General features: G+C 33.4%; 17 protein-coding genes across 21 annotated transcripts; 11 read left to right on the top strand and 6 right to left on the bottom strand.

Moving 5' to 3' along the window:
• Nucleotides 1–17,956: 17,956 nt before the first annotated feature.
• On the top strand, nt 17,957–72,677 carry LOC106719718 (beta-1,4-glucuronyltransferase 1). Its single transcript, XM_014514154.2, has 7 exons — nt 17,957–18,270; nt 47,837–48,621; nt 66,145–66,304; nt 66,634–66,939; nt 68,789–68,921; nt 70,714–70,847; nt 71,748–72,677. Exons 2-7 carry the CDS (start codon nt 48,017–48,019, stop codon nt 71,943–71,945), a joined length of 1,536 nt encoding a protein of 511 aa, XP_014369640.2. The 5' UTR covers nt 17,957–18,270; nt 47,837–48,016; the 3' UTR covers nt 71,946–72,677.
• Nucleotides 37,684–38,421, top strand: LOC123723559. The gene has a single exon (XM_045686637.1). The coding sequence runs from the start codon at nt 37,684–37,686 to the stop codon at nt 38,419–38,421; it is 738 nt and encodes a 245-aa protein (XP_045542593.1).
• A 7,341-nt stretch (nt 72,678–80,018) lies between the features above and the next one.
• On the top strand, nt 80,019–88,400 carry LOC106719641 (protein obstructor-E). 2 transcript variants are annotated; one of them, XM_014514017.2, is made up of 6 exons: nt 80,019–80,115; nt 83,059–83,420; nt 83,654–83,774; nt 85,445–85,639; nt 86,357–86,432; nt 87,901–88,400. In XM_014514017.2, exons 1-6 carry the CDS (start codon nt 80,076–80,078, stop codon nt 88,280–88,282), a joined length of 1,176 nt encoding a protein of 391 aa, XP_014369503.2. In that variant the 5' UTR covers nt 80,019–80,075; the 3' UTR covers nt 88,283–88,400. The 2 variants fall into 2 exon arrangements, with proteins under 2 accessions (XP_014369503.2, XP_014369504.2); XM_014514018.2 differs by having other exon boundaries at nt 80,022–80,115; nt 83,062–83,420.
• Nucleotides 88,401–88,854: 454 nt separating this feature from the next.
• LOC106719574 (protein obstructor-E) lies at nt 88,855–90,106 on the top strand. Its single transcript, XM_014513936.2, has 6 exons — nt 88,855–88,957; nt 89,079–89,185; nt 89,277–89,397; nt 89,489–89,689; nt 89,779–89,848; nt 89,968–90,106. The coding sequence occupies exons 1-6, from the start codon at nt 88,855–88,857 to the stop codon at nt 90,104–90,106; spliced, it is 741 nt and encodes a 246-aa protein (XP_014369422.2).
• A 9,044-nt stretch (nt 90,107–99,150) lies between these two features.
• LOC123723558 (salivary glue protein Sgs-3-like) lies at nt 99,151–99,743 on the bottom strand. Its single transcript, XM_045686635.1, has 2 exons — nt 99,689–99,743; nt 99,151–99,605 (listed from the first exon to the last, which is right to left on the bottom strand). The coding sequence occupies exons 1-2, from the start codon at nt 99,741–99,743 to the stop codon at nt 99,151–99,153; spliced, it is 510 nt and encodes a 169-aa protein (XP_045542591.1).
• Nucleotides 99,744–101,804: 2,061 nt separating this feature from the next.
• Nucleotides 101,805–102,442, bottom strand: LOC106710325 (integumentary mucin C.1-like). Its single transcript, XM_014502343.2, has 2 exons — nt 102,366–102,442; nt 101,805–102,283 (listed from the first exon to the last, which is right to left on the bottom strand). Exons 1-2 carry the CDS (start codon nt 102,418–102,420, stop codon nt 101,805–101,807), a joined length of 534 nt encoding a protein of 177 aa, XP_014357829.2. The 5' UTR covers nt 102,421–102,442.
• Nucleotides 102,443–105,344: 2,902 nt separating this feature from the next.
• LOC106710324 (salivary glue protein Sgs-3-like) lies at nt 105,345–105,952 on the top strand. The gene is made up of 2 exons (XM_014502342.2): nt 105,345–105,399; nt 105,483–105,952. The coding sequence occupies exons 1-2, from the start codon at nt 105,345–105,347 to the stop codon at nt 105,950–105,952; spliced, it is 525 nt and encodes a 174-aa protein (XP_014357828.2).
• Nucleotides 105,953–109,374: 3,422 nt separating this feature from the next.
• Nucleotides 109,375–110,580, top strand: LOC106710375 (protein obstructor-E-like). The gene is made up of 6 exons (XM_014502394.2): nt 109,375–109,452; nt 109,578–109,684; nt 109,776–109,896; nt 109,988–110,188; nt 110,279–110,348; nt 110,440–110,580. Exons 1-6 carry the CDS (start codon nt 109,410–109,412, stop codon nt 110,576–110,578), a joined length of 681 nt encoding a protein of 226 aa, XP_014357880.2. The 5' UTR covers nt 109,375–109,409; the 3' UTR covers nt 110,579–110,580.
• Nucleotides 110,581–112,578: 1,998 nt separating this feature from the next.
• Nucleotides 112,579–113,200, bottom strand: LOC106710323 (protein obstructor-E). Its single transcript, XM_045686629.1, has 3 exons — nt 112,987–113,200; nt 112,826–112,895; nt 112,579–112,717 (listed from the first exon to the last, which is right to left on the bottom strand). The coding sequence occupies exons 1-3, from the start codon at nt 113,198–113,200 to the stop codon at nt 112,579–112,581; spliced, it is 423 nt and encodes a 140-aa protein (XP_045542585.1).
• A 2,464-nt stretch (nt 113,201–115,664) lies between these two features.
• LOC106710322 (protein obstructor-E) lies at nt 115,665–117,019 on the top strand. Its single transcript, XM_014502340.2, has 6 exons — nt 115,665–115,710; nt 115,784–115,860; nt 116,092–116,209; nt 116,318–116,518; nt 116,688–116,757; nt 116,863–117,019. Exons 1-6 carry the CDS (start codon nt 115,665–115,667, stop codon nt 117,017–117,019), a joined length of 669 nt encoding a protein of 222 aa, XP_014357826.2.
• Nucleotides 117,020–127,148: 10,129 nt separating this feature from the next.
• Nucleotides 127,149–129,484, top strand: LOC106710328 (zinc finger protein 84). The gene is made up of 2 exons (XM_014502345.2): nt 127,149–127,753; nt 127,862–129,484. The coding sequence occupies exons 1-2, from the start codon at nt 127,601–127,603 to the stop codon at nt 129,443–129,445; spliced, it is 1,737 nt and encodes a 578-aa protein (XP_014357831.1). The 5' UTR covers nt 127,149–127,600; the 3' UTR covers nt 129,446–129,484.
• Nucleotides 129,485–129,860: 376 nt separating this feature from the next.
• On the bottom strand, nt 129,861–131,062 carry LOC106710359 (peptidyl-prolyl cis-trans isomerase-like 3). The gene is made up of 4 exons (XM_014502380.2): nt 130,832–131,062; nt 130,462–130,560; nt 130,260–130,378; nt 129,861–130,019 (listed from the first exon to the last, which is right to left on the bottom strand). The coding sequence occupies exons 1-4, from the start codon at nt 130,970–130,972 to the stop codon at nt 129,893–129,895; spliced, it is 486 nt and encodes a 161-aa protein (XP_014357866.1). The 5' UTR covers nt 130,973–131,062; the 3' UTR covers nt 129,861–129,892.
• Nucleotides 131,063–131,550: 488 nt separating this feature from the next.
• On the bottom strand, nt 131,551–138,976 carry LOC106710382 (sarcosine dehydrogenase, mitochondrial). Its single transcript, XM_045685960.1, has 16 exons — nt 138,835–138,976; nt 138,402–138,512; nt 138,156–138,298; nt 137,874–138,086; nt 137,311–137,434; nt 136,749–136,957; nt 136,394–136,577; nt 136,232–136,322; nt 135,540–135,792; nt 134,930–135,049; nt 134,456–134,598; nt 133,968–134,073; nt 133,287–133,435; nt 132,683–132,957; nt 132,005–132,171; nt 131,551–131,921 (listed from the first exon to the last, which is right to left on the bottom strand). The coding sequence occupies exons 1-16, from the start codon at nt 138,959–138,961 to the stop codon at nt 131,595–131,597; spliced, it is 2,742 nt and encodes a 913-aa protein (XP_045541916.1). The 5' UTR covers nt 138,962–138,976; the 3' UTR covers nt 131,551–131,594.
• Nucleotides 138,977–141,169: 2,193 nt separating this feature from the next.
• Nucleotides 141,170–147,406, bottom strand: LOC106710383 (myotubularin-related protein 2). The gene is made up of 12 exons (XM_045686360.1): nt 147,203–147,406; nt 146,550–146,738; nt 146,297–146,371; nt 145,673–145,858; nt 145,210–145,425; nt 144,523–144,659; nt 144,134–144,259; nt 143,585–143,666; nt 143,287–143,457; nt 142,738–142,945; nt 142,073–142,284; nt 141,170–141,491 (listed from the first exon to the last, which is right to left on the bottom strand). Exons 1-12 carry the CDS (start codon nt 147,326–147,328, stop codon nt 141,348–141,350), a joined length of 1,872 nt encoding a protein of 623 aa, XP_045542316.1. The 5' UTR covers nt 147,329–147,406; the 3' UTR covers nt 141,170–141,347.
• Nucleotides 147,407–149,740: 2,334 nt separating this feature from the next.
• LOC106710320 lies at nt 149,741–151,750 on the top strand. Its single transcript, XM_014502338.2, has 7 exons — nt 149,741–149,912; nt 150,041–150,188; nt 150,651–150,828; nt 150,906–151,119; nt 151,219–151,352; nt 151,435–151,524; nt 151,634–151,750. Exons 1-7 carry the CDS (start codon nt 149,741–149,743, stop codon nt 151,748–151,750), a joined length of 1,053 nt encoding a protein of 350 aa, XP_014357824.2.
• Nucleotides 151,751–152,209: 459 nt separating this feature from the next.
• On the top strand, nt 152,210–205,951 carry LOC106710393 (formin-binding protein 1-like). 4 transcript variants are annotated; one of them, XR_006756769.1, is made up of 14 exons: nt 152,211–152,420; nt 190,505–190,620; nt 192,038–192,088; nt 193,845–193,989; nt 198,059–198,210; nt 198,798–198,954; nt 199,829–199,966; nt 200,253–200,447; nt 202,205–202,303; nt 202,656–202,749; nt 203,145–204,141; nt 204,489–204,805; nt 205,027–205,264; nt 205,541–205,951. XR_006756769.1 is itself a non-coding variant. In XM_045686316.1 (13 exons), the coding sequence occupies exons 1-13, from the start codon at nt 152,397–152,399 to the stop codon at nt 205,197–205,199; spliced, it is 2,634 nt and encodes an 877-aa protein (XP_045542272.1). In that variant the 5' UTR covers nt 152,210–152,396; the 3' UTR covers nt 205,200–205,325. The 4 variants fall into 4 exon arrangements, 3 of the variants coding, with proteins under 3 accessions (XP_045542272.1, XP_045542270.1, XP_045542273.1); XM_045686316.1 differs by lacking the exon at nt 205,541–205,951 and having other exon boundaries at nt 152,210–152,420; nt 202,229–202,303; nt 205,027–205,325; XM_045686314.1 differs by lacking the exon at nt 205,541–205,951 and having other exon boundaries at nt 205,027–205,325.
• A 4,917-nt stretch (nt 205,952–210,868) lies between these two features.
• On the top strand, nt 210,869–237,334 carry LOC106710334 (nose resistant to fluoxetine protein 6). Its single transcript, XM_045686343.1, has 13 exons — nt 210,869–211,075; nt 220,004–220,349; nt 231,027–231,208; nt 232,083–232,282; nt 232,551–232,683; nt 232,939–233,014; nt 233,283–233,391; nt 234,037–234,192; nt 234,373–234,882; nt 234,983–235,152; nt 235,638–235,814; nt 236,200–236,396; nt 236,748–237,334. Exons 2-13 carry the CDS (start codon nt 220,091–220,093, stop codon nt 236,877–236,879), a joined length of 2,301 nt encoding a protein of 766 aa, XP_045542299.1. The 5' UTR covers nt 210,869–211,075; nt 220,004–220,090; the 3' UTR covers nt 236,880–237,334.
• Nucleotides 237,335–239,305: the final 1,971 nt, after the last annotated feature.

Raw genomic sequence — 239,305 nt, 5'->3', positions numbered from 1 at the left:
TTGTTTTTTGAAACCGCCCAGAGATAGAAGGAACCTATAAGGATTATAGGGTTCACAAGAGAATATACCTTCAAGTCAGATATTGGTACAAATAATTAAAAAATAATAATTTACTTAATAACACTTTAGTGTAATAATATAACTGTTTGAAAGCTTTATGGTTAAAAATAATATCTTAAAGTATAAGTTTATCTCATTAAAAGTGGATTGGTAGTATTTTTAATCATTATCTTCTTAATGAATTTCCGCGTAACAGTATACTAAAATTTCAATATTAACTCTCAGAACTCGTTAAGTAGCGGTTCGAAACTGTTATTATACTAAAAACTAAAGAATTATTTCAACCGTACCAACAAATAAGCACTTCAATATAAATGACAAACATCACGTTATTCGTCCATACTTAAATTTTCATCAGGTACAGTTATCTTTCGTAATAAGTGCCTAATATTACTCTTGCGCTTATAAATTCTCGCACCGGATAATGTGTGCTGATGGAATTTACTTTTTTTAGTCTGTGCTCTTAACGTAGATAACAAATTTAAATTACTATAAATATAGCTGGCAACAAAATTCCCAACGCTACTTTTTATTTAAAAAATTAACTTGTCATACTCGGTATGTAGTGATTGATTTGATCGCGTTGAAGATTAACATCTATCTTAGATTATTAGCCAACTTCAAAAAGAAGGAGGCTATTCAAAATATAACTGTTGAAGTAATTTCAGTTAGTATAACAATTGTAGAATTGATTGTTCGCATCTTTAGTGGCTAAAATTTATATAGTTCATAGTTTATTGTTTTCTTAAAACAATTGGGAGTGTGAAAAAAAAAAATAATATTTATTTTTTATATATATTTTAAAACTTAATTATTAATTTTATCGATGTGTAACGTGAAAAACGAAAAATAATTTTTTTTCAATTAATTACAGGCGATTTAAAATTAAAATATAGTCACGTGAATGTGAACGATAGCCACAATACTTGTGACGTCATAATGTTTAGCAAATTCATAATGGATATGTTCCGATATGCACTGCGACCATTGTACAGTGTGACGTCAATTCAGTATACTGGCAGTCCATAACGGAACGAATTTTTCTACAGTGATAGATAGCACTGTGCAGTGCTCGCAGTGCATATCGGAATATACCCAAATGCATCGTTTACAGCTATTATACGTCAGCTGTCAAGTTGACAAAAACATTGTAAATGAAATAAAACAAAGCTCAAAACACTGTACATACTTATCATCTCTGTATACTAATACGAGTAAAAAATAACAGTATGACGTCACACGCGTTCGGATTTGTTCGGCGCGTCTTCGGTACTGTATTCAAAAATTAATTTTGATTTTGATTTAACTTATTAATTATTGCGAAAAATAAAAAAATAAAAATTGTTTTGCTATAAAACTTATAGATGATCTTTCCATTTTTCAAAGAAAAAAAAATTTTTCACACACTCAATTAAAAATGTTTATTGAATTTATTGTTAAATATTTATTTGTCCAAAACAACCGAACGCTGAATATTACAATGACAAAAGACAGCGAATTTAAATAAATTAGAAATTATTAGAAGAAACTAATGAGGTGTTAAAAATGTATGAGGATTATTGGTGACACCAAGTTCGAAAGCAACCGAAGTGTTATTTACTTGGTGTCATTTCTTAGTTACTTCGTTTAAAATCAATTTAGATATTTAAAGTGAATTTGCGCATCATTTTCCTTTCACTAATCTGTGTGAATAATTCATCTCAACACTGATATATGATACTTACGGGATTTCGTTATCTATTAAATGGCCGGCAGCATCGTTCATTAGTGTCAGTATGGCTTTATTAATTATTTTATATTATTTTTTTGCAAGCTTCAGTTCATATATCTTAATCAGATGAAATATAAGTCTATAAGTTATGCACTTAAAAGATATCAATGATTGAAAGGTTCCGTTTCATTAATATAATCCTAGCAACACGATTAAACTTTACTTGGGAACATAAATAGAAAAATTTAAACATAAATGAATAAAATATCATACATAAGTAAAAGAAAACATAGCGCTTATAATGTCTTTCTATTGTTGAAAGATTTTTCAAAAAGGTTAGGTATTTATGGAGCTTTTTGGACACAAAAATTTAAATCTCATTTAAATAAAAAAAAGATTAAATAGTCGAAAATTTTGGTTAGAAAGATAACGACTAAATTTAAAATCATCTTTATCGATGTCTATGTAGGTTTATTACCAAAAGAGGCCTAAATCTACATAAGTGTCACAAACATTGGGCAATAGATCAATATGGTTGGATATGACGATATGGTGGTATTTTGCAACGACTATAATCGAAGTTTTAATAAAACTTTGTCATAAAATCAACACACTATTTACTTAATCATTAGGAATCGTGTTTATAGGAAGTAAATATATTTAACCTAATAATAAAGTAAGGTCTACACTTCAAGGTTTTCCTAAAGTGGTAAATAAAGTTAAAATTATTGGATTTCGTTGTATATTATAGCTTTTGATACGCACCTCGTGTAGTAATAGAATACATTATCGTGCCGTAAGTGTTTATGTAAACGAACATTTGCGCAGTTACTTATTTAAATTTCTTATACGATATGAAGTCTGAAATAATAATGAATATATGAATTATGTAACTTCTCTCTCACTCTCTCACTGTATTTATGATTATTATGAATTTATGTAGCGTCATAAACTTAAATAGTCAAAGTAAATTAATTAAGCTTATTTCGTTATTAATGTCTCTTGGTTACATATTTTATATTAAAAATTAAACTTTATTTATAACTAACTTAAATTTATTGTTAATTCAATTTAATTAAGAATATCTTAACTATGTTATAAGTTTCACATCTTGCTTCTACCGATTCCATAACTTCACTAGTTCACAAAATGTACACATGAACATTTCGGTATTCTACTGTCTCATAATTTTCAATTTCAAAATGGATGGATGGATGTTTGTTAAAAGGTATCTCCTGAACGGCTGCATGGATATCGCTGAAATTTGGCATAAGTGTAGCACACAGTCTTGAAGAACACATAGGCTACTAATTAATTTTTTTTGTAAATTCATTGCGGTTAAGTCGCGGGCAACAGCTAGTTATTTATGCAAAACTATACTTATTTATAAAAACAATACAAAATCACAGGCACGTGTAAATAAGACACTTGAGTACGGTGACACACTTTGCGTACAACACACTAGACATTCGTATGTACAATGGCGGAAATTCCCGGTGTTCCACTTAACGAAAATATGCCTTGCACCGTGCAACGAAACAAACTCCGCCCCCTTTTTACGGATAGCCAATGAGTTAGCAATGAGTTGCGCAAGCGACTGGATAATAGTAAAAACAATCAGTTGCGTACTGCTCTGCATCCCTGCGTGTTGTTACTGCCGCTGTCTTTGTTATGCGTTTTAAGTTTTACGACCTCTGTTTGTTTTTTGGACTTTTGTGATTTGTGCCTATTAGTGACCTCTGCTTGTTTTCCGGACTGATAGATCGCCTTACGTTTACCTGTGCTAGAACCCTGGACTTAATTTGTAATCATTTAACATAATGCCGCGTAATCTTCTTGCTGAAGAAAGAGAACAAATCATCGTTTTGCATCGGGAAGGTTTCAACATCTCTCAAATACCGGATGAACTTAATGTTGCAGTAAGTAATATGTTTTTATAGACAATGAAACGTAATTGATTAGTTATAAATATGTAACTCAAAACTTTTGAATAAATAAGAACTGTATTTATTACTTTGATTCATTGTAGGTTTTTTTTTTTTGATTAGCGTTATTACTTTGAACACGTTTATATCTGCTTGCCACTTAGTGTTCTCTGATTGTTACAAGTTATCGTTCAAAAACTAAAAACTACATGTTTTTGAATATGCCATATTAGACTATATACTATATGTTTTTGGAAATAATGTAGTAATAGATTGATAATATCGATTTTTAATTAAAAGCCATAATATCAGCAATTCCGTAAGTTCGTAATGTAAAGATTACACAGCGTAAATATTTCAAATTTATATGTGTATACAAATATATTTATAACCTTAGGTTTAGCTTAACCCAATGTAAATTATAACCGGCAACGCAAGGTAAATTAAAAAATCTTAAAAGAAAAAAATATCACAAACCACATTGACTTTTTTATATACTTAAACACTTCTTATCTAAAACTATTTTTTAGCCGAGACTTAATAACAAGACCTTTCTCTATTGTCTTATAATGGTTAAATATACAAATATCTGTTTATTTAGTTAACTTATTAAATCAATTTATAAACATATTATCTAAAATAAAAATCAGATGCAACAGTTGGAATTACAGATATATTACGTTACATATGTTTTAATTTTAATTTTTCTGTCTTTCGTTTAATATAAAAGTTATTTTACAGAGAGCTACAGTACGCCGGTGGGTGGAGCGCTACGAGAACGAAGGCTCGCTGTTAGATCGAGTACGAATCATGCCGTTGCGTGTTGCGCAGCAGCCCCAAATAAATCAGATGTTGCAACACTACTCCGAGCAGCCCTTCACTGCTACAAAAGTTTTTGCTCAAAAATTTGAGTGCTCGGTAAAAACCATTCGCAATTATCTACACAGAAACGGTGTCCATAATAGGACACCAGCTAAAAAAATTGGATTAACAGAAGAGCATCGCACCGCAAGACTACGTTTCGCTAGAGAGTTTAGAGATTTCGATTTTTCAAACGCCATATTTTCTGACGAAAAATGTTTTAAGTCCAATCAATGTGGACGTCAGAATTTATGGCGAGCAAATAATACAAGGTATGCTCCTCAAAATGTAATTTCAAATACCCAGTCGGGCAGAATAACAGTAAATATGTGGGGTTGGATGAGTTCCGCGGGACCCGGGGAGCTAGTTTTTATACCCGGGCGATCAAATGGCCACGTATACCGAGAGATTTTACAGGACGTAATGTTACCAACAGTGCGCACGGTGTATCCCGTCGAAGATTTTCCTGGAATTAACTTCATACAAGATAATTGTCCGATACACCGTGCGCGCGTGGTCAGGGACTGGTTTGAGTCTCATAGCGAAGTTCAAACGATTTCGTGGCCATCAAAGTCGCCGGATCTCAACCCGATTGAAAATTTGTGGGCGCTCATGGTCCAAAAGTGGGACAGTAGAAATGAGCGCTGCAAAGAAGAGCTAGTAGCCCACTGTGAAAAAATTTGGGAATCATTTAGAGGATCAGACTTATGTCAAAACATAGTCCTCTCTATGCGAGATAGGTGCGATGCCGTCATAGCTGCGAATGGTGGACCGACAAAATACTAGAAACATACGTATAACATAGGAATCGTATGTTTCTAATATTTATATAAAAAGTACTCGTATATTAGTATAAAATATATTTATTTCAATTTTATTTATATAGATTCATGTTATAATTTATTTAAATGTTAATGTTAAGAACCTAAACATTTTGTAAAAACGATGTCAACCCAATAATACAATTTATAATTATTAACCATATTTATTATATAATAAAATGAATGAAATACGAATAAGCTTTTTATTTAAATCTAAATAAAGAAAACCTTAAAGGCCTTACCATTACCATTACTAACAAACTTAGTATGTAGTAACAGTTAAGCTTAATCATATGTCAACCTTTTATACTTTGACTCTTTGCTCGATCTTAAGTTCATCTTTAACTTTGGTCCGAAATTTTGTCCGCAGGGAATTGAGAAAAAAAGGTTGTTATTAAATTCTACATCTAGGCGGAATTTAATCGAGTTTCTTTAAGATATCTTTTGTAAATATCCATCCATCCATCCCAAAACTTTTTTAATTGAATGAATGAATTAGTGAGATTAAAGAATTAATTATTTTTGTTTTATTTTTATACTTAAAAATATGTATTTAATAAATTAAAGTATAAACGCGATGATGCGAATCACAGGATATCAATATTAATATTGTAATTTGCGCGCACATCTCTTAGCGTAAGTGTTCATTTTTTTACAACTAAACTAGTTGGAACATTTTTTGTGAATTCTAAAATCCCCCGGACAGATGGTAATTACAATTATTATTCTTATTGTTTAGGCTTAGCGCACCTGAGCGGCATTACGGGTGCTTCATTTTAAAATTGTTTATTGTTTTACGATAGCAGTTAGGACAAAACAACCGCACAAAAAATAAAAATCTCTTACAACTTCTTGTATACTTTTAATTTTATTCAGAATCATAACAAGTTGACAAACAACTACAGTTTATACTTTTTACAGATATTGACATGTTCTTAAATATTGTTTATCTTTTTTATATTTCCAGTTTTCGCAGCACATGTATGAAACACCTATTATGGCTATAGTTTGCACATTATCAAAGATTTTGATAATGTGCTGAAGACGCTGAATCTATGTTACTCACATTTTATGTATCATTCTTCAAAAACAACCTTTCTTTCCTCTTTAAAATGTTAATATTAAAGTAGAAATAAATGATTTGAAAAATAATTATATTTTTTACTTAACCAGGAGTCAATACCATAGTTTACTCACTGAAAATTTATAAACGCTTGCATTTATAGTTACAGTAAAATCTCACTATAATGATTTTTTTAATACTGAAATATATTTATATTAACTATTCAATGTTTACTTGGCATGCAATATTCATACATTGGCAACCCGGCACGTCTATTTTATTTTATTCCTTGAATCGGTTGCACTTGGTAAAAAGCCGCCTCAACAGGTGCAAGTAGTAAATGCTTCTACAGTAAACAATGATACAAGCATGCCGCAGCAATAACAAGATAGTAATCTTTTGTTATTGCTGCGGCATTCTTCGAAAATTTTGCAAATATTTTTCTAAATAGTAATTTAGACTGTCATAAACTGCAAATAGCAAAATATTTTTCTTCGAACACCTATAATATTTTTTGTAGTCTATCCCGTAACAAAAACATCATAATCCGATCCGTATTCTAATGATCACACAGCCGTATAAAACATAATTTGTTGCATCTGATACCAAGGAGAAATGTTTCTTTGTAAAAGATTTTATTATCATTCAGCGGATTCGGCTGATCAGACACGATAGGCGGGTTTTAAGATAAAGGGTAACTGTCGTGATATCTAAATTGCAACATAAGTGCAATGTTAGAACAAAGTAAATGGGACTTTCTACGCGGAACGGAGAATCAAAAAAGATTCTCTTATATCATATCATATATTTTTCAATGTTATAGTATGGTATACATATCTTGGTTAAAGTAATCATTAAACATATTTTATTAATGACTTAAGACATTTTGAAAATATGTATCACCTTTTGATAGGCATGCGCTAATCATGGGCGATTATCAAGTCGTGAAATTATAAATTTAAATTATAAAGCTGCTGCGAGAGCGCTTATTATGATTTTGGTATTAATTGTTAGCGTGACAACATCAACAAGTGAGACGGCTCGATCAGTGAAATACCACAACCACACAGAAAAGAGTCTCTAAGTATGATTTTTTATTATATACTCGAATACTATCATTCCTTAACAAAATCAAACATATTCAAGTTTATTTTATAGCGTCTATTTAATGTTTTAAGCTCGTCGTTTCATTCGACATGACACATGTTATGTCACTAAAAATAATATAATTTAATTGAACTCAAATAAATTTATTAAATCAGGTTAAATTTTAAATCATAATTATGTTTCCAAGAAAGATAACACAAGGTAAATTATACAATATTATGTTGCTAAAATTATAAATATTTATTGTTATTTATAATTCTAAAACATACTTTAATTTTTTTAATTTATAATTATCATATGACTAAGTAAATATTGGTAGAAAAAAAATTAAAACTTCCGATGATTTACGTTGTTTATTTTAAAACAGAATAATTTTAAAATGAATTAATGGAGTCCGAAGTAACGCTGCTTTCGTTTCGAACGACAACAAAGAAAATAATATTTTTATTGAGTCTATTGTTACAACGCTGACCATTCACAGACCGGTTTCGAACATTAGAGTTAAAGGCTGCACCCTATTGGTTATTGTTTCCGCGTCGTAGTCTCAATGCGTACGAAACGTTTAAACGACTATAGCCCTAGAGGTGGAACACCGGGAAGGTTCGCGATTGTACATTACGTAAAAAATATCTTGAATTCTCGATAGTTTTTTTTGTTTGTACTGCCAAATGTACATATCTGTGTACCTGAGTATTATTGAGGTATTATTTATACTCAATATTTTGCAAAAAGAATTGATAACAAATAGAAAAACGTATAGAGTAGGCAAATAAAGTTGGATTAAGTTATATTTGTATTAAAGCAAAATAAATCTAGAACTTTAAAAACGTATAAAGGCTTCATTTTTTGGTATCATATTGTGTTGAATTGTGGACAATAAATCAAAACGTTTGGTGTGAATTGAAAAACCACAGAGGAATTGGTTAGACAGTACCCGTAAAGCGTTTCATAAGACTTTATGAAACGTAAAGTAAACGATCAAATTTTTGTGGAAATTGTTTGATGAAGATATCCATCAAACAATTCAAATATGATCAAAAGCGTCAAACAAAATAATTTAAGAAATACTTAAAATTTGACCAACTTACAGTTGGATTAACAACGGTTTTCACTCCTCTATACTTTTAAGAACTAGAATGAATATTGGATTTAATTATAAGTAAAACAATAACAAAATATAACATACACTTTTTCGATATTAAGATGTCTTCGTTTCAGAGGTCGATAGCATATTGATACAAGCTGAGATTTCAGTGTGACACTTTCACTAGCAACTAATATGCACGAAAGAGGCGTTCAGGTTACAACATCAGTTACATCTCTTTTGTTCCTTATTATCGTCTTGAGACACGTTTCAAAATGTGACCTAACATTTTAGTGTGTACACGTTAATGAAACATTGCTTGTTTATTTATTAACAGAATAGATTTTTGAACTGCAACCGTCCGTGACGTTTTTGGTTGTTTCTTTTAGCCTTTTACATATTACATACTGCTAAGTAATTTTAGTATATTTAACTTAATATACAAGGGAATTAATCCTACCTTTCTATTTAATCTACAACTTATGAAAGTGAATAAATAAGTGGCATTTTTAATAGCTTTTAATTAAAAAAATGACGGCCTAAAAACTTAAGACCATTCTATAACTGTAACAATTTATTAAATTAATCTGAAGGTAGCTATTAGTGTTTTAACCTAAATTTAGCGTAACGAGAAGCAATCGGGTTACCAATAGTCAACAGTTCACTCCGTAATCACTGCGATTAAAATCAAATATGAAGGAGATCTCGGTGTACCGCCGTTCACTATTTCAAAACAGTCATCTTGTTCTTTTATTTACATGCACTACATGTTATTGCGTTTTGTAGAGTCACGTAAGACTATAATGATAAGATGACTATTTTAATAAGTCAATGAACTTGTGGTTTCCTGGTTCTCTTTTGTTGAATATCTCCTGTAAGATTATAAAAGCTTATAGAATTGGAAGGGATGATCAGACATTTTTTCGATTTCTTTCTTTTTAACATTCACTACCTAAACGTAATGATTTTAGACTTTAAAGGATAAAGATGAAATGGTGAGTAGGCATGAAAATTGTTATATTCTAAACAGTGCTTATTCAATACTAATTAATTCTTTACGGTTACTAAGTACCTTTGGCAAATGTATTACATTACATTTCTATCAATGTTGCATTTTCTTCAGAATTTTTTGCGCCGTGCCCCCATTCGGAAGTTCGTTGTCCGGCTTCTAACTGGACAGTTTTTTGCTGCTCGATTCGAGATTTGAATAAACTACTTAATATGACATAGCGGGTGTGGCGCTATAATTTTTTTTCTGCGCACTACTTGAGTGTGGGCGATGGTAATGAGTTTTTTTTGCCATTTGGTTACGCTCTGTGATAAATAATGCGTCTTCATTTGCTGGACAATGCAATGTGTACCACAATTCGTAAGAACGAGGAAGGTTTATTGAATTTTAGTTGAAACTACATACAAACTATACTAGTTCAATACAAGTACTTATCGATAATATATTGTTAATTGAATTTAAGTTTCAATAAAACTGGCTTGTACTGCTGTTGATATAAATTAAGTGAATGCACCCAAATCAACAGAATAGATCATTAAATTAATAATCAAGTTTAGTATTAATTTCACCTTCAATGATTCTGCTGTGTATATTTGACATATTTGCAGTTTTTACAGTGTGTACAGTTAATAAAGTTGTACTTTTGGATAACAGTTTTCTAAGTTTCCTTTTGTTCTTTTTGTTTTTCTTTCATATAAAAAGTAGTCACCACTTATAAATAAAAAACATTATCTGTTACTAATCGTGGGTTTCTGAGATAAAATCATCGTTTACATACAGCAAACGAAATGATTTAAAACTGTCGACGCTGTTATAAAACTGAACTACAGATTACTACATAAACAATAAAATCAGCATATTATGACAATTAAATAGCTCATCTAAATGTAAGACTACGTTACGTAGTAACGAATGAATCTAATATTTGTGAGCATTTCGAAATTATTTAAATTTATAGAGCAACTGACTTAAGTTTATAATTATGCTTCATAACTTACGTATGTGTGTGGGCCTTAATGAATAGTCTAAACTATGGGTTCCCACTGCCGAAACAATAACACAAAAACATATCCACCTCTCCACATCATCTCTTTATACTTATCATCTAACAAGATTGTGTAGTTTTTATGATTAGTTAATCTCATCAATTGAAAAGCCTCCGTATTTTATCTTATACATATAAAAGAAAGTTGTGTTAGTTACACTATTTATAACTCAAGAACGGCTGAATCTATTTGACTGAAAATTGGTGGGCAGGTAGCTTAGAACCAGGAAACGGACATAGGATAATTTTTACCCCGTTTTCTATTTTTTTTTTATTCCGCGCGGACGGAGTCGCGGGTAAAAGCTAGTTTTTAATATCATGACTATAGTTTAAGTGGCACTTATCATCAGGGCCACATCACGGTCGTTAATTATAAAGCGTGGATATCGTGAGGCATACGTTCAGGTTTCCTACTTACGAACAGCGCACGTCTAACATGATTTTTAGTGATACTATATTGGTTTATTTTAGCGGACAGTCCGCAAAAAATGGTCTAATTTTGATGTTAATTGATGAAATGATTCATATTCTATTCTACATATATTATATATTATCTTGTAAAATCATTGTGGTAAGATTAACTTGTCATAGTTTTTTTTTTTTCTTTAATTATTATTTTCTGTTTTGCTGTTTACCGAGAAAAATGATGTCCTCACATTAAAAAATATATATTTTGTTTGTTAGTTAAATCTACTTTGTTTTTATAAATCTAATGTTTATCCTAAGGAAGTTCATAAATATTAGTCATACTAGCTATTGGTCATCTTTAATGGCTAATGGAAATTTGTACTCAAGTCTCGGTAGTAAGTAAAAACTGCGTCATTCACACTCCACGGAGTATTAAATAATTAGTCCTTGATTGGAATTCTTTACTTGTCTTCAGGTAGCTCATAAAATATTTACCTTTCATAAACCTTTGTTGTGTTTCGATATTTTGGATATAATTCTTTGTAGCACAAAAATAATTGTATTCAAACATGAAATCGCTATTAAGGTTCAAGAAGTATGTGTAACTCTGACATTTTAATAGGAAGCAAACTCTAGTTTGCGTTCCGAGGGCCTAATAGTCCTCTTTCCCTTCCCACACCTTTTCTTATAAGGAAAGCATGGGAAGAGAAAGTGGATTTGACGCATAAGAAGGGGAAATATTATCTTTCTATGCGTCCCCTCCTCCATCGATTAAAGGTAGGCAACGCATCTGCAATAGCGGGTGTCTATGGGTAGCGGTCGCTTCGCCACTTTCAAATTCAGCAAATTCAGGTAAGTTAATCCCAGAAAATAATGATGTAATCCGTGACGTAGTCCGTGAATGGTGAACCTTGCTCTCTCCGAGAGTGCGGTCGGAGGTAACAGGCAAATCCGAACTTAGTTTTGAAGGTCCAGTCACATCGTGAACAGTATGACCGAATTGAGGAATCTTTGGTGTTGGTATAGGAAGGTCGAGATTTTTTGAGTCCAGAAAGTAAATGACAAACGTTTGATATTATAACTTTTTTGCAATATGTAAACTTATTAATGTAAGTCTATTGACGTGCCAAGTGAAATGAGGTCAAATACTGATAAAGTATTGCGTGTGAAAATCCAATAGCTGTAGCAATCATGTAATTGACAACAACATTAACCTAATTAATTGCCAGAAACATTTATTTTTGCAAATTTAAACATCCACTACCATGCTTATTAGTTCCTTTATCTGGATAGTATTCTTTATTGCATTCAACCGTTAGTTACTGTATTTGATATTAATGTTGGTTGTCAATGGATTTCCACCAAAAGGAAGCCTTGATTTGAATGAATTTCAACTACAATAACCTCCTTCTTTTTGAAGTCGGCTAACAAAATAGCTGCATAAGTAACCTTGTTAAATATTGGTTGTAGTTTTTATGTGCTACTCGACAGCCTATTGTGCTTCTTTATCTTTTTAGCCGACTTCAAAAAGAAGGAGGTTATCAATTCGACTGAATTTTTTTTTTTTTTTATGTGTGTTACCGCGAATCTCCGCCCCTGGTGGTCCGATTTTGATAAAAATTATTTTAATCGAAAGGAAGTGCTTGCAGGTGGGTCCCATTTTTTTGTTTTTTTTTAAAGTGAGCAATACAAAACGGAAAATACACCATAATTAAGATACAAGTTGCAGTCGTGACACAGAAGTCCTAGGCTCCCATCACGCACGCTTCTATCAAAATGTAAACAGTAGAGTGAAGTCATTTTTTCTTAAGGACGCCAATTATTTTTCGTGGCCAAACGATCACTTTATACATTGTATGTATGAGTCTTAACTGTGTTAAGTTATTAAAAATAAAATGCTTCGAAATTTTAATTTTGATTTATTTTTTCGAACGTACTAGAAATTTGATGATTTTATATTATTATACCTATAGTGCACGTTAGACGGTCGAACATGTTCGACGTATTTGTTTGATCAAGCTTTAAATCAAACATCGCAAATATGGACAAAATAAATAAACAAAAGCGGGTACTATCAAATAATTCGATAAACACTTACAGTCTGACAAAAAAGTTGGTTTTTAGAACAATTTCTAATCATGTAAAGTTTGTTACATCCTACTTCCTACTAATATTATAAATGGGAATGTATGGTTTGTCTTACGGTATTTCCGGAACGGCTCAATGGATCTTTATGAATGGCACAGATGTAGAACATAGTCTGGAAGAATACGATGGCTACTTTTTAAGTTTATTTTTTAATTCCGCGCGGACGGAGTCGCGGGCGACAGCTAGTTTTTCATAAATTCACGTTTTCTTAACTTTTCATGTCTGGTTGTTTGAAATGATTTCCTTACGTTTATTTGGTTACGTCATTTGCATGATCGTGCGCACAAATTAACTGATATCCTCCCATCCGTAGCTCAAGATAAAACAGTGATGTCATACATTGGTTTTAGCATATCTCTTATCATTCTGACATGTTAACAGTGCGTCAACAGCTGGTGTTACTTTAATATGTTCATCGTTTGTTATACGGATAAACTGCAAATACTGTTTACAAGTGGTATTAATCTTTCTTACTAATTTACGAGTAAAAACTTTTCAATCATTTGTTAGTATAGAACTTCATTTGTTTCTTTTGTTTATCTACACAACTAAATGTCGCCCGCGACTCCGTCCGTGCGATATTAAAAAAAAAACGTAGTAAGTGTTCTTCTAGACTATGTTCTATGATCCGTTGAGCGGTTCCAGAGATACCTTCAAAGAAACATCCATCAATCCAAACATTCGCATTTATAATATTAATAATGATAAAATTGAGTTGTCTGTGTGTCAAAATTACATACTTCGTGACATATTTCGTGAACATGATGTGTTTGGATTGCTTATAGCGAAAAAACATTTTTTGTTTTTTTTTTCTATCTGTCCGTAAATGCGCGTTTGATATTCAAGTAGGTAAATTGAAAAGTTATTTCACCGATAGAAAGCTTTTGTTTTTTTACACTTACGATTATCTTAATTAAATAATAATAAACCGTTAATAAAATTAATTTAAAAAATATTTAAAGTTGAAATTGAATGATCACGTAAAATTATATCTCGATATAAATATGTAGACCTGTACTTACTTCAAAGTTATTAGTGACATATACGACTATCAATATGAATAGAAAGGAGAACGAACCATTATAAAGCAACCAATTACCGTTGTAGAAAACATATTAATACTAACGTGAATGGTTTACAGCATTTCCTGAAAACTTGTGTAGAATTTGATCGTAAATATTGAGTTATCCAGTGACTTTATGGCTTAACATATTTATGGCAGTTCTATTAAGAATGTATCATATATTAATGTGGTAACATAATAAAGCTGTAAAGCTTTTATCAGCACACTGATTATAAACGCTATGAAATAGTTCAGCTGATGGAAAATATGGTATACAACTATAATTTTAATTCAGACATCTTAGTAAAAACAAAAGAATATGCTTTTTTAATAGACGTCATAAAAGGAGGAAGTTATTGATCCGTCTCTCAGTTTTCTATTAACTTATTCTATTAAACAAATTTTGATATCCTCTGTTCAAAATTTGATTTAGTGAATTCTATGCCCTTTACAACTGATAAACTACATCTTTAGAAAAAAATACAAATATTGGTTACCCGATTTAATGCGTTAAAAGGCGCCAAAATTACTTTATTCCATAAAAGGATATAAATAAAACTGCGCTTAACAAATTATTACGTATGAGTAATTCTGTAGATAGTTGACGTCTAGACTAGCGTGTAAATGAAAATAAAACAAAAGTCAGATAGCGCCCTCTTTGTGGTGTCCTAAGAAATTATTGAAGTGAAATATTCTGCGTGTTAAGTTACAGCACGCATGTTAAACTCGTTTATTGAGACTTTCCAACCAACGTATGCCTACTTTTAATTACTTAAATTTTTGCTTCTGCAAATATACTAATACATAGTAAATACTGTAAATAATTGAGAAGGTAAAGATCAGTTATTCGGATTCCGAGTACTCAATTACTTGTGTTAAAAAATGTACCAACAATCATTTATACGTAGGTGTAGTGAAGAAGCAAGAAGAAAACAAAAGAGATCTGTGAACAGTGCGTGTCAGTGCTACCAGCACCCTGTGCTAGATTTCTATGGCGTTACCATACCTTGAGGTGCAAATGGTTTAACAGGGTTGCGTGAGACTGTGTTATTCGTTGACCACTGTGGCTTTCCTTTCTGTGCGTTCCCTGGGCGGTTGATCAACCGCGCCCTACCCTAACGCCGGTACTAGTTCTGCAACAAAATAGATAAATCGATATTCTTTGGCTTCTTTTCGAACAACTGTAGTTAGTTTAATACTTTAATACAGCGCTAATAAAGCTCTGTAACACTCAGTACATCAAAGAACAAAAATAGACTTCGACCTCGTAACACAAGCATCTACAAAAATTGTTACATTGTAACGAGTGACGTAACTTGGTAAGAATTCTTAGACGTTAGTAGTTTGTAACAAACGTTAAAAATACCATTTTAGCACCCAATTTTACTAACTAACTAGATATTCTAACAGTAATAAAAATAACATAACTCAGAGTGATAAAGCTTTAAACTGATATACTTAAGTTTAAGGTTTCTTTTTAAATTTACGTCTTTACAATACAAATCCTTACATTTTGACAAAAACTAATTTAACAAATAAATGTATTGTAAGCCACATATGGCTTATCTGTTTGTGTTAACATAGTGTAAAACGTCAGCCCAAGGTCCAACAGAACAATGAGAGATAAATTATATAAATTAGCTTTGTTTTAAAAATGAACAAAGATATTGTACAGAAGTAAGGTTATGTTTAGGTTAACTAAGACTTTATAGTAAACTAGTCGTCGCCCGCGACATCGTCCGCTCGGAATTAAAAGAAAAAACTTAATAAGGAGCGTATGTGTTTTAAATCTATCCCAAATTCCATCAAGGTCCGTAGAGCCGCTCCGGAGATACCTTTAAACAAAAATCCATCCATCCATCCATCCATCCAACATTCGCATTTATGATAAAGAAGTACGATAGGTACTTAAGGCGATTTTCAAATCATGGAACTGGAAAAATTGATTTTATGCATTTACTTAAGCTTTTGTTATTTATTGATTCCGACGTTTCAATGTTTTTATTATTCACTAGCTGTCGCACGCGACTATGTTCTACATTTGTGCCAAATTACATCAAGATCCGTTGAGCTGCTCCGGAGATACCTTAAAAAAACATCCATCCATCCATCAATCTAAACTTTACAATGTTTTCATTCATAAATTTTACTACTTTTTCAATTGATTTCAGTACGGCACTCCTGCCCCATTATATTTATTTATTCTTTCTCATCAACATAATGAGATAAAGCGATGGATAGTGGATAAATTTTATTTAAAGTAATTTATAGTTTCAAGTTAGTTAAATGTTATCTTTCGATACGACGCCATATGGGGCATGGAGCTCTGTATTTTACTTTAGAGGAATTTGGTTTTCAAATTATTAGCAACTTTAAACAATTTTTTTTTCATCATTAGCCTATAACGATTTTTACAATTTCGTTATGTAAATCAGAATTATCAATTATGTTATCTCGTATCTTAAATTCGGCCGATTTTAATAATTTTAAATTCAATGTCACCATTGTAAAAAGATTTGTACCTGTCTGGTTTAAAACCAAAGGAATTGATTCACCGTGACTCCTGTTTATATAAATTAGCAAGTTAATAACTGTTGATTGATTTCTAATGTGATGAAAATGTTTTTTTGTAAGATATAGGAAAAAGTTATATATTGAAAAGAAAGAATAAAGTTAAAAATAGGTATGTTCTATCTTACAAATTCACGAGTAAGTTCATAAGACGGAATAAATCTTTAAAAAAATCTGTTCGATTGAAATGCTTGTTTTTAGATTGGCATGGTGTGGGTTTATTATGAGGAGGGAAGAAATACACGTGACAAGGATATAATTATGAAAATGGAAGGGTACGTCGGTAGAAGAAGGATTTAGAATAAAGTGACGACTAATAAGACGATTAATACAGACTGTTTTGAGCACGAAAACCTGATGCAACCCCAAGTAAAATAAGGAGTGGGACACTGTGATGACGAAGTGGTTCATCTCCAAGCAAAGTTGTACGCTTAAATGTGACACAATAACGTAATATCTATTCAGTCCATATATAATGTATAAATATGATACATTACGTGCCGCAAACAAGAGTCTGATAAGGAAATTTCGCAATATGCTCTCGAATTACTTCCCTGTGTCGGCGGTATTTCCGGATGTCTGATAGCTGACTTAAGCTGGAATTAGATATTGCTGAATTGTGCAATCTGCGGTTTCTCCACAGTCAAACTTGATAGATGAACTAAGTTAGATTGTGTGCAAATTATAGCCGATTTTAGAACTTGAGTTTTGATAATTCCATAATATACCAAATGTACAAATGAAAACAAATATTCAGTAAACTATATAAAAAAGCTTGTATATAAAAAAACATCTTGTAAATATTATGTTCTTTTAATATTATTACAAATGTTTTTAACCGACTTCAAAAAGGGGACGTCTGCGAGTGTTTTTTTTATTACTCGTTTACCCTAGGTTTCCCTTTTCGAAACATTGGTACAAATTGTCAGCTAAGTTATTTTGGGGAAGCTGACGGGACAATATGGTTTTGAATGAATGTTGCGGCTGTAGAAACCTATAGTAAGAGGATTCGAACATACTGTTGCTAATATTAGATGGGACAAAAAACGCGTCGACGTCGGGTTGCGGCCCTTCTGCTACGGTCCCTCGCCCGACGCGACGTCCCGGCGGCGCGCCGTGCTTCCGACCCGAGGCCCCCACAACATAACCTATACGAATAAACGACCGTCAGTCAGTACGCCGCGCGCCGCCGATCGAGGCGTTCGTACACGTGCGTCACGGGCAATTGTCTCGCAACTTAAAACATACAAGTGCACACCGACTCATAACCCGTATATTTTCGGAGAGTGCCCACTATTTATACCGTGTAACAGAACGATTCGCATCCTGGCTGACGTTCCTCGCAAATGCGGGCTTTGGACATCTGTGAAGAGAAAAATAAATATAGCAATCCGGTAAGTATTCATTGGATGTCCATGTAATCTTTTATCATTTTAAACTGTGCAATACATTGTACGCGCAGGACGCAGGATGCTGTGGACTCCTATCGAAGTTTGGAGAACAATAAACGTTTATTCATGTCGCCTTTTTTGCCTGTCTGTCCTTTGAATAGTGACATTGTCAACGTTTAGGAACAGCTATCGGACGTTTTATAAATATCGTAATAGCTTCAATCAAATAACAGGTTATGTTTTATAACTGGCACTTTCAATTGTAGCTTTTTAAAATCTTATGAAACAATCTAAAGCAGTTAAATGCAAAGCTTGTCAAAGTATCAAAATTCATATTCGGTGTGTATAGGTTATAAAAAAACTGTCAGTTTTCTATAAAAATACACGGCAATGTAATGTAATTACAGATTTTTGTTCGCTGCTATACATACTATGCGTTTAGTGTTTATTTTACTCCAATCTCAGTTGGTAGTTACGTTAAAGCGTGCGTCATAACGTATAAAAACTCGTTAATTTAATGTAGACTAAAATACCAAATAAGAAATGCTGCCCGTTTTAGAGCTTTGTTTGTAAAATGTTGAAATTTATTTCACTTAAACATTTGAAGCTTCACATATTGTGTAAACAAAGAAACGGGAAGCTTATTGGAAGCCCAAATAGTCGATATTTCGTTATCCAGTTGGCATTTTAGATTGATGAAACAACGTAATTTATCTTTGTGAGACATCTAAAAGACCATCCATAATGGTTGGCGGACACGTTCGCTACAATACTTGCGAAATGCTTGCATGAATCCGATTTCAGGTTACTATTGCACTTTTCACAGATCTCATGACTTTTAGTCTTATTGGATAGAAATTAGCAGATTCTTATTTAAAAAAAAAAAAGGAAATAGCAAAAACAATTTGTAAATAAACTTCAAGGAGATTAATTGAAACTTTAAAGTTAAGTTTTTTTTTAATAAATAGAATGTATAAACCTTTTAAATTATTTCTGCAAGATTCCTTTCTCTCAAATGCCGTAAAAAGTTGTCTTGAATGAGTTAAAAATTTATAATTCGTTTGAAACAACTTTTCCACACATTGGCCTTTAGAATAAATGATACGGTTAGCCTATAACCATGTTATTGGTCGTGTCAATTACGATTTTATGTCGTAAATCTTTAAATCGTAAATCAGGGCTAACTAGAACTGACGATTCAATGGTTTATGTGCTTATTAGCATTATGAAAACCACGTTCTGAGTATACTTATTACATATTAGTGAATAGATTTATGGATATATGAGAGAATTTACAGAAAAAGGATACTTCCCCTCCGTCTAATTTACTTCTTTTTTCCATCCTTCCATTTCCACTATTTGAAAAGAGTGATTCGAAAAAAACCCCTAAAGTGTTATAATTTTTAGGCTCGTAGTAACCCTTTCATATCTTTTTAGGCTAGCCTAAGGTAACATTGACAATATGAAATGCCGAAACCTACCTATGTCGTTGGCGTATTCTGTCCCCTTCGTTACTTCAGATCAATAGACTCACGTACTCCGTGAACCAGACGGCTTCTAAATACAACTATAACTATACTCTTTGCCAATTAAAAAGCTTCAATTACTTTTCCTTTCAAATGTTGGCCGTTTTGGTACCAACTAGTGAGTGTAATTTTGTTCCGGCTATCTAATCATTTTGGCAAATATTTCCAGTTATTTGCGTTACATAAAAAAGATAATCTTTTATTTGTTTCGCTAAGATATTGTCTAACAGTTTTTACTTTTTAAAAGCATATACATAGCTAATTCAATAGTTTCAATTCCGCTTTGTCGAGCAATTTTTACGTTTTTTTTTTGTTTTAATTGTCCGTTGGTTACATCACCTATTACATAGGAATCTTGACATTACATAAGTACATACATAAATGCATTTCATACTAAAGTATCGTATTATCAAATGCATGAAGCGAATAACTAGTACTGCTTTAGTACGAGTATGTTACGTTGATTACATTAGTGAGAATATTATTGTTAGTGACCATAACATTTCAATTGTTTTAACATCTTCAATTATTATCTAGAATAATAGTATAATCAGAGATGTGCAATTGTTTTATTTTCAGATTAATTTTAGTTGCAGTGTTGAATTCTAATCTTACTTAATAATATAAATGCGAAAGTTTACATGGATGGATGGATGTTCGTTTGAAGATGTTCGGTTGTAGAACATAGTCTGGAAGAACACATAAGCTACATATAAAGTTTTTTTTTTCAATACCGCGCGGACAGAATCGCGAGCGACAGCTAGTACAAAATTAAGATTTATTGATTAACCCATTATTGTGCGTTACTACAGCCGGATATTCAATACAAAAAAAATATTGGCATCTCAGTTTTGTGAACAGAGAATTAGAGAAGTTTGTTGTAGTTTCTAAGTCCCGATACCTCGTTCCTTGACTCAAAAGGTAAATAAGTAACTGTTACAGGATCAGTCCGTTATCCAGGTCGGTGGACGGAGGCCATGTGTTACTGTCGATTGAAAAAAAATGTCGATTGACTGCAAAGACACCGGATTTCAAATGCATTATTAATACATTCAATGTAAGTCAGCAATCACTTTTTATGGATTGAAGATTGACTTGTGATTTTTAAAGTTGAAATGACATGAGTTAATTAACTTTATAGAAAAGTAAACGTTATATTAAGGATAATTTCTGAGACGTAGTTTAAGTGAATATTTGAGCGGAAGATATTTCGCTATGAGAATTGTATATCAACTGTCTTTACACCGAAAAGGTTGAAAGAAGTCGATTATTTTAATCTGTATCTCGTTAGGATATACATTGCTGTGTTATCATAACACAATTCGTTATATGTAAAACAAAACAAGTAATGTATAACGATTTCATTTCACCAAGTTATTAAATTGAAAGCTCAATACAGCGTATAATTTGTACAATTATGTACAGGTCTCGTCGATGGTTTTATAAAACTTAATTATAAACGGACGTTAAGTTGCAACTAAGAATTATTGAATATAACTGAGCTAGTTAATGAAAATAATCATGAACTAGTTTAACGACTTGTCTATATCCAGTACACATTTATTACTATTTCTACCTTGTAAGATTGTGTCTTAAGAATTCAATGCACGTAAAACCGCGAGTTTCCACTGTCTCAATACCAATTTGAAAACATAATGGTATTAGGTAGGTATCAGTTATTTAAAAGTGAAACGAGAAGTAAGACAATGTTATTATTTAACAGTTATAAGTACTTCTTATTTGAATAATTTAAATATCAAATTAATTTATCCCGCACCATTTTACTTCACGTTTTCCGTATTAAAATGCTTCCCCAGCTTAATAAATGCTAATTCGTAAGTAACCTTTCATTTTACCGTAATGTTTTAATATAGACTAGCAGTTATTTTGTAAAAATGATTAAATTTATTAATGGCAGTTAAAAGAAATAAATTAAATTGAAAAAAATCACTCAATCTCAAAGCGATAATTTTTCTCAGGAACAATAAAGTATCAGGTAACCATGTAGGTACGAAAAATGTAAAGTATTAGATAAATATTTTTATGTTTACAATCTAAACCTAATAATATTGATAATACAAAATATTTAATCGTATTAACAAAAAAGTTACGAGATTGAATGTGGATGGTTATAAAGGTAGAGGAAGACCAAAAAAAGTATGGATGGATTGCGTGAAAGAGGATATGCGTAAGAAGGGGGTAAATTCAGATATGACGGCTGATAGAGATGTATGGAGGAGTACCTACTGTGTCGACCCTCAATAGGGATAAGGGCAGGTTGATAATGATGACAATTTTTTTTCAGTTCGGAAAATTGCAAAACAAAATATGTGGTTACTATATGTACAAAACCAACAAAACCAGGAGTTTCAACTATTGTAAATTTTATTAACAATAAAAAGAAAAACAAATGTTAATGCGACGATATAAAAGTCTTTCATAATGGAATACACTACAAGTCATGCCCTAGGCATAAGAATAACAATTATTAGATTAATTTAAATTATTAAATACAGATACAAGACATTAAATACAAGTTAAATTATTATTTAAATGTTGGTAATGGATAATGAATACAGCAGAAGTGCAAGAATTGTCCAATCTATTTTATTAGTTGCATTAAAATGCTTGTAATTATTATAAAATGCATTACAGAAGAGTAATTAAAACGATGTTCAACAGTTTATTAGCCAGTCAATCGCAGAACTGTTCTAACTTTATCAAGAATACTTTTATACTCTTATGTACCTAAATATAAATACTATTCTAGGTCTGTCCTAGCTACAGGAAATATACCTATATATAATAATATATGAAATTAAATTGCATAAAATTTAAAAGAATTTCCTTGTGAGACTGAAGTACAATCTTGTAAATACATCTTGGACAAAATATGTTTCATAAGTTCAAAGCTAGTCGCAGATTACCTAAAATGAGGTAAGACTTTTTTAATATTACAAGGTGGCAAACGAGCAAGCGGCCACCTGAATTCGCCGAAATGGCGAAGCGATGTCCATAGACATTCGCAAATGCAGATGCGTTTGCCTACCTTTAATCAATTCCGTTTGCCGATCATGAGATCGTAGTCTATTATACTTTTCACCACAACATATTTGGTACATGATCGCATCTCTATCGTCTTACCTTTAAAAATAATTAAATATAACATTGGTATACGTCTTATGCATTTTTAATAACTGTCAGACTCACCGGTTGTTAATTATTAAAAATATTGGTTATATAATGGATATAATTTGTTTCATTTAAGATTTACAGCAAAAGAGTTCTGCGTACGATCGTATAAATGCACGGAACGTTTAATTATTTTAAGATTCGAATAAAAACTAACGGTGTAATAATGGACGCTGTTGTTCTATAGGTATTAATTTTACCTTAGTAATGACTCATACCTCTTTTATGTTCGCCTGGTACTTACGAGCATTTTGTTTTACTATTACGTACATTAATTTGAACGTGTAAACTCGGCTCGGCTCGATCATAATGACTTTGAAAGCTTCAAGCTCAAATGCCAGCGATTTGTTTTAATTTTTATGATGTGCACTTCCAATTTCCTTTTCCGCAATAAGTTATATTCGTCACCATATAAGAGAAGGCTTTTATCTTATTGATAATTATAAATGTGAATGTTTGGATGTATGGATGGCTAATTGGATATTTGTTAGTAGGTATCTTCAGAACGGCTCAACAGATCTCGATGAAATTTGGCATAGAAATTTAAAACGATGTAGATGTCTGGAAGAACACATAGGCTACTAAATTAGTTCTTTTTTCTTCTGTGCCGATGGAGTTCCGGGCAACAGCTATAAGGAGATCTGTCGAGAACTAAAGTTACCATTTGTTTTTGGGAAAGTATCTGTAAAAAATTTCATTTGAATTTGTAACTATGTAGCGTTGTTCAATTATTTTTTGCACACGTAATCCCAGTCAAACAAAATTATGAAAATGATGTCATTGATCCTTAACTTAATCTAATATTTAAGCTAAACTCGTTTTAATTTAGTCAGACTGTTCCCTACATATCAAGTATCTAATAACAAAAAGTGCAGTATCAGTCATCTGTATTTTGTCAAAATGTATTCGTCGTATATTAAAATAATTTACAACGTAAGTGAAACCGTGTGCGAAGACTAGCAATTTACAATATCCGTTACACGTACAATATGACTTGTTTATACTTAAACATACACTATGTAGGTTGTGCGCTAAATTGCTTTGCAAAGGCACAAAGACTGGAGGGGTCCGTAACGAGGGGCCTGCGAGCAGACTTTAATATAATTTGCCCCTTAGAACCCCTCCCCCCATTTTTTTGTACTTTTCTTTTCACTCTTTCGTACTGCGATCAAGATTACTTAAATTGAAATACGTTTTATATGTACGTATATCGCATTTGTTTTATTCCAAGTTGTATGAGATAAAATATTTAAGTTATACATATTTGTAAGATCAGTCTACCATTATTTTGATTGGTTCGCAAGGCTTTTGTTTTGTTCATTACTATGTTGTGACTAAACACCGAGTTATTTTTCATTAAAAAAACAAAATGAAGGCGTCTATTTACCTTTCTTTCAGAACAAATAAAAATACGATTTAATGATAAAATGTTAAGCTTTGAGCTCTTGTAATGACGTAAAGTACGTTATAGTCGGTAATTAAGGTGGCTTAGAGTGGGTTAGGCGCAAGTCAATAGTATTTAATGGATAGCAACGGAGCCGAGTCAAGGTGTTTAGATAACTGAACACAATGCGCCTGCGACTGCATTCCAAGCCACTTTGCCCGCACGGGAATTAGTTATGACTTATTTGTGAACCTTACGTGACGTTAGCAATGTTAACATTTATTTTCTCTAAGACCTAGCACACCTAGAACTGTATTTACCTACATACACTACAGTATATGTATGCTATAAAAGAAAATTTTCCGTAAATATGTGAATTAAATAAGTAGCATTATTTTGTTAATAAGGAAAATAATGACACTTATGAATGTGAAAGCTTTTTCGATGAATTATTAATATTGCTTTCACACATTTTTTTATGTATTTTTGAATTAAAAAGCATGTAAATTTGTCAATTTATTGATTTACTTATTTGGGAATAACCTTCAAGTTAAATGTCATATATAAGATACTAGCTGTCGCCCGCGACTCCGTCCGCGCGCAGTTAAAAAAAAATGGGGGGGTTATGAAAAATAGATGTTGGCCGATTCTCAGACCTACTGAATATGCTCACAAAATTTCATGAGAATCGGTCAAGCCGTTTCGGAGGAGTACGGGAACGAAAACTGTGACACGAGAATTTTATATATTAGATTATATATCATAAAGTAACCGTGAAATTCCACTGCTGAAACACTCGTAAACAGGGAAATAATACTATGTTTTATACAATTGTTTCAAGAGTGAAAAGTGACAGTAAGTAAAGTGAAGAGACGTTCTTGAAGTAGGCGCAGGTTCAAGTTACAGAGAATGACGCAAGTGGGTAAGTTAATCACCTAACATTTTCACTTACGCGACTCGTTGTGCTAAATCAAAACACATTTATATTATCTATGTTATTACATTGTCTATGGAATGTGTAATTTACATTAAGACTTGGATTATTCGTAACTTGCATATGATTCATATCGTACTGTAATTAAGAAATATACTTAAATTCATTTGTTGCGCCGTTGTTTAAAAGAGCAAAACCATTATAGATAGATCTAGATAATCTGGCTGTGATTGTTATTTTTACGAAAGTTTCCTTCAATAAGTCCTAGACATACTTTTTTTGAATGATAATTTTGGAAAGGTATAGTGAACATATGGCTCTTAATGGCACGCGACACAATATTTTGAGTACGTCATTATACACTACGAAAAAAGTGTGTAATAAGTTATATTTGGAGCTAACCATGGTACCTAATGTTCAGAATAATCAGCCAAAATTATTCGATAGCACTTCAATAAGCTCAATAAACATTGTTTAAAAAAAATGACACGTTGAAATGTAAAGGTTCGCCATCACTGGTTTAGGATTCCATCTGAGATTCGTACCCTGTCTACCCATTATTAAATAATTCTATGTTTATATCATGTGCCAACCTTGACATAATAAGAAAAAAAAACACGTATCAAATATTGTTTATCTTTTTTGACGTATCGATTACAGATAAAATTATACAGATAGTAAGTTATAGATAAGCTTCAGTGATTTATTGTGAATTTAGCGATATGTATGTTTTATAATAGTTTTATCTACTTTACTATGTTAAAGATAATTTAAACGGTAGATCACTGCTGTTTTTTGATAAAGCATTTAATAAATTGTAGGAACATTAAATGACAAAGAGTAAAAAAGTTCTATGAATAATAAAGTAGCAATAGAGTTTTATCTATACATGTATGTAGGTACTTCATTATAGGAGCACTTTATATAAGGATCAGACATTGTAATATCTTAACCGCTATACTTTTTTTATAATGAAAAAATCTAGCGCTTGACCACGTTCCTACCCGATGAAGTGATGTGGTCTAAAGATGGTACGCCTAGCTTTGTTATTCACTCTACTCTTGAAGGTCCCCACGTCGTACTTGGACGGAAAAACTGACGCCGGAAACTTATTCCAATCTTTTGCAATACTACCTAGGATGTAACTCGAGTAAATGCATCTGTAATAACAATTTGATTAGGACGGGATATTTCGCGAACAATATAGGAATACAACATGTTCGTGTGACTTATCTTGTGTGTAAAAGTTTTATAACATTGCTCTTCGCACATCTACGATTGCTTTTCGCAATGACGTAGTGTCTTATGATAAGTTTTTTATCTGACAAAATTTACACTGGTTTGTTTTATACAATGTTTATTTCTATCTCTCCTTTATTATCTTGATATCATTTAAAGTTGACAAATATTTGCTGTTTATGAAGTTCTGGTACAATTTATTTTTGGGAAAAGTATCAAATTTTCATTTTGTAACTGATATTGTTTGCTGCCCCATGAAGTGTTAACAAGATGTTAAGAATCGTAGGCCATTTACTTTTTTATAGCAGTCTTGAAACTTATTTAACGGACAATAACGGAATAGCGTTAATCGTAATTTTGTTAACTGTATTATTTGCTCAAGTATTCGCGAATGTCTAATTCTATTTTGTAACAGTTAGATTATAAAATTATTTCGTTACGTAGCGAGTTTTTACAAACTATTAGTTTATCAATTACAATTAAATATATGATTAATTCACTAAAGAGGATTATAATTATATACCTACTTTTTGATATCTAGAATCAATTGAACGCTATCATACTAAATGTGAATGTTTAGATGGATGAATGGATGGTTGGATGGATGTTTGTTTGAAGGTATCTCCAGAACGGTTCAACAGAATGTTCAATGTTCAATGTTCAATGTTCAAAATTCAATGTTCTACATCAGTGCGAAATTTCTTGATGAAATTTCGCACAGATGTAGAACATTGTCTGGAAGAACACATAGGCTACTTATAAAGTTTTTTTTACCGCGCGGATGGAATCGCGTGTGACAGCTAGTAATTAAATAAGTTTTAAATTATAATATCTGCTTACTGCTATAAATAACATTAGATAACATTTCAAACTAAATTACAAAAGACAATTTAATTATTATATTAATGTGTCAAATTTATGTATAAATATATAGGCGACCACTAATTTATATTAAACTGTAATTCAACATAGCGTTAGTAGCTCAAGTATTAAGCTCTTGGCTTGTAATCCGCAGGGTTCCAATCTTATCATGTACCAATTTTTTGTCACTGCACTGCTTTATTTGTAACAAGATTTACAATACACTATTTATATATATATTATACAATACATTTTTATTCTTATCATGTTTCAAATAAAGACCAGTAAATAAGACGACGAAAAAAACCAGATAACATTTTATGTTAGATAACAAATATTATCTCTTGATATTATCGAAATTAAATCGTTTATCAATAATTGTGTTTAACATAGTTCTTTGAATCATACCAAGGTTAGTTTCCTATCTTTAGTCTGATGGAATGCAAATAACTCTGAAGAAAATAAAATCTAATTTATCTCGGGTCTTTCCCATCTTATTTAGTTACTAATATTCAAAGATTCAAACTTTAGAACAGTTCGTGGTTAGCTGTCAGCGCTTGTCTTCGCGGGCCTACGGGTTGAGGAAAGACAATTTTTCAGATGTGTTTGCATTTAGCAAAACTGTGTTCTGCGTCTCGTGCTGTATTTAGAGCGGCCATGAGTTTAGTTAATAATAACCATGATAGTTATTATGTTTAGATAAGAGAAATGATATAGAAACACTTATAATCATTTATGATACTTCAAACACGTATAAAATGACTACTTACGTCGTTATCACAGTATATAAGTACCAATAATATCAATATTGAATCTTTATCAGAAAGAAGATAAAACAACTTATGTTTCTAGTAATTTTTGTATAAGAACTACTGAAACATAGAATTTCTAATACCTACAATTTAAGCTTAAACCTAGTCATTAAATTATTAGCTGTCTAGACGGTTATTCATATTTAATTAGAAGTAATTGTTTTGGTGCGACCTAAAAACAATTGATATATCTATCTATATATATAAAAGAAAGTTGTGTTAGTTACACCATTTATAACTCAAGAATGGCTGAATCGATTTGACTGAAAATTGGTGGGCAGGTAGCTTAGAACCAGGAATAGGACATAGGATAATTTTTACCCCGTTTTTTTTTTTTTTTTTATTCCGCGCGGACGGAGTCGCGGGTAAAAGCTAGTATACATATAAAAGAAAGTCGTGTTAGTTACACCATTTATAACTCAAGAACGGCTGAATCGATTTGACTGAAAATTGGTGGGCAAATAGCTTAGAACCAGGAATAGGACATAGGATAATTTTTACCCCGTTTTCTATTTTTTATTCCGCGGGTAAAAGCTAGTTTAGTATAAAATGTTCGTTCACTTAATTTGTTAAAAAATGTATGTGGATAAATATGTATAAATGCCGTAGAAAGTGACCAAAAGTAGAATATCTCTTAATTTTGTGTATTTCTTATTTCTTTATGTGCAGCTGAATTTTTTGGCGCTTACATTATATCTCATGGATCGATTTTATATTTTATCTTTTTACTTCAAACATTTATACATGTTTTTTATTAAAAAATGTATATTGCAATAAACAAATTAAGTAAACAAGAATGTCATACAGATGTAATGTCTAGACATTAGGTCTAGTCAGACACCGGCAGCGAAAATTGGATCCGATCCAAGACATTCAAATTTTACAGCATCTATACTAATGTCATTTCCTCCTGCCAATGTGTAAAAAATAAAGAAAATATTTGCTGCATCGATCATCATTTCCTGCTCTACTTATAACCCAATGTAAAAAAAATCTAGGAAATTATTATTATTATTTGGTGTTGAAAAACCACTCGATACTATTTCCTACCAATATTCTCTAATGACATGTGTCAATGTTATAATCAAGTTAAACTACTTCAATGTTTGTAGTTCATAGTAATAAACGTAATTTGAGCAAATAAAAAACTAATTCAAATATGTGCTTGATTATAAATATAATGTTAAGGAGTGATTTGAAGGAGAACAAATTTTACTTCAACCTTTTTTATTATCAGGCATAAGTATTAACTTTTGGTTATCAGTGCTTCAGTGCTTCAGCAGCTAAAATATCAGTGTTTTCAGCTGCTACCGGTAAATATTATGACACTCAAGCTAGTTCATGTTTCCATTTTTTCAACACATTTTCCCTCTATAATGATCTCATAATTATTTTAGTTGTATGGATTTAAACTACAATCGATCCTTGAAGTTTCAATGTGGGAATTCCCGACCGCGTTCGTAAAGCTGAAGCATGATTCATATTTTATCCATAATCATCAAGAAATGCGTCACTGGTAAGGCCAGGGAATGCTCAGGTAGGAAACAACAAAAACACGAAAACCATCCTACGGGACTCATTTAAATATCAATCTTAACACATTATCTTAAGAAACAATGTTGCATGAATTGTAACATAATATATAAGAAATATCATCCGTTGATGGCTTCAATACGATAGCCAACAACCGCGAAATGAGGCAAGATGTATCATGCTTACAATATAATGTCTTAAAAAGTAAGCTAGGAAGCCAAAAGTACATCCAAGACATTCGACCACTTTTTTTAAGTCTAGAAACAGTTTTACGCTTTACAATAATACTGACAGTAAAAGCAGTTTTAAAAACAAAAATGAATAATTTTTTACACATTTACTACCCATACTAAAGGATACTTTATCAAGCGAAATATAAAGTAATAAATAGAGCTTTCAATGACCATTACAACAAAAAGTGAGACAAGTTAATAGACAAATGACATTCAATGTTGCGACTGATCCAATCAGTGATTGCAAGGGCGCCGACCGTTTTTTAAGGCTATTAAACACTTCTTTTTATTTTATCTTATTTAGGTCTTGTATCTATTGGATTTGTCGAATAAAAACTAGTAAATTACACCTTTTAAATACATTTCTGGTCACCCTTTATTTATTTTAATGACCAAACCGGATATATGAGTTTTTATTTTAATATCACTTGGTAACATTTTTAAGGACATGATAGATTCAAAATATAACTTGTTTGATATATAAAAGGTTTATTTTCCAATACTTTTGTCTCGTGTACTATATCAATTCTGATCTTAAAAACAACCAGGAAAATAGATAAAATGTATTAATCACGCCACAGAATTTCAGTCATCTACGGGTCTTCTAAAAGCTCTTTATCGCTAAATAATCCTATAGAAGTGTTTAGAATAGAGTAGTGCCGTGACAAATTTGTTTTCGTCCGCGGAACAGACGTGAACGCTAAGTTTTACGCTTATTACCAACAACGTGATTACCTTGAGGCCATTGACACAGGAAAGGTCGCGGACGTTGTTTTACCTTGCTATTTTTTAATGAATCTTCCTGACCATTCGGTTTTATTACCTGAGTGATTATATCAGTTTTATAATTTATTACTCAGAGACATGCCGCACCTTATTTTCGGACGGAAGAGCAGTGCCAATTTCACAACATGACAGAAAATAAATTAATATGCCTGTTTTCAATTTAAGAATGGCTATTGCCAACAAAAAAATACGTAAAAATCGTCGCAGAATTTTTTTATGGTTATTATTTTGAATCATTTGTGTCCTAGAGATTTTAAACTTGAGTTCTGTTGAAATACCTATTTTTCTAACGTAAACCTTGAGTTGAATCTGAACACTAATTTAGTGTCTACTCTTCCATTATTGTATAATTTAACCAAAGTTAAACAAATTATAAAACCTAACATCGTTTTACTTTTCCTACTTTCATAAACCCTCCGATCTTTAATATCAAGACCTGCTATATCTGGGAACTATAAAATGAGGGCGCAGCTATAGATACAAAGGTCAACAATGCCTATAGATACCTGAATATGGAACATCGTAGCTCCATTATGAGCACTCGATCTACTTAAAATGTCAGTGATATGAAACTGCAGGTGAGGGTTGGACTTTTGCCAAGAATTGTTGGATTAACTGTATTATATCGACCTATTTAATGCGCAATGCAATACTGAAAGCTGAAGACAGTTTATTTCGACAACAACAACAACGGAACTAACTCCCTTACTCCACACCTCTCGCCGTTTTCACATTAATACATCTACGCACACATGCTAGTCGATTTCATACGTTACTAATTCACAATTAAGCACTCTTAGCCATCAATAGTAAATAACTTTTGTTTTTTAAGTTTAATTTGGGTCTTAAGATGTTTCTTTTCATCATTGAGCTGTTTTGTAACATTAAAAATCAACGTAAAATATCATCAAATCGAACAAACAGTTCTTCATAAATAATTTACGATAATAAGAACAATTTATACAATACTTTAATTTGTGGGAGCTGTACGACCAAGTTGACACAGCATATTGTAACAGATAGTTAACGTAAATGTGTACTCCTTAAATATGTAGGTTTATAGTTATGAAACAGCAAAATGAGACGTGAAATCATCAACGTCCGAGTTAACCTACATTTACTGTGTATCGCTAGAAAATTGTCTTGATTCGAATTTAAGTAATGTAATTATGTTTTTATCTCTCCTTTTATAAAAATGTTATAGTTTCTTTATATACTAGTATTATTTGATTTGATGCAAATTGTGCTTTATGGTTTCCAATTTAAGAGAAAAACCTTGTGTTTGACATATTTTTCGCGACTGTACGCTTGACTATAGATAGCGATTATTGTCCTTGAATACATTTGCATGGATTTCAATGTAGTCATGTATTTCAATTGGCACAATTGCCCCGATATTATTCCGTATCTTGGACACAAGAGACGCTAATGGTACGCTGTAACAAAATCCCAGTACGAGCAGTTTATAAACCGATATGTATAAATGCTTGTGCACTAAATTTACTATTTGTATTGACTGTACACATAGTTACTGTACGCATTGTTACTACTCAGGAGTTTTTGACGGCCGAAGCACTTGTCAATAAAATATTTTGGCATCTATTTATTAATTTATTTTCAAAAACAATGACAGAGGTTATAGTTTATTTTTGTACAATTTTGTTTGCGCGGAAAATAATGTTTATTTGTAGTAAATGTATCAAAATATACTTGATAAAATTTGGATTTATTACGAGTATTCAGACATACAAAATCGATGAAAGTGGGTATCGAATTTAATTCTTTGTATATATATATTCATATACACACATATGCATGAATGCATAGTGTGCGTATGAAATACAATACGGAACGGCCATCATCATATCTGTTGCCAAATGAGATTAAACAATACAATGGTGCGATGATACCGGGCGCGAACAATGTCGTATTCATTTTCCACATGCAACTTATAACTATTGTATTCGTTTATATTTTGGTTTCATATCCACGATATCATAATATAATGTTTATTTTATTATTATGTATCAAGTAATACTTTTTTAATTTTGCTAAATTCTGCTGTGAAAATTGACAACTTTTCGGGAGAGACTCTTAAAGTTTCAACCATATAGGAAAATAGGCCGCATACGCCACTTTACTTCAGCAAAATTAACATTTACACCTGTTCGTTTAGTGCATGTTGTTAACTAAACTAAGAGGTAGCTTTTGAGACAAAAAAGTAAAAATTATCAATTTGTTACTTTGGCCCTTATACATAGGACTCATCGATATGTTAGCAAATTTAAGTTACATATAGTATATTTAAAGCATAACATCACATAACGTTTGTTGCTGCATTGTTTTTAAATTTATTATCGCGCTACAAACGTTTTCAGTTTGAATTCTTTTAATAATTTCTAAGTTGCAATGCTACAATTTTAGTATGGTTGGAACTATCTTCTATAGTCAATACTATTTTAAGGACCTTGTTCATTAAAGATAGTAATAAACTTCTAAGTACTAGAAGTTTATCAAAATGCAAAAAACCTTGTGGTGAATCGCTTCGTGTAGCGAAATTGTTCGTTGACGTATGTTACATTTAACCACAAGTGGACCTACCACGAATATTGTGAAAAACGACTTCGTAACGTCATCTTCAATTATATCAAAACTAGTATGAGATTTTTGGCGTACTTTAACAACTCCCGATAACACATTTTGTCGATGACGATTGATTCAAATATTCGTGCTAGGTCCACTAGTATGGGCTTACTTTTTAACGAACAAAATGTTGTTGTAATAAAAAGTTGTTTAAAAGCTTTATAAATTAAACTTTTCTGTTTTATTGTGTAAACATTAATATGCACCCTACAATGATTGTACCAGTCATCCGTGACACAACCAGTACCTAGTTTACTCTATACAAATAATGCCTGTAACATACAGTATGTTTTATACAAATAAAGAGAGAATTATACATTCGCATTCGCAGATCGTGTAAATAATTATTCAACGATTGTTTGAATTATATTGTGTTTGATTTTAAATACCTCGTAATTGTCCTCAAGTCATAGTCGTTGGGTTTTGTTTGTTATTAGCATAATGAGGTATTCGGTACAAGGTTATAATTGACAGTCAGTTGCCGCATTTCAGCATTCAAGATAAACTTTTTGTGCAAATTCTTCATTCAATCGCTATTGCTTTATGACTTTGGCCGCATAATTACATTAGATAACGATTAACTTTTAGTGAGACCTTGTTATAATAAAGCTGCTATTGATTATAAATCTTTATAGAAATCTGGTCCGTTACTCCACCTTTAATTAGACATTAATATTGAATATAGATTAAATTAAAAAGATATAAGATAAGAACATAAAACATTAACTGGTAATCACAACCAATCTATTAAACTCAGCGATCGTAGTTGAAAAATATTAAAAACATCTAAATATTTCTAATTTTGTTAAACTATAAGGTAGGAAAAAAATTGAAATGTTAAGGTTACTCACTTTGAGTAACAAGTACTTAGTAATTGTCAGAAGTGACGAATACATTTTTACATAAGTGAAAAAAGAAGTAAGCATACTTCAGATGAAAGCAGAAGTATAAAGCATAATCTTTTCCATTTTTGACTTTCTTCTTTTTCATTAATTTTCATCATCAGAGAAACATTATTTATCGTAGTCGGAATAGATGCTGTGTTCACTTAAGACTTCTACAAAAAATTCGTCGAAAACGGAGCCCACGTAAATAAGCATAAGTAAACGTAACTGTGATCAAATATTTTTTGCGGCATAAATAAATCGGTTTATTGAACGGACAACGGCTCAAGTACCGATATTTGTGTAGATAAACTGTTGAAAAAAATATTAATGTTATTTTATTTATTTATTGAATTCAGTTATTTGAAATCTTATCGGATACATTAATAAGCCACATTGACGTTCAGAATATACAACATTTAAATAAAAAACTGTTTTTAACATAAATCTACAATAGAAGTTGATGTTGCCCCAGTGTCAACGATCCGTGTTAGGTCACCAAAATGATCGATTAAATGGGGACGCCATAGCTCACCTTACAAGCTTATATCAACTCTAAATGCTTTTTTTATCACATAATACTATAAATTTGTATTTTTTTAAATTTGATATAATGCTATAGTAATTATCCTACTAATCCTTCTTATATTATAAATGCGAAAGTTTAAATGGATGGATGGATAGATGTTTGTTGTAAAGTATCTTCGGAACGGCTCAACGGTTCTTAATGAAATTTAGCACAGATGTATGACATAGTCTGGAAGAACACATAGGCTACTTATAGTTGTTTTTTTTAAGTTTCGCGGTTATGGAGTCGCGGGCAAAAGCTAGTGTTAAATAATCAGAAAGAAGAAGAAGAATTACCTATACTAGTTAGTAGTTACCAATTTTATCAATTCAATTTTGGTTTTTTTTTTTTTTTTTGATGGTACACCGCACGATGTCTAAGCTATTGCCATTGTCCAATAATTGTGTTTCTGAGAATTTTACCTTAATCGCAACACAAATGACTCATGAAGGTCGTCGGCCGGACAGCTCACAGGCACCGCATCAAATTGATGCTTCTTGCAGGAAGTTACATCTAATACAAACCAGAGAAAAAACAAACGACTAAGACCATTTCAATTCTCATTTTTTATCAAATTAACCGATACTAATTTGTTCTTGGTTTTTGTTCGTTATCTTAAGTTCTTTTTACTGCTGGCTTTTAACAATGGCTCGTGATTTTTTAAAAAACATTTTTGATAGTACTTACGACAATTTATGTGTACCTAATATTATTTTTACAATCCAGTGGCATCGCTAAAACAGCGAACTGACACCTGCTTATAGAAATTTGCAACTAGCTAAGCGAACACACACACACACGCACAAACTCATATGCTCAAATAAGTACCTATCTAAGACCAAGTATGAGAGAAAATGCTACCTCCTATAATACAGATCCCCACCTTAGGAGGCAGAGCCACCAAGAAATTTTTGTGGAACATTAAAGATTTAAAATTTTAATTTTTTTTTGCGCATACCTTTATTGGTTATGATAGAGGATTAGCTGAAAAAGGATATTTAATAGAATATTAGATTTCTGGCTTAACTAGTGTGTATTTTCGCTGTTGTAACTGGTGAACTCTACCGATCTTAAATTAATATGATTTTATATTGCCTAATAACACAAGGAGCGAAGAGTTACGATGCGCCGCGGATTTACTGCGGAGTGCGCGCTTAACAAATTACGTGCCGCCGACCTTCTGGCCTCAAGACGACCGTTTTGATACATTGCTGGAATTACTGTTTTTGCCTACAAGCATAGATCTTGCTTTTTTCTCTATTTAAATAATAATTACCGGTTTTTTTCTCATTAATATTTACTGTAAGGAAGACGATTTAATTAGTACTAGCTTTTGGCTCCGCCTTTGCGTAGAATTAAAACATGGTTAAAAGTATGTCAAAGAAAATGAGGTATATATGTGCCTTTAAAGAATATCTGTTGAACAGTTATAGAGTAATCGAATAAATATGTAAATCAAACTTATCCCATGAGAACCGAACACACTTCCGGAATCATATGGAGCCTACCTGTTCTTTCAGGCTGCGTTCATCTTTCAGACATGAATACCAAATTTAGTCGAGATCCATGCAGCCATTCTGGAGATAACTTCTAACAAACATTCAACCCTCCATCAATCTAAACTTTCGCATTTATAATTTGGTAAGAAGATCTGTGGTTTTAACTTTTAAAATTATTCAATTGTTTTATCTCTCTCAAAAACTGATAAAACAATACTACTATTTATTTTTACATGTTTCTCATTGGTTACAAAAAAATAAATTTTGAATATCTAGGTGCAGTATACAATATTTTAAAAATTTTACCTGTACCTGTATTCTACATTTTCACTTTACCAAACATAAAGTCAATTTAAAATTTGTGATCATAAACAGACCCGCATGCGAGTGAAAATGATTTCGCAGCAACAAATTAAGTTCTCTGTTTCCTGGTCAAAGGGTACTTAAAGTGTACAACCACTGAGTTAAATTAAAGGGTCGATACATTGTCCGAGTTGCGGTGTACCCGATAATATGTATGAGACGGAAAGTTTTGAATTCCTTTTAAATTACAGCCAATTAAATTGTTTTTTATTTAAGTGAAAACACACCGGTTACTTGATGGTGATTGATCACAGCTGAAAAAGCCACGACAAATAAGACGTTGTCCGTAATCCACGACAGTAATTTATTGTTTTTTTTCTGTCACAAAGAATTCCAATATTGAAAGCTTATTGGCGTTCGAATTATAAAAAATGTAATCGTGACACTCGTTGTTTGGTATGTTTTGGTACATTTCTGCAATTTTGAAGGAAATAAAAATCTCGCCTCATTCACCAAGTGTTGATATCAAAAATAATCACAAGATAATCTTTACAAATACTTATTGTTACGAGTACGAGAATTCCGTTTCCGGACGTCAAAGTGTCAACACCGCGGTGATTTCTATCCGAAATAAATTGCCGATTAAAAATATTTCCAAGTAACGTTTTGTTATTAAAGTGATTAGAATCAAAAATTCAGTGTATCGAAAGACTCAGATTAAATACATTTTGGATTTCCTTCAAAAATTGCTAGTAAAGTGAAGCTAAAAGAATATTTCGCTAATAAAGGTTAGAATACTACCTACATTTACGATTAGAAATATGGTGGCTATAAGTTACATCACTACCCACATTTGTTGATTTGATTTAAGTCTATTTGACACATAAGCAACAGATAAAGTTAAACTGTCAATCTGTCAGTCAAGCATTTATTTCAGTGTTACCAGGACATAGAATATAATTTGCCATAAAAATATATAAAATACTTTCTACAAATTCTACCATAATTAAACTTATAACATGGATATACAGTTTCAAATGCTATTCGATCATATGAAGGTGGAAATGCAAAAACAGACAATTGAACTAAGAGAATCTATTACTAAAAATATAATGGATAGAATAGAGGAAAAACTAACTCCGATTATTAAAGAAATTGAAAAATTTAGGCAACAAATCAGCAAACTAAAAAAAGAGGTAGAATATCTAAAAAGAGAAAAGAAAAGCAACAATATCGTTATTTTTGGACTTGATGAGGATGAAAAATCAACTTCAGAACTGTTTCAAACCATTCAAAAGGTTTTTAAAAGCGACTTAAACATGATTTTGGAAGAAAATGAGGTAAATAGATTATTCCGCTTAGGAAAAAATAAAGTGGTAAATAAACCGAGACCCGTATTGTGTTCTTTAACAAACGGATGGAAAAAGGATGAAATCATGAAGAACAAAAAGAGCTTAAAGAAGGTTTATGTACAAGAGGATTACACAAAAGAAGTTTTAGATAAGAGGAAGGCTTTACTACCAAAACTGCAAGAAGAAAAGAAAAAGGGAAACAAAGTTTACATAAAATACGACCAATTAATTGTTAAGGAAGCAAACATCAACACTGAAAAAAGAAAAAGAGAACTATCGACGTCACCCCAATCGCATACAAAAGTACAAAATAAAAAGCAAGAAACTTTGAATTTCATCAAAACTAATAGGAAAAATGCCTTCGATGTAATGAGATCCCGATCAAACTCGTTAACTCTAACATAGCAACATATAACCGGTAAACGGAAAAGAAAAGAAAAAATAAAACAAACTAAAACTGAAAAAAAAAAAAAAACAAAAAAATATTCCCCAAGCCGACTGGTCATCGTGGGGAATACAAGACCACGACCCTCCATCATTCATTTATAAGGAATTATTGAAATATAACAAATATAGAAAAACATAAAATATATAACTAAGAAATACCTTATTTGAAAAAGAGTAGTGTAGTAATGTGAAGGAAGTTGCACAAAATTGAAAAAGAGTAAAAATGTTGGAGGAGGCCTTTGCCGATAGGCAAACAGATAGCTGCAGAAAATAATTTTATTAAATTTTGTGACTATAACATTTTCTTTGTAAGCTAATCTGAATAAAAGGCTATTTTATTTTATTTATTTTATTTATTGTTACGAGTGTATACTGTAATTTTGTCCAAGCATGAGAAGTTAACGCATCAACCTATTACACACAATTTTATTCTGTTAAAGGGAAATGCAGCCTCATCCTTTCAATAACAAATGCACGCAATTGAAAGGATGTGGGTAGTCATCACATTTGCAATTGAAAGATGTGAAGACATATCCACATATATCCAATCTTACTAAAACGTAATTGGTGTTTTATTCAAGATCTGATAATTCTCTCTATGTCTTTACATTATAACTATGCTCGACAGAAATTCCCGACAAATATAGTATTAGATCATGGATTTATGGCCTTTGTGCAAATTTTTTGTTTTGGGATAAGCATTATCCGATTACAATCAACATAAATAGTTCTATTGCTTGTTTAGAGTTCTAAATCTTTCGCACAACGATCACAAGATTAATTGAAATAAATTGTCGGAAGTTGTATCGATGGATAATGTAATGTTTCGTTATGATTGATTGTTCACGACTACGTGATTTCGTTGTACGCCAGTGTCTCAATCCAGATGACATTAGGTCTTTGAACTTGTATGCAACTGGAATCGGCAAAGCTTGTTTAGATGTTATGAGAAAGCTGTTTATGTTGGTCACTTCTGCTTAATGAATGCGTTTATAAGGCGTATACGTGACTTAAGACATTTACACAAATCGACTCAACCGAAGTAAAGTGTTATATCTCTTAAGGTTATGTAACTCTTTACGTTGAATGGATGTATGAAATTATTCCAATCGTTGTACCAAACTGGATCTTAACATATTCAGTGCCAGATGTCTGGAGAGTTTACTTATCAGAGGCAAAATTGAAGAGACAAGAAAAGTGTTGTACCAGAAATAAAAAATTGACGTATTTGTCGTTTTATATATTGTTGTTCCTATACATAAGTTAAACAAATACTGCATTTCCTCAATTAAAATTATATTCAACGAGGTAACTAAAGTGCAAAACAATTATGCACCGATTATTTTAAATATATTTACCAGATCGTTTAATTAATTCATTTCCATATAAGTGTACAAAAACTATATCTGATTTTCCATTTATTTACGGTTTACACAGGTTATCCTTATTAAGTATCATTTGCAAAGTTAATTAACTGAATTCGATACCCTCTATCTGCCGAAGATGCATTATTCAATATTAACAGTTCTATAATTATAATATAGAAATATTTTCTAAGTATAATTCTCTGCTATTGATGGAGGGTCCTTAGAAGTCTATTAATCTGAAAGTATTTCCGTTTCGTATAAAAAACGTGTGTAATACTCAACAAGGTACATCCTCCCCTAGACAATGGAGTTGTCCTTGCGACCGTGACTTGAGTTTCTGCTCGTCCGTTTTGAACTGTCTCTGATACCACTCATGTGTTTGATATACTGAAATATATTCACATATTATATTTAACTATGCAAAACATATCCACAAACTTCATAGAGATACAACATAGACATACTTACTTTGGTTCCTTGAAGTGACTAGCGACTTTAAAAGGAAATGTCACATTTTTTTAAATTAAACAAAGAACAACAATTCAAAATTAATTGTTGTAGTGATGTCATGAGTTAATAGTTCAAAAAATAAAAATAAAACTTAAAATATTACATAACAACCTTATAAACTCATTATGTCTTACATAATGGCAATTAAGAGATTCTAAATTGTTTAAGTGTTGTGTAAGTTTTTGTTAACTTTTTTACTTTGCTCTTAAATATTTTAATAATATTTAATTTATTAAATAAAAAACGTACTCTCTGCACATCATGACGCACCGCAATCAAGCGAAGATTAAATAAAATTAGATAATCACGGAGAATTACTTTCCGTTGTAAATTGACTCACCTGAATGGTTCTTTGTTTATTAGTTCCTATTTCAACTCAGCGGCTAAGTGTGAAATGAATAAAATTGATTTTGTAACTTATTCACCCACAAAATAAAATACTATTTTTAAAGTAGGTATGTTACGGTTTTACACCTAAATACGTTAACAGATTTCGGAGATTTCGTACCCAAGTTGACAAAAGAAAAGGATGTATAGAGTTCCTTCTATCCCAAAAAAATGAAGAAGTTTGTCTGTCAACTGTTTTATAAGGTTGTCATTTGTCAAACATATAAATATCCACATGATAGGAAGGCGGGTAAAAGCTTTTTCACATTCTAGTTCAAATTGCACCTTAAAAAACCGTATGTAAATATATTAAATCGTTTGATTATCCTTGAGTATTTGAAATAGACGTACACTGATTTTCAATGGATCGGGCGATGCGCCTCGGATCGTGACTGGGTAACCACGAGGCGCGGGATTGCGCATTCGCTGTGTGTTCGCCGCTTCCTGTTAATGCCGCTGTCTAGCCGATGCAGTGCCTTATGGTATTTACACGAGGGTAGTGTAGTGCGGTAGAGTAGTAGATAATGCAGTACTCCTTTTGTTTGAATGCACACTTACTATGTAAACAGTATTGTTCTGTCTCAGCGTTGTAAGATCAAACAAAAGTAGTAATGCTCTGTCCTAGTATCAAAACTACTATAATAGCCAAATGAAGCCGGCGAGTCTAGACAATTAGATTATTATCCCTTGTTCTACGTATTTCACTTTCATCCATTAATTTTTAAGCTTTGTTCGGTTTGGTACTGTGATTTCTAAATCTTACTTCTTAGTAATATAATTGCGAATGGATGGATGAATGTTTGTTAGAAGATATTTCCAGAACGGCTCAACGGATCTTGATGAAATTTGTCATAGATGTAGAACATAGTCTGAAGGACAATTAGGCTACAAGTTTTTTTTTTATTTCGCGTAGACTGAATCGCGGGCGACAGCTAGTTGTTTTTTAAAATTTCATACCTGTATTAAGCGTGTGTATTTTTTGTTAACTGTAAGGCAACTTTAACTTATTCTAGTTAAAAATAAAAGAAAGTCAATGGATAGCTCTAAGGAGCATGTACGAGATCATATTTAATATTATGATATCGTTCTTCAATTTAAACCTGACATTGATGGTAATACAATACAATAACTGATTAATGATACTTCAAAGAAAAAGTTTTTGCAACATCCATTGTCATACCCGTGGGATCGCATTACACTTGTGTTTAACAAAACTGATCGATCAATTATATGTAACCCAAGCGGTGTCTTGGACTTCCGTAAACCGTTTATTGAAACAAAAGACAATCGCAAACTGAGCTACGTAGTTTATTATGAACTATCTTCGAATATAGTGTACACTAGTTAATACGACATCTAAGGGATTACGATCTACGTTTTTGGTCCCCAGAATCAATTATTTTAAACGATCACTTATTTGTTCAAATATAAAACATCATGGATACCATGTTTGCCTAGAATGGAATGTTAATTATTAACAATTGGCGATCTAAAAAAGACAATAACTCTTATCCCGATAAATTGCTACATCAATGTATGATGCTACTATAAGAATTATCCAACAAAAACGATTTAAAAGGTACAAAATCGCATTACCTTAATCGTCAAGAGAGCTAAGTCGACCGCAGTGACATCTAGGATTATGTGCCTTGCGAAGATAACTATTATCTCTTTTATTTTAAATCCTTTGGCATCTTCAATCCACTTTTATTAACAACATAAAGAATGTAAAAAGTTTATTCTTGATTTTATTACTTTGCTTGTGAAGTTTTTGCGGTGTTTAAAGATAGGAAAGGTAATTTGAGACATGTCATTTTTTATCCTATCAAGCCAATATCAATGAGTTTCCAACTGTTCAAACACCTGTGTAAAGACATGTAACTGTCTCTATTTTTAGTCATAGAAAATGAGAGGGATGATTACAATTTTTTACAGATATTTTGACGACAGAAAGTCACGGTTTAAGGTGGACAGTGACATTATAATACAGTAAAAATTGTTTTGGATCTGTAATAATTTTTACAAACAATAATATAGTGTGTGTAAGTAAGAAACCATAATTTATACAATTATCGATAACATGTATACGAGATGAGTTGGAATTCGCTATTGTAATGTGCGAAGAATCATATAAAAAAGATAACAGCTAGTCATACTCTAGTCCGGATGATGTCATGTCCGGAATAAGCTACGAAAACACATGGTAAAATTAGATAAATATAAATCTTGCGTATTAAATTAAACTATAAAGCCACTAAAAACTAAATATATTAAACGATAGGCGTCTGTCAAAATCCATTTACATTTCCATCCATATATAGATACAGTGATTAAAAGCGTTTTTACTACTAAATTTCGTCATTCATTAAAAATTATTAAGGAACATAAAAGTTAAAAGTTCGAATAACTGAATCATTTTAAATCTATACATATATATATCTATAAATATAAAAGAAAGTCGTGTTAGTTACACTATTTATAACTCAAGAACGGCTGAACCGATTTGGCTGAAAATTCATGGGTATGTAGTTGAGTACCAGGATACGGACATAGGATACTTTTTTATCCCGTTTCCTTTTTTTTAATTCCGCGGGAACGGAGTCGCTGGCAAAAGCTAGTCTATATATATAAAAGAAAGTCGTGTTAGTTACACTATTTATAACTCAAGAACGGCTGAATCGATTTGACTGAAAATTGGTGGGCAGGTAGCTTAGAACCAGGAAACGGACATAGGATAATTTTTACCCCGTTTCCTATTTTTTATTCCGCGCGGACGAAGTCGCGTGTAAAAGCTAGTATTTAATAGTCAACATTGAAAATATGTGACAATCTATAATCTTATAAAGGTAGGCAACACATCTGCAGTTGCGGATGTCTATGGGCAGCGGTTTTTTCGGTGAATCCGGTGGCTACTTGCTCGTTTGTCACCTTATAATATGAAAAAAAAAACGTGGGTTTCCAATTAACTCATACCCATACTATCATCTCTCTCATTACCTATTAAATGAACTGAGATAACAATATGGTTGTGTATGAATATTTCGGCAGTGAAAACTTACGGTAAGTTCAGCAGTGTAACACTTTCTCTGTTCGAAGGTCGACTTGCTTCGATACAAGATGGCGTAACTGTCTGCAGTGATGAATACACTATTGTAGTAACGTATCGCTTCGGACACACGTCTCATTGTTAACAATTAGTGGATATGTTAAGCTAATTGACAGTTAAGATTGCAATGACCGCTTTAAATGCAGTGTAGAAATTTTAAAATGTACAAAAATTAACTCCTAGCTTAACTTAAGTTAAAGGAGAATCACCATTGGCTTTTTCATAAGCAACAAAATGAAAACTTACAATATTATTCGGTAACGATTAATTCTGGTGGAGCTTTAACTCTGGTGTTTAACTTAAAGGTGTTGTTTGTTAAAGTATTGTTTAAAAGAATGCTGTTCTGCAATTAGTCAATTAATCTTTCCCATTAAAAGCAGCACTGGGAAATCCATTCTTTCGAAATCACGTAATCATACATTAAAAAGGTATGTATGCCGTAGTTAATTTTAAAGTTCAAGACTGCTGTCACTCCATATTAAAGGCTTATTAATTATACAAAAGAACCATCCGGCTATCTCTACTAGAATAGGCATATTATTTGTAATGTAGACTCAATAAACATTCGCAGGTGAGACTGTATGTAGCTCTAGGCCACAATTAGATCATGCATGTCAAATGAGCAAAGATCGTCCTTTCAGATAATATTGCATTAGTACTCAAACAAGATGTGTTTGTATCCATCGTAGTGTCGGGTACAGACTTATTTGCTAATGTTTAATAGACAATTCAAACTATATTTTATGAAACATTGTTACTAGAAACTTCGATCATTTTATAAAATATATGGACTCTTCGTCCACCTTTAGAGAAGTGTACATCTGTGTTTATTTAAATATTGTGTACCGTCTATCTTGTTACATGTTGACTGCTTGAACTATAATTCGTTATAGTGACATAGGTGCTAGTATTTTGAAATGATTACATTTGTACTTTAAAGGCATACAGTTAGTTCAACCGGCGGCGTGTCAAACCGCAAACGTTTACATTCACGTTGCCGAGAAAACTAAATAGAATTCACTCTTGGCGAATTCCTGGACCGCCTTACGACCCATTGTGTCGACTATTCGCGACAAAGTAGCGCAAGGAAGTAGGAAGGTACGGCATTATTTGTTGACCGCTAAAAGGCCATTGTAAATAGAGCTTATGAAATTTAAACTCAACAGTTGCGATAGTATGTAGCAAATATTGAAAATGTATAGCAGACCTTCTACTCGTATAAATGTTTGTGTGTGGTAACTCAAGCACTTGTCAATGTAAACCAAGCTTTAGATCTGTTACATTATGACACGGTTACTTCGTTACTTTTAACCGCTAAGTTGTGGTCATCTAATCTAATAACTATTATGCCGCCGCTGGTGGCTCGGCTTCCACGCTTGACTGCGATTACCGAGGGTCTCAAGGCCGGTGTACGTTGCCGTCACATCCCACCGCGCTTTAAGATTGAACATCTGTGATACAAGAAAATACATTACCCGTTAAGTGAGTGTGCTAAAAACTTCGCCAGAGGTCAACCTCTACTGACCACATTTTGAATTAAGAACTTTAGTGTCTATTTTTCTTCTTAATTTTTCCTACATACCTAAAACCACATACCGTGTGGTTTTGTTAGCCGTCACATTATTCAAGAGACTTATTCATATTTATACAATCCTTTTTTTAGACAATCATCAATTTGTAAATAAATAAAGGCTTCCACAGCTATTCATTTAAACTACTTAGACGTATAAAAGCAGCGATTACTTAAAGTGTTGTAGGAAAAAATCTTAAAGTACCCACAATCCTCCATGGAAAGTTCTTTCGCTCGCACATAAATCTTATATCAGGTCGTTAATTCTTAAAGTACTACCTTGAATGGAACAAGGATGCACTCGTCGGCGTCTTGTGAAGCTAAAAAATGTTAAATAGCTCTTTTGAAATTGAATTCCGTAAATGCGAATTACCTTTTTTATTTCATGGGAACGGAAGTTACGATATAAAACACTATGCACTAGTAATTTGAATCTTTATAGGAAAAATGTAGGCGGTTAAAATAAAGTACATACTCATTTTCTATTAAATAAAATAATAATATTTTTGAATTTACAAAGAGAGATAAATTGAATTTCACTAATAAATATTGACAATGTAATATATATTAAAAAATCAAATTTATCAGAATATAGAGTGTTACATAGGCTACCATGGCGTGAAATGAAACTGCTTTTGCAGTGGTTTTTATAATTCCCATGATTGAAAATGGCTGATATGTCGCTCTACGACCACTTTTTTCTCCTAGACTTTAATAAGAGCTCACGTCCTAGTGCATTCACTCTAGTATTATGCAAATTCTAACGACTTAATACAGGACTTAGTATGCAATTGCATTTATTTAATAAATTACCATTGATTACTCTTTGAATTTTTATAATACTTTTATGATTTGCTTCACACAGGGTAAAAAAGTACATAGTTCATATTTTAAAGTTTTCTATAAAACTTTGGCATTTAAATGCCATAAGCCTATAACTATAATAATGGTGTATAACCAGATAAAACTGATTCTTACATGTTTAGGTCTTAATTCATGCAGTATTAAATCTACATATATAAAAGAAAGTCGTGTTAGTTACACTATTTATAAATCAAGAACGGCTGAATCGATTTGACTGAAAATTGGTGGGCAGGTAGCTTAGAACCAGGAAACGGACATAGGATAATTTTTACCCCGTTTACTATTTTTTATTCCGCGCGGACGGAGTCGCGGATAAAAGCTAGTATATGAATAAAAACAACTTTTAACAACATCTTATAGATAACGTTAGAACCAATATAAAAAGAAAACGTTTGAACTTGTCGTTTTAAAAATAGAACAGACTTGATAGCTGAACCAAATGGTCGCTAGAGATAATATCTAAGATGCATGTTGCACTAAGCAACTAGCCGCGCGACTGCGCTCAAGTGTGTCTACGACAGTTGGGGTCGCACCAGTGGAAATTGTACTTGTAAAAAGAAATAGAAGTCGTGCTGCTAGTCACATACTGGAAATGGGGACTAAGTTGTACGAAGCTGGGACGGGATTGGTTTATAGATTATATCCAAGTCGGTAGTTCAGTGTTCGACGGAGATATTTATCTCGACAACAACGATCTCTCACTGATAACGTTAATCAGAACACGGCCTGCTAATTAAAGAGTAACTAGTAAACCCGTTGCATAGCGCTGGTCGCAGCCACTAACGCGTTTAGAATGCTAAATAGTGTAGTTTTAACGCGAATTGATATTTCTGCAAACGTGCACTACGTACTTTAATACTCATTAATAATTTCCATTATTAATTCAACTGTTTTTTTTTAATTACGCAGCAATATGAGTCAATTCTGAAGAACCAGTTAGAAATAAAATAATTCTAATTTCCGATGAATAATTGTTAAGCCAGTTATCCTTAACATACGAGGATATAAGTTGAACAAGTGTTGTTGTACTGATGAGGTTTATATACTTTTTACTTTTATAATTATTGTGTACATGTTGACAGCTATATACCGACCAAATTATCTGCCCTAGGTCGGCATTAATGAAACTAAATTATAATATAGTTAACTGACGCCTATCTGTCAATGTCAACAAGTGTGACAAGATCTCCTTTGTACTGTAGCTGTCAATTCATTTTTTTTCTTTTATATCATTTTCTATGTTCCGTGTATATATTCTGACAAAAGCAACCGCCATAACAGCGCCTCTTTCACCGCCTCAGGTAAACTTGACGCACTATGTAGTTCGGAGTTCGACAAAGATCATTTTGACGTTGACATATAATTGTAAAAATATCGGAAATTCCTGTAAATTCCTTAATGCTTGAGGAAAATAAACGTTGACGACGTAATTGCACAATACGGCTGGGGACATTCCTATGCAAGATCAAAAGTATTTATCTACATTGTTGTATTTCTCTTGACAATTTATCTTCTTGCACCATTATCATCATTAAGAATGTTCTAAGATACAATGTTTGTTTGTTACAGAAACAGAAGGAGCGCGAGGCGCCGGCGTGGCGTCTACCTCCACACGCGCGCTGATGACACAATAAATTGTGATGCTGGCACGCACAGGACCCTATAGGAAATTGCGTCCTAGAGGACGACGGAGGACGTTATAGCCCAACAACTAGTTACATATTAAGTGCAAGTGCCTAAATTGTTATAATGATGTTGGGAAACCGACGTAACTTTGTCTTTAGAGTGAGTATTGTCATCAATATCGCCGTGCTGCTGTACGCGGCCCTGCATCTCTCCGGCAACGGAGCGCCGGGAGTCGAATGGGTGCCTATTACGGTCGACGGTTCCGAAAGGACTGCTGAATTCCGATATCTAAACAGAGACGAGGTGCGGAATGAAACTGAAACTAGACCTATCGAGTCGAGTGTTAAAAACATCGAAGAATCAACGTCCCAGAAGACGCCTTCGACGATGGCGACAACTAATAAAACGGCGTCGAGTACAGCATCGATTGCAGAACTAGAGAAAAAACTGCTTAGTATAGTGCCATCCGAACCAGAAACTACCAATGAAACGATACTCGATATTGTCGATGAGAACGCTTTGACTGACGCGACTCTAGCGCGACTACGTACACTCCTCGGCTGCAACGAAAAAGATTTCCTTCCTCAAACTATACAAAGAGGTGACTTTTGGGTGTTGAAAAATTATGTGCGTGCTGACCATGGAATAATACTGTGCCATGAAACTATAACTTATACTACACACGCCGGTTTTGAGTTCCTGGACAACGTGCAGCCTCTTGTCGAGAGGTAAGTGAATGTTGTAACATTAACGATATCCAATTACAACAAATAATAAGTGAAGATTTTAAGTGGTTTTTAATTGGGACGATCGTAAAAAGCAACTTTAAGTTGAAGGTTTTCTTGGTAAAAAATGCAGATTTAAGCGAAATGGAGTAAACTTAATTAGAATAACATACAACCTTGAACAAAATCATTGATATTTGTAAGCGATTTATATTTCAATTTGAAAACAAGTTTTTTCCACTTTACTAACTGTTAAGAAATGCGACAAGGTTTTAAAGATTTGCAGTAAACATTATGGCAAAGAGGAGAGAAGGCAAATGGCATTTGCATGCTAATAGGCCGCAATCAGAATGTCGTCACGATAGTTGGGGATTCTTTGTTGAGCAACCGTTGTGAGTGGTAACCAATTTTGTCTTGGCCAATTTTAGCTTCTTGTTTAAATAGATGCATTTCTTCATATCTTATACATATTTAATTGTTCTCAAAAGTTCTAGTGATAGGTTCGTCGAACACCTTAATATTTTTTCAGACATTGCGTTAGAGACTGAAAAAAACTATATCAATACTATCTTTTTAATCTATCTAAAGCAATCAGTAAATAATGATGTACAATAAAAAAATACACAAAGCGCCAGGCTTAGCATCTATAGTTCACGAAACAGGTTATATATAAATCATTTTTATATAACACAGATAATAAATCTCTGTCTTTATTCTTCATGAATCATTTTATCATTGTTATATCATAATACAAATTCTTGGTGCGCGTTTGGTTTTGCTGAAATTTAGCAACGTTGCTCTATTACGTTGCATTGAGCTAGAGCAATTACAAAACGCAATGACCTTTCGTACCGTATGTCATAATTGTCATTGTAATGATCTATATTATGAAATTAAGGTCGTCGCTTGGATAGAATTACGATATGGCAACATATAATACGTATATACGATTGTTTGATAAACTTCATGTCTTTATAAATAGGTGTTGTATAATATTTCGGTATATGACTGTGTTTTATCATCGCCTGGCAGAATAATGCAGACTTATACTGTACGTGCGAAACCGGTGCTTGTAAATAGTATTTCAGAATACTATGAGTTTTCTTTAATGGGCGGCGCCATGCCTACCTCTCGTTACCCTAACATGAATACGTCAGGGACGTTGGGTGCTTTCTCTTCATTTACTTTATTAAAAATTTTAAAAACCAAAATATTATAAAAAATCTTTCATACTATTATCACAAACATTTACTATACTAATATCATAAATAATCTAACTTATTCTAATTTAAAACAAAATAAATAAATACTTTACAATTACACTTTATTCCTACTTATTACAATTTTGGCCAAGGACCTAACTACACAATGATGTGCCCATTTTTATCTTTATTGCTTATGACATTTTTCAAATTTTCTTTGCTAATTTTCTCTTTTAATTTTATTTCCAAATCTACTCTGAAACTATCGAAAAAAACTGAGACACACTGTTACGTAAACTGTTTGTATGCCACTTGAGTCGAAGGTCGATCGTTACGGGTTGAGAAGCGCGGCTTTGAAGTTCGTGATAAATTCAACATTAAGGTCTAATGAGTCTATTATTTATGCATTATGGAAATCAAAGGTTTTTACGTAAAAATCAAATGTCTAATTTACGACCTAGATTTTATTTTAATTCACTTTAACTTAAATACATAATAATTTTAACATAAAGATTATTTAGAAACGTTGTGATGTAGGACTTGTTTTAACATTCGTATTCATCAAGTCATAAATCTCGTGACATCACTTATTAGAATTTAATATTGAAATTTTAGACAAAACGCCTACTATATTTATCCTTGGGTTCTGACACCGAAATCACTGTAAACATAACTTCATCCCTGTCATTATTTTTGACAAAATAGACATAACAATATGTTTAAACGGAGATATTGGTCTTAGAAACCCACGGGTAATCTACTAAACGCACATACAAACTAGCTCTTTCATAGTCAATTCGGTAACAATAGTGCGCAGATGACGGCATTTCGTCTCCACTTACCCCACACGATGCGTCAAGATCGCAACGCGACCGACTCTAATAAAGTGTTTCGAAAACCTTGCGTGTATTTGGGGTTCCTCGTTATTGCTTACATTATGCGGTTTCGCTGCGTATAAGTTATATAGCTCTATGTACATACTGTCGCTTTCTTAAGAGAATAAAGCTATCCAAACTTTTTAATGGCTTGCAACTACGCACAATATCCTTCGCGGTAGTAGTATTTAAACTATCGGCAGGACGTAGATGTGTACGGGGCAAAGGCCTGACAGTCATGCACGTAGCTAATCACGAGCCGCCATAAAGTTTGAATATTGCAATACTTTCTATCTAATGCAAAAATTATTATCTATATCTATATATATAAAAGAAAGTCGCGTTAGTTACACTATTTATAACTCAAGAACGGCTGAATCGATTTGACTGAAAATTGGTGGGCAGGTAGCTTAGAACCAGGAAACGGACATAGGATAATTTTTAACCCGTTTTCTATTTTTTATTCCGCGCGGACGGAGTCGCGGGTAAAAGCTAGTTTACAATATATTAAAATATTTATAGTAAGTATTTGTTAGTTTTCACATGCTTAGCTAATTTCTTTTACGATTCATTAAAATACACTTTCTAATATTGAAAGCAGTGTCTTCGAATTTCCATTCGTCTTGTGTAGAGATGACAAAAATGCAAAAGTTTTACTTGGAGAGAAATATCTTAAATACATCGTGAGTGCATTATAAATGTATTGCATAACAAGTAGTCTATTAATATTTTAATATACTTGAATTATTTCAAATAATCATATTAAAATAAAACATAAATCACCATTATTGCAAAGAAAAAAGTTTCAAAATGCTTTGGCTGCAGTATACTCAATTTTTTGAACAAAACCTGTAATTATTACACGTCTAGAAAATAGTAGTTATTATGACTCTTTTTATTTAAGACACGCTTCGATTGATCCCTTCGCTAGTCAAAGTCAACGGATCGTTTAATTTTTAATGAACCCTATAATAAAGCGTTCCAAATGTTTTATTATAAGGTTCATTATATAAACTGGCTACAATTTACTCTCTACGCGGTCTGACCTTCGCCTGTTACTGGCTAGATTCTAGACCGGACTGACCGTTTATGTACAATCACTTGTATTACTATAAATGTAGACGAATAAACGTGTGATTGTGTATAATTATTTAGACTTTTTATTTGTACTTTTTTCTGGAATTCTTTCTTAGTATTCTTCTCAGTTTCAACTAAATTTAACCTATAATAAAAATGAATGCATATAATTTGTTTATTTTACAAACAAAAATAAACAAATTAAGTGACATGTTTTTAATTTTGTCTTTTTAATTAAAAATTCGGCTTTGACTCAGTGAAATGAGATACGAAAAATTTGCTATCATACTTCTTACTAATGTTATAAATGCGAATGTTTAGATGGATGGATGGATGGATGTTTGTTTGAAGGTATCTCATCAGCTCAACGGATCTTGATGAAATTTAGCACAGATGTAGAACATAGTCTGGAAGAGCACATAGGCTACTTATAATGTTTTTTTTAACTGCACGCGGGCGACAGCTAGTATTTCATAAGCTTTCATTTGCATAGACGTTTACACTATCGAATGAAAAGATAACATTATGTCGTCAAATATGATTATATTGAACGTGCTTCTTGCATCTGTCATTACTAGGGTTATTGTAAACTTTCAAAGGCCACAACTTTGACCCATTTTATTCTAACATTAATGCCACAAAACCAGCTCATGTGCAGGTCGTACGATAGTTCAAAGGAAAATGACACGCACATACAGTCAAAGAATTATATTCGCTTCCCACTTACAATAGAATACAACAATCTGACACTGTAATGGCTAAAATTAAACATATCTATTAATATGACAAGTTTTCAACCGTGTTGCATTTTAACTACTACTTAAATAAGTGTAGTCATTTGACGGTTTTTTTACCCAAATGGGTAAAAAATAATCTTCGACTTTACGCTTCAATACACTGTTGGTAATAAAACGAATTGATGCAAGTTTTTTTAAAGATTCAATTTGAAGCTACTGTAACTTTGATGTAGACGTTAAATGAAATTCACTTTTAGAATTGTAAATTGATGAATTGAACATTTTCGAATTTAAAAACTAATTTGATCTCTAAACAAATAATGTATGATGAAATATAATCAAATGCCTTATTGCGTTTTTTGTGAATGTCATTTCTTTACCATGTCTTCATTATCTTGGGTTTCCATTGTCCAAACATCAATATCAAAATATAATCTATTCAGTTTTATCAATCCTTAGTTCAGTTAAATAGTCAACGAGAATCTTGCATCGTATTTATGTAAAAATTTCACCATATTGTGTTTACATTATTTTACATTAACAATAAGGACCATGAAACAAACTTTGCATTAAATGAACTGTCATTTTTAATATTACCGTAATGCGAAACGAGTAATATAGCAAACGTGTACATTACATGAAGCTATGACATAAATTAGCATAAAAATAGCTTTGTTTAAAGTTTTAAAACAATAATAAATAAATAAACTGCACATAAACTGAAATAAAGCTGACTTATTTATTGGTGCCTTACGTCTGTAACAGGCTGTATAGAACAAAAAATCATTTTGGTTACAAGAAATTTACTTCTCTTACTAGATTTAAAAGATTTATATGTGATTGTTAAACTTAACTAAATGTAAATATACGACTCTTTCGACGTCTTTCAAAAAAAATATATCTTCGTTCCAACAAAAGACTGTGCACTATGTTTTAAGTATAGAGTGGGCTGTGCCGTTCCCCCGCTGACCCTGACAATCGCAGATAACGTATGTAATTGCAATTTGTCCGGCCACCGGTGGTCACTGCAAGACTCGCCATTGCAACTCTAAATCCCGTAACGAGCGGCCACGCGGACTGGTTTTATGACATCGTTCGGTACTTGTGCTTATTCATAAATAGCGGCTTGCAAAATGTTTTGCAATGTAGTCAATATAGATAGTAATTAATTTAAAAACCAATGACACTAAAGATGAAAACAAAATTTATGACATTTCTTTAAAATCCTTCATACCGTTTGGGCTGCCATATATCCGTAAACACTTCTGCTACTCTGGTAAAAGTCTTGTCATTGACAATTACCCATCCCTTTTATTATCCTTGGAAAAATAGAGATAAAAATATGTTTTGTACAAGTGTACCATTATGAAAGTACAGTTGCGTAAAATACGTTGAGATTATTTTAAAGCTGTTAACGTTGTTGATGATGATGTTTCAATGTGTTACGCTAATATAAAGTAATCCACCCATCTCAGATATGGCGGGTATTTGTTAATTAGGTTCGCTATTGCGGCGGCCAACACTTTTGTAACGTAAAACAAAGGCGAGCTAACGACGGTATCAGATCGGAACGTATTTTTGATTCTTTGTTCCCTGTAGTGTGTGTAGGCTAAGTTTATGAAATAAAGTAACAAAAAAATTAAATAGTTAGTAGCGGTCACTAGGTGGTAGTATTTTTCCAGTCAAATCAGCAGCAATATATTGGTAGTTTGCGGGCTCTACCACAGTCAAATAATGGTATCATAATTTGTAAATTATATGTCTCTACAATTTCATCTATCTATACCTATATATATAAAAGAAAGTTGTGTTAGTTACACCATTTATAACTCAAGAACGGCTGAATCGATTTGACTGAAAATTGGTGGGCAGGTAGCTTAGAACCTGGAATAAGACATAGGATAATTTTTACCCCGTTTTTTTTTTTATTCCGCGCGGACGGAGTCGCGGGAAAAAGCTAGTTTATAATAAAAAAGTGAGAGCATCTCTATAATAGTATGAAAATGCCATCGAAATTATTATATCCCATCAGAGACCTAGTGAACTTGAACTTTTAAGGGAGCCAGAACCTTGTGCCGATTCCAAACAATTGTCGTTAATTGGCCATCGAACGCATTGATGAATTGTGGTCACATATTGTTGCTAAACACGTAGCATCTTTAAATTAATAAGAAGCGATAAATGTCAAGGATTGACATCAAGAGACTAGGCGTTTTTATAGCAATATATTGAGAATGTAGAAGCTTTCAAGTAAAGATTGCACGAATTTGTGTTATAAAATAATCAGGCTTACTAATATTATAAATGCGAAAGCTTAGATGGATGGATAGATGCATGTTTGTAAAAAGGAATCTTCGGAACGGCTTAACGGATCTTGATGAAAATTGGCCCACATATAGAATATTGTCTGGAAGAACACAAAGGCTACTTATAATTTTTTTTAATTCTGCGCAGACGTAGTCACGTACGACAGCTATAGTTATATGAAAGTGTAAGATACAATGTAAAAAGTAAAAAAAAAAACACGTCCGATAAGGTCTAAAAAATAGTTTTTAATCCTTAATTTGAGGTTATGCTTCGGTATTTTCAAAGCTGATGATTAAATAAGATAATGTCGATTGTAAATAATTAATATATTTGGTTGACTAGTAGGAATTCCACTACCGATTAATTTGTTCTGATAATTCACGATAAAAAAAATATAAAATAGTTCCGTGATAAATATTTAAATGAATTAAAGATGTTTGTAAATTGACCTACTTTAAACTTGAATTAATTCACTATATTAGAAATCATCAACTTCTTAATTTAGAACCTTGGAATTTAATTATATTGCTGTTATGATAATGATTGTAGCTCGGGTTACGTATAAAATTTTGGATACTCTCATTTTAGCGACTTTAAGTTAGTTGATACTTTGTATAACCTAACGACGAATCCTCACTTTAAAAAAAACGACATTTCTTAGGCGACAGTTCATCACGTTAAGTTTTTTCATACACTCATTTACTTCCCACACATCAAAGTTTAACCCGATCAGATAAAATAAAAAATTGCTTTATCTAAAAAAATAGGTTTTAACAAACTAAAGCATATCATTTGTTGACATGAAACTGGTTGGCAACAATTTTTTTTTGCATCTCGAATCCTTTCAACGCTCGCTCTCACGCATGCCCGCATACAAATTAAGAGCATTCGCGATCAAGGATTAAGGCAATATGAGTCGAGTAATCCATTTAGTACCGTAAGTAACAGTTAACAGGACATTACCCGTTGCACGCGTGCAAATTCTCGCGCTGTCGTCATTTGAGAAAAATGAAATAAAATTTCGTAATTAATTCGTATAATTTTACTGTAACCAAACTTTTGAAACATTGACTTTTTTTATTTATACTTATTTCACTAAATTGCAATGGTCGATAAATAACAGATTACAATAAAATGTGTTAAAGGAATTATGTCTCTTCTACATTTTTCCCGGTTTTCGTACATACTTCTAAATAACTAATTAACTTTACATAAACAAAATTAATCTTGTGAATGATTGTTTTGTTCAAAGGTATTCGAAAAAAATAAATTTCCGGATCGAACCCTCGACTGCCAAATAAGTTGCAAATCTTACCCACTGCGTCTTCACCAACATAAAATATTAATAATATTTCGTTAAATATCAAGGTTTCGTCAACGCAAAATTATTCGTAATGTAATTTGATCGTATAAAATTGATTTAATAATTTAGTAATAAGATCACAAGGTGTAATCGTGCGGACATCGTACCGTTGTCTTGTCATTCAAACTAACTTAACAACAATTATTACCACACAATTGAACAAATGCGAAAGTTGTTTTCATAGCGGTTTAACAGCGATATAGCTTAACAGTAATGAATTAAGCAGAACTCTCTCACTATTGTATTGTGTACCTTAATGTGACCGAGTGAAGTCCTCTGAAGCCAATCTAAATACATCCGTGAAATTTATTTTTGTATTGTGCGCGCATTTCAATTTTCTGTACTTTTTTTTTTGGACATGCATATATTGTCTATAGCAAACTGAAGCTCTATCTTGTACTAATATTTGCTAGTGAATTTTTCTGTGTAGAATAAAAAAAACTGAATAGTGTATGTGATCTATATATGTTCCAAATTTCATCCACATACGTGCAGGCGTTCTGGCGTTGCGTAGTAATTAATATCCATACATCGCTACAGACTTTCTCACATCATATGACTCATACGAACATTATCGTTAGCTTATTTGACATAATATTAACTGCCTTAAAAACTTACATCAAGTTTAATCCATTAACTTTCTACGTAAGTATTCATTACCGCGAGAGGCGAGAGTCAAGCCTTTACGAAAGTCAAGGTTGCCGTCAGACATTCTCAGCACGCGTAAATTGTAGCCACCAATATGGTTCAACCAGTGTTATTGCGCAAGCGATAAACGTTTTACAGTAACCATTAATGAATGACTTTTATAGATGAGTCTCGCCAATATTTCGAACATCTCTATTAATTTAAAAACTGGACCAAAATTTGGAAAACAAAGCCGAAGAAGCGGAAGTGACTATTATTTCAAAAATATGTAATATTAGGAGTCCCTACTATTAATAAATTTGTCCAAAGACCAAACTATTGCTATTAATAAATTGGCCACCATTTGCGTATGACCGCGATTGTTATCAGCGGATACGAAGGCGGTTGCGTGATGCGGCCCGCTGCAACGAAGCTCTCACCAATTCACCAACACTCGGCTCCTTTCATTGCTGCAACGAACACGAACATTCATCGGATTTACGGATGAACGCACAAAAACGTATGAAACGTTATCGATTTTGTGCATCACGTAAGAAATTATAATATTAAATGTATTGTATTTTTTAAGAGTGGTTTTCCACAGATAAAATCTTTAAGTAATGTTGCCTCTGTTCCCTAGTGACAGGTTTACAATATGTTGTGTTAGGATATCTATGATAAGACTTGTGCATAATTTAGTTAGCAATATAGTTAATATCGATTTAGTTAGTCAACCTTATTATACTAAACTTCGAATTAATTTTCTGCATAAGTCATCGTAACTAACTAGCTTTAGAAGTTATGTAAATTCCATATGATAACAAATCTTTAATATGATAAAACATTGATCTGTCTGTCACATCGTATGCCATACAATAATATAAAAATTCTTACACATTAGTCTTACCGTGAATACTATTTGCAACAACATCGAGATAATTTTCAGGAGTTAATTGTTTATCTACGACTATAATTTACTAAACTTATGGCACTTACCAGCGCGTACAATCTTTCGAACAAATCACCACCTAACATCACGTGGGATTATATTCTGACAGAATTGACTTCACATTAAAGGTAGAAAACAGATTTGATTATTTAAATACTAGCTGTCGCCCGCGTATTCTTCCGCCCGGAATAAAAAACAAAACTTAATATATTTTCTTCCATCTATGTTTTATATCTATGCTAACTTTCATTTTGATCAGTTAAGCCGTTCCAGAGATACCATCTAACAAACATCGATGATTGTCATTGACTATATAGAAACGGACTAGGCAAAGAGCCGCCGTAGTGTGAATTAAATCTGTCACTTTTAGCGGTGGTTGAAGTAAACACGCATCTTGCTAACTAGTCTTTATAAATGCATATTGACTCAAAAACTCTTACAAGCTAGGTTAGAATTTATTGGTAGTTTTTATTTGACCGATGGGAATTCACACACTTTACAGATCCTGTCACTTAAAGTTGAAAATGCTTGCCGGCAACATTCCATTAGAATGCCTTTTCCTTTTATGTTTGCACAAGTATTGACAGTCAGTTGAATAACTGATAAAAAGAAACTTCTAAACAAATATTACAAGCAATTTACTTAACTTTACGTAATGTAATATACTATTTCAAAGAATTTGACTATACAAATGTTATGTACCATTTTCTCTTAAAACTTTTACGGGTAGAATAAATTTGTGTACTAATGAATAGTTAAAGGGCGGCAATTCTACCTTTTTTATGTTTATTGTATTATTTAATGAGTTAGTGTTATTCAATTGCATGTAATCTGCTATGAAAACTATTTAAGAATATCAAATAACCTTAAAACGACCGTGATACTAATATACATTTGTCAAACCGGCCATACTTCATACCAAAGTTTTTCCGCATTCAAATGTAGGCATGTAAGTAGCAGTTAAAACGTCGAATGTTATATTTATTAAAATAATTAGTTCCAGTTATATCCAGAGGAGACTGAATACATTTTCGAACTGACCAGACGCAGTAACGGAATACGTTTACTTCTTGAATACTGAAGAGTACTTGAATTTATTCTACAATCTACATATTGCTTCGAAATCAAAGACTATTGGCACTTTATTTGCAATAAATTTTAAAAGGAGAGATAAATGTCTTACATATAACTACGGTTCGGTTCTTTTAACAGAAAAAGTAATGTTTTTCACGATATCTTACAAATCTTACTTCTAATATAAATACGAATGTTTAGATGGATGAATGTTTGTTTTGAAAGTATCTCTGAAACGGTTCAACGGATTTTGATGAAAATTTGCAAAGATGTAAGACATAGTCTGGAAGAACAAATAGGTTATTTTTTTTAAAATACCGGTTGCATTTATTAGTTCCTTAATTACTAATGATAGAATTAATATGCAAAGAAGTAACAGAATAGCTTTTTAAGTGACGATCGCTACGCTTCAATATCTTAAACCCCTGAAAAAGTTGAAAGTGCGAAATAAAAATTGATAAAAGCACAATAAAACGAAAAGAGAATGTAAGAGGTAATAATAATTATTATTATTATTATTTTACTTGTTATTACATGTCAGAAATCTGTAAGAGGTAGGAATTTCCTTTTCCCATTCATGCAACAGCTGTTTCCACTGCATCTCTACATACCGTTTATATTAATTATTATTATTAGAATATACGCTATGTATACAACTATCCGTATAGAAATACAACATGCACTGTTATTAAGACCTGCTTTACAATTCTATAACGGTACAAATGAGGTGGCAATTGTCGACGGAACCACTTTCCCTGAACTCTCGCTGGCGAACACCATACCTAGTGTTGTTAATGATTTACGATATCTTATGATTATCAAATGAGTATTAAAGTGGTGTTAGTTTGTAGTAAGAGTGGATTTGCTGCTGAAATACTTGTGCCATAACATAATGTTATCATTATGCTTGAAAAAAATAACTTATATAAATATGCATTAGTAAAAACTTAAATTAACCATAATTTAATATTTTATTGTATATAACAGTTACCCGCGAATTCGTCCGCGCGGAATTAAAGATAAATTCTAGTTAAATATCTCCAACAGTATAAGAATTTTTCAAACCGGTTCAGTAGTTTCGGAATCTATTCAATGCAAACAAACAATCAAATCTTTCCGCTATATAATTTCATCATTATTTCATCATCAGCTCCCACTGAGGGGCTCAGAGCCTACACAAAGTTAGGGGTGACTAGGCCACAGTCAACAACGATGGCACAGTGCGATTTGGTCTTTTTATAATATTAGTATAGAATTATTAATACTTCCTAAGCTATGTCCTAATTAAATTCCAAAGATTCTTTAGCTTTGTTATTAAATCATTATATTCGATCGGATACGAATCAATATTAATTTAACATTCATCGCGTAGAATAAGGTGTCATTATTTGTTTGTTATTCGATCATTCACAGTTTTATTGCTCTGCTTCTGTATTGTTTCTACGAATAAGATGTATTAATATGTAATATAACACATATTATTGTATGCAGAAATTCAACAAGGCTATGGGCAAGCATGTCATTATGGCAGTCATCTGATTGCACCTCACGCCCGATGCATTCACGATACTGTTTCTGTCTTAATAAAATTCAGATCGTCTCGTTACGTGAATGGACAGACAAAATCGTTCACATTCGACCTCGGACAAAAGTGAAATACAATATCTTCCGATTTGCAACACTTTAACACTTACGTGACGTAATTTCAAGTTCAATGTCCCATAAGAAATTGAATTTACGTGGGAAAGAGCATAGTTAAATGTTTGAAGTAACATAGAAAACTAAGGAGCGGTTCGCGTGCTGACATTGAATAATGAGACGAAGCGAGATGCCACGAAATTGAAGTATATATGTATGTTTTATTTTAATGAAGCCACAAAGTAGGGCGACCGTTGTACCACAATAACCGAGTGGTTATGACGCAATGTCTGAAAATGCTTGATTGATTTTTGATTAACGTAAGTTATAATTAGAGACGTAAAAGCAACATTATAGTCATGCAAACATTTACTGTACAAATATTTACGTCTTAAAAAAGAGTTTGGTACGGCTAACTGTTGTTTAGATTACAGGATAGTTAGCCGGGCATCGTAAATACTGGTCAATATTTTCGTTTGATTTAAGAATGCAGATGAACGCAGAACGCAGATGCGTCAGCCGTTAAAAATTATGCATCAAAATTGAAAATATTTGTGTGGAATTTCAACGTCAGTGAATATTAATAACCTATTCTGAGAAATTTATATATATACCTACATACTTATAGAAGTCACCATTACCACCCAGAACTCTATGCTTTTAACTCATTTGACACTAGAAAAAATCTTTATTCCTAAACTTGCCAATTCCTAAACTACACACAGTTTTAAATTGTCATTTAATATATATTTTTCCGGATCGTTAAGTGACATTAAAAGGAGCAAGAAATTAATTTACTTCATTGCCATGACTAATTTTGTATGACATTAATTGTAATCTTTCGTCTCGTCGTAAAAGTCGTTGAGTTTTTTTTTCGATGAAATACTTACACGTTTTTAAGAAGAAATTCTACGCATAAGGACTCGACCAACCAGTTACGTCTCTTAAGAGATCTCATGTAACGTAGATGAGAACTCTTCTGGTAAGATGGGTCAAAATGGCTTTCCTGAACTGGTATTTTAGTGTTACGACGTATAGGAGCCGTCGAATTCGGGACAGGTGTAGTCGTGAGGCGTGAGTGGTTGCGGTCAACTCAGATGTCGGCAAGTGCGCTCTCCATTACGGAATCAACATCTCTTTACTGTTAGCCGCATTGCCAGTGCGGTCGCGCATCTAGGTCGAACACTTGAACGTCAAATTAAATTTATCGTACACAAGAATTCCAAACTTAATTGCTGCTTTACTGTGAGCCGTTGGAAAAAAAAACTCTTAAATTGATCGACCTTATAACATACTTGTACGTTAGCGTATTGTTAATACGACAAAAAAATAAATGCCTATTCGGTGAAAGACCGGTTCTATGAGGTAAATGTAACCACAATGGATCCTACAATTGCTCTTAAATTAATAGACATTGTAAATATTTTTTTTGTTATTATGTTTGATTAAATATGTAACATTAGTAAGCACATAAATTCTCTATTGAAAACCCATTTGAATTGTGATAATTTAGACTGTGAAATGCTTAAATTGCAATAATTTAAATTTAAAATTAAATGTGCAAGTGTGTCCCGATCCTAACATGTCTACGGTTTGATGAATGTTCCCCATAGGGAACAGACCCCATCCATCATTAATTATATTAGCAATCCATTTTCTTTCATCGATCGCGTCACCCCCCACCCTTACTGAATTCGCATAATTTTGAGTCAAGTTTATTACCGTTGCTGTTTTATATTTTAAATGCTTATTTACCGAAAATGTTCCTGAAAGAGAAAATAATTAAATTAAATAACAAAATAAGATACAACATTTCCTCTATAGTTAACGTTTTGAGTTGTTAATATGAAAAAGAAAAATAATTTGAAAAATGATCTTTTAATTGTAAATTCCCACGTAACTGCTTGAGTGAGTGTGGTTGTCATAGTTGGTATGACTAATTTGCGAACCTCGAATGTTTACAATGTTATTAAGCTAAAGTACTTATTCCTGTCCTGTTTTTTCTTCTAGAGAACATTCTTATATCAACATAAAAAGACACTTAATTTGTAATTGAGAAACAAAGCTTTGTACCAACTTTGCACCTTAAGTTGTAAAGAAACCTTGATAATCCTAAATTTAACCGACAAAAACTGTTACAACAAAGATTGGAATGTTTTTGGCAACTTATTCGATCAGAATAGGGATGTAATAAAGGTGTTTAAAATAAATTATATCATAATGTAATCAACAAATTTATAAGTAAACTATTTTATGAGTCTTATTCGAACACAAACTTTATATAGCGACGTCAGAATATTCTACCAAATATTCATTAAAATATATCTAGTGTTATTCGAACGCACAGAAGATACAACCGTTAATATGCTTTAATCTAATAATTATATCTAGACTAGCTGTCTTAAAAGTCAAAAAGAAAGTTAAATAGTAGCCTATGTGTTCTCCCAGACTACTGTTCTACATCTATGCCAAATTTCATCAAGATCCATGCAGCCGTTCTGGAGATACCTTCAAACAAACATCCATCCATCTAAACATTCGCATTTATAATATTATTATGGTATATTATGATAGGTACTGACAGCAATCGTGTATCGTCTTAACGCGTCTTACAAGTTTGTTTTTGTAATGTAAACGACCGTGTAACTAACAATGTGTATAATAAAACACTCGAAACGCAACATGCGGTTTGTATTTTTTTAGGAACAACAACAGGAAACAATGTTAGCTGATGGTGGGATAGTAAATGTATATACTTTACGCGCCCACGACTGAAACCATTCACTCATTCAGTTCAATTTAGTTGTGTCGTGCAAAAAAAGTCGTAACTGCAAAGTTAAAGGAGACATTACTTAAAATATGAAAATAATCAAAGTTTTTTTCTGTTGAGCAAAAAAAATAGAAAACACAACTCGGGATCAATCGTAAGAAATGTCTTTTGCTTGTAAATTAATATTGTATTTAAAATCTTTTATTATTTGAGTTACAAGAAAAGTATGTAATTCGACAAAGTTCCATTATTTAAAAATGACGTATTTATACTGTTAGCGAAAAAAATATTCTAAGTGGATATAATACATACATACTTATTATATCAAAATGTATGTATTGATATCTTGTCATAACAAATTACACTCTCTAATTACTTAAGTACAACATATGCAGTTGGAATGTTTGCACCTGCACAAAACAATGTAAAAAAAACGCAAATAGTGTTGTACTTGCCAACAACTGGGGTATTTAATATATAATTAACAATTGAGAACTAAAAAACACGATAAAGCCAGTATGTATCACTGGCAAACATTTTGGTTACTGAAAAATAGAATAATTTAAAGTTTTAAAAAGCATTTAATCTCTATATTCAGAGGATTTTTTATTTACGTATAGCATTTGGTAATGCATTGAATACAGTCTAGATTTGAAATGTAATCTGTCATTCATGTCAGTACAATGTGACAAAACATCGATCAATCGGACCCTATGAGGACGTCACTAGAGCACTAAGCACGGTGCCGAGGGCTCGACCCTATACAAACACGTCTAGCCTTGTGTTGACTTTACAATCGATCTCACGGCACCACGCGAGCAACGCACGCCCGACGACCGACGCCCGTGTGAACCTGCTCTGATTGACCTCTCATAACTTTAGGTTATGCTACTTATGTTTTAACTGCCAATTAAAAGTAAAAACGGTCAAGTGCAATTCATTTAATTGGTCGAGGTTTTATGTAATCGGAATATCTTACAATTTTGTTTTTAATTTTTTGAGATTTTTTTTAAAATTTGCAAAGTTTTTTTAAAGAATGTATCGATAATTTTTGAATGTATTTCTATTTAAATCTGTTCTGTGCTAGCGTCCTGTGCTCGTCAAAACATCAGTTAATATTCGCATAGCAACAAAAACAAATGCATAGTAACAATGAGCTAGGAAAGCATAGTAAGGGTGTGGCGATGGCGAGTGAGGCTCACTGAGGTGCGGAATATTGATCTAACAGCTCCGACACCCTCCAAATACCGACCAGACGTGAGTGTCTGCAAACAACTGAATACTTACGCTGAACGCTACTAAATATGAGATATATAACAAAATGAACCAAAAATTAAATGTCATGATTTTTGCGTAGATAATAATATAGTAACGTAGAATAACGTAACGTATATTTGTCGTGTAGACGTTTACAATAATTATTATAGATCTGTCATAAAGTGATATACAAATAGTAAAAAACCATTATGAATTTAAATAATTTCGATTTTTAACATCATTTTAATATCCTAAGTAGAGCAATGCAAATCATTACACAAAAATGTTTACAAGGCTTTTGCGAAATAAGCATACAGATTTTAAGTAGGTAAAAACACGATTACTTCAAAAGCACTTTCGTCATAATAACATGCTACTGTAAAAAACAAATTTGATAGTACAAGTAAAAAAAGTCATAATGCAATTATTTCGTTTGCAATAAAATTGTTAAAGATACCGCTAGTCGATCGGAACGCTTATGGCCTCTTTTAAACAGACGTCGGGCGCCGAAACATAAAGTGGAGCGTGAAGAGCATCGCTAACAGAAACGTAAATCGAACTGTGAAATTCATGACCTCAAAACATACGCGCACCTACACCTCCTTTGTTAACCGGCCAGTTGCTAGGGACCCATTTTATAAAACAAACATTTTTATCTGAACCAGAGATTTCCAAACATTTTCTCGTAGAGCTCTTTGTCTTTTTGAATCATCTTCTGCTGCATTTCTTCTTTAAGTTGTGAAAGCTCTTCTTTAACTTTATTTTTCACCTCGTACACTTCCAACAGATCCTCTATGAACAACCAGGGGTCACCTTAGACCTTCACCAAGTACTTTGGGAATCACTGATCCAAACAAAGTGAATGTAAGCTACCACCAACATTGTTTGTCGACTTCAAACAGCATTATTAACAAGGACATTGTGTAAACTATACTCTGTTTTAGATTAGGTAAACATACTTTTTAAAGATCGAAATTCATATAAAGGGGTTAAATGTAATGTGAACTCTGAATACCCTCATAACCGATGAAACATTCTGTACAAAATATGTTATCTCTATTTTTATAAAGAGTATGAGAGCGATGGTTATATATGTTTGAACACGTTAACGACAGTACAGTCACGGTATCAGATAAACTACGTAAGTTATATCAAAGGACAACAGCAAAGAAGGGCCCTCAGTACATTTACTGCTGTAGAAATAGTAAGAGATTGAACAAACAACCCTTCCTTCATTCAAAGGGTATAAATGAATAGGGAATAAGCAGCATCCTTTATGTACATACACTGATTAATTAAGGCAGTTACTTCACATAAATGCAAATGTAGGGAGATCTTTTATCAACAACCAACTTCAAAACATGTTCCTATTCCATTAATAAAAACTGTAACTTAGCTCATTACTTGATGCAACTTACTAACAATATTACTGATATTCAAGTATAAATGAAGAAATCTGAGAAATAACAAAACAATCATTAATTAAATGATGCGTGCTAGAATTACATTAGCATAAACAGTATCTTATAAAGTTGTGACGGAGACTTAAACAACGTTGGTCACGCAACACTGTTTGCGGAACGTTGTATCAATTAAATTAACTAAGGCTATTTAATTGAGTTTCAAGTTAACAGTACATTTTCGTTGCAGATGGATGGCACCAGTAAGTCTGGCAATACACGCGCCTGGGGCTGACTTAGCCCCCACCGTGGACAGCATCAGATATCTCCGCGACTGCCTTAACAACGATCTCATTAGACAATACGTCACTTTCCATATCTTCTTCTCTAACAAACATATACCTAGTAAGGTAAGTGATACCAGGTCTTCAAGATCCTAAAATATTTCTAAACTAAGTAAGAACATTAGGATTTATGATAAGGCAGGAGCACAATTCATTCGTACTTGAAATGTTTCTGATAAGTTTTTTTTTTTTTTTTTTTTTTTTTTTATTAGACGTTTTTAAACATTTTTGTCATCTAATTCACTACAAGATAGAAGTACTTTTTTCATCTGTGACAGCAATGAGAAAAGACATACTGTTATGTTGAGTCGTATTCTTTAATAACTAAATATTTTGAGTTTTTGTGTTTTGAGTTTTTTTGTACTTTGTCTCCAAATTGTTATCTTTTGTTACAGATACCAGATCCAGAAACTTTTCTGTTGACTCCGTTCAATTGTACAAGTCGACCTCCGTACAGTGTGGATGCATCATCGACGTATATGAAGTCTAAGAGCTTGCTATACCCGGTCAATGTGGCTAGGAACGTCGCTCGAGATTCCGCTTTAACTCACTTTATTCTTCCATCGGATATAGAGCTGTATCCAAGCCCAAACCTTATACCTCGCTTCTTGAACATGATCGCTAGAAACGCGAAACCGCTTAACTCTACAAAGCCAAGAGTCTTCCCGATAAGTATCTTCGAAGTGGACGCTAAAGTACAAGTGAGTAATACTGTTTTATTTAATCAATTTACGAAGCAAGCTGTTTCTCAGGACCTAAGTACGCTTACTTGTAATATTATTTTAATAAGAAATCTAAATTCCATTTACTGAGGTTTATCTAGTAGTCATCCTCAATTAACTCATAAAATATTAGTGTTTTTTTCTATTTTTAGGCTCAGTTTATCATTGACTAGCTGTCGCTCTCAAAGAACTTCAGAACTACTTGTTCCAGACTATGTTCTACATCAGTGCCAAATTTCATCAAGATCTGTTGAGCCGTTCCTGAGATACCTTCAAACAAACATCCATCCATCCATCTAAACATTCGCATTTATAATATTAGTAAAATTATCATAAATTAATTAAATATGAACGGCTAACATTCACACGTCAAGTGAGAGACGGGCCGCGACCGCTAAATAATAGCAGTCCCACTCGCCCTGAAGACGAGTCTCCGATGAGCTCGAAACTAGCCCAGGATAAATTGCGTGTGTGTTAGCCGTAAGTGTGTTATATTTAGTTTATAACTCTAATCCGATAGTGAAATACAAGTAACATAATATATTAGCATTGTATTCATAAGGCTATCACGTTATGATAGTGGTACTTGAATATTATGGTCTTATATTCTACGGTGCAAACTTTGAGTCGATGATAGATCTTGACCAACCGAGACAGTGTCCTCAGCAGGCGAGTGGCCGGGGCTTTCAGCCCACCCGTTGCAAATACTTGGACGAGGGTAATTAATTCACATCCGGTGATTAGCTTTAGTCGTTTATTGCGAGGCTTTTAAAATAAATTACTGTGTTTACAAACGTGTAATATTTAAGATTAATTAAATATTTACCAAGATGGAGCGAATGTTTTTTTCCAAAATTCCAAATTTTTAGGTCTCCTTTAATTTTTTTTATTTCATTTGATATACATGTAACTAATATTTCACAGCGTTATCTTTACACATCCGCTGTGACAAACGCAATATAGAATAAAACAGTTTCATTATCATCACCGTTTACTGTTTTAAAATTTTTTGCTACGTTTAAAAACAAGGTTATTTGAGATATAACATCGTACATATCCCAAACTCTGCCCAAAGTTCTTGATACTTGACATAGTTGTATCGAAGCGCTCCCAAAACAAGTTTTTTACATTGTTCCTTCAGATATGTTTCAAATGTCACCTTAATTCCTCCGGTCAAAATCTTTATATGAAAGGTGACCTAAACGATCTTGTAAGTAATAACAACCTAAAGGGAAAAAAATATTGAACAAGCCTTTATACGAAATGGTATAAATTTGCTCGCACACGCCTAATTCTCATTTTTGTAATGACCCGATATTCCCAAATGTCCAAGTAACTAACAATACAATGTTATGAATTCGTCGTAGCCTATTTTTATCTGACTAAAACATGTTCTTTAATTTTTTAAATGAATTAAACTCATTTAAAAATGGAACAAACATTTTGATAGATAGATCTGTAGTGAAAGATTTTAAAATAACTAAACTAAAATATTGAAATGTTCAAAATGATGTTTTTATAAAAGTTAGCTATGTAATTGAAATATTGATGAAACAATTTCCTATTCCGAGTGTTTCGACCTGATAAAATGGTCAGCGAACGATATTAACCTAATTAAATAGCATTGCGACCTACATGGAGCTCGGTCTCTACAGAAATCTGATCACGGTGACGCCCACTCCTTACTGGAACGTAAAAAAATTACTGTTAATAAAAACTGCGTAATATGTACTGGATAGTATGAATCAAATTGCGTGACTTATGTTTTTAGTTTCCATTGCCGAAACATGTTATTTCTTTTATACATTCATCGTGTAATTTTTTACAGGTGCCGTCTACCAAAACGGAGCTACAGGCGATGTTAGCGAAGAAAACAGCCATCCCCTTTCACAAGTACGTGTGTCCCAACTGCCACAATATACCACAGGGGCAGCAGTGGATGAATGCACCAGAAACTAGCCGTAAGTAAAGAGAAATTAAAATTCACTTAAAAACCATAAGATAAAATAAAGGTAGAGAGCAGTATTATTTTACTATTTTCAATGAACAGCTAATCCACTTTTTCTCGTTTTACGTATGTTTTTCTTTCTCTTGTGTAACGATATTTGCCTTATTCAGAACACAGTATTCTGAGTAATATTTGTCTGAAATTGTTTAGAGGATTGTTTTCTTTATCAGGATATGTTCTGACCATTAGGCCGTCGACCTAACTTAATGACTACCATTTACTAACGAGAAGCCGGAACATAACATAATGACTACCAAAGCACGGACTAGGTCCGAATACATTCAGTACAATCTATACAAACACGGACATAGGTTTTACTTAACATATATTAATAATGATACATGCGTAAATTACTGTTTTTCTGTAGAGTTCAAAGAGATTTTTTTAATTTTATATCTACATAATCAAGTCCATGTTAGACTTCAATGTAAAAGATCTAGTTGTCTTAGATCTTGAACTGAAATCTTTCAATTACGATTTGGAATTTTTACTTTAAAATTTTAAAACGAATCAACAATCAATTAGTTTGTTGGCTAATTGATAAATGTTAATTACTAAAAAATTATGTCAATTTACTGTATAAAGTTTTAAAATTAACGAATTCGATTGTTACATTTACATATATACTTTGTATTTTATTGCACAACCATTTTAATTGCGCGATGTGAATGATTTTATAACAAATTTCCCGTACAATTCATATTAATGTATATGAGAACTACATAAATATTTTAATGCCCAATTTAAGATATGAAGAAATTGGGATAAATAATTTCTTAAAATTATAATTAACTGTATAAGAGTTATTTAAAAGCATACCTGAAATTAATGTTGTATAACTATAATGAAAACAGAAACATAATTCATTCAACGTTACGTATTAATAATATATTTATTGCAATAGAGCTGGTGATAGATCCAATCAACCAGGAGAGGTAACAGCAACTTTGAACTTCATGCCAATGTTATTAATTAAATATTTTCAAAAAATATCGTTAGGTTTTTCAGCTAAAATAGAAAGAGTTAGCTAGCTTCTCGTAAAACACTAGGCACGTCAAATAAATAGTCATGTAATGTTAGTTACACACGACGGTAAGTCATACGTCATGAAACTTCATTCACTTCAACATGCGTATAGTTATTGTCCATCATTGTTAATACCTGGCAATAAGTCTGGAGCAGTAATTAATCTCTTGTTGTATTGAACGCCGTGAGCTATTTATGCTAGCTGGAGCGAGCCGTGGCAGTCGTATGGGGCATTCTAATTGCGTATTATGGTTCAATGACCTCACCCGCTGCTCGACTCACGTTCGGCGTAAACTTTTACGCCAATTCGCCAAGTCTCCGCGAACTCGAGTGCAGTCTCGACTTCCTATGCTAATTAGATCACGCCTTCGCTTCGTTATCGTTAAAATGCGAGCTCATCCATTGTTGCTGTCTTTTGTTTCTTTTTAATTAATGTACCTTTTTAAAAATAATAAATTTTAGTACTCATTCTTACCTAAACCACTAGATAGACGAAACTTCGTTAGGATAGGACGCAACAAAAAATGTTTGTATTCAAAAAAACATAAATTTGAGTTTTAATCAAGCACTCTGATATGTATTAAGCTGAGATTAATCAACCTTACTTTGATTATTTAAATTTAGCCTGTTGACATTAATACTTTGGTATTGCAACTTACGCCAGGTTCGTTTAGTATAAAATACAAAATGAATGTTAAAAGCTTTTCCTAACGTTTCAGAAATGGACGTCTTCCACGTTGGCAAGAGACGTGGCAAATACGTCCATTGGGAACCAATCTTCATAGGCACTCACCAGGACCCCCACTATGACGAGCGGCTCAGCTGGGAGGGGAAGAAAGACAAAATGACTCAGGTAACGTCTCATTACTCAACCTTGATACAATGTTGAATTGTTAATGTTTGCCAACAGTCTGCGTTTACACAGTGTGTTGTTAACATGTATAAACATTATTTATTAAGTCGTTTTTGCATAATTAACCTTTTTAAACAATTACCTCGAACATCTAGGAAAGAGTAATCAGAGATTACTAATAATAAGTTGAGATGGATATGTAATTTATGACTCATCACTTTATAATTTACATATTTTTTTGTAATTTCTCGTTCTTTATATTGTAAGTACTCGTCAGTTATAGTAAGGCGTATACACGTAGATGTAATTCGTCCTTAAAATCCGTAAATTAGAAAGGCAATGAAAGTTACGACTCGATGTGAACAAACCTCAGCGAATGCGTTCAAAAGCCTCGACTATGCAGATTTTCCTGTTGGATTTAACCGTTACCAGTCGTGTTTAATTCCTTTACTCTTAAATTCATGAGCACGTGCTGTGAATTGAATTTGCAACGCTGCAAATTTACACAGACACGCACAAACGCAGAGCTTTATTGTGGGAACGCCGTTAAGTATAGTACCATTCAAATTTTATGGCGGCTCGAACCGCTGTGAGCACAATTTAAGTCTCGGTGAGACGTAAAGGGTTGGGGGGCGGGCACACCCGCGCTTTGCTCCAACAACAGTAGGTTCATCTTGAAAAACACGCTCGCAGTTAACCAAAGCCGTCATTACGTTTGAATCCTATAATTATCATACATGCTTGAGTACATACCCTGACATATTTGACACGTGATAAAACTGTTATTTTTTTTCTTTTTATCAGACAGCTAACATAAAAGTACTAAACCAGTTTCACAACTAAAGATATATACGAAGTTTTTCATAGAGGATACCAACTACATATGTATGTCTCTTTCAGGGTTATATCCTCTGCGTAAAGGATTACGACTTCATGATACTGAACAACGCCTTCCTCATCCACAAGCCAGGCATTAAGCATTATACCAAGAACCCCAAACGAGACGCAATCGCCGGCCGCCAGTCGAGCTTTGTGAAAAACGTCATCATGCCTGAACTCAAGAAACTGTACGGCGTCAGAAATGGCTGCGCTTTGTGATCTATATACAGATTAAAAATAACGCACAAAAAATTACGCACTATACAATTTGACTTGTCATATTGACCTGTATAGTTCAACAAACTTACCGGGCCCGGTGAGAGGCGCTCTTAACACGTTTAGTTCTGTCAATAGTTGACAGGGGGCGCTATTGAACTGTCATAATTTAGTTTGACTTATGCCCAACTGGTCAGATATCTTTGTCAATCTAAAAAAACCTACATAAGGCTATAGAAAGTGACGTATAAAACAAGACGTGAGAAGACGCTACATTCCAAAAAGGATTTTGTGGCCCTTTTGTGAAATTGACACGGGGACGCTAATGAGCTATAGTAATGCAGTTTTACCTTTGCCCACCGGGTCAGAAATGTTTGTAGATCTATAACCTTTGCCCTGGTTAAAAAAAACTAAACGAAACAAAACATATCATGTTAAAATTAAGACGTATTCGCTTACTTCTATACTCGTTACAATTTAATCGATTAGATTTTGTATTCATTATATCTTTTGCGGACATATATTATTCGATAAGTGCCTAATTAGTGACTGTAATTGACCAATAATATTAACTTCCAGATTCATACTCGACTTTTTACTAAATACCATTACAAAATCTGTCCAAATTGATAAGAAAGTTTATTAGAAATTATTATGTCAAAATTAAGTCATATCTGGTTAAATAAGTACTAGTTAATGAAGTCAACAACTAAGATTAATTAATGGAATTGGAACCCATTTTGTATTCTGATTTAAAACACCAAATAAACTTATGAACAAAACATTTCTCAAATATATCTTAGAATAAAGTTAAGTTATACGTCAAAGTTACGGACGTGAGAATTTAATATATTTCGTATTAGAAATAAATAATCTCTTATTTTAAATGTAAAAAAAATAAAACATTTTGTTTGTTTCTCTGTAAATATTTTCTTTCAATTGATTTTAACGGTTTCAGTTAAGAAGGTACTTGACTAATTTTATTTAAGTACTTCTTAATATTGGCCACTTGTAGGCCTTTACAAGCTTAAGCAGGGGTCTCCAACCTTCGGCCGCAATAATGAGTATAGTGGCCTGTCCCGACTCCGCTCTGGTGACCTTTTATTTTTTACAACATTGTATAACAAAAATTTAATTAAACATACCTTATGTTACTCAGAAATAATAAAGTATTGTTATGGTGAAAGAATTTTGGTAATCGCTTCAGTACTTTATGAGTTTATATGTTACATACAAATGTTTCCTCTTTGTAATTTAAATATTATATGTTTTTAAAAGAATGTCAAACATTTTTTTTATTTTGGTGTTAAAAGTTTGGAAAGTTTTGTTTTATCAGTTTTGAGAGAAATAGTTTGATAGGAGTTTGATATCTGATTTATTTGATTGATTGTAAAGAAAGTGTTATGTTGGTTTGAAATTATTTTAAAGTATCAAATGTAATGTGACTGTATAGTTGACATTTTGTATGGTGATCACTGACAGGTGTGACAACTCTAGAATGTTCTACAAATTTACGTTCCGTTTTATCTTTAATATTTTAAAAATATGTCGACTTTATTTAGTTTAACTACAATTAAAATTGATTCACCATTTTTTTTACATTTGCTATTTTTTCCTGTTTCTTTTCAATAAAACAATGTTGTAAATTGATCATTTGTAATGATAGTTGAGGGTTGCTTATCATATAATCTGAGATTAATAATGTATTACTGCGAGTTTCCGAGACCACAAACTCTATAGAAAAAATGTCGTTATCCTTGTCATTATCTTTGTCAAAACAGAGATATCAAAATGTTTAAATCGGAGATTTTAGCCTCAGAAATCCACCGGTTAGTAATGTAACGTCATTCAGAATGGTTTATACAAGCCTATGTCCTATTTTGCATTTCGCCTGCACAATGTATATCATATTGCCTTAACCATAATGGTTTATATTCGATTAATATTACGTCACTATATTTTAGTTGTAAGTTATTTTTAAAATCTTGCTGTAATTAAAACGAATTGTATTAAGATATTGAAATATTTTGAGAAAGCGAATTTTCCAAATTTTTATATTCGAGCTAAGCGATTTGTATCCAGCCTAATTAGTTAGAAAGTGACTTAAGTTATGTGATAAGTGACGAAGTTTACAGTGATAGAAATAAGTGTTTAAGCTCACCACGTTCATTACTTTAAGTTTATTTTAAGTTCTGTAAAGTTTGAATATTTTCTTTTGTAAACTCTTACGTTAAACTTTTGCGTATATAAGTAGCATTATTTTAGTTTATTTTAGCTTTAAAAAGGGGTTTTTTGGTTATGGTATACGCATGTGGTGAGTTTTCACTTAAGGCATCAAGTGCCCTTTAGTTTTAAAACGCAATACCTATTGAAAAGTCTCTCAATGTGATCATTTACGAATATGTATTTATCAACATGTAATATTGTGCTAAGTATTTTATCTTGTACGTCAAATTTTCATACAAATATACAGGTGTAATCTGAATTAAATATGAATTACAATTTGTTTGTTTTATTTCCATTCAATATTCCTTAGAAATTAATTTGTAGATGTTATGGTGTGATTAAAATAGACTAAATTAAAAGCCAATTAGCAAATCTTTTGAGTAAAACTAATGGAAAATGGTATTTGGTCATTTTTAAACAATAATTTTTACATTGAGACTCAAAGAAGTTTACTTATTAATTATATATGAAAACAAACTTACTATTAGAATTATTAAAACACTAAATGATTTCATAGAATCAACACAAGATCGTCTGTACCCAGGACGAGGTCCTGGTGGATAATGGGTATCAGGAGGTCGGTTCAAGTCTCTGAATCTAGCAAACTCGTCGTATGTTTCGATACGACTTCTACTTTCATCAGGAACTTCGTTCTGAGTTCTAGAGTTCTCAGTTTGAGTTCCGGAGTTGTCAGTTTGGTTTCCAAAGTTCTCAGTTGTTTCATTTTTAGTTTGAGTTTCAGTTTTTTGTTCAACTCCATTCTCATTTTTTGAGTCGGACCCTTCGTTTCGACTATCGCCATTTGAGTAATATCGTATAACAATCCCTTCTTGATTTAATGTTTGTAAACATTCAACATTAGTAAAAGATATTTTGCGATCAAAGTTTGTATAAACCGGTGATTCGATGTTAGTTTGCGCTGCAAAATGTTTTATTTCATTCAATATTAACTTGTTCACTATCCGCAAAGATAAAATTAAAATAAAACAGGTTAATGACGGGAACAATTTCTCGTTCATTGTTTATGAAAACAACCAAACGTCAAACGTCACTTTAGTCCCTCGATGTTGCCATGTCATGATAGGTTAAATAAACTGTTCATATTATGAAAAAGATCCCGATGGAAAAGGTCACGATGGAATTTTGACCACAATCAACAGTGCGGCAAAACAGTGATTTTCAAAGTAGACCAGTGGACCCCCTGAGAACCACGATAAACCCTCCTGGGAAACATCGTGAATGTCAGAGCTAGAATATAGTAATAATATAAATACATACAACAAAACTATCAATACGTATTAATAAAATTACAATGTCTAAATGTAATATAGTGTAAAAAAATCTTATTTCGTACACGTGATGTATTTGCGTTGCTGATATGGAAAAGCAAGTTTTTAAAAATTTTGTCTGTCTGTATGGAGGCAAGGCCGTTTTCGGCGTTCCGCGTAATCTCCGGAACGGCTGGACCAATATTAACGGAATTCGACTGGAAGGTAGCTGCTGCACGCAGGCATATGTGCGTCGACGAAGTCGCGGGCGACCGCTAGTCCTACGTAACTTGAAGATACACAAACCTTACAAGTGAGTAAGCATCACCTTTGTCCTTTGTACTGACATTCGATCACAAGCCATATTATACCTCTAACAAACGTTTCCTTGTTCTACGGTATTTTATTACACTGTGTCATAAAGGGAAGGAAACTCTATCTTTGAATTGTGTCATGATTTCATTATAGAATTATTTATAAATCACTCATCATGAAAATATTTTTAAGTTGATGATAATTTTGATATTTAAAAAGATGAGTATTTACTTTGAAAGGTTACCGGATAAGTAGTCAACGGTATTGAATCATAATTTTTCTAATTAAAAACAAGACTCAATCTTCCGCATTACTCACACTAAAATTAAAATACGATCATCGATTTCTTTAAAAATCGAACAAACCTATGTTTACACATTTTAAGTTTTGTAACGAGTGTATCTCCCTTTGTATATAAAATGTTAGGCTTTGGTAAGTATCTGTAATCTCACAAACTCTTTTGTCTTTATCATACCGAAATCTTTTTTTTTACATATATCACAGAAAAGTTTTCGTAAACTCCTAAAGCGCTACAACGAATGAATCAACAGAATGTGAAATCCCAAAATATGCAAAATGGCGGGCGGCGGGTGCAGACGTGAATACGAATCAGTTAGCGACCCGAGATAAGGAAGCTGATCTCTAGTGTGTACGTGTTTTGGATTTCAAGATTCTGGCAACGGTTTTCCCCATTCGAATCAATGTTTGATGGCCGATTTTCCATAAATTGTTGGCAGAGTTTTTGCATATATGTACCTTCATATCAGCATTTCCATTCGATTTTATTATTCAGCAATTAATTTTAAGCGTTTATCTTAAGGAAAATAGATTTTTAATACCGTGCTTAATTCATTTTATCTAAAGTTAACACCATGAACTCGCTTTATATCAAATCCCCAGCCACCGTACGGAAGGGAATAAAAATACTGTGAAAATTTTTCCGCAAACAAATTTATTTCAGAAATTGCTGCATATTTTTGGCAGGTGGATAAAGCAGGTTGTATTTTAGTATTTTTTATACAGTTTTTTATTATTGGACACCGAAATAATAAATATTGTGACCTGAACTTTAGATGTGGATCATGCACATTTTTTATTCCTGATGATGATGATACATCAGATATAGACGTGCATAGTATGTAGATATTTAAACGTGGCCTCTCCCAAAAATCTCCATTATTAATGCTCCCCTACACCTTTTAGACAATAGGCTGGTGTGACCTTGACCAGATCGACCGTCTTTTTGTGGGAGGTCTAATTACGTGAAACCGTACGTGGCCGCCATTTTAAAACCTTTTGGTCCATAAAAAATCATTTCGATGTGTTATAACATTTAAGGTATGTTAATTTTAGAAACTACATATAGAAACGTATTATAATAAAACTAGTTTCGTAGAAAAAATATTTAAATTGAGGAAAAATTAAAAATATCGGAAATTAATATATGAAGTGCTTTTGCTAACAATCGATAACGTGACTTTAACTTACATAAGTTATCCTTATAAATATCATTTAAATCAAACTTATTTCGTAAAAAAAAAATAAGGTTTAATAGAGTAAAAATTATTTTTATTTAACAGCATACCTGAATCCTGATCGGATAATTTATATCTTTCCATATAGAATATTACAGATGTTAAGACCCTTCATTGGCACCAAGGTCCAAGAAACGACAAATCTAAAATTAGGTGATTTGTTCTATATATCTGTACAATGAATCAGCCTTTGTACACCAGAATACTAAAACATGTGTGTAGTTTAAATTGAATTTCTGCCAAAATCAATTATTCTATGACTAACATAATACAGCTTTAAATCTCACATTAGGCACACGTATGTCATAAATTATTGCAAACTGTTCTCTATTGCAAATTCAGATAATTCCTGTACTAACATGAAGCACACGTAGGTCATACATTACTGTAAATTGTTCTCTATTACAAATTCAGACCATTGCTACCTAAAACGTCAATTTAGCATATATTCATTTGAATACACTACAAGAAAGACACATTCATTTATTGCATGATGTCCTGTGCATAAAGCGGAAAAGTCCTTAATAATAGGCATGTCGTATGATAAGTTAACGTAGTGTAGGTAGATCTCTTAAAAGATGAATAAACTATATGTCAAATTTGCAATGGTTGCGATGGTTCATATGATGGGAGATAGAACGGGGAAGCTTTGAAGCAGTGAATAGGAGAGAAAGAGTGGTTGATTATTGAGAGAAATTATTAATGAAATTGAAATTATCATGATAGGATATCATCTACCCCAGATTGAGCCTTGACATTTACTTTTGTCCACATTTAAATTGGAGAGACGGTTAACTTATAATCAAAGTTAATTTTTCGATGACGAATAAATTTGGAATTCCAAAAATGATCTAACGTAAGTTATGTTTACGATGAATAACCTATTTATGTATTCCATACGTAAGAAGAGCCTAGTAAAGACTTTTAAATCATAAAAAATGTTAGTCCGGGTCATAAATAAGACTTAAGTACATAATTATATTTAAATAAATATAAAGAACTATTATAGTTGTCGAAATACTTTTATGAAAACATATTTTCACTCATCTTTTATCCTTGCCTAGCTGTAAAGTTGTTTTTTTGTCAAAGAAAAATTTTACAAATTAAATAAAAAAATTCTCTTAAAAAAATAAGATATTTGAAAAATTAGTTAGACGGCAAAGCTCAACTTCAACAAATATGTGAATAAACTTGACCAATAAATGTAAAGGTCAAGATCGACTCTAGATGTTTTGGTTCACGCTAAGACAAACTAACTATAGCAGGATAGAGGTCAACATACAAGATCACAACGCTCATATAGTGGTCTTTTCTTAGCAAAAAAAAAAGTTTAATACGTACGAAAGTTATACTACATTCTTCTGTTACAACCACTACTCGTATTTTTATTCGTCATGTTTATTTAAATTAATGGACATTTCCTTTTAATTATTTAACGTTTCTCGGTTCGATTTCCTAATTTAATTAGTGCTTAGCGCGAACTTAAGTCAAGTCCATGTTGCTTGAGTGTCAAACACTATAACCCATTAAAAATATCGAAATTTGATTGTGACTTTAATGCTTCTTAAATAAGGAAATAGATTCCTATGATGACGATGTTAAATAATGAATTGCAAGAAAATTAGTTTGTTGATGTACAAGACATTTTCTCTAAAAAATTTCTCTAAAAAAAGTGGAATACAAAAATGTATTCCACTTTTCCATACAAAGGACATCAACGCGCCAAAAAATATCATAAACAAGTAAACTTTGATGCATTTTACAATTATTTTAGTTCATGTATTATTATTATTTGAACATATAATTAGATGTAAAACTTAATCCAACTTTAACTGTTTAGTATAAGTTAGTAACATAAAATAAGTCTAAGTTGTAGTCATAAATAGGAAGCTGCCCTTAACCTTGAAAAAGGATAAATGTAAAGTGTAACATCATATTAATAATAGTGTTCATTTCAAGGTCGCGTATCAAATATCGCGAGAATACATCAGCATTCAATGTCACAATATCGGATCGTAGAATACGTGAAATACAAGAATAAGTGGAATACATATGATGTTACGGAAATGGATAATACGAGCATTGTATGAATATGCTAATCTCGGAAATTATCAAAAGGATTTAAAAAATCCTTTAGAATTTAAAACCTCAAATAGTCTAATAGTAGATTTTTTCACGGTATTATCGTTAGGAGTCAAGAATTACAGTTTTTTTTTCTTTTTAGTTCATATATTAGAACATTTCTGTTAACTTCTTGTAACAGTTCGTGAAATTCTCGAGCTTGAAGCTAGGATATGGTTTACGATTACAACGTCGGATAACTGATATTGAACCTATGACCTCTATGGTAATCGTAATATGCTGACTTCTGTAGTAATTGAATCTAAAGCCTACATTCTCTCTAAATTAAAACAAAAACTATCTCTCTCCACTCTCTAGTTTTTAGGTATTTTTAAAACGCATAACTCGGCCTTTAAACACGTTAAGTGTTGATTTGGTCGTAAAGAACTTTAGCTTACAAAATTTCAACACCCTTCGTTCTATTTGTTATTTAAATTAAACCTTACGCAAGTAAATCTGCAGGAAACTGGCGTTAAACATTTCCAGATATTCAAATTTCTTCAGCGTTTTCGAATATGACAATGTAGGGGTGATGTAACAGGGTGTGGTCGTTTTGTGATGAGACAGGGTTTCGCAAGGCGGTCTGTCCCCAAGGTCGCTCATCATCTCCGCGCCGCAGAGCGCACCGCTGTCAGTACCAATCTTATCGCGTTACCCGAGTGGTCGACATGAAGTCAGCTATTGTGATATTGTTTTGCGTCTGCGCGAGTAAGTTAAGAATCTTAATAACTATCGTATAATATAAACAGCTAAAAACTGTTAAAAATATATTTTAGTACATTTCAATTTTTTATAAATTTTTTTTAATTATAAATTATTAAAATTCACGCACAATAAATAACATACTGCCACAATAATTAAGAAAAAATAGATATTAGCTTAATGTGTCCCTAATTTAATATTCTTAAAAGTATTTTTTTTAAATAGTAAACATGGGTATAATAATTTTATATTTATACCAGTTGTATGTTTCAATAACTTTTTATAATATTAAATTTATATTTTTTGAATAATTTTAGTATAATAAACAAAACGAGAAACTTTATGGCAGTATCAATTGTATAATGCAACGCGCGGTTTGTAAACAATAGCTTAATTAATGTCTTACATTGTAATAAGACAAATTATGAAGGAGATAGGTTTTATTAATATTCAAATCTATGATAATTCATTACGTAAGTAAGAAATAAAATTGCTATTTTGTTTCGTGTTAAATTACTATAAACATTTTATTCACGTGTAAAAACTGTGTGTATATTGTTGTTTTATGAGTATTATAAATATATACTATATTAAAATATATTTTGGTAAACAACATATGTTTATTCAATTTAATTGTATGATGTAGTATAATTATTTCTCAGAAAGTCATTTTTTAAATTTCTTAGAAATAACAATCTTACTAATGTAATAAATGCGAAAGTTTAGATGGATGGATGGATGTTGTTACAATGTATCTCCAGGACGGCTGAAATTTGTTATAGATGTAGAATATAGTCTGGAAAAACACATAGGCTACAAATTAAGTATTTTGTTTTTAATTCCACACGGATGGCGTCGCGGGCGACAGCTAGTCTGAAATAAAAAACTTAAACCATAACTTTTGTAACATCATAGGTCTATTTGATAGCAATCCAATTTGTCCCAATCTCAAACACATTATTATTTTTGATAAAGTTTGTGAATAGAATCTTAAAATTTAAAGTAACAATTCTGAATTCAAAAATGACCTCAAATTGTTAAAGGACAAGAATAAAATCAACATAAACTCGTCGTAACATATGGCATTTATTTTTAAATTATAGTGAACATCACTCACTTAAATATCATCCAATCAATATTCCGGTAACGAATTAAATATTACTACGTTATTATTAATTCAAACTACGTTAATCATAAATTTAATACTACATTAAATGTTCTATCTTACAAATATTATAAATGCGATAGTTTAACATAGTCTGGAAGAACACTTAGGCGCGGATGGAATCGGGAGCAAAAGCTTTATATAACATAGAGTAATACTATTTGTATAAAATTTTATAGTTGTTATGTAAAGTCATTTACTTACAACAGAGTTTAATATAAAATTAACATCTTAAAACTAAAGCTTTTAAAATTTTAACACGTTAGAAAATATGTTACAACATATGTTAACATTAGACAGTATAGATTAGTAAATAGCTTTTATGTTGTAAACTCTGAATTCAGTAATAAATAGCTCTTAAAATTATCAACCATTATAATTCATAATATAATGTTTCACTTATAAAATTCATAAACCTCATTAGATTGACTACAGGAACAATAACTTTTTAGCCGACTTAAAAAAAAGGAGGTTATCAATTCGACTGTATTTTTACGTGTGTTACCGCAAAGCTCTGCCAGTAGTGCTCCGATTTTGATTAAAAAAAAATTATCTCTAAAATTCTATAAGAGTAATTTATATTTTAAAAGTATACGAAGATAGAAAACAAAGGCCAAAGAAAAGAAACAAAATATTCATAATCATAGAATAATTAACATAGAGTATTAAATTTTAGTTTTTAAAATCTAAGTTAAAATTGCGATTACATATATAATACTATTGAATATTCTTCGATACAGATAATATATTATTTTTTGTTATTACTCTCTGCATTCCCTACTTTTAAATACCAGAGGAAATATGCTTATTGTTACTATAGCTTGGGAATCATCGAGAATCGTATACTTGTAGGCTAAATGTGTACTATAAAATCAAATAACAGAATAATGTTATGAAAATATTTACATTAAACCTTGCAGAATACTAGTGTGTAACGTACAGTAAACATTACGAATATTTCTTCCTTCATATCACAGCTTTCTCTTTTGTTTTATCACCATTTAAATGATGTAATATGGGTGTCTTCGGTGACTGAGCTTGAGGTCACTGTGCCATTATAATTTAACCTCCTTCAATCGATTTGAATACATGAAATGTATTGAAAATATAATTTGTTGGATATTATAAAGTAGCTACTTATTTTAAATAATTTATGGATGCATAAATACAATGCAAACATTTGTATCACGATACTTTTGAACTTGAGATGTTCACCCACATATCGAGGGGTGAAAGGCTAGTTGTTTTAAGCGACATTTTTTGCGATATTGTTATATATATATAAATAAATATATATAAACAAATAGCCTTTCACCCCTCGATATGTATTATAAAGTAAAAAAGCTTTTGCCCGCGACTTAAATAAAACTATAATAAGTAATAAATATAGATAATATAGCTTCCTAATGGACAAGAAGTTTTGAAATCGGTTCAATAGTATTTGTGTTTATTAGTTACATACAAAAATACAAATCTTTCCTACGTATATATATACGTACACAATACATACATAATATTGTGAGTTTAATGTTGATTAATTATCTATACATCTAAATGTCACTGAATCTCAAATATTAGTATTAGGCAATATGAAAGTGGATATCATATTTGAGTCATTGATTCAAAAATAAGGTTTGATATTTATACCGTTGCACAGAATCCCTTACTTGTTAATTCACCAAACAGTTATATTTAAAATAGTTAGTAGTTTAAAAAGTTATATTTAAATTCACCAAACAATATTTAAAAAAAAAACGTTTTTTTTAATATGTTTTTGTCCTCAGCAGTAAACGCACAGAATTCGTATTCAGACCAATTGGCAGCTGTCGAAGAAAACTTCGACAATGTTGGAGAAGTTGGTTTCGATGAAGTAGTCGGTATCGGTGAAGGTGGCGGCTACACCGCGGGTATTGAACCAAACGAACCTAATGCTGCAAGGAACTATGATGAAGACAGTGAAGTGATAACTGGTGTGACAGACTCCGGTAGTAACTTTGGAAACATTGACGTCAACAGACAATCATACGTACAGGCACCAGACCAGTATGAATCTCAATCCGCTCCGAAAGCATCTAACATAAGATGTGTGGAGAAGAATGAACGCTACCCAGTACCAGGCAGCTGTGATAGATACATTGAATGTCTGGTAAGTATTACCTATAATTATAGTAATAAAATTTAACGACACACAAATTTCTAGGTTCAGAAGATTGCTATTTAACAACCTAGTAATATTGTAGTTTATTGTTGTAACTTGCTACTATTGAAATTGCAGATATTCTATATGTTGTAACTAAGACTATAAAGATGGTAGGCAATTTTCAATTGCCGAGGTATACTCATGTGATGTCCATACTGATTTAATATTTTTTCAAACAGAACGGTACTGCAGAGGAGAAGCTATGTCCAGACGGTTTACGATACAATCCAAACGTGAGGTTCAACGTGTACCCCTGCCAGTATCCCACAGATGTGCCTTGTCTCGCGCGCTCTTCCTTGCGTAAGTATTAATCTAATTTTTGACATATTTAAAAACGATTTAAAAGTAAAATATGCGAATCAGCTGATTAACAGGATGTATTCATGTTGTTATGTATAGGCGTGAATGTATGGAAATATGTGTACATCTATATATATAAAAGAAAGTCGTGTTACTTACACTATTTATAACTCAAGAACGGCTGAATCGATTTGACTGAAAATTGGTGGGCAGGTAGCTTAGAACCAGGAAACGGACATAGAATTTTTACCCCATTTTCTATTTTTTATTCCGCGCGGACGGAGTCGCGGGTAAAAGCTAGTATGTTATATATACGAAAATAGCGAACTTATACTTATAATGTCTAATTTTTGGTCACCTTAAAAAAGCTAACAATACCTGAGTATCTGTTTGCAAGATGTTATGTATATGTGATGTGATGATGTGATGTATATGTGATGATGATGTTAAGACGTATAATTACGTGTGCAATGTAAGCAACAAAGGTGTTAAGTAAACAAAACTTTTACTATCGTTTATAATAAACATCCTCTAGTGTTGATGTAAGAACGGAGAATTAATAATACAAATCCTTTAACATGTTGTAAAGTTGATTTCACTTTATTAAGCGCATCATAATTACAATGTTTGTCATATAAATGCAATGGCTATGTAATACTAGCCACCTTTGACATTTAACAACTTTTAAAGGGATATTTCTTTGTACTTATTACATTTAATTTAGAATTTTAAACAAAATGTTGATTTAAAACTTTTAAGTATTTAGAAGATACATTATAATGGCTATTTATTAATATGGAAATAATTGGTAATATTTAGTAATTACAAATAAAAAAAAATTAAATTTGGAACTACATTGTTTAATGAACTAGTGCTATTAAAATCTCTTTAAAAATATATAGGATTAAGATATAAAGTCAAATTCGATTTAAAAAACAATAAAAAAGTCACGACCTTGTATCCCAGAAACAAGAAATAACTTTTATATTTAATACACGTAGGAATACAAAAAAATGTTAACACTGGTTGCATATTCTAAGAATCAAACACTACTCATTTATTTTTAGTCGTGAATTCTTTTAAATCATTTCAAACACTAAAATTATAAATACCAGTCACTAAATAATAATTATGTAAAGCATTAATATGTTATTACTGAAAAAAAAAAACAGGAACTGAGTCCTAATTCTTAATAATAATTAAGCATAGATGCTGGATTTTTAAGAATAAAGTTACAAAGACAGACAATTAAAATTTTGATAATATTTTAAAGTTAATTTAAAAAAAAGGAATCTTTCACCTCAGTATCTACTTATGACAATAATGTGGTTGCCTCGAAAATAAATTATAAGGCCTACAAGGTAATATGTCATCCGTAGTTTAAATAACTTAAGATTACTTCTTAAGATAAGAAGAACGTAATGTAAGGTGTGAGCGTTGGTAAAGCAATGGTTAAGTACTTGACTTGTAACCAACAGGTCCTGCGTGCGAAATCCGCCATGTATCAAGGGCCTACTCACCCCTTATTTAACGTAGGATTGGGCCGCTCCCTGGGGTAGTATATATACGTGCTGACCATATTTAGCCCTTATTTAGATCAGGCTCGAGCCCGTCCATATAGACTTGAGGTAACGAAATAACGAAATAACGTAATAACACTGCAATTCCAGAGCCAGCTCAGCCGACAGCGGACTGCCCGCACCAGTTCGGTTACTTCAAAATCGGAGATGCTAAAAACTGCAGCGGGTTCAGGAATTGCGTCAACGGCATTGGGTATGACTTCACCTGCCCCGAGGGCCTGGCCTTCAGCTCTGATACCTACAGGTGCGAGTGGCCCGACCAAGTGACCGACTGTGATGCTGAAGGTAATAGAAATATTTATTTATAAATTGACTTCCCCTTAACTATACTTGGTAATTGGTGATATCTCCGACATATGGCATTGTGTAGCAATTTATATCCGGGAGTACATAGTTATCACCGAAATATGAACAGATTTTAATGTAAGGTCATTGGCACTTCTCTAATTTATATAATCAATTTTATCCTATAGAATGTCACCACACAAAATTTTTATTATTCCTACTCGTATCTTAAACCGAACCAACTCAAATTCAAATTGAGAATATTCAAATTTGAAATTAATTATTAGATTCAAAAGACCGCTAATAAAGTATACAAGCACTTCATTATGCCAAATCAAAGGCAATATAATTAAGAATATAAATTTTCCAAATAAACCCCGGATTCACTGTATGACATTTAGACGACATTAAAAGATACCTATTCTATGTCCATCCTATTGACCTATGTGATCATGTTTTTTTAATTCAAAATCACGATTCTTTCAAACTTTTTAAATAATAATTTGATTCCTTATGTAATAACTTGTTATTATTAAAAACATTATCTTAGTATTGCTTTTTATCTTAAATGTAGAGACTTATACAAAGACGCGTTAGACCGCGCCGTAAGCCTTTCTCTAATCAAATTACGATATTTCCCTTGATAACAAAACAATATAGGCAAAACTTTGTTTAAAATAATGTTGCTAACGTTAACAATGTCGTATACGTTTCCAGCCTTCCTCGGCTTCAAATGTCCGGAGGTACCGATTTCAAAGGAGCTAGGACCACCCGCCGGTTACAGGTTCTACAGGTAAGAAATCGTTGTAATACAACAACATAAACTATCACAAGCTTCAAACTAACTTAAGTTACTACTTAAATGTTAAGAAGATTATTTTGTAGTAAGGTTTAAAATTGCAGAAGTATTTTTTATGTTTATTTACAAAAAACGAGTAATCAAACCTTTTCTTCATTAATTCTTGGTATTGGAATAAATACAGTCGAACCAGGATAAGCAAGAGCCCAAGGGACCGCGATATTTTTCTCGCTTATACAAGTTTCTCTCTTACCCCAGTTTTTCGTCTATAGAGTTCATCCGTCAAGATCGTACAATGATTCTCGCCTATAGAGTTTCTCGCTTAACCAGTTCTCGCTTATCCAGGTTTGACTGTAATAAATTCATTGAGAATAATTATATATTTAAATAAACATCAAACGTGTTCGAACTAGTTTAAAGGTTTCAAAAAACTTTTTTCTAGCGATTTATCGATGCTTTTTTAAGAAAAAAATCATCGACCATAATTTTGTACTACGACCATGAAATATTAGGTCTCATAATCATCAATTATGTTTTTAGACAAAAACAATTGCAAAAGGTACAAAGATCATTGTTTATAATCAAATTAAGGTTAAACAATTGAAACTTATTTTATCTTCAGTTTTTGTTAAGTGTCACTCTAATAGTTAAATAGGTAATGCGTCAACGGTATAATTTACAGCATAATACGCAAATTGATGATTAAAATTATAATATTATTGTACAAAGAGAACCGGTTGCCCAATACGACCGGTCATCGGGTGCCAGGTCGCGACTAAATGTCAACGGATGATAGTCGACCTTGTGTTATGTAAGATGTTAGAAATACCAGCCGCTAAACGTTTGCATCGACATACAACGTTCAAAGAGCCTATCACCATTTTACTATTTGCTAAATAGCATAATATTTTACTGGTTAAACATAAGTTTTAAGGGTTTGCGAAATTAATTTTACAACAAACAGTTCTACTATAAAACTGTTCTCTATCCCGAATCCAAAATTTATTTCACAGTGTTTTCTCATGACGAAACAGAGTATTAGTTAATAATAATAATTTCAAATACAATCAATAACGTTGACCTGTGTCCTTAAACTTAGCCTAGGCTAATGGAGCAGGTTACAATCTTACAAAACACTTAAATGTCTATTATTGTAGCTTGACGTTCGGAAACATTGACTTACCGTGGGTTTCTGAGTCCAAAATATCTGTATAAAAATAAAAAATCCAAGGTTAGCGGGTTTCTCCAGCAACTTCCTCGTTTATCCGCCGAAACTCATAAACAAAAGCATATCGTCAACACTCTCATTTTCTTTGAAAAGCGGCACCAACATGTTTTTGAATAGGTCTTTTACCAGTGGAGTAACGATTGATTATATAAACATCCAAATAGTGTTCTAAAACGCAAGACTAACTCGTTTTCTTTCTTCCTTTTTACTATAGTTGTATAATTTCGCTTTCAGATCTGCAGCAGATTGTCAGAAATATTTCCTCTGCATCGACGGTAAGCCACGAGGACTCAGCTGCGGTGGTTACTCCGCCTTCGACGAGGTGACAGGATCCTGCGTCGCCGCCGATGATATTGAAGCTTGCCCAGCGGAACTAAAGAGCGCTGCTGCCCGCTCAAGGGTCGCTGAAGAACAACGACGGGCCGTCGAAGAAGAACTTGCCAAGAAATGGGCTAAAGGACTACCCATCATCAGTACAGTTGGCCCCTCGAAGTATCAATACACGACCTCACCACCTAAATTCGAACGTCTGTACAGCACGGTCACACCCGAATTATACGAAGAGTATGTGACTCCAACAGGCGTCGAACCTCTAGACATTGAGGAAAACTTCTAAGTCTTATTTAAATTGTAATACCATGCCAACTGCTCAGTGATATTTCGTCTAGTGTAGTGTAATGTTATTTTATGATTATGTAACCATCAGAATGTAAAGTCATTGTTAATATAAACATCTTATAGTTAAAAATCGTTTTACTAATCCTATCTAAATATGTAATATGACATAAAATTCCAGTTAGTAGCATGTAAGTGATATTTCAAGACTGCTACAAGTAAGTATTTAACTTTTTTTTACCTATCTTTAAGTTTACCTGGATTTCAAAAGATGTTCAAATATTAAAGCTTTAAGCGTTTGACTTATACATAAAGTGGAAAAAAATATCTATAATTATTCTTTAAGATATAAAAAACACTGCTGGTGGTAATCGTATATCATTCTTAAGGCAGAGGAACCCCATGGCAACAGTCCCCATTACTCAAGTCAGGTCATTATATTTCTGTTATTGCCATCATACGAGTACGTCATTATTTGACCACTAATGATTATAAAAGTTACTTGTGGTGCATTAACTAATTATACATAATACATCATTAGTATTAGATTTTTACATATAAATTGAGTTCGCTATGTCACTATTCTATCATTGCTTCAAACTCTACGATAGAGTCAACACTCCATTTATAAAAATGTTTTTCTTCGCTACCTTCGCCCTTCTTGTTGCGTTGTCAAGTAAGTTTATTTTTCTTAACTTAATTATTATTTATTTCATTCCCTTGATGTATTTAATTATTGTATGACAAATATTTGAATGTCCAAGAATAATATTTATCAATTTTACTTATTATTATAGACGCTGTACAAGTAGTGCCCAAAGGAGCTGTGGGTGACGATGTGTGCAAGGAGTACAACACGTACTACAAGATACAGGGCAGCTGTGACTCCTACGTAGAGTGTAACGTAAGTGACGCCGCTTGTGACTTTGATGTGTAACAATGTGCTATGTTTTATTAGCAGTTTAATGTACATGTTGAATGTTGAACGTTCGCAGGCGTACAAGGCGACATACAAGACGTGTCCCGATGGGCTGTACTTCGTCCGCGACGTGCAGTGGCCCACCTACCCGTGCGCATATCCTTCGGACGCCCAGTGCGAGTACAACGACCAGCCTCGTACGTACCCAAATGGCTGCTCTCATCTTAGTCTACAATACACGCTAAACATAAACAATACTCTGACCTGCTGTGTTGATTTTCTGTGCAGAGCAAGCCGTGTCGTCAGCGGAGTGCAAGACCCAATACGGGTTCTTCGCGTCGCCGCTAGCGACCCGCTCCGACTGCGGCAAGTACCGTATGTGCGTGGAGGGCAAGGCCTTCGAGATGGAGTGCGCAATGGGCCTGGCCTTCAACCCCGAGACCGGTCGCTGCGACTGGCCCGACCTAGTGCCGAGCTGCAGCGCTGAAGGTACTCGCCCTTTTTCCCGTCTCCTTCATTGTGCAGTACAGTGGGCGATATGAACTGTTGCTGATATGCCCACGTGTTTCTGCTTACAGAGTTCCTCGGCTTCAAATGCCCGCCAGGTACCTACGACGAGTTCGGCAAGGCATACGTGGTGAACTTTAGGTGAGTACTACTGTGCTGTGCTGCGCTGTCTAGGCGTATGTGGCGTAGTGAGCAATTATCAAGCGATAAGCGAGAGTGAGCAATGAGCCGAGTGTTGAGCGTGTTGTTTTTGTGCGCAGCATCCAGGGCAGCTGCCACTACTTCTTCTCGTGCATGGAGGGCGTCGCGCGTCTTCTGGTGTGCGACCGCGGTTTCGCCTTCGACGCTTCCGTCAACCGCTGCGTCGACGCCACGAAGGTGCAGTGCCAGGAGGGATGAACAAAAAAATGTTTAAAGTTTATTTATTGAATTAAATAAAAAAATTATTTATTGAAAAACAAGGCTTTTAATACCTTTGCACTACCACCATATTTTTCTGAAAGGACACCTTCAAAAGATAAGATATATAACAAACAATACTCATAACTTTACAGATAAAATTATTACGACTGTTGAATCAATTGCAGTAAAAACAGAATGCCGAATCCTTGATGTTCAACACAACACATTATATTTACTGATATAAATATTCCCACATAAAATGTGATCAACTGCAGCTTATCGTACCCAGAACAAAGTTTTCTCGAAAGAAAATGTTGTAAAGCAAATCGTAGACAAAAGTAGGTAATTCTGTTCACAGAGCCTGCAAAAGTTATTTGTTTATATTATAAAGTGGCAAGCGAGCAAACGGTCTCCTGAATTCGCCGAAATAGCGAAGTGACAGCTGCCCATAAAATGCACATTAGCAAATGAGTTGTTGCTTTAATTGACGGAGGAGGGGATTCACAGAAAGAAAATATTTCTCCTTCCTATACGTTTCCACTCGACCGTCAAATCTACTTACTAGAAAGACGAGTAAAATTAGGCTTTCGGCACGCACACTCCTCAGACGAAACGCGGAATTACTTCTGCTATTGTTTTCGTCGTGTATTCGTGCAACAGATGTTGTTATTGCTGGCGTCTACTACTGTTAAAATGTACTTTTAAATAATAATATTTATAGCCATATCGGTTGCCATAATGATTCCATGTTAAATATTTTGCAATAAAACGAATGCGAATAGTCAACAACACAACATTTCCCATTGAAGATAATCTCATTTTTACTTTTACTGACATTTTACCCAGTTCTAAACCGATTCAAATCAATCAGTTGGTGCATGTCGAATGTCTTCGTTCAGTACGTTGTTCAGTAAGTTCTTTGATAAAGTTTCGATTGCGACTAGATATTTTTTTAATACTTTTAAAACGAAATAAAACTTTCACTGGCTAAAAGATATTTGTTCTGATAATATGACTGATGCATACTTAAAATGACACAAGTCATCAAATTATTTGGCACACTTTTGTGTGTTTTATATCAATATACCACGACCGTACCACGTTTAACTTTTGCTTCTTAATTTCTCCATCACTTGACTCTAATTAGACTAATCTCCTCTAATAACATTCGTTTCAAGTAAATTTGCAATTCAAAGAGCTAATAATGTATATTTAGAATAATATTAAGACAGCAACCAGCCAATTGAGGCTGTTGATGTTGATAATGTTTCAATGTCACATTGAAAATCTACTTACATTTGGAGACTAAAATCTAGCGCACTATCTTTTACAAAGAAACGAACTTATCTTTACATATTCACTACATATTTTTATTTTAATAGAAGCTTATTTATCACACCTACAGAGATGTATTTCGTTACCAAAATATACATATATATATATATATATATATATATATATATATATATATATATATATATATATATATATATATATATATATATATATATATATATTATATACTCAAAATACTAAGAATACCATGTAAAATATTAATTAATTCTAGACCTTTAATTATTAATTACACAAACTAGACAATTGCCCAATAATGTCATTTTAAATAATTATACATATTATGCATAATCCATTACTAATTTTACTAATGATGCGATCATTGCAACTGTTTCTTTTTTTATAAATAGATTTTTATTTTTACCTCTCGCATTTATCAACAAGGCTTCGACGTTACAAGTGATCATGCTGCTAACAATCTATTTTACCTGTTTATTAGTGGTTTTGTCAACCCAATCAGGTAAGATTGTATTTAATTTATATCATATTGTATTAAATCCTTAATAACGATTATTAACATTTGATGAATTTTGATACAAAAGTAATAATTAACGATTTTTTTTCTCCTTGCAGATCCGCCAAAATATTTGGATGGTGGCATGGGATACCTTGCAAGAAAATTAAATAAGAAAAATCTTGCTCCCACGGAATCAATATCGAGGAGTGACCCCCCTGACCATATCAACCAACCACCAAAACCAAATTTAGAAGCTGTGCCAGTATCATACTATGAAAATTCCCCAGCACCACAATTGACACCATTTAAATCTCAAGAGCCACTAATAGTGCTACCATTTAACACTGTAATCAATACTGATACTCCGGAGCCAGAAATTACCCAATTTATAACAACAGAGACAACAATTTCTGATTCTATTAAGGAACCATCTGTAAGCATGATTAATGTTATGCCCAAAGAACCTGCTGTAGTTTCTACATCTTCCCCGTCATACTTCTACGACGCATTTCCGATAAGTAAAGAATTACCAGTCGCTGTTTCAAGATCTAGACAAAGATACCCTGAGATAGTTTATCGAGTTGTAGAGCCTTATGTTACATCCGCCCCGATAACAGAAATATCACCAGAAATATTTGCCGAAACTCAAGAAACAACTTCGTCGACTACTACCTCTACTACTTCTACTACTACTACTACTACTGCGCTTCCTACTACACATATTAGTACAACAACAGCAGTTCCTATAACATCCACTTCGTCACCAAGTTGTGTAAACGGCGAAATATATCCAACGGATACTGGAAGTTGCGATCAGATCCTAATGTGTTACAATTCAGTCGTAGTGTTATTGATTTGCCCTCAAGGTATGGGCTTCAACATTGAAACCAAACATTGTGATTGGTCGCAGTACGTTGCAGCTTGTAACACTCAAGGTAACATAATATAACGCGCAATTTCTTAATCTATATATATAAAAGAAAGTCGTGTTAGTTACACCATTTATAACTCAAGAACGGCTGAATCGATTTGACTGAAAATTGGTGGGCAGGTAGCTTAGAACCAGGAATAGGACATAGGATAATTTTTACCCCGTTTTTTTTTTTTTTTTTTATTCCGCGCGGACGGAGTCGCGGGTAAAAGCTAGTTTGTTATAATTAAAAGCTTTTGTTATTAGCAGTTGTTTTTTTTTTGCAGGAATATAAGAAACTGACAATAGAAAATGATTTTGCCTTTTATGTTTATGAAAATAGCATTTGGTTCCAGTTTTATTAACAAACAAGAAGATAAAAATATATTATTAAATTAATTCAATAAATTTACTAAAGCTTACTTGTAGTTTAGGTACCATATGGCAGAGAAGGAGAACTAAAATATTGTAAATTGAATTTTCTATCCATGAAATAAAAAATTGACAGACTGTTGCAAAAATATGATTTATGTTGTTCGGATAAACGTGTTTTCTAATCCAATGTTGATTTTATAGCAAAGTTTGGTTCTACAAAAAGGTGTAGTTTAATAACCAAAAATCATGGTTGATATATGAATAAAATCTCTTCATATATCAACCATGATAATCAACCAAAAAAAAAATATTTGAATAAATGTAAAATAATTGATACAATTTGTATACGACCGAGGAGTCTGTGGTACTTCGTTGTACACGTCTTTCTCGCACATCCTGTATAGCATACAAATAAATAAAGTGCACAAGAATAAAATATTTGACGATGTAATTATTTTGTTTAATTAATTATAAGTTGTCCTATATTTCTAGTAAATATGTACAAGTGATAAAAATTAAGTACCGTAAAATGGAGTGAATAGATAAAAACGTTTAACTTGAACACTGATTTTCTTACATATATCGTATGGAAACGTACTATTTAAACATTTTGGAAACAATGGGAGGGGGTGTTAATTAAACAACACTTGTTAATGCAGAATAATTCAAATTAATAACATATCAGAAAGGCGTATTTATCTTAACTGCTACATTGTACTCTAATTATCATTAATAAAAAACTATTAACTAGAATGAACATGTTCAATTTTTTATTTAGATTATTAATATAAAAAATATGTGACAAAATTATATTCCATGCTTACTTGTAATCATACACTTAATTCATTTATCTTATTGATATCATGTGTGCTGCAACCTACACTACGTACTAAAAACCATTTTCGAAATTTGTAATATATAAAAATTCAATGCTTCCTAATAGTTTAAGTAAAAATTTTGAGGATTGTTCCAAAAAAAAATAATTCCAAGCATTTTTCAAATTTCGAAATTTAGTGATTTTTAAATAGCTGTAATTAGTCTTTATGTAAAGATAATTGTACTTTGTAATAGAGTTTTGGAAAGCTCGAAGACTCTACTTTAAGAATATAAAATCGTTTTTTATAAAAAATTGCGTTAATTATGTGTAAATTCAATTTAAAACAAAAAACGATTTTTCCCATGTTAATTAAATGGGAAAATAAAAAAACAGTAGCGACCCCTTAGAGTTGAGCTATAGGGCTCGGGTTTGGTGAGAATTTTTTTTATATCAAATGGAAACATTTGAGAGGGTATCGGTTAAAAAAAAATTAAAAAATTTTTTTGAATCACCCTAATATATAATATATATATATATATATATATATATATATATATATATGTAATAAAATGAAATTAATAAAAAGGCACCTAGGTTTCTATTTACCGAGCAATTGGGACAAAAGATACTACTAAAATTTGCACAAAACATCAGCATAAAGAAAAAATACTGCCGTTTAATTATTTAAAGAAAAAAAAGCTTCGATGATAAGCCGTAGATAAGTGAGAAACAAAATTATGAAACTGGTGTACATATAATGAAAGATCCAAGTTCTTTGGCTGAAGACATAAAACAATGCAGCTTAACGCTACAAAGTTGCATCGATTTAGATAGCTTTAAAATAAAAGTAAAACATTTCTTTTCTAAAAATAATCTAGCCTTTTGTAAACTTTATTAATTATTAATTGTAACTGTGCGTATTTGTAGGTGATTTTATTTAGTGTAACTGCGCGCTGTGTACCTCTTAAAAACATCCTAAATAATCAAGTTTCTAATAACTCAATATGGAGATGTCGGGAAAAAATAACATTTTGATTCAGTAGTGAAGTAAATGTTAGAAAGAGACAAATATAGTTTATACAGACGAAAAATGGTTTGAAAATATGAAGAAACCTTTTTAAAAAATTGAAGTTACACCCCGTTATGTGTTGGTGTTCAAGACAAAGTACTTAGGCAAGATGAAGTTGGCGACTTGCCTTCCTTTTTAGCCAGTTCGCCTCATTCCATTGAGGTAGCTTTTCCAGCCACGTTGCTGATAAGCTTAAGTCCCGATAAATATACATTTCTTACAACTTCGGCATTAATATTATATAATATATATAATATTGAGTTTTGATAACATTAACTGATATACGATGATGTGCTAAAATGGAAGACTACCGAAAATTAGTTTAGGATTAAACCTAAACCATTGATTTCACAACATTAAACTCTGCTGTTAAGATCTCACATATAACAAAGTTATAAATAAGAAGAACGAAATTATTTTTTTACATGATTTAATTTAATGTTTATAAAGAAATGTTTATAAATACAATAAATATGACATAAAGTTACAATTAAGCTGCACTACAAGAAGGCACGTTCTTTGACCATTCACACTTCTTGGTCTGGAAGTTAAAACCTAGCCCCGGCGGGCAGACCATCAGAATATATACTCTGTTGCGGCACATTAGGAACTGGTTGCAGCCGCCCACGCTTATGGGGTAAATGTCACCATTCGAGCAGTCAGTCTTGGGAGCGGCCGTAGAGGTTGTGGGTGCCACTGTTGTAGTGGTGGTCGATGTCGTCGGTGCCTGTGTCGTGGTCGTGGTCGTTGTTGTTGTTGTCGAGGGGATCTTCTGTTCGATGCAGGGCACTTTGGGTGCAGCTGTGGTGACGCATGGGTTGCTAGTCGTGCTCGTGGTGGTTGGGACTTCTTGTTTGGCGACACAAGGCTCGGGCGTGGCCGGCTGACACGGCGGCGGAGACGGAGGCGGAGGCGCCCGTGAGCTCGCACACCCGCACGCTGGCTTGCCGTTTACTAGAAAATAATAAACACAAAAATATAAAGACCTTGTAAGTTGAAAGATAATAGGGTACAATATCTTACAAAGAAAACTTACCAGCTTGCATGGCCAAAGCCAGCAGTAGAATGGAAAACAATGTTGTCTTGAACATGATTGTTGTTGTTGTGCTGTGAATCTCTGATGTGAACTGTGACTTGTGTTGAACTTACACGGTATTTATACAAAATTAGTTAGTTATATTGGTTACATTTGGCATAATTATAATAGATTTATATAAGTATGTAATTAGCAGTGTTGAAGACATTATAAATACATTATTATGAAATTATGATTTTGACAAAAAAATGCTAAATATTTTTTTAATTTACTATTATATTAAACTTGTTGCTATGTTACTAATATTATAAATGCAAATGGATGGATGGGTGTTTGTTAGAAGGTATCTTCAGAATAGTTGCATGCAACGTCTCACTGAAATTAGGCATAGATGTAGAATATAGTCTAAAAGAACATTTAGGCTACTAAAAAAGTTTTTTCTTTAATACCGCATCAACGGAGTCGTGAGCGACAGCTAGTGGAAGATAAACCTGCTAAAAAATATAACATTCGATGCCTCATACAATCTAGTTATTTAGGCTTGAAATATTATTTTATAAAAAAAATCAGTTCGACCGATCTTGAGTTATAAATAGTGTAACTAACACGACTTTCTTTTATATATATAGATATACTACTCAAAACAAAATAAGGGCCACTAAGATTTGATGCTGTACCATGAAAACAGGACAGACATTATATTGTTTAACTTATGTAACTACAAAATAATGTTACTGGTTATAATAGGCTAACAATTGTTTAAAATAATAATCATGAATTGTTTTTTTTAAGTTCATAATGAAATTGGCCATTTTGAATGAAAAACACGAACAAAAGCAATCACCGGAAAAAGACAAATTACTGTTCTTGTCGCTTTTGTTTCTTCTTTTTAATCCAGATTCATCCTTTTTAACCTGAATTTAAATCCGGACTGTTAACTGGCCATAGTAATACCTCAATATGAGACCCTTCTAGGACAGTTTGGGTTGATCGAGCTGTGTGTGCACGGGCATTGTCTTGCATCAGGATGAATCCAGGCCCCACTCGCTGTGCAAATGGGATGACTTGAGGCCTGATGACGTCCTCGATGTAACGTTCTGCAGTTACGGTACCTGCATTTAAAATAGTGAGCTCGGTTTTACCGTGTAAACTAATCCCACCCCAAAACATTACGGTGGGACCACCGAAACAGTCAACTTCGTGGATGCAGGACTCCGAAAACCGCTCGCCGCGTCGTCTCCACATCCTAGCACGCCGATCATCATTAAAAAATTTTACTTTGCACTCGTCTGTTAAAAGCACCTTGCCCCACTGATTGATCCCCTAGTTCAAATACTGACGGGAGAATCTTAAACGATTTGCACGTTGAACCCTGGTCAGAGGAATCCGAACAACTCGTCATCTTGACATTTGCTGGTCTTCGTGCAATCGATTACGTATAGTTTGATCACTGACACGGGTACCCGTTGTCAGCTGTAGGTGGTGTTGTAACTTAGGGGCCGTTACTGTACGACCACGACGAGCACTTAGTTGTTACACGAACTCTACCTGAATCGGGTCTTCTGGCAACACTGCCGGCCTTTTGGAAGCGATTCCATACATTATGGACAGCTCTTCGAGAAAAACCCAACTGGACACCCACATAACGCTGAGAATGTCCTTCTTGAATCATAGTTATGGGTCTGGTTGCTGTAATTGTATCCATGTGCCTTCATACTGGTGGCATGATTAAGGCGAGATGACAAATGAATCAATTAAAATTGAAAAAGTAAAACTTTTTTCTCATAATAATCGAAACAAGTTAAGAAGACAATCGAAGAAAAACATAAGAATCATCCAATTTTTTTTTTAAATGATGGCCAATAATTTTCAAATTAGCAACACGAACACCAGCATAAAAGAGATCAAACACCATAGAGTTCGTAATATCAATATAATGCTACTAATCAGTTATTTTTAGTTTACTAAAGTGCACTTAAATGTAAATAAACTAGTTGCGCTTATTTTGTTTTGTATTTCATTGATCGTTTCGGTTAATGACTAAAATTCAATAACCTTTTATACGCATATACATACATCATGTTTTAATTTTAATTAAATTTATTTAAATAACAAATTACAGAATACGTCTAGTGTCAGTTTACGCACTACCAGCGCCCTGGGCGACATTACATACAGCGTCTCCTTTTAATACATATGTCTGATAGTGAAAAACTTACGCTGAAAAACCTCTTTTCAGTCAAATAATGATAGGTAGATAACAAGACCTTTCATAGTAACGAAGCGTATTATTTCTCTGGTAGGCAGGCACCCAAGCTTTAATTATTTGTAGGACTTGTTATTATTATAAATCAGAATTTTATTAAGGTAGTATAATTATAAGGTAAGGTATAGTAACAATGAAAAAATACATAAAGATGACTACGCGAATGAGTGATGATTTTTATATTAAAATAAATATTATATTAATGTAATAAAGTAAAGCCCCGATAAAGTAATGTATGTTGTAACAAAAATTATATAAGAATCTATCTCAAAAAATGTCACGAACATAATAAACTTGAAGAAAGTCTGAAAACTAAGCCTTTATTGTCCAAGTGCTAATAAATTAAAAAATAGAAGTTTAAATGTGCCCATTCAATGTGCCCCTATTTAAATAATGAAAAATGAGAACTTAATCTTAGTTCGTCATAGAAAAAGCAAATCATGAAGATTTCGTAAGATATATTATATAGGAATTAGAAATTCCTATCGATCGAGTTAGAGGTCAACAAATCGTCTTTTTTTGTTCAGCATGCGCAATATAGTAAAGAACTTTTCAAGAAGGTGAAATATGTTGTGTTGTAAATTGTGTTGTTATAAAGAAAAATTCTGCCAGTAGTCAACACTTGTGAAGATCAAGTGATTTCAGTTTATATAGTATAATATAAAATAATATTTAAAAAACACGTATAACGAAATAAAATTTATTTAAGAAGAAAATATTAATTAGGACATTCTTATTCATAAATAAAATGATAAAATTTAGCTGCGTGCACTACAAGCGGGCACGTTGTCGGAGCGCTCGCAGGTCTTGGTCTGGAAGTTGAAGCCGAGCCCCGACGGACAGACCATCAGGATGTACACTCTGTTGTTGCACATCAGGAACTGGTTGCAGCCGCCCACACTAATGGGGTAAATGTCACCGTTCGAGCAGTCAGTCTTGGGAGCGGCCGTCGAGGTGGAGGGTGCCACCGTTGTAGTAGTGGTAGATGTCGTAGGGGCCGGTGTGGTGGTTGTCGTGGTCGTTGTCGAGGGGATCTTCTGCTCGATGCAGGGTACTTTGGGAGCAGCTGTGGTGACGCACGGGTTACTAGTCGTGCTCGTGGTGGTCTCCTGCTTGGCGACACAAGGTTCCGGCGTTGCTGGCTGACAAGGCGGGGGCGATGATGGTGGGGGCGCCCTCGAGCTTGCACAGCCACACGCTGGCTTGCCATTTACTACAAACAAAGTAAAAATATAATGAATTATACAGAAAAAAGTAAAACATACATTACTCATGTATTTAAAACATGTTACTAACCCGAATGCATGGCAAGCGCCAGCAGTAGAATGGAAAACAAAGTTTTCTTGAACATGTTTGTTGTTGTAATGCTGTGAAGCTCTGATGTAAACTGTGAATTGTCTAGAACTTACGCTGTATTTATACGATTTCTATTGCTTACTAGTAAGTTAATTTTTGCGATAATTATAAGTTGATCGATATTTAATGTGGTGAGTACTGCAATAACATCGTATTGGAATTTCCCAAAACTGTTTTAATTCATAATTTCGTTCTTGTGCTCAATGTACAAAATATTCATAGATTACATCTTAATCTTAATTATAAGAATTAAATAAATGAGAATGTTTAGATATATAGCTCTCGCCCACAACTTCGGCAGCGTGGAATTAAATAACCAAGAAAACCGACTTCTAAACAAATTATTCCCAAACAAAATACACTAATAGCAAAGGATTAAATGTTATTTTATTTTATTACTAGTTGACCGCGAGGAATTAAAAAAATCTTAAAAGCCTATGTGTTCTTCCAGACTATGTTCTACATCTGTGCCAAATTTCATCAAGATCCATAGAGCAGTTATGGAGATACCTTCAAACAAACATCCATCTAAAAATTCGCATTTGTAATATTACCTAGTAAAATTATTTTCTTTAAAACTCTTGTTTGTTGTATATTATACATCTACTGTTATATTGGAGTTGGTGTCAGCCGATGTAGATAATGACTTTTATGCGGGAGGCTCACTGTATTTTTAACATAACAATAAACAAAACTAGAACGTCATCACTATAGATTAAGTGAGTCAAATACGCATAAGAATAACTGAAAAGTTAATACTGAGAACTTGATCAGATTTACATGTCACAACATCACAACCTTTCAAACAAAGGAAAAGTTATCAAAATCGGTTAAGTAACCATCTAATACTTCGTTACCAGCATTTATTTTTGCGCGGTCGCTCGACGCTACTGCATTTTTTGGTTGTGCGAAGGATTTAATCTTTTGATATCTTCTAAACTAGTGATCAGAATCATAAACCACGAGACAAACACAGATGATAGATATATGCCACTATAGCTTTTTTAGCATATTTAAAGACTAGATTTCGCCCGCGACACCGTCCGCGCGGAATTAAAAAAAAAATTTTAAGTAGCCTATGTGTTCTTCCAGACTATTTAACCGTTTTGAAGATACCTTCAAACAAACATCCATCCATCCATCCTTCCATCCATCCATCCATCTAAATATTCTTATCTATATATATAAAAGAAAGTTGTGTTAGTTACACTATTTATAACTCAAGAACGGCTGAATCGTTTTGACTGAAAATTGGTGGGCAGGTAGCTTAGAACCAGGAAACGGACATAGGATAATTTTTACACCGTTTTCTATTTTTTATTCCGCGCGGACGGAGTCGCGGGTAAAAGCTAGTTTATAATATTAGTAAGATTTACAATTCGTTCATACATCAATATTATATAGATCCTATACTTAAGCCAAGAACCCAATATGTCCTTTTCTTTATTAAGGTTATTGCAATTTTTGGTTGCGCTAATTTTAATATTTTGATATCTTCTAAAATATTGATCAGAGTCATATAGTTTAAAAGACAATTATATACTACTGCAGAGTTTTATTTATAACATTTAAAGATCTACAATTAATTCATACATGTAGCCTACGACATATAATTGACATATAATTGTTGCACAATTTTCTTGTACAAATTTTGGTAGACAAAAATCTAAAAAATTAAATTAAAATGGCATTATTTTGACTATCATTGTAATGTATGTTAATCTCGGCTAGTGTAGAAGACAGCATATCTTACAAGATTAAAAAAAATTAGTTTGGATCTATTATTTTTTGTAAATAAAAATTTAGTAGTTTGTGTTTGTTGAACACGACGAAAACTTGTGACAGATTGCATGTAAAGTACATAGAGTTCTACTGTTTTTACTCAACTCAACTCAAGTATTTTGAGTGATTACAAGTGTTTTGAGTTTAAATTTTGTTCCCTTAAATTTTAAAATCTTAAAACAATACGTAATAATTACAAAAGGTATTTTTAAAGAATAATTTATTTAAGAAACATTAATTAGGACATTCTTAATCATAAATGTATTGATAAAATTTAGCTACGTGCACTACAAGCGGGCACGTTGTCTGAGCGCTCGCAGGTCTTAGTCTGGAAGTTGAAGCCGAGCCCCGACGGACAGACCATCAGGATGTACACTCTGTTGTTGCACATCAGGAACTGGTTGCAGCCGCCCACGCTAATGGGGTAAATATCACCGTTCGAGCAGTCAGTCTTGGGAGCGGCCGTTGAGGTGGAGGGCGCCACCGTCGTAGTAGTGGTAGATGTAGTAGGGGCAGGTGTCGTGGTTGTCGTGGTTGTCGTGGTCGTTGTCGAGGGGATCTTCTGCTCGATGCAGGGTACTTTGGGCGCTGCTGTGGTGACGCACGGGTTACTAGTCGTGCTCGTGGTGGTCTCCTGCTTGGCGACACAAGGTTCGGGCGTTGCCGGCTGACAAGGCGGTGGCGATGATGGCGGGGGCGATGATGGTGGGGGCGCCCTCGAGCTTGCACAACCACACGCTGGCTTGCCATTTACTACAAACAAAGTAAAAATATAATGAATTATACAGAAAATGTAAAACATACATTGCTCATGTATTTAAAGCGTGTTACTAACCCGAATGCATGGCAAGCGCCAGCAGTAAAATGGAAAACAAAGTTTTCTTGAACATGGTTGTTGTTGTAATGCTGTGAAGCTCTGATGTGAACTGTGACTTGTGTTCAACTTACATTGTATTTATACCAATTATAGATTAATTGCAACTTTTGCAATAATAATTACAAATGCGTTAACGGGAATCGTTACGTGTTTTGAATTCCATAAGTTTCGGTAATATGTCATTAATGAATTCAATTAGTAGAGAAAAATTAAAAAGTATCTTTTCTTATGTTTAGCGTTATTGTTTTTCAGATTTTATGTTATGTCACCAAAACGATGTATCTAGCTTTGCTTGGATGAATAAGCAAGTAAAAAAAGAATATCTAGATTTCTCATTGGTACAAACATTGTTGAAAGTATTTTAAAAAATCTGTTTTTTTTAATTTAAAATTTTGATTGTATTCACAGATTTTTGGTCATTTTCCTTTGGGTTTGTTTAGTCAGGGTTTAAGAACTATTGATGTCCCAAATGTGAATTTACCACTTTTTCCTCTTACCATAGATTTCTGAGACCAAAATCATAAACATATCTATAAAACATATCCATGTCATTATTTTTGACAAAACAGAGATAACAATAGCAACTTTTATATGTGGGTTTAAATTCAAAGATTTCGAAAAAAGTTAATTTAAGATAGTATTATTTTATACCATAAGGTGGCAAACGAGCAAACGGCCACCTGAATCCGCATAAATAGCGAAGCAACCGCTGCCAATAGACATCCGCAATTGCAGATGTGTTGCCAACCTTTAATAGCGGGAGGAGAGGACGCACAGAAAGAAGATATCTTAAGTCACATGTGGCCTAAGCGCATTTTCAAAAATATCAAAAAATTTACCCGACTTGTCTCATAGCAGCTTGGTTCATTTTTTTAAAATCTTTTGTATGGCTGTCAGATTTTCGTTTTCGTTTTCCGACATTTTAAATGTCACCAAAAACTCCAAAAACGAAGAGAACGTTTCGGAGTTGCCCGGTAACGTGCGGTGCTTGCTACATTCCTATCCCTGGCTAGCCTACAGCGCAAGTGTCCATCAGCTGTTCTGACGGTTTCAACGACGCTCACTTTTCAATAAACAGTATTTTTCAAACGTTATCCCAATTTCCTTTTGTCCAATTTATTAAAAATGTCCTTTAATTTTAGTTCGATGGTTTCGAGTAAGCTCTTTATCGATCATCATCTAAGAGAAGAGAATCATTTGCGAGTTGCAGCTTATTCATTTGTTTAACAGATGTTAATACGATTTTTTTATAATTTCAGACTCGAAAAGTTGTCTGATTAATGAAGTACAACACTATTTGTCTGATATAATTTTTTTCTGCATCCAGGCAGAAATAATTTTCAGACAGAATGATAAGGAAAATATCGGTAAAATTTTTCAACACGTTCAAAATGGTTTCAACACATAAGATGCTCACACTTTCTTTTGAAATATGATTATTTCGCATCAACTGACCAATGTTTACTTGAAAACAAGATTTCCAGACTTTTCTCAAATGGTGTCCGTGCGACGCTTGTGGTGTCTGAAAATTGTGTTTTCAGGAACTAAAATTTATCGTTCAACTAAATTCTGAAAATCAGACAGATTACGATGAAACAGTTCGGTAAAATTTTTTGACAACTTCGAAAATGCGGTCAGGTCAGTCGCAGAAAATTTCTGAAATTAGTAATTTTGCAATACGTTTTAGTAAGTTATTTTACGAGTTGTTAGTAATTTTACGATTGAAACTGTATAAAATCGATAGATTATACAGTTTTCATCATAAAACGACAAGACAAAATATTTGGTCGTGGGCTCTCGTACTATAACTGTTTTTAAATTCGCCAGCATGTAAAAAGAAATTGTTACCAATTCTCACATTCACGGCGAAATGTTTAACCATTAGCCTTTTCCAACAGCATATTCTAACAAATTAGTATCTTTTATTATCGCTTCGGCATTTGTATAGTAAAAGCACTTACAACTTGCACGAATTGGGACGGCTTTCATAAAAACACACAACCACTTGAACAAACCAATTGAATGAGTGAAATAAAAATATTCCTTTTTGGCAATTTCTATTAATATTAATATTTACTCTTAAGTATTTAATATTTAAGTGCCCTTAAATAAAAGTCGCCTTTTGTTAATTGCTGTTTATTTAGCACAACAAAGTCTGCCAAACTATGACTAAAAACTAGATTAGTTTTTTTTCAGTATATGAAAAAAAAATTGAGTACCATTATACTTAACAGTGAGTAGTTTCCGAAATAACAATGCTTTGTTGGGTGCGGATTTGTAATTGCGGATGTCTATGGGCAGCGGTCGCTTCGCTATTTAGGTGGATTCAGGTGACCATTTGCTTGTTTGCCACATTATGATATAAAAAAATACTATCTTAAATTCACTTTTTTCGAAATCTTGGAATTTAAACCCACATTATAATAAAAAATGCTATTGTTATTGCTGCTGTTTTGCCGTTTTGTCAAGAATAATGACATGGATGATAAGATTAAGATGGAAGGAAATCAATAGTTCTCAAACCCAAAGTAAAAAGAACAAAACCTGTGAATATAATCAAAATTTTAAAATTTAAAAAACTAAATACTTTCAACAATCTTTGTACCAATGAGAAATTAGATATATATTCTTTTTTACTTGCTTATTCATCCATGCAAAGCTAGTTACATCGTTTTGGTGATATAACATAAAAGCTGAAAACGCAAACTCTAACACAATGCACAAGAAAAGACACTTTTTAATTTTTCTGTACTAATTGAATTCATTAATGACATATTACCGAAACTTATGGAATTCAAAACACGTAACGACTCCCGTTAATGCATTTGTAATTATTATTGCAAAAAATGCAATTAATCTATAATTGGTATAAAAACAGTGTAAGTCGAACACAAGTCACAGTTTACATCAGAGCTTCACAGCATTACAACAACAACCATGTTCAAGAAAACTTTGTTTTCCATTCTACTGCTGGCGCTTGCCATGCATTCGGGTTAGTAACATGCTTTAATACATGATTAATGTATGTTTTACATTTTTTCTGTATAATTCATTATATTTTTACTTTGTTTGTAGTTAATGGCAAGCCAGCGTGTGGTTGTGCAAGCTCGAGGGCACCCCCTGCATCATCGCCACCGCCATCATCGCCACCGCCTTGTCAGCCGGCAACGCCCGAACCTTGTGTCGCCAAGCAGGAGACCACCACGAGCACGACTAGTAACCCGTGTGTCACCACAGCAGCGCCCAGAGTACCTTGCATCGAGCAGAAGATCCCCTCGACAACGACCACGACAACCACGACACCGGCCCCTACTACATCTACCACTACTACAACGGTGGCACCCTCCACCTCGACGGCCGCTCCCAAGACTGACTGTTCGAACGGTGATATTTACCCCATTAGTGTGGGCGGCTGCAACCAGTTCCTGATGTGCAACAACAGAGTGTACATCCTGATGGTCTGTCCGTCGGGGCTCGGCTTTAACTTCCAGACTAAGACCTGCGAGCGCTCAGACAACGTGCCAGCTTGTAGTGCACACAGCTAAATTTTATCAATACATTTATGATTAAGAATGTCCTAATTAATGTTTATTTCTTAAATAAATTATTCTTTAAAAATACCTTTTGTAATTATTACGTATTGTTTTAAGATTTTAAATTTAAGGGAGTTAAATTTAAACTCAATTGACATAATACATGAGTTATTACAATGTTACAAGATATAAGTAAAAACAGTAGAAGTATATATAGTTGCACTTTACATACATTCTATCGCAAGTTTTCTTCGACCTCTTCAACCAAACGCAAACTGCATTTTTTTTCTAAAAAAATTAAATCAAAACCAAACTAATCATTTTTTTATCTTTAAGATATGCTTTATTTTACACCAGCTGAGCTTGACATGCATTGCAATGCTAGTCGAAATAATGTCAATTTTATTTTTAAGATTTTTACCTACCAAAATTTTATGATTGTAATTTCAAAATCTTCCAATTTAGAGCCTCAAGTTTTAATTAAAAATTGTCGTCGACATATTTAAATGAAACTTGTACAAGAAAATTGTGTAACAACTATGTACAGAATATAATATTTTCCCGGCGAAATCTAATCGATATATGTACTTATATATTAATAATATTGGAGTATCTGTATGTATTATTATCAAAATTGTATACGTGATGTATATTTCCAATACATTATGTGTACAAAATATGATTAAATATGACAAATAAGAATAATAAAAAATTTATAAATAACAAAAATACACATTTGAAATCTTTTTCAGTATATCTTTCTGTCTGTCCACAAGCCTGCTTTTGTTCCGGGTAATCTCTGGTACGACTGGTACGATTTTGACGGGATTTAACAAGAAGTAGTTGATGTTGCGCACGACCGCTAGTTATCAATGATTGAAGTATTTTGATTCTTATGAAATGACCATTGTACCTCTATATATTTGTAAGGACGATATTATAGTTAACGATAATATCTAACGTGTAACGATGGCTATTTATCTGTGTCGGCAATGTATCAATCTGTGTCATCCAGAATTACCCTGTCCTGTAAACTTCGTACTAATGATTGAATGGAATCTAGTGGCTATCTCTAGTGTTCAGGGATTATTCTGAATTATTGATAGTTATTAAAATGTTACCTCATTGTGTTAAAAGTATAGTACTATATATATTTAACTAGCTTTTGCCCACGACTACATCAGCGTAGTAAAAAAACTTGGTAAGTAGCCTATGTGCTCCTCCAGACTATGATCTACATGTATGCCAAATTTCAGAAAGATCTATGCAGCCGTTTTGGAGGTACCTTGTAACAAACTTCCTACCAAGCATCCAAACATTCTAATTTATTATAAACTAGCTGTCGCCCGCGACTCCATCCGCGAGGAATTAAAAAAAACTTAATAAGTAGCCTATGTGTTCTTACAGACTATGTTCTACATCTTTACCAAATTTCATCAAGATACTCGTACGTTAGAGAAGAAGAAAGATAAAAAGCGATGAGCTGTGAGACTTCCATTATGTCCTTTTTGTTTGTCAAATTATTTTAGCATAGCACTATAGTGTAAGTTAGTTTTTAGTTTAGGACCAATATACATCTAAACACCCCTAAGTTGGGGTAGGCTCCGAGCCCCTCGGTGGGGACGTATAGTGAGCTGATGATGATGATGATGATGATACATTTTAATTTTATTATAAAAAGATTCCAATTAAAAGACCACAATTTCACGATGTAGTGATGGTAAGTAACCGTCGTTATTTCAAAGAAAATGTCAGTAATATGCCTTATTTACATAACTAATAATAACTTGAATAAAGGATGGAACATTTAAAAAATGAAATCATTTTAGTTACATTTTATTTTAAATAAATAAATAAGTGTCGCTCTAAATTAATAATATAAATTAAAATATCAAATATTATGCACTACAAGCGGACACGCTATCGGAGCGCTCGCAGGTCTTGGTCTGGAAGTTGAAACCGAGCCCTGGTGGGCACACCATCAGGATGTACACTCTGTTGCGGCACATCAGGAACTGGTTGCAGCCGCCCACACTAATGGGGTAAATGTCACCGTTCGAGCAGTCAGTCTTCGGAGCAGCTGTCGATGTGGAGGGCGCCACTGTCGTCGTGGTAGTTGTTGTGGTTGTTGGTTGCTCACGGCAAGGTTCAGGTACTTTAGGAGCAGGTGTGGATGCGACACATGGGTTACTAGTAGTAGTCGTGGTCGTGGTCACCTCTTGTTTCACAACACACGGGTTTGATGTGGTGGGTGGTGGAGCATTTGTAGTTTGACAGCCACACGCTGGTTTTCCATTTACTATAATGGAAAGGAAGGAATAGTTAAGTATAAAAGAAGTGATGAGTTGTTGTTTTAAAAACTAATCACAAGAGATTATGCGTAAGACACTCGTGAGTATTCAAACCAAAGTAATTGTTAAAAAAGCTCCAATAATTTATATTACAGGATTAAATTACATATCTGTTCTGTAAAGCGACCTTTCTCTCAGTAAGGAATCAACTAAGCTAAATGTTAACTTACCTTGCATTGCTAATGCCAGCAAAACACAAAGTAAACTTGTTCGGAGCATGGTTGTTGTTGTTTTGAACTGTAAAGCCAACTGTACATATTCGTGTGTTTTAATTGTATTTATATTAAAATATTTATAAATGTAACTGTTTATTTTACCCGTTATAATTGTAATTGTCATTTAATACAATCAGATAAGAAATGATAATCATTACTAAGCATAGATGTTGGTATTTTTAAGTGACCCTAACAAGATGGTAAAAAGTAAAAAAATATAGTGTTAGAAAAAACAAACACCACGTACCCCTCATCCTCGCATAAATGATATGTGTAGCATCTCAATAGGCGTTTTATAAACTGTCAATAAGTTTTAAACGAAAAAAAAAATGATTGCAATTTTGTACATATTTTGTCAAACTCAATAAACTACTATTTAGACAAACATCGAGAGATCACCCAAAAATTTCTTAGGCTTTGTTGGTACTCGTTAGCCGAGCTTACTACTGCTTAAAGAATTTTTGAAGGTTTAATTTGATTACAAGTTCACGCAAACTTTTTGATTTGTTTTCGTTTCCGTATGGTTCATGTAGTATGTCGATAGACTTATTAATATCTGAGAGTTAAATTTTGATTTATAATAGGTAGCTAAAAGGAGAGTATTCTATTACTTAAGATGGCAAAGGAACAACAGGTTTTAAAGTTATTTTATCATCCGCTCATGATTACCGGATACGCTGCGGACCTTTACGAAAGTACGCACTGCTAGCTAGGAAATATTGCTAACATTTTTAATTTCTCGTATCTTTCTAATTATGTATTTAATATCAATTATCGTTAAATAACCGTATTCCAATTAATGCAATAAAACTAATTAGAAAGTTCGGTATAAATTACGCTTGCTTAACAATACAACCATCATTATTCAATTGTGTTTCTTGCGAAGACAATTAACAAAAAAAAATGTACTTCTTCATTATTTTAGCTGCTTTGTGTACGGCATCGTGTAAGTTTCTAATTTATTTTGATTGCACTAAACATTTCGAAGAAATATGCAAATAAAGGATTTTATTATATTTTGTGATATCCTGATATACTTGATAATTTAAATCGTTTCTCTGACATTTTCAGTCGCGGTGCAAGAAATACCGAATGGCGCTGTGGGTGACGAAGTGTGCAAGGAGTACAACACGTACTACAAGATACAGGGCAGCTGTGACTCCTACGTAGAGTGTAACGTGAGTGACGCCGCTTGTGAAGTTGATGTGTAACAATGTGCTATGTTTTATTAGCAGTTTAATGTACATGTTGAATTTTGAACGTTCGCAGGCGTACAAGGCGACGTACAAGACGTGTCCCGATGGGCTGTACTTCGTCCGTGACGTGCAGTGGCCCGCGTACCCGTGTGCGTACCCTTCGGACGCGCAGTGCGAATACAACGACCAACCTCGTACGTACCTGAGTGTTTGCTCTCACCTTAATCTTCACAACACTCTATATACAAACATTATCGTGACCTGTTGTGTTAATGTTTTTTGCAGAGCGAGCCATCTCATCTGCAGAGTGCAAGACACAGTATGGGTTCTTCGCGTCGCCGCTAGCGACCCGTTCCGACTGCGGAAAGTACCGCATGTGCGTGGAGGGCAAGGCCTTCGAGATGGAGTGCGCTATGGGTTTGGCCTTCAACCCCGAGACCGGCCGCTGCGACTGGCCCGACCTCGTGCCAAGCTGCAGCGCTGAAGGTACCCGCCCCTTTTCCCGTCTCATTCAATGTGCAGTACGGTAGTCAGCGGATGAACTGTTGCTGATGTTCCTCCCGCTTGTGCTTACAGAGTTCCTCGGCTTCAAGTGTCCGCCAGCAACCTACGACGAGTTCGGCAAGGCTTACGTGGTGAACTTTAGGTAAGTACTACTGTGCTGCGCTGCGCTGTGTGGGCGTATGTGGGTGTATAACCAATGAGCTGAGTATTGAGCGTGTTGTTTGTGTGCGCAGCATCCAGGGTAGCTGTCACTACTTCTTCTCGTGCATGGAGGGCGTCGCGCGTCTGCTAGTGTGCGACCGCGGCTTCGCCTTCGACGCTTCCGTCAACCGCTGCGTCGACGCCACCAAGGTGCAGTGCCAGGAGGGATGAGCAATCACATCATAATTTAATTCATGAATTAAATAACTTACTTATTTATTTATATAAATAATCAAACAATAAAAAGAGAATACAATCAAATCATACCAATTTTATTTCAACTTCCTAATTCTTGAAATTAAAAGCAAGGTTTCTAACAAACTATGTACTTAGAAATTTTGATGTATGTTATATTGAAAATACATAGAAACATACAAACATATCCGCTAAAATCGTACCCCCGGATATTCGGAACAAAATTAAAATATGCTTTAGTCTAAGTACTGCGATTACCAACGTAAAAAGTGGTACGAAGAGGCAAGCTGACGTGATATTATGCAAGAAGAAAGACATTTTTTACTGATTTAGCATACTTAAACTATAACTTATAACACTCGTAGCTAACTAGGGTGACGTAACGTCACGAAGCCTTGACCTTCAATAATAAAAGTCTCTACTTTCTTCTTCTCGGCCCATGCCTGGACTTGGAGGTTCTTTAAAAATGGTTAAATAAACTTTTTAATAATTATACACTTAGTGTGAAAATGTTTCGTGAAAACTTTTATTAAAAAAAAGAAATAAATTACGCCTAGAAGTTTCACATAGCAATGATAAATGAAGCAACATGAACATGTCAAACAAGTTTAACCGCGAGTTTTCACTGTAAGCCGTCAGAAAGAAATTTTAATATACTCATCACACGCGAAATCACCATCTCTAGTCATTTTTATAAATAAAACAGTGATATTTTTGTACAAATATTTCATCACTGGAAACTTACGGTGAAGCGAGTTATAATATCGTACCAAATATTTATTAACCACAGGGGCATTAAAGGTAGGTAGACCCAAGTAGGGTTGGCGACTGGCAGTCGACCGGCCGTAAAAACTTAAGCCAAAACTTCAAGGTTTATAAAACCTTGTGGGCCGACCCCACGTGAGTGGGAATAGGCCAGGGAGATGATGAGGGGCGCATGAAAGAATCATCTGTGACGCATAGTTAAGAGCTTGACTTAATCGTAATCTGCAAGAGCTTTTTCAATGCGCAACAATGTATTTCTTTATTTTCAGATTTAATATAAATATTTATCAAATGTTCTACAGTGAAATAAAACATCGATGGAACGTGCACTTATTATCTGCGAAGAAATTCAAAGACATGTGTGAAGTCAACCAACCCGCACTGGGCCAGCGTGATTGAATACCACCCTTACCATAGAACACCCTTAATATACCTTCACCTTTACCCTTCCTTCACCCTTAACATAGAATAGGCTTCGAGCCCCTCAGTGCGGACGTAAATATATAAGCTTACGAAATGCTCAAACTCTTTATAAGTGATGTTTAATAACAAAATCAATGTAATATTGCCATTACATAACTTAAATATTTTTCAGTTACACGTTGTTTCTATACCTGCTTATGTTTGTAAGTTAAATACATGTACGTGAGTATAATTTATCTTGATATAAAAAAATTATGAACATGATTTTTTTATTTCGGGTTCTAATCAATTGCGGGTTCGGGTTCGAATATAATCACCATACTTAATTTAAGAATACTTTAACAACTACAAAGCACTTCTTATTTGAAGCACTTGAATATTTATGTTTCTATAAGTTTAAATAAGTTTTTTAACATAGCAAGGATTCGATTTATTTTAACAGTAAAGACGAAATTTAGTTAAATTAGGAAGTTGAAATAAAATTGGTATGTTTTGGTTGTATTCTCTTTTTTTTATTTGATTATTTGTATAAATAAATTTTAATTTTGTTCCGAATATCCGGAGGTATGATTTTAGCGGATATGTTTGTATGTTTCTATGTATTTTCAATATCTTTTATTTAATTTTTAAATAAATTTCTAAGTACATAGTTTGTTAGAAACCTTACTTTTAATTTCAAGAATTGGGAAGTTGAAATAAAATTGGTATGTTTTAATTGTATTCTATTTTTATTGTTTGATTATTTAAATAAATAAATAAATAAGTTATTTAATTCATGATGTGATTGTTCATCCCTCCTGGCACTGCACCTTGGTGGCGTCGACGCAGCGGTTGACGGAAGCGTCGAAGGCGAAGCCGCGGTCGCACACCAGCAGACGCGCCACGCCCTCCATGCACGAGAAGAAGTAGTGACAGCTACCCTGGATGCTGCGCACACAAACAACACGCTCAATACTCAGCTCATTGCTCACTCTCGCCCATTGATTATTGCGGCACATACGCCCACACAGCGCATCGCAGCACAGTAGTACTTACCTAAAGTTCACCACGTAAGCCTTTCCGAACTCATCGTAGGTCGCTGGCGGGCACTTGAAGCCGAGGAACTCTGTAAGCACACGGGGGAACATCAGCAACAATTCACATCGCACTTGCCTACTGTACTGCACATTGATCGAGATGGGAAAAGGGGCGGGTACCTTCAGCACTGCAGCTCGGCACGAGGTCGGGCCAGTCGCAGCGGCCGGTCTCGGGGTTGAAGGCCAGGCCCATTGCGCACTCCATTTCGAAGGCCTTCCCCTCCACGCACATGCGGTACTTTCCGCAGTCGGAACGAGTCGCTAGCGGCGACGCGAAGAATCCATACTGTGTCTTGCACTCTGCAGATGAGATGGCTCGCTCTGCAAAAAACATTAACACAACAGGTCACAGTAATGTTTGTATATAGAGTGTTGTGTAGATTAAGGTGAGAGCAATCACTCAGATACGTACGAGGTTGGTCGTTGTATTCGCACTGCGCGTCCGAAGGGTACGCACACGGGTAGGTGGGCCACTGAACATCGCGGATGAAATACAGCCCATCGGGACACGTCTTGTACGTCGCCTTGTACGCCTGCGAACGTTAAAAATTCAACATGTACATTAAACTGCTAATAAAACATAGCACATTGTTACACATCAACGTTACAAGCAGCATCACTCACGTTACACTCTACGTAGGAGTCGCAGCTGCCTTGTATCTTGTAGTACGTGTTGTACTCCTTGCACACCTCGTCACCCACAGCGCCATTCGGTATTTCTTGTACCGCGTCTACAATTAGTGAAAATGTTCTTAATATCAATTACAATTATTACATTTATTTTAATTAATTAAAAATTAAAGTTACTTATTAAAACGGATAATATGTATAAAATATATAATATACTTACAGGCTACCGTCAAAAAAGCGGCAAAACAAATGAATGAACGCATTTTTATTTTTGTGAATGTTTCCAGGGGAAATTTCAAATTGAAAGTGTCGTTGTATTGTTGTGGAAACCTTTTATATAAATGAAACTAATGCAATTAAATTAAATTATAAATTACTTGACCATAATTACTGTATAGATAATTATTATTAATTCCAAAATAAGTAGGTAAATCAGCAAACAAGTTTAAGAATTGAAATCTTACGTAATTTTCAATACTATCTATAAAATTACAAAACAGAGATTTTTTTTTAATTAATATACTTAGAAAATAATAAACAAGAAAAAGTATATTGTAACTTCTTTCCTTTTTTATTCAACTTTAAAATCTCAAAAACGAAAAGTATATTTATCAGTGTAAAATTAAAATAAAAAAGTCCTATGGCCTATAGTCTGATTTGATTGCCTGTTACAATCAACTTTCACAAATTCAATATAAAGTCAACACATCCTTAAGAAAAGTAAGATTTAAGAAAAGAGAACTATCAAAGACTATCAATATCAGAGAGATTGGAAAAAATTCATTAATGTAACACACTATTTATTTGACTTTAGGTTATCTAAGTACTATTATACTTATGAAAATTTAAACGTTAAATATGAATGCAATGTGGATAGATGTTTTTCCTTATGTATATTACTTATCCATTTAGTTCTATATACGTCTATGACTCTATCTCCTACATTTAACAAGTATTTATGCATGATAAATAAAATCGAAGTGTCTGTATGAATTATATTCCATACATCCATGTGATGCATTTGCGTAGCTAATAACGAAAAAACATTATTTTTATATTTTGTTTGGCTGTTTATCTGTAGGTCTGTCCGCAATGCCGTCTTTGTTCCGGAACGGCTGGACCGATTTTGGTGGAACTCGAACGGGAAAGTAGCTGATGCACGTGGGCATGTTATAGGCCTTAGGACTAGGGGCCATATGACTTTTTTATTTTACACTGAGGAAATTACCGGCGACCGCTAGTTATCTAATAAAGTTTGCGGAAAGCGAATAGTTTTCATTCTTACTTTATCAGAAAAAAACATCAAAAAGATCTGCAACTTAGCAACTTAGGCCATCGAAATAACTATTCTATTTATATTTGTAAGTATTTATACATTTTAGAAATGTAAAAAACCCTAACCCACTTAATTATCAAGTCGTGGTGTAAATAAATAAATAATAATAATAATTAATAAATAAACCAATCGAAATTTAAACCAAACTAATAAATGTTTATAATTTTAAACAAAAACATATTGTTAAATGGTATTTTATAAGGAGAATTTATTTATTTTATATATTTGTGCCTTTTGCCGTGGAGACCTTCGAGCCTTGGGGTGCGGAAGCCCGTCAGCTGTTCAAGGAGATATGCGGACGTCTCATCGACGTCTCAGGGGATCCAAGGGCTGGCGCGCATTTCGGAAATGCCGCCAGCCTCTTGGGCACCTTACCCTACGAGCGCGGCGATTTGGGGTCGATTTTTTACATTATCTAGTTTTATTTTTAGTTTGCTATAAAGTTTATTCATAGTTTTTAAATACTAAATCATTAAAGTTATGTTATCTTTATAAGAATAAGGTCAATAAATAACAAAAAACATGAAAAAAGGAGAATTTTTATTCTTTATATTTAATAAACTATTATCACTTTTTTGATGACACAATGAATTTGTAGATGTGTTTCGACCGGTAGCTCAAACTAAATGTGGTAAGATAAAGTTGGAAATAACAATTGATGTACAGTACAATTGAAGATAAAACTTTGATATCAACTTTATCTAAGTACTTTTTGAGTTAGTAATGAAGATTTAACGACTTATTTTCATATAAAATATCACATGTTCTTAGCAAGAATATCACTCGACAGCTCTCAACTCTAGCTTACTACCAACAGCTCAAAACTAGCAAGATGTTCATCTTTGTTTGCATTGCAGCGCTGGCCGTGGCCGTGTCTGGTAAGTACTAACTAATCTTTAATTAATACTAAAATTATTTTTAGTAAAATTTACACTTATTTCTTTTCAATAGGCGATAGTGGCTACTGCGGCAATAAAAATGAATACGTCAAAATGGCCGGCAGCTGTGACAGCTTCTACGAATGTATTGTAAGTATTGTACCTTTTTTACCTGTTATCCTAGAACTGCGACAATCGCGACATTACAACACAACAATGAAAACACATAAATGAATTATGAATTATGAATTATTATTATGAATTATGAACATATCGCAACGTGAAATAAGATGTGTTTGTTGCTTCACATACGAGTAGGGTGTTTGAAATATACAAGTTATAAAACCACAGTATGTAAATTACTATCTTCACTTTTCTTAGGAATCAAATGAATTCGAAAGGACCTGTCCAGATGGTCTCTATTTCAATCCGGAGGCGCAGTGGCCTCAATATCCTTGCGGATATCCAGGCGATGTCGAATGCAGCGACGGCGTGCCCCGTAAGTCTTTAACAAAACAATCCCACAACAATCTTATTGAAATATGAGTGTTAATGGTATTAGTGTAAAAATGAACTACGTCAATTTATAATCTTTGTAAACTTGCAGAGCCGGCCAGATCTTCGGAAGAATGCCCCCACGAGTATGGATTCTTCGAGTCTCCACTGGCTACCAGCACGGACTGCGGCAAGTACCGGCGTTGTGTAGCCGGCGTCGCCTTCGAAGAGGAGTGTGCCCCTGGCCTCGCGTTTAACCCGGCCAAGGGTATTTGCGATTGGCCCTCCGAGGAAGCTTCCTGTAATGCTGAAGGTATATTGTTTTTATAGTTTATAGCCCTAACTATGTAAGTCAAATCAGTGGCAAACTACTGCTACTTAACTACATGTGAATACCTTTTAACATGGCTAAATGCCTAGTAAAGCTACTGATCCGATGTTATTTGTCTGAATAAAGTATTAATTTTTTTATTTTTTTACAGCTTTCATCGGCTACTCTTGTCCGCCTGGATCCGTCGATCAGTACGGATATGATATCACTGAAAACTTTGGGTACGGACTTTACAGTTACTTTTCTCTACTGCGCTCTCTTAATACCGCATACCGCGTATATTTGTGGTACTTCGACTATCATTTTTAACAACATGTGTGTTTCAGGCTGCCGGGCAAGTGCTACTCGTTCATCGCCTGCCACAGGGGCAACGCACGTCTGGTGAGCTGTGACCTCGGCTTCAAGTTCGACACCTCCGTCAACCGCTGCGTCAACTCTGATCTTGTCAGAACTGACTTCCAATGCGAGGAGCGCCACGCCTAATTCCCATTTAAAACTTGTATTTCAATGTTGTTTTTCTAAATAAACTTATGGGTGTGTAAAATTTTTTTTTTTACTTTTTAATAATACCAGCCAATAAAGTTTGATATAATCTTAAGTAAAATATAATAAAACGTTTGGTAAAACGGTATTATTTAAATAAAAGATTTAGGTAGAAAACAGTAAATAAAAGCTTTCATTGAGCTCAAGCCAACTAAAGTAAACTTACTCTTTGGCTCAAACTACGAAATGTTTGATATTTCTTTACTAAGGACTAGTTGCCGTCTATCAATTTATACATCAAAACTTTCACATTTATAATACTAGCTTTTACCCGCAACCCCGTCCGCGCGGAATAAAAAATAGAAAATGGGGTAAAAATTATCCTACGTCCGTTTCCTTATTCTAAGCTACCTGCCCACCAATTTTCAATCAAATCGATTCAGCCGTTCTTGAGTTATAAATAGTGTAACTAACACGACTTTCTTTTTTTATATATAGATTAGTTAGAAGTAAGATAAGATGTAAGTAGCAATAATTAGGACGAAATTAAGCACCTGGTGCAAACCTATGAAGGAACTTACATAACTAAGACAAAATAAATTCTAAAATCCAAATTTTTTGGCAATTGTAAAGCAATTGAATGGAATAAGGATGTGTTACAACTAGATATTTAAGCAACTACACTGACAGTAAACAAGAGATATAAGAGATTTTATTAACTGGCTAACTAACTAGCTGTCGAGGAATTAAAAAAGAACTTATGTGTCCTTCTAGGCTATGTTATATCCGTGCTGAAATTCATGGAGATCCGTTGAGCTGTTCTAAATCTGTTTTAAACATCCACACATCCATCCATCTAAACATTCCCATTTATAATATCAGTAAGATTTAAGTTGGTTTTTACTTTTAGATGGACAATATTTTGCACGTCATCGCAGAACATATTCAAAGTTAATAATGTTTACAAAAGTGTTGTTTTGATTGACTTATACTATCGGCTGTGGAAACTTGGACTTTGTCGTTATTATTTTGTTATGGCATAATTAAATTATTTCAAGCAAACGTAAAGTTCCAACAATGACATTTACAAAAAAAAAAAAAGTAGAAATTAAACTTATATTATTCTCACTCATTTCTTTCTTTTATTTTTGAGCCTCTCATTACTCAACATAAAATAAATTGTTAAAATTTATTAATAAAAAAACGAAACAGCCTACGTGTTCTTCCTGACTATGTTCTACATCTGTTTCAAATTTCATAAAGATCCGTTGAGCCGTTCGAGAGATACCTACAAACAAACATCCTTCCATCCATCCATACTTCCATATAAACTCCATCTTACTATACTTCCATCTAACTATTTGCGTGTATATTTCAATGTATTTATTTGGGCAACATCATTGAGGGTTTCAAGATTTTTCAAATTGCTAGAATTTCATAGGAATATTGTATTCAGAAAGAAACAAGGACTGTCCTATCAACGCTATGAGTTCCTGTTATTGCATTGCAGAGACTTTTTCATAAAAGCTCAGTATCATCACTGGCTCGGTGGCTCAAGGGTTATAAGCACTTGACTTGCAATCTGCAGGTCCTGGGTTCGAATCCCGCCATGTACCAATGTATTTTTCGATTTACATATGTACATTTATCCGACGTCCTTACGGTGAAGGAAAACAACGTGATGCAACCTGCACATATCTGAGAAGAAATTCAATGATATGTGTGAAGTCAACCAACCCGCACTTGGCCAGCGTGGTTAACTATGGCCTAGTTACCCCTAGCTTGGGGTAGGCTCCGAGCCCCTTAGTGGAGACATAAAGTGTGACGATGATGATGATGATCACTGGCTCTCTATAAAAACACAAGTTACTAGTGCCAGTAGATCGTAGTTATTAAGGACCTAATGAAGAATTTGTCTAATATAAAATTATACTTTAATATTTTACTCAGACAATAATATTAGTCGTAAGCTCATACACGGCCCAACGAGCTCGAGGATATCAGAAGTTAGACACTACGCTGGTTCAGTGTGGCTTGGTCTTATTGATTTTTTTCACAGACATGTGCAGATTGCATCACAATGTTTACCTTCGTCGAAGAACGTCGGATAAATGTATAAATGAAAATCGAAAAATACATTACTTCATGGCAGGGTCGAACGCTCTTAATCAATAATATGCCAATTAAAAATCTAGTACTGTGGTTTAATATCATAAAGAGGTATGCCATTACTTGATGAACTCATTAAAAATATTCTTTTGCGGTTTATAAATATTTTACCGTCGAATATCAATAAAATCTACCTGCACTAATTTACATCATGACGTATTTAGTTCCTTTTTTATTTTTTTTCCTTATTTTGTTACATATGCAATATGCAAAGAAAAAGCTTTGTAACAACCTTTGGTTAATGTTAATCTTAAGCTTGCATAGAAATAAAATAAAAAACAGCACAACAAAAAATATGCGTCCTTTCATTATCTACAAAAAATACAGAAATACATTTTTGTACAAGTGTAAACGAATGCAAATAAACACATTTATAACTTTTGCGTATCTTATGAAAAATTATTAAGTACCACAAAATTTTAAAGCAATAGTTCCCAACTAGTGCTCTGTAGAAGCCAAAATAAGATTTTTAATTTATAAGGAAAAAGTTTAAATCGCTTATCGCCATTTGATCTTTTTTTTTTTTTCAATTTATATAACAAGGATTATCTTCTTTGTCCGTAATTAAAAGGCAAAGAATCGTTTGTAAGTATATGATGATTTGCATATAGCTTTGAGTAACAAATTAGTTCTAAGATGGCCGAACTCGTGACGAAGATAATAATAAGCTTAGAGATAATATCACAAATATAAAACTAATGAAGTTTATCCTAAAAGTAATATAATTTATTTTTATGTACTTTCCTTTGGAATTTTTAATTAAAGTTTAAGTTTGATTGTTACATAGTAGTCCTTGCTAAAAAAAAATAACATATAAGTTATAAGTAGTCTCTGACCATGATAGATTGGGAACCTTTGGTTTAAAGGATAAGACTACAGAGGTTAGGTATCTGACTTTAGACAAAACGTTACATTACAACACATTTTTTTTTTCTTAAACCGATTCACCAATAAAGCAAAATAATTTTAACTTAAAGCTAATCTATTTCAATGCTTTTTCTATCACTGTAATAACGTTTAAGGAAAAGTCAAATTTTTATTCACGCGTGTTCTTTACAACAGCGAAAGTGTTGAATTAGTGTCAGTTCACACAGACCAGGGCCGAAAGCACAGCAGAGTTCTTACAAATGAAATCGATCTTTATACGATTGAAACTAGGATTTAGAAGACATGAAAAGTAGAGTTAAGTCATTAAAGCACAGTTATTTGCGATAAAAAATCTGCACTGCTTTTCGACCCGTTTGTCTGAACGGACCCTGAAACTGAAAAAAGTACATGACTCGCTGCTAGCGTTAGCGTAGTTTTCGTTTAGCGAAAGAAGTGTTAAGTCAGAGTAAATTTACAATAAATATGTAAAGACGTAGGACTAAATCTGCTGTACAAATCTAAGATTTTTTTTTTTGTAGGTTAGAATTCGAAATCAATACAACTTGCCGGAAAATACTGCGTTTTATAAAACGACATTTCTTGGTTTGTAATAGGGACATAATTGTTTTCTATTAAATAATATATCTATTAAATAATATACCGTTATATTGTTATCTTCAAAATATTTAAAACATTAAATAACTTTCTAACATTAAAGAATAATTAATGATTTTCAATATCAAGGGCGATAACTGTTTGTATCTATTAAATCAAATTTGTATAAAAAGAAAGTGCTTTCTCAAACAAATACAGTTGAACTTGCAGTGTTGATTGCAACACTGCGGCAATCATGTCGCGGGGAAAGCTATTACTTGTGTTTGCGGCTTTAGTGGCAATTGGTACGTAATAATTTTTTTATAAACATTTTAAGGATACTATAATTCCAGTTCAAGTAAAAAAAAAAAACACTAGACAAATCTTTGTTCCTAAATAAGAATGTCCATGGGCGTCGATGATCACCTTAGTGTTCCCGCCGCCTGTTTACGCCCTTCTCTTATAAAAAAGTGTCTATTTGGGTAGAAACATTCATAGAAAAAACTTAAAAACCTGATCATTGAATGTATTTTTTTTCTTTTTTAAATCAACGAATATTTTAAAATTTATGAATGAATTGAATATTTATGAATGAAATGAAATTTGTAAAATCCCTCAATCATTGTGTTATTTTAACATTGAAAATATTTAGGTATTTTAAATACTTATCATAATTATTACTTTCAGGTGAATCTAAGCCACAAGAATACGGAGTATATTCATACAACAAGCCCAATCTACCATTTTTTTCACATAGCAAATCCTTGTCCCCGAGCATATCACTTGGCAATCCTTCTTATTACATTCAGAAGTCAGCCACAGTAAATCACATTAATGTACCCGTTTCACAACCTATCACTAATATTCCTTGCCACAATGATTCTGAAAAACAAGTCGAATCATTCAAACCAGCTAATGTAATTATTATTTATCCCAATATTCAAAAGGAACCGTGTGACGAAAATAAATCTACTGAGCCTCCGTCCACTAAAGCACCAGAATCAATTACGACAAAGAAAATTACTACCACTACTATTCCACCACCTCCTTCGACTAAAGCACCAGAGCCATGCTCGACACAACCTCCTAAAAAGGAAATTCCTACTAGACCACCTCCTCCTTCAACCAAAGCACCGGAACCACGCCCAACGATGCCACCCAAAGAAGTAAAAACTACTCCTAAACCTACTCCTCCCAATAAATCACCAAAACCTTGTCCTCTGCTAACGACCAAAGCAGTAACCCCAAGCATATCATATACTCCTCCAGCTAAAGTTACACGCCCTACAATTCCAACTGCCCCTCCAACAAAAGCTACCCCTGAACCGCGTCCGACATTGCCTCCTAGGATGACAGCGACACCGCCACGCCCTCCAACCACTAAAGCTCCCGAACCATGTGAAACCCAGACTACGCCAACAAGACCACCGCCACCTCCTACTAAGGCACCAGAGCCGTATGAGCCACAGACTAGACCAACAATTCCACCTCGTCCTCAAACCAAAACCCCTGAACCGCGCCCTACGCTGCCACCCAGGTTAACATCTACAACACGTCGCCCTCCACCAACTAAAGCACCAGAGCCATGTGAACCAACTAAACCAACAAATCCTCCGCCACCCCGTACTACTAAAGTACCACCGCCACCCCCTACGCTGCCACCTAGGTTAACATCTACGACACGTCGCCCTCCACCAACTAAAGCACCAGAGCCATGTGAACAAACTAAACCAACAAAACCTCCGCCACCCCGTACTACTAAAGCACCACCGCCACCTCCTACGCTGCCACCTAGGTTAACATCTACGACACGCCGCCCTCCACCAACTAAGGCACCAGAGCCATGTGAACAAACTAGACCAACAAATCCTCCACCACCCCGTACTACTAAAGCACCACCGCCACCCCCTACGCTGCCACCTAGGTTAACATCTACGACACGCCGCCCTCCACCGACTAAGGCACCAGAGCCATGTGAACAAACTAAACCAACAAATCCTCCGCCACCCCGTACTACTAAAGCACCACCGCCACCCCCAACGCTGCCACCTAGGTTGACATCTACGACACGTCGCCCTCCACCGACTAAGGCACCAGAGCCATGTGAACAAACTAGACCAACAAATCCTCCGCCACCCCGTACTACTAAAGCACCACCTCCACCCCCTACGCTGCCTCCTAGGTTGACATCTACAACACGTCGCCCTATACCAACTAAAGCACCAGAACCATGTGAACCCCAGACTACTCCAACAATCCCACCCCCTCCCCCTACTAAGGCACCTGAACCATGCGAACCACAGACCATACCAACACTCCCACCCCCACCCTCTCCTAAGGCACCAGAACCATGTGAACTCCAGACTACAACAATTCCACCCCCACCCCCTACTAAGGCACCAGAACCATGCGAAAAACAGTTAAGACCGATGTCTCCTCTTCCTGTAACCAACGCTTTTAAACCAAATTCGCCACAAGCTCCTAAGGAAAGGCCGACACCTCCACGACCAAATCAAGTTATTGCGGTTCCATCACCGGTGGTACATGAAGTTTTGAATGTAGAGCCTGTGCCCGTCAACTGCGTGAACGGAGAGGTGTTCCCAGCGACTGGCGGAAACTGTGATCAATACCTGATGTGTTACTTTGGAAAGACTTTATTGATGAATTGCCCAGCCGGCCTGGCTTTCAACTATAAAACCAAAAGTTGCGATTGGGTGGAGAATGTGCCATCATGCAATCCTAGAGGTGAGATTACATTAAATAAATATTTTAAACTGAATCTGAATTGAGATGAACATATGTAAATCATGATTAATGCCTTTTATTTATATTTTTTTTATTCGCAGCATTCGAAGGATTCATTTGCCCGGCCGATGTTTACAATGACCACATCTTTAAATACAGGTACGTTAAATTCAATCACGCGGTTTCATTTTAGTTCAGTTTGGCAAACTATTCAAAAATAGTAAGATTTTTAGTCCACAATATTTTTGATTAAAGGAGCTTTTTTTGGTTAATTATATTAAGATCTTTAAATACTTAATTTTAAAACTTTACTATTTGTGACATTTGGTTTCAGGTACCGTGAAAGCTGTCGTCAGTATGTCGCCTGCCACCTGGGCAAGCCGCGTCTCCTCAGCTGCGAAGCGGGACACTTCTTCGACGATTACACCAACTCTTGCGTGGACGCCGAATATGTCACCAACTGTTCAGATGTTTTATACTAAACACGCGTAGCACCGAGTTACACGTGATTTGTTATACATATCTCTGTCGCAGTAATTTATTTTAGTATTATAGTTTACTTTAGTATTATAGTTCACATTGTCAAAACGAACATATAAAACATGCAAGGACGTTTTCAACCCGGAATTACAAAGGGTGCATGCCCACAGTTACAAAGCCATGGGAGGCACTAGCTAATTAACTTACTATACTTTCATGGGCGCTAGACTGGGTTTCACACTTCCAATATGATTAAGACAGCCCTGAAAAGATTCCTTATTTATATGTCTGAGGGAACTGAGATCACATGTTTCATTTGAATGTTTCGATAGTGAGATTTTATAATTACATAAATTTTGATGGTAATTAGAAAAAGTTTAATATTTCCCTAAAACATTATTAATTTATTAAATTATTTAGTATCATGTAACATGTTATATATCCTACAATAAATTATTTAAAACAAGATGTTTTTTATTCACAAACCAATGTACGTCTTAAGGTCAGGTAATTTTAATTGTACCGGGATGACTACATTTTGATAAAAAACTGACCTTTAACAAACGAAACATCAGAATTCACTTACTAATATGTATAACAATTAAAAATATCTAAATCGATGTTAACATATTTAAATAACGATCTCAAATACCAAAGCAATCAATATAAAATTTATCTTATCGCAACAGTTTATAAATACAAGTTATTTGTCTTAACACACACTTAACACACCTAACTGTTGAACAATAGTGGTACTAATTGCTTCTTTCACATCATGTTGAAACAGACTGTCTTTTTTTTATTTTTTGCTCTATGTACACGAGGTATGTATTTAATTTGCATTAAAAAACAATTGATCCTTCCACTAAATATCTGCCATATTCTATATCACTAACGTAAATAAAAAGGTAAATATTTTTAGTGATTGATTTCAATTATTTCAGTAGTTTTAGTAAAATCATAATTTGGAAAACAGACTTTAGACCATCTCAATCAATTTCATAATAATTTTTTTCATCAATCAATTTAATTTTAATCAGTACTTCTACACTCTTATTTTAGCCGTAAAACTTACATATTTGTTGAAATTTTCAGTTAACTCAGAAGTAAACTTGGACAAGAAACATTCGTATATAGATAAACCCGAAAAATTGAATAATCCCCCACCTCTCTTAACAGTGCAAACTGGCAACCCCATACACCTTACAAAGCAAGAACAGAATAACAACTTTTACATAATTCCGATTTTAAAAAAACCCAACTTGAGTATCCAAACAGTAGACATACACCAATATGACCCTGACACAAATATACTCAAGACGATTATTATAATCCCACCGAAAACTAAGAAACCTTGCGATCGTAACTCGAGTGTTTCACAACCGCCTGTTCAAACAGAAAAACCAAAAACCACTCCATCAAGCGATAATATTAAAACTACAGAAGAACCTACTGTCACAATCAAGACTACCACTAAAAAACCCTGTGAATTAACAACCAGGGACACTTCATCGAATGAAATAACAACAACTTCATCAACACTAACTGTGGTAACACAAACTCCAGCCACCAAGTTAACACCGAATCCAAATGAGGTAACATCAAAACCAAATGAGGTAACACTATATCCAACTGAGGTAACAATAAATCCTAATGAGATAACAACAAATCCAAGTGAGGTAACAGCAAATCCAAATGAAGTAGCAACTACTGCAACAATTGAGCGAACGACAAAAGCTCCAATAATAGGAAATCCTGATGGCTCTACGAAATGCCTGCAAGATGGTGTCTACCGTGCCAATAATGTTACCTGTGACCAATTTTATGTGTGCATTCATGGAATACAATATTTAATGGACTGCCCATATGGACTTGTATTTAATGAAAAGTTAAAAATTTGTGATTGGCTAGAAAACGTATCGGATTGTAAACCGCCAGGTAACTAATATTTTTATATAGAGGTATAGATATAAGATACAAGTTAGATGAAGTAATCATTATATTTAAACATGGTATATTAGAGCTACTTGTTTTGTTCAATTTGTTTGAATTTATTCAATTGCAGCATTCAAAGATATCACCTGCCCTGACGATGGTTATGGGATTGATGGCAATTTGATCTTGCAATTCAGGTTAGTAACGTACGTATGTTATTTCGAGTGTGGCGTCCTTTATTTCACGAAAATTATAAGGTAACGTTACAAGGATGTTAGAATTTACAAGTTTTGACTAAAACTGTTTCGGTTAACTTTGTCTAAGGGGAATAATTCGGATTTAGTTTGAAACGCAATATAATTCAAATATAATCTATTTTATGCAACCCAGTTGACTATTATTAGAAATTACTTTCTTCCAATAATTTACTTATTAATTTCTCTTGTTTCCAGATATCGAGATAGCTGCAGTCAGTTCATCGCTTGTCATAAAAGGAAGGCCCGTCTTCTTAGTTGTAAGCCAGGATATTACTTCCACGAAGAACCTAGTAAATGTATGAACTTTAGAAGCAACAGTAACTGTAGAGACGTGTGGTACTCGTATTAAAGTCAAAGTGATTTTAAGTAAAATAAACTCCATTCGAACTTAACAATATATATAACTATATATATATATATATATATATTGTTAAGTTCTACGATAATTTTTTACGGCCGGCCGCCTGTCTCAACCCTACTTGAGAGGAATATATAAAAATTAAATATGTAATATATAAACTAAGTAATTATAACTTAATAATTCAAAATTACTTCTAAAATACACCAACATAAACATGAGTGATTAAACATTATTAATAGAAGGAAAAATATCATTATCAAAAAGGCTAAGAATAGGTAAACGTGTCACAAATAATGTCGATTATAAATCAAATAAAGTTTTTTTTCAAATCTATAAACTAACTTTTACAATTCCTTCGGAAAAGAACTCATTCTTAATTTTTCCTTACTTAGTTTAGCTCTTTTTCTGTAAATTGATTACGTATTTTAATTAATGAAACCAACAATTGCAAATACCTGCTCAGCTAATCTTTTTTTTAATTGAACGACGAAAATTTTTGATAAAATATCACAGTAAAATATTTTATAACTAGTAACCCTATCGCCGAGTATTCATTTACATTTACAGAAATGAACTTTAAATTCTGATTGGCTAATATTACTGTCCATCTAAACAGCACAAATTTCGACCAATGAATAACTTTGAAATGCATTTAATGCTGATTTAAGCCAATAAATATTGGAGAACATGAGAACAAAACAAGACATTATTTTCTGCGAAATTAGCGCGGTCTCAGTTTTACAAAAATTCAAATTCAAATTTTTTCCTGAGCCTAGACCTGTGTTGGTTGACCTATGTTTATTATTTTTTCGGTGAATGGATTAATTCAGGCCACGATTTTTAAACAACGTTTCGACTTAACTATAGATATGAGATGACGACTGGTACGGCAAGCAGGGGCGGCGCGACGTTCCTCTTCTAGCGCGAACCGTAGACCGCAGCCCTGCCGAGCGCCGAGCATCGTCCCAGTTGATACGGATCGAACGATTGCGTAGTCATCGCACTGTGCCATAGCCTCTGTGCTGTGGAAAACTTTTCTGTTTAGTTTCATTATTGCAGTGAATTCTAAATTCGAAATGTTTAATTCTCATTGGTAAATAAAATGTCAATGATGCTTCTAATACTAATTCAATAAAAAGTATTACGACGATTCGATGTCAGATTGTACTCAAAATGGAAGATTCCTACATTATAGCCAACTTTCACGCGCTGTGTCGTCTTTGCTTGACTAAAAGTTCGCTAACAATATCAATATTCGCCGCTGCTCCTGATGAAGACTTGAATATGCCTTTAACCTCCAAAATAGCTGAATGTTTTGAAATGCAGGTTGGTAATCACCAATCACTACAATTCTTGTTGCATTTTATCAAATAAATATTATATGACACTGTTGTTACTGCACCAGTCAATCTCAATTGCTTATGTTTGTTGCAGGTGGATCCCAATGATGGTCTTCCAGGAAGAATATGTTATAAATGCCTATTCAAAGTAAATAAATGTTCAAAGTTTAGATTACAGTGTATTCAAAATGAAGCTAGATTAAAGCAAATAACTAACAGAGTGAATGAGCAAGACACTTCAAATTCATCTGATTATAGTAATTACACTTATAAAAATCATGAAATGGTAAAACCAAAGCCTGAGGACTACATAGTTGAAGACAGTGTTGTGATGGTTGTGGATCCTAGTTTAGATTATGACTCTTCGGAGGAGGAATCTGAAAATGTTGAACAACCTGAGAGTGAAAAAAATGAATGTGAAAATATTCAAGAAGGAGAGCCCACAACGGAATCTTTTTTTAAAAATGTATCCATGTGCCAGTATTGCGACCAAGCATTTGTTTCTCAGGAAAAATGTAAAGAGCATGAACAGAATTACCATGACCCTAACATGCCATACAAATGTGTGGAGTGCAGCTTGGTTTTTGCAGAGCGTAATCAATATGTACAGCATACTAAACATGTGCACCAAAGTGACAAGCCATATCATTGTCCCGAATGTGAAAAATGTTTTGGTAGAAGATCTGATTTAAGAAAACATTCAGTTGTTCATACAGGCATAAGACCATTCCAATGTCATTATTGTCTTAAGAGTTTTTCACGGAACACAAATTTAAGTAAACATTTGAGAATACATGCAGGACATAAACCCCATGTTTGTCCCATGTGTCCCAGAAGTTTTGTAGCCAAGGGAGATCTACAACGGCATGTTCTCATTCACTCTGGTATGAAACCTTATGCTTGCAGTAAATGTCCCTTATCCTTTGGACGAAGGGATAAACTTATAAAACATGAATTAAAGCATGGTCCTATCAACTCACAAATTAAAAGAAATGAATCTGAGATTGATCAAGAAACCCATGACATGGTTGTCAGTATTAATCCTTTTAGCAACATAATGACATCCCCAACTCAGCTCAACCCTGAAAATTCCATTGGTGATTATGACTTTCCTAGTGTCCCTGACCACATAGTAGGTGAAAGTAGTTTTATAAATCATGTCAGAAAGAATCCTCCCACCCCTAGTAAGTCAATGCAAGGTTCACCTGGTAAGCAGAAAATGATGACTAACAAAAACAAACCAAAGAACATAAAATGCCATCAATGTACAAAGCGATTTTCATCTCTAGATGCCTATAAAACACATGTTTCTGTTGCTCATATTGGATCTAGAGTTTTTCAATGCAAAGTGTGTTTTAAAAAGTTTTCCAGGAAAAGAGAATTAGACCGTCACACACAAACACACATAGGCATGAAACCATTCTCATGCAATAGCTGTGATAAGAAATTTAATAGTAAGGAAAAATTGGATAATCATGAACAAACACAGGAGTGTTCAGTTGTTAACATGCCTTGCATAGAATGCGGTTTGACTTTCAAAAAGAAAGCCGATTTAGTTGCACACATTAAATCACACTTTACAGATAATTTTGATGACAAACTATGCATGAGCGAAATAAAAAAAGAGACGGAATCAGATTTCCAGCTTGATGACAACTTTTATGAATTAGAAACCTGAGACTTGGAGTTTGACATTCAAAAAATGTTTCAATGATATCTAAGACAATTATTAATGTGAATATAAATAAAATATTTGATTTATAATGTTGATAAAATTATGTCCATTTGTATGTAATTTAGTGTAATATGTTTAAATGCTTATATATTTCTAAATTTAATGTAAATACATGCTATTCTGACAGTTACTTCCACTACAATTATTAAAGGATTTTATGAGCAAATTTTAGTAAATGGATCTCAACATTTTTAGCACCGGTTATATAAAATACCAGATAATTCCAGAAATAGTAATTAAGACCTTATGTAATTCATAGTATTAAATATTTAAATACAAAAACATTAATATATCTTGTTGAAAAGTTGTTATTTCTTCCTGTAATGTAGGTGACGTAACCAAATAAATGTTTTAATAATCAACACATGTTTTCATTGACTCATATTTTTATTATCCAGCTAATGGGTTTGCATGAATTGTGACAGACGTAATCCTGACTTCTGTTAAGGGTTTGAATGTTTTTGGATTAACAGCTAACTTCTCCAAATCGTCAAGAGCCTCAAATCCATCAATTATTCTGTAATAAAGTAAATTAATTGTTATAAACAGCTTGGAAGGAGAATGAACGGGATACTTCTTTTGTTATGAGGTAAAAAGCCACATAACAATGTTTTATCTTCATTTGACCATTATATTATTTTAAAAATATAGACAAGATTTAACAAAAAAGGATCAATACTATTGATGCATTAACTGACTTAGAACAAGCCAGGATGTTTTTTTTTCATGAATAATTTCTATAATTAAAATTAACTACCTTCCAAAAATGGTATATTTCAAATCCAGATGTGGTTGTTCTCCATATGTAAAGAAAAATTGACTTCCATTTGTGTTAGGGCCATTGTTGGCCAAGCTGACTATTCCCCTTGAATTGTGCTGGAAAAGGAAAGGAAATGTAAAAATTAGTTTTAATGTTAAAAAAAACAAGTCATTACAATCTGTAATAGACAAATTTTTACCTTTAATTCTTCTCGAAACTCATCATCAAATTTTTTACCCCATATTGAATTTCCCCCTTTCCCTGTACCAGTTGGGTCTCCTGTTTGAACTATGAAACCCTAAAAAACAACAAGACTCTATAAAATAAATCTCTATTTACAGTTTTAATCACATTTCTAGTGTATTCATCATTTACTCCTAAGTAGGGACTGCGACAGGAAGGCGACTGGCCATAAAAATTAAACAAAAACACTAAATTTCATAAAACCTAGTGCGTGGGATAAGGCCAAGGAGATGATGATGATATCTAGTCTATTCATCTCAAAATCATTCTCATTATTATTAATCTTACATTTATGGTTAGGTTATCGTTACCAAAATATAACTCACCTTGATGTTTCTATGAAACAAGCACCCATTGTAATAATCACTAGCACAAAGTGCTAGAAAATTTTCACATGCTTTAGGGCATTGTTCACAAAATAACTCAATTTTTATATCTCCTACGTCAGTGTGTAATGTAACCGACATTTTCCTTCTTCATACAATTTATTTTAATCTTTAAGAAAGTAGAGCTACGTAGAAAATATAGTATCGACACAAATTCAAATTATAGTTTGTTTACTTAATAAGCCTGTTTTGAGAACCACAATTTGAGTTGACAGATGACATTGATTTAGTTGACATTGACAGTTTTAGTATGGCTTTTAAAAAGTAAATCCACATGACCATTGACTCTTAAAGCCAAATAGATTTTTCTATCTTACTAATATTATAAATGCGAATGTTTGAATGGATAAATGTATATTTGTTAGAGTATCTGCAGATGGCTCAACGTATTTCGATGAAATTTGACATAGATGTACAAGAACATATCTGGAAGAGCGCACAGGTTACTAATTGTTTTAAAATTCAGCGCGGACAGAATTGCGGGCAACAGCTAGTATTTTTGTATTGTAACATACAATAGCTTATAACTAAAATAAATATTATCAAAGCTAAGAAATAAATATTGGCCTAGTATCTTAATTCTTAATACATAGTCGTTACTACCCGTTAATGGATTTAAAAAAAATGGATCCTTTTCATTAGTAGTAAAAAACACAATAAGCATTTGAAATGTTTTTATTGAGATCTAAAAAAACGTAAAATACTATTCACTACCGCCTGCTCTCTCGTTTTGTCCGGCATGCGGCTCATGCGTATTTTCATCCATGCCTTGTTCGCCGTAATTTCCAAGTAATCTTTGGCCAGTAGGATCAAAAGGTGACCTCAAATGAAGTGTAGCCTTATATTTCTTTCCCATAACTTCTATTTCATAGTTTCCTTCTTTCAAAAAGGTTTTCGTAACTTCGGAACCCTGATTTCTCACATAACCGATTCCAATAGGCTTGTCGAGATAATAAGCATAGTCGCCTCTCCTCAAGTATCCCACTGGTTCACCATTTCTGAATATTCCTTCTTGACCATATAACGCTACCTACAAATATAGAAAATTTTAAGTTAGTCTTTACAACATTAGAAATCCATTATTAGTTTGAGGGTTTGTTAAAAATGTCATACTTTATCATCAAGTGTGAAGTATGCATATTTTTTCGCTACACCGTTTATTCTTGCTTTCGTTACTTGTTCATTGCCGATGTATTCACCGTCTTTCCTACAGGCGAAACCTAAGTTAGCTTCTATTGGATTATCATCTGATCTCAAGTCGGCATTCCATAAATGATAACCTGAAAAATTCGACCTTTAAATACTGGAAAAAAATATATTTATAACCATTATCTTTCTATTATTGTGTACACTATTATAATAATAATGGACATGTAAAGACATTCAATAATAAGCAACGATTAAAAGAATCAAATAGCTAAATTATACGGGGTAATTAATTATCCTTAGTGAGAGGTATTTTTAAAACAATTAACAGAAAAAAAAACGGTAATTCACGGTAAAAGTCAATGGGGAGAAAACCGTAAGCTCTAAAATAAATGGCGCTAGTGTCAAGAGCAGGCTGTCATCTGTCACGTTATCCTAATGATTTTTCAAACAAAAATAAAAAAGTACTGCTTTTTTAATTTTTTGTTACAAATAATTTATAAAAATTTCGTTATTTTTGAATTATTTGTGTAAAATTTGGTACTTTATACTTCTGTATATAAAAAAAAGTATTTTTTATATATCTGTGGTATATTTAGTGCTACTTCCAATCTTAATTGCTGATCATTTCTAGTCACATTTTACCTTTCTCAGCACTTAAAGAAGTCAACGCTCTCCATCCAGCATTCCTCAGCCCCTTAGCAGTTTTTAGTGCTTGGTATATTTGTATGGCATGTGATGAAGGCATGTGCAGTTCCCAGCCCAGTTCCCCAGACCAGCCAACACGAAGTGCGCGACATTTGTACTGTTTGTTATCAGCAGAGAAAGGTGCTTTGGACACGTTGATACTACGATGAGTGTTCACAGGGAACGCATCATTCGATAGACCGGCGTCAGTATACCGTTGGAGAATTCTCTGGCTAAAATTTGAATAAACATTTTAAATAAAGATTGCCATAAGAGTTAAAAGACTGCCATTATCACAACTCATCAGGAACGGGTGTAACGTAGGGATGGGTATTAATTCAACGAACTAGTTGAATATTAAGGGGTCTATTTTTAGACTTCTTTCCCTTCACACCTTTGGAAGTGGAATTGACGGAGGAGGGAATGTGTAGGATAAGGTAATGACAGGAATTACACGATTTTATACAAAGATTTTGGTCTCGGAAACCAACGGTAAGAGGGTTCTTGTTTTAGAAACGACCTTGAAAATTTTTAATTATGTTATTCTGCCGTATCCTGTTACCTGTCAGGTCCTTGTACGCTGAGGATGCAAAGTTGTTTGGTGACGTCAGTAATGGTCGCTCTCAGCTTATGTGTTTGAATGATGCGTCGTAAATGAGCGAGTGTGTGGTTCGCACTGAACCCTGATGACACCACGTAATATCCACGACCCTGACAATATTGTCAAACACAAATTTCTAGATTGACATGAATTTAAATGAAAAAAGATCATTACTGTTTATATGGGTAAATTAATTAATTAAGAAACAGCATAACTCATGTTTGACGGTCCGGTGACGGTACCGACTAGTTCGACTTCGCTGTCGCGTCGGAATAAACACTCACCCTGAAGATGGACCCCCGATGGGTCAAACGTGAGTTAAGCCGTTTATTAATTAATTAATTATGATGTCTCACGAAAGTTTAAACTGTTTATATGGGATTCAGAATTGCACAAAAATTGTTCTTACAAGTTTAGTGAATTAACTATGTATTGATGTTTTTTTTTACAATTTCTTGATTACAATGATGTTAATTTGAACATGGGACTGCAATATAAATAAAGACATCGTCTTTTATTTTAAGGTTACTAAGGCGCCTTTATTTTTTAAAGATTTTTTTTGAAGATTCCTGGCCATTAAAATAATGTAGGCCAAAAAAAAAGATCTCCCTAAGGAAAGGCAAGTCACATTTACGTAATTACTTTGAATATAGGCTCGTGCAACTGCCCGCTGCCGCCATCGAGAATGCTCACGGTGACATCAGCTTCCACACCACCTTTGTCATTGAGCAGCAAGGAATAAACGACCCTGTGAATAACACAATAAAGCTCTAAGTTCAGTGTAATACTGTATTCTTATAAAATCATAGCTTTGGGAGACATCATTCATTTTCCATGGCTATTTATAACAAGATTCAAACTTTATAGGGGCTTGTGTTGTATAGCTGCAAACGCATCTACCGTAGGTGGGCCTACTATAGGAAGGCGTGCACGTGCGCAAGATGTACCCCGCCTCCTTTTATATCCCCCTTTTATAAGACAATGTTGTGTCGGACACCGACTTATGCGATGTTCAGAGCTGTCATATGTTAGATTTTTAAGGATTCAATGTCACATGTCTGTGGTACAATGCGCGTGTGGTGCACACGTACGATGTTCAGACCTGTTATAAAGTTTCTACGGCAGTATACCTGTCGTCTTTCTTGGTGAGATCAGCAGTGAAGGCGAGATGTGCCGTGCGCTGGGCATCCGGACCCGTCAGGTAGAACTTGCCGTAGTACGACATGTTGAACAACGCCGCCGCGTTACGACATGACAGTGCCTCTTCACCGATCTGTCGTCGTTGTTTTAAACTTTGAACACTTTATTAGTTTTGGAAAAAATTATATAGGAATTTTGGCAACGGTTTGACAAATTTTTACGTAAGAAATGTTTTGAAATCTTTTTTGAAAAAGTTTGCTATTTGTGTTCAGACATTACTTTAAATTAAGTTTCAAACTTTTGGAAAGTGACAATTTATTACTTTCTGTTTTTCATACAGCCTGTCCCTATCGCACAAAAAAAACAAGAATCCCTCAAATCTTGCCGATGAATACAAAAAAATTATACAAAACACAGATAATAGTTTAGTTGATAGAACTGTGAATTTTCTTCTTTCTACATACGAGTTTATGATGTTTGGAGAAATCGAAGGTGTAATCTCCTTGAAGTATATGCTCGTAGCGCTGGTCTAGATTGCGCGGATAGTCCTGTGTGCCGCCCCAGTCGTACTGCTGCACTCGGATCTACAATAACATATTATTAAAACTGAACTATGAACCACTAAATTTCATACTAATATAAATGTGAATGTTTAGATGGATAGATGGATGGATGGATGTTTGAAGGTATCTTCGGAACGGCTTAACTGATCTTGATGAAATTTGGTATAGGTATAGAATATAGTCTGGAAGAACACATAGGCTACTAATTGAGTTTTTATTTAAATCCGGGCGAACGGAGTCGCGGGCGACAGTTATTCTAACATAAAGAAATACTAGTCTATAACCTTTACAACATCGGATTATCAAAGGGCGAAAAAAAATCCATAAACACTAAAAATTTAATCGTTCAAATCAGAGATTTTCATACTTGTTGTACTTCTTGTAAATGTATTAAAAAAATTTAGTAGTTTCGTTATTGTTCGCTATCGAACAAGACAGCATAGTCTTCCAAGAAATCACTGTACTACTAGAAAATCAATTACAAAGTTATTCTTAGTCAACCTCCGTTTACCTTCTCCCCGGGCATATAGAAGCCGGGTCGTTCCCATCCAGCGCGGGCCTGCATCACCGCGCCATCATCCACCAGGTCCTGATGCAGAGCATCATGGCTGGCATCCCGGCCCGCCAGCCGCTCGTCGTGCGGGAACACCACGCTGTAGTTACGTACATACGACTCGTGGCTGCACTCACGTACCCAGTGCGGCCGCGACAACTGCGCGGGAGTGAAGCGACGCACGTCGAACGTGAACATGTTGTACTTCGGCCTGACATACATACATATATCTGACATATATATAATACTAGCTGTCGCCTGCGATTAGGGTATGAAAAACTCTTTCAAGAAAAAGATTGTCAGACCTACTGAATATGCATATAAAATTTCATAAAAATGGAAAGGATGGGAAAGAGGATTTTGCAGAGGAGGGGACGAATAAACAGAGAAAATATTCTCTTTCTGTGCGTCACTGTACATTGCTTGGTAAGTATAGAGCACAGAGATGAGGCTCGCCGCTGCATCTTTACATCCCGCCGTACCAAAAATTGTGTCTGCGCAACCTTTCTAACAAAATTCCGTGACGCCATGATCTTTGAAGACTAAGATTCTATAAAATGAGACCAAAAATTCGCTCCCAGGTCGATTACAGCATTTATTAAATAACTTTTACTAAATTAGATTCTGTAGGAAATTTGTTAACAACTGACCTTCCGGTAACGATCCATTCCGCCATTTGGATAGCGGAACCTGCAGAAAACATCATACCTGCGGAATTGTATCCGCAGTTGTGGTACAATCCTGAAAAAAAAAACAAAGTTAATTAATAACATGGATAAAAGTAGCAATCAAAAACCGTTAGTATTTCTTACCAAAGACGTTGGGATCTTCGCCCAGTAGTGGTTTGTGATCGGGAGTGAACGATTCCGGTCCGCAAACCGTACTTTTGACGCCGATTGTACTTAGTTTGGGACATAAAGTCGTCGCACTATTCATATGCACACCGAATACATCCCAATCTAAGTCATATAAATGAAATTGAAGATTATCTGGGACCTGTAAAAAAGTTATTTCCTTAATATTTAATTTTAATGAGAACTTTCATTAAAATTTAATTATAATGAAACTAATGTCATATGTTATGTTCATTTTAATGAATTTGATTTACATTTAATTAGTAAAGACGTGTAAACTTGAGATTAAATTTATTTTTATTATAATTCTTACTTGATCCAACATATGTGGGTTCGGTTCGTAACCCCCAACGTGACATGACTCCCCTTGTACCTTGATGTACAAGTTAACATCATGGTCTCTAATATTCGGAGCACCGCGGATTTCAGGCGTACCGTCACACACCACGTACGCATGCTTGAAAGGTACTATAGGTAACGATGGTACACCAGCAAACCTTGCTACTCTTGGACCCCACGCACCTGTGAAATATGGTGTCATGATTACGTAACGGTCCTGAAAAGTAGGGAGTCAAACAATCTCTATATTTCCTTACATTTGAGGTAAAACCAATTGTTGCGTAATCTCTCGATTTTTTCATTGATCCTTTTCTCACAAAATTTTATGTTTTTGATTAACTGATGTAAGATGGAAGAATAAAAGTTCGAGCAATCTCCAAAATCTTTTTTTGGAAAAAAGCTATTAATAGAAAAGGCTCATATTTAAAAAGTGTCATGTAGATACCTATATAGTTATAGAAAATAGTATATTTCTCCATACAAATGTACAAACAAAATATGCACAGATATAATTATCTACGTATAAATATAATTACCTCCACAATTAACAACACATTTAGTCTTGATAATGCCTTTATCAGTATGTACTGCGGTCACCTCTTTATTACCCAGCATGTTGTGAGCGTAATGTATATCTAATACTGGACATTCTTCATACACCTACAACATCATTCTTTATTTATATAACAATGTTTTTTTTATATATTAGAAGGTGGCAAACGAGCAAGCGGCCACATGAATTCGCCGAAATGATGAAACGACGGCTGCCCACAGATATCCGCAATTACAGATGTGTTGCCTGCCCTCGATCGACGAAGGAGGAGACGCACAAAAAGAGAATATTTAACCTTCCTATGCATCTCATCCTCCATCAAATCCACTTCCCCTTCCCATCCTTTCCTTATAAAAAAGGGTGGGAAAGGAAAGTGGACTAAAATTAGGCCTTGAAAAATAATGCAAAAAATGTTTAGGTAATCATTTCATATAACGAATTGGAATGTGCGTTTTTTTATATTTTATTCGTTATTTGGTCGTAGTATTATATTGCATTATAAAATTATCTTTTACATCTAATAAAGTATATATAACGTTAACGTACCTTCCCGCCATTATTAGTGGCGGCTTTTAAAAGCGCGCTGCAAGCCATGGCCGGGTCGATAGTGCCATCTTCTGGCGAGTATAGCGCCATTTTGAAAACAGAAGGATCCAGTAATGGGAACAATTTCTGAGCTTCTTTAGGATCTAAGACTTGACTAGGTATTCCCATTGCTTTGCCGAGTGTATGCAATCTCATATATTCTTGCGTCCGGACCTAGAATAATAGGTATTACTTTTTTCAACTTAAACTTGATAATAATAACGCATTATTTGTTTAACATACCGTGCTACGTGAAATAAATAATCCTCCATTATTGATCCAACCAGCGTAGTCACCAGTTTCTTTTTCTAAGCCGCTGTATACTGCTCTTGAATCCTGTAACAACCGCACCTCCAAGTCGCATGGTCGGAGAGACCAAACCAAACCTGGAAAAGATCAATAAACTACATAAAAGTCAGTGTTACTATTGAATTATATCGAAGACTGTTTTTATTGTTGGTATGATTCGTAATGGACGGATATACTTGCCTGCCGTATGCCATGTTGTGCCACTAGTTATCTTAGCCCTCTCCAGTAGGACAGCGCTGACCCCTCGTTTTGTTAACTGATATAAAGTGTTGCATCCAGCTATCCCACCACCTGATCGTAATCGGACAATGTCATGAACTAGACTATGCAGGTAACTAACTAACTAGGGTGACGCCACTGCATGGGTCACTACCCAAAGTGTGTCTTGGCCTCCGACAACAAAAGACTATGCAGATAGTTGTATAAAATTGACCGAATCTTTCAAGAAATCTGATATTGAAGGTAAATATTGTATTTTTAACAAATCATAATTTTCAAAGTTCTTACCACTAACATTAATCATGGATTTAAATATATTTTTACTTTCATCTTTAACTTACAAAACAGAAAAAAAATTGAATCATAAATAATAAGTTAAAATGTAGGTACTTACCGATAATAACAACATCTGCTGATGTAACGACTTCATTTTTTGTTGCGAAAGATCTAACATTGTAATTATATTTTAAAAATTTCGCTGCTTTATTTTTTATACTTCTGTTATTTAATATTTTAATCATATTGAAGTTATATGAAATATGTTTTCTCTCGCTGCAGCGAGTTGAATAACTGTTTATTTCAAACTATAATTATACGAGATAATAATATTTGATAACAGTTCTCCAAACAACTTGAGACCTTTCAATACGTAGATGTCCTCATGTCAAAGTTCAAATGTGTTTTATCAAAATTTATTTATTATGTAGCACCACACTAGTTACGAAGACAGCTTAATAGTGATGTGAAACACAAAATATCGACATCGCAAAATTAACATCAATAATTAATTTTAATGTTCCCGAACAGCTGAGAAATCTGTGAACGCCACAACAATTTCTAGAATGAAATGTTATTAGCTATAAATATCAATAATAACTAGCTGCATATTTTGTAGTTGGTTCGGCTCACTATTGATCACAAACTATCGATATTTTAACATAACAAATGTTTGTCACATTACTATCGATAGATTGGCAATTTATCGATGCTACTTATTAGCAACAACGGACATCACTATAAAACTACTTAAAGCAAAAGTCTGAATGGTTCAGTATAATTATATCAGTAACACTATCAAAGAACAGTATAAATAGTTTCTTGACGTAACAAAAAAAAATTATGGGCGTTGTTTTTAAAAGAATTACATCATGAAATTAGTACCCTATAATATACCTAAATAAATGTTTTAAACATTTTTTCTCAATTATTACTATTTTTTGCATCACTATAACTATTTATGACAACTTTTGATACTTTATAACTAATTAATATTAATAATTGATTATTATCTATGACTTTTTATTAATAAGTATTTCTGTCCTTATAAGGTACTAGTCGTCGCCCGAGACTCCGTTCGCGCTAAATTTAAAAAAAAACTTTATAGCCGATGTGTTATGCCAAATTTCATCAAGATCCGTGGAACCGTTCCAGAGATACCTTCAAACAAACATCCAGCCAAACATTCGCATTTATAATATTAGTAAGAATCTTACGATTAGAAAAAAAAAGATGTATCACCTAAACATTTATTTTATTTACATTCTAAATAATCTTATATATAACAAATAATAAATGTAAAATATTAAAACATTTGGAATTATTATTAAAAATTAACAAATAATTAAAAAGGTATTTTTTTAAAACTATTAAAATATACATATTTATTAATCGCATTATATACTACGTTACATTTTTTTTCATTTACGATAATTTAAGGCTTAGTTTAAATTAAAATAATTCGTTATAATACATTTAAATAACAGAATTTTTTATAAGGCAAGAGTATTGTCAGTAAAATGTAATTTTGAGATAAAGTTACAATAAAATGATTCTGTTATTTCTATTTGTACCAAAAAGTTATTTTGCCTCATTTGAATAACGCAAAAAAATATGAAAAAAGTGTAAAACAAAATTGATTTGGTCATTAAATTTAATTAAGACATTTTAATAACCTAAAAATACTGTAAAGAAACTTTGTATCAAGAATTTTTTTGTATTAACTTAGTAAAATTGTTAAATGTGCAAATATTAGAAACGAAAAATCTGATATCTAATACCTATTTAAAATTTTATTTTGTAAAATATAAATGCGTTTATATCTAAAAAAAAGTTGAAACCATAGATTTACCATCTATAAATACCTAATTCTGAGCAAAAGTGAGGGGAAAAAAAGGCCCCCGAAGGACTTTCGTTGGGATAAATTTCCTCAGTGTTGCCATCCATCAAACAATATCTCCATGTATAGATAATATGTCTATGGTTGAGAAGTTAAAGTAATTACAAATTAAATCACAATAAATATATCTTATAACTATATTATTTTATAATAATGAGAGATGTCAACATTACATTGACACCGGCTGGCGACGCCCATGTACAAAGCTAGCTCTGGGGGTGGGGGAGTGGGTACCTTTAACATGGTTCTATTTGAAGTAGTCTTTTTTATTCTCTTTATTTATTTATTCTCTAGGGGGGAGGTCCGTTGACCCTTACCCTCACTGACGACCCATACATTGACATGTAATATTTAATATGATTGCTGATAATGGATCTTTTTTGCAAATAATTTCATCAAAAGTAATAAATCGTAATAAATCGTAAACACTGATAAGTGGTCATAAGTACGCAATAGTAGTAGTAGTATCAGTAGTTTCAGATAGTCCTATACTTATTATACACGAATCTATGAATGATTTTGTAAGATACACTGTAGTTTTTTTAATCATTTTCATATTTGAATTAAAATTAGAAATATAAAAATGCAAATACTGAAACTAGAATTAATTCAAGCCATTCCATGAATGTAGTTTTAATCTAGGGCAATAAAAAAAATTGTAGAGTAGTGTTATGTTTAGGAAGTGTTCACTTGAAATAATTAACTTGAAGTTTATCAGGATACAGTTGTGTTCAGACATGATGTGGGCTAGCTACACGCGGCGGTGTGAGGGCGAGGCGATGTCTTGCAGCGTGGTCGCCGGCCGCAGCCGCTGCAGCAGCCTCCAGCTGAGCTCGCAGTGCCACCAGCTCGCGAGTACGTTGGTAAATCGGATCCTAAAGCGTTGGATGATTTATCCTAAGTATGCATAACTTCTAGTACAGAGATGACGAACCAATAGCACGCGACATAATATTCTAAATACGTCACTCACAAAATTTATTATACATTTCGAAAAAAACTGTGCAGAAAGTATTATATATGAGGACAGAACGCGAATGATTCCTCTCTTTGGAATGTTGGCACGTCTATGAACACATTAAAAATTTCATTAAAAAAGTGGCACATTGATACCTAAAGGTTTGCCATCCCAGGTCTGCTGATCTGATCTCTTAAAATCACTTAAAATTGATAGATGACAAATAGTTGCAATGGTAAATCACTGTAATTTATTTCAAAGACTCATAGAATTTAATTAAAAATTTGTCAACTTTTCAGATGCTATATCCCCTTCCATTCCTTCAATATTAATAAATTATGTAACCCACTTCTCTTCTGTTCCATTGAAAAAGACTAGGCGGATTTATTTATTTATATTACACAAGTGGCTGAGCTCTTGTATTTAATCGGATATTAATAAGCCATGCTAATAAACAAAACAAAACAATTTTCAGCACAGTATAAAAATAACACTAACTTGTTGCCTCATCGTAGGGTTCCATCTGCAATACAAGGCTTTCCACAACTTGATGATACGTAGTGATGCGACAGGGACTAATACGATTTGAGGTCGAGAGTACTGCGCCTGCGCACCCACACCACTGCTCGGACCCCAGTACAGGGGGTTGAGATACAAATCCTGTCGGCTGTTGATGTATGACCACAGCGAGACCGTCTTGTTCTTCACCTCTACAAATTGAATATTTTTTTTATAAATAAGATATATGAATTTCATAAATGAAGTATGCCAATAAATAAAAATAAATCTGATCTGAAGTTAGGCTAAACATTCGCAGTTCCTCTGTTATGAAAATCAGTGTATACTAAAGGACATCTTTTTTATATAGAGGGGGAAATCTTAACAAAAGTATCCTTCTCCTAGTGGGGGGAGTAACAAGGTTATCACCGGCGGGGCTTCGGGATCTCCGGTGGAACGCACCGGCGCTTTATAAAAGACACCTAACTTCTTATAAACTCTTTATATATTTTCCACATCAAACATAAAAAAAACTGTAAAAATCATTTAATGCTAAATTTAAAGGTACAAAATAACTAAACCCTTAGTGTACGTTTCACACATTAAATCTGCACAAGATTTCCCATAGACTAACAAACTTCCCATATTTCAGTCAGTCAACTTACCTTCTTTAACTCGTTCCCGTTCAGTATTGAATAGGAAAGTGCCGAATCTGCAGGAGTAGAGGTGATCAACGATGGTGATGAGCAGACGCTCTGTGAACTCGAATGCTGTGGGGAACTGCTGCTGCAGCTGCCACACGCAGTCCACCCACTGCACGAACACAGGCGACCTGTCCGCGTCCGAGTGACGCTCGTCGCCATGACCTATACGCTACACGGAGATACAACCATCACCACCCTTCATCATCATCATCATTACTATCGTGCTTTTACTAAAAAATAAATGACAACTTACTACTCTTGTAAACGATATAATTGGTTTTTAAAATTGATCCTGCTCGAAGGATCAAAAGTAATTATTAAAATTGTTATTGTTATAGCGTGGAAATAACATTATATAATTTTTATGGATATATTTAATAATTGTTAGACAGTGTACCATTTATATATTATTTAGCCTTTAAGAAGTTTTTCTCATACCATTACACTGTAACTTGACTCTACATAAATTTAGAACAATATGATATACACTGGTAGTTACATCAGACTTACCAGTTGGAACTTATGACCGAATGCGAGCCACTCCTTCTCGATGAGGACCTGGAAGCCGCGCAGGGTGCGGTAGTAGGGGTCCAGCATGAGCATAGCCAGCGCTGTCAGCTGCGCCGTGCGGTCCCAGCCATCAGAGCAGTGCACCAGCACTGATGTCTTGTGGTTTTCTACCTATAAATTATATAGTGCTTTCGTTTTTTTTACTTAATATGGTCAGATTATTGCCTTAGCCATGGCCTCTTCCCCCTCCTAAACCAATAGGTGTACCAAAAGTAATTTCAAAGTTTACTTGACTCACCTTATCAACAATGCGAACAGCACCTGCTAATATACATTTAATATGTTTCAGCCAACAACTTGCTTCGATGCCACTGAACCACCTAGAAAATACATATAAAAAATTTATTTTCATGATCAGTATTATTTAACAGTGGCAAATGCCAGCAACAACAACATCTGCTGCACGAATTGGTCGGCTCCACCACCACGTTGATGAATACCACGACCACACAAAAGACTGGCATCAAGTGGAAGCAACTTTACGTTTCGTTTATTGAGTGTGATGCTGGTGCCCTAACTTCTCTTTCCCTTTCCACTTTTTCTTGTAAGGAAAGGATGGAAAGGGAAAGTGAATTTGAAGGAATAATGCATAGGAAAGGGAAAAATTCTCTATCTGTACGATCTCTCCTCCTTTGAATAGAGGTAAGCATCTGAAATTGATGTCTATGGGCTATTCGCTTCGCTATCGGCAAATTCAGATAGTCAATCGCTCGTTTGCCACCTTATTAAAAAAAAATTAATGAAAAATAAATTTTATATTATACTAGTTGACAATAACTTCACTTACCTAGTTTGATCTATTTGTGGAAAACAAAGTTCTTTTAGTTTACGAAGACTTTCTCTCATTACATGAATGTTGTGTATATCCAAAAACACGAGTTCAGCATTTTGATACGCATCTTCTGATTCATAACTAGAAAACCAATTTATATTAAACTAACTAAACCAAATTATATTAAAGAAAACTCATTTCTGCATTAAATGAATGGCTTTTTGGATATCTGACCGTGGTCTATCTTTCTGATACCAAAATCTACGTTTAATATTATTATCTCTATTTTGTCAAAGATAATGACATAGATGACGATATATTTTTGGTCTCAGAAATCCACAGTAGGTGCTGCGGTAAAAGTGCACTTTAAAGACTTTACATTTTTAGTTAAATAAATAACATACCCGCCTCCTTTCGCTTTATTGGCGATTGCGTTAGCACTAGGTCTCGCATCCATTATAAACAACTTATGCGCTTGAGCATTGGCGTCCATTATCAATTGTATGTAACGTTCATCTTCACGACTACGTTTACCACTCACCTGTAAAATCAAAATTATTCAAGTCAGTTCCCGTCTTGTTAAATTGTACCTATGCAATTAATAACTGAATATCCAGATTTCCACTGTTGTATACAAATATGTTTTCATCCCTCTCATTCCCATTAAACAGAAAGAGAGCAATATGTTTCAATATAAGTGTTGTTCAACACTGTTACATTTTTGCTATGGTTATGTGGCCTATCGGTACATAGACTGACTAGCTGTCACCCGCGAATCCGTCTATCCATGCCAGATTTCATCCAGATTCGTTTAGCCATTCTGGAGATACCTAATAACAAACATCCATCCATCCATACATCCAAACATTCGCATTTATAATTAGTAAATTTAACAAATGGATGAATGGATAGATGGATGGTTGTTTTTATAAAGAATGGCTCAATGAATCTTGATGATATTTGACATGGATGTAGAACATAATCTGGAATTACACACACACTAGTAGTAAAGGATTTTCCTTCAATTCCGAATAGACGAAGTAACAGGCAATAGCTAGTATATAATAAAAATAGAAAATTTGACCCCATACCCCAACTAAAGGTTGGCTGCATCTAGTTATAGTTGCCTGCGAGCTGGGATGTATCCATGCGAGCACTGGTATACGTCCCCGAGACCTGAACGCCGCTACTGATCGTAACAGGTCATCATTAGCAGCAGCCGGTACTGCCCATATTGAGGGGTAGCTGTCACATATCTCATATTTATCGTTAATGCGAGTTATACGCCACATGTCATTGTTAACACCCTGAAAATTAAAGTGTTATATTTTATTTCAATCTAATTTCTACATTAAGTAAACTAAAACTGCTTCTAAAATGGCAGGCATCATGCTTTATTTATTTAGTAATTTTTTTTTAAAATTGTAAGATAAAGTGAATAAATATTGCATCATAAGCTTGAATCATATAGTAATTACTAGTTTTAGCGAAAAATGTGCAATTTTTAATTAGTTAAATAAATTTTTAATTAGTTAAACATTGAAAAACTCATACCATTCTCCTCAACTCTGCTATTGGTTCAAATACATGCCAACCATCTTCTGGGAAGCTTTCTGAGTAGCTGAACGCAAACAGCGGCAATCTATGTGACAGTGGGAATGCTAATTGTTGTAACTTCTCAAATATACCACGACGTGAATGGTTCTCTTGTTTGTGTGCAAAACGTAAATTGCGCATATCCTAGAACAAAGACAATTTTGAAGACAGGCATGAAGTGGAAGTAATTCCACGTTTCCTCTGATGAGTGTGATGTCTGAGGCCTAATTTTAGTCCTCTTTTCCTTCCCACCCTTTTCTTATAAGAAAAGGATGGGAAAGGGAAGTAGATTTGATGGAAGAGGAGATGCATAGGAAGGTTAAATATTCTCTTTTTGTGGATCTCCTCCTACGTCGATTGAGGATAGGCAACTGCAATTGCAGATGTCTATGGATAGCGGTTGTTTCGCCATTTCGGCGAATTCATGTAGCTGCTACCTCTTTTGCCACCTTGTAATATAAAAAATAGGTTTTTTTAAACTGTTCTGTTTGTCTACTGTTTCAATTGTACTATGAAATGTTCCAATCTATAACTGTACTAATTGAATACAAAGTCTGTTTCAGTTATTTAATTAAGGCCTACCTTACAAAATACTTCAATGCCATATGAATTTTCACCTTTGGATGACGCACCACCTACTTTTTCTATGCGGGATACCTTAAAAACAAAATTAAAGTAAATTTGTATTTAGAAGATTTTAAATAATAAGAAGTACAAAGATAGAATTTAAAAAAAAAAACTGCTCATTTAATAGTAGTACATATACACAGAACATAAATCTGTAGGACCTATTCAACCAATTGTTTTCAAAGATAATAAAAAAAATCCAACTTACAACACCCAGTGGTACACTCAAAGTTGTCTGTAGAGATGTGGCTTCAGTTGGACGGAAGTGTAATTGATAGTTTGTGACTTTAAGTACCCCTCGTGAGGGGCCACTGTAGGGGCACAAGTATGTCACATCTCTTGCTACACCCATCACCTTCTCACCATCCAGCAACTGAATATCTCCTAGTAGCTGCGACTAAAATTGGAATTTCAAGTAAATATTTGTTAAAAAAAAAAACAATATTACTGTACAGAAACTGACACTATGTTGTTTTATGTAAAAATGTTTTAATCAAGTAGGTATAAAACTATTGCAGAGGTAAACAGCACTTTAGTTAAAAAAATTATGTATAATTTAATATGATTAACTTATTTTTTATCTTATTAAGGCACATAATAATTAAAAATTCAATAAAACTTAACAAGCCTTGATAAATTCACTATTTTCTTTTTGTCTTCCAATACGATTCACAAACAAACAAACATGAATAGCTTTATTTTGACTCATGATTCACCAAGACAGTGTTAATTTCACAAAATATAGAAGGTGACTATTGGCAAACAGTAGACTACTTTATAACTTCCAGTTAAATTTATCAGGAAGTGACCAAACGGTTATAAGATTCAAGAAGAATAAATTAATCCTTTTAGGAAACTTACGGAGTCCTGTCCGTGTTTAGAATTCAATGAACTAGATTTGGAATCCGAATCCAAGGAATCAGAGCTTGCATTTTTAGATAAAGAGAAATCTGAATTCAGTAACTCTGAACTATTGTGCTTATCCATTATACTTAATTGATAAAAGGGAAATTTATGTAAATAATAAACTATTTCTATGCTTTCTTAATGAAATTGAAATTTTAGTGTGACAGGTGACATATTGACAGACAAAGTTGTTAAACGTCAATCGCCACGAATAAACGTTGAAATATAGACAACAATCCTATGAGATAAAGTCTTTATCTGAAAAAAGCCCGCAAACAAATGCGGCGCCACAGTCGGAATGTTGCCACCCTGGTAGTTACAGATTTCCCCAAAATTTTAAGTACTTTTTGTAAGTAAAAGATTTTCAAAATTTCGTTATTTCTTTTTTTGGCTGCCCGAAAAACTAGCCTTCAACATCATTTTACAACTTTAGGCAGTGGAACAAGACTTTAAGTAGGATATATAAAATCAAGAGTAGGTATTTAATAAATGTAACCATGGTTACAAATTATTGTTCCTTCAAATTTTTTTTGTCTCTTAATAATTTTCATTTGTTTGATACTTCATCGAGTAAAGTAAAATAAAACATTATGAAGCTGCCTGTAAGCGTTCCTTTGAACACATACTTAGCATATAAACAAAATGAAGAAGTGGAACCTCAACGCATTTTGAAATCCGAAAACTTTGATTGGGATATAAACTATCCAAAATCGCTTTCCTACTTGTGCGTTGAAAAGTTAAGTGAGAATTGGACTGGTATGTAAAATGTATAGATTTATTTTTAAACTAGGTTGAATTTTAAGTATGTATTTTGGAATTGCTGTTCTATTTGTATTCTATAATACAGATAAAATGTTGAAACTACTATCATATTAAATCATAATGTATTAAAATAGCACTTAATTGATTATAAACTAGCGGTCACACGTGACTTCGTGAGCGCAGAATTAAAAAAAAGTTGTGCATGACATGCCTGCGTGCATCAGCTACCTTCCCGTCCTATTCCCGACAAAATCGGTCTAGTCCAGCCGTTCCGTTCCGGAACAAACGCGGCCTTCTATACAGTCATAGAGACAGTCAGACAGGCAAAAATTTTAAAAATAGTTCTGTCGTTATCAGCTAAGACGAATATGTATGAAATAATTTTTTTTCGATTTTATATACAGCTACTCCAATTTTATTATTATGTATAAATAAATTAGAGGACAAAATTTATAAAGAGCAACGATAAATCAAATGATAACGGTGCGACGGTTACAATAGTTTATACTTTGCAAAACCTTTAGCTTCAGGTCCCTATAAATTAGACCAGCTACTAGCCAAGGATCGCGAATTATTTCTGCAAATTTTGAACACCGACGTGCCCCTTCAACTTTTGGTGGATAACATAAAAAGTGATATTTTTTGGAAGCGTTGTTACTTTTCTAAGTGGAATGATTCTTTGCTGTTGACTGAACAGAAACCTTGGATTGTTTTATTCATGGAGCGTTTTTATGCCGAGGTATTGCAAAATATGAATCCGAAGCAATACGACCCAGAAAAGGTACGACAAAAATCTATAATGACTATGATTTACATCGAATAAGTTAAGTTGACATAGGCTGATTTAAACATTTTAAATATTTAATTAGATCAAAGTAATACAAATATTTTCAAGGTAAATAATTTAGTTAAACTTTGTGGTCCTTATATACAATCGCTGTATATTAAAAGTTTAATTCCATCGGACATACCGGTGCAAAGAACTGTTTCACCAGAAATGGAAAATCTCCTAACCAGCCGTCGAAAAACGGACCAGAAAACAGTTAGAAACCAAGGGCTACACAGAGGTTACACATTATCTTTTTTCTTTACTCTTCTATTTAAATAATCACAAAGATATACATTGACGTAATTATTTTTCCAGACCACATCTCTTTACATGCTGCTTTAGGTAGTTTATGTAATTTAACTGAACTTCATATATCTTATCAATTAAGTTCAATCGGCGTTGAATACAGAAAAGATCAGTTTCAGTTCACTAACAATGATGCTACAAATTTAGCACACGGTCTGGAAAAGTGTGCCCTATTAAAAGTTTTAAGGTACATATGTTAAACTAAAATCTCCTACTGATACTTTGATTCTTCGCTTTATAGAGACTTCCACAGTTGTACAGCTGGCTGAGAGCCAAACAGGCCTGGCCTCAATCCCATTAACGATAGCTCAGATCATGGGCTCTCATTGTGTTGAAAGAACTTAGACCTAGAAGATTAGACATCATGTTCTCAAAGGATGCGGTCAACTGCACCACCAGCTTTTAGCAGTATAGCTCTTTGCTTTACATAGACCTTCCCAAATTAACTTGTATGATCTGTTAACACAATCATTTCTACCACGCTAAATTATACTTAGGTAGATTTAACAATTTTACTATTGGCTTTGAGTTATGGCTTGGTATACAGTGCGTGATATCGATTTTTTCCTCTCAATTTCAGAATAACAAGGAGTGATATGAATTGCCAAAGAGTAAAGTACATATTACGTGGTTTATCTGATAACTCAAACTTGGAAACATTAGACTTCAGTCATTGTAAGATTGGAGATGAAGGGGCGATATCCGTAGCCAAATATATATCGAAACATGACAAACTGCGAAATCTTATTTTGGTCGACAATGTGTTTGGTAAGGTAACATTTCTCTCTTATTAGTTCAAAACCGGCTCAATATTTATTTTTAACTAATTTAAAATAAAACCATTCAAGTAAAATCTGTGTCGTAGTTTAGAAGGGACTATAAAATATCTATTTTAGGTCCGAATGGTATCGAACATATAGCACACGTACTGAACAATACAAGTTGCGGTTTAAGAAGCTTGGATTTGCGATTGAACAATAAACTTGGCTCCGACGGCGTTGCTCACGCTGCGGTTGCAATTGCACGAGGCTGCAACTTGACATCGTAATTTAAAAATAAATTTATACTTTTTTTCTTGGGAAGCAGAAAGGGAGTACAAATATGGCTATGGCTAATAATATAATATCCTACAACTTTTAATTTTCATTTGTGAGGGATAATTGAAGTTTAATAAGTAATAGATAAACACAAGTGATTTTTATTTCCTTATAAGAAAAGGATGGGAAGGAAAAGAGGAGTAGGAGGATTAAGCCTCCGACACCACACTCATCAGACGAAACGGGGAATTGCGTCCACATCACGCTTGTCTTTTGTTTGGTCGTGGTATTGTACCGGGCGAGCCAACCAATTCGTACAATAGATGTTATGCTGGCGTCTATCACTGTTGCTACCTCTAGGCGCTTATCGTCATTCAAAACACTGTTATATTTTCATTCTTAAATCAAGAGTTTTTTTTAAAAACGCTTTGAGTTTTAATGTGGTTTAGTTTTTATGTGATTGGTTTAGTTTGAATATATCCGGCTGTGGTATAAAACCAGATCCACTACAAAAGCCACCAGCTGGTGTTTGGTCCGCCTTAAATGCTGAGAATCCTCCAACTTGTGGTGATTTATTAGCACGAGCTATCGGCTTAGTCAAAACCCCACTTAGGTCGTTGGATATAAGTGTAAATAATATTGGATCAGTAAGTATCTTATAACAATAACTCTTGTGTGATAGAATTAGACCCAACAGAATTTAATTATTTTATAATATTTATAGCCAAGTGATATAACGTTATCGAATGCAATTTGTCTTAGTTATTTGATAGACATAAACTTAAAAAGATCAGGAATGAGTTCGATGGCAATGGCTATTGCTGAATCTGCAGCTGCTGCGCAGAGACTGAGGAGAGAGGCCGAAAAGGGAATAAGATTCAGAAGAAGCGCTGGTAGAGTTGTGCAAGCTAGACGAGTTGCTAAGGGCATGAACATAGGTAATTAAGTACATAAGTTAAATATTACGGAATAATCTAGCTATACTTATGATTTGCTTATATCTTGGAACAGATAAAAAATAACACTCTATTTAATAGATGCTGATCCAATATTGCTGGCTCAACAGCTATCAGCGCGCCCTTCCATTGTATCTGTGACTTCAGAAGAAGGGACTTATAATGTTCTTGCGCAGCCATTATCGACGGATTTCGGATTTGTACCAGCGCTTAAGGTTCGTTATTGTTAACATATAACAAGCCCTCTCATGTACAGTTTTGATTTGATTAAACAATAGATAATATTGCATCTAACAGAGTCCCTTACAATCATCTCGTACATCATCAATAACGGGTGCTTCGACATCAAGACGGTCAAGTCATCACGCAATTTTGGAGCCGGTTAAAGTAAGTTCAAATAAAACTCTAAATTATATTTTAAAAGTTTATCGCAATAAATGAAAGAAACATAAACAAAGTTGAAATATTGATAGTGCAGAATGCAATTTCTTTCCAGGAAGTTCGTCGCACCGTACTTGTGCGACGTCGTTCAGATGGTTCGCTTTTGGAGCCCCGTTATGCAAATACTGAACGCCATATAAAAATATATATCTCAAACGAAGATCAATATTAAATGTAAAACATCGGAATAAATGTTTTTTCATGTCAATAGTTTTTTTTAATAAGGTTTTAGTTCTTCCAAGTACCACTACAGTACAATTTTAAAATCTACCAAAACTAGTAATATTACTCTCGTGTTTGCATCATTACAGCATTACAGAATTTAAGCCGAAAGTTGAGAAAGAAACATTTTGCTAAGTTTCGGTAGATTTTATACTAGTCTTTACAAGTATTTAGAACTTTCACTGAAAGTAAATTATAAAGTAAAAATTAATAAATTAAAAAATTAATAAATTAAAAAATTTTAAACCAATTTCCCCTAAAGCTTACCAAATTGTTAATATTTGTTGTAAATGGCTGCTTAGCTGGCAACCTTTCCATCAAACGTCAGTAAAATGGTAAAAAACCAGTATCGAGTACAACTTTGTAACTTTTAGTAGTCTGTTTGTACGTCATGGTAGCGAATATGTCAGTTATTTTATCTCAATAATCTGTGGTTTATTCAGTCAGCCATGTTTAGTGTTTGAAATGGTGGTATTTCAATTTAGTGAATGTAAAAAATAAGTTGTGAAAATAATTCATTATATTAGACTTTCTATATTTGTGTTGTGAATTTTCGATGTTTTTAGTGAAACTCGTGTGATATTACCATCGTGACAATGAATTGGGGTACAGAGCTTTGGGTAAGTCAACACACTGTATCGTTTTTCTTCTGTTACCTAGTGACTAACTTGAGAATTTATAACTTTTAATTTGTATCCCTGAAGTTGGAACTTTTATAATCTCAAAGATATTGGACCCGGATAAAAAATATTCACACAAATTTCGATCTTTTCTTGCAATATTTTAAGTGTAACAAGTACGTCTAGAATTTGGAAAGTCGGTACACATAATTTGTAGCTAAATTATGCATTCGGTGCATTGTTTTTTATTGTTCTAATCTCATGAAGCAACTATACTTTATTCACATGTGTAAAATATGACTTAGAAGATTGGCAGAAAATATTAAATACACTTTGATTTTTCTCTATGTTACTTTAATACGATTGTAAAAGTTGATGTCATTAAAAGGTAAACTAGTTAGTGAATGATGAATAATATGAACAGTCTTATCATACATGTGCCGGAAGGAGCTGCCTTTGTTGAAATCATTTATTATTCTGTTAATTTGTCTGAAACTTTGCCATAATCCAGAAATAATACATTGTTTATCTATTAAATAAATTTTCATTATCTGTTTTACTTAACTTAAAGTATTTAAGAAAAAATAACATTAAACTAAATGTGAACATATAACTATGCTTATGGTAAAAAGTTGAAAATATAACCACAACTTTGACCGTTAAGTTTTTATTTTGTCATAATTTACATTAATATGTTTGGTTACTGTTTAAAAATAGTTTCTGTTTATATTATTATTATTTTAAATGTATAATTTCTTTATATATAATATATGTCTATCATATTTCAATTACAATGTGCAATTTAATGTTTTTGTATGAGTCGATTTTTCTATTAATTAACTAATACCCCTAAAAGACATCACTTCATTATGAAATTACCTATTAAATCAATCATAAAAATTACAAGGTACTATGTAATTATGCAATTGCATTATTATTTATCTTTATTGTTCTTCCCATTAAGACTAGTGTTCTTCAAATTTATTTATTTTTTGTTCTTCAACTTTTTCAGCGATATAATTCTCTTGTCATGTAAAACTAATTTAAACTTCTTAACCACCTAGATAGACAATGGGAAAAAAGTTACCTTATATCATACATATAGTAACATAACAGTTATGGTAATTGTCTACCTGGTGTTAACCTTGATAACAAGGATCATCATTTTCAATTACAGTTGAATCTGGATAAGAGATTAAGATATTTGTCTCAGTTAAAGAGGTTTCTCTCTAACCCGAGTTTCCCTCTTATGGAGGTTGTCCATCGGGACAATGACTCTCGCTTAAAGTGGTTTATCATTTATCCAGGTACAACTATAAAGATTTGCGAAATATGTTCACCTTACTTTGAAATGTTGGCTAAGGGATAGAAACCCACTAAAAAATTTTTGTATGTAGCATAAAAGATTTTTGTATGTGTCAAGATACAATATGATACAGTAACATAATACACTAGCTGACGCCCGCGACTCCTTCCGCGCGGAATTATAAAAATAACCTAACAAAGTAGCCTATGTGTTCTTCCAGACTATGTTGTACATCTGTGCCAATTTTCATCAAGATCCAAGTTTCAAAGACACTTAAACAAACATCCATCTAAACATTCACCTTTATAATATAAGTAATCAAACTCTCAAAAATGACTCTCAAGTTAATTATCTTATATGTTATGATGCTAACTAATTTTTAGCCGACTTCTTATAATATTTGATGGTTTTTTGCTAGCCTGTGCTATTTTAATTCTTTGTTATGACAGTTAATCCTTTCAAGAGATTTAAAGGTAACCTTCGTTTATAAATGAAAGAATCTTAGGTTGCATTAGATAGCCAATGTTTAAGAACCTTTAACTCTTTTATTTAAATAACTAATTGCAAATTTCAAGATATGTGCATACTAGCTGTCAGCCGCGACATTGTCCGCGCGGCACTAAAAAAAATTTCATCAAGAGCCGTTGAGCTGTTCAGGAGATACTTTCAAACAAACATCCATCCATCCATCTAAACATTCGCATTTATAATATTAGTAAGATTCTAATAACAGTTGTGTAGAGGTACAATAATTTTTATTACATACTGGAATCTTTTTATGTTAAATAAGTAATTTTCGACCCTTTAACTTATTATTGAAATTTTAACTTTCAGTTACTGCATATGTAGAAATAATCTGTACAACATAACCCATTGTTTCTACAGAAAAGGAAAACATAATTTCTATTAGAAGTTATGCCCACCTGTATTAACATATGCTGTTTAAAGAAAACTTATGTAAGAGTAAAAACTTAGCTAAACTATTTTTACAAACAATTGCATTGCACATTTCCTTCATATTATTGTCTTAACATTTTAAACAACAAAACAATTCTCTCAACAATTTCGGACACTTATCCAAGCCAGGATCTCCATAAATGCTAATTTTTTCATACTACATGTTTATAAACATATTGCTGTCCCCCGTGACTCCGTTCGCGGAGTTAAAAAAAACTTAATTAGTAGCCTATGTTTTCTTTCAGACTATGATCTACATCTATGTCAAATTATAGCCATTCTGGATATACCTGTTAACAAACATCCATATTAATGGGATAAAGGCTAAGGTTAAGCTATTACTATATTGCAAATGTTTTGTAGTTCCTAAGTTTGTAATGTTTTTTTTAACGTGATTTAACGTATTAAGGTAGTGTTATTGCGTGTTAATAAGATAAATAGTGGTGCGCGAGAGTGGTCAGCGCGAGATGCAAGGCCGATACTTACGGCCGGGCCGCATTCCGCTACACTTGCCGCTTGTGAAATGCCCGTTTGCTACGTGCCGCCGATAAACACCTAATGCTTACTCAATACAAATATGTTTAGAGAGAGATCGGTGGTTAACTGACATTTCTATTTGTTTAATTAATAAATGCAGCTCTTCTATATAACTATAGCTCCGGTAGAAATTTTTAAAAAGTTCAGATTTAGCCTGATTTTAGGACGAAATCTAAGAGGTCAGGATTTTGAAGATCTTTATGACTATAAGTTAAGGTGATAATTTAAATTATTTATTTCATCACACTATTTTACCACAACATATTTAAAAAGTGCTACAAAAACTATGAAAACAATTTTTGATACTATAAAAACTGACCCAATTTTTTTTTGCCTATTTTTAGTTTTGTGCTTTGTGGGCAGGTGTTACGTAATACAATTATCTATTGTGGTCCCTGAACTAGATCAGCTGTCGTTTTGTAACCGCGCCCTGGATAGTCGCCATACTTGCCGATGTACTCAATCATCGAAACGAAACGAAACAAAAGAGAAACGATCCGCGTTCATAACCGTGCCATGGTCCCCTTTTTGCACTTCAGCCACGAGAAGTCAATACTAAAGAACCTATAACTCGTACTTTAGTGTTCGTGAGTCCCGTTTTGGCCTGCACCCATTTTTTTTACCGTGGTTCTGACATCACTATTGTAATAATTGTTTAACTCGAAACAATTGGCCGAAATTAGGATTACACTGTTATTTCATTATGATATTGAATTATTAAAGATACGTATTGTATTGTTACAAATATGTTTATTAAAAACATAAACTTGGATAAGCATAGACCTCAACGAACTAGAACAGAAAAGAATTTGTGTCACAAACTATTTACTTTAATTAATAATCGACCTCAAACATTTAACTATGTGCGGTTTGGAATGGGCGAGAAGTGATTTACATACATAATTATGGTTACCTCTACAACACTTACACGGGGAAAATTATTTTTGACCGCTTAACCGACTAAGATACCGCGTAAGCGACAAATCTTGACAGAAAAAGAAACGTTATTATCCCATTAACCTCGAATATCTACTTCTAAAAACCTGCCCTTGTGATTTTTGAATGAGCCTAATTTTTAAGCGAAATCGAATATTTAAAAAAATGTTGTTTTCACTAACCTGTTCGATTATTTAAGCTTTACATTATCACGGTCGATTCTAATGGCCAAGAACTTGTTTTTTTTTTATTCAATAATTTTTTTTATGCAATTAGGCTATCAAATGGGCTCACATTTCTCCAAAATTTAAATAACTAAATGATAATACGCTTTATTTTTAATAATTTTCGATTTTTAGATCTATTTGTTTGTCATACGAACAGTTAAGTCTTTAGAAGTTGTTTTTTTAATATGAGAAACAAGCTTATGGCTTGGCATGGGAAGCCTTGTTTGAAATGTTTTTTACTGTGTAATAATTTGCTCCATAAATTAAGTTCTCAAATATTTTTGTAGGCGTTATGCGAGTGGGTTGTCTTCTTTAAATTATCTCAATGTAGGAGTTAAAAGCCTTTAATACCTCGGCCATAGCAAATTATATGTTAAAATTGCTTGTGTAGAAATAAGTTCGACCATAAATGAGATTAATGAAGAAATTTCGTCATTGATTTTAAAGTTGAAAAATGACTTAATATAATAAATCTTCCATATTGTTAATGGGCGAATTCATATAAGACGATTGCAATATAAAAAGGAATTAGGGTATGTAAATTCGCAAGTTAATAGTGTAATATACACTCCTGAATTAAAAAATCTTTCAAGAAAATTCAAACAAACAGTCGTAAGGAACAATTCTTTGGGAGTTCCGCTTACTAATAGGCATGACGCCAGATAGTCAAATAGGTTTAATTAAATCGTGTCCCATCAAGAAGCATCCAAATGTTATGCAAGCTTTATTATCATTGTGGGATTTCTTCGCCTCGACTTTCGTATACTCGTTACAATTTGTGTCGTGCAGTTGCAAATTTACGACTTGCATTTTCAGAAGCTTGTACGAATACAAAACGATCTGAAGATACGAATCTTAAATAAATTTTATTGTTTTTTTTTTGTTACACCCTGGGGTTCCATTGCAAAACCATGTGTACAAAAATTTATTGTCACCCCTGTCATTCTCTTTGATAAATATATATATGACAATAAATTTGGTTCAGGTATTTCCGGAGTGAATACGATAAACTTACAAAAATAGTTACACAAATAGAAGTAGAAACATGGGCTGTTTATATAAACTTACACATGATTCAATTTTATTGGTCAGGCAAAATACTTGTTACTTGTATTGTAAGATACCGAAAAAGTCATTGCCCGGAGTTCAGAATACAATCCCGGTTTTCCGAATTTGGATATCCACCAACTTGATTATGGTGGCTTCTTCATATATATTCTTTACAAACAGTCGATTCGTGAATCAATCGAAGCAAAAACAATGATTGCTCGGTGGAAAACTTTTAAGTAATTCAATGTTTGAAAGTCGATTTGCACATTTATTATGTACAAAATATTGCTCGAGACTTTCATATTAGTAGGAGCCACAAAATTAGCCTTAAGTTTCGTAAAACTAATAGTTATAGCTGTGGTTATATACTATCCAAGCTAATGTTGATTTTAAATATCTACGGATGGCATTATTTGGAACAGGGAATGGTTTAATAAAGTGACAGTAAACTGGGAAGTAGATATTTTCCTTGACAAGGGCGTCGCCGATGAGCCATCGTACCTAATTAGGTTATAATAATCTCGGATTACTAGGCGAGGCCGTTTATGTCAGAGCTGTGTGAAATATTTCAGCGTTGCCACACCTTTTCGATCCACAATGTTTTGGTGTTGCCCATTAAGATATTTCAGTATTTATAGGTGATTGTTATGTACACAAAGTCTCTAACCTAACCTAACCATGTTCTTTTTCCTGTCTTGAGAAAAAGGTTTTTTCTTAGTTATTTCGTACTTGTTGAGATGCCAATTTCAAGGACGGAAACCTAAGGATAATCTAATTAGTGTTTCTTGTACTGAACGATGGCGTCAAATAAATACTATACTACTTTTCCTAATGCTAAGTTATACTTTACTAGCTTTTACCCGCGACTCCGTCCGCGCGGAATAAAAAAATGCACACAAGATAAATAAGTTCCTATGTCCGTCTCCTAGTTTTAAGCTACCTCCCCATAAATTTTCAGCTAAATCAGTTCGACCGATCTTGAGTTATAAATAGTGTAACTAACACGACTTTCTTTTATATATATAGACTAGCTTTTTCCCGCGATTCCGTCCGCGCGAATTAAAAAAAAAATAATAGAAAACGGGGTAAAAATTATCCTATGTCCTATTCCTGGTTCTAAGCTATCTGCCCACCAATTTTCAGTCAAATCGATTCAGCCGTTCTTGAGTTATAAGTGGTGTAACTAACACGACTTTCTTTTATATATATAGATAAGAAGATTATGGTTAATATCATTATATTCATCCACTTCCCCTTTTTTATGGGATCAACTGATTAATAGAGTATTATAATCGAATAAAATTTATGACCGGTGAATTTCATAAAAAAATTGGTATACGATAATAAACTGCCGATATTGATTGAATACGATGGTGTTACACATTTTAATACTCCTTGAATACATTTGGTTAGCAAACTAACGTACATTATTAGTCTAAATTATGTGAAAGCTTTCATGCATTTCTAAGTAGGTATGGGAGTTTGTGGGTAGTTTATGTGTAATATATAAAGGAAACGGCATATATTTTCATATCCTCTGGCATATGTCCAAAGCGAGTGGCCATTATTTGCGATGCAGGCGCGCGCCTCATTTGGAGTGCGGGCGGCAGGTCCATTCGCGGCTCCAGCACTAAACCGGTTAAACCAGAATATGAACCGATGTATAGAGTGTAAGCTTATGAACAAACAAATATCAACTCTTTAGTAATGTTGATAATGTTCAAGATCAGTTGATAATGAATATAAATGTCGGTTTGCAAACATTCTCCGTGCTATTTTTGAGAATCCCTATACGATCGTTTTATGTAATTTGACTGTGTCAGTTTGTCAAACAATTGCCACATCAGCTTCGAGAGATAATGCTTAATATGTTATTGATAAGAGACGGTTTATGAAAGTCGTAGGAATCATAGTATCCAACATAGCAAATAGCTGATTCGAGTATCCTAAATAACTCTGTAACTAGTTTTCAATAATGAGTTCCCGCTTTTCGAATTCCCATGTTGGAAATAATACTGGTTTTGCGTTATTTTTTTGAAGGCAGCCTAACCGCTTTTAACAGCAAATTGTTTTACTTAAACCCCTTTTGTATATAAGAAGCTTGTTTGCAATTTAAATATCGCTCTTAAATGTTGATATAAATAAGTTTAGAGAAATTTAGATAACGTTCCAAAAACATACTAATGCGCAAGTCGCTTATCGTTTTACTTAATACGTTTCTCCATTCATTATATATCAAAATATTTTCCTTATCGAGGATACGGCATTTTGTTGAAATTGAATAACTTTCGATTTCTAAATTGCGGTGCTTGACATCGCAATAACTTGGCTTAAAACTTGGTGCTTAGCTGTTCGCAATTTACGTCTGACGTATTAATTAAAGATTATATATGCAGGTATGTAGACTGCAAATAATTATGTTATGCAAGTGTGTGTTCACTGCTTGGACTTTATTACTTAGACGGTATGATTATCGAGGTTTACGTTCCCTTATAACGCGCTTAAAATATTCGTCTTATGTACTGAAATGAGTCAATAAAGAAAACAAATAGATTATCTTCCGCACAATTCGTTTCATTCATATTTATATTCATTTCTATGTATATTGTTAGATGACGCTTGATAGTTCTCATTATACGTAAACGGTCTAAGGAATATTGCAGTGCTATAAGCATCAGTGTTAACAGTGAGTGTGTCTACTAGACTTCTTTTATCTATTAAAAATAATAATAAGAAAAATCTGTGAAGGAATACCACGTGTATAGCAAGCTTTATTTAGAGAGTAAGGCCTAGAGCATTTTAATAATGAATATGCCATATAATGTAAGTAATAATAATCATTTATTCGGGTTAAATAAATATTATTTTCAGTGAAAGCGTATCGAATTTTTGGGTAAAACCTTTGCGAATTGCGATCGTATTTCATTTAAAAAAAAAAGAATAAAAAAGAAATATCTAGACTGATTAGGTACTATATTAACTAGCATTGCTTTGATCAATAATTAATAAAAATTAATATTTTCAATGCAGTCGCTTGTTTATTAGGCCAAAGTTTTTAGTTTTATTTACAGTATAATTTTGTCACAGTGGATACTTTCTGTTATTACTTTCTTTGACAATACATTCAAATATAATCATTTGTATGTGCTCAAGATTCTCTCACTTTTCCCTTGTATGTATACTTCGCGAATGTTCTAACTCGTTAGATGGTCGTTTAGAGAAAGTGTAACCAAATGTAACGAGCGACGTGTCTCCGCTATACAGCGATTGGGCCATCCTCAAACATCTAAATGTCACGAACGCCGCCATGCAAAGTTGCTTCCCAATCTAATGCACTATGTGTTGCAATGAACGAAGACGCGACTTGGTGATTTGTAATCGAGATTGTCCTAATGATTATGGCGTAAACTTAGCTATTACTTTGATTGAGGTGTTTGTAAGAATAAAGATTTGCATAATATGCATTCGTATTTATTGATTTCGAGTTTTAAATTATATCTGTTGAAATAAAATTTAGTCGTCTTTAAATTAGTCGCAATGTCTTGAATATAACCATCATCAAAGCCATTTAAACAGCCAGCGCTGAGATAGGTAACCACAATTACGTCAATTAGTTGAGTACATTTTTGATGATGAAATTACTCATATTATGCGGTTAGTGAAGGAATTTTGTGTAAAATCGTCACCCAAATAAATTTATTTTACGTGGTCATTGAAGGTTTTCCATTCGTAACCAAGGCATTATTAGACACTCAACATTTCTGTATAACGATTTGTTAACAAGTATTGCGGTTATCAGTCTATTTCTCGGGGTTCATTAAATATATATTATAAGTAACTCTTTGCACGGTACAATTCAATAAAGCCATGGTCACACTGTGTGCGTGCATTTGGCACGTACAATTAATGTAGGGGTCAATCATACGAATCGATTTCTAGTGTAATAAATATCAATGTAACAACTGTATACACGATAGACACTTACATAACATTTTCAGCTATGCTATGCGTTTGAGTAACGTAAACTCACGATTTGTTACGGTGACTTTCGCACTCGGGCTTAAAGAAGTTAAACTCGAAGGTCAATGTCTGTTACAAAGGAACACCTGTTGCAATATTAATAATTCTAATTGAAACTGTTATACAATTGTTATCGACCTAGTGCGAAATTAAGTAACAGGTGACGCGCCGTAATATCAATTAGCATTTTGAGTTTAGGATTTGTTTGTGATATTTTTTGTAGTGGCACTTCCGTATAGGGATTAAAAATAGCTGATCTATTTGTATGTTGTTAACTCGTGGTCTCTTTCTAGCATTATTTTATCCTCTCTACCGTTTCTCTCCTGAAATTTTTAGCAGACCACATGTTAGCCATAAAAAATAAAGAAAAATACTTATGGTTGTATATCGCAAGCTTAAGGTTTTAGTTGTATAAGATCATGGGTTCGAATATCAGAAGCGTTGTTGCCGTTCAGCGGATATTATGTAAGAAGAAATCATTCGCGTATAGTTGTGGCCGTTGTAATGTAATATGTTTACCGCAGTATGTGCCTCTGTCTATACGGAATTGGTTAAAAATCTTGTAAGTGCGCTTGACACTAATTGATTTTTTACTCAGTGTTCTGTAGTTCATTGACCCCTGTGATGAGGCAGATTATGTCGCGGCCAGACTCTCAAGCACTTCCTTGTCATGTTCCGTTAGAATTTTTTGCAGTGCACCCGCAAGGAAGTAATTAATGAACGTCACGTGGATACCAGGCGACGAGCCTGTGGCACTGTCATTCAATCTAACAAATGGTTTAATACTTGATGTCCTTATGTCCGGACTTGTTTGGGAAGTATGTTATCTGTCAATATCAAACTGATATTTTTAAGTCCGAGATAAAAGCGTGCTGTGTATTTTAATCGCAATTTAATATGCAATTGCATTTTATCAGTACAGATATCAGTTTTTGTGTTTTTGTTATTGTTACTTTGATAACCAAAGTAACGTAACATAATAACAGCTCTGATAGCAAACCATGAAATTAATATTAAAATTCTATTTTGGAATTTTTATTTAGTGTTGTTTGGAACACGTGTATTTGTTTTTTTAAGAAATTAAATTAACATTGCGGACACTTCATATTTACATTTAATATTAACAAATTTGAATTACCCGTTTTTCAAGAACGTAAGTGCCACTTATAGTCAAAAGAGAAACGTAGCCTGGCGGGAAATTTTAATTACTGACATATACCATTTTGGTCCAGCCTCTGATTAAATGAAATTATTAATTGTTACCTTTTTTGTGTTGCCTTAATCTCCTTTACGAAGAACTAAACCCACATAATGTAGCTATCAAATTGAAATAAGTTATTGTTGTTTTCCTTTATCTCTGTTAATTATTATCGTTATTATAACATATGCTTTGCTTCATTCTGAATGACCATAAAATGTAATAAAATTATACATACTTTGTCCTGTGGTTCATTTGTCAATGTTTCATGAAATAATACAAAAACATCAAGAGCTTTCTGTTTAAAATGTATCACTCTAGTGATTCAGCAGTTTATATCGAGAGCAGACGACATCACGCAAATCATTTAACTTAAATATCATACTTCGTTTGTCATTGTCGGTTTTGCAATAAATCCGGGAAAATCCAGACGGCAAAGTTGTAATCTTATACGGGTTGTATCATGTTTCCTTTCCAGTCAAACGTAAATCCTTCTTGCTATAGTTATTACATGTTTGAGGTATTTTTTTAAATAAAACAAAACCGACTTATTTTAAGCTCGATCATAACTTTAGCTTGTCCTTTTCTTGTAGAATTACAAGCTTGTAAATTGTAAAAATAACGATATTGTGGGGTTCATTATAATTATAACTTTTGCGAACTGTCCTGTCTGTTTATGCTACAATCTTTAATTTTTTTGACCTTCGATGACCATTTGTGACAAACCATAATTGATGTTAAATGTATATCGCCAATCGATAAACTAAATTGAAATAGATAGATATACATAGAAAACACTAAACAATAATTTTATATTCACAAAATTTGACCCCAAGCATAGTTAAATTTTATATTATACGTGCTTTGTTTTTACATATAAATCCAAAAACAATAAATAAAGTTTTGTTGACATCCTGTGCTGTGGAAAAAGTTAACTTACTAGTTATAATTATAGCAGACGCTAGTGTTGTTGAACGTGGTTTCTAAAATAGTGAAAGAAAGCAGTCCCTCAATTGATTAGACGTATAAAGGCATACAGTATGTGTTAACTTATTTTATAAAAACTTTAGGCTGCTCACACACTGGAATGGTGCGTGTTAAATTGTGCGTACAATAATTATCGGTTTTCGCCAGTTAATTAATAAAATAGTAGAAAAAAGTCGGCCGTTATGCTTTTTAGTTTTGTCTAGAATTTCACTTGTAATAATCTCAAAGAATGAAGTATATAATGATTGGCTCGTTAGTCGTATTAGCGTTGTTAGATGTTGACAATTCTCGTTAATGAATGTCAATCAATACTGACGATCGCAGAATCATCAGGCACATGACAATGGAAATGGTAAATAGTAATTCATATATTTTCTTCGATATTATTATGGTTAGATAAGTGAATCTTTGGAATTTGGAATAAAGTACGATCGGCGTCGCTATTGATGTAACACAAGAACTATAACTTTGATTTCGACCCTCACGTATTTAATACTTTTACAGAAATGACTTTCTCCATTATGTAATGGAGTCAGAAACGAAAAGTAAAGTTCTCTTTAATTATAAAGACTTCGGCAACCTACCTGAAAATAATAGTTTAAAACATTGTCACCGCTTTTAAGCAGCTTGAAGTATTTATGCCGAAGCCTCATTTGTAAATAGTGTTTAAAACTGTATGTCTTAATTTGGATTTCAAGTACGAAACATATGTTTCTATATTGGCTTGCGTAGTATAATTATTACTTCAAAGCTATGTTTGTCATATTAATTGTTAACCACTTAATCAGTAAAAGTATGTTTAATTCAATGTCCTCTAACAAGGCAATTAATTACTAAGAACAAACATAACGTTTGTTAGAAGCCTAATGCGCATAGATGTTTATGTGATCGTTGGCCGAGCGGATCTCTCGGGCACGTGTCGACAGTCGACAGATGCGGAAGCGATGCACAGGCCAGTGGAAATTTCATTTGCCAGAACCGTACATGTTTACATAAGATAGTTAATGCGTGGTCAAGTTCGAGGTTGTTCACTCGAATGTTTGTTTTGTGCACCTTTGAAGCTCTCTACCCGCAAGCCCGTGTTAGAACCACTTTGATTGCGGCTCCGATTCTCGTAAAACACTCGTTAAATCATTCGTCATATGTTTAAAAAATAAAGTAGTGTACGTTTTAAGACAACCAACCCATGTTTATGGTGTTGTTACTGTAACTGAAAATAGATAAATGAGGTGATAGATAACGGAAATCGACTGAGCTTTCGACTTTCGATTCAATGAAAATGTTGTAAAAATTTTACTGACATTTTGTTTATGCATAGCTTACAATTTTATTTATCACTCTAGTATAATGAAAATTGTTTGCATGCTTTATTTACCTATCTATCTCGTGAACGTGAACGTTTCCGGTGATAACTTCTCAACCGACATCAGACGCGGTAACATCTGTCTGCTGCAGTCAGTTCTGAAGTATAAAGTCTTCATATTATCTAAAAAACGGGTAATTTATTTAATGAAAATAATTTAAATGTTTCTTCTTTTGATTGTTTAATGCATGCAAGTTTTCGTATATTTTTCAAGTTTTCTCAAAAGAAACGTACTATCAAGGTTCGATACAAAGTGTTCGATCACTAAAAAATGCCGCAAAAAAAAAGTTGAATTGTCGATGAGCTCTTTTTACATATCCTTCACGTGTGCATTGAAAACGATTTTACAATATGATCGGACCTGTGATTATTTATCATCTCATTATCTCTAATAGATTTTTCACAGCACACACACACAGGCGTAGAATTTTCCACATTGATAATCACGATTCGGAATAATTAAATTGGTTAGCACGTTCGCTAAATAGTGTTTCGATTTCCGGTGGCTAGTCACAATTTACGTAACTAGCGTTCGCAGCTCACCGGCTTTTTGTAACGCAATTTTGCACATTGCCAATGTCAGTTTCATTAAACGTAATTTGCATCTATGGTGGGAAATATTCCTTCAGCACAACACTGATAATGTTTCCCGAAATAAATCTTATTGGTTGTAATGACGCATGTTTTACTCAATGTTGAACTTTAAGATTACATGTGTAAACCTAAATTAAATAGATCAGCGATAAAAGTGACCTTGGCATTAGGTGGTTTGATCATGGTACTATGTGTCACGTTCAACAATTTTTGCTTGGTATGAAATGGTGGTATAACATTTTTAAATGAATACACATTCAATTAAAATTTTGACCACTCAATCAATTAGTAATCTTCAAACAATCGGTACCTTCCAATTTTTAAAGGTGGTTTTTAATCATAGCAAAGTATTGCACATTGATCGGCTCAGTATTGGCGCCAACGTTGGCTCGGCTTACTCAACTGTGAACTGTGAGTCACTTGGCATCTCTCCAACTGGAAGTATTTCCATGTTAATCGTTCTCGAGCTTCGCACTCTTTTCCGTTTTCACTCGTTTACCGCTCTCATAGATCCTTTGTTTGACTCGCGAAGATACATCCTGTCTTAGGATTCTATGATACTTACAGGATTTCCTACGTCTGATATTAAATCACCTAATACTTTTTGACTAAGATTCCATTTATTCTTAAGAATTTTCACTAGTTAAAGGGACACTTAAGTACGTTGATTATTTGAAGCAGATTTCTAATTTGTTTGTAGAAACCTTCACATTTAAGGGAATTAGAGTGATTTTTGTTGTTTTTTTTTTAGGTCTTAAAAACTTGTTTTCTTACAACCTTATTGCAAAAAGTATTACGTGACTTTCCTTTAGTTGTAACAAAGTCAACAAAACTTTGCTTAGTTCTTTTGTTAATGAAATTGCTCAAGTAAAACTTGTTGACAAAAAAAAAAGCTTAACAGGAACTATGAATTTCTTGTTATGTGTTTAGGTTGTCAAATACTGAGACAACAGATGTTCAGAGATCGTGACTTATTATTATTAAATTTTCCGATAACCCATAGTATTTATTCTGTGATAGCACTTGTATCCTTTTCACATTAGTATCTAATTGTCAATCTGTACCTTTCGTTGTCGTTACGTTTGTTATAAGTGGTAAATACATACTACTGTCTGATAGAGTAAGTTATTTCTGAAAAGGAATAAGCACAATGCTGAGTAAAGGCCTTGTCCATTCAGCATTGCAAACTGCATATATGCCTGTTGTTGTTTATTATCCTCCTTTTAGCATGTTAGATTAAATGAGTTTATAATAATAATAATAATTGTTATTATTATTAAGGAAAAATAGTTTAATTCGAAAATTGTACTGTTCGAAAGTTGTTATACTTGTATCCAATAATATATAATTTTATTAAAAATATAACTATTATTTTACGTAAAAATTCCGCACTGTTTCGCAATACGAAAAGACCAAACTATACCTTTTTCTTGACATTTTCAATGAAATGATTGACGTAATGAATTCGTTGTTAGGACTTGTGTACAAAGGGCGAGTTAGTAATCGTTGTTTACGTATTTATTGACGTCGAGACTTTAATTAACCGAACCGTCCCTGGGGACCGTCTGCTTCGTTGTTATTATGAAGCTTTATCATACCTGAACCTCGTAGTTCGAGGTTTTTATAATCTACAATAAACAAGGCAACAACAGCTGTATTTATTTAGAGAGGCAGAACTGATGTTTGTATCGTGTTTACTGATACCTTGATAAAAGCAATCGTACAAGGATTTTAATTTTAAATAACTTGAAATTGTTATCTTTTAAGTTCATAATCTTATGATCATCTTATAGCATTGCTTAGAGAATGACGATTTATCATGTACAATTTCTATCCGCAGTCAGGTAAATTAAAATTATAATGTGAATAGAAACTTTATATCTCAAATTGAGAATTTCTAAACCTTATAAAAAAGTATCCAAATATAGAAGTAGTATTTTTCTATGCTTTTTTTTTTAATTCCCAGTCGTGTACAGAGTAGATAGCAATCGTATTTTGTTTATATTTACTTTGTGGCATTGGATATAGAATTTCAATATTTTCCGTTGGTCGTATCTCGTACGAGCGGTCGTGAGAATCTTCGCATACTGTTAGATCGGACGCGTCGTTTGATTAGATAAATGCGTCAACGACTTACCTTGGTTATTTACAAACAGTTTGTTGGGATATTATTAAATATCTCTATATCTCACTTTTACAGCGATAATATCAAAGGATTATCTTTATCTAATACTTGATAGAATTTATAGTTGAGGTAGGATAATGTGGGTTTATTCATAATTTAATTGATGGTGAATTATGGACCGCCGACGGGTCCGAAACTAGTCGGTGCGGTCACCGGACGATCACACGTGAGTTAAACCGTTGTTAATTAATTTATTATTATGTCTCACGAAAGTTTAAACAATTTAATTTATGAGTTTTTTACTGCAGATGTTGATATTGCCGTTGACTTAACCGTGCAGAAAAATCTTCAATATCAAATTTTTTCTTACTGCAATGTTGTATACAGATCGATACAAACGGATGGCCTATTTCATGTCAGTTTGCCAGCGTTAAGCTTGTTGCTTTACGAACTAGATGGCCTCAATAACTTTTGTAATTAAATTCCTCTTAGCCACAGCGCAAGCTGAGCAATAAACAAAGTTGTCTTTATAAGCCTTATTCATGACTAATACTGTTAAAAAACAAATCTTGATTTTTTTTTAAATATTGTAGGACAAATATTGAAGGACAGTAAAACAAAATCTGGTTTCGATCTGACCTTGTACTTCTAATGCAATTTTATAATGCAAAAAATGCGTATTTTGTAGGTGACTTGAGCTGTACTAATCACAATATTCGCAATAATTGAAATTTCTAATTAAAAGTTTAAATGATCACAGAATGTTTAACATAAATTCTTCGCAAGAAATGTATTAAAAATATTTACATTACTCGATCACATTTTATTACATAACTACAGTATGTAAACACAGTCTGGCGGGAGCGATGGCCGTTGAGTAGCTATAGTATATTTTAGTGTAGATTGCAAAACGTTAACAAACACTCGCCTCGTATATATGTCGATTTATATTTTTATCGAGTTGTGTATGCAAATACGTCGACCCCGACGAGATAAGGGGTACAACACACTTATCTCAGGAAGTACTATGATGGGTAATGGATATCAATATGTCGGTGGGTCAAGCACGACAGATGTTGGATGTGATGTAGGCCGTAAGTTGCTACTTCATCTTGTTGTTAGTCGAGTTTTCACATTATAATGTGGTAGCGAAAGTGGCATACCAGTTGAGACAAGTGGGCGATGTATCTCTTGGGCTCGTGTCTGACTCACTTTTTTATTTATTATAGTCATCATCGACGCAACCTTGATATTGAGTTGATGATTTCAATAAAATTATGTCAATAAAATTCGAGATTTGCCATTCAAATTTATGTATGCAATCATTTCTTATAATGACTAACATTGACTATGATTGGTTTCGGTAAATTTGAATTTTATGACTTGTTTTTTTGTATAATTTGTATCAAAGTTATAAGAATACAACATAAACACATATTTGTATGAACGTATTCTCTCGTAATGTGTTTGTTTAAAGCGTAAGTCGTGAAAGCGGAACAGACAAACATACGAAGAATTTTTACTTTCATTTTTTAATATAAAGCTCCGAAATCTTAATTCCAAATTGAGTTAGACAGAGATAAATATAAGCTTATAAAATACGTTTTCTTTTACACAAGTTCAACGGCAAAAGGTCATCAAAAATTTATAAAAGAATTACGATGTTTACATTCTAACAAAAGCCGCTGTTAAATAATAAATAGTTTTTATGCATTTTATTATAATACTTTTCAATGTTTTGATACTAAGTTTGCGTGCAACGATTCACCTTGTAAGGTTGCTATTGCTCGTACTTTGCCTGAGAATGTTTTGAACGATCTCGCGAATTACACTGTATATCTCTTAGCAGCTGTTTAACGAGATTACGATTCAAGGCTCGTTTGTGAAAGGAATCGCGAAGCCAAACATTATTGTGCACTTGTGTATAGCGTATGTATTATTTCCTTTTATGTGTTAATTGTTATTATGAACATAAAGTTAATTAAACATGTTAAGCCTATATTTCAGAATACACGGAAAAAATAAAAAGGTTTGCACTTGTTTACAAGTACAGAAATGTCAGTGCTAATTAATGTAATTTCTTACCCGTTGGTATATAAAGGACCAAATAAACAATTTAAAATATATTATGTAATTTTATATATTTTCTTATGTGAAATTGAAACTTTCAGTTTATCTTATTTATTTTGATGATGACTTCTGCAGTCATCTAAAGTTCTAAAAAACTAATAGATTATAGACTGTTGTGTAATAAAGGCTTTTGCATTAATTAATCCCAGTTGATATTTGTCTTTTTTTGCCATTATTCGTACAAGTGAAGTAGATAACATAACTGTTGAGAGCGTATCAGTTATATGAGAACGGACGTTGCTTTACGATGATGATTCAGCTATTACTGGCTAAGTTGAACTGAACATGGTTTGTTCATATCACGATCGGAACGTGTAATGCAGTTATTATTTTGCAAAAGTATTTCATTGTGATTTTTTTCAAAACTAATGCTATTTACTTTTATAACGACATAATTTTTTATATCGGTCCTCCATTTCTCTAGCAAATTTCCCAAATATTTCGTTTATATGTGTATGTTTCTGCCATAATATATGCTTAAATTTATATATTAGGTCCTTACATATGAAATTGGCGTTTTGTATGGGAGGAACAAAAAGTCGAATATTTTTTATTATAATATATTTCATTAATCAAAGTATGAACCATTATTTTCTATGCACTTTTGCCATCTCATAGGTAGTTCATTGATCCCTTTACTAAAAAAACCAGTCGGACGGGAATCAATAAAATCTTTGAAGGCGATTTGGATTGCCCCATCGGAGTTGAATTTTTTCCCTTGCAAGAAGTTATCCAAATTTCGAAAAAAAATGGTAATCTGTTGGAGCAAGGTCCGGGGAGTACGGAGGATGTCTTAGACTTTCCAATTGAAGCTCTTCTAATTTAGTAGCCGTCTGTTGCGCAGTGTGTGGTCTAGCGTTGTCGTGAAGCAGCAGAGGCGTGGAGCGATTGACCAGCCTAGGTTGTTTAGCCGCTAGCTTTTCCATCATGGTTTGCAATTGCTGACAATAGACATCAGCCGTAATAGTCTGGCCAGATTTGAGAAAACTGTAATGAACAATACCGGCACTAGTCCACCAAACGCTTACAAGTAACTTTTTTGGGGTTAATTTTCGCTTGGGGCAGGATTTGGCTGGCTGGCCAGGATCCAACCATTGCGCTGAGCGCTTCCGATTATCGTAAAGAACCCATTTTTCATCACAGGTAATGATTCGGTTTAAAATACCTTCATTATTGTGCCGGTTTAGTAATGTAACGCAACAGTCGACGCGCGTTTGCCGGTTTGCTTCAGTCAATTCGTGAGGTACCCACTTTTCAAGCTTTTTAATCTTCCCAATTTGCTTCAAGTGAATTAAAACAGTTTTATCACTAACATCACAGCCTGCAGCTAACTCGGACGTGGTTTGCGATGGATCCGCTTCCACAATAGCCTTCAACTCTTCATTACCAACTTGAGTCTCAGGCCGTCCACGGGGCTTGTTCTGCAGATCGAAATTTCCAGAACGAAAACGTTGGAACCAAAAACGAACTCTGTTTTCTTTTGCAACACGACCGCCATACACATCATTCACCCTTCGAGTCGTTTCCGCAGCACTAGTGCCACGGCGGAACTCGTACTCGTAAATAATGCGATATTTTAAGTTTTCCATTTTGTGAAAAGAAAAAAACAGAAGAAAAAAAAACAAATGAATGACGGTCATCGAACCACAAATACATGAGTCTATAGCTGTACAAATTTGAATTTGGAATTCCTTACCAAAGAGGAGAAATTCGTGATTAAAGTGGCCAGTACGAAAAACGCCAATTTCATATGTAAGGACCTAATATTAATGTTTAATTAGAAATGCAAATATTTTGACAAATATAAATTTCTTACATTTAACATTTAATAGGAATGTCAATTGAGTAATAAATAACAAACCAATGGAATTTGTAAAAGTTGTCTTGCTAATGTATAAGTTGTATTTATTTACACCGTAGTTAGATTTTGTACTAATTTTCAAACGTTTGCTAAAATGCCTTCATATTATCTATTTAAATTGGTTCAGACAAATGTAGCAACGGATTTCCGTTTCGTTACTCTTATTTTGAACGTTAAAAGTGTTTATTTGACTCGAGCGATTAGGTTGTTGTAATAAAATTGTAATGTCCTTTAAGAAATTTATTTTGTACTTTCTGCTTTTATTATGTTAATTGCATGACTGAAGTTTGTTTAATGCTTTAATGTGGGACATTAAACATACAAGGTTTCTATACGTTAATGTGAAATTATTGTAATTTTCTCATTTAACACAAATACTTTCATATGAGCATCCGGCAACGCGGCCGCGCCCGCATGCTTCAATTATTAAAAATGTCAAATTCATTCAAATGCAACCGGTTGGTATCCGCCACGGACGATATATACAATATTTGCACAGTAACCTTGCATTTAACGTAATATGGTATTTTCTCATTTTCCATTATATCTCCACTTGATTTTTTAGATCAACTTTGTCTGGGTTTTGTCACATCATTTGCGACTAGGTGGATTTTGAGTTGGCACTTTGGGAACACGAGTCTTTTCCTGACGTGACGACACAAACACCAGGTGTTGAATTTAATATAAAAGATTTAATTGCAATTGTTAGAAATGTTAAATTTCTTTCAATTTAATGTATCGAATATATCTTAACAAGACCTCTACAAAAGATAATTGAATACAATAAAGAATGAATGGAAGGGTAGATGTATACATTTATAGAGTTAGACATAACTTTATAGGAGAGATAATTTAAATAAACATAATAGATGAGATAAACTTCTCACTGTGGATTTCTGAAACCAAAATCGCTGTAAAAAACAAATTGTCATCCCTGTCATTACCTTTAATAAAACAGAAATAACAATATGTTTTAAACTGAGATTTTGGTCTCAGAAAGCTACGGCAAGTGGTACACTTTAGATGAAATGATAATTTCTTTTTCGATTCTACAAAGTCTAGGGTATACATATTTGAAAACTGACGAATCAACCATTCAAACAATTAGCCTTGTAATTCAATAAAATATTATGATTTTTCATATAGTCGGTAACGTTTGACTTAAGCGTACTCGTAGGTTAGTCAGAACAAAGTTATTTAATCATCGTTCTTAGAAAAATGTAGGCTTTTTGACGTCACGAAGTCGACAATTGGGACACGTCCCTTTTGGTCTAGACTTCTGATATTGATTACATTTGCTAAGTATTTTGTTCTCTGCATAAAAAGTATTACGAATACTTGGAATATATTATAATATTTTCATGCATGTTTTTCTTTTAATTGCACGATTTTATATGACTCTGACATATACAGTTAAATTGAACTTGATTTTACCCTAGTTTTATTTATGTTTTATAGCGTGCAACTTTCTCCTTGATGTAGATTAATAGATGTATTTAATGGTCAATAAATACGACTTTATATGTAGTTGACAAATAAGTGCACTAACCTCAATGAATAGATAACGAAATACTCAGAACATTTGAGTATACATTTGGAAAGTCCTAAATTAACTTATTCTTGTAAATCGGTTCTATAAATAAGGCTTAAGATTACTTTACTTTTTTTGTATAGGAACTTTATGGCAAGTTTGTTGATATCCTTTCCTATTGTTTTGTAGTTTAATAACCAACCAAGATTTCGTTTGTTCAAGATTGAATGAATGAAGCCAGGAATCGCAGGGACCCACAAAAAGAGAATATTTACCTTTCCTATGCATTCCCTCCTCCGTCAAATCCATTCCTCTTTCCCATCCTTTCCTTATGAAAAAGGATGGGAAGGGAAATTAGGCCTCCGGCTTTTAATTATTTCTAACGTTAATAGTTGTGTTTACGTAGGCGCGTGTATCCTCGCATCTACGCACTGTTATACATTGACTAACGGATTACTCATACATATTGTTTACTTTGAACGACCCATTACGTATGCTACGGTTTCTTTAAATAAATTGTACGTTTTTAAACTCAATGTTTACGAGAGGTCAAGTATCGCTGGTCGGTTATATGAACCTGGTCGTGTGTACGCATTTAGGCCGAGGCGATCGCGGACGGCCCCGTTTGGGTTAACGCTCCCGTGGGTCATCGGACAGACGCAGTTTCCTTCTTGATTGCATATCGAAATTGAATTTGTATTTTATGCAAGACAGTATTATCTGTTTCAAAGTGATTTGGAACTTACAATTAACTGCCACGCTCGTGTTTCTTTTAATGTTACTTAAGCAGAGCTTTAGTGTAGTGACATGATAACTCTGAGTGTAGGTGTAAGTGTAAAATTTAAAAGAGAGAGAGAGAGAGATTTGAAGAGGAGGATAATTTGATAGGTATCCTGGCAAATAAAAAATATTTAATTTTTCGGTATTTATCCCGTAATCTTCACCTTTGGAAACAACACAACATAGTAGTGAAATCGTCTATCTAATTATTGTTACCCTATATCAAGATTCTATGGTAACGTAAAATTTTATAGGTCAATTTCATCCTCTAGTATTTTTTTATAACGCTTGCGCCGATTAATGACAGCGTTTAAACACATATATATCGTTGTTCTTCGAATTTTATTATTCATAAAAGTAAAATTTTTGCGAGGGCTGTTAAAAATGGACTTTATATTCGTCACGATTATTGTAAACGAAAATAAACCTCGGATTGAGGTTTCTGTTCCGGTTGACGTCATTATCGTAATGTATAAGATGAATTTTCTATTTTGGAGAAAGCTTATGTTTTAAATTTTGTAATAATGTGTCATTTTTAACTTCTCCTCGTGCAGATTTTTCGTTCCACATACATTCTAAGGAACTGAATCAGTGACCAATTAACTTGTCTGTGTGCGGCAATACGTTACATTATTATGTCTTAAGTTTATTGAGTTATAGAGAGGCAGTGGGTAGATCTAATGTTTCCTAATAAGGATACGACAGCAGTTCAAGTCATCGATGCCCCGTTGCGTTTGTAATCTTGTAGGACCACCCACTATACTTGGGGGTGGCTAGTTAGTAGTTTTGATAATTGTCATCAGTCAGCGTCAATTTACAAAGTGTCGAAATTTAACTAATGTAATAGCAAATGAATTTGCTTAGTAATATTACAAAATCGGCGTTCACATTTTGCCAGTGACATTAATATCACACTGGCTGCACTAGGTCCGTTATTTTGTTTGAACACCAGCTAGGAAGGAATTAGATAAATATTTGAATGTGCTATGAATGCTGTTCAATAGATGTTTGACTTGTCACAATTACAAACAACGTAATGAATATAAGCAATTAACGCTATCGGATAGTATGGTGTATTTTAAGTATTAAAACTGTTAACACAATACTTACTGTTTAAGATGAAAAGAAATAGTTTTTTTATAAGCATTGTTTTGTTGTGTAACATGTACATATAAATTATAAAGAACTTTTTTTTTGTAATGAATAAACTAGAGCTTGATTACAATTCCAACAGAATATTATAACATTCGTATGAACTGTTACAATCACATTTGATACTGGCTTGTTAGAGAAATCTCTTCATATGATATGAATGTGCTACTTCATATTTAGTATTAAGACAGTCTTCAATGACTCGGTGTTACCTTTCTATCTGAAGTAGGGCGTCACGCATCACATGCTGTAGGTCAACCGTATACATATTTACACAACGATCCCCCCTAGTACGTCTCTGTATCTAGTCAAGTAAAATATATCTAATACTTTCCATGCATAATGTGCATAATATGCATACTGTTTTTTTATTGGCCCAACCGACTTGACAAAGATTAAACCTTAACGGTTGGTTTCTGAGACCAAAATCTCTTTATAAAACATATTGTCAAGCTAAACAGAGATAACAATATGTTTTATAAAGAGATTTTGGTCTCGGAAACCCACGGTAAGTTCTTTATCCTTTTTAATTAGTATTTTAATTTGTTATGTCTTATTAATCTGGAAAAAAATAGCTACCAAATCTTGTAAGATTATGTTTCAGATAGTTCATCTTGGTTTAGTAGTTGGCGTAAATATTTTTCTACCCTTATAATATAACCCCTAGGATTGCGTTGTTAATATATGTTTATATATATATATATATATATATATATATATATATTAATGCATATAAAAGTCGGTGCACCTGCCTCGAGCGCGCTGACCGGCGCGGCGTCTCTCGACTGTGAAATTATGCACATCTGCCTTGTTGTTACCTTCTCAGCGGTAAGTTCATGACATTTTTCCTTCCTCGCCTTTTTATTCACATTATTTTCGTTTCCCGCCAGTGTCATTATTTTTTCTCTTTTTTTTATTCCTGTTCCAAAGGCGGAGTTGTGTTTGTATTTTTTGTTGAGGCAACGTGCAGTGTTGTTAGAAATGTGCATAGTTTATTTCTATTTCGTGTTTTGTTTTTTACAATGTACGAAACATTACTAATAGCAAATGTTTTATTTAAAAGCAAGTATACGTAAAAAATCGGTGATTTTTAATATCATCGATAAAATTTAGTTAGGCGAATATCATGTAAGCCCTAACGGTAAGTTGTAAAAACATCTGCCAGCCAATTTGAATCAAAAAACGTAATCATTGATTGAATTAAAGTTAAAGACAAAACAACATACCCCATGCAAACAACGAAGGTATAAAGAACGACTGTAAAGAATAATACGTTATATTGTGCGGTCATAGTCACTCAAGTTTGGAGGGTTGATTTATGGCTATCCAATCAGTTTATATACAAGAACTGCGCTACATCGTTAAGTTTTTTTATTTTTATTTAGAACTATTAATTAAATTGGCATGTGCAATGTCAAGGTTTTTTTGGCAGGTTTATTTGCAAAACGTTAATCTGACGATAGATGGTAATGTTGTTTAGGTACGTGTATGGTCGACTTTACATGGTGATTATTCCAGGGTCGGACAAAGAGGTGTTGTGTGGCCGCCGGCGCCTGTCTGCCGCCGCTGCCAAATGCCCACCACTCGATGTTTATATCAGTACCTATGTATCGACTTTATTGACCAGCCGCGCTACTATTGGTTTATCATTAACTTCTGTATGGAGTATAGTTTTTTAAACCATTACGTGTTAATGAAAGTGTATTTGTGATTCGGTATTGTCTAACTGAATTTATGTAAGTTCATTTTGATATATTTTGTTTAGTCCCGAATGAGACAAATTCAGAGCTATCTAACTAGTTGCGCGATTTGAAAAATATGTCTTACTAGCTTTTACCCGCGACTCCGTCTGCGCGGAATAAAAAAAATGCACAAAGGATTAAAAAAGTTCCTATATCCGACTCCTAGTTTTAAGCTACCTCTCCATCAATTTTCAACTAAATCAGTTCGACCGATCTTGAGTTATAAATAGTGTAACTAACACGACTTTCTTTTATATATATAGATAAGACAGTTTTATATTAAAATGTTGTCACTATGGCCATGACCTAGAGTTCTCTACCTCTAGCATTTATGACACACGTTTTCAGATTGGTAGAGTCTATTTACATATTACATTCAGAATTTACAAACAAATGCTATCCGAGGGATAGATATTATTTTGATTTACCTATAATAACATGCTAAATTTTCGATACGATTATTTAGAAACATTCGTAGGACATATCTATAACAATAACATTTGACAACTCATAAAATGATAATTGCACGGCGGATATGATAGTTTTCGTTGATTTAGAAAATTATAGTTGATGGTTTTAAAATCGGCCTCATGGTGGTATATATGACATTTTACCATGAACAAACATTAGAGAAAACAACATTTCTTGTGTATTTGATCCGTCAAATTAAAAAGAATAACTTTCGAGCCAGTAAAGCGTGACTGTCTGTAACGACTTTAAACTGGTCCATTCTGTTATATTAATTTGCGCGATAAAAAGAATTCACACCGTGATATATTCTCGTAATTCGCTTACGTTTACTTTCCAGTGCGGTGTATGCGCGCATTTTTCCACGAGAAAGCGGAAACGCGCGTGTCTCAACAATGCTCACAAGTCGGCGCAGGCATTTTGTGATCCGCTATTGTATATTATTCTAAGAACAAACGACAAACGATCCTCTTTCTACCTACGTCTTGTTACACTTCATGTATACACTCACTCTTGCTAATAATATACATATATATGTAGATAGATAGGAATTTACTAAGAACTGGGGCTCACTAAACGAAATTTAATTTATAATTTTACCAGTCATTTGCAATGTAACCCTCATACACGCCCACTAACATAAGTAATATGTCTCTAGTCCTTTTGCGGGCAAAGGAGAAAATTGCGAACTGCGAATTTATGTAGTTTTATGAGTTCTTCAAAGGTTCGATATTCGATTCTAAAATTCGTATTGGAAAATTTCATCCAGACAAGCAATTAAAACTGGAAACGACACAATTTGAAGGAGACAAACTATATTGCAGAAAGGGTGAATTATTATTTTTTTGAAGTGGAAAAAATATCACACAGTTTTGCTATATTTCAAGAGAGTCTACCATGAAAAATTAAAAATAAAATCGTATTAATTACTACAACATTTTATTAATTATATTGTAGTCATTGTTACCACTTCTAGTAGGAATATAAATATTTATAACTCACTTGTGATGTATTTCTTTGTCAAGATAGTTAAAGTTCGCTAAGTTTCGCCACTTGTTACTTCACCCTTGCTCAGCGGAAGTTGTTCCTTGGGGCCAATAATCCAATCACGCATCCCTGCGTCGCACCCCATCGAAGCGATTGCCATTGAACCCCATTCGAGTCCCATCGAACCTGCGGAGAACACAACACTTGGTACTGCTATTCAAGCTTTTGTTTCCTACAACTTTGATGTTTTACTCATAAACATACAATATGTTTACAGAGCACATTAACTTGATTACTTTTTTTTGTATTTCAATACTTTATTTGAAGTTAAAATGTAAAATAAACAAAAGTTATAAATGCTAGTTAAATCTATGCGTGTTTATACCTCTTAACGTTTTGTGTAATTATAAAACAGCACTTTAAGTAAAATATTTTAACTTTCTTTCCGACATTATATTCGCGTCTTTTTCAAAATCTGAATTATTTTTTATTTTTCCGTCGTGTGCAACCTATATGAATTAGTCTTCAAAAAATAACAAGAAATTCTCCCGGGTCTTTCGTTTCGTTGACTTCGAAATATTTTCTTGACGTCTTCGATCTAGTTTTCTAAAAAAAGTTGACCCCAGCACGTCCTACGTATTTCGGTTGGCTAAACATATTGTAATATTAAAACGAAATCTTAGAATATGCCCGAGTCTTTGTTCGGTTTGAAGTAGAATCGAGGGTGTACAATAGCAGGTATGGCTGAGTAATAGGAACAAGACATTCGTCGAATTATGGTTACAGAAACGTGCATAATTTGTGGTTCGCTTAGCAAGTTGTTAAAGGCGCTGTTATCTTCTTACACCCTGTTAATTTTTAACTTCAAATTCAAACTCAGAATTTTGACAGTTTTGTTACGTTTTTATGCTTTTGTTTTAAAATGTTGCACGTATTTTTCAGGTTATTGTGATTTATTGTTGCTATAATTACTTAGTTTTTAAGTATATATACTTATTTAAAAATAATGTGAAGTATAGCTTATTCCACTCAAGTAGAGTTGGCGACTGGCAGGCGGCCGGCCGTATAAATGAAGTCAAACAACATTAAGATATACCATAATGTTTTGGCTTCATTTTTAAACCTTCCGTGCCGACCACACGTGAATGGAATAAAGCTATATGATGAGAGATGACACGTATTTTTCACGTTATGTTGCAAATAAAGCAGAATATACTATGAAGTAATTATTTATGCTGTAGGACTCTCGTGAGAGATTGTTACAATGTTGAAAGGCTTTAATTTTGAAAAAAATCTCACAATTCATTTTATGGCATCCTTTAATTTGTCAGGGTAGGTGACAGGATACACAAGCTCTGTTATAGTTTTTACAATGGAGTTTAACAAAAGAGGTTTTTTTATTGTTGGGAGGGCGGTCAACAATGTGTTAGCCCTTTCGTTAGTTTCCTGTCGTAATCATAGCCTTGATAAAAACGCTTAAGCTTTTTTTATCGAGGCTATGACATCCTTTTTAATTACTTTTTTATGGCGGATGAAGACATCTATGATTTTAACAAATTTTAGTGTTTGAAATTTAAAATTTAGAGCATCCATAAATCAAAGTGATCTATTTTCTAGAATAAAAAATGATCGTAATTTAAATAATTTTTATGTTACTCGACTTTTAATATTGGTGTTATAATTATTAAAATTCCATATAATAAAACTCGACTTTACATAAACAGCACATTTAAACTGGCAATTCCCAGCAAATGGATGGTAAGAAGATTTTTTATTTGCAAATAGCGCGTCGACATTTCAACAATTGCAACTTGTTATAGAAGCGTTGCGTTGGTTAAGGCTCGCGGTTTTAACGAGGACCCGTTGAAAGCGTCACTGGAATTGTTCGTTGACAGTAGAGTACGCTTGGCAATTTTTTTTAAACTTTTATTAAACGTTGTACTTATGTTAGAAATTTGAACGCATTTGAAATGTTGTGTTATTTTTTTTTTTCATAAAACTACCTTAGGCACCATATCCCTAATTTAAATGATCAATAATCTTGTTTAAACCGCTAATATTGAATCACTTGGCAGCATTTTTGTACACTTGATACTTAAAAAGTCCACGGGTAATATTACAAAACCTCATGTCGTTACCTTGATTTTGAGAGCAGGGCGTGAGAAATAATAACACGGCACTTGTATTGATCGATACATCAAATTGGTATTATAAGATTCAAACTTTAACGCGGATCGTGGTTAGCTGCAAAAGCATGTATACGCAGGTGAGTATTGCTGGTGGAGGAAAGTGCGCGCTACCTCGATATTAAGCCAGAGCGATCGAGCCCTCATTAAGTTTGCATCACCGTATCAAAGTCGATCAAGTACCCAAAGTATTACTTGTGTAACATAGCATTATGCAACGTATGGCCACCGGTCCTCATATGGTGTTCTTGATACATACAACTTTCACTTGTTACATATAATGTTATCAATACGTTGCCAATACACGTATCATGTGTACATAAACAACCTTGTGTGTGAAATACAAATATTTTGACTTGAAAAATATTTTAAAAAACATCTGCAACATTCAGGGTCGGTAATTGGTCACTAAGGTAGTTCATTAGGGTAGACTTGGTAAGAGTGTATTAGTTACTATAACTCTGAGTACGGCAGCTACACTCTGTTTTCACTTATCTATAGTTATTCAGTTAATTCAATAATAGCAAATTAAAATCTTACGCGCTAATGAATGTATTGTCATGTAATTTATTTAGGATAATAAAGAGAAAGCTTTTTGTAAGGGGGTGGTTTCAATTACACGTTTGTTTGTAGTTTTACATTGCCTCAAAACGCTTCACAATAGTGTTGTTATAAAAATTGCTCGTTTTTTTAAAATGAGGTGTGTTATTACAAAGAAAACGTAACGATAACATGTGTTATGATATAACGGTGTGTATCATCGTAATACGAATATTATTTTTATCATTCAATCCCAAAAAACCTTATGATACATTTTGCGAACGAGCTGTGACCTCTGTTGGTCACATTTCTTTTTATCGATTTATCTGAAAAGATGTGAGGTCGAATTCATTCTCACAATAATTGATTACTAAATTATTCATTCATTTTCAACATTGTAAGTTTTTAATCCAAACTCTCCTTTTTTCTTTTAATATAAACACGATAATTTTGGCTGTTTGTAATCCGGGTAACTGAATTGCACATAAAAATGTAAATCGTAGCTTATAACATACGGTGGCATGTCCTGACTACACTTTCTATACGCGCGAGAGTCACTTTCCATCAATTTCCACTCAACCATTGCATTCATGTCGTGAACCCTTGTTAAGAAATCGAATCGTGGATGTATATACTTCATACTTATTGACACACGCCCCCCATCTCTTTGCTTGTTGAATTTAATGGTTCACTATCGGCACGTGTCTCTTCTGCATTCAGAAAGGAAAAATAATTGACATTAAATATTTTAAAATGTCAATCGGCATACCTATACTGTGTAGGTATACTCGAAATGAACGTACTTTAACTTATGTAACAGTATTTTAAACAATTTCTGTAAAAGGTTAAACTATAAAGCTTAGTATATTATGTCGATCGCAGATTGTTCAGAAATTGTATTAAGAGATTTTTTATACGAATCTTAAATGCTTTAATTGTTCATACTTTTGTCGTAAGCACGTATAGAATTTCGCTATTTCAGAAGGTTTTTTCTAAGAGAATGTTAATGAATTTCAGTTTTATAAAAAAAAATATTCACTTTAAAAATGAGGTGTTTGTAGTAAAAATATTATAAGCCTTATTTTGTAAAAACACGCCATAGTTGTGGTGAAACGAGCGTTGGATGCGATTTTTGCGTAAAATAAGGCACGCTCTGAATAAAATCCTGGCAACTTGTGTGTTTTCCGTTGTATTTTGCTGTACTATTATTATAAATATGAACATAACGTCACGCTAGACAAAACCCAAGGAAAAAATACTCATTTTTGCAATATTTTGCGGATATTAAGGACAGAGAAATGACGACGGGGTTGATCTTTAGTAATAATGAAAAAGATGGTTCAATGTAATTTTACTAATATTTCTTCTACGAATATTGAGGCTAAGTATTCGTAAGACAATATAGTGCAGGTGGAAAAACAATCATTAATTGATTGATTCTCAGTGAGGGTTTGAGTCACGCGGGGTGAGGTGGCGCAGATAAGGGTGCGTTACCCTAGCCGCAAACACCCGACACCCTATGACGTCATTGCATTTCGTGACTCATACCTGCCACTTAAAATACGATCGTTGCATGTACAAGTTGCATTTACCATTTATTGGTTTGGTTTATACAAGCGATCTATAAAAAGCCCTTTGGACTACAGACGGGGTAGAAAGGGACGGTAATAGTTGCTAACGGTTCGTTTTTGTTTGGTTTCTAACAATAAATATGAGGACCCGAATTTTTTTACTGACGACCATCTAGAAAATATAAACACACCTGTCGATGGGACGATGCTAGAGCTATTTAAAATACGATCTACTATAGCCTAAATTCTAAATCAAAACAGGATTGACTTATTAACTATTTAATGTATTATTAATAGCACCCTTCTTTTAGGTAATGAGATAAGTCTTACCTTGGATGATAATAACGTTAAAGTTATTTTTTATTTTGTTAAACTTATTGTGATTTGAACCTAAGTACATCCTGTCGTTAGCGCATACATCTTGGGAGAAAAATTAATACAATGGATATTCGGTGCATGGGACGCGATTGTCAAAGGCCGATGAATTAAAAATATCCGATTTACCATGAAGTTACGGTGTATGTCTTAATTAACCATCGGCTGTCACTGTCTTAATCCATGTACGAATACGTACAGTAATTCCTCATAATCTGTTTGTGAAAATAGATATAACAATATATTTTTATACACGTTTTTTAGCAGTGAAAACCCACGGTTAGTCATTGTTTTCGATATTTATCGTCACGCCTACTCGTATGTTAATTAACAAATATTAATTTTGCTGTATCGATGACGTCTTTCTTGCAATTAACAAGGAAAACGTGTGATTTGATGGTGTTTATACTGTACAGAATTTAGTATGGCGCATTTTTGTAATATGACGGCTAAAAATCATGGTACTTAAATATATTAAGTATAATAGAGCTGTAAAAGAAAACCTTCTTTGTTTTATTTAATGAGAAATTCTTATATATTTTAAAATGTATCTCTTTTTCGCTAATTTCTTATCTTGAAATTTGATCCCATGTGATTATTTCTTGATATGACAAACATACAAAGGTTTATTAATTTGAATTAATTAATCCATTTGAATAACTGATAAATTAACAACAAGTTTAAGATGCTTTGTTCGTAACGGTCCTGTCATTTCGCGGTTGGTTGATATTTTATCGTTTTGTCACGTCCGTGATAACTACACTGGCGTGTTATTTCCACGACATTTTAATTGAAATGATACTTAGCACGAACTATGTTATCATAACGAGTTTATATCATTTAACAGATGATAACGGAGAATGTACTAATGTTAATAATTTTGTTTTACATCTGGTTAGATGTGTTTATGATAGAACTGCGTTTTACTGATCATAAGTGTTGACAAATACAGTATAATACATGCAATTATACATATGTATTGTATATAAATTATTTGCAAATATTGTACACCACACCTTCAAACTTAGTCATTCTTATCATTTACTACCTCTGTCTTCGCTCTATTTGTGCAACAATGTGCGCTCACTATTCAATAAATTATTCATAAATGTAAATGTAGTTTAAGAATAAAAAAACAAAACAAAATTATACGCTGTTCAAGTAAACATGTTTACAAATACGCGAATCCTTGAATTCGATCAGGTTAAGTAAGTTGATATCAAGTGCTTGAGCATTGTCTGATTGTGAGTAATGAGTGATAATTAGCAAAAGGCCGGGGCGTTCCTCCCACGTGAGTCACACTGCAACAGAGTTCCGTCGTGTACCGTGATGGGTCATCGGGTCCGAACGGAAGTAGAATGAAACGACACACGATATTGCCACTTTATTGTATTTGATATGCGAATGGTAAATGTTGCCACCAATTGAAAGGGATCTGTTAACGCGGAAGCAAATCAGACTTGTATTGGTGGTGATGGCCGGTAATCTGTGAGAAACCGGTTGTGCCGATTTATATTTCACAATACTACTCCGTGTAAGATAACGTTTTGTGCGTGGGGTTTATAATCTTGAAATCTCATGATTATTATTTTTTTTCGATTGGGACACAATTTACGTTAAACTCTGTAACGTTTTTTAAGCAGTTGTAATACCTAGCTGACATTACCCGATTGTTGTTAATTTGTGTCGAATAATTTTAATTTTATGTTACAAGATCTTGTTTACAGTATGTTTCGTTTTACAGTTATAGTTTTACAAAAGCAAATAAACAATAAAGTTGAAATTTTAAGGAGAAATCCGAAGTGAACTTTTCAATACATTATGTATGCTTTTTATATCTTAATAAATTCAATACGATATGAGAAAAACTTTGCATAAAAGATCAAATTTAAAGTACTCAGTACACATCTGTAGAGATATAAGACAAAGAAGTAAGTTGTGAGAAAAACTTTGAAAATAATTATTTTGCCAACAAATAAAATTAAAGGGTAGGTTATTGAACGAACAATTCATTCCTAAATCTAATGAATGAAAACCGGACCGACATGTACTGATATACTGTGAACTATTTGTTGTGTGTACATACCAACTAAATATACAATAGAAACAAACAAGGCGTTATTAACTGATGCTTTATTGTCAGACTTAAATAATTTTCCGATAGGTCTTTGTGTTTGACATTGGCATTCAGGTGATACGCTCGGAGTCGGACGTTAGTGCCAAGGTCGACAGCTCGCTACTGCCCAATAGCGTTCCGTTAGACATCCATTTGTTATGAAGCGGAAAAATATAAAAAAAAAAGATTTGTACTTGTACGATCCTTGTGTATGTAGGAGGAAAAAATTTGTATACATGTTGTGCAGCGAAAATGAAGTAACTCGTGTTTTACGTTAGGAAAAAATGCAGTTTTGGCTTATATTATGGAAAGGAGACAATTAAATAGTGTAAACTAGCATGGTATGTTACTTCAAGTAGTTTGCTGCAATAACACCTTCATATCGATTGATTCAAAGACAAGAGGATCCTAGTCTACTCGTATCTTGTGTTAATAATGCATAATGTTATATATTATTCGTTGTGCTCAAAACACTTTGAATACTTTGTAAGTAATAGATAGTAAATGGCAGAGACCAAATATGAAAAAAGAAACACGTTTAAATTAAAAAATATGACAAACATACAAAATAGTCCTGTTATTTAAATATTTCCCTTGACGTTTATAAGACATTAATATTGCTGTTTTTAATTTAACTTCAATGTATAACCTAGTTCTATTTGCATAACAGCATTAAAATTTTGGACGCGTGTCCAACATTTGTAGACCAAATGTTAGTGCGTTCGTTGACCTGCCCAATGTGCCAAATTGTGACGTCACTCGAAATGTATTTCGCAACACATTAATTTGTTCTATCAAACATTACATTGTCGGTATTACATTCAATTTAAGCTTCATTTCATATACCACTTAGAAAGATTTTAGAGTCACATCTGTTTGTTTTTTTATATCTAAAAGTGGCAAACGAGCGAACGGCCACCTGGATTCGCCGAAATAGCGAGGCGCTCGTTGCCCATTGATTGGACTTATTTCCAATTCCGTCATTAAATTCGCGTTTTATTTATAACAGATAAATTTATTTGTTCTCCGATCAAACGGAAACGAAAATTTGTGTGAAAAGTTCAAGGATGTACCTACATGTAGTTTCGTTCAAACACGTACCAAAATACTCTTAGAAATAATAAGAAGTAAATAGTCTGTCTGGACTTTCAATATAAGATTATTACATTTCTTAGAATACTAATAGCGCCAGGATATGTTACTTGTGTAAAGTAACATTATTGTTATCATTTCATTAAGTCGTGGTCCACCTGCCGATGACACAGTTAGCCGGCCGGCTTATTGTCTAACGTCCGCACGCCTCAAGCTATCGGACTGACGCACATAACCTACGACAATTGAACACATTCTATCATTGTTCGCTTTTGCGCCTCGCCCTTTTGTAACACGTCGTATGATCAGAATAGCCCTCCCGGGGCATATTAATATGTTCAGTCATGCCTAATTCAGTTCATATGCGCCTAGAGAGTCTACGATCATAAATGTTCTAATGTAAGTTATTTATTTTATGAAACAACTTAGACGTCCTAATTCCTTTATCAAGAAAGAAAAGCTGTTTGATCGCTGTGTGACTTGTATTACGTCAATTCAAATCATTGGAACAACATCGAACAACATGCTTGTTATTCAGATTTGGAGACGGATCGTAACAACAGTCTGGCCTTCGACGTGACTCATATTAAAATTAATATGTGAATTTACATTTAAAACCTTTCCATCGAGCCCTTATTTGGATGGTTATATCATTACATTGCGACACGATTCAACCGAAAGTAATTCGGAAGCGTTACTAGAATTGTATCACGTACGAAACGTCAATACATTCGTATTCCAATAATTAGGCAAGGTAAACGAAGACCTTACACGTGTCGGTAACCGCGTGTGCCTCGCCTCGCATACTGATGTACCGATGCCGCGAACAATCCGTGAGCGCATTCCATGCGCCGTGCGCCGTACCGCCTTCACCCATTGTCTACGCAAATCATGTCGCACTCGTATGAATATCACAACATCGCGACGACCATGTCACGAAGGCCTCTACGTTATTAAACATCAAAAGACTGAATGCTCTGAATTTAGTGGCTATCAATGTCCTAAGATGGTGACTTTTTGTTTGAACATCAAATAACCTACCTCGAAAGCTTCTCTTCTGGACAACTTTTTCGCATAGCCATAAACTAGTGTTATAAACTCTCCATCTACTAGAATGTGAAAAATAACATCAGATCTACGTATGACAACCCAACTAGGGTTATTTCATTTGCGAAAACTTGTTCAGTTTTTTTTACGTTTTAATGACATCTTGGTTCGTTTTATATCTTAGAAGATGTCTGCGTTGGATACTTAAGTTAGTCATAACTTATTTTCGTAGCAAAGTACTCGGCGCCTTAACGACTCTTAGAATAGCTCCTGCATGATGACGAGTTATTGCTCCGCGTACCGCGTTGGATATTGCGGTGGTATCACCAGTCCAGTTCTCCCACGCCACCGCTGGCTCTCTCATCGCGGCGTCCCACCGCCGTCGACCAGGTTAACGAACCGTGCCACGGCTGTATGCCACACCATACGACGCGCGTATCAAAACGTTGTAATATTTCTGCCTTTCTCTACTTAAACACTTTATTAAGTATAACTGTAAATTTCAATACAATAAAAGCGTTTAATCGTCTTTATATGCGATAGGTATGTATCCGTCGATATATCCGTGTCGCCGCACGTCTCAACAAATTGAATGATAGTATTTGATTGCCATCGAAAGTTTACTATTCAATAGATTGTTGTATTCGCGCTGATTCATTCATGACTTTCAATTTTTTTTGATAAAAAAGATGACCGTTGTATTTTAAATTCACAGATAAATAACTAGTCGTGCGTAATAATCAAAATTTATTGAAAAAACTGAATTGATGAGGTTACAAAAAGCACACGAACGTGTATGTATGTGTAGTGTATCGTAACGTTTTTGTTTATGTGGTCTTTCTTCAAATATGTAGATTGATGTGGTTACCTTTATCACCGAAGTCTTAACGAGTTTTTAATTATCAATTGGTTACAAGTCGATATGGAATTAAAATGTAGAAAAGCTGTCGTTACTTCTGTTATGTAGTGGTGGTAACCTATAATGTCAATTCCAGTATGCTATCATAGAATTTCTATGTACATCTATAGTTCATTGAACAATCATAAAAGAAGGCCCTATGATAATCGGTTAACAATGCATTCGGATGTACATTGTGCACCGCGCCAGCTCTATCTCGGGTCGGTGTTCGTGTCAAACGACAAAGTGGTCATTCCATCATTGTTACTACGAATTGGACATCGCATATTTCTGCAACAAAGTTTATTTTGTTTTATAGGAAGTTTGTTTTTGTTAGAGATAGATACCATTTTGTCGTCCTGTTAACTGAGGGTTGGCAGAGGTTATATATATCTAAAATTCATGCAACTAAACATGGTTGTATGTTTCCAGTACTCTTAATTCCACCTTAGTATCAATCTTGTAGGTATAATATGTTTGCTTAGGAAAATCATCATTGCTATTTTAACCATTATTTATAAAGGTTAAAGCATTATTTAAACTTTGTTTTAAAACGCTGAGTCCCAGTGATGTAAAGGAGTTTGTTGCAGCGACGGAAAATTTGGTTTGAATCACTAATGTTTGTTTTCAAGTCTGAGTGTGTTGTATATATTTCGTGACCTTGACATATTATAGTTATTCACAATCTTAACAGGAAGGCAAGAAGTTATCGGTGTTTTTTTGTACAAACTTTTAAATTACGTTGAAAATATCACTAGATTGATAACGACCTTGTTTGAGTGATTGTATTACGACTATAAAAAAATTATTGCCAAATCATCAAAATAATTCAATGCAATTAATCTTTATATAACCGTAGATGAAAGACGATGATTTTATTCTTTTATAATTTTATAATGTTTCGCAACATGTTTTCATAAAGAAAATGTATTAATAGTATAAAATGAGCGCTGTATTTCTTGATTACACCTCATTCAGTTACAGTTTGGAGCAGCCGATAGGGCGTCTAAATTTAGACTCCGGATGTTGAGGTTTCTTAAACGAGGTATGATTTAGATTCGCACAGATTGAAAACAGGAACATATATCTATTATAAATTAATAACCTCATAACATAACATTATTAAAGTTTGTGTATACAAGATTTCTGGTGGAATTCGTTCGGTTTTTACTAAGAACTTGTTTTAGTGTCTCACTTATTGGTAATTTAACTAATGTAATTAGTCTCAATATGTCAGTCAATGCGCGCAATAAATGCGTCGATGTCGTACGTATAAGGTATTTCGGACATCATTTGAACGTTAACGTTTACGACCCCCTAAATTTAATGTTACTTAAATCACCTTGCTTTATACGCGTCTACGCTTGTTGATTTAGTGTTTAAGGATGTGTAATCTAGAAACTGTTTAACTAATCACACAGTTTACAAGCCATCTAAGCACGAAATGCACACAAATTTTGCAACAAATTTAACCTCATTCTGAGACTTCTTCTTTTAATTTACTACCTTGGTGATTGTTAGTAGCATCTCGACTAGTTTGTCGGTTAGGACAACGACACAGGAACCTACTTCTGGTTTGAACGGACGGGACGTATTAGAGATAACAGGTCAATTGTCGCCCCCGCAATGCTAGGCGCCGAAAATACGCTACATAGCAACTTATCATTCTAACAGCAAACTTGAATTGTTGTGCTTTCACATTAATATCATAAATGATCATGGTATTATAAAATTTCGATAGTTGATTGATGTCCGTATATTCTGGAAAGTCCCAGACGAATCCTAGACGGTATTTAACATTGACTTATCTCACAAGCTATGAATAAATTATAATAATATTAAATGTTGTTATTCTACCGATCTATTAGAATGTGATGTGTTTTCGTTTTCTGTAATAACAAGCGTTCGTAGTTCGTTTCTATCTCCGTCTCGCGCGTATTATTATACGTCTCAAAATATATAAAGGCAAGATTTTGCCCGCGACTCGTCTGCGCAAATAAAAAAAACTTAAGGAGTAGCCTATCTGTTCTTCCAGACTATGTTCTACATCTGTACCAAATTTCCTCAAGATCCTTTAAGCCGTTCCGGAGATACCTACAAACAAATATCCATCCAGCCATTAAAATTTTCGCATTTGTAATATTTGTAAGATTCAAAGTGCTACTAAATACGCTCGGAAGTAACCGACTTGACGGCTAAACATAGCTGTCCGCTTACAGCTTTCCGCTACTGACCTCGTATCTCAGCCCGGTTTCCTCTGCTATACATTTTGACACATGTATTAATTGTACTGTTTGTTTGTTCGCAGGATCAGTATGATAACTTAGCCGCCCACACGCACAAGGGAATCGAGTTCCTAGACAAATATGGTAACTTTGTAAAGGACCGATGCGCTATAGAGCTCGAGTATGCAGGAAAACTCAGGTAAACAATTAAGTCTGCATTTTATATGTTATTTATTTTTAACTCTTTGTAGTAGCGAGATAATTATCCTGTATCTAAATCTATTTCTCATATAAATTTGAGGTCTTTACTTATTTATTTATAAGTATTTTGTCAGTTTGAACCCACGGTAAGAAACAATGGGTTTTTTGTTAGCAAGTAAACAATGTAAATTATATTTTGCATATGTGTGGTTGTTGGTTTGCCGCTAAAATGTGCGCCAAATATATGTTTTCCTCTATTAGTATTAATAGAACGATCTGCGAAATGTATTTTATTTGCATTATTACGGCTGCATGCAGTTTTTGTGTTTGAGTACAAATTTTTACACAAATCGTATAGCTGTTTTATTATTTAGCGAATGATCGAGAATAATGCTAAATATATAGACTCTTTTGGAAACAGGATTTATATACAGGAAAGGTCATTCTATTGAATTATTTTTGATATTATTAATCAGTTGAATAAAATTTAATTTTCTATAGTATTAAAAAAATTAAATTTATTTATCATTGGCTCCCAAAAATAATTAATAATATATTTTAGTCAACGTGAAATTAAAATTCTTCCGATACTCGTTGTACAAAATGTAGTCCACATTTTACATAACCTGAACACCCAATAAACTTTCTTTTTACATACTTCAAAATATGCAAGCACAAAGACGAGCACTCTTGTTTTACAAGACAGGGCCTATCTTGCAAGATCTAAGAGTTTCAATATCGGGAATTTACATGATTGCACTTGAAATCTTTTTTGAATATAGGGTCAAGGGGGTGCTTTATACTTCTTCAGCAGTTTGTTAACCTATAGTCTGATACAGGTAAATTTTTTGCCAACAAAATCTTTAAAAGACTTAGTTTTTTTATTTTAAAAAACTGCAGAAAAAACATAAGACTCTTGGGATTTAACATCTTATTAGTTTTTTCGGCTTTGTAAGAAGACCGATGTATATTACGCATTTTTTCACAACCAATTATAAAAGTAAAAGTCTTAACATAACTTTTATTGACCCCACACGTACTGTTTGCGTAATCCAAGAAAACAATAGGCTCAAATAAGGCTGATAGAAAGATTTGTACAAGAGTTGTAATGTATTACATAAATATATTAAAAGGATTACGGTATATGTTATAAACAAGTCGTATAGCAGCGCGGGGAGTGTCGTAACTTGCTTGTCGAAAGTTCACTTTCACTACTTTATTTTGCGCTGTTTATTGAATACGAGATGCGAGAGATTTTTCACTAAATTGTACCATTCGAAATTGTTCCGTACACTGTCTCTATGAATGTTAAGCAATATGGAAATTAAATTTGTTTATTTACGCAATCATTTCTCTTTTTGTAAGTACCATATTATGTTATTTTTCGTCTTATCGATTTTGTTTTCTGTTTACAGGAGGCTCGTCAAAAGTTATCAACCCAAAAGAAAAGAAGAAGATGAATACCAGTAAGTTTTATCATGTTTATTAAGCTTTTCCTTTCTCCTTCTTACATATATTATATACGATGACGTTTTATTATGTCTCGGTAGTTCAAAACGATATTATATTGAGTTTATGGGACCCTTATTTCTTAGAACATGTCAGAAAAGGTACTTAAGTACTTCGCTGTTATATATGAAGTCATAATATGTACCGGACATACACAGTGTTTTCCATTTTAAATCCATTTTAAAAATCTTGTTAACTGTTTAAGTGGATGTCTAGATATAAGCGCATCAACGGACAGACAGGAAGTATGCGTTTAAAGCTAATAATATACAGTCGAACCTGGATAAGCGAGAGTCCAAAGGACCATCGAGTTTTCTCGCTTATAGAGGTTGTTTCTAATCCGAGTTTCTCTCTTATGAAAGTTGTCCATCGGGACTGTTGAATGATTCTCGCTCTTGCTTGTTCCTTGTTTATCCAGGTTTGACTGTAGTTATGGTAAATCTTATAAAATCTTAACAGTTCATTAGGAAAACTGAATCTATGTGGTTGTAATCTTTCTGCATATAAATAAATAATTACATGTCTATCTGGTGATAATAAAGTATAGTGATAAGATGTTAAGTTTCAATTAAATTTTTTGTGTAATTTTGGATTTAATGATTCAAGCTGGACGATGACACATCGTGTCATTGCTTTTGTGACAAAGGAGTCTTCGTTATATTTAGCTATCGCTGCTAACATTGGAGCGGGAAAGGGCTATTTATCAATGATTTAGATGTTGCTCGTTACTTGTTCCATTCAAGAAATAATAAAAAACAATAGTCTCGTCTTTCCGCTGCAGTTCTTCGGAAAGTGAGTGGAGTGATAGTGATTCATGTCTACAATGAGTTTATTCTACTAATTTTAATGTTTTGTCCGGCGTTTGACTCAATACATTTTATTAGATACAAAGAAGTATTATGTGTACGTTTAAAGTGATAGCTTTCTTCAAATCACACAAACAAATCCGCAATGTAATTAATTCTGTAAGTAAAGATTTACTGTCACACTCAAAGTTTAGTTTTTTACTCAGTGTAGTTTTAGTGAAAGAAACTTTACATCTTCTAATATATAAAATTCTCGTGTCACAGTTTTCGTTGCCATACTCCTCCGAAACGGCTTGACCGATTCTCATGAAATTTTGTGAGCATGTTGAGTAGGTCTGAGAATCGGCCAACATCTATTTTTCATACCCCCCCCCCCATTTTTTAACTGCGCACGGACGGAGTCGCGGGCGACAGCTAGTTAAGGTATATAAATAACTATTTAAAGACTATGAATGTGGTAGTTAAACTTCATATTTAATTAGTTTTGCTGAAGAGTAATTAGATATATGCAGTTGCTGTCTAATGAACTAGCAAGTTTACGGGATTACTGTCTTTCCTGGTTAGAACTTGTTATGGTTTAATGGGCTTACAAAAGAAAATGTTGGCTGTTTTAGTTTTAAATGCATATAATGAATCTCGTCTATAATTATTCTTTCCCAGGATCTAATAATAGCGTGAACTATGCAGATATAGTACGTTATAGGACTTCTATTTAAGATCCATATCATTTCATGTGCCGTCTTAGACCGTCTTTCATTAGTTCGACTATTCTGGATCGAGATGAGAATGGTCACAATGTTTTTTTCTATTCCAACACTATTTTGCTAGTACGAGTCCTTACGATTTTATTACAGATTATTTTTTTTATTTGTACGTATATTGAAATGTTGTTTTGTTATGTTTGCAGATACTCAGCTTGCAAAGCATTCAGACAGTTGCTGCAGGAGCTGGGCGACTTCGCGGGGCAGCGCGAGGTCGTAGCGGAGAACCTACAGTCCAACGTCGTGCGAGAGCTGCACCTGCTTGCCAAGGAGCTAAGGGAAGAGAGGAAGGTAACCAACAACCAGGGAACTATAACTGAACTTGTTTCTCTCCTCAACACACGCAGACTCGTTTAATAGTTAAAAGTAGCCCTTAAATAAGCTCACGTAAGTAAGAAAACCTACTTACGTGAGCAATTAACTGCTCTGACTATGGTGCTAGGTTTCTATTTTACTATACTATACAATACTAGCTGTCGCCCGCGACACCGTCCGCGCGCAGTTAAAAAAAAAATATAGATGTTGGCCGATTCTCAGACCTACTGAATATGCTCACAAAATTTCATGAGAATTGGTCAAGCCGTTTCGGAGGAGTACGGTGACGAAAACTGTGACACGATAATTTTATATATTAGATTATAAATGCCAAAGTTTGGACGGATATTTGTTAGAAGCTATGTCCAGAACGGCACAAATTTTGCATATTTGTATGTTGAACATAGTCTGGAAGAACAAACAAGATTAAAAAAGGCGTTTTTTTTTTATTTCACCCGGACAGAGTCGTGTCCAAAGCTAGTTATGTAAAAAAACCAAGTCTTAGGGCCCATGTGCGCATGTGGATATTTGGATCCCTGTAGACAAGCACATTGTTATTGCTCAACATTTACGGTTATATATTTTACTCAAAGGTGGGCATTAACTCGTTAATCCGTTAATCGTTAATTAACGAAGTTAACATTTTCCTTAACGGATTAACTTTTAAGTTAAATTCAAAAAGTGTTAACGCTCTTGTTAACTTCCGTTAAATTCTACTTCCGTTAATTTAGTCCGTTAATTGTTACAATAGACACTTATTGACGTGTTGTCATTTTATTTAAATTATGCATCAGGTTACATTCGTAAGTTCGGCTAAGTTCGGCGACCGTCGGCGAGTCGAATGGTGAACGAGAACGAGAGAGAACGAGAACGAGCGAGTGTGATGCATGTCATATAATACACCGAGCGGCCGGGATAGACGTGATCAAAAGAGTACCACAGAATCCTTGTTAGAAAATAGTGACGATTTAAACAAACTTACCTCTTTCAAATATTGCGAAGTTTAGGCGCTAGACACCTTCAAAGTTTAATAATTATTTCATATTTACACAAATATCTCGAAAAGTCTTTATTACGTTTTTTATATTGTTTTCATTTATTTAACATCACGTTTTTAGAAAAAGACTTTGTTATAAAATCAACATAAGGTTCGAAAACACTTTACTCGTAATTCACAGTGGTAGATCCCGCAACAACAATATTTGTTGGGTGCACGAATGCAACGGTCGCCTCGCTATTAAAAAATTAAAAATTCGAAAGACGAAATGTGCACGCAATAAACGTTCCTCAAAAACAAAAGGGATTTAGGTGTTTATTACCGTCGTTTGTTTTTTTGGGGCTTCTTCATAGTCAACGAAAAATAATTTTACATTTTAAAAATATGAACAAAGGATCAAATGGACAGCCGCACAGAGAATGCGATAACGAACTCGATGGATTTATGGCCCCAACCCTTCTAATGGTCGGGGATGCACGTGCGCTGCGCAAAGACAATAGCGAAGATAATTTGTTTGTTTACAGAAAAAAAGTATACGACAAAACGAGAAAGAATGAGGAAAAAGATAAAATAATTATGTTAGTGAAATAATGTTAAACTGTGTTATACTAAATTTAATATTTGAAATGTTGCCACAAGTGACCTTTACAAAAAGACATCGATTTTTTTACGTATATCGAAAGTTTATTTTAAAATTAATCGAATGTCGTTGAAAATAATTCAAAACCATATTCTTACTAATTAAGTATAACGATTTTAAAGGTGATAAGAAAGAGAGAAGACAACACCCTCGATCGGTTGTTTTCGTTATGTCGTGTAACTTATGCTCTATACACTGAAAGTAATTTAACTTGATTTAACATATAACAATAGATCGGACGATAGATCATTAGATGATAGAAGTTATCGAAGGCATCTCAGTTGTATAGTTTGATACGTTGAGATGTATCACTGGATTGGTTATATAGTTTATTTATCAATGTTATAAGTTTCCTCTGATGTTAGAAGTTTTATTAATAAATAAAAAGTACGTAAAAAATGATAAGTCTGTTCGTGGGTCCTTAGCTAAAATAAAATAAAAAAATATTACCAAATTATTCATAAAATTAAATGGTTAGTTGTTGGAGTATGAGCAAATGAATATCCGGGTGCAAATAGTAACAGATAAATGTAAATACTGCACAAAAGTTTTGATTGTTTTCTTTTGAATATTATCACATGTCTTAATGTTTAATAGAAAATTTGTGTTGTCTAAATTTAGTTAGCTCTCTAATTCCGTGACGTCGGATTGTCGATAAAAAAATTGACTGAAAAAGTCAATTGTCCATCATTGTCAGTGTAGTATATAAGTGTGTGTAACTAGTGCATGCTATGTCATTATTATGGTACAGGCATTAGTACATCGCTCCTATTGTCTAAATTATATTTTAGTATATTATATAACTAAACTATAGATAGGATTAGCGATCGCCCGAGATTTCGTAAGCTCAGTAAAAAAATTGCCTGTTCTATTGAAAGTCTCGACAAAATCGGTCCATACGATTCGGAGATTATTCATATGGCCATTTCCCGCTTGCGCCTTATACTCGTGATAAAAACAAAAATTAACTTTAACTGTTAACTTTAACTTGCGTTAAATTTTCGTAAATTAAACGCTTTAACGATTAACGAAGTTAAATTTTTATTTAACGAATTAACGATTAACGAAGTTAACTTTTTGATTAACTGTGCCCACCTATGATTTTACTACGTCTTAAATGGGACTACGTAGGTATATTTTATGTAACGTTAGCACGTTTAATGATATGTTATTTCGTATATTTGTTTTTTTATGATCATTTAATTACAAAAAGTACCGTACAAATCAATTGAGAGCAAACATAAACGTCTTGCAGTATGAAATCGTTACTCCACATTCTAATTCCTTCATGCATGAACGTATTCGGTGATGGATCTCGTCTTACTACGGCTTTTAGACGATTTATTAATATCTTAATCAGATTACTATTAGAATTTTCCTTTGAGTATTAAATTTTTATTATTTGTTAAGAGAAAGCAGTTGATCAATGAAGGATATCAGTGGATTGTAAATGTAACAAGCTGTTGCCCGCGATATTGTCCGCGCGGAATAAGAAAAAAAATAATAAGTAGCCTTATTGTTCTTTCGAAACCATATTCTACATCTGTGCCAAATTTGATCAAGATCCGTTGGACCGTTTTGAAGATACCTTCTAACAAACATCCATCCCTTTCACCTAACTATACTTTCGCATTTATAATATTAGTAAGATTATCTTTAAAAAGAAAATTATTTGATACAATATATAAAATGCACGCGTCAAATATTTTATTTAACACTGTAAATTTTGTTTTGCATACATTCTCCGAGTGAATTGACCTTATTAAAATGCTCGTTGTTTTTTCGTACTTTTTATATACAAATACAGACAGCGTTAGTATTGCGAAAGAACAATTTGGCAAACGTTTTGCCTCATTAAAGCAAGTTGGCGCTTGTGTTTGTGCCATATTGATCCCGACTCGTGCCGCGCCGGCCGCCTAGATGCGACCGGGTCAAGGATTTTAGATGTGTAATTGTATGACACAGTTGATTTGATGCCAATCTTCTTCGTCCAACATGTCGATTAATATGTTGGCCTTTTTCTCTTTTACTAAACTTCCATTTAAATGGAAAATATACGTCCATACCCCTTCATTTTAGCAATTTCATAGATTGCTATGAAACAAATAACTTAATATACAAAGTAACTATGATCACAAATTAATTATGGTTTGATGATAAATGTAATCGTAAATATCTAATAGTCAGTAAATAGATACGACAGATAATTAGATTGCTCTATAGAGAATAATAAGATAAATAGATAAAAAAAGATTGCTCTCACTTTTATTTTTTTTAGTCATGCTGTGTTAATCAAATCAATTCGTCAGTAACTTTATCGTTATTATGTCTATGAATGCTTCATCACGACACAAGTTAACAGCTTCCTGACACCGCACTTGACCGTTTTATCGTTCTTTTAATTTCAGCAACATTTAAACGAAGGCGCCAAACAAGTGGCCGTACTCAACTCTGCTATAGGCGCACTGGAGAGGGCGCGGCGGGCCTACGAGCGCGCCGCCCGCGAGTCCGAGAGGGCTATCGAAACATTCGACAAGGCTGACGCTGATCTCAGTCTAAGGTATACATTAAAAAGAAAAATTCTTTTTTTATATTTCCTTTAATTAAACTTGAGTTTTTAATTTTTCGGCCAGGATTATTTCAGTCTGTATTCAATCTCGTAGGTTGAAGTCGAGGGTGCTTCGTGTTTTATTCATGTTTGAATCACCTTTCAGTGTAACAGCGGGGCGGCCGGTTTCATTATAATTTGTAAAGTTATATTTAGTACTTCATCGTTCTTTTTATTTTTTAGCAAAGAGTTTTGATGTATGCACGACTTAACGATTGGAGATACTTGTCAAGTTTCAAAATAAAAAGGTTATCATTTTTAGCGAGTCTTCATTTTCTGTCTGGCGCGGTTTGCTTTTAAGCTTAATCGTTTTGCCACGTCACTTTAACTAAAAGCACCTTTGCACTCTTTTTGTATTTGCTACGGGAGATTGAAAGCTTCAAGCTTTTCGATCATATGTACTTTCAACATGAAAAATGATATGTTACAAACATAAAGTAAACAACCAAAGTGATTTAATGTACAGTCAACGTCAAAAAAATTATTGCAATATAAAGCTCAAAGAAACTCTAAGATTTTTAAAAATATTATGTATACAGTCGAGCAGAGTTGGAGAAACAGAAAGCGAACGTGAAGGCGCGAGGTCAGGCGTGTGAGGAGGCTAAGCAGGAGTACACGGAACAGCTTCGTAAGACTAATGATGCACAGAGGCAACACTATGAACAGAGGTTGCCACACGTATTCAAACAGCTACAGGTATTTAATATTTAGGTTTAAAGAAGTTATTGACCATAGTGATTATAGAGTGAGGGGGGTGTCTTTTTAGAAATTAGCAACTTCACGATTAGACTAATTCAGGTATATTAACTGAGAGTACATAAGAATTTCTTTTTATTGTTTATACTTAACTAGTTTTAGTAACTTACAATTTGGATAGCGCTACCATGTTACATGTGACAACAATATAACCATGTATATATTGCAATTAAATATTTTAACACACAGTTATCTGATTTTCAATAAATTTATCATTAATTATTTTGTTGGTTGAATGCTTGATTTGTTACTTTTAAATATATCATCAACCGGCCATTATCCTTATGGTCGGCACAGTATGTACTACTCCTCCATATATCTCTATCAGCCGTCATATCTGAATTTACCCCCTTCTTACGCATATCCTCTTTCACACAATCCATACATACTTTCTTTGGTCTTCCTCTACCTTTATGGCCATCCACATTCAATCTCATTACTTCTTTGTTTATATTATCATCATCCCTCCGCATAACATATCCAAACCACGCTTACTTTTTGTTACTTTTAAATAGATAGGAGTGATAAAATTTTTGCCATCGTCTGTGTCCCACAATTGTTCACCTAAATTTTTTTTTCTATAAAACTAATCAAAAATGTAAACATGACTCATGAACTTTAAAACAATATGATGAAATGCATCAGTTGAGTGCTCCCGCTTGCACCTGGCGCTCTGCCAACTAGGTCGACTGGAGACAAATTAAAGTCTACGTCTGTTTCTGACAGATTTTTTATTTTTAAACTACAATATATGGCGATGAAATGTTCACTACGTTTGTGATGTAATATATATTTTTTGTATTTCATATTGCAGGATTTGGACGAAAAAAGAATCAAAAATATAAAGAACTTCATGTTAAGTTCTGTTGACGTCGAAAGGAAAGTCTTCCCCATTATAATGCAGTGCCTTGACGGAATGGAGACGGCCGCTAATAGTATTAATGAAAAAGAGGTAAATTTGCAGAATTTTCTCTTTGTTTAAACCTTAATTGCATAAAATTATGTATTATTTAATTTTATATAAATTATTTGGCTGTCGGTCATTATTTTAATTTTACTTTTATTTTGGAAAAATTAAGGCAATATTTTATTGTAATATTGTTGATATATTTCACAGTTTTTTTTCTGTCATATGGATTATTAATTCCTTTTCGTAATATTTGTTGTTAGCGATTATTAAGATAGAAATATAAGTCATATTTATTGTTTGATATTTATTTAGTTGTTGATGTTTTCAGGACACCCAGCTGGTGATAGAGAGGTACAAGTCAGGTTTCGTACCTCCCGAGGAGTTCAGGTTCGAGGCGGCGTCGGGGCGGGACTCGCAGGAGCACCACGCACCTCCGCAGCACCATCTCACAGCCGCGCGCGGAACTGTCTCACAACGCGTCAAGAAGCGAGGAGGACTACTATCTATATTCACCTCCAACAAGGTGATCACATGTTTTTTTTTTATAACTGGCTGAATACATGCGGTCAGTGCAAAAAAAAATAGATTGATTCCGACCCTGGCTATAATGCTAGTTTCACACAATCGAATATGTAAACTGTTTGCTTTTGTGTGAAACTAGCATTAGAATACCGAACTGTCAATAAATTTTGATCAATGATTTAGAAATGCATAGATTATAAACATTTTTTTTATTTATAACAAAGAGTATCAACTTATATTTTTGATTCTATGATTAGTTTACTCTATGTAAGTGTTAGATATGCATGAAAATTATTCCCATTTTTTTTTTTTAAATTTTGTCGTTATATTTTTTGAGCATTGGCGGTTTATTTATTATGCTTTTGGAGATGGTGATACTAATTTATTTTTATTTTGTGATTCCCCGTTCGATCCCTCATGTAACACGGGTTGATTACCAAATGATATTGTTGGTTGCCGATCTCCGATGTCACATCACACTGAAAATGTAAGTCGATATCGAGGGCGCGTAAGTTTGCATGCGCCATACAAACTACATGCAATGTCTGCATTTCATACAAACCAAGCCATGCATATATTCACAAACTGTTACTTTTTATTATCAAGTCATTTATTGCCATATCTCGGCTTCGCTTTAGAACTTTCCAATGAAACAGTGAAAGTCCTTGTCTATGTTTTCTTGCCTACTTTTTATTTTATTTTAATATTATTTGTTTGCCTTCATCTTGTCCCGTACTGGTACTATTTGACGACAGAGGATTATTGAGGCGTGCCACTCTTTTAAGGTTAGTCGCGTGAAGCCGCAGGTTTTATGGTTGAAGTTTGGTAATGGCTAAGTTCACGTGAATCCACTATTTAGGGTGTTTGGTGTTTTAGAGGCCATAGAATAAAAAAAATCCCATTGACAAATGAGATTTTAGGGAAACACCCATTTTTTATCACATTGTCTATGGTAAAACGCTGGTTGTTTATTTTATACACCGTTTAAATTTATAATATTAAAATAAATACATGGGAAAATCATATCTTTATTTTCACGATGTTTCTTCTGCATGCTCTATTAAATATATATAAATTATTTATTTCATTTTTCAAACGACACGAGAACAAAGCAAAGTTTAACTCTTTAAAAATCCCCTATACATAATTCTAAACTTTTATTTTTTATTATCTTAACCTTTTTATTTCGATAATTTTCTTGTAAATAATAGATTTAACTATCATTGGGTAAACTTAATTTAATTATTTATTTATTTTATAATAAACTGATGTAAATATCTTAAATAAATTATCACTTTATAATTCCCAAATTCTACCAATTAGATGGTTTACTCTTCAAGTGACACTTTTGCCACATTTACTAATGCGAGTATGCACATTTAAATTTATTCATACACATTTTTAAGTTTCCATTGTTGAAATACTTGTGTATAAACATGCTATCAATGTCATTTAGTTTAAAAAAACGGAAAAGAGATTTTCTTGTCAGACCCGACTTCAATTGCGGAGATACAATTATGCCAACTTGTCTATTAAAACATAAAGAAAGGCACTGTGGTATTGACATGTCCTGAAAGGACGAAAATCCTAAAAAAAAAGATAAAAAAAGAAACGAGATTTATAAATACAAGTATTACGACAATGGAATTTGACACATAGACTGGGCTAGAAAAGTACGTTTTGTTTCGCTTTATGATTGTCTGGATTGTACTTGTTTGTTTCTAGTATAGTATTGTAATGTTTATTTATTTATTTTAGAACAACATGTCGATGGATGGAAAGGAGGATTATTCAGATTTGCCACCAAATCAGAAGAAAAAGAAACTACAAGCCAAAGTTCTTGAGTTAAACAAACAGGTAAACAAAATTTTACTTCTTAATATGATAAATGGATGGATGGATAAATGGATGGATGGATGGATAAATGGATGGATGGATGGATAAATGGATGGATGGATGGATAAATGGATGGATGGATGGATGTTTGTTTGATCACCAGAACGATTCAACAGATCTCGATGAAATTTCGCGTAGATGTAGATCATAGTCTGGAGGAACACATAGGCTACTTATTATGTGTGTTTTTTTAATTCCACGCGGACGGAGTCAGGGCGATAGCTAGTTAAAAATAAAGACGAAATTGTTAATTTTAATTTAGTATCATTAGTAGTGCTTCTATGAATTCTTAGTTAAAAATAATCATTGTCAGGTTGCACAAGAACAAGCCGCTATGGAAGGTCTCATGAAGATGAAAGGAGTCTACGAAACAAATCCTACCTTAGGGGATCCCATGACTGTAGAAGGTTTGATGTTATCACATTTTATTTTGGACTTTTCCTATAACACTAAGTAGAAACTATCAGTTTGTTCACTTAATGCCAAAATTTACATAAATTAACTCAGTAACTAATATACCCAACAATCATTAAATGTTTGTTGCCAACTGATGTAAATAGAGGATATTGTAAGAATAAAGGAGATCTAGAAGCTTCAATTAAAGTCAAGTCAAATGAAGTAATATTAATAAATATTTTTTTATTTCTTTTCTACCTTTAGTAATTCATTTTTAACATTTTAGTTAATGTTTTGTATTGGATTTTACCACTTTGTACAATCATACATTGCACCATTAAAATTCCAGGCCGCTGTTACAAAATGGCGGACAATATATTAACAAATTAAATTGTTCTTTGCGCAGGACAATTGAACGAGTGTTGCGACAAGCTGAAGAAGCTTCGCCAACAGCTGCGTAAGTACGAGGAGCTGCTGGCGGAGGCGCACAACCAAGTGTGCGCACCACCGCTGCATCCTGCCGCGCGCACCAACGGCACCGCACCACCTGCACAGGCCATCAGGTACACCGCATCTACATACATACACATACATAGCCAAGTGTGCGCACCACCGCTGCATCCTGCCGCGCGCACCAACGGCACCGCACCACCTGCACAGGCCATCAGGTACACCGCATCTACATACATACACATACATAGCCAAGTGTGCGCACCACCGCTGCATCCTGCCGCGCGCACCAACGGCACCGCACCACCTGCACAGGCCATCAGGTACACCGCATCTACATACATACACATACATAGCCAAGTGTGCGCACCACCGCTGCATCCTGCCGCGCGCACCAACGGCACCGCACCACCTGCACAGGCCATCAGGTACGCCGCATCTACGTACATACACATACATAGCCAAGTGTGCGCACCACCGCTGCATCCTGCCGCGCGCACCAACGGCACCGCACCACCTGCACAGGCCATCAGGTACACCGCATCTACATACATACACATACATAGCCAAGTGTGCGCACCACCGCTGCATCCTGCCGCGCGCACCAACGGCACCGCACCACCTGCACAGGCCATCAGGTACACCGCATCTACATACATACACATACATAGCCAAGTGTGCGCACCACCGCTGCATCCTGCCGCGCGCACCAACGGCACCGCACCACCTGCACAGGCCATCAGGTACACCGCATCTACATACATACACATACATAGCCAAGTGTGCGCACCACCGCTGCATCCTGCCGCGCGCACCAACGGCACCGCACCACCTGCACAGGCCATCAGGTACACCGCATCTACATACATACACATACATAGCCAAGTGTGCGCACCACCGCTGCATCCTGCCGCGCGCACCAACGGCACCGCACCACCTGCACAGGCCATCAGGTACACCGCATCTACATACATACACATACATACACATGTCATGTCATATGTTTGATATTATAGTCACATAAGGAAAATCTGAAATCTGAAAATGTATGGATGTAATATATAATGTATGTATGGCGCTAGTGTGCTGTTATAATTTAGTTTGACTTATGCCTACCGAGTTCAAATTGCTTTGTCGGTTTATACATTTGAATGAGTTAAACAATCAGTCATTTTGATGTCCGCCTCAATCTGAGAAATTTTCATCAAGCGTTCATATTAAATGACCTTGGGGCTGGAAGTATTTTCACTTATCGACCTTGTAACTATCTAATGTACATGTTTTATGTTTGCATCATCAGTATCGGGTCAAACAGCGAATCTCTGTCGCGGTCCGCGTCAGAGTCGTCAGTGAGCACTGGCACAGGCACCGGCACCACTGCATGCGCGTCTGCAGCACGAGTCGCCGGAGGCTCCCCAGAGTCCGGCCTCGGAGGAGAGCTGGCCGCCGCGCACGACCACGCCAACGGACACCACGACCATCACGACCACCACGATCACGACGACCATCACGACCACGACGAACACGACGCGCACGACCACGAGTCCGATATTGATTACTATTACGAGCCCGACTTACAGCCGCTCGGATATTGCAAAGCGTTATACGCATTTGAAGGTATAAACATCAGAAATACAAATAGAATTACATTTTTAATCTTTTAATCATCCATATCTATACAAGAATCACTTATTGAGATCAAAATGTTGTTGGTCTATGTTTGACAAATAAACTGGAATAATTGTAGCAAATGTTAACGCTAATACATTGTGTATCTTTTGCCATTTTTCATGATGTTATTTTTTACAGAGTTTGTATGTGTGTTTGCGTGTTTGCAGCAAACGGCACAGGTTCAACGATGCGTATGGAGTGCGGTGAGCGGCTGCTGGTGCTGGAGACGGATGCGGGAGATGGATGGACGCGGGTGAGGCGTCAGCACACGCGTGAGGAAGGCTTCGTACCCACCACCTACATCGCCACAACGCTCTACGCCGACGCGCACGAACACTAGCCCCCCCACACCTACACCTACACACATCGCCTTCTACCAACCCGACGACACAATGTACTCACGTGGTATGTATGCATATGCGCATATGCAACATAACGATGGCTCCGGCGTAAATTATTATATTTGCAAAATTTTTAATAATTTTACGCAATTTATAAAATCAATTTGAATTAATTTCTTATTTTTTTTATTTCTCTCTTAAATTAACTTATATTTATTTAATTAAATATTTGAAATAAGAATTTGTGTAAAATTTAAAAATTGTGAGTTACATTTGTTTACGTCGAAGACATCGGTAATATATATGTGGGGACGCGTATTATTGATTTCATCGTGTCCAGATCCAGCAATACATGGTCAACGTCGGTGTCAGCTCGTGTCCACTGAACTCGCCTGTGGCCTAACAAAGCAAGTATTTTTGCTATAATTTGTCTTAATATGAAAGTTAGATTTATTTTTTTATCTTTATTTTTTTTTATTAATTCGTCTAAAGTCGTGTTCTAGGTCATTTGGAGTACAATAATGGAATTCTTTCTCCTATTTTGTATACAGAATCTTGCGCACGACAAACGTAATTTTAACAACATTCCATGTTTTTATTTATTGTGTATATTATCAATTGACTTACATATTTTTCATGTAAGGATGTCGATTTAAATGATAGTTTGTAACATTTAATTATAAAACAATATGTAACACATTTAAAACTTCATTGTGCCAGCAGTTTGTTTAGGGAATTTTCGTACTTATGATAGGTGATATTCTATTGCTTTACGAATCTTATGTGTATTCGAAATTATAGCAAAAATAGATAAAAATGTGTAATATATGTAAACTTTATTATATAAATGAGTTAAACTATTCGATAAAGTTTTATATTGAATACATAATGCGATGTGACGCGATGTATTTATAAATAGCTTGAGTTACGCGAATTTAAGTTGTAATTGCTCTAGCTAAATGTCGTGATTAGTCAATGCTATTTTCTTAATATTTCTGTATGCAATAAACAGAATGTATTTATATATTATGTGCGATGAATGAATGATTGTGTATGATTTTTCTATAAAAATAAAACTATAATTGAGAATATTATAAATGTGTTTAATTTTTAACCCGATCTCAAAATATTAATTACTAAGCCACTCAATGGTTTTTTGTGTCCTAAAAATTCTTAACTACTTGTTATGCATTTATTACAGTATACCAACACTCACTTTTACGGATCATACCCGTTGGACCGATGGACCGATTAAGGATGGTGGTTCGGCCCAACGGGCAACATTTTTCATCATCATTATCAGTCATCGTTTGTCCACTGCTGGACGAATCTCGCATCGAATGCCACAATGTTCAGTCCTATTTCGCCCGCATTATTTAGTGCATTCCCCCAAACTTAACTAGGTCATCTGCCCATCTAGTAATTTTTACCTCACTTCACCTTTTTAGTAGAAATTATTAGGAAAGTGTGACCATTTAAATTAGTAAGTTATAACTAATAGTACAGGCAACGGACTATGACTAGTCCTATAATGTAGGCGAAGCAGATATAAGAGTAAATGGCCCTTTAAAAAAAATTATGCAACGTAAACAATTACAAAACACATTTATTATATCAAGTGAACATTCTGGGTCATTATGGTTGTTTGTAAACATTTCGACATTTCTGTGGATAATGAACCTTGACAAATAAAATTAACCCAATTGTGAAAAAATGTTTTCCATATATACTTACGTAATGTACTTGCATCATAAGAAAATGGTACCACTGCCATCTTATCCCTGACATAAGTATCGAACTGAGGAAGGTACGATGGAATGAAGTTAGAAGAGTTTGTAGTGTAGGTTAACAAGCAATTGTACATTTCAAGGTAAAGTACGGAAATGTAGGTCGACATAGTTACGAGATCAGGAAAATGTCACTGAGATACTTGTATATGAAACAAAACACTACTCTCATATGTGCAAAGTTAAACGCGAAATAATTTCAAAGTGACAATTTTCATGACTGGAATTCAAGTCAATACATCGCACAGTATGTAACTGCCCTGTTTCATTTTTGACACTGTTTTTGAAGAGCCCTGTTCCCACATCATGTAGATAAAGAAAGGATGGAAAGGGAAATTGTGTTTGGCGGAGGAATGGGACGCATAGAAGGGAAAAATATCCTGTTTTTGTGCGTCCCTTCCTCCGTCGATTAAAAGTAAGCAACGCATCTGCAATTGTGCATGTCTGGGCAATGCTTTCTTCGCTATTTCGGCGAATTCAGGTGCCTGTTGCTCATTTGTCGCCTTATAATATGAAATAAAAAAATTACCTTAGCAGCATCATTCCTAGGCCCTTTACTATTTGTATAGTAGTGTTATAACTAGAGATTATTGAGTTCATAACAGGGCTTGGCATCGGACGTGCCTATGTTACGAAGTGTTCAATGCTCTACTGCCCGACTCCAGCAGCCTTCCGCGTCTCACCACGCGACCGTTGCTTAACTGTATAAACAACTGCTCAATGGAGAAAATAGACATCCATTGCCTAGTTTAAACTTGATGTTGTCACTCCTATTAATACATAAAACGCAATGTAAACTAAAGTTTTGAAACTGGTATATCTCATGTTGTCTCTCGACGGTTTTATAGTAGTAAATATTCTATATCCTAAGATAAAACGGGTTTTAGGGGAACTGTATTTCATCCTGAAGTGCCTTGTGCAAACGTTTTCTTGCAACTTGCAAAAGTAGAACGATTTGGTTCTCAGCTTGCTTGTGCAATTCAAGTATTAATTACTATTATAACTTAATATTTGTTAATATGTTGCGTTTTAAACTTTTGCAATATTTGATTTGCCGTCGATTTTCTTAATTAAATATTTAAAAAAATTAAAGCTGTGCTGAATTTGCAACAACTGTAAAGTCAAATAAGATACAAATTACAACAAACCAAACTCAACAATTTTACCTTTATACGGCTGTTACCTCAGACTTATGAAAACAGACATATTTTTGTCATTAATTTAAAACATACTATCCATAATAAATCTATAGACAATAAATAATATTGTAATTGTAATTGATATTGTGCAAAATGTTACTTGTTTTTAATATAAATGCGAATGTATGTATATGTGTATGTTTGTTAGAAGGTATTTCCAAAACGGTTCAACGGATTTCGATGAATTTTGGCATAAATAGAACATAGTCTGGAAGAACACATAGCTACAAATGAAGTTTTTTTAATCCCTCGCGAACGAAGTCGCGGGCGACAGCTAGAGTGTAAATAAATATTACTCATTTCGACTACAGTAAGAACTATTTAAGAAATGAGCCCTAACTGACATAAAAATAATAATCAAAAATTAATAAAACGTTAAAAAAAAACTTGGTGCATTTTTTTTATAATGTTAATATCAAGTTTAATACCAGTAGCGGATAACAAAGACGATCTCAGTTGAATAGGTAATAACACTCTATTCGGAATACTTTATGTTCTCGAGGAAGGGACGCCTCTGCGCTCTAATATAAGCTCATCTCGTAAATTGTACGCGAAATTCATTCTGGGAAAAACTCTCAAAGAAATGCAGGAACTTTACAAAAAAGTCAATAAAGTTACATATGTATATTTTTTATAATTTAATTTTTCGATCGATTAATATATATTTCTTTATAAGTTTCACCTAATCTTTAGAAAGAGCGCCTCCACTCTAAGAGAGCCTCCACCGTACATTACTACTAAATAGCAAATATGTTAAGGAAGTAGTAAACAATCATTAAGAGACTTTTAAGATACATCTAATTAATTTGATAGTTATAAATACAATAACATCTAAAAATAAATACTCGTAACAAATAAATAAATAATTACTATAATAATTATACTGGCAAATGCAATTTACCAAGGGCAAACCGTAACTTTAGTATACTAAATTTAAGCGAGAAATCAGAACTTAAATACATAATAAATAAGAAAATTATTTAAACTAAGTAACTTGACCACTGGTATTACTTAGCTTTTTATACTATAGAGTTTTTTTGGCGTACGCTGACGAAACCAATGGAATGAGAGGTTTGTTTTTTAATATTATTTTTGAGATTTTAGGGGATTAAAAAAACCAATATCAATATAGCGCAATTGCTGCAGAAAAAAGTTATTAGGACTTAAGAGCTCATTAGCCAAATGCTAACGATACGTACCGTCTCCAAAACACGTGAATTTGAACTTGACATAATTAATGTTGTAAACCATGTTCAAAGGAAAAATAATTAAAAATGAAAGATGTAAGAATTGTATTAATTTGACGAAAAAAAAATATATTTGCTAATATATATTCGGAGATATATAAGTCAAATAGAAATATATTTTAGCAAACGTTTGTCAATGTCAGGCGCCTGTGTCAGATAATATGTGTTGTGAATTATGATGTGTGGAAAATGAGATCGATGTGGAGAAATTCTAAAAGTGAATAAGATAAATATACAATACGGAGGATTAGAAAAGTTATATTATTTGAAGGCAGTGTTATACTACATCTCTTAAAAAGAGTAAATAGATTGTGTCAAAATATTTTTTTATAAATTAACTGCTTGCTATAGAAATCCCCTCTAAATGTGGCAAGTAGATCAGGTTAATTTACTTTTAATCACAATATCAAAATATATATTTTTGTTTCAACGTAAATATAACCATTCAAGCAGTTAATAAAGTCATTTTTCCACAAAAAATAGTAATTACCAGTAATTTTATTGCGCATCGCTCCAGGGGTTGAGGATGTCATTTGTCCCGCTCAAGCCGCGGCGCTCTTTGCCTTTTAAGAGACAGGACCTCAAGCGCGCTTTCTCTAATAAAAACAAACAATAAGTACTAAATTTTGTTGCTTGTGTGTCCGTCTCGTATATGGTATGCAAAGGAATGCTTTCATTAAGACGTTTCAATTTTACGTAAGTACCAGAATGATATGCACATGTATGATTGCCACCGTTAACTCAATACCCACGAAAAGTAGCATAATTTATGTAATACAACGGCGTCTTTTTGCTTTGTCCGTTTTTCTATAGTCAAAGGCGCCGCGTCATCTTTTCTTTCTTTGTTATTCTGCGTCGCTCTCAGTACTACTAATTAAACTTTCGTGACGTCCAATTAATTTTATTGCCCTAGATAGAAAGCTGTAAGCTTGTTGCAAGTTAAACATTTGCAATGATAATGTTGCTGTGGAATTAACCAGCGCTTTTGATCCTTGACACGAATTAATCCGAACATTCTAAACGCAACTTGGAGGAAAATTCCAGATGTTTGAAGTTAAAACAGAGTATTAAGTAGGTTAATTTATTACCTCTAGTCTAGTTTAATCTATTGATAATTTATACTTATTTACATCACATTTATTTATTTATAACATAAATCTTTTTGCTTGCTTACTTGCATGATAATAAGTTACCACTACGTTTATAGACCCGAACAATCGATACAGATTTACAGATTTATAGTTAAAAAATAAAAGAGATAGAGGGCATGAATTTAGTTGCTTTCCAAAAGTGACAACATATTCTCTATTGTCGCTTTTGAACCTAAGATGACCACAGATGGTGTTGCGTTGCGTAAGTTGTCATAACAAGCGAAGCAAATGTTAGGGCTGTGCGCAGCTGAGCACAGCGTGGCGAGGTAAATGATATCAATTCAGTGCTGTATACTTTCATACCGGCCGGCAGTATTCGTACAAACGCCGTCGCACGCGCAGCACCGGCAATACTTTCAGTTTTTATTTACGTACGACGTTTTCCAACATTTCCTTTACCGTCAATTCCATGTATATTGAATTCGGGTAAAAAGTGGAATTTACGTGTTGTTTAAGGGTTCTACGCCTTGGATTTTTTTTTAGAAATTGTGGTGAGTTGATTTTTATTTTTATTATTTATTAATCTCATTGTTATAGTTTATTTAACTAATATAAAATAAAGTAAGCTAATAATTTTGATGACAAAAATAATCAGGAGAAGTAATTTGAAATATTTTATGATTTTTTTTTATTTTATTTAAACGCTTTTTTATGCACATCACCAGCATAAAAGATTTTTAATTAAGATTGCATGATAGAAATCGAAACATCTTCCTCGAAGTAAATTAAGTATATTCAGATTTTACTCATATTAAAAAATCTCTACAAAAAATTTACTATTGTAATATACATGTATACATTATATTAAATTCAACAACTGACCTATCATAAGTCGTATCAGATTAGTGTCCAGTTTGTCTATGTTTATAAGCGGCCTAAGTTCAACGTCCGCGCTGTCGGAATAGAAACTGCTTGGTACTGCGTTGAAAAAAAAAACTATTTACCATATGTCATAAACCAACTTATAATGAGTAATTAAATGCGAATATGTGAAGGCCGGCCAGTATTTTATGCTCTGAAACATATGAAATTGTTTTAATTATACTGATTTATGCAATACAAAATTTACGTTTCACTGAACTGAACCTTATTAAGTAAGCGCTCATATTTCAGTTGTATTACTTCATTTAATTAAAATGGTATATATTTTTTTTGTTTTTAAAGTCTTTGGTTAATGAATAGCGATGTGTTGACGTAGTAAGTGAAGTTAACTATAACTATTCACTCCCAAAGTCGTGAAGTACTCCCTCTTAGTCTATATTTAGTATGAAAAATCTACTCTTAGTCTTCCTTAGTGTCCAACGAATGACTCTTAGTACATTATACATATTTCCTAAAGATATAAAAAATTTACACGTCGCCGCCACCATTTGTAATTTCGTAACACGATGTACAAAATGTCAGACGCGCTTGTCATTTGTGAAAACAGACTGCTTTTGCAAGAATCTGTTTCTGTTTATTTTATAGTAAATTTTACGAAACAGCAATTAGATATCTTTTTCTGTATCTTTGCAATATTGCGTTTAGTTTGTTGCAAAGAGTTTAAGCGATTTTTAGTGTGCTTAATTAATATCTGAAGATATATACATCATTTTTGATTATAATTTGATATATATTAATAATATTTCTGGGCATATCCGGGAAGAAATAAAAAAAATGTGAAGTACACACTAAGCCAAAGTGTAAGAATACGTATTTTCCCGCATATTATGATGGTCCCCAAATCTTAAACAAAAGAAACAAAGCACTGAAACCAACAACTAGTTTCAATTCAATCCCTTGAAAGTTAATACAGAAACAGGTAAAGCGTCGGTGGCTCAGGGGTTAAGCACTTGACTTGCAATCTGGAGGTCATGGGTTCGAGTCCCGCCATGTACCAATGTGTTTTTAGAGTTTCGATTTGCCTATGTACATTTATCCGACGTCCCAACGGTGAAGGAAAACGTTATGCAACCTGCACATATCTGTGAAGAAATTCAAAGATATGTGTGAAGTTAACCAATCCGCACTCGGCCAGCCTAGTCACCCCTAAGTTAGGGGAGTATCCAAACCCCTCGGTGGGGATGTACTGTAAGCTTGATGATGATAATGAAAGTTAAAAAGAGGTGTTATATGAATTTAACACAGAATTTTTTTTTAATATGAAGCGAGTAACTGTTCACGGGAAGTTAATTACTAATCTGCCAGCTGTGAACTTACAGCGGCGTTCTAAATGGCGGCCTCGATACCGAAACAACAAAGTTATCCAAGTTTGAAGCATTTGAGAACAACCCACGAAATTTGTAATAAGATCCAAAAATTTAATTAAGCCGCGTGTTTAATACTTAACATTTGGAACTTGCTGCCCAAGACAAAGTATTACCGACATAAATTTTCAAAATGTTCCGTGGTCATTTTTCACAGCCATAGTTACTGATGCTTAGTTACGCATACAGCCAACCATATCCAAGATTCCTGAGGCTATTTAATGTGAGCAGCAGTGTTTCATTTCTATGGCAGTCCTACGGGCGGCGTTCTAAGTTCTGTAATGAATGATTTTGAGTTTACGACGATGAGCTTCTTTAAAACCAATATTTTTCCTCTTACAAAACCCGAATTACCGTTTAACGTTTTTAAATAAAAAAATGAGGGTATCACAGTGCATTGATTTTGTTGTAAATTATACCGAGCTATTGCTAATCGATTTCGATATTTCGATACTGGAAAAGTGTGTAATGTTATCATAACAGTATTAATTAACCCAACGAAGAAGCTAAGCGATTGCGTAGAATGGGTTGCGTAAAGCGAAGCGAAACAGCGGGCCTTTGAGTCGCGCTCCATTACATGCCGTGGAACATTTACGCCACTCGTTTGTAAAAAATACACATGTTTAATCAATTCGCAAATTAACCCCTTAAATGTATGCCACGTCCCTTATACTTTGAACACAAGCATTACGTCGAAGCTCCCATCCGCATCTAATAAGCGTTCAAATAAGAGATGACAAATAAAACGAAACGATCTCTTTAAATAAGATGGTCTCGGCATGAACTTTCACCGGATTGTTTGCGGATGACGAGGATGTCTCATTGTTACGTCATCAAACGTTATTTTTAACTGCCATTGCAGGAGTAAGTATAGTTAATTTTATTTTTCTATTTCAATGAAATCAGATGAGGCTAAGAATCGATTATAAACTTCGTCAGCTAAAATACCTACAAGTACATAGTATTGAATCTTTACGAGGATTGAAAACACAAAATCTTCAATCAGCTATTTCTCTTAAACATCAAAATTTGTGAAGAAAATACCTAATCACATTGACAACTGTTGAAAAGATAACATTTCAAAAGTTCTTAGAGAAAATGTTTTGTACTATCTGTTATATTAAGAGGGACGCTGCAAAGGGAGTGTTTGTACGTGAGTAATGAGTGCCATTAGCCCACCAATAGCCTGCGGCCTGTCGCAATGAATCACTCCATTACTTCTTTAGTTCATTCCAGCACCTTAAACACATTTAAAAGATTTCGCCTGTAATCAATTTATTTATAAAACATTCATTGTCTTCAAAGTTTACGCCCTTGAGACCTTTCACGCTTTAGAAAGCGAGTTTTTTTTTGGAAATAATTGATTAAAGTAATAACGAATTGAAAAGGAATACTTAAAAATAAACTTGTGTTTTATAAACAAAATCGGTGTTAGGTTAGATTCCGATGGTTTTTTGTTTTATGTACCTCACATATTCTAAAACTATTGCAACGAGCTTGGACCCTTAAAGCCTAACTTTAAGACGATATTTCATTGAGATGCTCAACAGAACTTTTTGGAATAACAATTTATTGTTTCGTAGCGAAGTTAACTTACCAAAAATTTGCTTAACTTAAATATATAAATGTAATAATAATTAAATGAAATGCAAATTTATAATACAACTTCACTTATACAAAAACTACTCCATTTATACGTTGGTTTGTTAAAAAATGAATATGCATTAATGTTTGTAACAATCTTAAGACGATAATAATAAAACTCACTTCAATGAGAAAGCATGTCTTTACGGTTAACTTGTTAATGTTATAAAGTGCATTTGTAAATATAAATTAAATACAGTTGCATGCTTTCGAAATGCAAAAGTGAAACGCATGTGGATAACAACAGAAGTTGAACATTCTTCAGAACATATGTTTTAAATTCGAAATATTCTTAATGCATAAAATATTGTTCCATATATATACATAATAATAAAATTGGAGTGATTGTATGTATATCGAAAAAAATATTTCGCATACTTGCTGTATATGCATTTATGATAACGAAAGACGTGTTTTCTCAATTTCTGTTTATCTTTCTGTCTGTCCGCAAGGCAGCGATTGGCCGATATTAACGAGACTGACGGAAAGGTAGCTGATGCACATGAAAATCTTATATTTTTTTTTTAATTCTGCACCGACGAAGTGTCGGGCAACTGTTAGTATTTTATATTATCACAGTTTGATCATTTGTACGGTACAGCACACTTAATTATTTTTATTTATTAAATGAAGATTTCCAACCAAGGCAAACGCGTTCAGATAATCATCTTTTATTTTATAAAATTATGTATAAATGCATATCATAATGTTCGTGGTTTAAAAGTATGTATACAGCATTGATAGTAATAAGCCCAAGGCAAACATATAAAGTAACAAACATAAACAAGCGATTAATGGAACATGCGAGGTGATTGTGCCAAGTGTCGGCGTTAATGGACGGTTCTATGTCGCAATATATCAAGTTTTTCACGTGCTTTTAGTTAAAGCATATATATGACTTTGTTTATTTTTATAACTTTAGTTTCGTGCATTTAATATGCTTTGGCTGCCGCTGCAATTAAATTATTAAACTAAGTAGCTGGATTTCATAAAATTATCGAGTGATTTAGTTGAATAGAAGTTTCATCTGTAAAGTAAAATGGGTCTAACTAACCTTATTTTACTGAGGGTTTTCAAAAATCTTTCAACAACAATTCCAATACGTTGTTGTACATGTGTTTCAGCAGTGGAAATGCTCGGTAACACAAATCTGGTAACGAATTCATAAAGATGTCTAAATGACCTTGGAGAGTGATTGCGAAACCTTTTATTCTTTTATCGGCTTCTGACACAAACCATCGCAGACTGTACAGTTCCAGATACAGATGCGAACCATAAACCATAGAATGCATTAACATTTGAATGTCGAAGACATTTATCGTAGACATACCACAATACACATTGTTGTGACAGAGGCAAACCACAAGCCACAGCGTACATGCAGTAAATTTAGGTCAGCCATACATGTGCCCTGTCAATGTTTGATGAATGCGTCTTTATGGAAAACAAAGAGCATGCATTTACATACTCTAAACATAAGTATAGAGTAGAAAATATGTATTTTTTTAAATTAACATTGGCAAGAATAAGCTTTAAAATTAATAACATCGTCTACGTAAGACCTAACCTCGATATCGACTTCATATTTTTTTTATTAAACCGTAGAAAAAATTTGTTTAAGCTCATAAAACCTTCAAGTTCCTTTGTCAAAACACTGATTCAGACCATAATGAGATTACCCCTTTCATAATCTTTGGTAAAAAAAAACAAAGACAACAAATTGTTTTCAGGTGTTTAAGTATTTCGAGAGTGAAACCCCACGATTAAACAATATAAAAATCGAACTTGTATTATAGGAACAACTTGAATAAGGGACAACCTAAAAATGATAAAGTAAAATATTATATTAAAATTTCCCGTCACGTTTCGTTTTCACCAAAATAATTTATAATTTTAAGCTGTAATATTATAAAATCGTTTCGCTCGACGGCGTCTAATTGAGTTTTATTATAATCATTCATTATCAGCTCACTATACGTCCCCACCGAGGGACTCAGAGCTTACCCTAAGACAGTGACTAGGCCATAGTTTTATTACAATAGATATTCTTTATTGTGACGAAGACATGGCGATGAGCGGACGGAATTAATTTTTGAATTTAAAAACGTTTTCATATTTTGTTAGGGATTATCCCTATGAGTCTGAATAAAACCTTTTTCTTTTACTGGGCTATATTAAATTCTGAAACATATGCATAATCAATATATTTAGATTATGTTCTATTATTTTACATCTTTACCAAATTTCATTAAGATCCGTTGAACCCTACCGGAAAAACCTTCTCACAAACATCCATCCATTCATCTAAACTTTCGCATTTATAATATTAGTAACAAGTAAGATAAATTTGAGATAGTTTACTTAGAATTAGATAAATATATAAATAAAATGAGAAAATTTCCTTTCACAATCGCTACATTTCGTTAGTTTCTCCACAATACCATATTAATTAACTTTAGTCGAATGCGACTAAATGTTTTAATTACTCCTAATACATAATATTAGAAAACAGTAGCGTTTTATTGTTAAATTAGATAACACGACAGAAATATAACTATGAAGATAATAGCACACTTAGAACATACAGCGATGGTTGTTGTTAACGCCACTAACACATAGTCTGTACCAAGGTTCGAGCCTGCCCTAATTAAGAAGTGACTACGGCTTAAGTCAACCACGCTGGTACATTATGGAATGGTTGACTCCACACACTTTTTGAATATCTTCGCAAATGTGTGCTAGTGTTTTCCTACATTGTAACACTTCTACTAATATTTATATATTAGCTGTACTAAAGCCGTTACAACACAATATGAAATCCAATCTATCTCAATAACTGTAAGTCCGTTAAATCTTAAATGCCGTAAGACTTTGAACACACGGTACATAAAGTGATACGTATTCAATTATATAACGTACCGGTTAGTCGGCTGTACCGATCAGCGCTATAATGCGGGTTTGCGCCTCACTTCTTATGTATAGAAGTACGAGAGTACGAGATATCTGGAAAGCTATTTTGTAAAACTTGCTAAAGCGGCACATTTTTTATTTATTTTAAATAAAACTTGTACACTTCCGTGTCATGATTGGAAAGTAATTAAAAAAAGGTTTTGTTTGCATGTAACATTGTTTTCGTAATATTACTGGCCGAAAATAATTATCACACCAATGTATAATTTTATGTCATTAACTTTTGAAATGCCATATTAATTCTCTATCTAAAAATTGTAGATTAATAAAACAAAATCTGCAATATTACTATAAGATTAATCTTCTGTAATTAATCAATACTATTTTGTTATTTATTGCTTTCATGGAAAGATCGTTTTCTGTAATCATTAATAATATCCATACATATCTAACATTACTCATAAAGATAACCAGAAAATAGAAATATACATATAATGCAATTTTCTAGTATGCTCTAAACCTAACCTCGGTATCATATTGCACACAAAACTACAACGTTACACAATTTTTTTCTATATAAATTACAACATTTAGGTCAAGATTTTAAAAAAAAATTTTCTTTACCAAACGAATCGTACTAAAGAAGTTGACCGCCCTTTTGCCCCCTGTCTGAACGCTTGAGTCAAGATCCTATCGCTTGAGAAGGAGAGTGACTCATCGAGACAAGATTTCCTCCCGAAACTCATTGCGCTACGTAATTCTTTGTCACGTTTATCTCCTGGATGTCTATAACAAAGTATAAACAACAATACAATACAAACTATAACAAAAATATTGTAATATAAAATGTTAAATATTACCTAATACCTATATACGTAAACAGGGGCCCCATTTTACTCAAAAAAATATTTGATATTGAAACCATGGCCTAGAAAAGTTTTTGTATCACATTTCTGTTACATGAATTATCACTTATGCAGTTTTAAATGAAATTCCATGACATTTGAAATTCATGCTTTGCCGCCGTTTGAGGCAGATCTAACATTAATGACAGTGCAAGCTCACCCGCGCCCTCTGTGCGGAACTCTCGTAAATATTAATCGGGGACAAAGTGAATTCTCGTAAGCGAACAGTACAAAGGAGAAATTTAGTATAATCTTTGAACTTTGTTGCGAAATTTCTCCACAACAGAGCGGAATTGGCGTTAAAGTTGCTTCGACGTTAATTCGATGCAAAAGAAAATTTGAAAATCAGACAGACTTTTAATTAGCTCGACTAACGTCTACTTTCATTTTAAAATTTGACACATTTTACTTAAAACAAATCTTCACGTTAGACATTTAGTTGATTCACAAGTGCATATTGAAAAAGAACGGTGCATATTGAAAAAAAAAGAAAATTGACACAGTTTTCATAATAGTCAGCGTCAAAAAATACTTCACTGGAACTTCATTATTCTTGTTTTGATTACAAGATTCTCAAGAGAAGATACCATATACTTATAACATTAACCTAGTTCATAAAGATATACCGTTTAACTTTGTTAAGCAGTAGAATGGACTGGTATTTAATTATTTCTTTTTAATTAACGCATTCATTAACATTTCGCTTTAAAATTGTTTCATAAGTATATATTACGAAATTTTATAATACATTAAATTAACTATGATATTTTTATAGAGTAGACAGACACACTTTCTCATAGTGATTTCGCAATTCGCAAGTCAGTGTGGTATGTAATGAACGAGCCGTAGATCCGATCCCACGGTAATTTCCAACTCAACAGCCTCGTCGGATGAAATCGATTTGCTTCCGGAACAAGGAAACGCTAATGAATTCTTTGTTCTAATGTTTATAAATATTTATATACACATGAATGGTGTACTGGAAGATTTTTTAAGATATAAAAACCAGCCTTCACATTGAACGATTATATAATTCTGTTCAATTACGATCTTCAAATCTCTTTAGTAATTTAGACAGAAAAGATATTAACATATAGTTTAGACTGATTTTAAACTGCTTTAAAAGCTTAAAACTTAAATATAAAAAGAATTTTTCAAAGGTTGATTAAGTACAGGTAAAAACTTCTAAAATGTTTAAAGCTAAGTTACCAAGGGAATACAGCTAACCTTAATAAGTAAGCGTTAAAAATAAAAAATGTAGCTGGCTTCCTTTGGTAAGGTATATGAATAAATTCTCAGAGCAGAGGCCTCGCCGCCCTCGCCTTGTAATGAACGTCCGATGTATTAAAAAAATAACCAGGAAAAAGTTCACAAAATGAAAATTAAAAATTAAATGTTAAATAAAACGGTTGATGGAAAAATACTCAAAGTTTGTTGCAATTAAGTGAATAATTATGCAATCAATAAATAATTATTAATTATGTTATATTATTATATTAATGTGATTTTCATATGTTTATAATGTTATGTTGTTTCTGTCACCCTTTGATTTAAAATTTAGGCTTTAGTGAGGATAAATTATTTCTTTCTATTATGAAATCATGGTTTATACGTCAAGCTTACGACGAATGCTTGATTACAGAAATACGATGAGATTAATGTTATCAAGATATTAAATTAAGATTTGTTATTTAACTATAACTTTTTGTTGCAGGGAGATGATCATGATCATCACAGAGTATTAGTGTAAGTGGAGTTAGACTACGAGTACTAAAATGTCAATGGTGGTGTAGTTCAAACAATGTGTGTTTATTCAAATACAATGGGCAAAACAATGTTATTGTTATTTATCTCAGTGTTAGTGTGTGTGGTCAGTGCTGATGTTAACTCAACGGATGCGGAACAGTTACAAGGGTCTCGTATGGCCTGGATTAAAGGTCTGGTGGACCATCACGACTGGCTGGACTTACTCGACAATGTGACGTTACCTGATCAATGCGCGTCCGATTTAAGGCGGTATGTTATCGCTCTGAACAAAGGAGAACTGTGGGCATCGAAAAGTAAGTTTTTTTTTAAATTTGGTATTATTAATGACTGAAGCTCACACTCTCTTAAAATGTCTCTGCTATTAAGTAACCTAATTTTATCTATACTTGTAGGTTTATTTGCGTGATTTTTTTTTTAAATATATTGCATTATACGATTGGACTAAATATGCATATTTTGGTCTTAAAATGTCACTTGCAAATAATACTTATTTTGCGCAATGTTCATTTTGCTAATAAATATTTTAAATCGCAATTTGCAGTGGATTTCAATTTTAAAACATAAAAAATAGAGTCTGATATCTTTTGAATATCATAAAAGTTAACGTAGTGTTCTCAAATGTGTCTACCTCAATAATCTTGCTATTTTTCAGATGTGATCTGAATCTAATTTCATGCTTCAAGTTACAATATAAAATAAAACAGAAAAAATTTTACCAAATAATCACATTAAAATCATTACTAAATAAATATATACATACATTAATAAATAAATAAAATTTACTAGCTGTTGCCTGCGACGCCGTCCGCGCGGAATTAAAAAAGAAAACATGAAAAGTAGCCTATATGTTCTTTCTGATTATGATCTACATCTGTGCCAAATTTAATCGAAATCCGTTGAAGTTCGAAATCGAAAACCGTTGAAAATGTTTGAAGGTATCCCGAGGACAGGCCTCGGGATACCTTCAAACATCCATACATCCATCCATTCAAACATTTACATTTATAATATTAGTAAGATTTTAAGATAATCCGTCTTAAATGTTAGTTTAAAGTGATCTTAAAATAGATATTTTTAGCTTAAATGCATTTCCAAGGTTAATGGTTCGTGTTTCAAATCCTAAAAGTTATTTAAGTAACATTAGAAATCTTCAGATTAGTGTTAGAATGCCAAGGTTTAGATTACTAATTTAATTAGCTGAGGGTTTCAAGAGTCAATGAACGTTAGTTTTTACAGTTGTTGAAAAAAGAACCTTTGAATTCAATTTTAGAACAGAGACGAACGGAGATCGACGTAAACGCTTTTTTAATTAAATAGCAAGAACCTCTAGTTTTCTTTCGGATCAGTGCGACTTTTTGTACAGTAACGTAAATAGGGTTTAATTAGGTTGATGACAAATGCCATACTTCATATTAACATACTTTCAATGTAATTTTAATTTTTTTTACAAGTTTAAATCTTTTAGTATACGTTAATATAAAAAGCAGACTTCTTAACATTAAAATTGTGTGTTTTCAGATCACATTATGTATAATTTTTGGCTTAGGAAAATTGGAAGGAATAAAAATATAAGGATTTCCTGTCTTGACAGGGTAACCTTTGGTAGATGGGTCTACACGTGAAACCAATATATAACACAGTAGCTTACTGACTTAGCTGTTTCTACGGTGATTGTCTAGTTAAGCCGACTTGTAACATAACTTTTAATGTATTGAGGAATAAGAGCTCAAAGTGTTTCATTACACGCCGCCCGTGTGCGGTAACATAAGGAAATCTGCTTTTATCTTCACGCAACCTTTACTAGTTAATGTTGCAAGCGTGATCAACATAATAACATACAAATTAACTTATAAAATAAAGTTATTTAAAGGTTAACTGGCAAAGTAACAACGTGACTTGACTCTTTTTGATTGAGTTTTAGTTACTCATTGTTTGAATGGGGACAAAACCCCTCATAACAATTCGATTTTCGTACGATATTGCGATGTGGATCGGTTAAATTTGAACCAGATAAAATAAAAAAGTTAATCTTATTTACAACGAATGTTTAGATGGATGGATTGAAAGATGGATGGATGGATGTTTTTTGAAGCTATTTCCGGAACGGCTCAACAGATGTTGTTGAAATTGGACTCAGATGTAGATCATAGTCTGGAAGAACACATAGGCTACTTATAATTTTTTTTATTAATTCCGCGCGGACGGAGTCGCAGGCGATAGCTAGTATGTAGTATTAGATTGATCATTGCCTCAATAAAGCGATATCATTCTCAATCTTCATAATTTTTGTTTTTGTTGGAAAAAAGTCAGTTTCAAGGTTGACCAACAGGACAAAATAAAAAGAAGGTTCGAAGTAGTATATTTCATTACGAGTATATAATAGCACGAGTATTTAATAGGAACTTGTTCCAACTGTCAACCCTCACCTTCGGCTGCGCCTCCGCTCGGGTAGACATTTGTCGGAACTCTTTGCAATTACAGGCTTTGCGCACTCGTAATGAAATATACTAGAATGCATTCACACTTGTCTCTAATACTAATCTATATATATAAAAGAAAGTCGTGTTAGTTACACTATTTATAACTCAAGAACGGCTGAATCGATTTAACTGAAAATTGGTGGGCAGGTAGCTTAGAACCAAGAAACGGACATAGGATAATTTTTACCCCGTTTTCTATTTATTTTTTTATTCCGCGCGGACGGAGTCGCGGGTAAAAGCTAGTGTGTTATAGAATGTATAGTCAAATAACTATTTAAAACAAGTGTCTTCACAATAAGAGCGAAATTAGTATGTATAAATTTGGTATGGTTAACTGTTAACGATTAACTTTAACTTGCGTTAAATTTTCGAGAATTTAACGCTTTAACGATTAACGAAGTTAATTTTTTTATTAACGAATTAACGATTAACGAAGTTAACTTTTTGATTAACTGTGTCTATATGTTTTTTCATGTACATTGAATGCTGTTTAACACATCACTGATCACATGTTTGAGTCTTGGTGACTTTCTCTTCAATAGTATCGCTATGTTTCTCAGAAATCGAACCGCTATCAATGAATCGAAAGTCGACCGTTTAACTACTTCTAAGTTATAGAGTATTAGTAATATAATTTGGCGACGGTAGAGTCACTTGATAGGACCGAATATCATGACAGATGTGTTAACACAACATACTGTAGTTTTAAATTCTATAACTAAAAGCAATATTGTATTTTGAGTTACTTTATTATTTCATAAGTATTAAATCTATATTTAAAGTAAACCAAATATAACTAAAGGTAATGAATGTGTTATTGGTTTATGAGACTCTAAGTTCATTCCGTAAAGTTTAATTCTCTCAGTATTTACAATTCTTAATTACGTGCTGTATTATTAAATGAATACTTTATAGTATTGTTAGCTTTGAGCTCATGTTTTCAGAGGTTAAAACACAGCAAGGGTATTCCCCACTTAAGCACCCCTTTGCATTTCGCCGATACCCAAAATTATGTTTTGCGTAGTCTCATGCGAAATTGTAAGCAGCCATAAAGGTTGGATTATTGCTCACTGTTATTGTAATTAACCGTGGCTTGTTTTGTTTCTCTCTTTATATTGAATTTTAATGATCTTGGTAACTTACTTCTTACTAATACTATAAAAGCGAAACTTTGGATGGATGTTTTTTCTACCAATCTTCAGAACGATTTTCGTATTTACTCGATAACTCCGCAATGGATCAACACATCTTATTTGATACAGATATTGAATATAGTCTCGAGTAACAAATGAAATACATTACACATTTTTTTTAAATTCTGCGCTGACAAAGTCGCGGGCAAAAGCTAGTGGTTAATTTGTAAGAGAAGTCACATCATTGAAATATTTTCATCGTTTAAAGAAATAATAGTACATCTTTGAAATAAACACTATGTAAGACAATCATCCACTAATTCATTCTGTTCATATACTAGGCTATGTATATTTATCTTAGTTAGCGTATATAATAAAAAAATATATACTCCAAGAGAAATCTATATTGCTCAAACCACAGATGTTATATCACAACCTGTTTCTATTTACAGAACTAGTTTTGTTCGTGCTCATGAATGAAATTATATATAAGCGGCTTGTCTACAACTGGCCTATGACTATTATAAGATCTATGGTGAGCGGGTTATTGACTTACTAACCTCTATAATGAACAAAACTGCTATAGATACATTAATCGTTTAAACTGTAATTTAGTCATAAGAAAACGTTATTACTTTAGATAAACGATTTATAATGTAAGGTTTGGTCGCTCTATCAGTTCTTGAACTTTAATACTCTATAATGTAATTCATGTAAAATTTCTATCGACTGTTCTGTCTGTAAAGACGCAAGCTTTTGTAATCTTTTTATAACCAAAGATAAATAAGGTAGTCAAATTTAGTTTTAACATTAAGCAAACCACAAGCAAATATTAGGATTAGGCATCTTAGTATGTGAAGATTATTTGAAAGGATCCTTTAATAACTTAAAAGATGGAGAATTTAATGAAAATGTGCACATACTAATAAACTCTTATTACTATATATATACTAATAAATCTTACAGCTGTACTCAGATACATTAATTAATCACTAAGGGCGAGATCTTTAACATAAATGTCTGAGACATCTACATCCTTCAGTTATAACTGTACGGTTAAATTGTACAGTTCTCTGTTTTGCTACACACGTAAGTTTTAACTGTACAGATCTACAATTGAAGGTGATTAGCGAATTAAGGTGAATTTTTATTAAATCATTAACCAACTTTGGATAGTTAATGAATATGATCTGTGTGTTTCATGTGTAATTTTTCTGTTGCCATTTTGTACAAAATTGTGCAAATTTCAGTATAAAATATACATGAAATTGCTTTGTAATAAAGAATAGAATGGCATACATATACATTGAAACATATTATTTGCATTTTACTTTCAAAAAGATGTAAAACCTTGTTTCTGTATATGTTTATATTTGGATATATTAACATTATTCAGATTTCATTATATCGACCCCGTTTACAATTCTACATAATGTAATTTCAACATTTTTTCTTGTATTAAAGTATTTAAGGATTATAGTAAACAGACATATTTTCTTGGTATCATTTTCATTAGTTAAAAAAGGGCGTAATATTTAACAAAATATATTTGGTAAAATCTTTAAATACCTACTAGTGATGCAACGGATGTCTGTTTCCGTTTCCGCAAGTGCGGAAGTTCCGCGTGCTTTTCAACATCCGTTTCTGCTTCTGTTTCCGCAACTTTTATAACGGAAATAAAACGGAACTTTACGACGGCTAAGAGATCCAAATGCGCGGCGCGAGACGGGCAGTCCGTGCGCGGCCTTTCAGCACTTGTCGCATTTGTTTGTTTACGTATTATTTTGTGAATTTAAGCGCGTAATATTTTCTGCTGCTGTTTGAAACAATCAGTTTCTCTTGCTGGAGTAAACTGTCTAGTTGTTGTCCATATAAAATTTGACAACTGGCAAAATGTGACTATTTCATACTTACGAGTTATTAAATGTACTTTTGAATAAGTGATAACCATGTAATATATCATCATCATTATATAGTTAGAAATATATTTGTCGTTTGTCAACACGAGTGGTTTGGCAAATTTTAATTTGTAAATAGTGTAATTTTGTTTCCTGAAAATAAATTTAAAAAAAAAACGCGTATTTTAACTTATTGCAGCGCAGTAAAAATACATACATTGCATTACAATAAATTAAACACGAATACAAACTGTTTTTAACGAAAAAAAATTTTTGTAAATATGTTTTTTATTATTATTTACACTTCTGTTTCCGCATCCGTTTCCGTTTCTGCTAAAATTTATTTTTGACATCTGTTTCCGTTTCTGGTTCCGGTAAGACACTTCCGTTGCATCACTAATACCTACATGTGATCTGAAATTAAGAAATTCGAGAGAGAACTAAAATAATGGAAATGGATCTTAAAGTCAGTAGTTTTAGTGATAGGCCTCCCGCAGTTCGACAGATGTGAGCAACCACAGATCGGTCTACTTTAAAGAACAGGCCAGATTTTACTTCGGATTTTTTTTATACTACTAGCGACTACATAGCGAAGCGTACTAACTGAATTATTAAATCTTTTAATTATTTTTAATGACGTATTGGACGATGAGTGGCCACTCCGACAAGTCGCGTGGCCGAGCAGCAGCGTGGCCGCATGGGGCTACGTTGGGCAACGCGCACCGGCCTGTGACATAACGCGGCCGCGCGCTCGCTTGCGCAAAATGCGCATAATGTGTAAATCACAATTTCATAAGTAATCCGTGAAAGTGAGCAATTCTTTTCACTCACACGCACCGCCCATTGCGGCATTGTTTGATGTTCTACTTGTTATTTGATTCTATTATTGATTCGAGTAGCCATGATTTATAATATTAATGAGCTTAATCCAATACAGACCGCAGAATTCACAAGTATTATGAATGTCGAAATGTACATTAAGCGAATTTCTCATTATTAAATTTTCATCAGAAATAAGTACTTTGACTAATGTAAATACTTTATGTTCTATTAAGTCAAGTCTAACTACGTTAAGTACTTACTAAATATGTATTTAAGCGTTCATTAAAATTACAATCTCATTAGTACAACTTCTCAGAATAAAGCTTCGAACTTTCGGATTATAAAACATTTTGTAATCTGACTTGGAAAGTCCAAGGCTCAACCTGTCACCCATTACTACATCATTTCGCATTAAGAGTCAAAGACCCTTCGCCACATTTCATACATAAAGTTACAACTTAATATTTATTACTTATTTTATCGTATACTAGCACCCCCAAGCTCGCTTGATAATCTTACTACAAGAAATTGTCACCTTTCCAAGTAAACAACAACTTGGCATAATATATTCGGGATCGTTGGTAGCCTATGTCTAGTCAATGTTCTACATCCATACCAATTTTCATCCCGATCCATGCAGCTGTTCTGGAAATACGTAATAACAAACAAACATCCATTCAACGAAATATTCGCATTTATAATATTAGTTAGAAGTAAGCTAGCAATACCATATAGCACGGTTGTAACATGAACATAACGAGTGAGATATAAATTCTAGACCAGTTTGTCGTATTATAGGTAAGGGAAAACTGTGCGGTCTGTAAAGGAAAAGTGGCGGGAACCTGTTATTATGTAACGTGTCCTACTGCCGGTGTTTATTTACGTAAATTTATGTATTTAACATATGTATGCGTATTTACCTTTCGGATGACGGATCACATTACACGTCAGCTGATGATGACAGAACGAGTTAGAAATTGTTAGCTTTAACGACAAGTTCACACTGTCTAGTTATTGTATCTGATAATGGGTTTCAAAACATATTTTCAAACTTTTTTTAGTTTTTGATCTTCATTTATTCACAAAATGATTTTTGAAAACAAGACTGATAGAAGGTAGCCATTTCTTTTTCTCTTTGCTACGTAACAAAGTAACTATCAAAATATTTTATCATTATAAGTTTTTACGCCTCTTCTATTGTCTCTCTCTTGCCCGTTCTGTCCCGCTCTTATTCACCCTGCTCTACATCCTCACGAAGACATCAACCTTTCTCACTAGTTAACTGTCGACTGATCATACTTTTGTTCCTTTATGATAATAAACAAAAAACTTGAGAGGTGTCAAGGGACACCCGGATGGAACGAAGTTCTTTTCTATTAAATAGTAAAGGAACCAATGTTTATTCTATGAATAAAAAACTTAAGTCTTCACAAGAAGTACATTTTATTTCTATGAATTTTCGTTATATATTGTCACGTCGTTGCCATGGTGAAGTAGCGCGCAAAAAGTGTCGTGACAACTTATCGTAAGAATTTTTTCCCTCTAGCCCCCTTTCACAACGCGCGATAAGGAACTTCGTTCCAAAAAGACGATCTCAACCGTGGGTTTTAGAGACCATAATCGTTGTATAAAACATATTGTCATCCATGTTTGACAAAACAGAGATAACAATATGTTTTGAACGGAGATTTTGGTCTTAGAAACCCACGGTAAATGTATTATATATGATGTCGAAGGCATAGGTACTCATTATTTCATTTATTATTTATTGTACATTGTAAGAGGATAATAAGGACTGATAATCCCATCAGTTATAGTAAATTCATCTTTTAATAATTTATCACGCTAATGGGCTTTGAACATTTTGATCCGCACACAAAAGTGAATGTTTGATCACAGGCTAATAAACTTGGAATATAAATAATTAACATTGCTGATTTATGAACAGCTGTTATATTAATAGTCTTAGTTATACTTGCGGTAAGTAATTTCGGTTAAAATGCTCCCATCAGACCTATTTTATTACAAATTTGAATCATAAATATACATAACGACGTTGAATCTATTTAAGTGGGTAGAGGTCAATTGTAACAAAAATTGTTAGTTTATTTATTTATTTTTTATTTCGCCAAATAATCTGTGGCTAAAAAGACTAGTGTTTGAGAATCGTTTAGAAATATTTTTTTTAATTACAAAAACTCATAGACTATTATAGGTATAGTTGATTTCAGGTAAAAAATGTCTTAAGCAACGTATCTAATCGTCCATAGGAATCTATCAAATTATATTATTTATCTTCTTATATCAAAAGTTAATTCTAATAGTTAACACAAAGATACTTTTTTAATAACTTGTTCGTGCGTAGGATTTAACCTAAAAGTCTATTCGTACGATTACTAAATTTTAATTACCACGTACACAAAGCAATGCTCATAGACATCGATTGTTTTGTTAATAGGAAATGCAATATTAGAAGGGAGTAGTTAAGTGGGACAAAGTACGGCCCTGACACGGACAAGATAATGCAGTAGTAGATGTCAGATTATACCAGCGTTAGTTCGTTATCGCAAGTCATGAATTATTATTGTACGAGTAGGATTAAATATAAAAGAGCATAGATAGCTTTTTAATATGGACGTAGATATTAAAATGTAGTTGAAGCTTAATTTAAAGAGTTTTTACTTGATTTTTTATAATCTTAGAGATTTATAAATAATTTTACACATATTTAACTCGATCGGTTCTTGCAAATTGGGTCTTTTAACATAGAAAACTATAGTAGTTTGATATACTGCAATATTTTGATCACATTTTACTACACAGATTATTATAGTTCAATTTTTATATTACAATGTTTTAACAAACACTATAATTTAGGCGCTGACCTCACATTTAATTTTTAGAATGTTATAATGAAGATGAAAGTCTATTCTCACCTTGATAGATGAGGGTCAGAATGAATATAGTGGTTGTTTTATTCACCTTGTAATATTTATCTGCTTCTGAAACAATAATTAATTTCAAATTATATATAATTTACAGCCTTACAGTACAATGTTTTTAAATAAAAAGATAATTATAAAATTACTTCAATTTAAGTTCAAAACGAAATCGAGCCGCCAATTATTTTGTTAAGATATTTTCTACATAATACATTTGTATTTAAAACAAACTATTATTTAATACTAAAAATCCCATTGCGGATTGCGACTGTCAGGGAGTGTAATAGCTTTTTTTATAGTTGAAACAGCATCGACCCGATTCCAATTCAAGCGAGCAAGCAAGTGCACTTGTGTTGGAAAAACATTCTATTTCTTCTATCCGAGGAACATTTACGTTGATCAAACGACGCTCTTTCGAGACGTTGCGCGGCTTTTACTACTACCAAGAGACGAAGATAGTAGTTCTATTTACTTTGTATTACGATGATAATGTACTATAGTATGAAAGATCTTAAATCATCCAAAGTATTTTTGACTGCAATAAGTCTGCCTTGTTGGAAATGAATGACATCAATGAGCATTTCACCTACTAACCGAAAAATGCAGTATGATTTAAAAATCTATGTAAAATTTATCTTTTATCATTTTGCCAAAATAATTAATAAACAAACAAATTTACCAAAATAACCGAACAGAAAATTTGCGGAATGACATTACTCGTGTTTTGATGACGGAGATGAAGCTGAAAGATAATAAAGATACGCAGAAATCTTTTAATTGTTTTAAGATTCAAAACTTACCTAAAAGAAGAAAAAGAAATACTATTCTTAGAGTAACCGCGCTAAATTTAATAGGAACAATGCCAGTCTGTAATTTCAATGGTTGAAAAGTTGGTAGTAACTTTTTAATATAACAATAAACATGTTGAAAAGATGCCAGATAATAGTGCAAGTTAAATAAAGAAAAAGTTCAATTGTTACGCGATTGCAGCTACAGTTTATGAATGCAGCGAAACGGAATATTAAACTGAAAATAAAAATAAATGTGTTGATTAAAATATTGTACTAAAATAATATTGAGTAACATTAAAACAGGATTTAATCTTTCAAAAACATATTACACAGTACAAAATATATATAGCATAAAGTATAGTTTACTATTATTTTCCTGCTATAATACCAGAAAAATTGTGAATAAGGTTCCTTTTATGTAGTCCGGGTTTTCTTCAATCGACGCCCGATCAATTGGTCTCACGATCGAACCTATAAATGTCGTGATATACGTGTTGAAAAGCTAGCGACGTGATAAACGATCCGTACGCTTTATATGCTTTAAAGGTTCCACATTACATAGTATTTTAAAACGAATATAGCTGAGCAGTTATTTATTTATTTTAATTTGAAAAGAGATGACTTCTTCATAACGTAGTTAATTTTTATTCTGCATATAGTTATGCTTTGTTGTACCAAACTCATTTATTTTATTTTTGTAAATCACTGGCACAAAATTTTGCAGTGGAGACTGATATTCGATTTACTATTTCAAAAAATCTGGAACTGTTAAAAATGCGTAATTTAACTTTTCATGGATACATTTAGTTGAGAATGTAGAGATTTAAAGCTTTATCCAAATATAAAATTGTCTTAATAAATTTATTATAATCAAGGTATAAATAATATTTTTTTTATATTGCAGTTTTCGACGCATCTGGTCAATACAGCCCCAACATCTTGTTCGGCAACGAGTACTGGCTGGGCTCGCAGAATGCGTGCGCTGACCTGCAGCTGCGCCAATATTATGCGCAGACGCCGCCTTTCAAAACAACCTTCTTTGTTGCCAAGATTAACCTCACTGTTGACGCTGATCATCTACCGCAAGTAAGATATAATTTGTTTCTTATTTCAACATCGATATATAACAGTAACATGGAATAGACGTAGAAGGTCAATGGAATGATAGCTTAATAGTACATAAATAATACTTGACGGTAGAGCTCGCAATATATACACATGAAAAAGTAGCTCTCCTGTCAGTCGGGCAAAGAAAAAAACATTGTACTTATCAATTAAACATTTGTTGGTGATTTGTTCATGCGTATAATGACCGTCCCTACATCGATACGCTTCATAGTCCGCATCGTTATCAGTTTTACAGGAATGACAGCTTTCTACACTTGTTAGCTTTCAATGAAGAGCTTTTGTTATGACGTCAAACACAGCGATAGCGAGCGTTTGGAACAATGGCGGTATGGACATAAAATTTATGAACAAACGAGTTCCTAAATATTTCTATCCTAAGTCGTGGCGTTTGTTTTTAGAACCGTGTAATAAAAAGCTGAACTTAGTCATAAATCGGGCTCTAACTTTTAAAACGGGACGGAATCTAGGTGAGTCGAAGCTCGAAGCTCACTGGAGAGGGAAATAAATTTCCTAAATATGAAAAATTTAAAAGTTTGAATTGAATCTGAGTTTATATTTTATTAAAATATTTATTACCAATATCTCTATCGTCGAAAATTGTTTACGTAAATTACAAATTTAAAATTTGAAAAATATTACTCCTATTTTCTTGATTCGTCTAAAAAAATGTATGTGTACCTCATTATTTATGTCCCTTTTCATCGCTTGACTGCATTGCAGTTTTGACAGCGTTTTTTCCTCCATAATAACTTTAGTTTTATACATTGCTATGTACCAGGTTTAGTTTACTATCAAAAACTCGTCCAATATACTATGTGTATTTTTGTTTCAGAGTAGACTGATGTTAGTGGGTCAATGCGTGCCGGCGTCCTGCAACAACAGTGATATTGAAGCGGTGTTAGCACCAGTAGAGACCGCGGCTATAAAGAGAGCCCAGGACAATGGAATTAAAGCTTCCTTCAAGACGCTATACGTGCGCCCCGTGCCTGGACCGTATAATTTATTTGCAGATCTCAAGGTGCAAATCCTAGGGTACGCGTTATATACTTGATTTTTAGTTATTTCTATCACAGTTATATATACAAGTATAGTACGAGTAAGAGTACAAAGGATACTTTTGTTTGTATTCTATTGTCTTGAAGGACCATAAATTTTGAAATTCTTAGATTTATTTCCAAGAGCGGTACATTGTAAAATCAATTGTAATTTCGCGTTCGTCTAACCAACGTTTTTTTTATTTTACCCCTGTTTCTGTGTACCTTTGATATCATTACTTTTATTATTCTTTCGTATGTTTTAGATCTGTAATGATAGTGGTGGTGTTGTGGATGTTGGTAGCGTCCTTCTACGAAGGCTACTTGGAGCGGAAGTATAGAAAGGCCGCGGAGTTACGTGACCTTGAAGCTCGTCAAAACAACAATTATAAACCCTCTGTTGGTACTTTCGTTTATGTGCCCATTTTAACGGAGATTTATTATATTAATTTTAAATAATGTTTGTGTCTTAAGTCTAAGTTTAAGATCTGAAAAATACAGTAACAATAAATTATTTAATGCAGAAACGACAAAAATATACATTTATAAATTTTATTCTTGCTTCTTTAAATAAAAATCATTCGGAGAAAATGACAAATTCTCAATTTTTCTACCTACTACAGTGATAATTTAATAGAATCCTTGTTTTTTCAGCCAATAACAAATTTATCAGAAGAAGATGAGAAAATAGAAGATGATGAAAATAAAGAATTACGTCGTGATAGATGTGGTGAGTTGATTATTACTAAAATAACATTATCATGTGGGCCTAGCTATATGTGACAGTTGGTTTCCTGTCATCATCGTCAATTATGTCAAAATTAGTAAGAGATTTTTGGTGTACTTTTCGCCCTGGGCACTGCACATATATCAATACAAATTTTGTCGATGACGACACGATGGTGATTGATATATTTGGGCTAGGTCCACTTATAGTTTGATAACTTCATTGTTTTGTTATTTTGATGGATTGAATAACATTATATGTTCTGTTACAGGAGTTTGGGCTGAATTATTGTTATCGTTTTCGATACTATCGAACGGCAGAGCAATTTTGAGCACTCAAAAGCCTAATGACGGAGCTCTGACCTGCTTACATGGGATGAGGTACTTTTATGTATTTATGTCTTCTATTCCTAATATCTGAGAGTCGTGAACACCTTCGCCGATCTTGTTTTTTCTTTTAATATTATATCGTTTTGGTCACTCACCGAATTAAAAACATAGAAGGTAGTTAGTCGAATGTGGTGTGGATCTAGCGAGATAAAAGCATTAGACTGTGGATCTTCGTCATTTCCTTTCTACTGTAATATAACGTACAACCTACTTAAAACTGCCAAACGTTTTTTACCATGACTTCTACATCTTACTTAAGCTTTACGGTCGTTTCCATATAAATGAAATTTCTATTAAACTTAATAATAAAATTGAATTCGCATTCTCGAACCGTCTCGAGAAAAACTCATTATCAGTTCGAATGAGAAAAAAATAATCTATTGTCTGAATATACATATTATAGAAAATCCTATTAACATAATATAATAAAATTGTTTATATTCTTATTTTGTAAAGCTATGAGATAAAGAACACATTGTTATATATTTTTCAAATAATAATCTGCCTTAAGTTTTAGAATCTGTAATGATTGAAAAACCAAGAATTCGTCATTTAATTTATCACCTCGTACATTATTTGTTAATCCAATTTCATTGTTTAACAACAAGCGTGTTACTTGTATTTCATTGTTTTCAGATTTATGTCAGTGATATGGGTGATAATGGTTCACACGTACTTAACCGTTTGGTACATCGCCGACAACAAGACAATGAGGATTGTCACCGAGAGGAACTTCTTATACCAATCTGTAGGAAACGCCTCCTATTGTGTTGATACATTCTTCTTCATTAGGTAAGATTCACATTTAAAAAGTTCTTACAGTGATTGAAAACATAATACGAAGAACTAAAAAGATGAGTGTAATCAACCAATCCGCCTTCGGCTAGCGTGGTTGATTAAGATCTAAGCCTTATTTAGATTAGACTTGTATCGACTCGAACATGTGTTTTATTTAAGTACATTTTATTTCAGTGGGTTGCTTGTAACAGTTCTTTTCTTAAGAAGCGAAGACAAAGCTGCCGCACGAAGAATAGCGATGGAAAAGAAGAAAACAAACATCGAAATAAACAAAAATACAAATGGTTTTACAAATTCAGCTCTATCAGTGTCTGTGATAAGTCAACAATCTTTCTCCGAAGATTTGCTAGACCAGCCAAAGAATAATGTATACTCGAAGGGAGAACTATTTAGAATGGTCAAATCGTTTTTCCTTCTAGTGATGTATCGTATAGTTAGGTTAACTCCAGCATACGCTTTTGTGATTGGTGTAAATGAAATAGCATTAAGGTATACGCATGACAGAACAGTCTTTGAGCCGGCTATCTTTGACCACATTACGTGCGATCGATTCTGGTGGCGGAATCTTCTATATATCAACAACTTGTTCCCTCAGAAAGAGATGTGTATGGTATGGTCGTGGTATATGGCTAATGATACACAGTTCTATGTAATTGGAATCATATTATTATTGATATCAGTGAAGTAAGTACCAGAATTAATTAATTATTTAAAAAAATGTTTCATTTCCTTTTGTGTTTTAAACTTAGTGAAAATAATTGGCTTCTCAATTTTATTTCAACAGACATATAAAATTTGCGATGGTATCACTTATAATTCTGCTAGCAAGTTCTTGGGCTACGACAATATATATATCAGTGTGGTATCAGTATAAAGCACGTATTCAGGAACCCTTCGAAATGTTTGATCCATTGTACGATAAGCCGTGGTCCAGAATAGGCCCCTACTTAATCGGTAAGTTCTACTCTCATTGACTATAAAGTAACCGTATAAGGCGATCACATTCTGTTTTATTGCCTCAATAGATCCCTTTTATAAAGTGGTGAAAGACCATTTTTTTAGAATTGGCTTCCATTATTCAATTGTTATGAATTACTTACAATCTCAAATTAGAATCCAGGTTACAAAATTCTATTGAAACAAATGATTTGTTGTAATAATTGTAGATTTTTCATTTAAAATATTTGTCCCTTTATACTTACCTCAAATATTAGTATTGAGTAGTTAATATTACATAAGTAAACTTATTCTCTTAAAACATAAAATTTGTACAGTAAATTCATAAAATAAATTAATGTAACTTCTAAAGCAATAAAGTCTATACAAAAAATTTTAATTAAAAATTAACATGTAACTTTTAATAAAAAAATATCAATTTTGTTAAAAGTGAATTAGGAAAAAGTATTACTTTATTTTTTCTTATCGTAAATTATCCACAGGAATGGTAGTTGGATGGTATTTGCACAAAACTAAATGCCAAGTGAAGATGCCATATTGGCTTGTGGTGGTGGGTTGGCCGTGCGCCTTAGCCATTATGGCCAGCCTTATCTTTGGCATGGTCGACGGCTACTTTGAAGTTTGGCCGACGGCTTTCTACGTCAGCATTGGACATACAGGTAAAGAGAGACATCTAACTCACGTATATAAATCTTAACTGGATTGAATCTTTAAGATATTTTATTGACGTACATTTTTGGGGCCAGAAGCCCACGCGGGCGTGTTCAGAATACTCTTAAAGTTTTAATTACCACCAATTAGACCAAACATAGAAATATTGTTTTATTTTTCTTCAAAATAATGAACTGCAAAAGACAATTCCATCCGATCTCAAGTAGCGATATGGTTGAAAGACGGTATGAACTGCTTTAGATAAAGCCGTATTTACAAATACTTTTAAGGCACCCATGTCATGATTGGGCGGAAAAATTGATGCCAGCAATTTATTGCAACCCTTTACTTTACTTCTTTGGGTGTTATATAATCTTCTTTGGCATGTTCAAGGTTGGGGTGTAGCGATGGCTTGGGTGGCTGTGGCGTGCTGCTGCGGGTATGGCGGGCTTGTGAACTCCGCGCTGTCGTACCGCGGCGCGCTGCCACTCAGTCGGCTTACCTACTGCGCCTACCTAGTACACCCCACCATCATGATGTATACCTCCTTCCTCATGGACGGACCGCTGCATCTACAGAACTCAATAGTTGTAAGTAGAAACCTTAGTTGATTATAGGAGTCTGTATACCAGTTGAAACCAATAGGTGGACTACCGGTACCACATCACTCCATCTTCTGACTACTGGGGTCAATGCAGTTCTTACGGATGGCAGACAATGGTGGAAAACAAAAGAAATACTCTTTTAATGTATGTCTATTTCCTAGAAATTGAATTGCAATGCTTGTTCCAATTAAACTTATCCAATTACTACAATCGAGACATCGATTCATAAGTCATGAGTAGGGTTCAGTTTTTGTAACAACTTACTAGATCTCCAATGACTTCCCTCTGTCACCTGAGGTACTAAGCTGTTATTACACTATTTTTTTTTATTTCCAGTTAACAATCTACGCTGGATATGCTGTGATGGCGTTTCTAGCATCATTCGCCATATCACTAGCATTCGAAGCTCCAGCTGTGCGACTATTAAAGATTGTGAGCGGCGGCAATAAAAGTAAAAAGGGACAATAATAGCACTCGCGACAGACCTTGTTTTATCACGAGTATGCCCATGTTTTCTCCCGAACAATAGGATGAAAGCATTTCTCGAACAACCTCTGTCTAAGAGCTTTTTTTGCTTGAACAAAAATAGGCGTTTTATAATAGATGTACATATATAGTTTTATTCAAATTGGTGTTATGTTTTACATCTAGTTTTTTCAGTTAATATTTAAAGGTCAAGTCTAACCAAATTACTATCTATGGTCGAGTTACTTACTGCGTAAACAATATCTCGATAAGCAATTTAGGCCTTTTATGATTTGAGCTTCTTTTCAAAACTTCCTTAATTTAACAGCAATTTTTATCACAAGGTTTAAATTACTTAGTTTACCTTTTATCATGAAAAACATGCCTGCGATTCACAACTAATATTTTGTAAATATCAAGAACTTTGGGTAAATCCCAGTCCATCAATTTTCATAAATTATGGCCATACTGTAATTTTAGGTACTCTTTAATTAAATTTGTTTATATTGTATTTAAAATATTATATTGTAAAAGTGTTTACTTTTAACTACAGAAGTATTAATAAATAATAATAATAATAATAATAATTTGAAATGTAAATGCTTTACAACATATAAGTTTATTCATTTTATATTATGCTATATTTTGTAAATATTCATGTAAATAACATAGTTAAAATTGATACCTGCATAAACTTTTTTTGCAGATAGACAAGAGGTTAATTGGTTTAAATAATTTGGTTTTCTTCTTATATATTCCCTAGTTATTTTAATTTTTATAGAATTCCATATCGGGAGTATAGCTAAAATATTTGTGACAATTACCATCGCCGATATCGTCGTAAAGTACACCAAAAATTTCATAATAACTTTGACATATTTGACGTAATGTCAAAAAACATTCGTGCTAGGCCTAAAGACCATTTCTTAAAGCCATATGTGATATAAAATCAATGATAAAATGTATTTAAGTTAAAATGAGTATATTATCGAATTATTTTTATGTATATAATTTTATTATAAAGACCAAATATTGAAATGAAGAAGTGTTTTATTTAATAACCTCAGATAGTTTTTAGACTATTAAAAGCAAAATGGTTCAAAATGGTTCTTCATCCTTTCTTGTTAAACAATGTTGCAATTGAAAACAATATCCTTATTTTAAATTTAAATTTGTTAGACGTTAAATGAAATTTCTTGTTGAAAAAAAATCACGGCGCCGTAGTCTGCTTAAATTATAAATTCTGTCCGGAAGGTGCCGGAGCGAAGTGCGGAAATCCAATAAGATTTCAGTTTCACTGGATTCTTATAGCAATGTAAAGAAATTTGAATCGCTTTAATATTTTTTTCGATTTCAATTTTTCTCGCTCCGCAGAGAACTACGATTTTTTCTTGCTTGAAAAATCTGACTTCATTTTTAAAGAAGGTTTCGGATATTACATACAAAAAATGTTAATTAATTTTTAATAGTTACATATAGTTAATTTTTCTTTCGTTTTTTTTGAATAGAAAGTATTCAAATACAGTTTATCGAACGGAAACAATCTTGCTGAAAGGAAATTTTGACTCGTAAAACTAGTCACGTAATTGACACGTCAATAAAATGTCTCGCTTCATACTTTTATGTTTAGTATGAAACTTTTGTCGTTATTTTCTTATTTTACCTACGTCAAACGTAGAAAAACGTACTGCTGATAACGTAATATTGCAACTTTATTTCAATGAATGGATTTACAAGTAAGACATTTTATAAAATATACCTTTCCTTATTCAAGACGATGTATTAAGTATTTTTTACGTAAATATCGAATGATCCACCTAATCCTTTCCAAACTTCATATATTTAACAGTGACAACAAGCTGTTGTAAATCATCTCATGTATATAAGATAATAATTATTGTTGTAAAATGGTACATATCTGATGGGCAACACTGAGACGTAATTGCATGCATATACTCCAAGATAGCGTTCGGTGTTGCCCAATTAAAATTATAATCTTTACAATGTTTCAATTACCTATGTTTTGTATATTAGTTTTGTCAATGGAAACTCACGCAATAAAACGATTTATCAAGTTATAATTTTGTGTACTATACTTTCATTCCTTAAATTTAATGTACTTTTGTTTCAGCGGCTTGTTTGCGGTAAAATGATGCTTTGACGTTGAAAAGGGTTGCCTGTGTACACAATACTAATGGCTTTTACTGCTATCACAACATGATAAATTGTTACAGATTAAATAGCAAAGTTTTTTACTCTATGTGATACAATTCAAGGCACGTGCCTCTGTTTCTAACAAACATTGTCTCTTCTTATGTCAGCGCTTTTATAAAACACTTAAACCTTTTCTGTAAACCAACCAACTGGTACCAGTACTTTTTGCTTTCTTGGTTACTATTTTTCTGTTGTAGTTTTAAAATGTTTATTTA

The sequence above is a fragment of the Papilio machaon genome, chromosome 3, assembly GCF_912999745.1.
Source record: "Papilio machaon chromosome 3, ilPapMach1.1, whole genome shotgun sequence".
In the NCBI taxonomy this organism is placed as follows: Eukaryota; Metazoa; Arthropoda; class Insecta; order Lepidoptera; family Papilionidae; genus Papilio; species Papilio machaon.
Note: the sequence above shows the minus strand (reverse complement) of the source record. Positions and strands in the feature narration are given on the sequence as shown.

Bases quoted from the DNA above. Each gene is read 5' to 3' on its own strand.
- LOC123723559 (XM_045686637.1), top strand. From the start codon at position 37,684: ATGGATATACAGTTTCAAATGCTATTCGATCATATGAAGGTGGAAATG.
- LOC106719718 (XM_014514154.2), top strand. From the start codon at position 48,017: ATGATGTTGGGAAACCGACGTAACTTTGTCTTTAGAGTGAGTATTGTC. The intron at 48,622-66,144 runs GTAAGTGAATGT...TTTTCGTTGCAG, and splicing joins GTGCAGCCTCTTGTCGAGAG to ATGGATGGCACCAGTAAGTC. The intron at 68,922-70,713 runs GTAAGTAAAGAG...CTAACGTTTCAG, and splicing joins GAATGCACCAGAAACTAGCC to AAATGGACGTCTTCCACGTT.
- LOC106719641 (XM_014514017.2), top strand. From the start codon at position 80,076: ATGAAGTCAGCTATTGTGATATTGTTTTGCGTCTGCGCGA. The intron at 83,421-83,653 runs GTAAGTATTACC...TTTTTCAAACAG, and splicing joins ATAGATACATTGAATGTCTG to AACGGTACTGCAGAGGAGAA. The intron at 83,775-85,444 runs GTAAGTATTAAT...CTGCAATTCCAG, and splicing joins TCTCGCGCGCTCTTCCTTGC to AGCCAGCTCAGCCGACAGCG.
- LOC106719574 (XM_014513936.2), top strand. From the start codon at position 88,855: ATGTCACTATTCTATCATTGCTTCAAACTCTACGATAGAGTCAACACT. The intron at 88,958-89,078 runs GTAAGTTTATTT...TTATTATTATAG, and splicing joins CCTTCTTGTTGCGTTGTCAA to ACGCTGTACAAGTAGTGCCC. The intron at 89,849-89,967 runs GTGAGTACTACT...TTTTGTGCGCAG, and splicing joins GCATACGTGGTGAACTTTAG to CATCCAGGGCAGCTGCCACT.
- LOC123723558 (XM_045686635.1), bottom strand. From the start codon at position 99,743: ATGTTCAAGAAAACTTTGTTTTCCATTCTACTGCTGGCGCTTGCCATG. The intron at 99,606-99,688 runs GTTAGTAACATG...CTTTGTTTGTAG, and splicing joins GGCGCTTGCCATGCATTCGG to TAAATGGCAAGCCAGCGTGT.
- LOC106710325 (XM_014502343.2), bottom strand. From the start codon at position 102,420: ATGTTCAAGAAAACTTTGTTTTCCATTTTACTGCTGGCGCTTGCCATG. The intron at 102,284-102,365 runs GTTAGTAACACG...CTTTGTTTGTAG, and splicing joins GGCGCTTGCCATGCATTCGG to TAAATGGCAAGCCAGCGTGT.
- LOC106710324 (XM_014502342.2), top strand. From the start codon at position 105,345: ATGTTCAAGAAAACTTTGTTTTCCATTCTACTGCTGGCGCTTGCCATG. The intron at 105,400-105,482 runs GTTAGTAACATG...CTTTGTTTGTAG, and splicing joins GGCGCTTGCCATGCATTCGG to TTAATGGCAAGCCAGCGTGT.
- LOC106710375 (XM_014502394.2), top strand. From the start codon at position 109,410: ATGTACTTCTTCATTATTTTAGCTGCTTTGTGTACGGCATCGT. The intron at 109,685-109,775 runs GTGAGTGACGCC...GAACGTTCGCAG, and splicing joins ACTCCTACGTAGAGTGTAAC to GCGTACAAGGCGACGTACAA. The intron at 110,189-110,278 runs GTACCCGCCCCT...TTGTGCTTACAG, and splicing joins GCCAAGCTGCAGCGCTGAAG to AGTTCCTCGGCTTCAAGTGT.
- LOC106710323 (XM_045686629.1), bottom strand. From the start codon at position 113,200: ATGTTTTTTGCAGAGCGAGCCATCTCATCTGCAGAGTGCAAGACACAG. The intron at 112,896-112,986 runs GTACCCGCCCCT...GTGTGCTTACAG, and splicing joins GCCGAGCTGCAGTGCTGAAG to AGTTCCTCGGCTTCAAGTGC. The intron at 112,718-112,825 runs GTAAGTACTACT...TTGTGTGCGCAG, and splicing joins GCTTACGTGGTGAACTTTAG to CATCCAGGGTAGCTGTCACT.
- LOC106710322 (XM_014502340.2), top strand. From the start codon at position 115,665: ATGTTCATCTTTGTTTGCATTGCAGCGCTGGCCGTGGCCGTGTCTG. The intron at 115,711-115,783 runs GTAAGTACTAAC...TCTTTTCAATAG, and splicing joins GCTGGCCGTGGCCGTGTCTG to GCGATAGTGGCTACTGCGGC. The intron at 116,519-116,687 runs GTATATTGTTTT...ATTTTTTTACAG, and splicing joins AGCTTCCTGTAATGCTGAAG to CTTTCATCGGCTACTCTTGT.
- LOC106710328 (XM_014502345.2), top strand. From the start codon at position 127,601: ATGGAAGATTCCTACATTATAGCCAACTTTCACGCGCTGTGTCGTCTT. The intron at 127,754-127,861 runs GTTGGTAATCAC...TGTTTGTTGCAG, and splicing joins CTGAATGTTTTGAAATGCAG to GTGGATCCCAATGATGGTCT.
- LOC106710359 (XM_014502380.2), bottom strand. From the start codon at position 130,972: ATGTCGGTTACATTACACACTGACGTAGGAGATATAAAAATTGAGTTA. The intron at 130,561-130,831 runs GTGAGTTATATT...GTTGTTTTTTAG, and splicing joins TGTTTCATAGAAACATCAAG to GGTTTCATAGTTCAAACAGG. The intron at 130,020-130,259 runs GTAGTTAATTTT...ACTTTATTACAG, and splicing joins AAATATACCATTTTTGGAAG to AATAATTGATGGATTTGAGG.
- LOC106710382 (XM_045685960.1), bottom strand. From the start codon at position 138,961: ATGATTAAAATATTAAATAACAGAAGTATAAAAAATAAAGCAGCGAAA. The intron at 138,513-138,834 runs GTAAGTACCTAC...GATTACGATCAG, and splicing joins AGCAGATGTTGTTATTATCG to GTGGTGGGATAGCTGGATGC. The intron at 138,299-138,401 runs GCAAGTATATCC...GATCTTTTCCAG, and splicing joins CACAACATGGCATACGGCAG to GTTTGGTTTGGTCTCTCCGA.
- LOC106710383 (XM_045686360.1), bottom strand. From the start codon at position 147,328: ATGGATAAGCACAATAGTTCAGAGTTACTGAATTCAGATTTCTCTTTA. The intron at 146,739-147,202 runs GTAAGTTTCCTA...TTCCAATTTTAG, and splicing joins CTAAACACGGACAGGACTCC to TCGCAGCTACTAGGAGATAT. The intron at 141,492-142,072 runs GTTAGTGTTATT...CCAACGCTTTAG, and splicing joins ACCCTACGATGAGGCAACAA to GATCCGATTTACCAACGTAC.
- LOC106710320 (XM_014502338.2), top strand. From the start codon at position 149,741: ATGAATTGCCAAAGAGTAAAGTACATATTACGTGGTTTATCTGATAAC. The intron at 150,189-150,650 runs GTAATTTAAAAA...TGATTGGTTTAG, and splicing joins CGAGGCTGCAACTTGACATC to TTTGAATATATCCGGCTGTG. The intron at 151,353-151,434 runs GTTCGTTATTGT...TGCATCTAACAG, and splicing joins GATTTGTACCAGCGCTTAAG to AGTCCCTTACAATCATCTCG.
- LOC106710393 (XM_045686314.1), top strand. From the start codon at position 152,397: ATGAATTGGGGTACAGAGCTTTGG. The intron at 192,089-193,844 runs GTAAGTTTTATC...TTATGTTTGCAG, and splicing joins AAAGAAGAAGATGAATACCA to ATACTCAGCTTGCAAAGCAT. The intron at 193,990-198,058 runs GTAACCAACAAC...TTTTAATTTCAG, and splicing joins AGCTAAGGGAAGAGAGGAAG to CAACATTTAAACGAAGGCGC.
- LOC106710334 (XM_045686343.1), top strand. From the start codon at position 220,091: ATGTGTGTTTATTCAAATACAATGGGCAAAACAATGTTATTGTTATTT. The intron at 232,283-232,550 runs GTACGCGTTATA...CGTATGTTTTAG, and splicing joins CTCAAGGTGCAAATCCTAGG to ATCTGTAATGATAGTGGTGG. The intron at 234,193-234,372 runs GTAAGATTCACA...ATTTTATTTCAG, and splicing joins GATACATTCTTCTTCATTAG to TGGGTTGCTTGTAACAGTTC.